This window comes from Monodon monoceros, unplaced genomic scaffold, assembly GCF_005190385.1.
Source record: "Monodon monoceros isolate NGI ecotype Baffin Bay Population unplaced genomic scaffold, NGI_Narwhal_1 Super_Scaffold_12, whole genome shotgun sequence".
Classification (NCBI taxonomy): Eukaryota; Metazoa; Chordata; class Mammalia; order Artiodactyla; family Monodontidae; genus Monodon; species Monodon monoceros.
Genome location: NW_021703768.1, coordinates 34,634,854 through 34,923,211, shown reverse-complemented (window position 1 = coordinate 34,923,211; position 288,358 = coordinate 34,634,854). Strand labels below are relative to the sequence as shown.

At 38.5% G+C, this 288,358-nt stretch overlaps 1 protein-coding gene and 1 pseudogene across 2 annotated transcripts; one reads left to right on the top strand and one right to left on the bottom strand.

The window, feature by feature from the left end:
- The first annotated feature begins 75,886 nt into the window (after positions 1–75,886).
- On the top strand, positions 75,887–282,906 carry PLCXD3 (phosphatidylinositol specific phospholipase C X domain containing 3). 2 transcript variants are annotated; one of them, XM_029217280.1, is made up of 3 exons: positions 75,887–76,409; positions 208,385–209,093; positions 282,366–282,906. In XM_029217280.1, exons 1-3 carry the CDS (start codon positions 76,307–76,309, stop codon positions 282,385–282,387), a joined length of 834 nt encoding a protein of 277 aa, XP_029073113.1. In that variant the 5' UTR covers positions 75,887–76,306; the 3' UTR covers positions 282,388–282,906. The 2 variants fall into 2 exon arrangements, with proteins under 2 accessions (XP_029073113.1, XP_029073111.1); XM_029217278.1 differs by lacking the exon at positions 282,366–282,906 and adding an exon at positions 260,742–261,026.
- Positions 130,866–131,410, bottom strand: LOC114892404 (annotated as a pseudogene).
- Positions 282,907–288,358: the final 5,452 nt, after the last annotated feature.

Genomic DNA, 288,358 nt, shown 5'->3' with positions numbered 1-288,358 from the left:
CGGCTAACTTTGGAGTTTTTTTGTTCTTATTTCTCTAATTGCTTTAAGTGCAAGGTTAGGTTGTTTATTAGAGATGTTTCCTGTTTCTTAAGGTAGGATTGTATTGCTATAAACTTCCCTTTTAGAACTGCTTTTGCTGCATCCAGTAGGTTTTGGGTCATCGTGTCTCCATTGTCATTCGTTTCTAGGTATTTTTAAATTTCCTCTTTGATTTCTTCAGTGATCACGTCGTTATTAAGTAGTGTATTGTTTAGCCTCCATGTGTTTGTATTTTTTACAGATCTTTTCCTGTCATTGATATCTAGTCTCATAGCATTGTGGTCGGAAAAGATACTTGATACAACTTCAATTTTCTAACAGGACACATACTAATCAAACTATGAAAAATTTAATAAAAAACATTAAAAGCAGCAAGGGAAATACAACAAATAACATACAAGGAAATCCCCATAAGGTTAACATCTGATCTTTTAGCAGAAACTCTGCAAGCCAGAAGGGAGTGGCAGGACATATTTAAAGTGCTGAAAGGGAGAAACCTACAACCAAGATTACTCTACCCAGCAAGGATCTCATGCAGATTTGATGGAGAAATTAAAATCTTAACAGGCAAGCAAAAGCTAAGATAGTTCACCACCATCAAACCACTTTTACAACAAATGCTAAAGGAACTTCTCTAGGCAGGAAACAGAAGAGAAGGAAAAGACCTACAATAAAAAACCCAAAACAATTAAGAAAATGGTAATAGGAACATACATATTGATAATTACCATAAATGTAAACAGATTAAATGCTCCAAGAAAAAGAAATAGACTCGATGAATGGCTACAAAAACAAGACCTGTATATAGGCTGTCTACAAGAGACCCACTTCACACCTAGGGACACATACAGACTGAAAGTGAGGGGATGGAAAAGGATATAGCATGCAAATGGAAATCAAAAGAAAGCTGGAGTAGTAATTCTCATATCAGACAAAATAGACTTTAAAACAAAGACTATTACAAGAGACAAAGAAGGACACTACATAATGATCAAGGGATCAATCCAAGAAGAAGATAGAACAATTGTAAATATTTATGCACCCAACACAGGAGCACCTCACTACATAAGGCAAAATACTAACAGCCATAGAAGGGGAAATCGACAGTAACACAATTATATTAGGGAATTTTAACACCCCACTTTCACCAATAGACAGATCAGCTAAAATGAAAATAAATAAGGAAACACAAGCTTTAAATGATACATTAAACAAGATGGAGTTAATTGATATTTATAGGTCATTCCATCCAAAAACAACAGAATACATTTTCTTCTCAAGTGCTCATGGAACATTCTCCAGAATAGATCATATCTTGGGTGATCAATCAAGCCTTGGTAAATTTAAGAATATCGAAATCGTATCAAGTTTTTTTTCCGACCACAATGCTATGAGACTAGATATCAATTACAGGGAAAAACCTGTAAAAAAATACAAGCACATGGAAGCTAAACAATATACTACTAAATAAGCAAGAGATCACCTAAGAAATCAAAGGGGAAATAAAAAAATACCTAAAGAAAAATGACAATGAAAAATCGATGATCCAAAATCTATGGGATGCAGCAAAAGCAGTTCTAAGAGGGAATTTTATAGCAATACAATCCTACCTTAAGAAGCAAGAAACATCTCAAAGAAACAACCTAACCTTACACCTAAAGCAGGTAGAGAAAGAAGAAAAAAAAAGCCCAAAGTTAGCAGAAGGAAAGAAATCATAAAGATCAGATCAGAAATAAATGAAGGAAATGATGCCAACGATCAGTAAGACTAAAAGTTGGTTCTTTAAGAAGATAAACAGAACTGATAAACCATTAGCCAGACTTATCATGAAAAAAAAGGAGAAGATTCAAATCAATAGAATTAGAAATGAAAAAGGAGAAGTAACAACTGACAGTGCAGAAATACAAAGGATTATGAGAGATTACTACAAGCAACTATATGCCAATAAAATGGACAATCTGGAAGAATTGGACAAATTCTTAGAAAAACACAACATTCTGAGACTGAACTAGGAAGAAATAGAAAATATGAACAGAGCAATCACAAGCACTGAAATTGAGACTGTGATTAAAAATCTTCTAACAAAGAAAAGACCAGGACCAGATGGATTCAAGGTGAATTCTATCAAACATCTAGAGAAGAGCTAACACCTATCCTTCTCAAACTCTTCCAAAATATAGCAGAGAGAGGAACACTCCCAAACTCATTCTATGTGGCTGACATCACCCTGATACCAATACAGACAAAGATGTCACAAATAAAGAAAACTATAGGCCAATATCACTGATCAATTTAGATGCAAAAATCCTCAACAAAATACCAGCAAACAGATTCCAACAGCACATTAAAAGGATCATACACCGTGTTCAAGTGGGGTTTATCCCAGGAATGCAAGGATCCTTGAATATAGGTTAATCAATCAATGTGGTACAGCATATTAACAAATTGAAGGATAAAAGCCATATGATCATCTCAATAGATGCAGAAAAAGCCTTTGACAAAGTTCAACACCCATTTATGATAAAAACCCTGCAGAAAGTAGGCATAGAGGGAACTTTCCTCAACATAATAAAGTCCATATATGACAAACCCACAGCCAACATCATTCTCAATGGTGAAAAACTGAAACCATTTCCACTAAGATCAGGAACAAGACAAGGTTGCTCACTCTCACCACTCTTATTCAACATAGCTTTGGAAGTTTTAGCCACAGCAATCAGAGAAGAAAAATAAATAAAAGAATCTATATCAGAAAAGAAGAAACAAAGTTGTCACTGTTTGCAGATGACATGATACTATACATAGAGAATACTAAAGATGCTACCAGAACACTACTAGAGCTAATCAATGAATTTGGTAAAGTAGAAGGATACAAAATTAATGCACAGAAATCTCTTGCATTACTATACACTAATGATGATAACTCTGAAAGAGAAATTAAGGAAACACTCCCATTTACCATTGCAACAAAAAGAATAAAATACCTAGGTTAAAGCTACCTAAGGAAACAAAAGACCTGTATGCAGTAAACTATAAGACACTGATGAAAGAAATTAAAGATAATACCAACAGATGGAGAGATATACCATGTTCTTGGATGGGAAGAATCCACATTGTGAAAATGACTATACTACCCAAAACAATCTACAGATTCAATGCAATCCCTATCAAACTACAAATGGCATTTTTTACAGAACTAGAACAAAAAAATTCACAATTTGTATGGAAACACAAAAGACCCCAAATAGCCAAAGCAATCTTTAGAAAGAAAAACGGAGCTGGAGGTATCAGGCTCCTGGACTTCAGAGTGTACTACAAAGCTACAGTAATCAAGACAGTATGGTACTGGCACAAAAACAGAAATATACATCAATAGAACAGGATCAAAAACACAGAGATAAACCCACGCACATATGGTCACCTTATTTATTTATTTATTTGTGGTATGCAGGCTTCTCACTGTTGTGGCCTCTCCTGTTGCGGAGCACAGGCTCCAGACACACAGGCTCAGCGGCCATGGCCCATGGGCCTAGCCGCTCCATGGCATGTGGGATCCTCCTGGACCAGGGCACGAACCCGTGTCCCCTGCATCAGCAGGCAGACTCTCAACCACTGAGCCACGAGGGAAGCCCTGGTCACCTTATTTTTGATAAAGGAGGAAAGAATATACAGTGGAGAAAAGAGAGCCTCCTCAATAAGTGGTGCTGGGAAAACTGGATAGCTACATGTAAAAGAATGAAATTAGAACACTCCCTAACACCATATAGAAAAATAAACTCAAAATGGATTGAAGGCCTAAATATAATGCCAGACACTATAAAACTCTTAGAGGAAAACATAGCAGAACACCCTATGACATAAATCAGAGCAAAATCCTTTTTGACCCACTTCCTAGAGAAATGGAAATAAAAACAAAAATAAACAAATGGGTCCTAATGAAACTTAAAAGCTTTTGCACAGCAAAGGAAACCTTAAACAAGACAAAAAGACAACCGTCAGAATGGGAGAAAATATTTGCAAATGAAGGAACTGACAGAGGATTAATCTCCAAAATTTACAAGTAGCTCATGCAGCTCAATATCAAAAAAAACAAACAAACAAATCCAAAAATGGGCAGAGGACCTAAATAGATATTTCTCCAAAGAAGATATACAGATTGCCAACAAACACATGAAAGGATGCTCAACATCACTAATCATTAGAGAAATGCAAATCAAAACTACAATGATGTATCACCTCACACCAGTCAGAATGTCCATCGTCAAAAAATCTAAAAACAATAAATGCTGGAGAGGGTGTGGAGAAAAGGGAACCCTCTTTCACTGTTGGTGGGAATGTAGATTGATACAGCTACTATGGAGAACAGTATGGAGGTTCCTTAAAAAACTACAAATAGAACTACCATATGACCCAGTAATCTACTCTGAGAAAAGTATAATTTAAAAAGAGTCACGTACCACAATGTTCATTGCAGCTCTATTTACAATAGGGAGGACATGGAAGCAACCTAAGTGTCCATCAACAGATAAATAGATAACGAAGGTGTGACACATGTATACAATGGAATATTACTCAGCCATTAAAAGAAACGAAATTGAGTTATTTGTAGGGAGGTGGATGGACCTAGAGTCTGTCATACAGAGTGAAGTAAGTCAGAAAGAGAAAAACAAACACTGTATGCTAACACATATATATGTAATCTAAAAAAAAAAGAAAGAAAGAAAATGGTTCCCAAGAACGTAGGGGCAGGACAGCAATAAAGACCCAGATGTCGAGAATGGACTTGAGGACACGGGGAGCGGGAAGGATAAGCTGGGATGAAGTGAGAGAGTGACATGGACATATATACACTACCAAATGTAAAATAGATAGCTAGTGGGAAGCAGCCACATAGCACAAGGAGATCAGCTCAGTGCTTTGTGACCACCTAGAAGGGTGGGATAGGGAGGGTGGGATGGAGATGCAAGAGGGAGATCATATGGGGATATATGTATGCATATAGCTGATTCCCTTTGTTATAAAGCAGAAACTAATACACCATTGTAAAGCAATTATACTCCAATAAAGATGTTAAAAAATTTACATCGTTCATGTGTAAGCTTAATAAGAGAAAAATTAATAAAGAAGAAGATAATAAACTTACCACTGAGTAACTAAAATTTGTGATATTTTAATCAAAGTTGTTCATCTGGCATTTCTGACTGCTACAAACATTTCATTGGCAAGCAAGTCTATTCAGTCTCAATAATTCTCATTTTTCTGCTGTGAACAGAACAAAGGATAATGTCTTTTTTTTTTTTTTTTTTTTTTTGCGGTACGCAGGCCTCTCACTGCTGTGGCCTCTCCCGTTGCGGAGCACAGGCTCCGGACGCGCAGGCCCAGCGGCCATGGCTCACGGGCCCAGCCACTCCGTGGCATGTGGGATCTTCCCGGACCGGAGCACGAACCCGTGTCCCCCTGCATCAGCAGGCGGACTCTCAACCATTGCGCCACCAGGGAAGCCCAGGATAGTGTCTTTAAATAAGAACGTTTTGGTTGAGAGTAATAGTGTTGATTCATATTGTAAAATTTTTGAGATCCTGAAAATTCCTAATGACAATTTTAATGTTGCCTGGAGAAGGGGAAATAGGTAGATATAGAAAGCATGGTTCTCAAGTAACCAAAGCTAAACAAATGTGATGCAGTCAGTATTTTGCCCTGCGTTCAAAAATATCTGGTTTGACTAACGAGGAGCAAATACAACAATATGAAATTTGTAGGCAAAACGTGTAAATTATTGCATCTGGTTTCAAGAATTCAGTCTGGTACGTATTGTTTTTCGGAGAACTGAACCTACGATGATTCAGATATGAAGAAAACATGAAACATGGTCTGCAATAATAAAATTCTGGGATTCAAATTATAAGATGTACTGGTCCCTCTTTCCTCTGTACAGTTCATGCCACGACTTGCTCTATTCCATTTGGTGTACTAAGTTCATTTACTTCTCACCAGGAAAGTGAAACATGGTACTAGGGTTGGGCAAACATGTCCCACAAAAGTGATTTAGACAACCTGAGAATATTTTACCTGGAAAAGCAAATGAACTTAATAAAAACATACTAATTACTTATCCCTCCTCATCTCTCCTACATCCTATTCTTGTCGAATTGCCACAAAAATTTAGTTCTTTGTCCTTCTTTCTTTTTCATCTATCCTAACTAACTCCCCTGGTCATTGCATCTGGTCTTAATGGTTTAAATACCATCTACGTGCTAACCACATGTATATCTCTAGCCCTAACCACTCCCGGGAACTCTAGTCTTACATTGAACTATTTACTTGACATCTCTACGTGGATGAATGATAGACGTTTCAAACATAAGGTGGTCAAAACTGAATTCCTACCCTGATTGCCCTCATTTCCTTTTCTCCTGAAGCCTGCCTCTTAGGCATTCTTCCCCATCTAAGTTAGTGACAGCTTGCCTCCTTCATTTGCTTAGGGCCAAACTATTGGAGTCATGCTTCTCTCTGATCATTGCAAAGAGGACATAATGCCTGACAGATGTGTAGGAGGAAGATGGAACGCACACATAGATCAAGTAGAAGCCAGTCTCATCCCAGCAAGCCCAAAGAAGCCTTCAAAAGCATGTTCGGAGGAGATGTTTGACAGTGAATATTCAGCACTGGGTGTGCCTTTCCAGAAGAGTACTATAGTTCCAGACACCTGCTGCTCTCATCAGGTCTGTAGATGAGGGAGAGAAAAGCATAAGGAAAGTTATATTCTAAAATGAATAGCTTCCTCCAGGAGAGGACGAAGTTTGGGAGAGTATGACTCTCTGAACGCACTCAAGTGTTTGCAACTGTGAGACACATGGTGATGCCTGTTTTTGGTGACACTGAGAACAAAGCTTTTAATGATGCTCTCACCCACAAGGTGCAATGCAAAACCCAACACCTGTGACTGTTCAGTCTTCTGTTATTGTGGAAGTAATTATACTATTCACAGAACACAATAACCCACAATATTTCTCAGAGGAAAAGGAACAAATTCTGCCTCTCCTTGTTCAATTTCCAGAGCAAATTTCACCAGCTTTACTGTTGTACAGGAAAAAAAATAAAATAAAGGCAAAACTCGCTGTCAACTCAGATGAGCAGAAAATGGCGATATATATTTATTTAAACTTTCCCTCTCATTTGTCTTTTGTACAGATACAGTGTACTTTAAAAGCTGGTATTCAACCTACTATAATTATTCATTGTTCCATGCATTTGATGGTCATTCATTTGCCATGTACTGACAGTGCCTTTGCACTGATATGCTATAATCAATAGAACAAAATTGGAGTATTCATTTGCCCTGAGACTTAGTAGCTAAGCCCCACTGGAATGTAGAATGTATCACAGTTTAATTGGGTCTAATCTAAATGTGATTATGGCTAAATGGCAAGCAGAGGAAGACAAGTGCCAATTTATTTGGTTACTTATTATATTAAGAGAGCTAAGCACTTTATATATATAATTTCACTAATTCTCAAAAATAACCCTAAGTAAATACTACTGTTCCTGTTTTATAGATGAGGACAATAGGTTTCATAAAAGTTTAAATAATACGCTTGAGGACACACAACTAATAAGTGGCAAAGCCAGAATGTGAACCCAGATCTTTTCATTTTACTTCAAAGTCTATGTGCTTAGTTACTATACTGTGGTGCTTCTCCATCACAAAAAGGGAAAGAATAAAACAAAGGAGTGACATGAAGAAGCATAAAGAAAGATGAACTGCCTTCCTCTCCAGCAGGCATGGAGAACACATAGGGTGAGGGCAGGGGAGGGCTGAGGTGACAAAGAGTTGAAACACTTTTAACTTCTGCTTGAATGTTTTGGCAAATTTTAGCCATGGCCTTAATGAAAGTGATAAAGAGAATATGGGAAGAAAAATAGTTATTTAAAAGACAACCATTCCTAGGATATTTCCCAGGACAAAGAGGGTTTGCCATGGTCTTCATGTACGGTGATCTTAGTCTGCCATTCTGGCAGACTTGTCCACAGATCTAGCGGAAGAAAAAAGGCAGTGATGCTTCAGCAGTTCAGCTCATAACGAGGGTTGGAAACCAGAGTCCATGGAATTACAACTGGGAAAAAGTGGTCTGGGATGGCATGTGTGTGACCTTCTAATTGACTCAGAATCCTGAGTGGAATACATTTTTGCCTTGGTGTAATTGAGGATCTGACTGAAGTCATTGGCTTTTAGCTATTTGAAGTTCAACTGAAATGGAAGAAAATTCCCAAAGTTTTGCCTTTAAATAGCAATGGCAAATTACTTTGGGAACATGTTTCTCTCTGGCATTTAAGGTCAAAATTCTTCTTGTCTTATTATTGCCAAAAGGGTCCATTATATAAGGAAGAGCAACAACTTAACAGGAGGTCATTGGCATATTAATTATGATTTTTTTAATAAGTCATTAAAAAAGAAATATAAGCAATCATCAAAGTCTAAAAATGGCTTATTTGTGTCTATTTGCCTGTGTAAGTAAAATATTGTATTGTCCTTTGGGGCTGAAAATAGAGAAATACTAGTGAAGTGCATTTTCAATATTTACGCTTAAGGAATTGCCTAAGAGTCTGATGCCAGGATATAAAAAACTTGGGCCAAAAAGGCCTATATTTAAGTGTTATAATGGTTAGGAATCATTCATTCAGAACCAGGAGACAGGCAGGGGTTAATATTAGTTTCACTGTCATTTCTGTTTAAGTGAAACTTTTTTCCTAAATTAAAGAAAGGGCTTATTTGCATAGATATGTTGAAACCACACACATAAATAAGAAATAAATGATTTAATGCTTAAAAAATTGTATTAGTTTCCTAGAGCTGATGTAACAAATTACCATAAACCTGGCAGTTTAAAATAGCACAAATGTATACTTTCACAGTTCTGAAGGCTAGAATTCTGAAATCAAAATGTCCTCAAGGCTGTGCTCTCTCTGAAGCTTCTAAGGGAAAATTCTTCCTCAACTCTTTCCTAGCTTCTGGTGGTTACCAGCAGTCCTCTGCATTCCTTGGCTTGTAGAGCAATCAATCCAGTCTCTGCTTTGGTTATCTCGTGGTCATTTCTATGTGTGTCTGTCTCTGTGTCCCTGTTTCCCTCTTGTAAGGATACATCATTATACTAGGGCCCACCCTAATCTAGTATGACATCAATATTAACTTGATTACATTGGCAAAGACCCTATTTCCTAGCGATGTCACATTCACAGGTACTGGTGGGAGGTGGGGGTGGAACTTGCACATCATTCTGTGATCTGGATCTCAAAGTATGATTCTATTCCTTTGCTGTGTATTTCCCTTCTCAGCAGCTTTCTCTCTGAGGTACTCTTAAAGCAGGTTTCCCATCTTTCCCCAGTTTTAATAAAGCCAAAATTAAAAATCAGAGAAGTGATAGGCCCAGGGCAACATGTTAACATTTGGAACCCAGAATCTGGTCAGGAAAACAGAAATCACTCCAGCTTTTTGAATAGAGAGGATTTAATATAAGGAATTGGAGAACTGAAAGGGCAAGAAAGAAGCACTAAGATGACATAGATCTAGTAACTACAGGAGGGACACAGGGAAGAGGTTGGAACTTGTCCCTGGCAAAGGAATGTCACAGAGCTGGGACCCACACTGCTGTGGAGATGGTGCTGGGCAGTCTTCTGGTATCTCTGAAGGGCACAATGAGGCCAGTTATGTGAGTGTGAAAAAATACAGGAAACCAGAATCACCTGCCACTGCCCAGGTGACGGGCTGTTGCTAAGAGGAGAGTGACAGGACAGCAAGTACTCAGGAAGGAGCATGTCCCTTTTCCCTCTGCCTGTCATCAGCATCCCTTTAGTTAGGGGAGCCCCTTTTGCCAGAACCAAACTGGGAGCCATCTAGCAAAGGTGAGATGTGTTCAGAGTCCCAGTGGCAGCAACTCAAAGTGGAGTGCAGAAAGGTGGGTTTGGAGCTGGGAGAAGTAGCTTAATACTGGGAAATGCAAGTTTGCAGAACCAGTTTTCAGCTTTGAAAGACTAGTTAACACTGTACATTTGTTTATATACTGTGGTCCTTTTGAGAGACATAAACCATTGTAATGTCTGAGATTTCCCCTTCCCACACCCTGTAAGAGCTAATATCACCCCCTTGAGGGAACATTGCCGCATTGAGAATTCAAGTTATAGTGGAGACTGTTGGTCCGCCACCAGATCTCCTTCACTGGTGGTGTACCTACCCCCCAGCTGCTGCGAGGATTGCCATAGGAGGATTCTCTAGAGGATTGCTCTATGTCAAAAGAAACTACCCCAGTGGAGGTTGTACTGTCCCTAAGCACTTCTCCTCCACCAGAGCCAGTGGCCAATGACTGACAATGAGGTACCAAAGGCAGACCCTCTGTTCCTGAGAGCACCTCGGTAGACCTGCAGTTGTGTGTCAAACCAGAAGTCTACCCCTTGGGCTGAAGCTCCAAGGCAAGCAAATAGGCCTCTTTCACAGACAGACCAGAGGTATGTTTGTCTGCTATCTGTGCAGCGCCGTGGGGTGGTGACCTGCCAAGAACTGACTCTCCAATGTTTACAGTCCCATGGGACCCAGGATCACAAGCTCCCCTGGCTTCCAGAGCCAGGAGATCAAGAGGTGACCCCTGGGCACAAGACATGCATAAAAGCTCCCCTCTAGGAGACAATGGTACTTCGGAATGGGCAGAGAGAGGGTGCAAAGTTGGCATCCACCAGCTGGAATGAGGCAGAAGGAGAGCATGTAGATGCCACCTGCAGAAAAAATGAAAAAAAAAAAAAGCCAGTGTTAAAAAAAAATATGGCACCTGCTAGCTAGAACAAGGCAGAGGAAGCATCTACCTGCCAGTCAGCAGGACCCTAGATGTGTGCTGAGTTAAATGCCTACCCCTCAGACCGACACTTTAAGATCGCAAATGATCCCCTTTCACTCAAAGTCTGGGTGCCTCTGCACTGGGCCCTGGGGGGGTGTGAATCCAAGTGTGTAGGCCTCTAAGAGCTGTTTCTCAGATCACTACAGTCTTGGGTCTCACGAACATGAGCCTCATTGATTCTCAAAGCTAGATGTTTTGGGGGCTCATCTCTTAGGTGCAGGTCTTAAAAGTTGAAATGCCTGATGTGGGGTTCAAACCCTTTGCTCCTCAGGGAGAAGCTCTGGGTTTTGAGTTCCCTCCCGATTGTGGGTCGCAGTAGTGGGATGGGGTTTATGGCGATATTGTGTCCCAGCTTCTCCTACCCACTTCGATATGGACCTTCTGTCATTTGCCTGATATGTAGATGAGACAGTTTCTTAGGTTTTTTCAGTGGAAGTTGTTGCATATTTAGCCATAGATTCTGTGTGTCCATGTGAAGAGGTGAGCCCAGGATCCTCCTATGTTGCCATCTTGAATGGAAACCCCAAGAAGCTCCATCTTAAAGTAAGAGTACAAGGTGGGTGAATAAGGAGGAGTGAATGAAGTATGTTTGTGGGTATCAAAATGAGCAAAATGTGAAGGGTTTTTGCAGATGGTGAAGAGGCTGGATATTCAAGTTAAAGAGTAAATCTAAGTGGGCTCATAGGGTAGCTATTTCAGGGAATAGCTATCCTATCTATGCAGGGAGGTTAGGTAATTAGCAAGTGTTCTGAAGAAAACAAAGCAAGTCAATGTGTTAACGTCAGGGACTGAACTACTGAGCCTGCTTGCTTATGTAAGCACTTGGAGGGAGGGAGACAGCAGAGGCAGGTACTTCTAGCACTTGATTAGATGGTAAGTTCAGACAGAAGCACACAGGGAGTAGTGCAAGGGTAATAGAGGGTAGTTTAGCAAAATGTGAGATTGTATGGTTCATCTATGGTGACCATCGAATTGTAGAGAGAGGAGTGATTGATGTGGTTGGTTGATTATGCAGATCCTGAGTAATAAAGCGGGGTAAAATAAAGAGAAAGCATATAATATAAAAGACATTATAAAAACATACAGTTATAAATGACATTACCTCATTTCAGGCTGCTGCGTTGTAGTGGAATTAGGAGTAAGTGAAAAGGAGATAAGTATTTGGAACAACCTTTTAAAGTGTTCTCTATCTTCAGAGATCTGATATTTCCAGAAAAAGCAAGGCCAGAGTTTGTCAGATGCTCTGCTTTTGGACAAATGAGCTTCCTGTTGAGTTTCATTCTTCTTCTTCTTGGCAGAAAAACCAAACTGTAGCTTATAGATTAAGAAAGAGCCAGTGAGGAAATTTCACTGAAGATCCCTATGGTGAATGGCCCTGAGCATCTGAGAAAATGCATCCATTAAAAAAAAATAGGAGAGGCCGAAAACGGGCTGTTAGGAATAGGAGTAATCAAAGCATAAAAATCGAAGAGAAGGGACTATAGGCATCTAGAAGGGATGGAGTGAAGGAAGTACAGGATTCAAAAGATAGACGAATACAGCTAGTGCAAATTCTGCAGTTTTTGCTGATTCTATCTTTTTACTATTTCTTAGATGTGTCCCCATCTCTCCATACTCTCCTCCACAGCCCCTGTTCAGATCAAAATCATCATTCACCGGACCTATTACAACATCTCCCAGCTTGGCTCTGTGTTTCATGCCTTGCCACCCCCAAACCTACCCCAAAACATTTTCTACTTTGCTGTCAATGATCTTTCTAAAATATTCATCCATTCACTCCACAAATATTTGTGAAATACCTACTATGTGCGAGGTGCTCTACTGGGTGCTGGTCAGACAATGATCAGCTAAGCATACATGGCCTCTGTCTTCAGCGAGCTTGGAGTCCTTAATAGACAGCGGCAAACAATAATTAGAATTTTGAAGGCCAAGTATATTCCACTCTCACCCACTTTGATGAGAGCTTTTACAGTGAATGGATGTTGAATTTTATCAAATGCTTTTTCTGCAACTATTGAGATGATCACATGGGTTTTGTCTTTTCTTTTGCTGATGTGGTGTATCACATTAATTGATTCACATATGTTGGACCATCCTTGTGACCTTGGGATGAATCCAACTTGATCATGGTGTATGATCCTTTTTATGTGCTGTTGGATTTGGTTTGCTAATACATTGCTGAGGATTTTTGCAACTGTATTCTGTACACATGAAACTAACACAACATTGTAAATCAACTATGCTTCAATTAAAAAAAAAAAAAGAGTCCAGTGTAGTGTTTCTCAAGGAATGCTCTTTGGAAATTTGAAACAGAATTACCTGAGTTGTTTGTTAATAGATGTGGGTTCTCAGACTCCTCCCCAGACCTTTTGAACCAGAACATCTGAATGGATTGCTATTTTTATCAAGATCCTAAAGTGATTCTTATGCAAATTTAGTTTGAGAACTACTGGCTTAGCTGACATCAGCAACTTAAAATACATTATGTTTTCTTCACAACAACCTTTGAAATAGATATTATTAATTCCATTTTACAGATAGAGATACTGGAGCTTAGAGAGGCAAAGAGAATTGCCCAAAGGCACATAGATCATAAATGAAAGTATGAAGTTTCACACCTCCACTTGTCTGCGTTAAAGCCCACACTTCCGCACTATGCTCTTCTGCCTCAAGCATCAACAGCAAAACAAGAATATGGATTAAATTCTTCTAGTGCATTATCTAATTGGCACCATCTGTGAAAATATCTAAAATACTACTGAGGTTCAATTGGAAAATGAAATATCTTAGAATTGAATAGTTTTGCACTGAAACTTAAGAACTACATGTTAAGGAGAAGCAGTCATATGATACTGCTGTAGTCACGGGGGTCTATGATGAATTTGGAATAAGAAGGAGCTTTTCTGAAATGTAGCATATTTTTCTTTTCAACGACCTAGCACAAAAGAGGTATACTAGAGATACTTTCTGTGGTTCTTGCTAGGATCAATTTGAAGCAAGCTCCTTTTACTTTGTAAGTTGATAAACTAAAATGCACTCAAGATGTGAATGAGATCCAGATTGACTCCTTCTATGGTCATGTTGCATCTTATTGGAATGCGACATATGTAGTGCGACTATGTACGCCATTCCATTATTTCACAAAATTATGTGTATTATGTAGACCATGTTTCAGTTCAAATGAGGTTCACTTAACTGCCAATTGTTTCCAGCTATGTACTACCTGCACTTTGAACTAGGACTTCTGTGCTAACTCCTTGATACAGGCCATTCCTTGACCAGCAAGTCAAATGGAAGCAGCATAGGCATAACTATGATTATTCCTCCATCCAGTGAGAAACTCTAAGCCAGGACTTGGTGACATCCTTGAGCTGTATTATCAGGGTAGAAGAAACTCCCGTGTATGTCTCCTGGAAAGGAGGCATATTTGGGGTCCTCATGCTCTCCCACTGATTGCTAGCTTATGTGTATCTGAAGTTGTACAATTTGTTGCTGGCTAATTTTATTCTAAGATTTATTCTAAGATTTAAATCTTAAGAAAAGTTTCTGTTTTTGTTCAACACCTGGAAATTCAAGCCAACTCTGAGAATTCGAGTGTTGGAATATAGTTTAGATTACCAGAAGAGTAGTAATCTATATTAAGTCTGCAAAAAAAAGTGCCTGTTCTGAACTTACTAAAAGTACATTCAAATCAAAAGTGTGAAACGTTGCCAAGATTTAAGAGGTTTTAAGAATAGTTCTGACTATATGCAAATTTGGGTTTATAGGATGTTCTTTTGAAGGTAACCTTCCTGTATGATGCGACTACTCTTCTGAAACATTTGATGTACGCTGAATCACACTTTAATTCCCTCGTGTATTGTTGGGTTAAATGCACAATCAGCACTTTATAAACTATATGTGAATTTTTCACCACAAATTTGAAAAATCGTAGCCTGACTTTTACTCAACGTCCTTTCCTCTCCCCATAAAACTGCTGGCAGTGGCTGTGTGCCCATTTAATACCAGTCTAGGCAAAGCATAGATAGAAAAAATTACATCTATTACAAAAAAGTCATCCATTATAATATGCTTGCCAATTATTATCCAAGTAGTATATTGTGCATTATCTATGCCAAGGCTCAGCTCCTTTTAGCATGGAAAATTGAGAAAGGACTAGACAGCCAAAATGATAGTGTTTACAAAGGACAACTTTATGAGCCAGAAAGAAGCTGCCCTAAATTCCTGCAAATAGCAGGAAAGAATGCCTTCCTCCAAAGCTCGGCCATAAAGTTCCATCTGCCAGGTGATATTGCAGTACCAAGGAACAGATGATTCCATGGTCTGCCCTGATTTCCCCACCCCACGGGGAGTCTAACATATAGGATATAACAGGAGGAAATGATGAGGACTCCTGTACTGAATAAAACCTGCATGTTCACAAAGATACCGCAGGGTCAATACCCTGCTGATAAATGTCCTCTGAAAGAAGTAAAAAATTTCACAGGTACCTCTCTTAAGGGAACACACAAAAGAACTGCCAGCGTTATAGGGAAGTGAAAACTCTCTGCTGAAAACAAGTCTTGAAATGCCTCTTGGACTCTTGTCTTTAAGAATACAGATCATATCTGTCTTATGAACATCCAGTTTAGTGTCATTCCATATATGTATTAGAACAGGTAGCTCATGTTGGGTAGGGACAATGGGAAGGAGAATTGGTCTTGGCACTCAGTTAGAAACAAAATGAACCAGATCATAACAGGGGCATAGACACAACAGACCCCAATCAAGTAGAGAAAGGAATATAGACAATTTTTAGCAGTGGGAAGTCAAGTACCACATCAATGATATTTTGTAAGAAGTAATGAGTTAGCATGACTAGGTACCATGCAGTATAAACTGGCATTTGGGCCAGAACTCCAGATTCCAGGAAAATTGTGGAGAGGAAGATAAAAATCTCAGGACCAAGAGAGTCGAGTTAGGGATTAGACACAGTGAAATAACACAGTAATGTTTCCAAGGGCAGGAAGAATGTCTTTTGGGTTCCTTTTTCTAGCTCAGTGCCTGGTGCATGGGGATTGCATTTGAAACTACTGGTCACTCCACTCACTCTTTCTTGAACATTGACTCTTGTTGGTTTCTGTGTCATTACCCTTTTCTTTAACTCTGGCCATGCCCTTTTAGTCTCCTTTGAAGTGTTTCTTCTTACCACATACGGGACATCTCTATGTGGATGTCTCATTGGTACCTCAAATTCAATGCATCCAAAATATACTCACTCCCATCTCTAAACCTGAGCCTTCTCCTGTGTTCTCTGCCTTGGTGAATTGGCACCATCAGTCTACCCCTTAATCACTAGTTGGATGGCAGCCTTTCCTCTTTCATCTCCTTCACCGTCTACAATGAATCACAAAGTCCAGTTGATATGACTTTCTGAATAGCTTTTAAAATTACTGTCCACTTTTTTCTATATGACTGCTATTTCTCTATTCAGGCCACATGACCTTTTACCAATATTTACCAATATTTACCAAATATTTACCAATATTTACCAATATTATTGCACAATCTGCTAAATAATCTCCTTGCCTCCAGCTTTGCTATCATCCAATGCCTTCCTCTTACTGCAGCCAGGCAGTCTACTGGAAACAGAAATCTAATTATGCCTTTTCTCTGCTTAGAGCCTTCAGTTCTCCATCAGTCTTGGCTTCCCACATTAAGAATAAAGTCCTGATTTCTTGAAGTGATTATAAGGTTCTCCTTGATTTGGCTCCTGATTGGTTCTCCAGCCTTCTCTTTCTGCTACTTGTTTCTTTGTATACTTTCTCTCCCTTTACCCCTTTTCAACTTTATTGGAGAAGCAGACTGACACCAGGCTGTCTATAAAAACTTCAGTCCTGGGCTTCCCTGGTGGCACAGTGGTTGGGAGTCCGTCTGCCAATACAGGGGACACGGGTTCGTGCCCCGGTCCGGGAGGATCCCACATGCCGCAGAGCGGCTGGGCCTGTGCATACGGAGCCTGTGCTCCGCAACGGGAGAGGCCACAGCAGTGAGAGGCCCACGTACCGAAAAAAAACCCCAAAAAACAAAAACTTCAGTCCTTTGCAAATTTTTCTCTCTGCCTTGAATACTCTCCCCTTCTTGGTCTGACTAGCTCTTACTCATCTTTTAGGTCACCCTTTAATATCACCTCTTCTAGAACAGGTTCCATGCTCAAATACCCTATTGTAGAACTTGTTAAAGGATATGGTGATTGCCTTTTACTTTCTTATATTATCTATCAGACTGTAATATGCATAAGGGAAGAAATAATCTGTCTGCCTTGTTTATCATTATATTCCCAGGGCATGGCACTGTTCCTGGCACATTATTCTCTCCCAGTGAGTAATGCATAAATAAAGGCTTATTGAACTCACATGAAGAAATCTGTAGCAGTGGATTTTAAAAGTAGTTTGAAGATGAAAACAACAAAAGACCACAAAAGTTGAGGGTGTAGCCCTTTTAAGAGTCCTAGAAGAACACTGTGGTGGATTAAGAATGGCTGAAAATTCTTTGACATTCTTCCCATGAAAAGATGAAGGTCTGTCTCCTCTCCCTTTGAATCTGGGCTGGCCTGCATCAATTTGGCAAATAGAACATGATAGAAGAGATGCTTTGCCAGTTTGGACTTAGCATTTGAAATGATAGGCAGCTCCTACTTTATTCTCTTGGAGTCCTGAGATGCCATGTGAGAAGTCCAACTACCCTACTGGAAGGACTATAACGAGGGGCTCAGAGACTCCATGGAGAGGGAGAGGGGCCCAGCTGAGTCCAGCCTAGCAGCTATTCTTGCTGAAGTTTCAGACATGTGAGTGAAGCCCTCAGGGATCTTCCAGAATGTAAGGAACCAGGCTACCAGCCACAAGTCATCCCAGTAGACTTCAAGTGAACAGAAGAATTGCACAGTAGAACCTTACCCTAATTCTGACCTCCAGAATCATGAGGCACAGTAGAGTGGTCTTTATTCCTATTCAACTTATGGTCACTAATTTTGGGAGTGGCTTGTTATACAGCAGTAGATAACCAGAACATTCAATGCTTTTCATTATTTTCATACTACTAGATGCCAAGTAGGGAAGGGATTATTCTGGATCTTGCCATGTTCTCTCTGCAGTAGCTGTGGCTTTAGGCTTGAAGCTGGGGTGGGGAGATGTATGCTTGGAGTCTAGAGTCTCAGCTCAAAGTCCTTTTACCCATAACATCAATTTACTTTGTGGTTGGGTTTCAGCCCTCAAAAGCCTACTAAAGCTCATGTACATTCTGAAGAATTACTTTTCCAGCTCACACAAACAAATATTTGGAATCTGACCTATTTGGAATCTGGAAAGTGACTGGAGAGAAAGAGTCTCATATCTGTGAAGAAGTGGCAAAAATTACACTCAGGGTGTATGACTTAAAATTAAGCCTGCAAAAAGATATTGACAATTGAAGTGGTTCTGTGGAAGAGAGTGGTGGAGGCTATATGACACCTGTCCTTGCAACTTGTTTTGTTCCAGCCCATATTCCGGGGGCAATCAAACCCCTAGGTAGGGTGGATATAATGGCTAAAGGAATCTGTATCAGTTGTTCTTTTGCCTGAGCCTACTAGGATTCTTGTGTACCAACTCCTAATTACTCATGGCTCATTTTCCTGTGCCAAATCACAGCCTGGTATCCCAGTTCCCAGTGATCAAATCCGAGATACCTGCTGCCACATGTCTCTTACCTGCCTGGGGCCTCTGCAGTTCCTCTGATTTGGAGATTGCTTGACCTACTTTTACTTACAACAACATCCCGAGTTTTGGACTGGCCCCCTCTCATCCTTGCACTCTCTGTCCCTCTCCAGTTATTACCACTGCCTCACCAACTCTCCAAAAGGGTAAATCTCCGGTTGGTCCCACTTGACGGTGTGGCTAAGGCTTATGCTCAACTTTGTTCCCAGAATCTCATCCTTTTTATATTAGTCAAGATTATTTCAGTTGTAAGAGATAAACATACAACTAAATCCCATTTAGTCTAAAAGGGGGAATTTATTATTACTTTTTTACTCAACAGAAGGAAGGGGACCATCCTCTAGGGGAACTGGATCATGGGAGTGATCCACAAGACTATCTTCTGATCCTGACTCAGCTTTTCTCATTTCCTTTTGCTATAAATGTGTGTCAGGAAACAAAGCTACAGAGTTCAGGGCTTATATTCTTTTAGCAGGAAACCAGAGAAAGAAAAAGAGTTTCCTTGCTAGTATCGTTGCATGTGCCCAGTTGAAGCAATCATTGCAGGGTAAAGGGCTATGGCTGCCTCAGCTTGGGCTCACTGCCCAGCCCTGTGATGAGAGAGAGGCCTGTTACCAAGCATAGTCTAGACATGAGCAACGTCTCTGAGGCAATGGGTTTGAACAAAGGAGACACCCCAAGTTGCATCTGCAACTCTTGCCTGATTCTCTGAGTCAACTGAGATTGCCCATTTACAAGTGACCTTGAGGAGGTACAGGTGAGAGAGACTGTGAAGTGGTGAGGAATGCACATGGGAGATCGGGAATAGAGCAAAGCAGGAGTTTGCCCATCTGGACACATGCCCAAGTTCAGAGAAAATGGGGCAAATGGGAAGAGCAATATGGACTCTTCTCAGACAGGCCCATATCTTGACCATATGGCCATTTATAGAGATCTGTTAAGAACAAAATATTAAAAAATAAGCATTTGAAGACTGCACAAACTTGAAATTGAGTTGTTTGTTGCTGATATTAGAACAGTTATTTCCTGCAGGTAATTCTGTTTTATTTGTATTGTGTTTGTTTACTTATACTGTACCCCAAGGATAGTAGCGGGACTTGATTCAAGTTGTTAGCAGACTCAGGAAGGAGAGCTCTGACTGGAAATAGAGTATAAATGAAGGTGAATATGTTTTCTGTTTTTTACACCAAAAGTAGTTAAAGAGATGAGAAGTGGTTTTAAAATAACTGTGAAGAAAACTATAAGACACTGCTGAAAGAAATTAAAGGTGATACAAATAGATGGAGAGATATACCATGTTCTTGGCTTGAAAGAATCAACATTGTGAAAATGACTCTACTACCCAAAGCAATCTACAAATTCAATGCAATCCCTATCAAACTACCACTGGCATTTTTCACAGAACTAGAACAAACAATTTCACAATTTGCATGGAAACACAAAAGATCCTGAAGAGCCAAAACAATCTTGAGAACGAAAAACGGAGCTGGAGGATTCAGGCTCCTGGATTTCAGACTATACTACAAAGCTACAGTAATCAAGAGAGTATGGTACTGGCACAAAAACAGAAATATAGATCAATGGAACAGGATAGAAAGCCCAGAGATAAACCCACACACATATGGTCACCTTATTTTTGATAAAGGAGGCAAGAATATACAATGGAGAAAAGACAGCCTCTTCAATAAGTGGTGCTGGGAAAACTGGACAGCTACATGTAAAAGAATGAAATTAGAACACTCCTTAACAGCATCCACAAAAATAACTCAAAATGGATTAAAGACCTAAATGAAAGACCAGACACTATAAAACTCTTAGAGGAAAACATAGGCAGAACACTCTATGACGTAAATCACAGCAAGATCCTTTTTGACCCACCTCCTAGGGAAATGGAAATAAAAACAAAAATAAACAAATGGGACCTAATGAAACTTCAAATCTTTTGCACAACAAAGGAAACCATAAACAAGACCAAAAGACAACCCTCAGAATGGGAGAAAATATTTGCAAATGAAACAATGGACAAAGGATTAATCTCCAAAATATACAAGCAGCTCATGCAGCTCAATATCAAAAAAACAAACAACCCAATTCAAAAATGGGCAGAAGACCTAAATAGACATTTCTCCAAAGAAGATATACAGACTGACCACAAACACATGAAAGGATGCTCAACATCATTAATCATTAGAGAAATGCAAATCAAAACTACAATGAGGTATCACCTCACACCAGTTAGAATGGCCATCATCAAAATATCTACAAACAACAAATGCTGGAGAGGGTGTGGAGAAAAGGGAACGCCCTTGCACTGTTGGTGGGAATGTAAATTGATACAGCCACTATGGAAAACAGTATGGAGCTTCCTTAAAAAACTAAAAATAGAACTACCATACGACCCATCAATTCCACTACTGGGCATATACCTTGAGAAAACCATAATTCAAAAAGAATCATGTACCACAATGTTCATTGCAGCTCTATTTACAATAGCCAGGACATGGAAGCAACCTAAGTATCCATAAATAGATTAATGGATAAAGAAGATGTGGCACATATATACAATGGAATATTACTCAGCCATAAAAGGAGACGAAATTGAGTTATTTGTAGTGAGGTGGATGGACCTAGAGTCTGTCATACAGAGGGAAGTAAATCTGAAAGAGAAAAACAAATACCGTATGCTAACACATATATATGGAATCTCAAAAAAAAAAGGTCTGAAGAACCTAGGGGCAGGACAGGAATAAAGATGCAGATGTAGAGAATGGACTTGAGGATACAGGGAGGGGGAAGGGTAAGCTGGGACGAAGTGAGAAAGTGACATGGACTTATATATATCACCAAATGTAAAATAGATAGCTAGTGGGGAGGCAGCCGCATAGCAGAAGGAGATTAGCTTGGTGCTTTGTGACCACCTAGAGGGGTGGTATCGGGAAGGTGGGAGGGAGACCCAAGAGGGAGGAGTTATGGGGATATATGTATATGTATAGCTGATTCACTTTGTTATAAAGCAGAAATTAACACACCATTGTAAAGCAATTATACTCCAATAAAGATTTTTTTTAAATGTGTATATATTTATAACTGTATCATCTTGCTGTACAGCAGAAATTAACACAACATTGTAAATCAGCTATACTTCAATTAAAAAAATGATTAAAAAATAAAAAATAAAATAACTGTGAAATAAGGCAAACATTTAAAAAATTTCTTTTTACAAGAAATAAATTAAATATTGTGAATTGATAGCCTAATCACCTTATTCAAAAATATCATTTTTACTAAGACAATAAAATGAACATGCTTAAATGAATTAGGAGTTGAGAAGTTGCAAAATGGTTTATAAAAACCAAAAAAACCCAAAAATATTTAATTTTGCAATGAATTAGAATACTTCTATCTGCTTTGTTGGAGAATTTGCATAATGCATTACTAAACTGATTGTCTAGATTATCCTTACCACTGAAGCTTAAGAATCATATCGGCCTGCATTGGTAAGATGATTAAGTTTGGAACTCATCTACAGAGTCTTGGAATAGTGCTATGTTTGCACGTATTAAGACAAATACTTAGTTTGCACATATTCAGACAAATCTTGCTTTGTTGACAGATTATTCTAAAACTTAAGTGCCTTTTCTATTTCCTATCTTAATTTTGATTCTAAATCATGTAAACAAAGTTTGAGATTTGACATGAGAAAATATTCTTTTGTGGAAGTATTTTTGTCTTCACAGAAGGCAAGGGCATTATTGTTGTATGTTTTTCACAAAACCTGGCTTAGTATTCATTGAGCTCTTCTCTATTTATGACAAGCTGACTTTCCAGAGAAGTTTGGATTTCAAATCTGTAGTTCCAGTGAGTGCACTCATCCAGGTTAGACCACGTGTCTGGGCTTAGTGTTCAGAAAACATGGACATTACATGCAGACAGCAAGAGCAGTGTAGATTTTACCAATTTTCCAGTTTTCACTTGGAAAGCTTAGTTCAAATTGGCTGGAATGGGAAAACTGTCACACAGTGAAAAATGACTTAAAGAACACCAGGAACATGTTTAAAATGGATACAACAGCTAGTACTGGAGCCACATCTAGAATTCAACTGATTAAAATGCAGATTGGACTAGGGAGAAATAATTGTAAACAGCAATTCTCAATGGGTGAGAAGCTCACACATCAGTCATCCTGAAAGGGGCACAAGTCGAAAGATAATTTAAATTATCCATGAGTATGCTGGCCATCTCAAAAATAGACTCATGGAAACAGGTGATGAAAGGCAATAAGATGGCAAAGTGGGCTGCATGTAAGGAGGCAGCCTCTTGTCAAGCTGTCAAGGGATAACAACCAGGGGAGAGGTAACTGCTGTGATGCAAAGCCACCTCCTGAGATAGGTAGATGAAAAAATAAGAAGCATTTCCCTGGAGGGTCAGGGAAGAATTTGCTTTCCTTTGCACTTCCTTCTCCCTTGCTTTGACCATGTAAAAGAATGTAGTGGGTTGAATAATGTCCCCACTTCACTCCCAATTCATGTCCAACCAGAACCTCAGAATGTGAACTTATTTAGAAATATTGTCTTTGCTGATGTAATTAGTTAAGGGTGTCGAGATAAAATCATCCTGGATTTGGGGATTCAATGACTAGTGTCCTTATAAGAAGAAGAGAGGATACACACAGACACAGAGAAGAAAGCCATGTGAAGACAAGGACAGAGATTGGAGTCATGCTGCCACACACCAAGGACTGTGTGGGAGCACCAAAGTCAGAAGCGGCAAGGAAGGATCTTCCCCAAGAGCTTTCAGCAAGTGTGACCCTCCTGACACCTTGATATCAGACTTCTGTGTTCCAGAACTGGGAGAAAAATAAATTTTTGTGGTTTTAAGCCACCAAGTTTGTACTAATTTGTATGGCAGCTCTAGGAAACAAATACAAAGAGCAAACAACTCTGTAAAACTGTCTGAGATGGACGCAAATCCCCATGAGGCCACTGCATCTGACTATATACAGATGGACTTTCTCAGTCATTGAAAACACCGCATTTGTTAGTAGAGAGGGATCAAAAGCAGATAACTACTGCATGGGCGGGGCAAACCTAGCCAAGTGAATAACTCATTATATGCAGCCACGTTAAGAAAAATTGCATGTGTGTGAGGAGTGGTATATGGGAAAACATTAATACATGAACTGCATATCCATTCTCTAGCTGGGATCTGGCACACAGGTAAATTTTGATGGAGATTAAAAGAATGTGCAATATGTCTGATGGCCTGAGTGTTGCATGGAGGGTAAAGCTGGCATTGGGAGTCTCCCTCTACACACCTGGTGCAGCACGTACAGCTAATTGCAGCTGGAGGCTCCCAAGAGTGGGCAGTTTCGAAAGAAAGGTGAAGAAACCCAATATGAGTATTGAGAAACACATGTAAAATATCCAATAAAATGCCTGAAACAAGATAAATGTGACACGTATTTAATAAACATAAATTCTCATCCCAGTCCCCCTCTCATATTGCTAAGCATAGATCAACCCTGAAGAATTATATATGTTATAAATGAAATACTTTTGGAGCTATGCCCCATCTGACTCAAGGTCAAAGGAGGGTCATATGTAAACAAGTCAAGCCCAAGCAGCTACTTTAAATTGTCCTATCTGCTTCTATGCCCCTGTACCTTAAAACTAGGAATCTCTTATTCTTTGACCTAAAAGAACATTGCCAGCCACGCTATCCAATCCCTGTCATCTTAGTTCTAAGACCAGCTCTTTCGTGGATGCCATTTGTGACCCCAGGACATGTTCCTGATACTTCAGTTCCCCCAGATGTAGTCAGATTTCTGGGACTATAGAAATCTCCCAGTATAGAATGTATACTGGGAGTATAGAAATCTTCCTTCTGCACTGTGTTCTCAAGAAACGATCCATGGGGAAAATTTCATCCTTTCTCTCCTTGAAGAAGAGGAAAAGAGGAAGTAAATAATCAGGCAAAAGAAGTCAGGAAAAGACTGAGAAGCTCATAACAATAAATTATTTTGTTCAGTTATATGCCATCTAGTAAACTATCTGTATTTTACTTTCCTAAGTAACACCCTTCTGTCTCCGTTTCATGTCATTTAAATGAGTATGAAAACTTCATTCTCAATCTAGTAGCCAAAATCACCTGATGGTGTGTGGGAGGTGACATACGCTGTGGTTAGGGAAACAAGATTGAAATGAAAAATTTTCCCAGAGAAGTATCACCAAGAGAAAATTGGATGTGTTGCTACATTTCCCTCTGCCCTGAAATACCATTGTTCTTGCTATACCTAATCACCTCATAGTGATTCTTTAAGGTCACGTTTGATATTGTACTTCTGCTTGGACTATTTTCTGGCTCCCAGAGAGATAACTGCCTTATCATTTTGACCCTGTATCAGTTATTACACAGTTATTTCTGTGTTAATACTTGGTAAATTGTTGATGTATCTGAGTCCCCACAAGACTGTTGGTCCTTTATGAATGAGTATCGTTATCCTTAGAGTCAAGCGCACACCTAGTAGGTATTCTCTAAATAATGAATATAGTTAGAGTATTTCTATGCTCAGTTCATCTATACTTCCCCATATACTTTCAACCTTTGATAACGAAGGCAACTGGGCCTACCTGATTCCCATAAGGGTAATATCTTAACTCACTGATTACAGATTTTGTCTTCAGTGGGTTTTGACATGTGGCTTTTGATTAAATAGTATGAAGGAGGAAGTATCCTTTGTGTGACTGTTTAATATCATGGTCCAAATGACTGGAGCTTTATTATTTTAGTAGGGATACCCTAGTACCTGCCAGCTGTGAATGAGTGACTTCTCCTAGGAGACAAGAGGAGCTCAGAGGACATGAGGAGACTGCAGAGAGCATGAGCTCAATAAGAGGCCATGACAATAAACCCGAAATGTGGCCGCTAGAAAAAGCCAACAACCTCTGGCCCCTTTACCCTCAGGCCTCCACCTCTTGCTTCTCAAGGATCATGCTCATCTAGACTGAGACCAGTTGTTTTGGACCAAGATCTTATTTTGGTTGGCCTTCCAAAGTTCTTTTTTACCCCACAGGCTGGCTTTGTATAAAGTACATGATTAAAATTGGCTGAGATTTTTGCCCTAGAAGACCATGAGGCAGAGAAAGACAATACTGAAGTAGGAGTGACAGGAACTGAGAAAGTCTTCTTTGTGAACCTGATGAAGTGGGAGGATAAGCAAACTCTGAAACTGGAACACCATCCTCAAGACTCATAGGAACCTGGGAAAAGTGAGAACTCTGTAGAAGAACGTCCTGATTATTCCTGACCAAAATTGTCGTTTGTTGTTAATGTACACAGTATAGACGTGGTCTCCTATTAGAAAAGTTGTAAGTTTGCTTCAGACTGTACTCTCTTCTTTAACAAACACTTTCTAGGTTGCATGCCACTCTGTTATTAACATGGATGAGGGCTACCCATGGGCATGCAGGATTGAGTGGTCCAAAGTACTGACCTCCGAGGGACACACCCTGACTGTTGGCCAGAACAGTTAGTCTACAGATGTGTTCTCTTACCTAAAAAGATGATAATGGGTTATTCAAGTTTTGATGTCCTCCACATGGCAGAATAAAAGTACAGATGCTATATTGCTGTCATAATAATAATAGCAATTATTGTTTCTGTTAACAGCAATAACTTCAGAAAGCTAAAGAACTTGAAAAGTGAAATTTAGTGGAAGTTGAAACTGCTGGAAGAAAAATTAAGCACGTTATCATTTGTCTCCCTTTTAATCCTTCTCTGGAGGAAACAGAGGGGCAGAAATTTCAGGCCGAACATTTTTGTCAACAGTAGTTACACAGAAAGTGCATCAGATGACTTTTCCTTTCCCTTAAGCGAAAATCAGGGTGAAACTGTTTGAGACATTTTATCCCTTCCAAGAAGCAGACCCTCTACTGCCTGCTAAGAGCCTTTGGAATCCATAGCTTTGCAAAAGAGATTAGCTTAAAAGAAAACATTATTATCTGGTTTCACAGAGACTTTCAGCTTTGCTTCAAGTCATATGTTTTTTTCCCCCGAAAAAAATAAACACAAAAGGCAGAAAAGCAGATTTTTAGAAGGTCAAATGCATCGCTAAGGGCAGAATATGTGAACTTTCAATCTAACTTGAATATTTCCAATAGAAAACCAATTTGGAGAGAACGTGTAGAGTGAAGATGAGAGAAACTAGATAACAGTTTGGAGGGGTAAACAGGCCTTGAAGGGACTTGGAAGGCATTCTAAGTGTTTTGGAGTTTATTATGTAGTAATAGAAAATGACTGAGGAGGAATGATGATCAGATTTACAGTTTGAAAAGATTACCCCAACTTAGTAATTGATGCAGCCAATGATCATCAATGGGTGCTAAAACATTGAGTGAAACCTTGTTAGGGAACAAGATATTAGCATGGTGCCAGAGGGTCACCTGATAAATCACTTTCTAATTGAAAAGGGAAAAATATATGGTTGTGATGAAGAGAGCAGAGAGCTGTTAGCACCTTCACCAAATGTTAAGACGTAACATCTCTATATAAGGAGGAAATAGACCAGCATACTCGGAATATGGGACACTCTACAATGCAACTATCTTGAACTTAACAAAAAGTTCATGTCATTAAAAAAAATGATTGGGGGTAATTCTAAACTAAAATGTAAAAGAGATACATAACAATGGAATGAATCCTGATTGAGGGTGGAGGGAGGAACAAGAGAAGAGATTCTTGGGGCAATTGGGAAATTGCGAATATGGACTGGATATTATGGGATATCATTGTTAATTCTCTTAGATATGGTATTGTGGTTATATAGGACATTCTCCATATTCTTAAGATATGTACACTGAAGTCATGGGGTGAAGTGTCATGTTATTTACAACTTACTTTCAAATAATACAGATAAAAATATGAATATTTTTATGTTCACAAAAGCATGATATAGAAAGAGTAAAATAAAGCAAATATAGTACAGTGTTAACAATTGTGGAATATAAGTGGAAAGCACATATATGCATGCTTGTTGTTCATTGTAAAACTTCTTTGAAGGTTTTGATGATTAAAAGTGGTAATAAAGAGGATTAAATATTATAACATAAGGACAAATGAAGAAAGAAAGAGTGAATGTGGGGCAGTTAAGAGGTTATTGCAGAAGTTCAGGGAAGACATGGAGCATAAACTAAGCGTGTGGTGGAGAAGATAATTTGGCAAACTAGATCACTATTTAGATAACAGAATGAATTAAACAGAATAGATTAGAGATGACTGAAATCGAGCCTGGTACCTAGTAGGAACTCAACTGTCTCAATGAATAAAAGAATGAATGTGTAAAGTGGGATTAAAGAAGAGGGAGGAAAAGGGTGCCTTCTAGATTTTTTTTCCTTAGCCACTGGGTGCATAATAAGACCATTAATTAAAATAAAAAATAAGAGAAAGAGCACATTTTGGAAGGAAAATGATATGAGCAGGTTGAATTTGAGGTTTCTTAAAGATCATAAAAATGAAGCCATCGGGTTGGTACTCATATGGAGCTCAGAAGCAAATGATTTCAGAACTATTGGCCACTAAAGTTACCGAAGCAGAAAAAATTGCCCAGGAAGACTTTATAGAGAAAAAGCTAAAGAAAAAGGTCCAGGATAAAGCCCCCGAGGCACTCTAACTTTGAATGTATGGACAGAGATGGGCAGCTAGCCAAAAATACTGAGATGGAGTGACCAGAGAATTTGCAGCAAAACCAAGACAGAGTGACAGCAAGGAAGTCAGGGAAGAATATTTTAAGAGGGAAGTATTTGAACAGTATCAAATGCTATTGAAAGATCAGACAAGATGTTTGAAAGGTGAATATAAAGACCTAGAAGACTTCAGTTGTTGGCCTGAGAGAGTGCTTTTGGAAGCGTGGTAAGGATAGACACCAGACCACCAGAAGTCGAGTGAGAGGTGAGGAAGTGAGAAGAGTGAGTGCAACTTGTGCCTTTGAGACCCTGGACTGTGAGAGAAGAGACATAGACTAGGAATTGGAGGGAGGTAGAGATGGAGAAAGGGATTTTTTAAAAAGGTGGGAAACATCTGTGCATATATAAATGCCAATTGGAAAGAACAAATTGTGAAGCAAAATGGCAGTTACAGAAGAGAGGGAATCCTTGATAGTGCAAGGTCTGTAAGAAGACTGAAGACGGTGGGATCCAGAGCAGATATGTAAGGTAGTTCTCATTATATGACCATGTTGGGCTTCGAGTTTTTATTGGTAAGATGAAGGGCATTGACTGAAGATTCCCAAGGTTCTTTCTAACTCTAACCATTTATGTTTTGGGGTGTCTGGAGGAAGGGACAGGATTTGGAGGATAGATCCTATTAGGCATCATGGGTGTATAAAGGCTGCAGGACACCGTCAAACTGTAGGGTCAAGAATGATAGTTTTGGGGTAACTGTGTTCCTGGGATGTCACCTGTAGGGGGATGAAATGAATGAATGGAAACCTGTGAAAATTACTCTGAATCCTGAAGTGCTGGTCATTGGTTCTATTCCCATCTAAGAAAGAATAGGAGGAAATGGAAATCAAAATTTATTGTGTAATTTTACCCAGGGTTAGTCTTCCAAATGTCAAAGCTTTAGAGTCACTTTAAAGATCTTTTGATCAACTGGAAGCTGAATTTAAAATAGTTTCTTTTTAAAATTGTTTTTATATGCAACTTTAGTAAAAGAGCTTGACCCTCCCAAACATTTTTTGGGCTTTTGTGATGACTAGCTCTGATGATATAAGGATGTTGGAGAGAATGCAGATCTGGAAAAGGGAAATAGTGAAGAGTGGGACTGGAGACCAAAGGGTGAAGGTGGGCCAGTGCAGTGGGGAGGAGAAAGGTGATGAGACAGGGAACGATAACCACAGATACTGGTTGTGACTCCTGCAGGAGTTCGAGTCAATTTTTATTAATGTTACTGTGAATCACAACACTAATAAGGAACATTTACTGAGCACCTACTGTGTGCCAGACACCATGTAGACTGTTTATTATCTAATGGAATTCTCAAAACAATCCTATGGGGTACTCATTATTCCTGTTATTGTTTTTTATTGTGGTAAAATATACATCACATAAAATTTACTATTTACAATTTTAAGCATTAAAAAAATTTTTTTAACATCTTTATTGGAGTATAGTAGCTTTACAATGGTGTGTTAGCTTCTGCTTTATAACAAAGTGAATCAGTTATACATATACATATGTCCCCATATGTATATGTCTCTTCCCTCTTGCGTCTCTCTCCCTCCCTATCCCACCCCTCTAGTTGGTCACAAAGCACCAAGCTGATCTCCCTGTGCTATGCGGCTGCTTCCCACTAGCTATCTATTTTATGTTTGGTAGTGTATATACGTCCATGCCACTCTCTAACTTTATCCCAGCTTACCCTTCCCCCTCCCTGTATCCTCAAGTCCATTATCTAGTAAGTCTGCATCTTTATTCCTGTCTTGCCCCTGGGTTCTTCTGACCATTTTTTTTCTTTTTTCTTTTTTTTTTTTAAGATTCCATAGATATGTGTTAGCATACAGTATTTGTTTCTCTCTTTCTGACTTACTTCATTCTGTAGGACAGTCTCTAGGTCCATCCACCTCACTGCAAATAACTCAATTTCATTTCTTTTTATGACTGAGTAATATTCCATTGTATATATTTGCCACATATTCTTTATCCATTCATTTGTTGATGGACACTTAGGTTGCTTCCATGTCCTGGCTATTGTAAATAGAGCTGCAATGAACATTTTGGTACATGACTCTTTTTGAATTATGGTTTTCTCAGGGTATATGCCCAGTAGTGGGATGGCTGGGTCATATGATAGTTCTATTTGTAGTTTTTTAAAGAACATCCGTACTGTTCTCCATAGTGGCTGTATCAATTTGCATTCCCACCAACAGTGCAAGAGGGTTCCCTTTTCTCCACACCCTCTCCAACATTTATTGTTTGTAGATATTTTAATGATGACCATTGTGACCAGTGTGAGATGATATCTTGTAGTTTTGATTTGCATTTCTCTAATGATTAATGATGTTGAGGATTATTTCATGTGTTTGTTGGCAATCTGTATATCTTCTTTGGAGAAATGTCTATTTAGGTCTTCTGCCCATTTTTGGATTGGATTGTTTGTTTTTTTGATATTGAGCTGCATGAGTTGCTTGTATGTTTTGGAGATTAATCGTTTGTCAGTTGCTTCATTGGCAAATATTTTCTCCCATTCTGAGGGTTGTCTTTTCATCTTGTTTAAGGTTTCCTTTGCTGTGCAAAAGCTTTTAAGTTTCATTAGGTCCCATTTGTTTATTTTTGTTTTTATTTCCATTTCTCTAGGAGGTGGGTCAAAAAGGATCTTGCTGTGATTTATGTCATACAGTGTTCTGCCTAGGTTTTCCTCTAAGAATTTGATGGTGTCTGGCCTTACATTTAGGTCTTTAATCCATTTTGAGCTTATTTTTGTGTATGGTGTTAGGGAGTGTTCTAATTTCATTCTTTTACATGTGGCTGTACAGTTTTCCCAGCACCACTTATTGAAGAGACTGTCTTCTCTCCATTGTATATCCTTGCCTCCTTTCTCATAGATTAGTTGACCATAGGTGCGTGGGTTTATCTCTAGGTTTTCTATCCTGTTCCATTGATCTATATTTCTGTTTCTGTGAGTACTATACTGTCTTGATTACTGTAGCTTTGTAGTATAGTCTGAATTCAGTGAGTCTGATCCCTCCAGCTACATTTTTTTCCTGTCAAGACTGCTTTGGCTACTAAGCGTCTTTTGTGTCTCCATACAAATTTTAAGACTTTTTGTTCTAGTTCTGTAAAAAATGCCACTGGTAATTTGATATGGATTGCATTGAATCTGTAGATTGCTTTGGGTCGTATAGCCCTTTTCACAATATTGATTCTTCCAATCCAAGAACATGGTATATCTCTGCATTTATTTGTATCATCTTCAATTTCTTTCATTAGTGCCTTTTTTTTTTTTTTTTTTTTCCGGTACATGGGCCTCTCACTGCTGCGGCCCCTCGTGTTGTGGAGCACAGGCTTCGGATGCGTAGGCCCAGTGGCCATGGCTCATGGGCCCAGCCACTCCGCGGCACGTGGGATCCTCCCAGACCAGGGCATGAACCCGCGTCCCCTGCATCAGCAGGCAGACTCTCAACCACTGCGCCACCAGGAAAGCCCCATCAGTGTCTCATAATTTTCTGCATACAGGTCTTTTGTCTCCTTACATAGGTTTATTCCTAGATATTTTATTCTTTTTGTTGTAGTGGTAAATGGGAGTGTTTTCTTAATTTGACTTTCGGATTTTTCATCATTAGTGTATAGGAATGCAAGAGATTTCTATGCATTAATTTTGTATCCTGCTACTTTACCAAATTCATTGCTTAGCTCTAGTAGTTTTCTGGTAGCATCTTTAGGATTCTCTATGTATAGTATCATGTCATCTGCAAACAGTGACAGCTTTGCTTCTTCTTTTCCAATTTGGATTCCTTTTATTTCTTTTTCTTCCCTGATTGCTGTGGCTAAAAATTCCAAAACTATGTTGAATAATAGTGGTGAGAGTGGGCAACCTTGTCTTGTTCCTGATCTTAGTGGAAATGCTTTCAGTTTTTCACCATTGATGACGATGCTGGCTATGGGTTTGTCATATATGGCCTTTATTATGTTGAGGAAAGTTCCTTCTATGCCTACTTTCTGGAGAGTTTTTATCATAAATGGGTGTTGAATTTTGTCGAAAGCTTTCTCTACATCTATTTAGATGATCATATAGTTTTGCTCCTTCAATTTGTTAATATGGTGTATCACGTTGATTGATTTGTGTATATTGAAGAATCCTTGCATTCCTGGGATAAACCCCACTTGATCATAGTGGATGATCCTTTTAATGTGCTGTTGGATTCTGTTTGCTAGTATTTTGTTGAGGATTTTTGCATCTATGCTCATCAGTGATATTGGCCTGTAGTTTTCTTTCTTTGTGACATCTTTGTCTGGTTTTGGTATCAGCGTGATGGTGGCTTCGTAAAATGAGTTGGGGAGTGTTCCTCCCTTTGTTATATATTGGAAGAGTTTGAGAAGGATAGGTGTTAGCTCTTCTCTAAGTGTTTGATAGAATTTGCCTGTGAAGCCATCTGGTCCTGGGCTTTGGTTTGTTGGAAGATTTTTAATTACAGTTTCAATTTCAGTGCTTGTGATTGGTCTGTTCATATTTTCTATTTCTTCCTGGTTCAGTCTCAGAATGTTGTGCATTTCTAAGAATTTGTCCATTTCTTCCAGGCTGTCCATTTTTTTGGCATAGAGTTGCCTGTAGTAATTTCTCATGATCCTTTGTATTTCTGCAGTGTCCGTTGTTACTTCTCCTTTTTCATTTCTAATTCTATTGATTTGAGTCTTGTCCCTTTTTTTCTTGATGAGTCTGGCTAATGGTTTATCAGGTCTGTTTATCTTCTTAAGGATCCAGCTTTTAGTTTTACTGATCTTTGGTATCATTTCCTTCATTTCTTTTTCATTTATTTCTGATCTGATCTTTATGACTTCTTTCCTTCTGCTGACTTTGAGGTTTTTTGTTCTTGTTTCTCTAATTACTTTAGGTGTAAGGTTAGGTTGTTTATTTGAGATATTTCTTGTTTCTTAAGGTAGGCTTGTGTAGCTGTAAACTTCCCTCTTAGAACTGCTTTTGTTGCATCCCATAGGTTTAGGGTCATTGTGTTTTCATTGTCATTTGTTTCTAGGTATTTTTTGAATTCCTCTTTGATTTATTCAGTGATCTCTTGGTTATTAAGTAGTGTGTTGTTTAGCCTCCATGTGTTTGTATTTTTTACAGATCTTTTCCTGTAATTGATATCTAGTCTCATAGTGTTGTGGTCGGAAAAGATACTTGATATGATTTCAATTTTCTTAAATTTACCAAGGCTTGATTTGTGACCCAGGATACAATCTATCCTGGAGAATGTTCCATGAGCAATTGAGATGAATGTGTATTCTGTTGTTTTTGGATGGAATGTCCTATAAATATCTATTAAGTCCATCTTGTTTAATGTATCATTTAAAGCTTGTGTTTCCTTATTGATTTTCATTTTGGATGATCTGTCCATTGGTGAAAGTGGGGTGTTAAAGTCATCTACTATGATTGTGTTCCTGTCAGTTTCCCCTTTTATGGCTGTTAGTATTTGCCTTATGTAGTGAGGTGCTCCTATGTTGGGTGCATAAATATTTACAATGATATATCTTCTTCTTGGATTGATCCCTTGATCATTAGGTAGTGTCCTTCTTTGTTTCTTGTAATAGTCTTTGTTTTAAAGTCTATTTTGTGTGATATAAGAATTGCTACTCCAGCTTTCTTTTGATTTCCATTTGCATGGAATATCTTTTTCTATCCCCTCATTTTCATTCTGTATGTGTCCCTAGGTCTGAAGTGAGTCTCTTGTAGACAGCATATATACGGGTCTTGTTTTTGTATCCATTCAGCCAGTCTATGTCTTTTGGTTGGAGCATTTAATCCCTTTACAGTTAAGGTAATTATCGATATGTATGTTCCTATTACCATTTTCTTAATTGTTTTGGGTTTATTATTGTAGATCTTTTCCTTCTGTTGCATTTTCCCTAGAGAAGTTCCTTTAGCATTTCTTGTAAAGCTGGATTGGTGTTGCTGAATTCTCTTAGCTTTTGCTTGTCTGTTAAGCTTTTAATTTCTCTGTCAAATCTGCATGAGATCCTTGCTGGGTAGAGTAATCTTGGTTGTAGATTTTTCTCCTTCATCACTTTAAATATGTCGTGCCACTCCTTTCTGGCTTGCAGAGTTTCTGCTGAAAGTTCAGCTGTTAACCCTATGGGGGTTCCCTTATGTTTTATTTGTTATTTTTCCCTTGCTGCTTTTAATATTTGTTCTTTGTATTTAATTTTTGATAGTTTTATTAATATGTGTCTTGGAGTGTTTCTCCTTGGATTTATCATGTCTGGGACTCTCTGTGCTTCCTGGACTTGATTAAGTATTTTCTTTCCCATATTAGGGAAGTTTTCAACTATAATCTCTTCAAATATTTTCTCAGTCCCTTTCTTTTTCTCTTCTTGTTCTGGGACCCCTATAATTTGAATGTTGGTGTGTTTAATGTTGTCCCAGAGGTCTCTGAGAGTGTCCTCAATTCTTTCCATTCTTTTTTCTTTATTCTGCTCTGCAGTAGTTATTTCCATTCTTTTATCTTCCTGGTCCATTTTAAGCATTTTTAAGTTGCATTAGGTGCATTAACATTGTTGTAGAACCGTCACCACCAACCATCTCTAGATATTTTTCATTTTCCCAAACTGAAACTGTACCCAATAAACAATAACTCCCTATTCCCCTCCCCTTATTATTCATGCTTTGAAGATGAGTCAACATAGGCTTAAAGAAGGTGATAAATATTTCCCAAGTGCATAGAGCTGGTACGTGTCTTTAAGTTTAGAGTCTGGCATTTATGTGTCTAGAAGAGTTTAATCTGGAGTGAATATGGATTTCCAGGCAGAAATGCCAGTCTGTGCCTTAAGTTTCTGGATTCATTGAGGTAAGAAGGATTGTGCTAGGAATATAAGTAAGTCTGAGTTCTGGAATACAAGAGACCAGTAAAATGTTAACATGTTACTCTTAGAGTCCTGGCTGATGAGTTTCCTACTCCACAGTCTCTTTTAGTCACGATAAATGCTTTGGGCCTTTATGAGTCTCTTCTACTTGCCACGTAAGAAGGCCTTTAATGACCACTGGGAAACTTTCTTGAAATATTTTTCAGGCTAGAATGGCTAGCTATAGAAGAATCCAGTAAGGTACATCATTTAATCCAAAACTATGAATTCCCCCAGAAATTAGTAATTTATTAAACAATAATAGCCTATCTTTTTTTTCAGATATAACAGAGAAATTAAAAAAAAAAGAAAACCAGTATTACTTTTCCTTGTGATTTTATTTTGCTTTTGTTTTTTATTCATTTCTTTTTTCTCTCAACTTTTTTCTGTAAAGTCAAGCTTACCTACTGACTATACATACATCATCTGGCAGCACACTTTCATATGTTGCTTGGATACAGGTGTTTGGAAATATAGGAGCACAATTTATACCTGATTGTATTACTAGGGTAACCAGAGCAACTTTGGAATTTTCCTTTGGGAATCGTGACTACAAACTGGAAAGAAAGCTATTAAGAGTTTTAGAAGAAGGAAAATATGTAAGACATGGTTTAATTGTATTTCTACACTGACAAGTAATATGTATAAGTTTCCATAGCCTTTTTCTGCCTCTGGTATAAATATTGCTACATAAGTTTTTTTCAGTAAGTTTGATCACATTATATGGAATGTGGGGGTGGCCAGGGTATTTAAATAAAAACACAAACCACACTTGTAAAACATTCCATAGAACAGGCTAAAAATAAAATCTTTGGTGCTTTAAAGAACAACACTGACAGGATTTTAGTTCTACAAACGCTCTTTCACAATCAGAGCACAGGATTTGCAGGAGCAAGTCTTTGCTTATGTCAACCCTCCTGGAAAATTACCTCCAAGAAAAACAAACAAGAAGTTAATTTGAGGAATCTATTTTGATCCTCTAGCTACAAGAAAATTTTATGCCTGTCTGAGATTTCCTTCCATTCCAACCCTGACAGGCATCCTTAATATTATTGAGCCTGACAGTGTGAAAGGTAAGTTTAGAATAGAAGGAAAAATCCTGCCTGCCCAGGCTAGCTGATAGAGCCTTTAATATGTATATGTAATCGTGTGCTGAAACACAGCTACTCACGAAAGGGAGAATGGTCTCTTCCAGATGAGTCTTCAACAAAGCACAGCGTTTTGTTATAGCTCAAATCATCTTCTAAAAACTGCTGTAGCCCGACTGTAGGAAGTACCTTGTCTTTGAACACAGAGCCCAAACAGTGCTAAAAAGGGAAATGGAACATATGGTAATAAACTCTCGGAAGCTTTGATGCCAGGTTGTAATCAGCAGCCAGGGCGAGGGAGGCACTGGCAACCATGAACTCTCCCACAAGGGCCTCATTAGCAAGGCCAACTGTGCCACCACGGATGAAAACTTGAGGGAGATGGAAACGTTTCAGAGAGAACCCTAGATTTTCTTTGGCTGGAAGGAGCATTAATTGGAAGGAAAGAAAGCTTCAACAAGAGTCTAGAAGAAAACCACTGCCTGAGTGGCCCCTTTACCATAAGTGTCTTCATGTATTTGGAAATAATATTGGTGAGCTTTCTGACTACAAAGGATCAAAAAGTTTGCTACTTGGCTGCTCCTAGCACTGACCATAATGGTGGTGGGAAGTCATACTTTGCTTCAGTTTCTCCACAGGTGGAACGGGGCTGGGTGCGTGGGACATGCAGAGGGGATGTGTCTGGCCTGAGTGTTCTCCAGGCTCTTCTTACCATCCCCCTAAGATCCTCCTCTATGCAAAAGCACTGATGTTCAGATATTTTTTTCTGCAGGGATGAGAAGACCAATGGGTGATTTTACAGACACCAACAAAGTAGTGTGTCTGTATTTCCTTTTCAATTACAAAAGACTCCCTTATGTACTGTACAAGTAGTTCTGAGGGGCACATATGTCTCTATATACTGCGTATCTTCCATCACCTCCTATCCCTCCTTTCTCTTTCTCCTCCTCAGCTTCTTCTTCTAACTTATTCTTGTTAATGATAGATTTTCAAAATTCTTGGTACTATGTGCTAAAGATACTCATGAAAATAAGATATGAAAAGGTTCCAGGCTTGTAATATCACTGGTTCTGCCAACTGTTTTAATCACAGAAGCCTCTAGTTATTTATTCACTATCATATTTACTTACCTATTTGTGTATATTGTCTGCTCGTTTGTTTTTACCTAGCAGTTCATAACTGCATCCTACCTGTTTGTCAACTTGAGTGCACTTTACTTTGCAGCTTTCCTTTAATAACAATAATTATTATTCAGCAGTTATTACTATTCTGTGCCTTGTTACAACCTTTAAATACAGTATCACAATTAATCATTAAGACAAGTCTTTGGCATAAATGTTATTGTCTTCATTGTGTAGTGAAGAAACTGAAGCTCCTAGAAGCTCTAAGTCACAGAGTTAGTGAATGACAGCCTGGGTTCATAGACAGCTGCCTGATTTCAAAATTTGCGGCCATCCCATTATATCAGGCAACCTTTTCACTCAGAGTGTCTGGAAAGATTTTTAAGATCTTAAGAAGATTTGACTGTAATTTGCCTGGAGTGAGAGGACCATTGGAGATCCTTGCAGAGATGTAAGTTGATGCTGTATGTCTGCCAAATATTGCAGATCCTGGCAGCCATACTATTTATGGTTAAATACTGAGTAGTGTATGAAAAAGTGGTCAAGAAGTCAAGAGAGACTAGTATTCTACCTTTATTTCCATGGGTAAAAAAGTTTAAGGCTTTGAGCAAGCCACGAGCCAGTTTGTCCTCTTATTCCTCCTCTGTAAAATCAGTAAATTTTTATAGACAGATTACATGACTTCTTCTAAAGAAGTAAAAGCCTTCCATTAATCTGCAGCATTAATTAAGAAGTTAACTAAGATTTGTGTAACAATTTACATTTTCCTGCATCACCTAGAGCTTCACAGCGTCTCTTAACAACTCAGAATGTGTTCTGGAGGAGCTGTGTGTCCACACCATATGACTTCGTTGTGTCTGTGGTGTAGAACCAGAGGTTGAATAGAGAGAAAAGGAACATAGCCATGGTTGAAAATACCTCTGGATCCCAGCTTTGGACCTCAACGTCACGATACATTTCTATAGTGGCATCTTAGCCTGGAAGAGAAAAAATGAAAATATGGGAAGAAATCTGAAAATTGAAGCTTTTTCCTGGGCTAAGTACTTGAATTTCAGCTCCACCTTACAAACCTACAAAAACACACTTTTTTGCCTCATTTCCTGGCAGAATGAGTCATGTGATCATCAGTGCTGCCTGGAGAACTTCCTGGAGTTCCTGGAATGCACTTCCTGGAGAGCATGAATTGGTAGGTGCATCTCCTCTTGTCAAAAGAGCTGCTCCCCAGGCAAAGTTGGAGAGAACACTTTCACTCTGTCCCAAACTGAGGATGGGTCCCACATGGGGCCTGGGTTGGGTGCTTTGTGGATCCTTCCCTCCCAGAGCCTATGGTAGCCCTTTTCTTTGGAAGGGTTAAAGGTGAGCCTCCTGACACCACATAATGAAGGACCATACATCCTCCCTCCTCCATGAATGTTTGGGCTTGTCTGTTTCTGTCTTCTGGCTAGATCATTTCTCTTATCTATGGGGTCTTTTACTAATAAGAGACCAACCTATTTTATGTTAGATCTGCAAATTTGGCCTCTCACCTTTTGGAAGTCCTTGTAATATATAGTTCTAAAAACTGCCAAGCTATATAATGAATATCTTTTTATTACATAAATGAATAAACTCTGAAGTTGTATCATGAGAAAACACTATAATTCCTCCACTTTTCCTCTGGGATATTTTTCCAAACAAACCACGGAGCTTTCTGTTCAGCCTCCTGCTCACACTATAGCATTGACCAGTTTTGCCGCAGCACCTGCCAAGGTGAGATGTGGAACAGGGAGGTTTTTTCTCACACATACAGACTCATAGTCAACTCTCCACTGGACATTTCCCTTTGGGTACCAACCCCCCCACCCAAATTTGAAACTTGGTATGTTCAATGATTTCTTGATTTTCCCTCTCGTACAGCTCTTTTTTTATTTTGGACATCTAAGTTATTTGCAACTGTCTTCTTTCAGTTACTCTAGCCAAAAATCTTGTGTTATCCTTGACCCTTCTCTTTCTTTCACACCCCACAACCAATCTGTCAGCAAATTTTGTTAGCTCCACCTTCAAAAAATATTCAGAAACTGACCATCTCCACTGTCAAACCACCATCATCTCTCAATAGCATTTTAAACTGGATCCCTGCTTCCACCTGCTCCCCTAGAGTCTACTTTTAACCGTGGTCAGAAAAGTCCTGTTAAGATACAAGTGTTATCTTTTGATCAAAAATTTTCAAGAGCTTCCATCTCACCTGGAATAAAAGCCAAAGTCTTTACAATCTGGCTCCCCTGTTACTTTTCAAAACTCCTCTCATTACTTTACCCCTTGTTCACTCTGCTTCAGCCACTCTGGCCTCCTTGCTGCTCTTTGAACATGTCTGCTACATTCCACAGAGCCTTTGCATGTGTTCTTGTTCAATCATCCATTAGCTTGTTCCCTCATCTTCGGATCTTTATGCAAAAATCTCCTTTTCAGTGAGACTTCTTTTGGCTACTCTATTTAATAATGCATCTATTCCCTATTCCCTATTCCCCACCTACACACACGTCATAATGAGTTTCTCTGCTTAATTTTTCTCCTAGCCTCTGTTATGCATTGAATTGTGTCCCTAAAAGGATATATTGAAAGTCCACTGTACCTATGAATGTGATTTTATTTGGAAATAGTGTCTTTGTAGATTTCATCAAATTAAGATGAGGTCATTAGAATGGGCCCTAACCCAATGACTTGTGTCTTTGTGAGAAGTGGAAGGCACCATAGGAAGACAGAGACACACAGGAAGAATGTTTTGTGATGACAGAAGCAGAGATTGGAGTGATGCAGCTGCAAGCCAAGGAACACCTTGATTTTAGACTTGCAACCTCTAGACTATAAGAGAACAAATTTCTGGTGGTTCTTAAAAGCCACACAGTTTCTGGTATGTTATTATGGCAGCCCTAGAAAGTGAATACAGAATATTTCATGCCATCTGATATACTACAACATAGTTTTTGTGTTTATTGTTTATCTCCCCAATGCTGTAATGCAAGCTCCAGGGAGGATATAGCAGTTCTGACTCTGTTCCACACTGCTCTGATCTCTGCTGGGTTCTACCCAATCTGACTTCGGTCTAAAGATTGATTGGTCCTTCATGTGTGAACCTGCAAAGGAATCTCATGAAAATAAGAGCTAAAAACAAAAAGTGACACTCTAGTTCCAGCTAAAGATAGTAAAAGAGTAATTTGGCACTAGATAGAACTTGGAGACTCTATGAACTGTGGTGCTACCACATAGGAAATCATCCATTTGGACTCGCATCTAATACTGATCATGTGCCCAGACTGAGTGGTGAAAAGGATTTCATAAGTGCTTGCATACTAGGTGAAGAAAATGCTGATCAGTTTGTTGAACATAGAAGGGCACATATCACAGAGAATTCCTGACAGTTATGAAAATATCTTGCCAAAAATTTACTTGCCTCTATTTTCTCCTCATTTTGTTAGTTTTAATAGCTTTTAATTTTTTTCACAACAAAGTGTCTCAATAACACTATGCCCCAAAGGAAAATGTATTTTCTTTGTAACACAATATTGTATGCATTATTGAATTCTGAAACTAGCATGTTAGAAAAGCAATGTACAAAACATTCTCTAGAATGTTTTAAAGCATTTAGAATGACACCAAAGAGAAATGTTGTCCATCACCCAGGATATGCCCTATATTTTGTCCCTGGTCTGATAGAAAATTTTATGGGGACAAAAAGTAAGGAATTGAAAAAGAAAAGGAGGACTCTTAGGGCAATATAGTACAGTGTTTGGGGGAATAGACTGTGGAGTTAGAGCTGGATTTATATTCTGTTTCCAAGACTCAATAGCTGTGGATGGTCACTACTAGTCCTAAATTTCCCAGGATAATACCTGCCTTAGAGTGTTGTTGTGGGTTATAAATGAAATACACATGGAAAATATTTAGTTCAGTCCTCAGAAAATGGTACCCACTGTTGTTATGTCTCCAAATGCAACTACTACCTGTAGGTGAGATTTATTTTAACACATTATGAAAAAACATCTATTGAGAAAGAGACTCAGCTCACTGCTGTAGAGCTGCTCAGAATCTCCTTTCAGGAAATGATCTGAATGTGCTTGTTGACAGTAACTATTACTCTGGAAAAGGAATCATTCACAGTCTTCCTGATTAATTACTGTATCACTTCCCATCATTATCCTTTTCATCTTACTTGACTGTAAATATATAATCTAATGATCCTTTCACTTAAATCACTCCTTTGATGATGGGATTTTCAAAGTACTTTTTAGCCTCTCATTAATTAGACAAATCCACCCATTTTTGTAGAGCCTATCACTGAGACACTTGAAGAACTTTGGGGAATAGGAAATTCCCCCTGATTTTTCCAGAGAAGTCAGAGAGACAGCCTCACAAATTTCAAAACATCACAATAGAGGAGGAGAAAAATTCTTCCACAATGATTTAACTTTATTACTATTGCCTTACTAATGTTTCTTTGCAAGTTCCCATGAAAAGCTTTTCTCAAATGCATGAATTGACCACAGTACATAGCATGACAATTCGACCTCTTGGAAACTTTGCCTCCGTATTTCAATTATCTTCCTCTTTAAGGCCTGGTATCATGGGGATTCTGGTTCCCCAGCATTACCTTCACTTTTCTTATTTCATACCATGGAAATAATGATCTAGCTGAGTGTTTCATTTTCCTCTTAACTAGGTGGAACTGGTTATTGGATAACTGTGAATTTAAAACTACCAGGCTAAAGGAAAACATCAATTTGAAAATGAACCAGGAATTGATTGGAGCTGAGCTTTGGCTGGCAATCTGAGCAGGGAGCTTGGCTGTCAACAAATGAGGCATGTTTTAATTAAGAGTTTTTGTTACATCATCACAGAGAGTAAAGACATTGTGGTTCTGTAGATTTTATTTTCGATGCTTAGGGAGGCTCTCCTGCTATGAGACTTTCATCAGAATTTGACTTTTGCCATTCTGGAAGATGATGAGAAAGAAAATGGGCTATCTTCTTTGGCTTGTACAGTGGTTAAGAAAATAACCAGATTCTTTGAAATTACAGAAAAATTACCCCTCTTCAGAAATATTTTAGAAATGGAGTGTGAGATCATTGCTGTGCCCTCAGCAGGGAATTCACACGTCAATGTGTGGTATTATCCTCACTTTGCTTAGGTCTCTCTTCAAATGCCCCCTCCTTTATCTTTCTTTATAGCACATATTCCAAACTTCTCATTGCATTTTATATTTGGGTAGGGTTATTTATAGTCTGTTTCCTCAACTGGAACATGAATTCTACAAGAGCAGGTACTTGAGATGATCACTGCTTCACCTCTAGTCAGTAATGGCTGAATGAAAGTTGAATGAGTTGAAAGACGTGGTGGGAAAATGTAGTTAAAGACTCGTGGTGTAAAATGATGAAATGAGCACAACTCCCAGCTGGGAGCTATTGGTCCTAATTGCAAAGAATTTTTATAAAAACCTAATTCTACTTGTAAGAGCTTCGAGCATCATTTTCCCTGACCCCAGGCAGAAGAGAGAAGAGTTGAGCTAGGTGAGCATCAGAGAGTGAGGGAAGGCTGTGTTGGGGCTGGCGAAGGCTAGGTGTGAGTGACAGTGTCGAGGCTTTCTCTCAGGTGGCTGGTGACAATAGCCTGATGCATTGGCAACTGACTTGCTCCCCTGTTCTCCATGACTCCTACTTTCCTTTCTCACTCCTAAACCTCATTCAGGCCTTCCTTTGTTGCTTTTCTTCCATATTAGTATCTCTCTTTCCCTCTGCCTTTCTTAGTGGGATAGCAGATGACTCCCTCTGGTAGAAGTGAAATATAAGATTTGGAGCTAAGGGACAGGGACATTAAAATATAGTTTGTTCTTTTATTTACTGAATGAGCTGCCCATTATCTGTGGTTGAAAGGTTGGTTACAAATTTTTTTTCCAGTTTGATTTTTTTCCAGGCAGTATTAAGGATGGAAGAAACTTCAAATGCTGTAATGAGCATGAAGAAAGCAAATTTATCAAACACAGGTCTAGGAAAAGTTCCCTGATGCCAAAGTTCTGAGCATACCTTGTCTTATTCTGTAACTGTAGAGATCCAGGGAATGGAGCCATATTTTGGAATGTCATATAATTTAAAACAAGCAAAGGTCTCAATAAAGCATGTCATCATTATCATGCAATCAGATTCTTGGAAGGGAACGTAGATATTTTGAGATTAGCAACACTTTGTTAACTGTGCGACTTTGGACTATTCATTAACGTCACTGAAATTGGTTTGCTTGTCTGTTAAGTGGGTGTCAGAGAGGAGACTGGAGATTGAGGTCCCACCAGACTAGGTCGCAGTCATGGGTATAGTCCCTCCAGGACAGGAAGCTGTACCATCTTGTATTTTCATGGGGTAAGAAGATTGAAAATCTTTATTTATACCCACTCTAGACAGTGCTAAGACTCAGGAAAATAACTGAGTACTAAATATTAAGTAAAATAGAGCTTCAAGATGGCGGAAGAGTAAGACACAGAGATCAACTTCCTCCCCACAAATACATCATAAATACATCTACATGTGGAACAACTCCTACAGAACACCTACTGAACGCTGGCAGAAGACCTCAGACCTCCCAAAAGGCAAGAAACTCCCCACGTACCTGGGTAGGGCAAAAGAAAAAACAGAGACAAAGAATAGGGACGGGACCTGCACCAGTGGGAGGGAGCTGTGAAGGAGGAAAGGTTTCCACACACTAGGAAGCCCCTTCGTGGGCGGAGACTGCGGGATCCCAGGGAGAGGACTGGGGTTGGCGGCGTGAACACAGCCTGAAGGGGCTAGTGTGCCACGGCTAGACGGGAGGGAGTCCGGGAAAAAGTATGGAGCTGCCAAAGAGGCAAGAGACTTTTTCTTCAGAGTGCTGCTTAAAGGAGCTCCAGAGATGGGCACGAGCCACGGCTATCAGCGCGGACCCCAGACACGGGCATGAGACACTAAGACTGCTGCTGCTGCCACCAAGAAGCCTGTGTGCAAGCACAGGTCACTATCCACACCTCCCCTCCCGGGAGCCTGTGCATCCCGCCACTGCCAGGGTCCCGGGATCCAGGGACAACTTCCCCGGGAGAACACACGGCGGCCTCAGGCTGGTGCAACATCCGCCGCAGGCTACCCCCGCACTCCGTGCCCCTACCTCCCCCTGGCCTGAGTGAGCCAGAGCCCCCGAATCAGCTGCTTCTTTAACCCCGTCCTGTCTGAGCAAAGAACAGACGCCCTCGGCCGACCTACACGCAGAGGCGGGGCCAAATCCAAAGCTGAGCCCCTGGGAGCTGTGAGAACAAAGAAGAGAAAGGGAAATGTCTCTCAGCAGCCTCAGGAGCAGTGGATTAAATCTCCACAATCGACTTGATGTACCCTGCGTCTGTGGAATGCCTGAATAGACAACGAATCATCACAAATTGAGGAGGTGGACTTTGGGAGCAACGATATATACATTTATTTTTCCCTTTTTCTCTTTTTGAGAGTGTGTAAGTGTATGCTTCTCTGTGTGATTTTATCTGTATACCTTTGCTTTTACCATTTGTCCTAGGGTTCTGTCTGTCCTTTTTTTTTTTCTTTTCTCACTTAAAAATTTCTTTTCTTAATATTTATTTTTTACTTTAATAACTTTATTTTATTTCATTTTATCTTCTTCTTTCTTTATTTCTTTTTTTCCTCCTTTTTATACTGAGATGTGTGGAGAACAGGCTCTTGGTGCTCAAGCCAGGCGTCAGGGCTGTGCCACTGAGGTGGGAGAGCTAAGTTCAGCACACTGGTCCACAAGAGACCTCCCAGCTCCACGTAATATCAAACGGTGAAAATCTCCCAGAGATCTCCATCTCAATGCCAAAACCAAGCTCCACTCAACAACCAGCAAGCTCTAGTGCAGCACACCCTATGCCAAACAACTAACAAGACAGGAACACAACCCCACCCATTAGCAGAGAGGCTGCCTAAAATCATAATAAGGCCACAGACACCCCAAAACACACCACCAGACGTGGACGTGCCCACCAGAAAGACAAGATACAGCCTCATCCACCAGAACACAGGCACTAGTCCCCTCCACCAGGAAGCCTACACAACCCACTGAATCAACCTTAGCCACTAGAGGCAGACATCAACAACAACAGTAACTACGAATCTGCAGCCTGTGAAAAAGAGATCCCAAACACAGTAAGTTAACAAAATGAGAAGACAGAGAAACATACAGCAGATGAAGGGGCAAGGCAGTAACCCACCAAGCATAACAAATGAAGAAGAAATAGGCAGTCTACCTGAAAAAGAATTCACAATAATGATAGTAAAGATGATTCAAAATCTTGGAAATAGAATGGAGAAAATACAAGAAAAGTTTAACAAGCACCTAGAAGAACTGAAGAGCAAACAAACAGTGATGAACAGCACATTAAATGAACTTAAAAATTCTCTAGAAGGGATCAATAGCAGAAAAACTGAGGCAGAAGAACGGATAAGTAACCTGGAAGATAAAATAGTGGAAATAACTACTGCAGAGCGGAATAAAGAATGGAAAGAATTGAGGACAATCTCAGAGACCTCTGGGACAACATTAAATGCACCAACATTCGAATTACAGGGGTCCCAGAAGAATATGAGAAAAAGAAAGGGACAGAGAAAATATTTGAAGAGATTAGAGTTGAAAACTTCCTTAATATGGGAAAGAAAATACTTAATCAAGTCCAGGCTAAATCCAAGGATAAACACGCCAAGACACATATTAATAAAACTATCAAAAATTAAATGCAAAGAACAGATATTAAAAGCAGCAAGGGAAAAACAACAAATAACACATCAGGGAAACCCCATAAGCCTAACAGCTGATCTTTCAGAAGAAACTCTGCAAGCCCAAAGGGAGTGGCACGACATATTTAAAGTGATGAAGGAGAAAAATCTACAACCAAGATTACTCTGCCCAGCAAGGATCTCATGCAGATTTGACAGAGAAATTAAAAGCTTAACAGACAAGCAAAAGCTAAGAGAATTCAGCACCACAAAACCAGCTTTACAACAAATGCTAAAGGAATTTCTCTAGGCAGGAAACACGAGAGAAGGAAAAGACCTACAATAACAAACACCAAACAATTAAGAAAATGGTAATAGGAACATACATATCGATAATTACCTTAAATGTAAATGGATTAAATGCTCCAACCAAAAGACATAGACTGGCTGAATAGAAACAAAAACAAGACCCATATATATGCTGTCTACAAGAGACCTACTTCAGACCTAGGGACACATACAGAGTAAAAGTGAGGGGTTGGAAAAAAATATTCCATGCAAATGGAAATCAAAAGAAAGCTGGAGTAGTAACTCTCATATCAGACAAACGGACTCTAAAACAAAGACTATTACAAGAGACAAAGAAGGACACTACATAAGGATCAAGGGATCAATCCAAGAAGACCCCGAATAGCCAAAGCAATCTTGAGAATGAAAAATGGAGCTGGAAGAATCAGGCTCCCTGACTTCAGACTATACTACAAATCTACAGTAATCAAGACAGTACGGTACTGGCACAACAACAGAAATATAGATCAATGGAACAGGATAGAAAGCCCAGAGATAAACCCACACATATATGGTCACCTTATCTTTGATAAAGGAGGCAGGAGTTTACAGTGGAGAAAGGACAGCCTCTTGAATAAATGGTGCTGGGAAAACTGGACAGGTACATGTAAAAGTATGAGATTAGATCACTCCCTAACACCATACACAAAAATAAGCTCAAAATGGATTAAAGACCTAAATGTAAGGCCAGAAACTATCAATCTCATAGAGGAAAATATAGGCAGAACACTCTATGACATAAATCACAGCAACATCCTTTTTGACCCACCTCCCATAGAAATGGAAATAAAAACAAAAATAAACAAATGGGACCTAATGAAACTTCAAAGCTTTTGCACAGCAAAGGAAACCATAAACAAGACGAAAAGACAGCCCTCAGAATGGGAGAAAATATTTGCAAATGAAGCAACTGACAAAGGATTAATCTCCAAAATTTACAAGCAGTTCATGCAGCTCAATAACAAAAAAAACAAACAACCCAATCCAAAAATGGGCAGAAGACCTAAATAGACATTTCTGCAAAGAAGATATACAGACTGCCAACAAACACATGAAAGAATGCTCAACATCATTAATCATTAGAGAAATGCAAATCAAAACTACGAGATATCATCTCACACTGGTCAGAATGGCCATCATCAAAAAATCTACAAACAATAAATGCTGGAGAGGGTGTGGAGAAAAGGGAACACTCTTGCACTGCTGGTGGGAATGTGAATTGGTACAGCCACTATGGAGAACAGTATGGAGGTTCCTTAAAAAACTGCAAATAGAACTGCCATATGACCCAGCAATCCCACTACTGGGCATATACCCTGAGAAAACCATAATTCAAAAAGAGTCATGTACCAAAATGTTCATTGCAGCTCTATTTACCATAGCCAGGAGATGGAAACAACCTAAGTGTCCATCATCGGATGAATGGATAAAGAAGATGTGGCACATATATACAATGGAATATTACTCAGCCATAAAAAGAAACAAAATTGAGCTATTTGTAATGAGGTAGATGGACCTAGAGTCTGTCATACAGAGTGAAGTAAGTCACAAAGAAAAAGAAAAACACCATATGCTAACACATATACATGGAATTTAAGGAAAAAAATGTCATGAAGAACCTAGGGGTAAGACAGGAATAAAGACACAGACCTACTAGAGAATGGACTTGAGGATATGGGAAGGGAAAAGGGTAAGCTGAGACAATGCAAGAGTGTGGCATGGACATATATACACTACCAAACGTAAAATAAATAGATAGTGGAAAGCAGCCGCGTAGCACAGGGATATCAGCTCCGTGTTTTGTGACCACCTAGAGGGGTGGGATAGGGAGGATGGGAGGGAGGGAGACCCAAGAGGGAAGATATATGGGAACATATGTATATGTATAGCTGACTCACTTTGTTATAAAACAGAAACTAGCACACCATTGTAAAGCTATTATACTCCAATAAAGATGTAAAAAAAAAAAAAAGGACAACCTGGAAGAAATGGACAAATTCTTAGCAATGCATAACCTTCCGACACTGAACCAGGAAGAAATAGAAAATCTAAACAGACCAATCACAAGCACTGAAATTGAATATGTGATTAAAAATCTTCCAACTAACCAAAGCCCAGGACCAGATGGCTTCAGAGGCAAATTCTATCAAACACTTAGAGAAGAGTTAACACCTATCCTTCTCAAACTCTTCCAAAATATAGCAGAGGGAGAAACACTCCCCAGCACATTCTACAAGGCCACCATCACCCTGATACCAAAACCAGACAAAGATGTCACAAAGAGAGAAAACTACAGGCCAATGACACTGATGAACATAGATGCAAAAATCCTCAACAAAATGCTAGCAAACAGAATCCAACAGCACATTAAAAGGATCATACACCATGATTACGTGGGGTTTATCCCAGGAAGGCAAGGATGCTTCAATATATGCAAGTTATTCAATGTGATACACCATCTTAACAAATTGAAGGTTAAAACCATATGATCATCTCAATAGATGCAGAGAAAGGTTTCGACAAAATTCAACACCCATTTATGATTAAAACACTCCAGAAAGTAGGCATAGAGGTAACTTACCTCAACATAATAAAGGACATATAAGACAAACCCACAGCCAACATCGTCTTCAATGGTGAAAAACTGAAACCATTTCCACTAAGATCAGAAACAAGACAACGTTGCCCACTCTCACCACTATTATTCAACATAGTTTTGGAATTTTTAGCCATAGCCATCAGGGAAGAAAAAGAAATAAAAGGAATCCAAATTGGAAAAGAAGAAGCAAAGCTGTCACTGTTTGCAGATGACATGATACTATACATTGATAATCCTAAATATGCTACCAGAAATCTACTAGAGCTAATCAATGAATTTAGTAAAGTAGCAGGATACAAAATTAATGCACAGAAATCTCTTGCATTGCTGTACATTAATGATGAAAAATCTGAAAGTGAAATTAAGAAAACACTCCCATTTACCATTGCAACAAAAAGAATAAAATATCTAGGAATAAACCTACCTAAGGAGACAAAAGACCTGTATGCAGAAAATTATAAGACGCTGATGAAAGAAATTAAAGATGATACAAATAGATGGAGAGATATACCATGTTCTTGGATTGGAAGAATCAACATTGTGAAAATGACTCTACTACCCAAAGCAATCTACAGATTCAATGCAATCCCTATCAAACTACCACTGGCATTTTTCACAGAACTAGAACAAAAAATTTCACACTTTGTATGGAAACACAGAAGACCCCGAATACCAAAAGCTATCTTGAGAAAGAAAAATGGAGCTGGAGGAATGAGACTCCCAAACTTCAGACTATACTACAAAGCTACAGTAGTCAAGACAGTATGGTAGTGGCACAAAAACAGAAATATAGATCAATGGAACAGGATAGAAAGCCCAGAGATTAACTCACGCACATATGGTCACCTTATCTTTGATAAAGGAGGCAAGAATATGCAGTGGAGAAAAGACAGCCTCTTCAATAAGTGGTGCTGAGAAAACTTGTCAGCTATATGTAAATGAATGAAATTAGAACACTCCCTAACACCATACACAAAAATAAGCTCAAAATGGATTAAAGACCTAAATGTAAGGCCAGACACCATCAAACTCTTAGAGGAAAACATAGGCAGAACACTGTATGACATAAATCACAGCAAGATCCTTTTTGACCCACCTCCTATAGAAATGGAAATAAAAACAAAAATAAACAAATATCACCTAATGAAACTTAAAAGCTTTTGTGCAGCAAAGGCAACCATCAACAAAACGAAAAGACAGCCCTCAGAATGGGAGAAAATATTTGCAAATGAAGCAACTGACAAAGAATTAATATCCAATATTTACAAGCAGCTCATGCGCTCAATATTACAAAACAAACAGCTGAATCCAAAAATGGGCAGACGACCTAAATAGACATTTCTCCAAAGAAGATATACAGATTGTCAACAAACACATGAAGGAATGCTCAACATCATTAATCATTAGAGAAATGCACATCAAAACTACAATGAGATATCATCTCACACCAATCAGAATGGCCATCATCTAAAAATCTACAAACAATAAATACTGGAAAGGGTGTGGAGAAAAGGGAACCCTCCTGCACTGTTGGTGGGAATGTAAATTGATACAGCCACTATGGAGAACAGTATGGACGTTCCTTAGAAAACTACAAATAGAACTACCATACGACCCAGCAATCCCACTACTGGGCATATACCCTGAGAAAACCATAATTCAAATAGATTCATGTACCAAAATGTTCATTGCAGCTCTGTTTACAATAGCCAGGACATGGATGTGACCTATGTGTCCATCAACAGATAAATGGATAAAGAAGATGTGGCCCATATATACAGTGGAATATTACTCAGCCATAAAAAGAAACGAGATTGAGTTATTTGTAGTGAGGTGGATGGACCTAGAGTCTGTCATACAGAATGAAGTAAGAATAAGAAAAACAAATACCGTATACTAACACATTTATGGAATCTAAAAAAATAAAGAAAAAAAGATGGTCAGAAGAACCTAGGGGAAGACCTGAATAAAGATGCAGACCTACTAGAGAATGGACTTGAGGATACGGGGAAGGGGAAGGGGAAGCTGGGATAAAGTGAGAGAGTGGCATGGGCATATATACACTACCAAACGTAAAATAGATAGCTAGTGGGAAGAAGTTGCATAGCACAAGGAGATCAATTTGTGCTTTGTGACCACCTAGATGGGTGGGATAGAGAGGGTGGGAGGGAGGGAGCTGCAAGAGGGAAGAGATATGGGAACATATGTATATGTATAACTGATTCAGTTTGCTATAAAGCAGAAACTGACACACCATTGTTAAGCAATTATACTCCAATAAAGATTTTTAAAAAATGAATATATATATATATCTATCTTTCAGTATAGTGTGAAAACGTTTATAAAGCTGGCAATAAATTTTAAAAAATATGTTTATATTAGGTAAGTTATGCCTGCTAAGTCAAACTTTGTTTCATTTAAATATAGCCTCAGGTGTTGGCCCCCCATAAACTTGTTTCTATGGTTTTGTGCTATGTTTTTTGTTAGTTTTCTCTCCCTTTATCTTTTCCTCTCTTCTTTCCTCCTTCTCTTTCTCCCCATTCCTCCAGTCTAAGATGTTGCACTTGCTGTACATGGTTCCTCTGGTCTTAGGGGACTCAATTCTGATATCTGCTCCCAAGGTGAGGAAATCCACATCCCTAATAAGCCCTAAAGATTTTCCCTACCGACAATAAAATGATAATAAGAATATTGTAAATAAATTTATGTGAAGAAGCTGACAATTTAGATGAAGTAGAAAAATTCTTTAAAAGCACAACTTATCAAAGCTGACACAAAATAGAAGATTTGAATAGGTCTATATCTGCCAAAGAAATTGCATCCATGATGAAAATCCTATGAAGAAAACTTCAAGTGTAAATGGCTTCACTGGCTAATCTCTCCAAAATTTAAGGAGGAAATAATGCTGTGTTTACACACATTCTTTCAGAGAATAAAGAAAGGGAACACTTCCAATTCACATTGTGAGGTTAGTATAACCCTGACACTGAAACATGATAAGGACATTATAGGTAAAAATTATATTCCTTTATCTTCCATGAACATAGGCTCACAATTCCTAAACATAATATTAATAAATAGAATACAACAATATAGAAATAGCATAATACCTCATGACCAAGTAAGGTTTATTTAATGAATACAATGATGTTTTAATCTTTAAAAATCATTTAGTCGGGGCTTCCCTTGTGGTGCAGTGGTTGGGAGTCCGCCTGCCGATGCAGAGGACATGGGTTCGTGCCCCGGTCCGGGAGGATCCCACATGCCGCGGAGCGGCTGGGCCCGTGAGCCATGGCCGCTGGGCCTGCGTGTCCGGAGCCTGTGCTCCGCAGCGGGAGGGGCCGCAACGGTGAGAGGCCCGCGTACCGAAAAAAAAAAAAAAATCAATTAGTCGATACAATTTCAAAAATAACTGTAAAACAGAGAAAATCATATCTCAATGGATACAAAAAAGTTATTGGACAAAATTCAGCACCATTCATGATTTTTAAAAATATGAATAAATTGGGAAAATAGAGAACTTAATGTGATAAAAGGCATCTACAAAAATCTAGAGCTGACATGTTTAATGGTGTAATATTGAACTCTTTCCCCCTAAGTCTGGGAATGTCCATTGCTACCATGTCTACTCAATGTAGTTTTGAAGGTTCAGTCAATAGGGAAGAAAGGAGTGAAAATTATAAACATATTTAAGAATAAAAGAAATAAAATTGCCTGTATATACAAATGACATAATTAGCCACTTGAGAATTCCAAAAGAAGTTATGAACTATAGAATTAGTGAGTAATTTAGCAAATTTGCTGGATGGGAAATCAATAGAGAAAAAGTACTTTTTTCTATACATCAGCTGAAAAATAAAAGAAAAAATTTAGAAAAACAATGCCATTTAAAATCGCACTGTAAAACTGTATTTATGGATTAAATTTAACGAAAGATGTATAAGACATCTATAATTAGAACTACAGAGTGTTGCTAAAAGAAATTAAAGAAGACAAGGAAATAAAGAGACATATCAATTTTGTGGACTGGAAGAGTTAATATTTTTAAGGTATCATTTGTCCTAAATTGATCTATAAATTCAATGTGATCCCAATCAAAATTCTAGCACGTTTTTGTGTAGAAATTGACAAGCTGATTCTAAAATTTATATGGAAATGAAAGGACCTTAAAAAACTTAGATAATATTGAAGGTGAACAAAGCTGGAGGGCTGACACTCTCAGGTTTCAAGACTTACTATGAAGCTCCAGTAATTAAGACAGTATGGAATTATGCAAGGAGAGACAAATAGACTAATTGGACAGAATTAAGAGTCCAGAAATAGACTTACATGTATACAGTCTCTCGATTTATCACAAAGGTGCCACTGCAGTTCAGTGGGAGAAGGGTGGCCTTTGCATTAAATGGTGCTATAGTTTTAAATATCCATATGGAAAATGAACCTTGCCTCCTATATTACAGCATACAATAAAAGTAACTTAAGATGGAGTATAGGTCTATATGTGAAAGATAGCAAAATGAAGCTTCATGAAGAAAATAGAAGATATGTTTCTGACCTTAGGGTAGGCATAGATTTCTTAAACAAGATACATAAAACACTCACCAAAAACCCCAAACAAAAATCAAACCAAATTACACCCCAAAACAAACAACCTGATTTAAAAATGGGCAGAGGAACTGAATAGACATTTTTCCTAAGAAGAAGGGCAGATGGCCAACAGGTACATGAAAAGAGGCTCAATATCACTAATCATCAGGGAAATGCAAATCAAAACTACAATCAGATCTCACCTCACACCTGTTAGAATGGCTATCATCTAAAAGAACACAACAAATATTGGCAAGGATGTAGGGAACCCTTGTACACTGCTGGTGGGAATGTAAATTGGTGCAGCGACTATGGAAAACAGTATGGAGTTTTTTCAAAAAAACAAAAATAGAATTGCCACATGACCCAGCAGTTCCACTCTTGAGTATATATCTGAAAAAACCAAAAACACTAATTCGAAAAGATACCTGCACCCCAATGTTCATAGCAACATTATTTACAATTGCCAACATATAGAAGCAATCTAAGTGTCTATCAACAGATGAATGGATAAAGAAGATGTGGTACTAGCCACATGTGGCTATTGATCACTTGAACTGTGGCCAGAATTAACTGAGAGATGCTGAAAGTGTAAGATACACACCAGATTTTGAAGACTTCAAATGAGAAAAAGAATATAAAACGTACTGTTAATAATTTTTTATGTTGATATATGTTGAAATACCATGTTTTATATGTACATTAAATAAAATGTATTATTAAAATTAAAAAAGGAAGATGTGGTATGTGTGCGTGTGTGTGTGTATATATATATGTATGTATATATATACATGCACACACACAATGGAATACTACTTAGTCATAAGAAAGAATGAAATTTTGCCATTTGCTGCAACATGGATGGACTTGGAGGGCATTATGCTAAGTGAAATAGGTCAGACAGAGAAAGACAAATACTGTATGATATCACTTATATGTGGAATCTAAAAAATACAACAAACTAATGAATATAACAAAAAAGAAGCAGACTCACAGACATAGAGAACAAGCTAGTGGTTACCAGTGGGGAGAGGGAAGAAGGGAGGGGCAATATGGGGGTAGGAGAGTAAAGGGTACAAACTATTAGGTATAAAATAAGCTACAAGGGGCTTCCCTGGTGGAGCAGTGGTTGAGAGTCTGCCTGCCAATGTAGGGGACATGGGTTCGTGCCCCAGTCCAGGAGGATCCCACATGCCGTGGAGCGGTTGAGCTCGTGAGCCATGGCCGCTGAGCCTGCACGTCCGGAGCGTGCTCCGCAACGGGAGAGGCCACAGCAGTGAGAGGCCCGCGTATCGCAAAAAAAAAAAAAAAAAAAGCTACAAGGATATATTGTACAACATGGGGAATATAGCCAATATTTTATAAATGGAATATAACCTTTCAAAATTGTGAATCATTATATTATACACCTGTAACTTATATAGTATTGTACAGCAACTATACTTCAATAAAAATCCCTCAAACCCTGATACTCTGGACTTCAATAAAATTACAACTGCTGATTCATCGAAAGATATCAGTCGTTATAAGAATAAAATGACAAGTCACGTACTGGAAGAAGATATTTGTAATTTATATATCTGACAAAGGACTGGTATCCTGAATATATTGAGAGTTCATGTAAATTAATATGACATAAACAAACCATACAAATTTTTAAAAATTTCAGGCATTTCATGAAATAGTATATCCAAATAACCAATAAGCATATCAAAATCTAATCGATATTATTATTCACCAGAAAAATGTGAATTCAAACCACAATAAAATACCACTTTACATCCACTAAAATGGCAAAAAGTTAGAGGATTTACAGTATGAAGTCTTATTGTCAAATACTGCTGGTGGAAGGGTAAACAAACATTTTGGAAAACTTACAGTTTCTATGAAATCTACATTCTTATAATTCAGGAATTTTTCTCTTAGTTACATAAGAAATAGAAATGTATACATATGTTCACCAAAACCTCTACAAGAATGTTAACAGAATTACTATTCATAATAGCTAAAAACAAGAAATCACAAAATGTCAGGAGAATGGATAAAAAACCATTGTGCATTCATACAATGGAATTAATACAGACAATAAAAAGCAATCAACTACTGGTGAATAACAGGGGTGAAAATCAAAATAATTATGCTCTAAGAAACCAGACAAAAAAAGTACATAGTTTTGATTTTATTTACATTTGGTCCAAAACAGGTAAAACCAATGTATTTGTGACAGAAGTCAGAATAGTGTTTATCTTGGGGGAGTGCAATTATTGGGAGACCATGAGAGAAATTCCTCCAGTGCTGGTACTATTCTATGCCTTGATTCAGTAGTGGTTACCCAGGTGGATACATAGGCAAAAACACATCCGGCTGTATTAAGATGAATGCACTCTATGTATGTTATAGTACAAATTCAAAAGTAAGCAAAATTAAAAATTAGATTTTGGTGAAAGTAAAAGGCATCAGTTAAAAGAACATAATCAAATAGGATAAAATAATAAGAGGTAAGGCAACAACTAGGAGAACACAGGTCACAAATTCTCACATCTCTGGAGCAGACCACTAGGTTACAGCTCCCTGCAGTGAAACAGCAGGCAGTGTATACTGAGGTCTGTGCAGAATTTAGGTTCACTAGAGGTCAGCTAATTCTCTGAGCATCAGGCTTCAGAGATACCAGCCCTTTGGCTCCTGTGGATGGGTCAACTGGTACCAAACAGGCATTAACACCTCAAAGAGAGCAGGGCTCTAAGCAACCTCAGGCACCCAGCTGAACTGTCTGCAGTCCAGTAGCCTGTGGCAACCAGAAGAGAATTTTTGGCATTTAGACCTTCTTTTTCTCACCAGCAGACCCCTGGAGTATACCCCTGGAGTACAGTCACCATCCTTTGCCTTTTGTCCATTATCCACAAAAAAGTAGTTCCATCCTTGTTTCTCATGATGGGTTTTTAGGCATTGTCAGTAGACTACCACTAGGTAATCTATTTTAGGACATTGGAAAACTACTTGTAATCCATTCTGATGGAAAAATTTGTTCAATAACTGAAAGACTATTTCAATCCTGATGTTTGGAATTCTTATCATATTCTCAAACTTTTCTGTGTAAAATAGTTGAGATTAACAAAGAGCTCTGTCTAAATCATTGCTTTCTGTTGCCCTAAGCTTGCTCTGTGTAGATGCTGGCCCAGATGCTGAGCTGGACCAAAAACTTCTAGTCTTTGGTTTCATAAAGTATAATGACTAAAGTAAGAGCTCTGTTTGATAGTGACCATCTCAGCCTTTTATTCATCACAAGCTGTAAAGGGAGGCACAGTTAGTATTTGTGGTCGTATGTTGACCAACTGAAATCTCATAGATTGTTTTCAAAAGTAAGTAAAAAATGACTTTTAGAGATGAGGTACTGGAAAGAGTGATATAGCATTGTAATAGGTAGCTCTTTTGCCCAGCATACATTCATACTTACTAATATTATCTTTATTTATATAAGACATTAAAATTTCAACATGCTTCTGTACAGATTGTCTCATTTGATCCTCATAAATTTCTATAAAATAGGTGCCATATCCACTGGGGATCCACTCAAGGTCACCAAGTGAGTGGAGGAGATGAAATTAGAATGCATATATTTTAGTTGCTCTACTGCAATTTCTGTGATTGGTAAGGCTGGACTTTCACAAGTGAGGTCTTTTGCTCTTGAGCTCTCAAACTTGAGAGGTTGATCTAGCAAGTGTTCTTTTCCCTTTTTTTTTCCTTCTCATATTAGCACAAAACTTTTCAATTCTTGACATTTATGCAGGAGGTGTTCAACACACCATTCTCTGAAGTAGGTCATGCAAGGAGCATGGACCACACGGAGATCTTGTTATATTTTCCCAAACAAATAGACACTGTGATGAAAGTAGGGAGCTTGTAAAAAAAAGATAAACAAAGCTTCACATTTTGCTTTAGGTTTAGAGAGTGTCAGACAAAATTTTATTAAATCATTAGAGCAGGCAAACAAATGCAGAGCTGCCATCTCAAACACATAAGTGTCCCTAATTTCTTTTACAAAGTGTAACATATAGGACTTAACTCTAAGAAGAAGGCTAATTAGAAAAATTAAGCGCTCTGTAAGTTCATTCAGCATGTGAAATGACTAAAAATACAATTCATGAACTGTCACTATTTCCTACACTATCCACGTTATTTTTCTCCATTGTTTTAGTGAGGTATAATTTTATATTTAGCAAAATTCCTCCTTTTTTTAGTGTTCAGTTCTGCAAATTTTGGCTAACACATGCAATTTATAACAACCACCCGATCAAGATATAGAATAATGCTATCACCCCCTAAAGTCCTATATCATGTATGTTTTATGACTTTCTACAATTACCTAAAATGTGTTGACAAACCATGAAATCCAGTAACAGAAGTTAAGCTATGTGTGCATATGCTAAATATGTAAATAATTTCCCTAAGTGGTGTGGAGCTATGTCTGTCAGACTCTGTAACTCTTACCATTATTCCAGGGTACACACGGTTGAGGTCTGGAGCTATAAAGCTAAGGAATACCCTAACCTATAGAGAGAGAACTAAGAAAGACCCTTTGTCAGGAAAGTGGAACCTGCTGCAGGTGGACTCCAGCTCCCTGGCTATAAGGAAATAATATATTGCTCTTCTTTTCTTTGACAACAGCACAAACCCTTCATCAATAATTTTTGACTTAGCCCAGTGTGAGATTTTTCTCCCCTGTATGAATACTGCTCTTAGATTTACAGGAGAAATCTATTAGAGAACAGAATTTACAGAACTGTGCTGTACTTGTAGAAATGCTTAATTCCACAATTCTATGATTCTAGCTGCAACTTGGCCATAAAGTAAGGGATGTGAATTTTATCAATGAGCAAGCTATCCTGGACTGAAACCCCACAGAGGAAGAAGGGATGATTAATCGGACAAGTAAGAATTTGCTGCTTCTGGCATCCTCCAACTGTGTGTAGAGCAAGCATCATTATATTTTAACATGCTGGGAACACTCGCCTTGATTGAACGTTAGTCAATAAAAATTCCCTTTTAAAGGGATGATGCTGTGGGGTCCGCTCTTGTTTCTTGAATCTGCAGTGACACGCTGAGAGTTCAAAGAAAAGCATATCGCACAATACTTAATAAAGTGCTAATAAAGTAGCCAAGAGGCACCGTCCCTTGTCCATTAAAAATACAGTAAATTTTTCTGAAAGTTAGATTTAATGTCATTTTTTCCTCCTTGGAACCATAGATTACATAAATATTTCCATTAGATCCAAGATAGAGTTACATGATAACAATGATGAAATGAAAATTATAGTTATCCATTGGATATCAGAAGAAAAAGGAGATAGAAATTTACAGTGAAAGTAAAACTCAAAGGAATTCAATTCCATTTGCAATTAAAGCACACACTTAAGTATGAAGTTATGCAGACTTAGCTGATGAGCTGAGCTAATTTATAGGTATTTAATTAACTCCACAGGGTAGAGTCCCTTGTTGTTGCTTTGTGAATGTAATATTTATATTGATAATTATAAAACTAATTTAAAATATTAAAGGAGACCACCTACATGAATGCAGTAAAGCCCAATCTCTCTCAGACTCCAGATGGTCCATATCAGATTGTGAAAATTGACCCAATATTCATTGGGAGCTTTACTTGGGACTTCAGTGGTAGGGGAACAGGACGAAAAGAGAGAAAAGGAATATAGAGCAAGATTCCTTCCTTTTGTTTTCTTTGGGTGGAGGAATCTAGAGTATCCTGTTTTCTTTTTACCATCTTGGCTGAAAGTAACATAGTGCCAACAACATGAAATAACATCTCCTGTAAAAGACATAGACTGCTGACAAACCAGTCAACTCCTCAATTAGAATTAATTCAATGTAACTTTTTTTTTTTTTTTTTTTTAACTTCTCTTGCATTTCTCCTACTTCCTATACAGGCACATTTTTTCAAAGTTAAAAGCCATCACATGACTGTTTACTCCTTTCTCTTTAAGAACTGACTCTAGAGTTGGTTCAAGGATCAGCCCACACAAGCGACAGAACTGAAGGATTATGATGGATATGTTTCTGTTCTCCCAACAGCAGGGAACAATGTTACTGAGTTTAGTGAGCAGAACTCTCCTGAAAAAAAAAATCCATTAAACTCAACCTTCTTAGAGGAAGTAATGGCAATGTAAAAAGTGGTATTATTTAGTTGACAATATTTACTGAGCACTTGACGCACGGTGTCTGTACAATTTTCTCTAAGCTTCATACTGCCTGTCTTTGAAGAGGAGAATGGAAAGTATTATTTTCTAAATTGTCTTGGGTTAAAACTCTGATTGATTACAAAATATTAGAGAAATTGTTAGTAGAGCAAATATGCTTTTAAAAGAATGAAAACTTTATTCACTACTCATAAGTGTATACTTAAAATCCAATACTAAGGACTTCCTTGGTTGTCCAGTGATTAAGACTTCGCCTTCCAATGCAGGAGGTGTGGGTTCGATCCCTGGTTGGGGAGGTAGGATCCCACATGCCTTGTGGCCAAAAAGCCAAAACATAAAACAGAAGTAATACTGTAACAAATGCAATAAAGACCTTAAAAATGGTACACATCAGAAAAAAAAAAACTTAAAAAAAGAATCCAACACTATATCTATTACTGTACATCATATTTAAGTAGCTCTCTCTGTCCTCTGCTTCTGTCTTCCTATCTCCTTCCCTGACTCTGATGCTCCTGTACTCCTGCCTCCCTCTTGTAAGGACCCTCATAATTCCATTGAGCCCACTCAGATAAATCAAGGTAATCTCCTCATCTCAAGGTCCTTAACATATTTACATCTGCAAAGTCCCTTTTGCCATATAAGGTAGTACACACACAGGTTTCAGGGATTAGGATGTGGATAACCTCGCGGGAGCCATTAGTCTGTCTACCCGATATGCCAGTTGCTAAGCTTTTTCCTTGGTGACAAACCCACTTTTCTATTTCGCCGATTTGAGATAATGGACTTTACACACGATATTTCTGCTTTAGTAGCTGGTTCTCTGTTAGGTTATGCCAATGGGGGGCATTAAAAGATATCGGAAGGCAAGAAGAAGAAGGGACTGAATTCTTTCTGTATAGCTTGATGCTCTTACTGGCATTGCTCCAGCAATGGTCCTTACAGGGAGCAGCAGATGGTGAGGATCACAGCCTTTTTCCACGTTCCCAGAATGGCCACACTTTCAGAATCAGTCTCATTACCCTCAGACTACCCACAGAGGCTGGGCAATGGACCTCTTCATAGATTCAAATCTCAACTCATCAGAGCCACTGCTCCAAGCATCTGGGCTCCCTGATAACCTCAAATTATTTTCTTTGTTTCTCCAACCCTAGAGATGACAGTACTTCTTGCAATAATTACTACAGTGTTCATTTTTAGACTTTTCAGTTCTCCAACATCTGTTTAACCATTTCCCTACATTAAAATCTCTTGGTTGGAATACCCAGTACACTTTTGGTTCCCCGACATATTTGCACTGTGATCAGTTTTTCAAATCTCCTAACAAATGGGTGTGAAATTAAAGAGTGATAATAGCCTTTGAAGAAATGAATAGGAATAGCTGTGAGGGAAGACAAATGATATCAAGCCTGTCTGATGCTGGCTGTTTTGTAGGAAACATTATGGTATGGAAAGAAAAATCTATCTTCCCAACAAAATCATTTCACAGGATTATAAGGTTAAATTTTTCTTCTTAATGTGAAGCAACAAAAACCCAAAAGACATTCACACTGGTTTTGATTTTTTTTTTTTGAAACAGAAAAATCATTTAAAGGAATAAGATACTGGATTACTCGAAAATCTTAATCCATCTTAAAGTTAAAAATATGCAAAAAATGGTTTAGTTTGGCCAGATTTAATTCAATATTTATGTAATTTTTTTTTTTTTTTTTTTCAGTACACGGGCCTCTCACCACTGTGGCCTCTCCCGTTGCGGAGCACGGGCACCGGACGCGCAGGCTCAGCGGCCATGGCTCACGGGCCCAGCCGCTCCACGGCATGTGGGATCTTCCCGGACCGGGGCACGAACCCGCGTCCCCTGCATCGGCAGGCGGACTCTCAACTATGTAATGTTTAATACCAGTAGTTTAATAGTCCATCTCAGTGAAGATCTTAATAAAATTTCATAGGCACATGTGTGCGTGTGCACACGTGTATGAGAGAGAGGGGGGAGATTTATGTCATAAAACCTTACAGTCTTCAAATAAGCTGCCAACAGAAGCAATCCATCTGAATTTCTAGATGTGTGCGCTATAGTAAAACCACACTCACAATTTATGACCTCATTTGTTACATGTTTGAATATCCTTTCGATTACACTCTTGCCAGAGAGTAAATGCACTCGACATAAAATAGTAATGTTTCAATCATGGAAATGTGATCTTAATCCTGTTTAAGTCTGCTTTTTATACTCTGACATTAATTAGCAACCCAGAGCCCCTTCTAAACCTCCACACCCAGTCTTTGAAGAGGTTATTCATCAGATAGGAATGATGTTTGTTTAGGAGTGCACTTCTCTTAATGGACTTAATATAATTATTTTACAAATGTCCAGATCCTGACCACAATCCCCTTCTTCCCCACCCCCTTGCTCACCCTCAATGGTCTGTAGAGCTCTTTAAGGTCATCAAGACACTGGGAGGAGGTGATGTGATATCAGTCTACCAGAAGTCAAAACAATCAAGTGTACATGCAATAAAAAGACAACACCTTGGGGGTTGGGTAGAAGGAGTTTGCAACCTACAGCAAGTCACACTGAAAGTTACCATATATCTAAAGATGGGTTACATGAACAATGGAGTTTAAAGGGAAAAATATTTCCTGGAAGGAAAAACTGAAGTGATGTGTGTGTTTGTGTGTGTGTGTGTGTGTGTGTGTGTGTGTGTGGTGTAGAAGGTGGATAATATTCTTGCATTCCAATCTGATGTCTAGCGCTAGTAGTAAGAAGCCCAGGGACTGTGATAGAGGTTCAGATGTATAGATTCTTTCCTACTGGCTGCTGAGTGAGTCATTGCCCATCCTTCTGCTGTACCCTCCTTCTTAAAGCACAGAGCCTCAGGGTTAACAGAGAGCTCTCCTTACCCTGAGAAAGGCTTGTTTACTGAGAACTTAATGGGCTCTTATGATAAAATTAGTTATGCCATTGTCCAATACGTTGACCCACCATAGAAATTATTTTAACAGTCTGAATTATTGTGCAATATAAGAGATTCAAATATATGCTAGTTAGAAAAGAGAAATTCTATGAAAAAATAGTAATTTTAACTTGAAAATATAGAAGTAAGAACAAGAATTGTCCTTGGAGTTTAAATTCTGGAGGAATAATATCAAACTTAAAGATATCTGGATTAAAAGGAGGAATCAAATGACAGAAGAGCAAAACCCATTAGAAATTAAATTTAACTTTATAAACCAGATTCATGATTCAAATTTATGGGCAAAGGTCTAACTGGCAACCTTTGTGCTGGGCCCAGACTCCAATAAGTCCTTCACCTTAATGTCACAGGACAGTGAGCATGGGAAAAGTGGAATTATTGGAATAACATATATTAAGGGATACAAAAAGGCTATGGTTGTGGAGAGAAGATCTGAGGATACTTAGTACATCAGCAGAAGAAAGACGTAGAATATGGCTACAGTGAGCCAAATGACAAATCAGTTTGAATGGATATATATTTATTCATTGGAACCTTTGCATTTCTCTGATGACTCAACTGAAAGTTCAAACCTAAAGAGGGGTCCTTGGGCATTAATGGGTTAATGCATCTTAATCCTCATGTGAGGATCTAATAGAATCATATACATAATGTGTTGCTTATCCCCGTGCCTACAGTATGTACTAACGACCCAGCAACTGTACCTAATATTATTACTGTGCCTGCCCTCTTCTCTGGGAGTGATTTTCAGGGAATAGATGGTAGGGAGTCTGAGTCACTGAGAGAAATGTGGCTTATTAATTTTTCTTTTTTTTTTTCGGTACGTGGGCCTCGTTGCGGAGCACAGGCTCCGGACGCGCAGGCTCAGCGGCCATGGCTCACGGGCCCAGCCGCTCCGCGGCATGTGGGATCCTCCCGTACCGGGGCACGAACTACTGCACCACCAGGGAAGCCCTAATTTCTCTTTTAATCATTGTCAGATGAAGATGTATTTTCCAACACTATTTTTAAAAATTTTTAAATTATTTTTTAAATGTTATTTTTCATTATCTTTTGGCCTGGCTTATGTCCCTGGGGATTAAACAAAAATTTACCACTTGGGTGTAATTTCTATTGAAATGATATACACTGCAAAAATAGTTAAATGAAAAAAGAAAAAAATCAAACCTCACTAATATAGACAAAACATCTGAATAATTGAATAAATCACCCCGTTTTCATCTGGTGTTGTATTAGAGGGTAGCTTTAGGCACAACTACGCAATAGAAAGTGAAGTGAAGAGGAACAAGCTAATTAGTATTGTCAAATAAACAAGAGTCTAGATGTGCCAATTTTGGTATCTTCATCCAAATTAATCAGTCAAATTTTCTACAGTAATTGTATTAACTGGATAATTTCCAAATTTCATCTAACTTTTGTTTTTGTTTCTCTTCTTAGCTTTCCCTACTTTCAGCCCATGATGGTTTCTGCTTTTCTTCTCCTTCTTTGTTCATTGCTTGCAGAATAGATTATACAGACTTGTCTATAGCCTAATCTTCAAATGGTTAATACTTATCAGTGACGGATACTTAAAATTATCCTTTGTTAGTCTGAAACCATTTTTCCATGTGACCAATTAGCTGACCTGCCAATATTTGCTTCACATGGAATCTGTCTGCATAATTTTTAAATTGTTTATATTTCAATTACTCCTATAACTATTAACTTCAGCAAATGTCCTACCATCAAATCAAACCACTAAATACATTACAGGTGAAAATGTGTTTATTTCATATTACCTTACTATCGTTTCCAACAGCTATTTTGTATAGTTTATTCTAAAATCATTTTTAACTAGGTGAAGGCCTCCCAATCCCCTTTAGAGCCATTGTAATAAACTTTAGTCAGTTCAAACCCATTCTTTTCAAATGCTGAATTTTCCAAATCCTGGGTTTCTTAGGCATAAGCCAGGAGCCACATCTCAGCTTTTTAAAATATTGGTGAAACAAAATAAGAAAGGCATGAATAATCATAATGGATGTATTCTTTTTAATCTCACTAATCAATTTAATAATGAGGAATAATGAGTAATATCTTATGGAAAATTATACAAACAATTGTCATGTATGAAGAATTTAAGTTTTATAACTACAAAGAGTATAAGATTATGCTGGATAATAATTTCTGTGCTATAAATAATTTTAACTAGAAAGTAACTTACTTCCCTGTTATTAGCCAGCGCATACTGGGACATTCTTCCTTAACAGCCTGCAGGTGGCCACATTACTTAGCCATAACTTTATTTATTTATTTTTATTGAAGTATAGTTGATTTACAATGTTGTGTTAGTTTCTGGTATACAGCAAAGTGATTCAGTTGTATATATACTCTTTTTCATACTTTTTTCCATTATAGTTTATTACAAGATACTGAATATACTTCCTTGTGCTATACAGTAAAACCTTGCTGTTTATTTTATATATAGTAGTTTACATCTGATAATCCCAAACTCCTAATTTATCCTTCCTCCATCTTTCTTTCCTCTTAGGTAACCATACACTTGTTTTCTATGTCTATGAGTCTGTTTCTGTTTTGTAAATAAGTTCATTTGTATCATTTTTTAGATTCCACATATAAGTGATATCATATGATATTTGTGTTTCTCTGTCTGACTTACTTCACTTGTATGATAATCTCTAGGTCCACCCACGTTGCTGCAAATGGCATTCTTTCTTTTTTATGAATGAGTGATATTCCATTGTATATGAGTACAACATCTTCTTTATCCATTCATCTGTTGATGGACATTTAGGTTGCTTCCATGTCTTGGCTATTGTAAATAGTGCTGCTATGAACACTGAGGCGCATGTATCTTTTTGAATTAGAGTTTTTTCCAGATATATGCCCAGGAGTGTGGTAACTCTATTTTTAGTTTTTTAAGGAACGTCCATACTGTTTTCCACGGTAGCTGTGCCAATTTACATTCCCACCAACAATACAGGAGGGTTCCCTTTTCTCTACACCCTCTTCAGCATTTATTATTTGTAGACTTTTTGATGATGGCCATTCTGACTGGTGTGAGGTGATACCTCATTGTAGTCTTTATTTATATTTCTCTAATAATTAACGATGTTCAGCATATTTTCATGTGCCTTTTGGCCATCTGTATGTCTTCTTTGTAGAAATGTCTATTTAGGTCTTCTGCCCATTTTTTATTGGGTTATTTAGTTAGTTATTTTGTTATTGAGTTGTATAGCTGTTTTTTTTTTGTTTTTTTTTTTTTGCGGTATGCGGGCCTCTCACTGTTGTGGCTTCTCCCGTTGCGGAGCACAGGCTCTGGATGCGCAGGCTCAGCGGCCATGGCTCACAGGCCCAGCCGCTCCGCGGCATGTGGGATCTTACCGGACCGGGGCACGAACCCGCGTCCCCTGCATCGGCAGACGGACTGTCAACCACTGCGCCACCATGGAAGCCCTATAGCTGTTTTTATATTTTGAAAATTAATTCCTTGTCGGTCACATTGTTTGCAAATATTTTCTTCCAGTCCCTAGGTTGTCTGTTCGTTTCATTTATGATTTCCTTTGCTGTGCAAAAGCTTATAAGCTTGATTAGGTCCCATTTGTTTATTTTTGTTTTTATTTCAATTGTCTTCAGAGACTGACCTAAGAAAACATTGCTATGATTTCAGAGAATGTTTCACCTATGTTCTCTTCTAAGAGTTTTATGGTGCCATGTCTTATATTTAAGTCTTTAAGCCATTTTGAGTTTATTTTTTGTATATGGTGTGAGGGAGTGTTCTAACTTCATTGATTTACATATGGCTGTCCTGCTTTCCCAGTACAACTTGCTGAAGAGACTGTCTTTTCTCTATAGTATATTCATTATATATTCAATCAAATGTGTGTTCCCTTTGGTAGCTCAGCTGGTAAAGCGAAGGACTGTAGATGCCTGTCTGTGGCCATCCTTGGGTCACTGGTTTGATTCTGGCTCAAAGGAGAGAGGTTTTAAATTTATCGGTGGAACAGAATAGAGAACCCACACAGCACCGGTCAATTAATCTTTGACAAAGGAGGCAAGAATATACAATGGAGGGCTTCCCTGGTGGCGCAGTGGTTGAGAAGCTACCTGCTAATGCAGGGGACACGGGCTCGAGCCCTGGTCTGGGAGGATCCCACATGCCGCAGAGCAACTAGGCCCGTGAGCCACAACTACTGAGCCTGCACGTCTGGAGCCTGTGCTCCGCAACAAGAGAGGCTGCGATAGTGAGAGGCCCGCGCACCGCGATGAAGAGTGGCCCCCGCTTGCCACAGCTAGAGAAAGCCCTCGCACAGAAATGAAGACCCAACAGAGCAAAAATAAATAAATAAATTACTAAACTCCTACCCCCAACATCTTAAAAAAAAAAAAGAATATACAATGGAGCCATAACTTTTAATATTGCATTTTTGAATTTCCACACAAAATCAAAATTAGTCTTGTGACTCTTTGTGTCTGCAAACCAGTATTATTTACTTTGAGAACTGGGCCATTTTTCAGTGTCCTGACCACATAGGTTTTCTGCCAAGTCCATTAATTTGGAGGCTGCATGCTTACTAATTTTTCTATTTTAGGAAGGTAGCACTATAATTTCTCATTCCCCAGTGATATTTATGTGTGGGTGTCCTCTTGGATTATATTTCCTTAGCTCCTATTCTCTTCCATGTGCTTTACAAATTAGAATCACTCAGCCTGGGAAATAAGGCATTTAGGCATTTGCAGTCTCCTTCCAGAAATTTTTATCAGTTGTTATGTGACTTATTATAGATTTTGGCATTCATCTCTTCCAGGTCCCCAATTGTCTTTGCTGGGCCAGGAAAGCTGCTCCTTAGCCATTTTGTATTAATGATAATTTGTCCTTATTTTATGTAGTGTAAATTTTGTAACACTTTCTCCAGTGCTTGTAAAGGCATGTTTATTTACAAGCTCTGTATACAATCTTTCAAAGATACTCTGACTCCATACATAGCCATTTAGCACTCAGTGCAAATATTAGATAATTATTAAATAGAATGAATTCTTATATCTTAGAATTATGTTATTTCTCAATAGTAGCTGTAAAAGTCTTTATATGTATTTGCAGAGACATCTGAAAGTGTTCTTAGTATTTTTGTCAAATGGTATTTTCAAACTATATGTAATAATTAAATGAAATTATATTATTGTATTGCCTCTATGGGAAGGTAAAAAAATATGTCTTATATAAATGTGGTACATAATAAAATAATTTAGTAGTCATTTGGGTTACTTTGTGTGTAGTGGACAAAATGAGGCCTAGGTCTTAGGCTTGACTTTTTTATTAGAGATATATGCATTTTCTTTAGCTTTTTCAAAATAAAAGACTAACATTTTGATAAAAAAATACACAAACTTCAATCATTTAAAAAGATAAAGTCTTTAGACTATAAAGAATAAATGCAGTGATTACAGCACATATAGTTTCAAGGAAATTAATTCTCTCTTCAACAGTGTATTCACATAGTAATTATACAACCAGAGGGTGTGGTTACCTTTAACTTAAGGTAGTCTATGTTTGTAAAGTTTTAATTTTACTTTTTACAATTTCCCTACAAGTTGTATAAACAAATACATATATATATTTCCCTACATACAACTTGAGTTAAATAACAGAATTTAAAGCATCCAATTTATATTGTATCTAGGCTACTAATCAGTGAGTTGAGAAAAATCTCAGTTAATTCGTTCATTAATTGGTGACTTTTAAAATCTGAATTGAGTGGTTGATTGACTATATTAGATAATAACATATCAAAATATTATGGATTAAATATTATCACATATGGAATTTACTTAAAATCATTCAATTTGAAAGAGCAGTGTGTAAAAAATAAAAGCTGTCCATTAGCAGATAATTATTGAGTCTGAGGGATGAGTATGTGAAGGTTTATTAATTGTTCTCTCCAATTTTGCAAGTGTGTGAAATTTTTTATGATGAAATGTTTTAAAAGAAACCAAGTGAGAAGATAGCTGTGGCTGTAAACTACCAAAAAATGTTTGTTATTTACCACCAGAACAGTATAGTCACAGGTTTACAACAGCTAGCCATCATAAACATACACTCAGAGCAAATGATGCATCTGTTCATGTTCAGCACTAAAGTTACGGACAGCTACTCTGAGCGAATGTAGTTTATGGCTTAGATGCAGGATCCCCTAAGTTTATGCATTGACTAAGACAAATGCAGGATTTGGACAAAGGTGTAGTCTTAAATGATGCTAGAATGGTAGTCAGAAAGATGAATAAGCACAAATAGTCATTGTATCTAATTCTTTGTTTTTCTGTGCTGAGCATTGCTCAAAGCTCCCTGAACAGTCAGATATTTGTCCTGCCTCACACACTGTGTCCAGATTTCTGACACTATCTTCCACAGCTGATCTGCAGTTCTAGGGCTACGGCTAGACTGAGAGCTCATTATTTGACTTTTCTTCTCAGAATCTCTTTCTCTAAGGTGTTAGTGGTGTACCACAGCATTATCTTTGCCTGTCAGACAGCCCTAGTTACAGATGATTTCCTTTGGGGTTTGCAAGAAGAGACTGAAAAGAAATGCAAATTGAGTGAGTTATTCTGCAACAAGGATTATCATTGTTTCTGTGTACCTTGGGAAGTATTTGAGAATGGCAGGACACAAATGGTTTTTCAGGGCATAACTGTGCATGAACACTCATGAGGTGGCACATGCAGGTGTATCATTTGCTTTATTGCGTCAATCTGTTCATGCCATAAAATGTAAGTGAAAATCTTATTGATGGGGTGTACATATCAAAGTTGCCAATGACATTTATCATTTGCAAAGGTCTACAAGGCTAGGACTCTTGGAGCTCCAGAAAACTTAGGTTGGGCTGTGTCCTTCTACTTATTGGTGGGAAAGAGAAAAATAGCCCCTGACATCTAGGATTTCTGGTATTATCAGCCAGGCCTTGGTGTTCATCTGTTGAACATAAACACATGGAACATCAACATTATACAAGGTCACCCCAAGACCTTGAGCAACAACAACAAAAAACAACATAAGTCCTCTGTAATCATGGCTGAAAATGGACAAAACATCAGTATTGTCCATGCCACAAAAATGATCTTATATACCCCACTCTAATGAGTGACTCCTGCTTCTTTACTTCTTATAGCTCTAGCGTTAGTATAGTCTCTCCTCCTTCTAGATAAGATTTATGAAGATATTCATTGAATTACCCCTTATACCACTTCCTAACAGCATCCAAATCAGACCAAAGCCCCACTTCCTTAAATCCTCCCCAAATCACAAAACATAAGGGCAAATCCTATAATAATGTCTTGCTAACATCTTCTTACTGATATGGCCCAGGGTTCCCATGATTTGCATTCTCTCTTGCTACAAAAAGTGATAAATCCAATTTGTATAATTTCAGGTGTGTTCCTGGCGATCACTGGCTGGAGGATAAACTAGTACTAAAGGGTTACAATGGGAGCCTTATAATTGATAAAACAAGTATGATTCTTCTGTCCAATTGAGTCATTAGTTTTTAAAATTGTGACAAAATACACATAGCATAAAATTTACCATCTTATTTTTAAGTGTACAGTTCAGTGACACTGAATAATGTTTACATTATTGTACAACTACTACCACTATCTATCCATCTCCAGAATTTTTATGATCCTAAACTGAAACTCTGCATCAATTAAAATGTCATTCTTCACTCTCCCAACCCTTCATAACACTGTTCTATTTTCTGTCCTTACGAATTTGATTATTTTAGGTACTTTACATAAGTGGAATCATAGAATATTTGTCCTTTTATGTCTGGCTCATTTCATTTAGCACAATGTTTTCAGAGTTTATCCATGTTGTAGCAGTTATCAGAATTTCCTTCCTTTTTAAGGCTGAATAATATTCCATTGTATGATTCTACCACATTATATTTATCCATTTTTCTGTCAATAGATATTTGGGTTGTTTCCACCTTTTTGCCATTGTGAATAATGCTCCTATGAGCACTGGTATAATTATGGTCAGAGGTTTTTTTTTTTTTTTTTTGCTGTACGCGGGCCTCTAACTGTTGTGGCCTCTCTCGCTGCAGAGCATAGGCTCCGGACGCGCAGCCCCAGCGGCCATGGCCCACGGGCCCAGCCGCTCAGCGGCACATGGGATCCTCCCAGACCGGGGCATGAACCTATGTCCCCTGCATCGGCAGGCGGACTCTCAACCACTGCGCCACCAGGGAAGCCCTGGTCATAATTTTTTTAGCAATGAGAAGTAGAATAGTTCCAGGATTTTTCTGATTCTACAAGTAAACCTAAAACATTCTCCTTCTTCCTTCCCTGGCTAACCTCCACCCACAGGAATCCTCATGCTCTGAGAAATCAAACAGTTTGCTAGTGATGACCTCTGGAAATCTGGAAGAGTACACCATGTTATTTCCAAGTGTGATCACTGACTTTACCAAAATAGCAATAGGATGGAAAGAATTAGAAGAGCCAGTATAGACAGGCAAAACAATTCTAAAACAATTTTTCTTTCAAAATACATTTTCAAAATTAAGTTATAAGTTGTTTGCTACATAGTGAAGTACTAAAAATCAAGCATGCTAAAGGAGGGCTTTTGACATTGAGGTGAGAGATACAGCCAAATCATTTATTTATTCAGACATTAAGCTATCATTTGCCACTTTCTGCCTGAAACATAAACTCAGTGAGTTCAGGGACTTGTGCTCTATCTTCCCTCTCTAGGACAGAGCACATAATAGACACTCAATAAATACTTATGAAATAAGTAAATGAATGATAATAATGAGTCCTTATTATGTCTTAGGCACTGTGAGAGGCATGACTGGGTATCAAATATCACCATCACTGTCCACATAATGCTTTAAGGCTAACTAGGGAATTAGAAACACACTACAAGACAGCTATAAACAAACTGTAATGGGTGTTCAGAAAAAGGAAAAATTACTTCTGCTTATGAATAGTGACAGAAGTTGCAAAGATGAATTAGAATGGAAAGGATTTTTACAGGTGAAAGCATGAAAGTATATTCCATGTGGAGTTAATAGCATGAGCAAGGCATGGTGGTTGCAAGAAGCATAAGGATGAACTATAGTTTATAGTTTATAGAGCTTCCATTCTGTTCAATAAACTTTAAAGTCTCACTTGACTTAAGCTTCATAGCACCTTCGGTTTTCCTACCCCTCAGGAGGGAATAATCATTCTTCATGCTTCAGTTAAGGAAATCAAAAAACACATAATAGTTAACTGGGGAAACCTGAATTTGAATCCAGGCCTTCAGATTCCATAGCTTATGATTCCGACCACTAGATTGTATTTAGTGAGTATTAATTAGCTTAGTTTGGACTTGTATATAAGATGTAGATGTAGAGGAAGAGAGAGGGGTACAACCAAAAACTCTGCAGGGTTAAAATGGTGGAGGGAAGTGGAAGTTGTCACTTTTTTCTACTTTGAATTTAAGTGTAAAAAGCATTTTTATATGCTTAAAATACAATAATTCCATCTTATGATGTAAGATCTGGGTAGAGGTTGCAGAGAATGATCAGAAAGCATTGATTATTAGTAGTTAGTTTTTACAAAGATTCTTCATTCCCCTTTTGTATGCGTTTTCTTTAAGTTTGACTATAATACATATTTATGAACACCATGTTTTTTAATGATTTGGCTGAGTTGTTTTAAACAGAGCTCCTCTTTAAAAATATTATTCAGCTGAAATGTGTTCTAAAGTTTTCTGAGCTATAATATAAGAATCCTTGTTTTTCGGAACATAATTCAACATCAATTTAATTGAAAAAATAAAAAATATATAAAAAATAAAAGTATATATCTCCAACAATTGAGAAATATTATGAACTAATGAAAGAAAACATGTAGTAAAGAGCCATGTATTTTTGAGTGGAGGAGGATATGAAGTAAGGAAATGTTCCAAATGAGTAGAATGTTTATAAACTGTGTATAGTGTCGTTTTCATCGAGAGCTGAGGATTACATGAGTAAGTTTTAATAGGAGCAGGAAACCACTGCAATAAGTCCTTCTCCTCTTTCCATTTATGCTTAAAATTTTTTTTAAGGATAAGTTTTTTTAAGTTTTTCTCAACAGCACAATTAAAAATCATTAGTATTTTTTCATCTCTGTTGTAATGATAAAAATGTTGATCCATACCTTGAATTCTCTGAATAGAGTAAAACAACTAAATATTTTCATTCCTCCTCCTGCTATTGCCAGCAGCTATATGTTAAGAAATAATCATAAAGGAAACAGAAAGGTAGAATAATAGTGTGATGGTTAATTTTATGTGTCAACTTGGCTAGGCTATGATACCCAATAGTTTTGTCAAACACTAGTCTAGATGTTGCTGTGAGGGTGTTTGTGGATGTGATTAGCATATGTAATTATGTGACTTTGAATAAAGCAGATATTACTTTCTATAATGTGGGTGGGTCTCATCCAATCAGTTGAAGGTCTTAAGAGCAGAGACTGAGGTTTCCCGAAGAAGAATTTTGTTTCAAGGCTGCAACACAGAAATCCTACCTGGGTTCCCAGCCTGCTGGCCTGCCTTTCAGATTTGCCTGCTCTCATGATTATATGAGCCAATTTCTTAAAATAAATCTCTCTATATGTCTATATTTATATCCATATTTCTGTGTCTCTGGGAAACCCTGACTAATACAGTGGGCAAACTAAAGCCCAGAGAAATTATATGATTTTTCTAATATCATTTAGTAAATGGTGACCAAGCTATAATAGAAAGATGGGGAAACCGTGTCATAAATTGCCTAAAATATTGATTATAATTCTGGGAAAGAAATTCATAAACTATCCACTTTCAGCACCGTCCTTTTTAGTGGCTCGCATGCAGAGAAATGTAAAGTTTCATGAAAAACCAATACAGTAAAAAATCTGAAGTTCAAAGCAGATAAAACAGGGGAGGGATTGTTTGTTTGCTTTACCAAAAGATAAAGTGTACTATTCTTTAGAGAGGCATATTTCCTCAACATTTAAGGTGGTTTCATTTTTTAAAAATGCTTTGTAAACTTTCAGGGACACATAGGTTCAACACAATTGAACAGGGCATGTTTTTAAAGTGCATCTTACTAAAAAACAAAATCCCAAGATTCAATAATTATTTCATCCTCTTGAAAATGAATATTTTATAAAGATAGAAGTGACAAAGAGAGATAATACACATTGTTATCTTAATAAACATAGGTCTCACATTTTGTCTGATGCTGTGCTGATAACAAAGCTCTTTCATTACACTCTTTTCCGGAAGCTTCACCACAAATCTCTGAGTTACTCTCACCATTTTAAGATGGAGACAACCAGGGCTGACAGAGACTAGAAGACTTGCCTAAATGACTCAGAGACAGAGCAGCCAATTCCCAGATCTGAGCTCTCCTCATTGCCCTGCAATGATGCCCACAGAGCACCAGCATTAGCCAGAGGGTGGTTTGTAGGTCTCTTGACCAACAATCCTATAGTGAGCTGAATTCTCACCCTAATCAAAAGGATATGTGGGGCTTCCCTGGTGGCGCAGTGGTTGGGAGTCCGCCTGCCGATGCAGTGGATACGGGTTCGTGCCCCGGTCCGGGAGGATCCCGCGTGCCGCGGAGCAGCTGGGCCTGTGAGCCGTGGCCGCTGGGCCTGCGCATCCGGAGCCTGTGCTCCGCAACGGCAGAGGCCACGGCAGTGAGAGGCCCGCGTACTACAAAAAAAAAAAAAAAAAAGGATATGTGAGTTCTACTGTGCTAACAGGAATATTAAGATTTACCTTGGGAAAAAAAATCCCAGTACATCCTTTCTCATTCTTAAATATAACCCTACCATGTTCTTTTGCAATTATGAATTGATTCTATGGGAGAACAGAAAATTTGATCACATGGATAAGGTATTCTCTCTCCTCTCTCCACCTTTCCCACAGTGCTCCCTATTTGGAGTGAATATTCTTTGAGTTCTGCATCCTTGTACAATAAGCAGGCTTTAGCTGTGGTTGTTTTTAAAAAATGCTATATGGTTTACTGAATTGAAAAAAAAATCCCCATATTTTACAGCTCTCTCTCCTACCTTGGGTTTCATTTTCCCAACTTAACAGCATTTACTTTAGGAAAAGGATTTTACATCACTGGCGCAAAGAACAGAGGCACCTTTATTGCATCTACATTCACTGGGCTGCAAAGACCCTGCACATTTTCAGTCCGTTGCTTATCATTCCTATTCAGGCCATCCCTGGACTCATCACATTTGTGAGATTTGATTTTTCTCCTCTTTCTCATCTGAGAGCAGGTGGACCAAGACAGTTCTTTGGAGGCTCGACAAGTGATTTCTCTTGAGAGAGGCACACCTCTCTAGTCTGCCAAGGAATGAAAATTCAGACAATCACATAGATCATTTTGAATGCTGCCAAGTAAATTCCACCAAATGCTACTGGCAATAATTACAACATGTCACTGGGAAATGTGGTGATTTTCTTCTGGCATCAGGCTTCAGCCTTGTCCTGAGTGCCACGAAAATGACACAGAGAGGACATAAACAGCTTTCTCCATAGATATAGCATACAGTTCTCATAATCAGGGAAATGAAGGGGTTGATGTGCTTCCTTACCTTGAAATGTCTAGAACAGGGTGCCAGGGATTAAGTAGGAACCACCTGGAACTTACTGTTCTTTGCTGACAGCACACTTGTCAACTTCTCCAAAAATTAGGTAAAGTGGTGAAGAAAGACCACCATTTTGTTATAAGCAGGGCTCTAGGTCCCGACTGAGGAAAGAAAATAACCTGTTGTAGCTTACAAAAAGAAAAGCTCTTCTGTAAGAATGGAAAGTCCTGAAAGCCAGTATGAGAGTCAGCTCCCCAGGAGGTGATAGCATCCCAAAGTCTACTAGGATTTTAGGGTCAGCCACAAGATTGTCTTTTATACAAGCAGGGCTAGGAAGTCTCATCAGAGGACCGAGCAAGGTCATGGGCAAAGCAGCTGTGTGACCCAAGTTAAAAAAAGAAAAAGGAAAAAAATATATAGTAAGAAGCCAAGGAACGCTGCAGAAATGGCGAGAAAAGACAGAGACGCATAGGAGGGATAAGACAGGAGGAGGGAGTCGGGGAGGGCGGGGAGAGAGGAGAAAGCTGAGCGCGGACGTCAGGAACAAAAGCTCCAGCGGAGTCTGGCGGAGGCACTAAGGGAGCATGGGGTGTTTTGAATAATTATTAAAATTAGCATGTGTCTGCGCCATCCTGTGGGTGTGGCGCGCAGCGGAGTGTAAACTCTAGCGGGGCTGGAGCAAACATTCGATTAGCGGCAGCAGCCTGCCAGCCTGCCCGAGGAGCGTGAGGACCAGCGCGCGGCACAGCGACCGCACGATGGCCTCGTCTCAAGGGAAGAACGAGCTGAAATTCGCCGACTGGATGGCCACTCTGCCCGAGAGCATCCACAGCATCCCCCTCACCAATTTAGCCATCCCAGGTAGGCGCGCTGAGGCTGCCGACGGGGCGCTCGGCGTCCGCTCCACCTGCCCCGCCCTGCTTTATCTGCCACGAAGTGGTAACTTGCCACGATGCCCGCGGGAGGGAAACTCGTCTCCAGGGGTGGGTCTCGGCCAGGAGAGTGCGTGCCTGGGAGCCTCCGGGCTCCTGGCGTTTTCCAAACGTCTGGGGACCGCGGCGCGGGGAGTCAAGGTGACTGATTTCCCATGGGTTTTTGAAGCAGGTTGTGTGAGAGGGCTGGGGCAGGGGAAAGGCTTGGCTCCAGGACGGCCCCTCGTGCCCCCCTGCCACGTTTTCCCCGAAGACTTGGGGCTGGGGGCGATTTCTGGGGCTGTGGGGTGATAGTGACCGGCGAGAGCGAGCTGCTGTCCTAAGGGCTCGGCTCCGGCCCGTGGACCTCCCACTCCATCCCTGTCACGGAATCAAGCGGATCTGGTGGATTTCTCTGTTAGAACCTTACCCGAGTCATTAATATTCGTCCCTAGTCTCCTTTAAAGAGACAAAGCGCTTCCCGAAGAGTGATGAAAGTTCAGGGACCCGCGGCGGCGGCGTGATCGCTGCCCTTGACCGGGAGCTGAAGGGGGAGAGGAGAGGAGGGAGCAGTTTCCTGATCTGCGTGGACATAGAGGGCCTGGCCGGGTGGCCGCCGTCTGGATTTTGGTCCAAGGGCTGTTAGCAGCCTACAGCGCGCGGGTCAGGAAAGCAAACCCTCGTGGACCGTGCATTTGTTGTTCGGGACAGAAGCTGGGCAGGGGAACCTGCGTGAGCTGCGGTGGAGGGGTGGGATTAATAGGCAAATCTTAGGGAAAAGATGATTGCGGCGGTGTCCGGACAGGCTAGCAGGACGGAAGCCTGGGCAAAGCGAGGAAGAGACTGGAGGCATCCAGAGGCTTCAGCATAGCGCGCACGACTGGGACCAGAGGACGAGGCAGGTTTTTGGGACGGCAGCGCAGCAGACCCTAGTTCGGATGTGCAGGAGGGAGGGTCGTTTCAGGACGGTGTACCACGGTGGCAGCTGGGGACACAGCCATACTTCGTTGACTTTTCGCTTGGGCTGAGGGTGCAGGTGCCTGACCCTTCCAGGACTCAGCTTAGAGGGCAAAATACCCTGCCCCAAGCTGTGCCGTGTTATCAGGTTCAACCTTCTGGTCTGCCTTCTCTAGATCTGCCCTATCCGGCGCCCCCTCTCAGCCACTGGGGGAAATCATGCTTAAAAAAAAAAAGAGGAAAAGATGGGTTTTCTTGAAAATCCCAAGAGTCTCTAACCAGTAGCCCTGGAATTGATCAGTAACTCAAATCAATGGTCGTTCATCAAGTGGATGTTTGGTGGTTATTATAGGCACAGGCTACACTCTGAGAGCCAACCCTGGAAGGGGAGGGTTCATCTACTTTTGTCCTTCTTCAAGAGGTAGCTTCCCAAGAGCCCAGGCGTCTCCAAGGACAAGAACAAGACAGCTTCTCCACTCTGCACTTACCCTGCTCCCTGGGTGAGCCTGGGGATCGCTCTTTTGAAGGAGACCATAGAAAGCACAGAACTTTGTTGGGAAAATTCCACTCTCACTTCCACAGGCATTCCTATCTTCTTTCCTTCCTTCCTTTTTATTTTTTGGTTTTTAGAAGGTTACTTTTACATGGTCTCACCTGAGAATTTGTGTTCACATAAAAGGTAAGAAGGGCAAGGACTCTGTTGCCAGCCTCCTGATAGGTGACTTTCCAGAGACACAGGGAGGTTAAAAGCGCAAGTTCACACTGCAAGTTCTGAGGGATGGTATGATACTATGTCTGAATCTAACTTACTTTTTTATAATACTTCACTTTTCAAAGCCCTAGTATGTAACCCAGATCACATAATCCTTCCCCAAACCTTGTGAAGCAGTCGATGCTGATAAGTATTAACTCCATTTCACAGATGTGAAAATTGCACCTCAGTGAAGGGAAATGACCTACAATCAGTTCAGTGATATAACCCTTAAAATGGTCCTTAGGAAAAAATCTCCTAGGAATTTTGGAGGGAAATGCTTTGGGGTTTGTATCTGGATGATTCAGCAACAACAAGTACTAATCAGGGTGAGAGGACAAGGGAATAGGCATTAGCAGGAACAGGATGAATTTTCTTTCCACAGGACAAAGTGAAAACCTGAGGTCAGAGGCTTTGATATTCTGATAGTCCTACAGCAGAGACATACTGATGATGGCATTGGATGCAGTGGGAATTTCCACTGCTTTCCCAACTCCTCTTAGTTTTATACTCAAAGTGGATCCCCTGCAAAGCCTTCCATTCTCACCCTCAATACTTCTGAGAAAAAATAAACCCCTATTTCACCAATCTACACGCCTGAATTTCTCCATGATTCTGTAATGTACATTTGGCAGATCCGCACATATAAATCCAGGTTTAAAAAGGGGCTTGATACCTTTCCGCATTACTCAACTTGTGAGAATTTTTGGAGGAAAAAAGACGTTCAAACTTCGATAGTCAGGGAAGACTAATTGGAGACTATTAAACACTAATGGAATAATTGCCTTAAAATCATGCTAATAGCTTCCTGGCTGCTGCTTGTTTACTTGGCCAGTTGCTACAGCTTGAATTAAGTAATTATCTCCACCATTTAAAACCACTCCTGATGTACCACACAAGTGTTTTTCTGTAGAAGGGAACGGCTGCTCGGTCATCCTCAAAGCTTCAGGTTTTCTTAGGTGGAGCAACTGGAGAGTGAAGAGCTGTCTAATTATGAAGCCATCCACCTGGGGCAGCTGATCTGGATCACCCAGAGCTAGTGCAAAGAACAATCTGCAGGTGTGTGATATTCCCCACCAGGTGTGCAGTTCTGGCATCTTTAAATGTTTCTCAAGTGTCTGCATCTTGATTGCTTTCATAACCAAATTTCTCAGTGGCTGTTTTGCATTGAAATGGCCTCATGATTTGGTATTGACTGGCCTAAGGAATTAAATTAGTAATCGGTATTAGTAGTTTTACTTTCACTTTATTTTTCAAAGGAATGGTAGTGTCGTAACACACTGACAGTTATTCGGATTTCGGTCTCATTTGTCTTTTCTTCCTATCTCTGATGACACCAAGCTAAGTTTTCATTCATACATGTTTGCTTAACAATATCCTGGCATTTTGGTTTATGAATAATGTGTCCTGTCACCACAAACAGTTGAGAGAGGATAAACAGGGATGGAAGCAGGGAGACAAAGTATCAAATTCAGGTGAGGTCTGATGAATTTCTGGCATCTTTGAAGCCGAGTTCTAACTCTATAATCAGAGTGCTGCCAGAACCATTGTAAAAAGATCCATCATGGGAGCAAGCAAGCTATTGCTTGTAATTTGTTGGTGATCTGGATCTATGACAGGGAGTCATTCTGTCCAAAATCTAAAAGATCAGGAAGGGTTTTTACTCCATGGGAGGGGTCCGTTATGCATTTTCTGATATGTGATGAAAGTCTTCTTCACATAATACAGTAAATTGACCATGTAATAATGAAAGATTGGCTAAAATGTTGTGGGACTAGAATCTCAGAAAGAGTGTATGTTTCCTTGGTGTCAGAGTTGATTACTGAGTTGACCACCAGTTGGCCTTCGAGCTGGACCCGGGCAGAGTTTGCTTACCCCATCCCCTGTCTTTGGAATGTACTTTCTGCCCACTGTTCACACAGTGGGAACCATTTTCAAGGATGCAGCCTTGAGAGAGCAATGTGTTACTGAGACCATCTGGACAGTGTAAGTGGCTGAACCTCTTTAAGGCCTCTATATAAACTTTTAAGATTCTGGCGGGTAGGTGCGGAGATCCAGTCATCTTGCAGCTGCCTTAAAACAAGCTTCTTAGGTAAGTTCCCTGCTTATTAAACTTGCCACCTACCAATCTGGAAGTGATATGCCTTTCTTTGGTCTCTCCCTTGCCAGTTTTCAAATCAAAACTTGAACAGGAATTGTTAATTGTACTTTAGATAAGGAACACAGAAATGCTTTAGAAATCGATCACTGTTCTTGTAGATTTTGTACACTCTTCCAGAAAATGCTAACACCAATGAAAAAGAACCGTCTTACTTAGGGAAACTAGATGTTTATATAGCTCCAGTTTCTGTGTTCTTGTGTTGGCTTTTATTAGTTTTAAATTTCTTCCCTCACAGTGATCTCTTCTTGTTGTTCCTGGAGCCAACTATCTTCCTTTTCCTTATAATTTACTATTTCTATTTTGATTAGGATGAGACAATCTACAGAGCAAATCTGGGACTGGGTCTAATTGTACAAGTTTCTTTTAAAACACAGGGCATTCTTTTTCATCATTTTAGTTCTGATAGTGATATGGAAGTTAATTTTTCAAAGCAATCAAAAAACAACAAAATTGTTTAGAATGACTATCTTTCTTGTGTTGCCTTTCCAATTCCCAGTTTTGTTTTTGATTTTGCTAAAAAGAAAAAAATTGAATATCTGGAACATAATTTATCGTACTGGGGCTCTTTCTTGATGAATTGAACTGAATCACCAACTATTACTAATCAATATAAAATGACACTTCCGTCATTTTACAATTTACAGAGTGTTTTCTCATGAACACACATGCTTTTCACACGTTCTATCAATAGTGTCCTCAGGCCTTGCTACTCAACGTTGATCCAGGGACCAGCGGCATCAGCATACATGGGTGCTTGATAGAAATGCAGCGTCTTGGACCCCAGCCCTCAGGCCGATTTAATCACAGTCTGCATTTTAACAAGGTCCCCGGGTGATTTATATACCCATTTAGTTTGAGAAACACTGCTTAGGGTATCTCTAAGAGGAACCTTTATGTAAGTGGCAGAACCAAATTTAAATATACATCTTTGACTAAGTTCTTTCTAATGGACCATGCAGTCTATCTGTGAGTGTTAAAATTTACAATCAGGCTTAGATCCAGAGCCCCCATATCTGACTCAAGGCTAATGGCCCAGGTTGGGAACATTTCTGATAACTGACATTACAGTTCAATAAAATCACAATAAAAGTGATTTAATTGCTACCTAAGTGTTCAAATTAGGTCACTGTGATAAATGTAAAATCTTCCCCCTCATTTCCTTAAAGTCCTGATGCTCATTGATACCAGCCGTCAACAGCACTTAAAATCAGACCATCTGGTGATGCTACTGGTCACTAATGACAATTTAGGAGACACTCCATATTGGTTCTTGTCCATTTAATCCCACTTTTTTGTGCGTGTTACAGGACCAGCTACTTTTGTTATATTTATAGGTCACAGATTTGTTCACCTTATCTATAAACTAAAACTTTTCAATATTGCTCTGAAGTAATAGTGGCATCATAAATGCAAACTGTAGTAATAATCAGCATCAGAAAGATCTCAGACACAAAGGTCAACAGTAACTTGAGTTTTGATGGAAAGAAGATCAATCATCGTATTTGCAAACCATACCTCATTTATTTAAATCATGGTTTATATGGAATAGAAACATGCATAAATGTGGTTATAACTCACTTGCTTGAATTTTAGTTATTTTAGCATAATCAGTGCGCTAAAAGAGTTAAAATTTTAAAAAGAACCTTCAAGTTGTTAAAATAGATACGTTTATATGTTAAGGCTCACACACTTTACTCATATGAAGATTTCTCATATCATTACTTAGTTTCTTGTATCCTATTTAATTCCAACCCTACCTAATGAAAATAGAAAGAATAAGTTACAAAGAGGAGGAGTAAAACTGTTGAGTGACATACATCAGCAATAAAAATAGGAAATATTTATGAGGAAAGACTAATAAATGAGGATACAGGGACACAAAATGTAATGGTCCCTAAACTCTATCAGCCCCAAAGTAAAATCGGAGTCATGTTCATTGTCAGTTTTGACCGCTCTCAAGTACCTCCTTCATGGACTTCCAAATAGTTCTAGAGGGCTTCCCTGATGGCGCAGCGGTTAAGAATCAGCCTGCCAATGCAGGGGATACGGGTTTGAACCCTGGTCTGGGAAGATCCCACATGCCGCGGAGCAACTAAGCCCGTGGGCCACTCTTTAGAACGACTGCTCTTTAGAACGACTAATGAGCCCGCACACCACAATGACTGAAGTCCTTGTGCCTAGAGCCTGTGCTCCACAGCAAGAAAAGCCACTGCAATGAGAAACCCACGCACCGCAATAAAGAGTAGACCCTCTCACCGCAACTAGAGAAAGCCAATGAGCAGCAATGAAGATGCAACGTGGCCATAAATAAATAAATAAATAAATAATAAATAAAATAATTTAAAAACCCCAAATAGTTCTAGAAATCTCTGGAAAAATTCTTAAATATGTTTTATGAACCGATTTTGTGGGCTAACACACATAGTATCAGCAATTTTCCTTCTTTCCTGTTTTGGGGGAACCTATGGGAAGTTGTCATGTTTGCTGCTTTGACATGTAGAGGAACTGTACTTCCATAGTTTTATACCCAAAACACCACTGCTGCTGGCAGACCCACCAGGGCTTGTGCTAAGTCTGCAGAGGCCCAACACTGAGGATGTTAATGAGTAACAAGGGCCTTGGATTCCACTATGGTCAAAGGCTCTCAGAACTGGGTTTCCCCCATTGTGGAAGGTGCTGATGCCAGTTCTACTGCTTATGCTGTCACTGCTGAAGCCATGAGTGCCAACACTGCCAGATCCTTTCAGTCCTTTTGCTTTTTGTATGGATGCCAACAAAAGAGCTCTTTGAATTTATGTTGATTCTTTGGTGTTGCCACCTTGCCCTAGGACTCAGGTATGAGTTTATGAGGGCCGGACAGAGGACAATAGGTTTTATTCTGTACTCTGCATCATTCTCAATGTTCATTCACTCTCTGCATGCACATGTGCGTGTGCGTGTGTGTGTGCATGCCCATAGGTGTGTCAACTTTCTCTTAAGATAACTGCTTTTCCAAGAAGCTTCTTGATATTTCCATTAAGTAGACCTCTGGTGCTACCTAATTAATCATTCCTCCAGACAGGCCCAGAGTAGGAACAGAAGCTGGGGTCCATACTGTTCCCAGTGAACAGCCTGGGACAATGTAAATAGAGCCAAATAATCTGATAGACCTAAGGTAGTTATTAACACCTTCATTGCTTTAAAGCACATTAATAGAGTAATTGATGTGTTCTGATCCTTCAAGAGAAGGTTAAATCTCATACACACATATGCACACATTTTAACTATTGTTGGTTAAAGGGGTCAGCTCTGTTAATCTGGAAATTTTACCTATTACCACCAATGAGGTTTATCCATAACCATTACCCATGGGCACTCAAGGAACTTCTAGGTACAATCATGGAATTTGTTATCCTCAAGAAGCTTATAGATTCTCTTAGTTCTCTTTCTCTGTGTAGGGTTAGGATCAGTCTCAGAAGATTGGGGACCAGAAAATTATAAAAATCATATATTCTAGAAGGCAGGGGAAAGTGAGAGAGAAAATTACCATGGTTCAAATGAAATTCGGCAACCAGAAGCTTTCTACAGCACCATATGCTTTTATTATGCTCTATTAAGAGAGGAAAATGGGTCAGAAGGAGACAGTTAAACATGCTTGAGAAGCTGCCAGGATTAGTCACCTCCGGAGATCAGGTACTGAAATGGATGGTCCATTGGTTTGTTAGATGTGCTCTTGTTATGTTCCTATATTTCATTATAGATCCTGGGAGTGGACAACTCTTACACCACTCTATCTTAAATGTCAGCTAATGTTACGTTTCACATAGAAGAATTCTTCTTGTGAATTAATTTTTATGAAGCAGCCATGTTTATCCTTGGTCAACATTATAAATGATGGTTGTGTTCCTTGATTCACTTGGAGAATTGTTCTTCATGAAGGTAAGTGGACTCTGATGAATGAATGACAATCTTAGTTGCCTTGTAGGCTTCCCTGGAGGTCCCCTCTGTCTTGTTGGCTGGTGAAGAGGAAGATGTACTTGAAGGGGTCTTCATGGGCAAATGGGAACCTATTTCAATACACAACTCTGACTATACTCCTCTGTTGCCATGTGGAGGAGGAGGAAGATGAGAAGAAGGAGGAACAGGGCTGTCTCAGTACAGAATTAGCCCTAAACACACTCCTGCCATGACCTGCTCTGGGCTTTTCTCAGGAAAAAAAAATTGGTCAAGGAGATATAAAGGTATCACCTTGAAAGCTGCTAGAAAGGAAGGCTGCAGAACTGTCACCCCTCATGTCCTCGTTTCTCTTTGCATCAGTTCAAATTCCTTGGGTCTAGCATTAGAGTTTCACTCTTGAAAATGTCCTTAATTCTCATCTTACTCTTTCTTGTTCTGCTTACTTGGAAGAAACTCCAACTCAGTTAAACTCATCTTTCTACATTTTCCAATCCCAGAAAACTTCAGTGGCTAAATATTTTTGAAGAAAGGGTACACAGCCTGGATGGCTCCATTAACTAGACATTTTTGACCATGAATCTTAATGCACATCCTTAGTAATCTTACTGCATATCCCTAGTAATCTGACTGCATATCCCTAGTAACTTCATTTTCCTATTCTCTGAGATAATAACTTCATACTCTTCTGCTTCTCAAATCAATATATCCCTCCCACCTCACTCTAAACTTATGACCTCACCTCTTATTTTACAGGAAAAAAATAGATGCAAACAGATAAGAACTTTCTCAGTTTCCCACAATTAACCCATCACCCCCCTGCATCTATTTCTGCATATTCTGTATTTTCTTTAGGTAAGAAGAAGTCATGACCTGATCCTACCTAAGTCTAGCTTCTCTACTCATGGTCTGGATCCCATTCACTCAAATCTCCTACGTTTGATCTCAAATTTATCCCCTCTCTTTCCTGCCACTACCGGATCATTTCAGTCGCTATACAAACATATATTACTATCAATATTACCTCTCTTAAAGAAATAAAAATCCCCCTTGACTCCACACCTGTGTCTCTATCCACTGCACTATTTCTCTGATAGTTGTAAAAATATCCCCTCTGTCTTCAGGTTATTTCCTTTCCTCTGCCTACTGCATACTAATCTCATTATTTCCCCACCACTGCACTAAAATTGTTTTTATCTAGGTTGCCAAAGATTTTTTTTTTTTGCTAAAGTTAATGGATAATTCTCTATCATCTTATTTGACTTTTCAGCATCGTTTGATGTGACTGACCACACTCCTCTTCTTGAAACATGTTCTTCCTTTGGTTTCTTAAGACACTGTTTTTGTGTGTGTGTGGTTAAAAAACACATGACATAAGATTTACCCTGTTAATGGTTTTTTAAGTGTTCAGTATTATTAATTATAAGCACAAAGGTGTATAGAAGATCCCTATAACTTTTTCATCTTGCATGACTGAAACTTTATACCCATTAAATAGCAACTCATCATTTTCCCTTCCCACTAGGCCCTGCAACCACCATTCTACTTTCTACTTTGATGAAGTAGATACCTACTTCATGTAAGTAGAATAATGTAGTATTTGTTCTTTTGTGACTGGATTATTTCACTTAGCATAACGTACTCAAGGTTCATTCATGTTGTAGCATATGTCAGGATTTCCTTCCTTCTTCACAGCTGAGTAATATTCCATTGCATGTATATATACCAATTTCGTTTATATATTCATCTGTCAGTGGACATTTAGGTTGTTTCTGTATCTTGACTATTGGGAATAATGGTGCAATGAACATGGGAGGGCTAATATCTCTTTAATAGCCTTTTTCAATTATTTTGATTAAATACCTAGAAGTGGGATTGCTGGGTCATATAGTAGTTATATTTTTAACTTTTTGAGGAAATGCCATATTGTTTTCTGTAGCAGCTGCGTCATTTTACATTCCTACCAACAGTGAACAAGGGTTCCAATTTCTCCATATCTTCACCAACATTTGTTATTTCTGGGGTTTTTTTTGATAATTACTATCCTAACAGGTGTGGGTTGATATCTCATTGTGGTTTTGATTTTAATTTCCCTGATGATTAGTGATGCTGAACTTCCATTCATCTACCTTTTGGCCATTTGTATGTCTTTTTAGGAGAAATGCCTATTTAAGTCTTTTGACATTTTTTAGTCAGGTTATTTGGTATTTGGTTGTAGGAGTTGATATATTTTGGAAATTAATTCCTTACAGATATATGATTTGTAAATGTTTTCTCCCATTTCATAGGTTGCATTTTCACTGTGTTGATTGCTTCCTTTGCTATCCAGAAGTTCTTTAGTTTCATATAGCTCCACTTGTCTACTTTTTCTTTTGTTGTCTGTGCTTTTCATGTTGTAACCAAGAAATCATTGCCAAGGTCAATGTCCAGAAGCCTTCCCCTCATGTTTTCTTCTAGAACTTTTACAATTTTAGGTCTTACATTTAGATCTTTAGTTCATTCTGAGCTTATTTGTGTATGACGTATGGTCCAGTTTCATTCTTCTGCATGTAGATATCCATTTTCCCAACACATTTGTTGAAGAGACTAAACATTCATCGTTGTGTACTCTTGACACCCTTGTCGAAGATCAGGTGACTGTATATGTGTGGGTTTATTTCTGGGTTCTACGTTTTGTTCTGTTGGTCTATACGTTTGTCTTTGTGCTAGTACCATACTGCTTTGATTGCTTTAGCTTTGTAATATGTTTTGAAACACAAAGGTTTATGCCTCCAGCTTTGTTCTTCTGTCTTAAGATTGTTTTGTTTATTTGGAGTCCTTTGTGGTTCCATATGAATTTTAGCATTGTTTTTTTCTATTTCTGTAGAAAAAATGCCATTGAGGTTTTGACAGGGATTGCTTTGAATCTGATTACTTTAGGTAGTTTGGGTGTTTTAACAACACTAAGTCTTTCATCCACAAACAGGGGATGTGTTCCCTTTTATTTGAGTCTTCTTTAATTTTTCACAAATGTTTTTCAGTTTTCTGAGTACAAGTCTTTTACATCCTTGGTTAAGTTTTGTTTGTTTGTTTGTTTTTGGCCATGCCATGCGGCATGTGGGATCTTAGTTTCCCAACCAGGGATCAAACCCGTGTCCCCTGCTGTGGAAGTGTGGAATCTTAACCATTGGACCACCAGAGAAGTCCCCCTTGGTCAAGTTTATTCTTAAATATTTTATTCTTTTTGATGCTGTTATATATAAGATTGTTTTCTTAAATTCCCTTTTGGATTGTTGATTTTTAGTATATAGAAACAAAACTGATTTTTGTATGTTGATTTTGATCTCACAACTTTACTAAAAGCATTTATTCTAACAGGTTTTTGTTGATTTTGTTGTTGTTGTTGTGTGTATGTGTGTAATCTTTAGGGTTTTCTACATATAGAATCATGTCATCTATAAACGGAGATAATATTAGTTTTTTCTTTCCTATTTGGATGTCCTTCATATCTTTTTCTTGTTTAATTGCTCTGGCTAGATTTCCAGTACTATGCTGAATAGAAGTGGTAACAGTGGGTATACTTGCTTTCTCCTGATCTTAGCAGAATCATTTTCAGCTTTAACTATGATGTTAGCTGTGAGCATTTCATTTTTTATGTTAAGGTAAATATCCTTCTGGTCCCAGTTTGTTGAGTATTTTTATCATAAAAGGGTGTTGAATTTTGTCAAATGCTTTTTCTGCACCTATAAAGATGATCATGTGATTTTTACCCTTTATTCTGTTAATGATGTATCACATTGATTGATTTTCATATGTTGAATGTTCCTTGCACTCTTGGATTAAATCCCACTTCGTCATAGTGTATGATTCTTTTAATGTGCTATTGAATTTGGTTTGCTAGTATTTTGTTGAGGAATTTTGCCTTTATATTCATCAGGGATATTGGACTATAGTTTTCTTGTAATGTCTTTGGCTAGCTTTGGTATCAGCGTAATGCTGGTCTCAAAAATGAGTTTGGAAGTGTTCCCTCCTCTTTAACATTTTATAAGAGTTTAAGAAAGATTGTCATTAACCCTTTAAATATTTGTTAGAATTTAGCACTAAAGCTGCCTGGTCCTGGGTTTTGCTTTGCTTAGAGATTTTTAATTACCGATTCAATCGCCTTATTAGTTATGGGTCTGTTCAGATTTTCTATTTCTTCATGATTCAGTCTTGGTAGAGTGTATGTTTCAAGAAATTTATCCATTTATTCCAGGCTATACATTTCATTGGCATAAAATTGTTCATAGTAGTCTCTATTAATCCTTTTTGTTTATGTGGCCTCAGTTGTAATGTCTCTTTTTCATTTCTGATTTCATTTATTTGAGTCTTCTCTTTTTTTCTTAGTCTTACTATAGGTTTGTCAACTGTGTCTATCTTTTCAAAATACCAACTCTTAGTTTTGATGATTTGTTAAAGCTATTTTTCTATTCTCAGTTTTATGTATTTCCTCTCTAATCTTTATTATTTCCTTTCTTCTATTAACATTGGGCTTAATTTGTTCTTTTATTTTCTAACTTCTTGAGGTATAGAATTAGGTTGTTCACTTAAGTTTTTTTTAATGTTTTAAATCAGAAAAGACATACTGTACTTGTTTGAAATTTTTTGCCTTAAAAGAGATCTTTCTTCTTTTTATAATGAAGGTGTTTATTGCTATACACTTTGTTCTTACTAATGCATTTGATGCATCTCATAAGTTTTGGTATGGCATGTTTTCATTTCCTTTGTCTCGAGGTATTATCTAATTTCCATTTTGATTTCTTACTTGACCTATTTGTTATTAAAGAGTATATTGTTTAATATCCATATATTAAAGAAATTTTCAGCTTTATTCTTCTATTGATTTCTAGTTCAATTTTATTGTGGTCAGAAAAGACACTTGGGGCTTCCCTGGTGGCGCAGTGGTTGAGAGTCTGCCTGCCAATGCAGGGGACACGGGTTCGTGCCCCGGTCCGGGAAGATCCCACATGCTGCAGAGCAGCTGGACCTGTGAGTGATGGCCGCTGAGCCTGCGTGTCCGGAGCCTGTTCTCCGCAACGGGAGAGGCCACAACAGTGAGAGGCCCACGTAACACAAAAAAAAAAAAAAAAAAGAAAGAAAGAAAAAAATATAAAGAGAAGACACTTGGTATGATTTCAATCTTTTAAATTTATTTAATCCTTTTGTTTTGTGACCTAACATGTGATTTATCCAGGAGAATGTTCTGTGTGTGCTGGATAAGAATGTGTATTCTGCTGCTGTTGGATGGAATGTTCTGTGTAATTTGGTCTATAATGTTGTGTTCAAATTCTCTGTTTCCTTGATCTTCCGTTTGAACATTCTATCCATTATGAAAGGTGGAGTATTGAAATCTCCTATTATTATAGAGTTATTATTTATCCCTTCAGTTTTGTCAATGTATGCTTTATATATTTATATACTCTGATGTTCGGTGTCTATATTTATTTATAATTTATATATCTCCATTGTTATGTGACCCTTATGTGACAGTTCTGTGACAGTTTTTGACTCTTGGACAGTTTTTTGACTTAAAGTCTATTGTGTCTGATATAAATATAACTGCTCCTACTCGCTTTTAGTTTCCATTTGCATGGAATATATTTTTCTATCCTTTCATTTTCAATCTATGTGTGTCCTTAAATCTAAAGTGAGTATCCTATTTCAACAGCACATTAAAAAGATCATGAACCATGGTCAAGTGGGTTTTATCCTTAGGATGCAAAGATTGTTCAACATACACAAATTAATAAATGTTATACATAGCATTAATATAGTAAAAAATAAAAATCACATGATTTCTCAATAGATGCAGAGAAAACATTTGACAAAATTCAATGCCATTTCATAATTAAATCTTTCAACAAATTAGGTACAGAGGGAATATATCTCAATGTAATAAAGGCCATATAGGACACATTCACAGCTAACATCATACTCATATGTAAAAAGCTGAAAGAGTTTCCTCTAAAAACAGGAACAAGACAAGCGTGCCCACTCTTACGACTCCTATTCAATCTAGTACTGGAAGACCTAGCCATAACAACTTGATAAGGAAAGAAATAAAAGTCATCCAAATCAGAAAGGAAGAAGTAAATTTTCTCAATTTACAGAAGACGTGATCTTATATATAGAAAACCCTAAAGGCTCCACCAAAAAAACTGCTAGAACTAATAAACAAATTCAGTAAAGTTGCTAGGTACAAAATCAATATACAAAAATTAGTTGCCTTTCTATACACGAAAAACAAAATATCTGAAAGAGAAAAAAGGAAAACAATCCGATTTACAATAGTAAATTGAAACAATAAAATACTTAGGACTATAGGTACCCTTCAATTTTTGAAAGTTCGCTTTATGCCATTTTGCTTTTATGAAAGACCTACGTTAGTACTTATTTTTCTAACCAAAAAAAAATCTGAAGAAGATTTTCACTTTTACGAAAAAAAGCAAAAGGCAAAAAGTGTTCAAATTTGTTTTGCAGTGAGCCATTACAAAGGCAGCACTCACCCTGAGCTGCCAGAGTGGCACTTCTAAGCTCCATCCCTGGGGGCTATGCTCAGTGTCTCAGCATCAAGCCACCATACATTGAACTGTGTCTGTGAGCATCTTTGCATTATCTTGATTTATTTTATACATCAATTAACAACATCTGTCCTAATTGCTTCTTTGATTTATGCCATTTCTGCTTACAAAAGGTTTCATAGAAACACTCTATTTTCAGAGAGTATGGGAAACCTGTAAACTTAACCAAGGAGGTGAAATATCTGTACACTGAAAATTATGAGATGTTGATGAAAGAAATTGAAGAAGACAGAAATTAATGAAAGATATTCCATGTTGTGGGATCAGAATAATTAATATTGTTAAAATGCCCATACTACCCAAAGCCATCTATAAATTCAATGCAATCCCTATAAAAATTCCAATGGCATTTTTCACAGAAATAGAAAAAAAAATCCTAAAAGTCATATGGAACTACAAAAGACTTGAATAGCCAGAGCAATCTTGAGAAAGAAGAACAAAGCTGAAGCATCACACTTCCTGATTTCAAACTATACTACAAAGCTATAGTAATCAAAACAGTTTTCTACTGGCATAAAAACAGACATGTTGACCAATGGAATAGAATCAAGAGTCCAGAAATAAACCCGTGAATATGTGGTCAACTATTATTTGACAAGGGAGTCAATAATACTCAATGGGAAAAAGATAATCTTTTCAATAAATTGTGTTGGGAAAACTGGCAAGAGAATGAAATTGGACCCCTTTCTTATACCATACACAAAAATTATCTCAAAATGGATTAAAAACTTAAACATAAGGGCTGAAACTATAAAACTTCTTGAAGAAAACATAGGGAAAAGCTCCTTGACATTGGTCTTAGCAATGATTTTTTGGATATGACACAAAAAACACAAGCAGCAAAACTGAGAATGAATAGGTAGGACTACAACAAACTACAAAGCTTCTGCATGGCAGAAGAAATAATCAACAAAATGAAGAGGCATCCTAAAGAATGGTAGGAAATATTTGGAAACCATATATTTAATAATGGGTTAATTTTCAAAATATGTAAGGAATTCCTACAATTCAAGAGCAAAAAACAAATAAGCTGATAAAAACTGGCAGAGGACCTGAATAGACATTTTCCAAAGAAGACATACAAATGACCAACAGGTACATTAAAAGATGCACAAAGTCACTAATCATTGTTAGTTACTAGTCATCTAGTTACTGTCATCTCCCACATGAAATACTCCAAAGGCCTCCTAACCAGGTTCCCTGACCTCTTTTTGCCTTTCTACACAGAGTATCTTTTAAAAGTATAAATCAGGTACATCATTAACTTGTTTAAAACCCTCTGCATTTACTTACTAAAATTACTGGTCCCTATCTCTCTGACCTCGACTCTTTCTACCCTTTCCTTACTCACTAATCCCAGCTATTCTTTCTGGCCCTCATACCCTCCAGATTCCTCCCTGTCTTAGAGCTTTGCTTGGAATCTTCCTCCAGATTATCAACAGCCTGCCGCCTTCTCCTTATGGCCTCAAGTATGATGCCTTCTGCTCAGGAGATATTCCCTGACTGTGTTAGCCAATGCAGTTCACCTCCACCCTCATCATTTTTTCTAACAATTGATTGGCTTATCTTCTTCATAGTGCTTGGGTAACAATAATTAATTTATTTATATCTTATTGTCTGTCAACTGGGTAGAATATAAGCACCTTGAAGGCAGGACCTTATTTGAATCTTTTCTAGTGCCCAAAATATGCCTGGCCTATAGTTGTGTGGTATATATATGTTGACAAATGAAAAAGCCAGTATAGAGGGACTCTGATCTTGCACAAAAGATTCTGTTCTGTTGATCTGAGAACAAGCCAACCTAAAGAACTTATTTAAGTCAGCTCCATTATTCAAAATTTTTAACAAGTCTGGATAAAAAATGCGTTAATTTCAGTAAAGGGATGATCTCAGTGAACTTTAATAAAGACTATGCTGGGCTCAATGTTTTTTGAATGAGACACATGATAATTGAACAAAATGAAATAGAAATTTGTTTTATACAGCAGTTTTTAGCCATTATGGCACTGAATGTTCAACCAATTTCTTATAATTTATATACTTAATAATTGTTATAATAAAGACTTTGAAGAAATATTAGATTAGCCTGATCCTTCAAGGAAAAAAAAAAACTTTGCTATCTTTAATACTGCTTTGATTTTAAAGTTTTGTATTTCAGTTATCTATAAGTTGGTAATTCAAGTATGATCTGTATAGTGACTTATTGAACCAAAGTATAGTAATAATATTCAACTCCACAATTATTTTGAATAATGCTTTTATTAGCCTCTGTAAAGGAATATGAGGAATTCTATTAAAATACAACAAAAGTATACATGATAGCCACAAGGCAAAAAAGAGGATCCATCTACAAAACCAATGTAATGGATTTAAAATGTCATGTACAAAAGATGTAAGAGCTGGCACTTAACTGAAGAATGTGTTAACATGGGTGAAGTCAAGAAAGGGTTGAGATTAAAACAATGAAGACAATACAATACTAAGATCTCTCTTTGCTATACTTGGAACTAGAAGTAGTATAAGGAAAGGTTAGAACATTGTTTAGGGCAGATGGTGTGAAATGAACAAATGATAAAAAGAAATAAGGACTATGTAATTCAGGCAGAGGAGATATAGTTTAAAAATGCCGGCTCTGGTTTCAAACACCTGGGGTTTGTAGTGTGGCTTTGCCATTTATTAGCTCTGTGCTTCAGTTTTCTCAATTAAAATGTGGGGATAATAATAATACTTCATAGACTGTTATGAGTACTTCATAGGTATAATACTTCTTAGGTTGTTGTAAGGATTAAATGAGGATGCGTGTAAAGTGGCTAAGAAGGCCTGGTGTACATGATATTACCTACTCATGTTTCACTTGTGATTTTCAATCAGGATGAATAATCTTCAGAAGAAAAGTGAGAGGATTGTAAGAAAAAATGTTTTCAAATGTGTTCAAGCTTTTGTGCCAAGGCAATGTATATCTCTGGGTACTAAGAGGGAAAAATGATAAAATACTATAGAATCAAGGAATCATTTCTAGAGATTGTGAAAACTGAGGTATAAAGGTATGCAAATGTCACAATGTCCAAAAGAGGAAAAATAAATCCCAGCGACTCCATATGGTAATACCTGAATGATTTGTAAGTGATTAAAAAAGGAAGTGATGGTAAGAGATCACCTTGTACTGTGAAAAGTGAATCAGTTGGTTGACATGGGGCCCTGATGGCAGTCCTGGATCTGCAGCCAAGTGTTGGGCAAGTCACTTAACTCTACTAGGTCTGTGGTGTTACATCTGTAAAACTGCTTGGCAGTTAATGTTGTGGACAAACTTGGTTCAAACCATGACTCTGCTATTTACCAGCTGACTCAGGGGAGCCACTAAAAACCCTCTGAGTTACAATTTCCTCAGCTCCCAAATGGAGATAATGACAGTACCAAATTCACATCCTTTATGGTGAGGATTCAATAAAATAAAGTATCTAGCATACCTGTCACAGAATAAATGGTCAATAAATGTAACTCTTTTTCTCATTCCATCATGTCTAATTAAGCTCATTTACTTTGCTAACAGGGTCCCTGGTGGAACCTACCTGGCTCTTTGCTTTTGTAGCTCCTTTTCCCTTGTCTCCCCTCAGTCAAAGCCTGTTGACTTTTCTCTTTTCCCTTTGCAGGCTCAGCCCTGCCATAGGCTCCAGAACCCGTCCCACCATAAACAAGGGAATGTAAAGAGGGCCATTTCACCAGTTTCCTTACTGCATCTAGTACTCAGCTTCTAATGCAGCTGCGTAGAGAACAATGAACTGTTGTAGGAGGGGCACACATGAGTAGCTCAGAGAGGGGAACGGAGCTTCCCATTGGTGATAAAGATATTGGCCAGGTAGACCCAGTGGCAAGTGATTAGAAGAATATCCATATCCAGAGAGGACAGGGTCCAGCAATAGTTCTGGTCCAGCACAGAGAACAGGGTCCAATACATGGACAGAGATAATAAGAAACCTACAAGCAGATTTCCCAGAAACACAGGGAAACTTCAGCCAGGTTGAACTTGCTCACATGAAGTTTACTTGTCCAAGTCGGAGCTTTGGACACCACCTTAGATGGTTAGATTTTTCTCTTTAAGTTCTTCAGCCCCAGGCTGTACCCATATCCTAGGATGAGAAAAGTTCTGTATGATTCTTCCCAGTCCCACCCAGTTCCAGAATACCTTGTGCCTGCCGGAGGTCTCTTTCACTGTGATTTGTGAGAAAACTCCTGATTGTTACAAGTTGATACATTAGGTAACAGAGGCTAAATTTTAAAATGATTTATAAATTTGAAGATTAATTGGAGCTATTTTGACAAGCTTTAACAAGAGTCAAACAAAAAATCAAAATATAAAATATGTAAAAGCAGGTCGACAGAAACTTGATTTAACTGTGGTTTGTGAGAAAAGGATCTAGGGCACATAGCCAACTGGGAGCTGGCTGTAAGTCAGTAGGGTGACATGGCAGCAATAATGTGTATGCACACGTGGGCTGCAGCGCCAGATTTAGTTAGCAGAGCAACGGGTATAATAGCCTGGCTGACCCTGTGCTGGGCAGAGCCATCTGCAACATGGTGCTCTGTTCTGGGCTTCAAACTTTCACGGAGATTTTGGAAAGCTGCAGGGTGTAGGGGGAACAAGGGATTGTGGATTGTGGGGAGGGCTTTACCGAGTCATTGACTCTGAAGTTTCTGGAAGCCAACTTGCATGGGAATATAGCCACCTCTCTTCAGACACATGAAGGAGAAATCTATGAAGTTCTAAATTAAAGCAATAAAAAAAAAGAATTTAAAGGGATGAAGATTTTGGCAAGCTGAAAGCAAGGAAGAACGTTTTATCAATGTGATTTTTACCCTCTCTAGTAGAAATGTGTAAAGAGAGCTGAATGGTTATCTTCAAAACATCTGCATTTACACAGAATTTGATCCAGATGACCTCTAAGGCCTTTTCTGCTTCTAAGACACTGTGATTTTGGATATGTTACTTATTGTCTTATAACATCAGTTTCTTATATTAAAATGGGGGTAGAAATAGTACCCATCTTCATATGATTGTTGTATAAATCAACTCACTGATCACTCTTTCTGCCTTAACCTGTCCTCCATCTGTAGCATGTTTTTTTCTTTTCCCTTCATTTTTATAAAGTTTTACTTATTGTTTAATTGCCTGGAAGAATTTAGCAATCTCTTCTAGCAGGCAGGATATGAACAGAAAATTGAGTACCCCAGGAACAAGGCCCATTTTGATTTAAGACCTGAATATTATTTCCAGGGCTATTAGATTAAGAATAATATTTTGCTGTATCAGTAGGTAGAATTTATTTTTATCTGTGTCAATGTAATTATTGAAACTGACCACCTGTGATAGAAGACATGCAGCTTCCCAGCTGCAATCATTCCATTACCCACGCACAAATTGGGATTCCCTGGGCCTTTCCTGAAGTCAAGATGCCAGAATGACCCTAAGGACCTGACTTCAAGCAAAGTTCTTGAAAGAGAAAACAACAACTTTGAGTTCAAAATGTTTTGAAGAATGTTTTTCTCCTTAAAGCCAGCTAACTCTCCAGACATCTCATTATGTTAATGTGCAGTTCATCCAAGGACCATTTCAACAATTTAATGGGGGTACAGTATAGAATTTGGCAACAATCAATATCAAAGAGTAGAATGATGGTTACTAGGAGGGGGTGAAGAGGAGGGGGAACTGGAGAATTGTTTAGTGTGATTAGAATTTCAGTTTTGCTGAAGATCTCCGAGGTTTTACTGGAGATTTCTTGTACAACAATGATGAATATGCTTAACACTATTGAAATGTACACTTAAAAGTGGTTAAGATGGTAAGTTTTATGTTATAGTTTTTTATTTTTTACATCTTTATTGGAGTATAATTGCTTTACAATGGTGTGTTAGTTTCTGCTTTATAACAAAGTGAATCAGTTATACATATACATATGTTCCCATATCTGTCCCCTCTTACATCTCCCTCCCTCCCACCCTTCCTATACCACCCCTCCAGGCGGTCACAAAGCACCAAGCTGATCTCCCTGTGCTATGTGGCTGCTTCCCACTAGCTATCTACTTTAGGTTTGGTAGTGTATATATGTCCATGCCTCTCTCGCACTTTGTTACAGCTTACCCTTCCTGCTCCCCATATCCTCAAGTCCATTCTCTAGTAGGTGTGTATCTTTATTCCTGTCTTACCCCCAGGTTCTTCATGACATTTTTTTTCTTAAATTCCATATATATGTGTTAGCATACGGCATTTGCCTTGCTCTTTCTGACTTACTTCACTCTGTATGACAGACTCTAGGTCTATCCACCTCATTACAAATAGCTCAATTTCGTTTCTTTTTATGGCTGAGTAATATTCCATTGTATATATGTGCCACAGCTTCTTTATCCATTCATCCGATGATGCACACTGAGGTTGTTTCCATCTCCTGGCTATGGTAAATAGAGCTGCAATGAACATTGTGGTACGTGACTCTTTTTGAATTATGGTTTTCTCAGGGTATATGCCCAGTAGTGGGATTCCTGGGTCATATGGTAGTTCTATTTGTAGGTTTTTAAGGAACCTCCATACTGTTCTCCATAGTGGCTGTACCAATTCACATTCCCACCAGCAGTGCAAGAGTGTTCCCTTTTCTCCACACCCTCTCCAGCATTTATTGTTTCTAGATTTTTTGATGATGGCCATTCTGACTGGTGTGAGATGATATCTCATTGTAGTTTTGATTTGCATTTCTCTAATGATTAATGATGCTGAGCATTCTTTCATGTGTTTGTTGGCAATCTGTATATCTTCTTTGGAGAAATGTCTATTTAGGTCTTCTGCCCATTTTTGGATTGGGTTGTTTATTTGTTATTGAGCTGCATGAGCTGCTTATAAATTTTGGAAAGTAATCCTTTGCCAGTTGCATCATTTGCAAATATTTTCTCCCATTCTGAGAGTTGTCTTTTGCTCTTGTTTATGGTTTCCTTTGCTGTGCAAAAGCTTTGAAGTTTCATTAGGTCCCATTTGTTTATTTTTGTTTTTATTTCCATTTCTCTAGGAAGTGGGTCAAAAAGGATCTTGCTGTGATTTATGTCATAGAGTGTTCTGCCTATGTTTTCCTCTAAGAGTTTGATAGTTTCTGGCCTTACATTTAGGTCTTTAATCCATTTTGAGCTTATTTTTGTGTATGGTGTTAGGGAGTGATGTAATCTCATACTTTTACATGTACCTGTCCAGTTTTCCCAGCACCACCTATTGAAGAAGCTGTCCTTTCTCCACTGTACATTCCTGCCTCTTTTATCAAAGATAAGGTGACCATATGTGTGTGGGTTTATCTCTGGGCTTTCTATCCTGTTCCATTGATCTATATTTCTGTTTTTGTGCCAGTACCATACTATCTTGATTACTGTAACTTTGTAGTATAGTCTGAAGTCAGGGAGACTGATTCCTCCAGCTCCGTTTTTCTTTCTCAAGATTACTTTGGCTATTCGGGGTCTTTTGTGTTTCCATACAAATTGTGAAATTTTTTGTGCTAGTTCTGTGAAAACTGCCAGTGGTAGTTTGATAGGGATTGCATTTACTCTGTAGTTTGCTTTAGGTAGTAGAGTCATTTTCACAATGTTGATTCTTCCAATCCAAGAACATGGTATATCTCTCCATCTATTTGTATCATCTTTAATTTCTTTCATCAGTGTCTTATTATTTTCTGCATACAGGTCTTTTGTCTCCTTAGGTAGGTTGATTCCTAGATATTTTATTCTTTTTGTTGCAATGGTAAATGGGAGAGTTTTCTTGATTTCACTTTCAGATTTTTCATCATTAGTGTATAGGAATGCCAGAGATTTCTGTGCATTAATTTTGTATCCTGCTACTTTACCAAATTCATTGATTAGCTCTAGTAGTTTTCTGGTAGCATCTTTAGGATTCTCTACGTATAGTATCATGTCATCTGCAAAGAGTGACAGCTTTCCTTCTTATTTTCCGATATGGATTCCTTTTATTTCCTTTTCTTCTCTCATTGCTGTGGCTAAAACTTCCAAAACTATGTTGAATAATAGTGGTGAGAGTGGGCAACCTTGTCTTGTTCCTGATCTTAGTGGAAATGCTTTCAGTTTTTCACCATTGAAGATGATGTTGGCTGTGGATTTGTCATACATGGCCTTTATTATGTTGAGGAAAGTTCTCTCTATGCCAACTTTCTGCAGGGTTTTTATCATAAATGGGTGTTGAATTTTGTCGAAAGCTTTCTCTGCATCTATTGAGATGATCATGTGATTTTTCTTCTTCAATTTGTTTATATGGTGTATCACGTTGATTGATTTGCGTATATTGAAGAATCCTTGCATTCCTGGAATAACCCCCACCTGATCATGGTGTATGATCCTTTTAATGTGTTGTTGGATTCTGTTTGTTAGTATTTTGTTGAGGATTTTTGCATCTATGTTCATCTGTGATATTGGCCTGTAGTTTTCTTTCTTTGTGACATCCTTGTCTGGTTTTGGTATCAGGATGATGGTGGCCTCGTAGAATGAGTTTGTGAGTGTTCCTCCCTCTGCTATATTTTCGAAGAATTTGAGAAGGATAGGTGTTAGCTCTTCTCTAAATGTTTGATAGAATTCACCTGTGAAGCCATCTGGTCCTGGGCTTTTGTTTTTTTGGAAGATTTTTAATCACAGTTTCAATTTCAGTGCTTGTGATTGGTCTGTTCATATTTTCTATTTCTTCTTGATTCAGTCTTGGCAGGTTGTAGATTACTAAGAATTTGTCCATTTCTTCCAAGTTGTCCATTGTATTGGCAGAGAGTTGCTTGTAGTAATCTCTCATGACCTTTTGTATTTCTGCAGTGTCAGTTGTTAATTCTCCTTTTTCATTTCTAATTCTATTGATTTGAGTCTTCTCCCTCTTTTTCTTGATGAGTCTGGCTAATGGTTTATCAATTTTGTTTATCTTCTCAAAGAACCACCTTTTAGTTTTATTCATCTTTGCTATTGTTTCCTTCATTTCTTTTTCATTTATTTCTGATCTGATTTTTATGATTTCTTTCCTTCGACTAAATTTGGGGTTTTTTTGTTCTTCTTTCTCTAATTGCTTTAGGTGCAATGTTAGGTTGTTTATTCGAGATGTTTCCTGTTTCTTAAGGTAGGATTGTATTGCTATAAACTTCCCTCTTAGAACTGCTTTTGCTGTATCCGATAGGTTTTGGGTCGTCGTGTCTCCATTGTCATTTGTTTCTAGGTATTTTTTGATTTCCTCTTTGATTTCTTCAGTGATCGTTTCATTATTAAGTAGTGTATTGTTTAGCCTCCATGTGTTTGTATTTTTTACAGATCTTTTCCTGTAATTGATATCTAGTCTCCTAGCGTTGTGGTCGGAAAAGATACTTGATACACCTTCAATTTTCTTAAATTTACCAAGTCTTGATATGTGACACAAGATATGATCTATCCTGGAGAATGTTCCATGAGCACTTGAGAAAAATGTGTATTCTGTTGTTTCTGGATGGAATGTCCTATAAATATCAATTAAGTCTATCTTGTTTAATGTATCATTTAAAGCTTGTTTTTCCTTATTTATTTTCATTTTGGATGATCTGTCCATGGGTGAAAGTGGGGTGTTAATGTCCCCTACTATGAATGTGTTACTGTCGATTTTCCCTTTTATGGCTGTTAGTATTTGCCTTATGTATTGAGGTGCTCCTATGTTTCGTTCATAAATATTTACAATTGTTAAATCTTCTTCTTGGATTGATCCCTTGATCATTATGTAGTGTCCTTGTCTCTTCTAATAGTCTTTATTTCAAAGTCTATTTTTGTCAGATATGAGAATTGCTACTCCAGCTTTCTTTTGGTTTCCATTTGCATGGAATATCTTTTTCTATCCCCTTACTTTCAGTCTGTATGTGTCTCTAGGTCTGAAGTGGGTCTCCTGCAGACAGCATATATATGGGTCTTGTTTCTCTATCCATTCAGCCAATCCGTGTCTTTTGGTGGGAGCATTTAGTCCATTTACATTTAAGGTAATTATCGATATGTATGTTCCTATTCCCATTTTCTTAATTGTTTTGGGTTCGCTACTGTAGGTCTTTTCCTTCTCTTGTGTTTCTTGCCTAGAGAAGTTCCATTAGCATTTGTTGTAAGGCTGGTTTGGTGGTGCTGAACTCTCTCAGCTTTTGCTTGTCTGTAAAGGTTTTAATTTCTCCATGAAATCTGAATGAGATCCTTGCTGGTAGAATAATCTTGGTTGCAGGTTTTTCTCCTTCATCACTTTAAATATGTCCTGCCAGTCCCTTCTTGCTTGCAGAGTTTCTGCTGAAAGATCAGCTGTTAACCTTATGGGGATTCCCTTGTGTGTTATTTGTTGTTTTTCCCTTGCTGATTTTAATATGTTTTCTTTGTATTTAATTTTTGACAGTTTGATTAATACGTGTCTTGGCATATTTCTCCTTGGATTTATCCTGTATGGGACTCTCTGTGCTTCCTGGACTTGATTAACTATTTCCTTTCCCATATTAGGGAAGTTTTCAACTATAATCTCTTCAAATATTTTCTCAGTCCCTTTCTTTTTCTCTTCTTCTTCTGGAACCCTTATAATTCAAATGTTGGTGCATTAAATGTTGTCGTAGAGGTCTCTGAGACTGTCCTCAGTTCTTTTCATTCTTTTTTCTTTATTCTGCTCTGCAGTAGTTATTTCCACTATTTTATATTCCAGGTCACTTATCCGTTCTTCTGCCTCAGTTATTCTGCTGTTCATCCCATCTAGAGTGTTTTTAATTTCATTTATTGTGTTGTTCATTGTTGCTTGTTTCATCTTTAGTTCATCTAGGTCCTTGTTAAATGTTTCTTGTATTTTCTATATTCTATTTCCAAGATTTTGGATCATCTTTACTATCATTATTCTGAATTCTTTTTCAGGTAGACTGCCTATTTCCTCTTCATTTGTTAGGTCTGGTGGGTTTTTATCTTGCTCCTTCAACTGCTGTGTGTTTTTCTGTCTTCTCATTTTGCTTATCTTACTGTGTTTGGGGTCTCCTTTTTGCAGGCTGCAGGTTCGTATTTCCCGTTGTTTTTGGTGCCTGTCCCCAGTGGCTAAAGTTTGTTCAGTGGGTTGTGTAGGCTTCCTGGTGGGGGGGACTAGTGCCTGTGTTCTGGTGAATGAGGCTGGATCTTGTCTTTCTGGTGGGCAGGTCCACGTGTGGTGGTGTGTTTTGGGGTGTCTGTGGCCTTATTATGATTTTAGGCAGCCTCTCTGCTAATGGGTGGGGTTGTGCTCCTGTCTTGCTAGTTGTTTGGCATAGTGTGTCCAGCACTGTAGCTTGCTGGTCGTTGAGTAAAGCTGAGTGCTTGTGTTGAGATGGAGATCTCTGGGAGTTTTTCGCCATTTGATATGTGGAGCTGGGAGGTCTCTTGTGGACCAATGTCCTGAAGTTGGCTCTCCCACCTCAGAGGCACAGCACTGACTCCTTCTGTAGCACCAAGAGCCTTTCATCCACACGGCTCAGAATAAAAGGGAGAAAAAGTAGAAAGAAAGAATTAGTAGAAGAAGAAAGAAAGAAAGAAATAAAGGAGGGAGGGAGGGAGGGAGGGAGGAAGGAAAGAAGGAAGGAGGGAAAGAAGGAAGAAAAAAAGAAAGAAAGAAAGAAGATAAAGTGAAATAAAATAAAATAGCTATTAAAATAAAAATAATTATTAAGAAAAAAAAAGTTTTTTTAAATGGACAGAACCTTAGGACAAATGGTGGAAGCAAAGCTATACAGACAAAATGTCACACAGAATCATACACATACACACTCACAAAAAGAGGAAAAGGGGAAAAAATCATAAATCTTGCTCTCAAAGTACCCCTCCTCAATTTGGGATGATTAGTTGTCTAAAGGAGGGAAGGAAGGAAGGAAGGAAAGAAAGAAAGAAAGAAAGAAAGAAAGAAAGAAAGAAAGAAAGAAAGAAAGAAAGAAAGATGAAGTAAAATAAAATAAACTTATTAGAATAAAAAATAATTATCAAGAAAAAAAATTTTAAAAAAACAAAAAAATGACAGCTAGAACCCTAGGACAAATGGTGGAAGCAAAGCTATACAGACAAAATCTCACATAGAAGCATACACATACACACTCACAGAAAGAGGAAAAGGGGAAAAAATCATAAATCTTGCTCTCCAAGTCAACCTCCTCAATTTTGGGATGATTCGTTGTCTATTCAGGTATTCCACAGATGCAGGTACATCAAGTTGATTGTGGAGCTTTAATCCACTGCTTCTGAGGCTACTGGGAGAGATTTCCCTTTCTCTTCTTTGTTCTCTCAGCTCACGGGGCTCAGCTTTGGATTTGGCCCCGTCTCTGCGTGTAGGTCGCCGGAGGGCGTCTGTTCTTCGCTTAGAGAGGACGGGGTTAAAGGAGCCGCTGATTCGGGGGCTCTGGCTCACTCAGGCCGGTGGGAGGGCGGGGCACGGTGTGCGGGGCGGGCCTGCGGCGGCAGAGGCCGGCGTGCCGTTGCACCAGCCTGAGGCGCGCCGTGCGTTCTCCCCGGGGAAATTGTCCCTGGATCCCGGGACCCTGGCAGTGGCGGGCTGAACAGGCTCCCCGGAAGGGGGGTGTGGGTAGTGACCTGTGCTCGCACACAGGCTTCTTGGTGGCGGCAGCAGCAGCCTTAGCGTCTCATGCCCGTCTCTGGAGTCCGCGCTTTTAGCCGCGGCTCGCGCCCGTCTCTGGAGCTCCTTTAAGCAGCGCTCTTAATCCCCTCTCCTCGCGGACCAGGAAACAAAGAGGTAAGAAAAAGTCTCTTGCCTCTTCGGCAGGTCCAGACTTTTCCCCGGACTCCCTCCCGGCTAGCCTTGGCGCACTAACCCCCTGCAGGCTGTATTCGCGCCACCAACCCCAGTCCTCTCCCGGTGCTCCGACCGAAGCCCGAGCCTCAGCTCCCAGCCCCGCCCGCCCCGGCGGGTGAGCAGACAAGCCTCTCGGGCTGGTGAGTGCCGGTCGGCACCGATCCTCTGTGCGGGAATCTCCCCGCTTTGCCCTCCGCACCCCTTTTGCTGTGCTCTCCTCCACAGCTCCGAAGCTTTCCCCCTCCGCCACCCGCAGTCTCTGCCCGCGAATGGGCTTCCTAGTGTATGGAAACCTTTCCTCCTTCACAGCTCCCTCCCACTGGTGCAGGTCCCATCCCTATTCTTTTGTCTCTGTTTATTCTTTTTCTTTTGCCCTACCGAGGTATGTGTGGAGTTTCTTGCCTTTTGGGAGGTCTGAGGTCTTCTGCCAGCGTTCAGTGGGTGTTCTGTAGGAGTTGTTCCACGTGTAGATGTATTTCTGGTGTATCTGTGGGGAGGAAGGTGATCTCCGCGTCTTACTCTTCCGCCATCTTCCCTTCGTCCTCCCAGAATCTTAACACCTGGTACAAGGTGGCCATCCGTGGTTTCACATCAATATGATCTCAGGCACAAACCTCCTTGTTTTTCCATTTTGTCTTTAAGTTACTTGTGGAAACAACCGGCCCGCCGTCCCCACGACTGTCGCGGCTTCGGCCACCGTGGCCCCCCCAGAGCCGGCAGCCTCAGTGAGTCCGACCTCCCCTTGGGCTCCGGGGCAGTTCCGTGATGGCGGAGGGAACTATAGTTTTTTTTTTAACCACAAGTGGGAAGAAAAAATTTGCCCAGTCAGATCAAGTTTTATGGGTTTTGAAATAAGCTCTTGGAGGCTTGCTATACAGTTTTCTGCAGTGTTTGTAATTCTTTGAGGCTGTAACACCAAGAAAAGGCATCTTCTTCAGCATTGCTTCTGGCTATGAGGCTAATAACCTTCCTTTTCCCTCTTCTTATTTCATTCATGATTTCACTGATTGTAGATGGCCAAATTACATTACCTTCTTAGGTCTCTGTTTCTTTAGTGTACTATCAGACTAATGTAGTTTGTCCTCTTAAGTACCGTGCTGGTAAGGGTTAATGAAATAATATAGGGATGCTTTCAAATTCCTTGTACTGGAAACATATTCCTGGGTTTGTGAACATTTAGGATTCACATCACCCAGAGTTACCTCCCAAGGACAATTTTTCTTCTTGGGTGAAGTTGGTGACACCATATTATAACTTGGACAAGATCAGTATTCATTCATTCAGAAATTACATACTAAACATGTTCCAGGCTGTTCTAGGGGCTGGAAATGGAGGTAGACAAGCTAGATTAGGTAATTCCATTTTAGTAGTAGCAAGGAGACCATAAACAACTACAGAGAAAAAGACTCTTTGGAAGAATTCACCTAAACCAGGGGAATCACGTGGATTTTTGTTAAAATATCTGAGCTCCAGGTCCTAACAATTTCTTCTGGAGGACTTCACTTTTTGTTTTCACTTTAAAATGAAGAAAATGAGCACAATGGTTGGGACCCGTCACATGCTCCCATGAGTACTCTTAGATTATTGTTCACATGTCTTGGCCCTGCATAGCCAATTAAATAGTGAAAATTTCAGGCTTTATTTTAGATAGTTCCAATATCTAGATGAAGGCCTGACCTTTCCATCTTTCACAGGGATGTTTTTGTGAGCTCATTCCTTTCTCTTCATGCCAAAACTCAGGAGAAGGGCAGGCTGTGACTGAGGCGCTCATCCTAGAAGCTGTTCTCTCTTTCTTTAACCTTGTCCCACATGCACAATCTCAGTTTCTTTTACAGCCTCCTTCCAGCCACATTTGCTTGCAATCATCATATTACACTATTTGCCTGCATCCTCAATTTCAGGCACTGACCAGGGTAGTAATAAAGTACTATCTTTCCTTTTGCCTGGCCCTTTTGGAAGCTGTTGTTCTAGTTGGAGAGCATTTGCTGAGTTTTAGGGGCACCCTGCATCCCAAGAGTCTGAAGGAAATTGTTTTAGAGGTTAAAGACAGTTGTTGGTTTTTCTTCTTATATGTGATTCCAAAAGTATAAACTGATTCATTTTCAGTAGGCTGGAAAGCTCTCCCACAGGCAGAAGTACAGTTTAAGGAGATCCAGCTAAAAGTACTATTGCAGCAATATCATAGGAAAAGATCATAGTAATAACTGCCATTTATCAAGGGCCTGCCTTCTGACAATCACTTACACATATTAACTCTAACCCTTGTAGTAACCCTGTGCAGTCAATACTATTCCCATTTCACAGATGTGCAAACAGAGAGATTGAATACTTGTACTCAAAGAGGTATCAGGTGATGAAGACAGAGAGCTGTCAAGTTTCAAAGTCTAAGTTTTGTTTTTTTTTTAAAATTAGGTCTTATATCCAGAATAAAGCTCCTAGGTCTTGAGTAGCAGTCTTCACCATTTTTCCAGGATTATCTTCATTGACAATTATAAATGATCTTTTTCTGTGTTGTTTTAAGTGCATATTTATTTAAGCCCTTTCAAAAACAATCAGTATTTATGTATTTTAATGTTTTAACCTACTTTTCCATTATGCTATCACTTTAAAAATGTACTCAGATATTTTCTTAAATACTTAAACTAGTAAAACACCAAAGCTAATGGAATTAAATTCAGCAAGAGTGAGATTAAAAGTTTGCTTTATGCCTTAAACCCCAAGTTGTGTTTTCCCTTCACACCCTACCCCCTGCAAAATGTCATCATACCATCTTCTATGATGAGAAAAAAGCAAATGTTATAAATGAAAAAAATGATGAGAGCAGCTACATTAGCCTCACAAAGGCCTAATGGAACTTTGAATCCCAATGTTATATTCAGAAGGACACTACTGAGAGTCTCCCAATGGTTGACACATTGGCCTTTGACCCTGGGAGATGGCATTTTGATTTTGATTGCTTTTCTATAGAGAATTTAGAGCCATTCCCAGAATATTGTTTTCAAGCAATTTTTCTTGGCTAATGTCTGGGCAAAAACCATTTTTATTCCTGCTGAAAATCTCTTTTCTACCAAAGTTCAGAATAGAATATGACAAAGCTTTGGCTCCAGTCTCTCTAAAATGATTTGATTGCACTGTGACATTTGCTGACAGTCATAACACATGCAATTTCCTAAACTTTGACAATATTTTAATAGGAAATTAAATGAAAGAAATACATTTTACTAGATTATTTTTTCTTCACTAAAAAAAGTAGCATGTGGAAACAACTTTAACAATTGCTTTCTATAATTCTAGGGAGTGTGTTAGATATTTTGGTAAATATTAGCTAACATTTATATGTAATGCACTCATAGGGTCATTTTTTAAGTTATAGAATTTGCCCTTTTAAAGATAATACCATGCTTGGCTCTGCGTGCCACTGAAGAAGTTCTGTCTCAGGCACTGCCAGAGCTTGGGCTGGGATGCCAGGGTCACTGTCTCTGCTGACAGGAGCGGAGTCTTCTTTGGACTCACTGGGGTTTGGGCTTCAGAACAACACGGGGCTGTGTCCATGCTGACAGGAGCTGGGGTTCTGATGACCCAGGAGACGCCAGGAGGAAAAGCCGTGTGGCTGACAGGGTCTTGGTGCTCTGGCCAAGAACCAGGTGTCAGGCCTGTTCTTCTGAGGTGGGAGAGCCAAGTTTAGGATGTTGGTCCCCCAGAGACTTCCCGGATCCACGTATTATCAAATGGTGAAAGCTCTCCGAGATATCTCCATCTCAACTCTAAGACCCAGCTCCACTCAATGACCAGCAAGCTACAGTGCTGGACACCCTATGCTAAAAATCTAGCAAGAGAGGAACGCCTCCCCATGCATTAGCAGAGAGGCTGCCTAAAATCATAAGAAGGTCACAGACACCCCAAAACACACCACTGGACATGGTCCTTCCCACCAGAAAGACAAGATCCAGGCTCATATCCCAGAACAGAGGCACCAGTCTGCTCCATGAGGAAGCCTACACAAACCACTGAACGAACCTTCGCCACTGCGGGCACACACCAAAAACAGCGGGAACTACGGACTGCGCAGCCTGTGGAAAGGAGACCCCAAACACAGTCAGTTAAGCAAAAGGAGAAGACAGAGAAAGACACAACAGATAAAGGAGCAAGGTAAAAACCCACAAGCCCAAACAAATGAAGAGGAAGTAGGCAGTCTACCTGAAAAAGAATTCAGAGTAATGATAGTAAAGATATCCAAAATCTTGGAAATAGAATGGAGAAAATACAAGAAACGTGTAACAAGGACCTAAAAGAACTAAAGAGCAAACAAACAATGATGAATAACACAATAAATGAAATTTAAAAATTTCTAGAAGGAATCAATGGCAGAATAACTGAGGCATAAGAACGGATAAGTGACCTGGAAGATAAAATAGTGGAAATAACTACTGCAGAGCACAATAAAGAAAAAAGAATGAAAAGAATTGAGGACAGTCTCAGAGAACTTTGGGACAAAACTAAATGCACCAATATTCTAATTATAGTGGTCCCAGAACAAGAAGAGAAAAAGAAAGGGACTGAGAAAATATTTGAAGAGATTATAGTTGAAAACTTCCCTAACATGGGACAGGAAATAGTTAATCAAGTCCAGGAAGTCCAGAGAGTCCCATACAGGATAAATCCAAGGAGAAACACGCCAAGACACGTATTAATCAAACTATCAAAAATTTAATACAAAGAAAAAATATTTTTAAAAAGCAAGGGAAAAACAGCAAATAACATACAAGGGTATCCCCATAAGGTTAACAACTGATGTTTCAGCAGAAACTCTGCAAGCCAGAAGGGAGTGGCAGGGACATATTTAAAGTGATGAAAGGGAAAAACCTACAAGCAAGGTTACTCTACCCAGCAAGGATCTCATTCAGATTCAATGGAGAAATTAAAAACTTTACAGACAAGCAAAAGCTAAGAGATTTCAGCATCATCAGACCAGCTTTACAACAAATGTGAAAGGAACTTTTCTAGGCAGGAAACACAATAGAAGGAAAAGGCCTACAATAACAAACCCAAAACAATTAAGAAAATGGTAATAGGAACATACATATCGATAATTACCTTAAATATAAATGGATTAAATGCTCCCAGCAAAAGACATAGACTGGCTGAATGGATACAAAAACAAGACCCATATATATGCTGCCTACAAGAGACATACTTCAGACCTAGGGACACATACAGACTGAAATTGAGGGAATGGAAAAAGATATTCCATGCAAATGGAAACCAAAAGAAAGCTGGACTAGCAATTCTCATATCAGACAAAATAGACTTTAAAATAAAGACTATTACAAGAGACAATGAAGGACACTACATAATGATCAAGAGATTAATCCCAGAAGAAGATAAAACAATTGTAAATATTTATGCAGCCAACCTAGAAGCACCTCAGTACATAAGGCAAATGCTAACAGCCATAAAATTGGAAATCAACAGTAACACAATCAGAGTAGGGAACTTTAACACCCCACTTTCACCAATGGACAGATCATCCAAAATGAAAATAAATAAGGAAACACAAGCTTTAAATGACACATTAAAAAAGATGGATTTAATTGATATTTATAGGACATTCCATCCAAAAACAATGGAATACTTTCTTCTCAAGTGCACATGGAACATTCTCCAGGATAGATCTTATCTTGGGTCACAAATCAAGCCTTGGTAAACTTAAGAAAATTGATATCATATCAAGTAGCTTTTCCAACCACAACGCTATGAGACTAGATATCAATTACAGGGAAAATATCTATAAAAAATACAAACACATGGAGGCTAAACAATACATTACTTAATAACCAAGAGATGACTGAGGAAATAAAAGAGGAAATCAAAAAATACCAAGAAACAAATGACAATGAGAACACGATGGTCCAAATCCCATGGGGTGCAGCAAAAGCCGTTCTAAGAGGGAAGTTTAGAGCAATACAATCCTACCTCAAGAAACAAGAAACATATCAAATAAACAACCTAACCTTACACCTAAAGCAATTAGAGAGAGAAGAACAAAAAACAGTTGGCAGAAGGAAAGAAATCATAAAGATCAGATCAGAAATAAATGAAAAAGAAATGAAGGAAATGATAGCAAAGATCAATTAAACTAAATGCTGGTTCTTTGAGAAGATAAACAAAATTGATAAACCATTAGCCAGACTCATCACAAAAAAAAGGGACAAGACTCAAATCAATAAAATTAGAAATGAAAAAGGAGAAGTAACAACTGACACTACAGAAATACAAAGGATCATGAGAGATTACTACAAGCAACTCTATTCCAATAAAATGGACAACCTGAAAGAAATAGTCAAACTCTTAGAAAAGCACAACCTTCCAAGACAGAACCAGGAAGAAACAGAAAACATAAACAGACCAATCACAAGCACTGAAATTGAGACTGTGATTAAAAATCTTCCAACAAACAAAAGCGCAGGACAAGATGCCTTCACAGGCGAATTCTATCAGACATTTAGAGCAGAGCTAACATGTATCCTTTTCAAACTCTTGCAAAATGTAGCAGAGGGAGGAACACTCCCAAACTCATTCTACGAGACCACCATCACCCTGATACCAAAACCAGACAAAGATGTCACAAAGAAAGGAAACTACAGGCCAATGACACTGATGAACATAGGTGCAAAAATCCTCAACAAAATGCTAGCAAACAGAATCCAACAGCACATTAAAAGGATCATACACCATGATCAAGTGGGGTTTATTCCAGGAATGCAAGGATTCTTCAATATACGCAAGTTAATCAATGTGATACACCATATTAACAAATTGAAGGAGAAAAACCATATGATCATCTCAATAGATGCAGAAAAAGCTTTTGACAAAATTCAACACCCATTTATGATTAAAACCCTCCAGAAAGTAGGCATAGAGGTAACTTACCTCAACATAATAAAGGCCAGATATGAGAAACCCACAGCCAACATCGTCCTCAATGGTGAAAAATTGAAAGCATTTCCAGTAAGATCAGGAACAAGACAAGGTTGCCCACTCTCACCACTCTTATTCAACATAGTGTTGGAAGTTTTAGCCACAGCAATCAGAGAACAAAAAGAAACAAAGGGAATCCAAATCGGAAAAGAAGTAAAGCTGTCACTGTTTGCAGATGACATGATACTATACATAGAGAATCCTAGAGATGCTACCAGAAAACTACTACAGCTAATCAATGAATTTGGTAAAGTAGCACGATAAAAAAATAATGCACAGAAATCTCTGGCATTCCTATACACTAATGATGAAAAATCTGAAGGAGAAATTAAGGAAACACTCCCAATTACCATTGTAAGAAAAAGAATAAAATACCTAGGAATCAACCTACCTAAGGAGACAAAAGGCCTGTATGCAGAAAACTATAAGACACCAATGAAAGAAATTAAAGATGATACAAACAGATGGAGAGATATACCATGTTCTTAGATAGGAAGAATCAACATTGTGAAAATGACTCTACTACCCAAAGCAAACTACAGGTTCAATGCAATCCCTATCAAACTACCACTGGAATTTTTCACACAACTAGAACAAAAAATTTCACAATTTGTATGGAAACACAAAAGACTCTGAATAGCCAAAGCAATCTTGAGAAAGTAAAACAGAGCTGCAGGAATCAAGCTCCCTGACTTCAGACTATACTACAAAGCTATAGTAATGAAGACAGTATGGTACTGGCACAAAAACAGAAATATAAATCAATTGAACAGTGTAGAAAGCCCAGACGCACATATGGTCACCTTATTTTTGATAAAGGAGGCAAGAATATACAATGGAGAAAAGACTGCCTCTTCAATACTTGGTTCTGGGAAAACTGCACAGCTACATGTAAAAGAATGAAAAGAATGAAATTAGAACACTCCCTAACAGCATACACAAAAATAAACTCTAAGTCGATTAAAGGCCTAAATGCAAGGCCAGACACTATAAAACTCTTAGAGGAAATTATAGGGAGAATACTTTATGAGATAAATTACAGCAAGATCCTTTTTGACCCATCTCCTACAGAAACGGAAACAAAAACAAAAATAAACAAATGGGACCTAATGAAACTTCAAAGCTTTTGTACAGCAAAGGAAACCATAAACAAGATGAAAAGACAACCCTCAGAATGGGAGAAAATATTTGCAAATGAAGCTACTGACAAAGGATTAATCTCCAAAATACACAAGCAGCTCATGTAGCTCAGTATAAAAAAAACAGACAACCCAATCCAAAAATGAGCAGAAAACCTAAATAGACATTTCTCCAAAGAAGATATACAGATTGCCAACAAACACATGAAAGAGGGCTCAACATCATTAATCACTAGTGAAATGCAAATCAAAACTACAATGAGGTATCACCTCACACCAGTCTGAATGGCCATCATCAAAATATCTACAAACAATAGATACTGGAGAGGGTGTGGAGAAAAGGGAGCCCTCTTACACTGTTGGTGGGAATGTAAATTGATACAGCCACTACAGAGATCAGTATGGAGGTTCCTTAAAAAACTACAAATAGAACTACCATATGACCCAGCAATCCCACTACTGGGCATATACCCTGAGAAACCATAATTCAAAAAGAGTCATGTACCACAATGTTCATTGCAGCTCTATTTACAATAGCTAGGTCATGGAAGCAACCTAAGTATCCATCAACAGATGAATGGATAAAGGTGATGTGACACATATATACAATGGAATTTTATTCAGCCATAAAAAGAAACAAAATTGAGTTATTTGTAGTGAGGTGGATGGACCTAGAGTTTGTCATACAGAGTGAAGTAAGTCAGAAAGAGGAAAACAAATACTGTATGCTAACACATACATATGGAATATATAAAAAACAAAAAATGGTTATGAAGAACCTAGGGGCAGAACAGGAATAAAGGCACAGACGTAGAGTATGGACTTAAGGACACGGGAAGGGGGAAGGGTAAGGTGGGGCGAAGTGAGAGAGTGGCACAGACTTATATATACCACCAAATGTAAAATAGAGAGCTAGTGGGAAGCAGCCATATAGCACAGGGAGATCACGTCTGTGCTTTGTGACCACCTAGAGGGGTGGGATACAGAGGGTGGGAGGGAGATGCAAGAGGGAGGAGATATATGTATATGTATAGATGATTCACTTTGTCATAAAGCAGAAACTAACACACAATTGTAAAGCAATTATACTCCAATAAAGATGTTACAAAAAATAAAAAATAAGGATAATACCATGATTAATTTCAAGCATTTTGCATAATTTTTTAAGGACCATATTTTCTCTCTCGCTCCCTCCCTCTCTCTCTCTCTCTCTCCTTTTTCAGGGTACTAAGGACCAATATAATTTAACCATTTTATTATACACGATTATAATTATTAGTAGCATGAATTATTAAACTGTATATCATGAAGAGATATTTGGAAAAGCATTGGTATGTTCACAGCTGTTTGTACATATACTTGCTGGACCAGATATCTATGTTTCTAAGTTCTTGTGTTTTATTGTTAGTTTTTTTTAATGTGGTAAAATACATACAACATAAAATTTACCATTTTAACCATTTTTAAGTATATAGTCTGTTGCATTAAGTATATTCACATTGTTCTGAAAACTATCACCACCATTCATCTCCAGAACTTTTCTATCTTCCTCTAGTGAAACCCATTAAACACTAACTCTCCCTTCCTCCCTCCTCCCATTCCCTGGAAACCACCATTCGTCTTACTGTCTCTATGAATTTGACCACTCTAGGTATTTCATATAGGTGGACTCATGTAATATTTTTCCTCTTTTGAATAGCTTATTTCAGTTAGCATGGTGTTTTTAAGGTTCATCCGTGTTGTAGTACATGTCAGAATTTCTTTCCTTTTTAAGGCTGAATTGTATTGCTTTGGATGTATATATCACATTTTGTTTATCCATTCATTTGTTGATGGATACCTGTGTTGCTTCCACCTTTGGCTATTGTAAATAATTTGCTATGAATATTGTTCCACAAATATCTGTTCATGTCCCTGCTTTTACTTCTTTTGAGTCTATTCACAGAAGTGGAATTGCTAATTTATATGGCTAGTTCTATGTTTAATTTTTTGAGGAATCTTATTCTTGTAGTTTGATCTCTCTTGCTGCCTTTTCATTATGCCTATTTTCAAGAAACTTTCCCCACCTAGTTATACCTCTTTCTACTTTGCTGTTTATTTTCTCTTAGCTGAAGAGGGATTTAGCTAATTTGATTACAGTTGTGTTTAGAATAGAAGTAAATAGACTCTGAGGGACATTTAATTAAATAAAGTTCATCAGCTTTAGTATATAAATTTTATATTTATTTTATCACTGAAATGTTCTTTTATTTTATGTACTTTCAGGGTATATAATTGAAAGTGTTATTGATGGTGTTTTAGATAATTAAGTTCATAGGAGTAGTGATTTCTAGATAAGTAAAATATTATAGTTACTTGAATTCAGATTTCTTAATCTAGATATTAACTGTGTGTGATTATGTTCTGGTAATGGACCAAACATTGGATGATATTCATAGCAGAACTATTTTTTGGAAATTCATGAATTATTATTAGTTATGGATGCTTATTATCTATCTGTGTCAGTCCCTAAGCTCAAGTCTGGATTAGCGTGAGGAAATACTTAGTCCAGATGTTGAGTATAAAATGCAAATATAAGGCTTTGTGCACCTGCCAAAAACCAGAACAAAACATCATTGACTGGTGGTACAAATGGCCTCAATAATGGCCAGTGATCTCACTCAAAATAAATAACTACCAATAAATGACATGGCCACATGGAAAGGGAATATAATAATAATCAGTTTGTCATGATTATTAAATTATTAAATATTGTCTTTAGCCATGATATATGCAAGTCATCCTAAGATAATTTCTCAATGGTGTGGTCTTTTGTTTTTTTGTTTTTTTTTTAGTAATAACAACTAACATGTATTGAGCCCCTATTATGTACTAGACGCTGTGCTAAGTAGTTGATAGACTTTACTGTTAGGGCCCAGGGCAGGTGCCCCCAAAATATGCCTCAGTGGCATATATTTCTCCCATGTGAAAGTTGCCCTCCCTGTACTAGGAGGTAGAAAGACATCCTTGTTACAAACAAACCTTGTTGATTCTTCACTAATTTATTACCCAAGCCCAAACTTTGCTTAAATTCTTTACTAATAAAGCACCTAATTAAGCATCGAAACCTCAATTTCTTTGTCCTGTCAGTTCCTCTCAAATTTATTGTTTCTTTGTCTAAAAAGTATAAAAGCTGCCTGATTTGGCCACTTCTTTTTTTTTTTAACGTTTTTTTATTGTGGTAAAAGTCACATTATATAAAACATACTATTTAACCATATTTAACTGTACAGTTCAGTGGCACTAAGTACATTCACATTGTTGTGCAACTCTCACCATCATCCATCACCTGAATTTTTCACCTTCCTAAACTGAAACTCTGTCCCTTTTAAGCACTAACTCCCCATTCCTCTTCCCCACCCCACCCCCTCCCCACCCCTTGGCATCTACCACTCTACTTTTTGACTCTATAAATTTGTTTATTCTAGGTACCTCGTATAAGTGGAATCAACCAGTATTTGTCTGCACCTGATGCATATTGGAATGAATTTTTTTTACTTTTTTAAAAAAATTCAAACAGAAAGTCACAAAAATTATAATCATCCTCATCAGTTCACTCAGTCCCATGTAATTAATTTTGTTTTCATCTTGATCTTTTGTTAGCACTTTTATGAATTCCTCAGTTTTCCATTAGAGTTCTGAAAATGCTCATTCATTCAGTTCAGCAGCATAGTCAGTTCCAGAAACCTGTACTTGTCAGAGTCTTTTCCATGAATTCCTTGAAGATGAAACCCTTTTACAGGAACATTTTTGCAAAACATCAGAGTACACCCAGAACTGTCTGTAAATGACAAAAGACTTAAACATGACCACGGTTAAAGATTTGATGAAAGCTCATAATAATGCAATTGACAAGGAAATTTAGTTATTTCTGAGATATACATTTTAAAGTAATAACTAGAATTATGACATAACATTACCCTCAGACTTTTGAGGGATTACCATTACTAACTACTGCAGCATTTCAGCAAATTATCTTCCCTGAATCCTTGCCTTTTCTAGGCCAGCCAAACCATCCAGCCACTACTAGGTCCCTCATATTCCAATTCAGGTAAGGACATTTATCTTGGCTCCTGGCTATTTTCCTACACTCCCACTTGTGCTCTGGGTCCATGTTTCTATCCAAAGTCTACTTGGATTTTGACCCATTTGGCTTTATCTCCCATTTCCACTTGCCTTTCATACTTGATGACAGAGAGAAAAATAGACCTCTGCAAACTAAAATAGGAAGAATTATCTTCATTAGAAACTTCAAAGAAAGCAAAACCAAAATGTAAAAGACTTCCTTCTCCTGAAATGGAGAAGCTACTGTTTTTGAGGATTAGTCATAAGAAATCAGTAAGTCCTCCCTCCTTATACTCATTCAATGACCATTTACCTTATAGAATTTACTAGACACTGCTAGATTCTGTGCCCACAAAAAATAAGATAGTCTCTATCCTTAAGTAGTTCATAGTTTCCTGGAGAAAGCACAAATATTTAAAATAATAATGATACAGTATGAACAAAACCAAAGTAGAGATATGCTTAGCTTCTGTGGAATGTATAAGTAGTGAGGGGAGTAGACAGGGAAGATTTACCATAGAGGTAATGCTGAAATTGAGTCTCAAAGAATTAGTTTTCTTATCAGGAAAGGAAGTTCAAGGCAATTCCAGGCAGAAGGGTCAATACATGCAAAAAGCATCACATTATCAAGTAATATGGCACAGTCAAGGAATCATTAGTTGTTTGACACAAAGCAACATATTTGGAGACAAGAGAGAGCAGTGAATAAGAGCTCTAGGAGAATGAGAGTTTCAGCTGGAGCCATCTTTTCACCTATGCCTAGTGAACAATTATAAGGTGAATGTAAAATATCACATGGTGAGAAGAACTGCCAAGTAAGACTTCATATTGGAGTAGCAATAAGTCTGGGGAATCCCATATCACTGCATTCCTTGATCTTCTGAACTGGGACCTCTCAGGTTTCCCTTTATAGGGTCCCCAGCTCCAGGCACTTCATAAAAGGCTGACTCTGAGCAATGGCTTAGTTACTTAGTATTAATTTAGCTTCATTTTCTTGTGTACTAAATTTTTAATGTAAGAGTGGCTTTGGATTAGCTTCTCAATCCAATTGGTGGTCTTACTCCAACTTTTTATATGAGGTACAAATGAGCTTCTTAATACAAAATCCCAGAATTAAACTGGCTTAACCTCAGGGACTCTAACTGCCACCACCTGGCAGAGAGGAAAACATAACACATTCCCTGGTAGGGCAGGGTGTCTACTGAGAGACGGGCAAGCTAAATGTGATAGTCCTTCCTGCACCCTTCATGGGGAGGACTGCAGAAGTATGTGGAGATAGGCCAGAAACATCAGGAGTGAGGGAGGAAGTTCTCTCCCCTCAAATACTCTCTGCTCAAGTGTCTATAGGACTTGAGCTTTTATCTTTCCCCATAATCCTCCAAAGGACTTAAGTTACGCCTTGAATCATAGTTCCTATGATCCATCCTGCTATCCAATTGGACACCAGGATACTGCCCCTGTCTCAGCTTTCTTTCCTTGTTTTCTATTTAAACTTCCCCCAATTGCCTTCTGGGTTTGTCTCAGCTACCTAACCTGCCAACAAAGCCTAACAGCCAAGTATTGTTTATGATGGGTGATTTCAATCAATCTTTCTAAGCTCTTATTCCTTTAGAGGGCAGATCGTGGTATGTATGATTCACCATGGTACAAAAAAAATTGTTTCCTTGGGCTAGCTGTAATTGAACTTTTCTTATGTTCAGAGTTCTTTCTTTGAACTTTCAGGGTTGGACTAGATGCTTCCCAGGATCCTGGAGACTGTTTTATCTTATGACTCTGTAGCAGCTTGAAATGTTGAAATACCTTCATCCCTCCTGTATCTACTTGGCGTAGCCTCATTATGAGCAGAGGATATTTCCCTACCTCTTGATTTCAGAATTGGCCATATGACTTGCCGAGAATAGGGACAGAAGTTACAGTATGCCAGTTCTGAGTCTTAAAGAGGTCTCCCTCTTTCATTTCTGCCATTGTTGTGATAGTAGCTTTCTCTGGGTAGCCTGCCAGCCCCAAGAGGAAGCCAAGAGATATGTGGAGTAGAACAACACAAGCCATTGCTCTCTGAAGTCAAGCCTTCTCAGCCACTTGAAATTTGTGAAGAAGAAGTAAAGGCTCGTTGTGTGCCACTGAGATTTTGAAGTCATTTGTTACGCAGTATTATTATGGGAATACCTAACTGATTCAGCCTCCATGGTTGCAATGTTTTGCACATAGCAGACTTGATAAATATTGATTGAATGATGCTGTTATTGAGAATTGTTTTATTGTACCTGTTTTGCATGAAGCACAAGGGTCAAAATAAAATGTCTCTGAATCACAGCTATCATCAATCCAAAGTGCAGTGGCCAGGGATTCTTAAAACATTTCTGTAAGGGAAAGTGGAGTAGTAGTGACCCAGTGCTATATTTTGCCAGACATTTCTTAAAGTGCTGTTAATCCTGCAACTACACCCACCCCCACTTCTAGCCAGTGCATGTCTGTCACCAGTCCTTAGAGACCCCACTCCTTGCAAGCTCCCTTCAGAAGGTTCTCAAGTGACTTTGTAATTTTCCCAGCTGGTTGTATTGGGCCATTTTGTCCTAGATCATTTGGGGGATAAAAGAGAGACTGCTAAAGAGATGAAGGCTTTTAATGAGACTCTTTTCACTGGAGTCTTTATAAAATTAGGTCAGTTACAATATGATAAAAGCAAGGGATAGTCTGTAGTGGATAATTAGGAAACTGCACTGAGATATAGGACAGCCTCTTCAAAATGACTTCTAATACCTACATGAGGTTTTTTTTGAGCAAGCAGCAATGCTGAGAAATCCAGAATTTGGAAGTTGCTGTGGTACAAGGAGGCTGGATCTTAGGGATCATGGAAGAGACATCTTGATCCTGAGTACTATTTCAGGCCAAGGATCTGAGAAAAGATGTACCTGATTCTTTGAAGTGTGCTTCAGAAAGAATCGGGTACTGTCACAGGTGCATTTAGCAACAAGGATGCCGAAACTCAGAGTAGATAACTGGCCCAAATTCTCTCTACTACCCAGTGCATCCTTGTTACTTTCTATAATGCCATGCTAATGAAGTATGTTGTTGATTTTTTATTAATCAGCTATAACAAGCACTGTACTGTACTAAGAGATAAAAGGATTATTACCTATAACAGAAACTCCAACTAATACCAGTAACAAGTACCATTTCTTGAGTTCTTACTTTGAACTAAATGATTTTTTAATCTATACTATTTCATTTAATTTTCATAATTTTACTGTAAGGATAATAATATTATTCCCATTTTTCAGATGAGGACATTGAATCCCAGAGGAAAAAAGTGATTTTTCTCCAAGTTCACAGGACCAGAAATATAAAACATGGGCTCTGGCTTTTAGAAAAGGGAGTTTTCTCAGGATGACAGGTATAGAAAAGTGATATGTGGGAGATGAGAACAGTACAAGTGGCATAAGTTCGACTAGGAGAGGAGGCCTTGAACATGACGGGTCTAGAGGAGGGATCTCAAACTTCTTCTGTAAAGGGCTTTGAGGGCCACATGATCTCTGATGCAACTACTCAGCTCTGCCACGTAGCACAAAAGCAGCCATAAAAATATGTAATCAAATGGGCGTGGATGTGTTGTATTAAAACATCATATATGGACACCCAAATTTGAATTTCTCAAAATTTTAATTTCACAAAATATTATTATTTTGTCTTTTTAAACTATTTAAAAATACAAAGCCATTCTTAGGATGCAGGATGCACAAAAACAGGTGGCAGGATAAATTTGTCTTGTGGTTTGTAGTTTGCTGATTCCTGGTCTAGTGTCTAGTAGTACATGTGTATACATATGCATATGTTTAATGAATTAATTAAATTTTTGTAGCAGGAAATGAAAAGAACATTGTCACTGAATACTGGTTAAATAGGAAAATCTATAGAAACTACATTTTGTATCCATGTCAGAATCAGTGGAAGATTGAGGTATTATGCATTGTTTTGTCCTGCAGAATAATTTTTGACCTTTACTAAAAGCCTTGATGAGAACTTTGAGATTTCCTTAATCTTTCTGTACTTTAGTTTTCTCCTCTGTATAATGTGGATAATAATAATACTTATTCTCTGTGTCAGGCTCCCTGAGACTAACCCCAGGTTCAATGCCTCACTAGGAAGAATCACAGGACTCAGGATATGGTGATGCTCACAGCTATGATTTACTACAGTGAAAGGATACAAACTAAAAATCATAACTGGAAAAGGCACATAGAGCAAAGTCTAGGAAAACCAGGCACAAGCTTCCAATAGTCCTCTCCTACTGGAGTCACACAGGACACGCTTAATTCTCTCAGCGAGTCATGACAACACGTGTGAGATGTTGCCAATCGGGGCAGTATATAAGAGACTCAGTACCTAGGGTTTTGATTAGAGGCTGATCATGTAAGTGTCCTCTGCCTGGCATGTATCAAGCTCTAGACACCCAGAAGGAAAGCAGGTGTTCAACATAAACCGTATTGTTTATACAAACAATTTAGGCACAGGGAGCTACTCTTATCAATTCTGGAAATGGTGGGAACCCTCCTGAAATCCAAGTTCCTAGATACCAGTCAAGTGTGAAATTTGTAGGTAGGCCTTTCAAAGAATAAAATTCAAGATGCCTAGTTAACTCTTTTCTGCATGCTCTCCCAAAGTGGGGAGGATTAAAATGAGATAATGTATTAGGCTTACATAATTCTTGGCAGAGAATGAGCCCACAAAACAGTATATTTTACTCTCAGCAGATTAACCAGGAGGCAAAGCGGGATAAAGAGAAAGTTTCAGAGGGTTGCAGAAACGGCATGATCTTTTGTGGATATATTTGTGTGTTATGAATCATTACACAGCCATATAACCACATGGGAAAATGTCATTAATTCCATCTGTCAAGCTGTAGCAATTAAGAATATGATCTTCCCAGGAATCTCTTGAGTGTTATGCCTTATTGGCCAAAGATGATACTTAGAGAGGTCCACACACAAGAGACAATGTCATCCTGATGTACAGAATTCCCATGATAGTGGAGGATACTCATACTCATGTACTTCTAAAACTTTGCAGATTTGTTTGAAATTAACAAAGAAGAAGGGACTTTTGCTCCAAGTTTCCACTGAAGGTGACATCCAAATTATTGTACAGTAGTAGTTGACAAGTTTACTTCTGTGGACTTTTTCATTATGTGCCTTTCTCCCTACTAAGGAAAGCTGAATATGGAATGGTTCTACTACCAGTCCCGTCATTGTATTGCTCACAACTGGCACCAAGAAAGGATGATAAATTTACTATCACACATTTATTGTCTTTGTATGAGGGAGTAAGTCATTACTTTGTTTTGTGCTGTAGAAAGCCCAATGTCTCTAAATTGATTCATTAAATACCCAAGATGTCAAAGTTCCTCTTTTATTCTGTTGCAATATTGTTAATCTTCAATTACCTGCCAATGCATTTTCCACTTTATGGCTACTTTAGATGCTAATTTTTAATACCAGGCAGATTTTCTCCAGCCATCCAGAATATTTTCCTTCATGTGCAGATTTTTTTAGACAATAGAAAATGCTTTAGAAAGTAAAACATTTAAAAATAAATTTTTGGCATAAAATATCATACAAATCGTGAAGGAGATAGAAGAGGCTTATAGTTTCATTTATTTTTTTGGATTATCCACAATCTTGATGCTGATATTTGGGTCAATCGTGAGTTTTTTCTAAACACATGTGTTCTTAAAGGAAAACAAAAAAATTATTCTGTTCTTTACACTTAATAAACCAATTATCTCTTAATAATGGAGATGTAACTTATGAATACATTAGTATCTGCAATGAACAGTTTTTCCTTCTTTGGTCAGCTAATGAATCTCCTGAGTATTGAGAAATTGGTACCAAGCTAAAGATCATCAACTCTCTAATAATGCGGTGCTTTTCTGACAAAACTATAACCTCCAAACCTTCACTGCTTCTTAAAAGGCAGAGCTTTGGGCCATTGCAATGTCATCTCTCAGAAAGAGAGTGGCACGGCCTGCCTATCCTGGAATGAGATTCATGTTATTTTACTATATAGCAATTATGGTCTAGATTGTTTAATTATTTTCTTTTTAAGAATCTGCTTTAATTATTTGAGGACTTTAAAGAAATCCACTTGGGTGAAAACTCAGTAATATAGCCATTTCCAATTCTATCATGTACAATTTAACATAGTTTATATGCTTCTTCATGATCTTAAATCTCTTACTCAGTTTTGTAGGCAAGGAAATCTTAGGTCATAAGAAAAATGGTATTTAATTAGACAATGAAGAGAATAAATGCTTTATTCAGTTCTTAGACCACACTCTACTTACCAAATGGTTCAGAAACCAGTCAGGGCAGCTTGGATGCAGTCAGTGGTGCTTACAGAATTAACTGCCTGTTCCTAAACTGTACAGAATGGCAGAAGCATTGAGTTTGAAAAAGTAAGAAACAAACTGCTTCAACAGTAAATCTTTTGTAACCAGATAAGGCATCCTTTATGCAGGGGCCTGCTTAAGTATATCATTTGATTTGAAACTTTCAGTTGTGAGTTCATTATATTTAGCAACTTACATTTTAAGTGAGAAGTAGATCCAGGTTTTAATTTTGTGACATTGTTCTGAGATTAGCCTGGGGGCTTGGAGTCTTGGTTGTCACGTGAATAGCGAAGGAGATGGGATAATCATTCAAACACAGCCATATAGAGAGGGCAACAAGTAAAGCAATGTGAAAGGGAAGTGCCCTACCTCGTTTTGGTTTTGCTGACAAATATTTCTATATGTAGTAATAGGAAAGACCATGTTTAGGTCTGACAAATAATCATATTGGTATTTAACCTGGGTTATAACTGAGAGATTAAATCCCGTGGGCAAGTTGAAGGTCAATCTCAATATCAAAACCTTGGTTAGTGAAATAGAGATGGGTTTCATTTATCTTCAAAGATGTGCTTTACGAAATGTTCCTACCTTATTGATTCAACTAGATTCAAGATCAGACTCATTTTATTGAAGTCCATGTAGGTTTGTTGCAGGTGTTCACTTAAGTTATCCAATTAAAATCTGACATTAGGTTAACTGTCACTCTCAGTATGAACTCACTTTGAGACTTGCTTTTACCTAGGAAGTCCACTTCTAGGAATGTATCCTACTGATATGCTTGGACATTTGCAAAGTGATATATGTATTGATACTAAGACGTTTCAGCATTGTTTGCAGTAGTAAAACATTGGAAACGACTTAAATGCCTATCAGGAGGGGTCTGTTTAAATAGTTTATGTTACAATGAAATACTCTGCAGGCATTAAAAAAATACTAAGACAGCTCTATATGTCCAATGTGGAATGATCTTCACAGTATTTTAAATGAAAACTACCGTGAAGAAATCTGTATTATGTGCAGCCATTTGTGTTCAAGAATATTTTTAATGCTTATGTATGAATATATATTTATATATATGCTCAGAATGCAGTTATCTTTGGAAAAATACACAGTAATTGGTAACAATCATTAGCCCTTGGGAGGTGAAAATTTGTTGGAGACCAGGGATGAGAGGGAGATTTAAATTTTACCATTTATGTCATTTTAGATATTTCGACTTTTGTAAGGTGTGTGTATTATCTATTCAAAACATTGTTTTAAAAAATTCACCTGCCTGGGAAGAGCAATGGACTTGTCACCTATTCTCTGGAATACTTTATTCATTTCCTATCATCACATTTATCAAATGGTCTCCTGTTAAGGATTTTCTGTTGAATCTCCTTGCTAGTGTGTGAGCTTCTTAAGCCTAGGATCATTTTATGCATTTTAACACACTCGGGATCTAAAATGTCTGGCCTGTGGTAGGGGTTCAATAATGTTTGAATGAATATATGCATTTTTATATGCCATTATTCTCTTCATTTATTGTTTTCAATTTTTACTTTATCGTTTTATGATAATTTTGTAAACAAAGTAATAGCTAAAAATTATATAGTACAAAAGCTTATACTGAAAAGTGGAAGTCTGCTGTCCCCACCCTGTCCCTTTTTGTAGAGAAAAACCACTCTTAACTTCTTTTAAGCTACACTTTATGATATTTACCTCCTTATCTCTAAATAATAACCTTATATTGATACTTACTGATTTGTCAGTTTTAGTCACCATCTTTTGACTTTTTTGGTATAGTATACTTGAGGACTACTTACTCACTGACTCCTACTGACTCCCATCTCCACCCCTTGTTCTCTCATTATAATTATATTACCATTTTTGGTTAAATCGATTAGCTGCTATTTACATTCCTATGACTAGGTAACTATTTTTTACTACTAAGCCAAGTAATATTATATTTCGTAAAGTTTTTTTTGTTTTACTAAAGTTAAAGGTTGCATTTTTTAAAGTTTTTGTTTTCTTTATGCTTATGGCTATTGTGTTCCAAATACAAAGATTTGTCACTTGCTTATAATATTTTTTCTAAATGCTCACAGTTCCAAACAGTGCATCAGGTCCAGTTTTACCTGGACACCTCATTCCTGAGCCCTCCAACCTCATGCCCTAGTATGGATTACTCTGTAGATTTGATGTGCAGCTGTTATCTGGACTTACCATTTCTGAACCTGTGTAAAAAAAAATATATATATATATATATGTATATAAATATATATAATATATATATAAATATATATATAAATATATATAAATATATATTATATATATAGATAGATGATAGATATATAGATAGATAAACTTCCTATATCCTGTGTACTAAGTCCATATCTTCCATGATATTATAAAGATAATAATGTTATATGTAGCATTTATTTTGTGCCAGGCACTGTTTACATGCAAGGACTCACTGAATGCTCATGAGTTAGGTATTATTATTATCTCCATTTTACAGATGAGGAAATTGAGGTAAGTAGCAGTTAGTTTTCTTAATGGCACACAGGTAGACAGTGGAAGAGTCAATATTCAAACCCAGGATTCTGATTCCAGGATCTGTGCCTTAATCATTTTAATATACTGCCTCTTTTTCTCAAGATATGTCTTCATTACATATTAAAGAGTTATTTAGAGGGTAAAGCTTTGAATCCTTGCATGTCAGAAAATGTCATTATATTATGTTCATGATTGATTGATATATTAGCTAGGTATGGAATTTTGTTTTAACTCAGAATTTTGGAAGCATTATCTTTTAGCATCAATGTTACTTTTAAGAAATAAAATGTCATTTGAATTCCTGTGTATGACCTGTTTGTAAATAACCTCTGTAACCTCTTAGGAACTCCTCTTTATCTCTAGAGTTTTGACCTCTGATGATGATTTCCTTTTATTCATTCATTTTGCTGGGTAATTGGTGGCCCTTTCAATCTATAAACTTTATGTTTTTAGGACTCCAAAATTTTCCTTTTTGCTTTTTTACTAGTTTCCTTCCTGTTTTTTTGTTTGTTTGTTTATCTGTTTCTTTACAATATAAAGTCTTATTAGTCTGTGTCCTTAGAGATTCCTTTTCTCATTTGTTTTGAGTCCCTCTCTTTCATGCTGGAGGCTTCATTCAAATACCTGGTGATCTTGGATGTGCACTCATATTTGCGAATGAAAGAGCAAAGGGATTTATTGTAAGTTCGATGATGATAATGATGATGATGATGATATATGTTGGAGGCTTAGGGATGAAGTTCATTTATCAACTCTTAGGATTCACTCCAAGGTGATCAGATGGTAGCACGTCTGTTCACCGAGGTAGACATCTTCCCTGCTCGTTTTGTGGAAGAATTTATTGCTTTTTTTCTCAGAAGCTCTGCAGGTTATCCAGAAAAGAATATTCTAGTCTTTTGTCTGTTTAGGCTTCTAACATTAGGGGAACTAGACCAGTAAGGGAGCTGGGATTCCCACTGTTGAGTGACATTTTCCCACCTTCAGTTTCCACCGTACGCATGCCCCTCCTAGATCCATTCCTCCAGAGCAGTCTTTGTTCTTCCTCCACTGTGGGGTGGAAACCTTGCCCAGCTATATCGGAGGAAGGAAGAGACCTAACTACTCTGATTCATAGAGTTTTGACTAATGTTACCTTCATTTCCAGCTTGTTTCCTCATTGCATCTTCCATAATACTTGTGCTTTTAAATCTTATGCTTTTTCAGCGTTCTGTGGAATGACTGTCTTTCTTTTTTTTTGTATTTGTTTTTTGTTTGTTTGTTTTTTACATCTTTACTGGAGTATAATTGCTTTACAATGGTGGGTTAGTTTCTGCTTTATAACAAAGTGAATCAGTTATACTAATACATATGTTCCCATATCTCCTCCCTCTTGCGTCTCCCTCCCTCCCACCCTCCCTATCCCACCCACCCAGGTGGTCACAAAGCACCAAGCTGATGTCCCTGTGATGTGCGGCTGCTTCCCACTAGCTATCTATTTTACATAGTGTATATATGTCCCTGCCACTCGCTCACTTTGTCACAGCTTACCCTTCCCCCTCCCCATATCCTCAAGTCCATTCTCTAGTAGGTCTGTGTCTTTATTCCCGTCTTACCCCTAGGTACTTCATGACATTTTTCTTTTCTTAGATTTCATATATATGTGTTAGCATACGGTATTTGTCTTTCTCTTTCTGACTTACTTCACTCTCTATGACAGACTCTAGGTCCATCCACCTCACTACAAATAACTCGATTTCATTTCTTTTTATGGCTGAGTAATATTCCATTGTATATATGTGCCACAGCTTCTTTATCCATTCATCCAATGATGGACACTTAGGTTGTTTCCATCTCTGGGCTACTGTAAATAGAGCTGCAATGAACATTTTGGTACATGACTCTTTTTGAATTATAGTTTTCTCAGGGTATATGCCCAGTAGTGGGATTGCTGGGTCATATGGTAGTTCTATTTGTAGTTTTTTAAGGAACCTCCATACTGTTCTGCATAGTGGCTCTACCAATTCACATTCCCACCAGCAGTGGAAGAGTGTTCCCTTTTCTCCACACCCTCTCCAGCATTCATTGTTTCTAGATTTTTTGATGATGGCCATTCTGACTGGTGTGAGATGATATCTCATTGTAGTTTTGATTTGCATTTCTCTAATGATTAATGATGTTGAGCATTCTTTCATGTGTTTGTTGGCAATCTGTATATCTTCTCTGGAGAAATGTCTATGAAGGTCTTCTGCCCATTTTTGGATTGGGTTGTTTATTTTTTTGTTATTGAGCTGCATGTGCTGCTTATAAATTTGGGAGATTAATCTTTTGTCAGTTGCTTCATTTGCAAATATTTTCTCCCATTCTGAGAGTTGTCTTTTGCTCTTGTTTATGGTTTCCATAGCTGTGCAAAAGCTTTGAAGTTTCATTAGGTCCCATTTGTTTATTTTTGTTTTTATTTCCATTTCTCTGGGAAGTGTGTCAAAAAGGATCTTGCTGTGATTTATGTCCTAGAGTGTTCTGCCTATGTTTTCCTCTAAGGGTTTGATAGTTTCTGGCCTTACATTTAGGTCTTTAATCCATTTTGAGCTTATTTTTGTGTATGGTGTTAGGGAGTGATGTAATCTCATACTTTTACATGTACCTGTCCAGTTTTCTCAGGACCATTTATTGAAGAAGCTGTCCTTTCTCCACTGTACATTCCTGCCTCCTTTATCAAAGATAAGGTGACCATATGTGCATGGGATTATCTCTGGGCTTTCTATCCTGTTCCATTGATCTATCTTTCTGTTTTTGTGCCAGTACCATACTGTCTTGATTACTGTAGCTTTGTAGTATAGTCTGAAGTCAGGGAGACTGATTCCTCCAGCTCCGTTTTTCATTCTCAAGATTGCTTTGGCTATACGGGGTCTTTTGTGTTTCCATACAAATTGTGAAATTTTTTGTTCTAGTTCTGTGAAAAATGCCAGTGGTAGTTTGATACGGATTGCATTGAATCTGTAGATTGCTTTGGGTAATAGAGTCATTTTCACAATGTTGATTCTTCCAATCCAAGAACGTGGTATATCTCTCCATCTATTTGTATCATCTTTAATTTCTTTCATCAGTGTTTTATTATTTTCTGCATACAGGTCTTTTGTCTCCTTAGGTAGGTTTATTCCTAGATACTTTATTCTTTTTGTTGCAAGGGTAAATGGGAGTGTTTTCTTGATTTCATTTTCAGATTTTTCATCATTAGTGTATAGGAATGCCAGAGATTTCTGTGCATTAATTTTTTATCCTGATACTTTACCAAATTCATTGCTTAGCTCTAGTAGTTTTCTGGTAGCATTTTTAGGATTCTCTGTGTATAGTATCATATCATCTGCAAACAGTGACATCTTTACTTCTTCCTTTCTGATTTGGATTCCTTTTATTTCCTTTTCTTCTCTGATTGCTGTGGCTAAAACTTCCAAAACTATGTTGAATAATAGTGGTAAGAGTGGGCAACCTTGTCTTGTTCCTGATCTTAGTGGAAATGCTTTCAGTTTTTCACCATTGAGGATGATGTTGGCTATCGGTTTGTCATATATGGCCTTTATTATGTTGAAGATAGTTCCCTCTGTGCCTACTTTCTGCACAGTTTTAATCATAAATGGGTGTTGAATTTTGTCAAAAGCTTTCTCTGCATCTATTGGGATGATCATGTGGTTTTTTCCTTCGGTTTGTTAATATGGTGTATCACGTTGTTTGATTTGCATATATTGAAGAATCCTTGCATTCCTGGAAAAACCCCATTTGATCATGGTATATGATACTTTTAATGTGCTGTTGGATTCTGTTTGCTAGCATTTTGTTGAGGATTTTTGCATCTATGTTCATCAGTGATATTGACCTGTACTTTTCTTTCTTTGTGACATCTTTGTCTGGTTTTGGTATCAGGGTGATAGTGGCCTCATAGAATACGTTTGGGAGTGTTCCTCCCTCTGCTATATTTTCGAAGAATTTGAGAAGGATAGGTGTTAGCTCTTCTCTAAATGTTTGATAGAATTCGCCTGAGAAGCCATCTTGTCCTGCGCTTTTGTTTGTTGGAAGATTTTAAATCACAGTTTCAATTTCAGTGCTTGTGACTGGTCTGTTCATATTTTCTATTTCTTCTTGGTTCAGTCTCGGAAGGTTATGCTTTTCTAAGAGTTTGACTATTTCTTTCAGATTGTCCATTTTATTGGCATAGAGTTACTTGTAGTAATCTCTCATGATCTTTTGTATTTCTGCATTGTCAGTTGTTACTTCTCCTTTTTCATTTCTAATTCTATTGATTTGAGTCTTGTCCCTTTTTTTCGTGATGAGTCTGGCTAATGGTTTATCAATTTTGTTTATCTTCTCAAAGAACCAGATTTTAGTTCTATTGATCTTTGCTATCATTTCCTTCATTTCTTTTTCATTTATTTCTGATCTGCTCTTTATGATTTCTTTCCTTCCGCTAACTTTGGGTTTTTTTTTTTCTTGTTTCTCTAATTCCTTTAGGTGCAAGGTTTGGTTGTTTATTCGAGATGTTTCCTGTTTCTTAAGGTAGGATTGTATTGTTATAAACTTCCCTCTTAGAACTGCTTTTGCTGCATCCCATAGGTTTTGGGTCATCGTGTCTCCATTGTCATTTGTTTCTAGGTATTTTTTGATTTCCTCTTTGATTTCTTCAGCCATCACTTGGTTATTAAGTAGTGTATTGTTTAGCCTCCATGTGTTTGTATTTTTTACAGATCTTTTCCTGTAATTGATATCTAGTCTCATAGCGTTGTGGTTGGAAAAGATACTTGATACAATTTCAATTTTCTTAAATTTACCAAGGCTTGATTTGTGACACAAGATATGATCTATCCTGGAGAATATTCCATGTGCACTTGAGAAAAATGTGTATTCTGTTGTTTGGGGGTGGAATGTCCTATAAATATCAATTAAGTCCATCTTGTTTAATGTGTCATTTAAAGCTTGTGTTTCCTTATTTAGTTTCATTTTGGATGATCTGTCCATTGGTGAAAGTGGGGTGTTAAAGTCTCCTACTATGAATGTGTTACTGTCAATTTTCCCTTTTATGGCTGTTAGTATTTGCCTTATGTATTGAGGTGCTCCTATGTTGGGTGCAAAAATATTTACAATTGTTATATCTTCTTCTTGGATTGATCCCTTGATCATTATGTAGTGTTCTTCTTTGTCTCTTCTAATAGTCTTTATTTTAAAGTCTATTTTGTCTGATATGAGAATTGCTAATCCAGCTTTCTTTTGGTTTCCATTTGCATGGAATATCATTTTCTTTCCCCTTACTTTCAGTCTGTATGTGTCTCTAGGTCTGATGTGGGTCTCTTGTAGACAGCATATATATGGGTCTTGTTTTTGTATCCATTCAGCCAGTCTGTGTCTTTTGGTGGGAGCATTTAATCCATTTACATTTAAGGTATTTATCAATATGTATGTTCCTATTCCCATTTTCTTAATTGTTTTGGGTTTTTTATTGTAGGTCTTTTCCTTCTCTTGTGTTTCTTGACTAGAGAAGGTCCTTTAGCATTTGTTGTAAAGCTGGTTTGGTGGTGCTGAACTCTCTCGGCTTTTGCTTGTCTGTAAAGGTTTTAATTTCTCCACCAAATCTGAATGAGGGCTTCCCTGGTGGTGCAGTGGTTGAGAGTCCTCCTGCCGATGCAGGGGACACGGGTTCGTGCCCCGGTCTGGGAAGATCCCACATGCCGTGGAGCGGCCCGCCCCGTGAGCCATGGCCACTGAGCCTATGCATCTGGAGCCTGTGCTCCGCAACGGGAGAGGCCACAGCAGTGAGAGGCCGGCGTACGGCAAAAAAAAAAAAAAAAAAAAAATCTGAATGAGATCGTTGCTGGGTAGAGTAATCTTGTTTGTAGGTTTTTCTCCTTCATCACTTTAAATATGTCCTGCCAGTCCCTTCTGGCTTGCAGAGTTTCTGCTGAAAGATCAGCTGTTAACCTTATGGGGATTACCTTGTGTGTTATTTGTTGTTTTTCCTTGCTGCTTTTAATATGTTTTCTTTGTATTTGCGTTTTGAGGTTTTTTTTTTTTGGATTAAGATTTTGTTTATTTTTTTAATAAGGCTGAATTAGATGGAGAACAGAAATGAAATTCTTCTCAAACATAAAAATGTGAATTGAGTTGCTTCTTTTTGGATGGATCTTTAACATTGACTTGACCATGTGGACCGTGTCTGCAGGTAGGCCTGCAGCATCTGCCTCTCTGCAAGTGGGCCAGCCGGGTGAGCACCATGTAGCCGGTAGCTGGGTCCACAAAGTTCAGCCGGCCAGCCGCGGAGGCGGCTGCATGAAGCTCCGAGACCCTCCGCTCTGCCGCTGTTAACTCTTTGCTCGCCGGACGCCTCACTGCTCCCTCTGGTCCGCCCTGTGAGTCGGGCCCAGAGCTGCCGCGGTCTCCCTGTGAAGAGGAGCAGAGGGTGAAGCTGAGGCGCTGTCGGAACGCTTCTCCGACCCGGGGCAGTTGTGGCGGTGGGGCGGGGGATGGCTGCCTCCCGAGCGTAGTGCCCGCGGACCCCGGGACCTGCCAGGCCGCCATGGCTGCCACCTGTGGGAGGCGGGGCCAGTTTTGACAGTTTGATTAATATATGTCTTGGCATGTTTCTCCTAGGATTTATCCTGTATGGGACTCTCTGTGCTTCCTGGACTTGATTAACTATTTCCTTTCCCATATTAAGGAAGTTTTCAACTATAATCTCTTCAAATATTTTCTCAGTCCCTTTCTTTTTCTCTTCTTCTTCTGGAACCCCTATAATTTGAATGTTGGTGTGTTTAATGTTGTCCCAGAGGTCTCTGAGACTGTCCTCAGTTCTTTTCATTCTTTTTTCTTTATTCTGCTCTGCAGTAGTTATTTCCACTATTTTATCTCCCAGTTCACTTATCCGTTCTTCTGCCTCAGTTACTCTGCTATTGATCTCATCTAGAGTATTTTTAATTTCATTTATTGTGTTGTTCATCGTTGCTTGTTTCATCTTTAGTTCATCTAGGTCCTTGTTAAATGTTTCTTGTATTTTCTATATTCTATTTCCAAGATTTTGGATCATCTTTACTATCATTATTCTGAATTCTTTTTCAGGTAGACTGCCTATTTCCTCTTCATTTGTTAGGTCTGGTGGGTTTTTATCTTGCTCTTTCATCTGCTGTGTGTTTTTGTCTTCTCATTTTGCTTATCTTACTGTGTTTGGGGTCTCCGTTTTGCAGGTGCAGGTTCGTAGTTTCTGTTGTTTTTGGTGTCTGTCCCCAGTGGCTTAAGTTTGTTCAGTGGGTTGTGTAGGCTTCCTGGTGGAGGGGACTAGTGCCTGTGTTCTGGTGGATGAGGCTGGATCTTGTCTTTCTGGTGGGCAGGTCCACATCTGGTGGTGTGTTTTGGGGTGTCTGTGGACTTATTATGATTTTAGGCAGCCTGTCTGCTAATGGGTGTGGTTGTGTTCCTGTCTTGCTAGTTGTTTGGCATAGGGTGTCCAGCACTATAGCTTGCTGATCGTTGAGTGAAGCTGAGTGCTTGTGTTGAGATGGAGATCTCTGGGAGACTTTCGCCATTTGATATTATGTGGAGCTGGGAGGTCTCTTGTGGACCAATGTCCTGAAGTTGGCTCTCCCACCTCAGAGGCACAGCACTGACTCCTGGCTGCAGCACCAAGAGCCTTTCATCCACACAGCTCAGAATAAAAGGGAGAAAAATTAGAAAGAGAGGGAGAAAGAAAGAAAGAAAGAAAGAAAGAAAGAAAGAAAGAGGATAAAATGAAATAAAATAAAGTAAGAAAAAATAAAGTTATTGAAATAAAAAAGTAATTATTAAGAAAAAAAATTTTTAAAGAAAAAAAAACATGGACTGATAGAAACCTAGGACAAATGGTGAAAGCAAGCTATACAGACAAATCTCACACAGAAGCATACACATACACACTCACAAAACGAGGACAAGGGGAAAAAAAAGTAAATCTTGCTCTCAAAGTCCACCTCCTCAATTTGGGATGATTAGTTGTCTATTCATGTATTCCACAGATGCAGGGTACATCAAGTTGACTGTGGAGCTTTAATCCACTGCTTCTGAGGCTGCTGGGAGAGATTTCCCTTTCTCTTCTTTGTTCGCACAGCTCGAGGGGCTCAGCTTTGGATTTGGCCCCGCCTCTGCGTTTAGGTCACCTGAGGGCGTCTGTTTTTCGCTCAGACAGGACGGGGTTAAAGGAGCAGCTGACTCTGGGGCTCTGGCTCACTCAGGCCTGGGGGAGGGAGTGGTGCAGAGTGCCAGGCGAGCCTGCAGTGGCAGAGGCCGGCGGGACGTTGCACCAGCCTGAGTGGCGCCATGCGTTCTCACTGGGAAGTTGTCCCTGGACCACGGGACCCGGGCAGTGGCAGGCTGCACAGTCTCCCCAGAAAGGAGGTGTGGATAGTGACCTGTGCTCTCACATAGGCTTCTTGGTGGCGGCAGCAGCAGCCTTAGCGTCTCATGCCCGTCTTTGGGGTCTGCGCTGTTAGCCGCGGCTCGCGCCCATCTCTGGAGCTCCTTTAAGCAGCGCTCTTAATCCCCTCTCCTCGCGCACCAGGAAACAAAGAGGGAAGAAAAAGTCTCTTGCCTCTTCGGCAGGTCCAGACTTTTCCCCAGACTCCCTCCCGGCTAGCCATGGTGCACTAACCCCCTGCAGGCTGTGTTCACGCCACCAACCCCAGTCCTCTCCCTGCGTTCCGAAGCCCGAGCCTCAGTTCCCAGCCCCGCCTGCCCCGGCGGGTGAGCCGACTAGCCTCTCGGGCTGGTGAGTGCTGGTCGGCACCGATCCTCTGTGCAGGAATCTCGTCGCTTTGCCCTCCGCACCCCTGTTGCTGCGCTCTCCTCCGCGGCTCCGAAGCTTTCCCCCTCTGCCACCCGCAGTCTCCGCCCGCGAAGGGGCTTCCTAGTGTGTGGACACCTTTTCTCCTTCACAGCTCCCTCCCACTGGTGCAGGGCCCGTTCCTATTCTTTTGTCTCTGTTTATTCTTTTTTCTTTTGCCCTACCCAGGTACGTGGGGAGTTTCTTGCCTTTTGGGAGGTCTGAGTTCTTCTGCCAGCGTTCAGTAGGTGTTCTGTAGGAGTTGTTCCACGTGTAGATGTATTTCTGGTGTATCTGTAGGGAGGAAGGTGATCTCTGCGTCTTACTCTTTCGCCATCTTCCCCCACTGTCATCTTTCTTTTTATCAGTATACTCTCTTCAGGCCCTTGGGTTTCGGCTCCCTCTGCTCTTCTAAATTATTTATAATTAATTAATTCATCTACTTTTCATTTTCCAGATATTTGTTGATATCTCTGTTTCCTTTCATATTCTCATTATTCTTATAATTTTTACATCTCTTTTTTTTTTTTTAGTTTTGATTGGGAATAGAGATAAACACACATATTTAATCTAAATTCATTCCCCATCATGTATTTTTAAGTGCCTTGGCTAGTGATATCATTGGACAGAGCTGCCTGTCTTGATCACACCAAAGAGGCCATTGTTGAGATCTTTCCAGACTAGCTCTTATCAGCCCATCATCACTTTTTGTCCTACCATTCTCATTCTTCATCTCACCCAAGTGAAGCAAGGCCTTTAAAAAAATAGAAACTCTGGATAAACTGTTGGCACCTAAGACCTTTCAATTGAGTAGAAGAATATGGTAAGTGAATTTATGACTCACATCACTAAGAAAAGTAATGAAAACAACATATGATACAGAAAGAACATTTTCCTACCAAAATGATATATTAATATGGCACAGATGAAAATATACCCTAATTTCTTCTCACTTGTTATTTAATCGATAGTAAGTTTTTAAAAAAAAATTATTATTGCAGTTTTATAAAAAGGAAACTATAATAATTTTTTTCTAGTACGTGTAATTTTTTTTCCCACATTGCCCGATTTAATTATGAACTTTATAAGCATTTTTTAGATGTGCTTTTTCTGTCCAGTGCTCAAATTTCTTACACATTTGAAAATACTTTTCTGTGAAATTTTTAAAAACAATTTTCTGACCCTTAAATTCTATACATAGTATTTTAAGATCATATTCTTTTTAAAATTTTCATTCTATTTGGAGACTACAACACTTTAGAAGATTAGAAAAAGAGGGCATGAAAGAGAGCAATACTTGTTTTAAGTGTCAGTTAATGAGATCGAAGGAGAAACATGAAAGTAATGGGTTTCCTTTTGTGTCTGTAGAAGGATAAGGGGAGAAAAGGAAGGAAAAACTTAATTGGGTAGTTTTTTAAATTCAAGATCTTGTTTTTGTGGGATAGGAAAATTTGGGGCTTAAAAACTCTTAGCCAATTTCATAGCAGAGATATATTTTCAAATTGAATTGAGGGGAATGTTCTTTTGAGGTTAGTAAGAAACATCAATAAGGGAGCTGAGACAGCAGCTTTTACCCCAAACTATTCCAAACGTCAAGAGCAGAGCTAAGAATAGAGGTTTGTAATGGCCAGTCCAGTTTTCAGACCACAGACAAATGCTCCCTGGTCCCCACGCCTGCTTAGAGCATCATTTTAGAATATGCAGTGGTTGAATATCTCTAAAGAGACTGTGAGTCACTTCCCTACTCAACCTCAATTTTCTTTTTTATTTCCCTGGTTGATTATTGGGTTGAAAGCAAAGCTGAGGCAAAGACCAAACACAAGGTTCCTGATTCAAAGGGTGAACTGAGAATTGAGCACATGTCAAATCCTCTCCTATCTGGTCCAAACTCATAAAAAAATACTGGATAAATACTTATAAAAATTTAGAAAACACATAAATATTTCAAACTCTGGGAAAGGGCAGTCTCTGGAGACCACAAGTAGAAATCCTTTTTTGAAAAAAGAGAGAAACCCATGGGCATAAGTAGGAACTGAAGTTTAGGAACATTACATCGTCTGAGTTTCCCTAACAGGGCCTGAATGCTGAGCACTACACCACCAATGCTGGGGCCTCCATGAAACTACTTTGGATTTACATAAAAGATGACCTCCCTGGGTCCTGAGAATGTCAATATGATGAAAAACATGCAATAAGTTTAGCAGGCTTAGGAATCTATTTACATCCCCCAACTTAGGAAACACTGAAGAATCTGAAAAAAAGAATAAAATAAATACTTTTAATATCTTTTAAAACATAAAGAATTGAATGGGAACACCAGAAAATTACAGGGGATAATAAAACAAGAATAAGAGATAATGAAACAAAAAAGCAGATGTATTGAAAATTACCGTTAGAATTCTTAGAACTTAGTAGTTATTGAAATAAAGAGAAACACAATTACATGCATTGAGTAGAAGACTGGAAATAGTTGAGGGGAGACTAATGAACTAGAAGAACATAGCCCAAAGATATAGAAAAGAAAAATGTGAAAAAAGAACTAGGAGACATAGAAGATTCAGAAAGTCCAACATACATGTGCTACAAATTCAGAAAGGAGGAAATACAGAGAATGGAAGAGGAACAGAGTTTAAAAAGATTATGGTTGAGAATTCCCCCAAACATAAGACATAAATCTAAGACTGGGAACACCTTCTGCGTACTGAGCTAGAAAAATGATGACCAGTGGAAGCTAAAGGAGAAACTTTTGAAAGTGGAGACTGGAAGTAAATATAATTTTTACCCAAACATTTTATTTCATCATCTCACTGCTATTTTTAGCATGTGTCTAGAGCAAGGCCTGTAGCAAAATTGCTAATAAAAATTTTACATTAAAAATTGTTGTCGCTGATTTTGTTGCATTCCCAAGGATTTAGAAAGCTTAATTCTCTTTGACAGGACAAGTATCCAAAGAGGAAGGTAGCTCTGAAAGTGAATGCTATGATGGGTGGAAAAGAAGGAAGCCCAAGGAAAACCAAGCCTAATAGTGGTTAATGCCAATGCACAATTCAGAGAAGCTTACAGCTAATAGTGCTACAGCAGTACAGGGACACCTGCCATGGTCAGGAATATAAGCCTGTGTTATGGTTATTTAAATTCTGGGGAAAACATGGAGCCTTGGCATCCAGAAAGCAAGCCCTGGAAAGATCCCTAAGAAGTTGCAAACACGTATTAGAGATAGAAAGGTAACACTAAGACAAATACCAGAAATGTGAATCTCGTAGCAGCAGAAGCAAGTACAATATGACAAGTTCTTTTTTAGGTGGGACTGGTGTTTAGATGAGACCACAACTGTTTTATACAATTGGTTATAAGATACACAATATATAAACCTTCCTCAAAGCCAAGTTTGCTCAGAGTTCTATGCATGTTGTTTCCAGTTTCTCACTTTCCATTCTTTTTCCTACTCTAATCAGCTGGCTGCTGCCCTCACTGTTCTGCTAAAACTGCTCATTCTAGTTCACCATAAATTTTAAAATCAGCATCTCAGCATTATTTCACAAAGTTGAGCACATCATCTTTCTTTAAGAAGACAGTTTATTCTGCAGGCTTCTGCTACATGATACTGTAGTGGATTTTCCTCCTACCTCTTGAGCCATTCTTCCTCAGCCCTCCTCTACTCTGATTTCTAAATATTAGATTTAGGCTTTGTCTTGTACCCTCTTCTCCTTTCACTCTATATGCTCACTCTAGACGAGACACTACCTATATGCAAATAACTCCCAAATTTATATTTCCAGTCAAGATCTTTCATCGGCGTTCCAGGACTATCCAACTGCCAATATGCCATTAGATTGTCTCACAGGTGTTGCAAATATGTTCAAAACCGCACTTCTGCTCATACCCCATTTCCTTTGCCATGTCAGGATCTGCCCTTTGGTTAACTTGACTGCTTTGTTCCCCCGCAAACCTGATCAGGGTAAAATGTCAACCATGTTTTTAAGGAGAATTGCTTATGATAAAATGACCCTGGATTTCTAAACTGGATCTTGCTAGTGGAAACTCTACGTACCTGAGGTGGACATCAAATCTTTGGGCTTTCCTGAATATGGTGATTCTTGTAACTAGATGTGTCTCCTGCAGGGTGTGACACCTACTGCCTGGAGTCACCATATGTGACCCTGAGGCTCTCTTAGGCTCCTGGGAGTTTCTCAGGGCTGTGGATGGAACAAAGTTATCAAATATGAGGTACCTACTTCTTCAGTGGATTTGATACCTAAATTAAAATTGATTTTGTTAATGGAAAACAGAAATATGGGAGACTAAATTATCATGACTCAACTTCTAAAGAGCTGTCCCTCTGATGGGAGTGGGATGCTAATGTGTTGGTGTGAAACTAATTGGGTGTTGGTGTGAAGCCAGTTGGGTTCTGACCATGACACTGAATTGGTCAGCTGCTATGATTTGGGAACAGAAGCTGCTTCGTTCTCCCACATTCAACCAACCGCTGTGACTGGTGTCAACGTCCCTTTCTCTCTCTCTCGATTGTCTTATCACTTAATCATTTGAAAGATGATCAGACACCCCTGAAATACTATAAAAATAAGCATGAAAGTAGAAATATCAGCGTAGGTTAACAAGTGAGGCAGTGATGAAAAATGCTTGTCACCCAGTGTCTTAGAAAGAAACTACCATGGTTTTGCTGCACATTTTATGGAGGAGAGAAAATTAATCCTCAAATGTATGTGAAACAGATTGCAGTGATTTAATGGAGAGTTATTACTTTTAAAAAGCACATTATTCCTCCTCCTCTTTTACAGGTTTTTGAGGTAGGAGTGATAATTTCCTGATCTTTTGTAGGATACAGAAAAAAAAAGAAATTATTTCAGTCGTGTGTTACAAAGTTCCTCCAGGCTTCTCTAACAGAATCCTAATCTCTTCATTCTCAATGCATAACACACTAATGTATCCTTTCTGGTTTTGTCTGTTGAATCAACTTATGGATTATATAGCAAAGTCTGTTCCAATATCTGGAAGGAATATTTTGCTTAGTTTATTTACCAATAAACCAATATAATACCAAACTGTATTATATAATTTGACTTTCCATTTCAAATGGATAATGTAGGTGTAGTCCAGACAACTTTTGGTCCTTTCAGAAAATAACAAACCAATTGTTAGGGGACAAAGATTTGATACCACTGAGAATATTTTAAGTGCATTTGCTGATAAAATATTAAAAAATTAATCATATACTGAAAATGGAACCCAGAACTTGTTATAATCCCTTTGATCAAAGACAAAATATTTAGGCAGTGACAATAGCAACAAGGAAAAAACTTGACAATTCCTAAACAATCAAAGAATAGTTTCAATAATTTTACACAGGGCTTCCCCTGGTGACGCAGTGGTTGAGAATCCGCCTGCCAATGCAGGGGACACGGGTTTGAGCCCTGGTCTGGGAAGATCCCACGTGCTGAGGAGTAACTAAGCCCATGTGCCACAACTACTGAGCCTGTGCTCTAGAGCCCGCGAGCCACAACTACGGAAGCCCGCGTGCCTAAAGCCCATGCTCTGCAACAAGAGAAGCCACGCAATGAGAAGCCCACTAGCCGCAACTAGAGAAAAGCCCACATGCAGCAGCAAAGACCCAACACAGCCAAAAATAAATAAATTTATTAAAAAAAATAATTTTACACATTCATAAGCAAGAATTCTAAATTACTTCCAGGATGCAGAACGCTTTATAGGATTTAAGAATTTAAGTTTGAGCAGGTCACTGCTCTGCTTGACATCCTACAATGGCTCCCCATCTCACTTAGAGTAAAAGCCCAAGTCCTTCTAATGCCTACAAGGCCTTGCATGGTTGCCTCCTCCCATCCCACACCCCTTTGACCTCATCTCCTATTCTTCCATTCTGTATCGTTCTCCCCCTTGCTCACTCCACTAGACCACCCTGGCCTGCTTGCCACTCCTTGAATATGACAAGCATGCTCCTGCTGTAACTGAAAGTGAGGTCTGGCTGCTCGCCGCTCAAAAGCCAATAAAGAGGCAAGTTGGTGGAAAGGAAAATTTGCTTTATTTTGGATGCCAGCACTGTAAGCCACTTGTTAATGATAATACATAAAATCTAATTATCAAAGATTTCAAATGAAACTTTATAAATACATAAATACATAAAATTTTATAAATACATTATAAAATTTTATCTTATAAGTCTGTCATAAATATAGCAGTGAATCTTTCAATTGTTGCAGAGTAATGAGGACTCACTAGGTAGAATTATTTGTGTGGAAACACATTCAGTTTCTTGGTTACCCAGAGCACAATGGCATTAAAGTAGAAGCATACGTAAACTGCTTGGTTTTTTTCAATGTGCCGGGAGGCACTTTGTTCTAAATGTTGATGAGTTGGAATAAACCCTGGAATTTCCATGCTGGGATTTCATAGCCGTCACTCCAAAGTTCCTTTAAGTTAAAAAAAAAGTAAATCTAATGATCTATGTGTCTTAGTCCATTAGGGGCACTATAAAAAAATATTGTAGGCTGGATGGCTTAGAACAATAGAAATTTATTTCTCACAGTTCTGGAGGCTGAGAAGTCCAAGATCAAGGTGTTGATCTGATGTCTGGTGAGAAGCCGCTTCCTGGTTCTTACATGATGGTTGTTTTCTCACTGTGTCCTCACGGTGGAACTCTCTGGGGCCTCTTTATAAGAGCACTAATTCCACTCATGAGGGCTCTGTCCTCATGATCTAATCACCCCCTAAACTCCACCTCCAATCACATTGGGGATTAGTTTTCAACATACAAATTTTGTGGGGACGGAAACATTCAGTCTATAGCATATATACTAACAGAAGATGAAAGACACATGTGTACTACCTGTGCACCTGACACATTTGTCCACATTTTCAATGTTTTAAGTACAGTTCAGCAGGAGCAAATGTGTAGTATATTAAAATTCAGCCAACAGTATTGAGAACTAACAACTTGGTCATCACTGTGGTAGGCATTGGAGTGCTAAAAATGAAAATTTTATCTCTGAAAAATTTACCACACAAATGGGAAGATAAAGCACCCATAAAAGCACCGTTTAGAGGAGACTGGGGACCATTATGACATATTTTATATAGACATATCTTGTTGGAAAATATAAGCTAATTAAGTCTTCAAAATTGTAGTTCCTTTTCTTTTTGCATTGCACAATTAAGCTCTTTCTTACATATGACCTTGACCTGGGACTGTTGCGGTACATGGGCCTCTCACTGTTGTGGCCTCTCCCGTTGCGGAGCACAGGCTCCGGACGCGCAGGTTCAGCGGCCATGGCTCACGGGCCCAGCCACTCCGCGGCATGTGGGATCTTCCCGGACCGGGGCACGAACCCATGTCCCTTGCATCGGCAGGCAGACTCTCAACCACTGCGCCACTAGGGAAGCCCTGGGACTATCTGATTGAATGCAGTGGAATGTGTTAGGAAGCAGTAAGAGACAAGGCCATCTAACCAGTTGGCAGTCTTGAAGACAGGGCTATGAGATTTTGTTATTGACCTTACAAATGTGGTATTTTAGGAATATTAACTTGACATTGGTGTGCTAAAAGGGCTTGAGTTGTGATGCTAATTGGACATGCTCCATTCATTTAAATGAATTTACCATTCTTTCAAAATTATTGATATCAAGCTCGACTTATAGTATTTATTCATTGTGACATTATTTCTGGTCCCAGGTTGTGGTGATTGATTTCTCACCTCCATTTATAGCAATGGAATCTAATTGAAGGGCTTTTAAGCAAGCTACTCTGCCACATTGATGTGGGTGATTTTTTACAGCATTTCTGAAATCCTGGAGACTATTTTTTTCTTCCTTTTGTCTAGTCTGAATGCCATTTACATTTGGAAGAATCAAGACACAAAATCCTCCTAACCTGTTCAGACATGAAAGTGGCTGCAAATGTATTTTTGTCATTTATCTTCTTAAGCCATATTTTCTTTATAGTCTCGAACCTAAGTGAAGAGACTCAGAAAGAGAAGAGAACATTTAATCAATAACTTTACTGTTCTTCTATTTAACCATTTGAAAAAGTACTTGGCATTTAAGGGAAATATTTTTCTTAGGAAAAAACAATATAAAAGAAAGAAAAAAATCAAGCAATACTCTATGGAAACGTCTAAGCAAAAGATGTTTTTCATAAGGAAATAAGTTGTAGGACAGACACTGAAAAAATATAAATATACCTTTTTTTGTGAACAGCTAAAATGTGCTGTATGTTGCATATGTGTGCATAATACCACCCAATGTTTCTGTGTAAATTATCTTACAGGGTCTGATAGGGTACTTTCCCTGTGAAATGTTTGTGTAGCTCCTGAAATAAATGCAGTTTATGTAGATGCCTTTGGATGTTCTTCCTCAGAACCCTGGTTTTTCGCTTGAGCCCATTCTTCCAACTTTAGCTTTTTCTGGCCTCACAGTACAAAGAAAAGCATTCCGATTTTGGGGGCAGTTCAGCATTACTCTGAAATGACCTGACCCTCGGCCCTGACTATATGCTTTAAATCCACTGTTTTGTCCACCACTTATTCCCAGAAATTAGCTCAGTGCCTGGCACAGGATTGGCATTCAGTTAATATTTACTAAGTGAAAATTATTAGACCTCATAATATTTGCTCCAACTTTCCTTGTCACTGAAAAACTTTTACTCTTCGAGGTAAATAACTGTTTATATTTCTTATTCATCCTGGTCACATTGCTTCTTCTCTCTTACTACCCAGAATTACATTTTCATTACTTCTGGTTTTATTTTCAACTTTAGTTTCAGTTTCTAACCTGTAATTTCCACTGGAGATTCTCAGGCTGTTCACTATGTTTTTTATCCTTCTATATTCAGTTCTTTAAAGATTAAATCCCTAAAGCTTCATCTACTTGGGTCATATCTGAATCTGTTTTCTAAAATATGACACTGACCACCCTCTACCCTGTCACCTCTGACAAAGCTTATCTTTACCACCATGGATGTTATATAGAATGGGGAGAGACAGGAGGAAAAACAATTTATGCATGCTGGTGAAACATCATTCCAGTGACAATTCACCTTTGTTCTCTCCCTTTTAAAATCATTGTTGTGTCTCAGACACATTGTATATAATGATGGTTGATTCTTTCCTAAGTTAAATTTGCTGCTTCTGTTGGTTCTTTCCACTCAAATAGATACACAGTTTTTCTTAGCATCCATATACAAGGAGCCTTATATTTCTGTGGTTTTTGAACTGTTTTCTTTCTTAGAACTACAGAACATCATGGCAGGCAAGGAGAGGGAGCTGAAATACAATGGTCCACAGAGGATTGGGGTGACCCAGTCTTCTTGCATTTCCTTTCCCTCCATTGCCCTGTCCCAAGGTGTAACCTGTTATATTATGAGCTTTCATGTGCCTCCTAAGAGACCTTGTCCCATGAGAGTGTTCTGAAACAAAAATAAGCAAAAGGAATTTATGTGACTTACTTGAAAGGGCACCATTTTGGATATAGTCATACTTTTCTGGGATCAAAGGTTACTTGAACACAGTCAGCTTGGGTATCAGTGTCCTGCCTGTACTATACCCAGGAACAAATACAAGTTCCCCAGGAATAGGCTGTACCAGAGAAGGCACCCTCCTGGTTTCCAGTCATCTGAGAGGAGACTGGGCACTCCCTTGACCAAGACTAAACCCTCGTGTCTGTTTCTCTGAGTGACTTGCCAACTCCCAGGAGCATGAGCTTCACGTAGATAGCTGACTACATCCACCATAGTCACTTAAATGTATAAATATCTCCCTCTATTATTAGTAGGTTATTGTCATAGTTACATTTAATTTCCTTATCATTAAAAAAAAGCCTAGTGTTCTCAGACAGTTTCATGCCATTCACTTTATAACAGCTGTCTGATGGGGCAGACAAGTGTGGTTACCAGGATATACAAGTGTCAGTAGGCCCTTAAGTTGGTAATCCAATGAAATTGAATTATATATTTCAAGTATTTATATTGGCTTGACTTACTTTCATGCTTCTGAAATGGCAAAAGCATTCCCCAAATGTATTTTTGCAGAAAGTTCTTGTGTCCTATTGATTTGTATGTGCTGGGTATGTGCATCTTCTCATTAGTGCTGATGTGCTCTCATAATACACCATCCAGTCTAAAAAGTGTAAGAAGACAACAAAAAAGTGATCTTCCTTAATAAAATGGATAACTACAGAGTTTGAGAACTTCTTTTTTCAACATGAATGGCCATTTTATTTTTCATTTTTCCTTATGGGGGTCTTTACATCCTGAACTTATCTCTTTTAGAAAAAAATCAGCAATTGCATACTGTATTTCATACTTAGAAACACATAGAATGTTTTGGAACAATGGGTCTTAGTGGATAGCTATGTTTTTGTTTGCTATGTAGCTATGTACAAAGATCATACACAGAATTCAGACAGCTTCCACAAAACTAGACAGAACCTAGGATGCCAGGAGAATTCTAGAATTATTGAGAATAATAAACAACTGCCTGTTATCTAGCTACAGGGATAAATCCCATAGTTCCTTCAGATCTCTGCTCAAATATTACTTTCCTTATGAGGCTTTCCCTGACCATCCCATATAAAATTGAACCACTCTCCCTCAGTACTTACCAATTCCATTTATGCCACTCTACATAGCTTAATAAGTGTACAGTAGGATTTGAATCTCTATTTCCCTGACTCTAGACTCCATGTACCATGTACCATGCTGCCTAGTTACCTAGGAATAAAGGACTGGGCAGTATCAGTAGTAATATCTTATATTTTAAATGTTTTTATAGTTTGCAACAAATTTTCACATGTATTATTTTTAAAATGATGATATGGAACAGTAACCGTATGTGTTTCTCTTTCTCTCAGGACCTGCGTTGCCATACTTGAAAATGTGGTAGAGGCAATATAGTTCCTGAAATTCCCCTTGTGAGCTTATTACAGGATTGATAATGATTCAAAAGGTTTTTGAGAATCTGCTAAAAACAAATATTCTAAAAATATTAGCAGATATTTTAAGATAGGCATTGTATCTTTTTAGAATGCATGAACTCTCATATGGCAGGATTATGTCCTTTTGTACTTTGTTTTATTTTCTGGAGTCTGTGTTCCTGTACTTCAAACCACATGGCTCTACACCTAACTTTTCTCCTTCCCATTTCCTCTTTCCATCAGAGTTCTATTCCTTTTCTCTTCTGTTTTCAGCTTCTCCAGTGCTGTTCAGCCATTGCGTTTTCTCTTCTGTTTTCAGCTTCTCCAGCGCTGTTCAGCCATTGCGTTTGTGGTTAAGGCTTGTCCCTTTACTCCTGCCTGACATCTGATCTCATTGTCCTTCTGGAAGAGCCCAACTGGGCATCCTTATTTGATGTCCCTTGCAGTTTTCAGTCATATTCAAACTGAGAAACTGATGGTTTAGGCTGTGGATACTGGGAAAGAGAGAGTCAAGTCAATGGAAAAATGAAGAAAGGTGAAAGACTTCATGTATTAGATTCCTAGGGCTGCTGTAAAAAATTACCACAAACTGAGTGGCTTAAAACAACAGAAATTTATTCTTTCCCAGTTCTGGAGGCTAGAAACCTGAAAACAAGGTGTGGGTAGGTTTGGTTCCTTCTGGAGGTTCTGAGGGAGAATCTTTTCCATATCTTTCTCCTGTATTCTGGTGGTTGTTGAAGATCCTTGGTGTTCCTTGACTTGTAGACACATCACTCGAATTTCTGAGTCCATCATCACATAAACTTCTTCCCTTTGTGTGTGTCTCTGTGTCTTCATATAAGGACACCAGTCATGGATTTAAGTTCACTCTAATCCAGTGTGATGTCACCTTAATTTAATGATTTAAATCTGCAAACACCCTATTTTCAAATAAGGTCACATTCTGAGGCTCAGAGTAAACGTGAATTTGGGAGAGTACATTATCTAACCCAGTATACCTTGTGATCTGTTTCTAGTTTTCAAAGGAGTGCTGGTATTATGAGGTGTTCATGTATGTGATTGAGCAGATGCCTGGAAAGTCTAAACCCATTCCAATAAAGATATTTTTCTCTTGTCAATGGAAATAACTTGTGCAGATTTAGTTATTTGGAATATGGAACATAGAAGCCTAAAAGTCATGATCATTGTTTTGGATAAAATCTAAAAGGGCACATAATCAAATCAAGCCCTGCATGTTATAACTGAATTTTCCCATTGCCAACATCAGCACATAGAGTGAGTCAGGAAATGTGATGCTAGCCTCTAGAAACCAGAGACCAGCTGAATGACTCTGGGCAATTCAGTGGATGTGCCTCTCTGAGGAAAAGTGACTGAGACAAAAATTTCCTACATGTGAACATATTTTCCTGTCCTTAGAACCTGGGGTTATACAATTCTGTGCAGAAAAGCATCTGTGTTCCATTGAAGAAATATATTTAGCACCTACCACATGCTGGGTGCTATGATGGATTCTCTGTTAAACATAAGTAACTCATTTATTTCTCAAAACTGCAGTGTAAGATACTTATTAGCCCCATTTTACAGATGAGGCAAAGATATTAAGAAAGTTAAAAAATCTGCCCAAGATACATAGTTCTAATGAGTCATTGAGCCAGAATTTGAATTGTCTATGCTTATGTCATACAACAGAAGCAAAACCAAATGGACACACCCCAGGTGAGTGGCTGGATGAGGGGACATGCTTATGAAAGAATAAGGATATCTAGTAGACTAGTTCCCATGTGGCAGAGAAAAGAAAATAGAAAATAGTGAGCATAGTAGCAAAGTATCCAGCCAAGAATCTGTGACACTTGTATCGGTTCTTTGGCATAAGAATATTGATAGACTCTCTGGCAAAAAAGAATGGAATGGCTCAGGGTTTTTGAGACTGGAATTAGCTATGGGAGCCTGAGAAGTGTGTTCCTTTAAGTGTAAATGCTTTTAAATTTCTGTTACCACCTGGGCTTGCCAGCATTGTTCAAGAAAATCATTAACCATTGTTTAAATAAATATGCCTCTGCCCACACTGACCTTGAAGTAGACTACACAGAGATGCTCTGTGTGGGGCGCAGCTTGAGTGTGTATCACTGCCTTGTATGTCTGCTCTTGAGAGTTTTCATTTGGAGGTCATATTTGACACTATTTTTGTTGTTGTTTGTTCTGTTTGCTCTGTAATCTATGGCATGTCTCCTTATCAGCAGTTACACAGGACTCTTGGACTTGGTTTCACCTGGTCTGGGAGATCATTGCCTACTTATTTTAGGTGCTGCCCTGGATGAAAACCTTATAGCCTCTATTTATAAAGTTTAGACCATTGCAAGCATGCCTTCTAAATATGGTGAAAATCTAATCAGCTACATTTTATGTAGATAGATATTTTTCTTAAATCATTTCCCATTTTCTCTTCCTTAGTATTTAGTAAAATTCTGCACTTTTGAGATCTTGGTGGTACAGTGCTAAAGAGAATCAAAGGAAGGTGGTCGTGTCCAAACTCGGACAAACGATTTAGCAGGAGACAACAGCTGCAAAGTTAGAAAGAAGAGAACACCAAGGGAAGGACAAACTTGGGAGATAAAATCAGGGCAGCTCAGTTTGATCTTCCCATCAAAATCCTCCTTCAGGCACCAGTACCTGGGGTATTGGTTATATTTCAATAAGGAACATAATCTCCGTGAGAGGTAAGCAAGATTTGGCTGACAGTGTGGCAATCAAGATATCACCGTTGCCCAGCATAGCCACAAAATTGTCTTCATTGGAAAACTGGGTAAATATTATACTCCAAGTGTCCAAGTGTCAGGCAGGTGTTGGGAAGCCTCCAAACCAACAAGATGATATTTTATCTCACTGTTCAGTGAATCAGTTGATTACATTGTTTAAAGAAATTTGCTATCTGAAGGCTCTAGAATAAAGTGACAAATGTGAATAAAGGAAGAACCCCCATGGAGAGCCAGTTCCTAGGGCACAGACTCCCTCCAATGTCTTTTGTTAGGTGAGTCATCTGGTCCTTTGTTGAAAACAAGGATTTGGGGTTGACACCCAGTGGAAAGTAAGCAGAGCCCAGGTCTACCTGACAAAATAATCACTCTATTCCTCTTCCGAGGTGTTTCTTTCAAATGTCTTTGGCAAAGCAGTGCTTTTTCCTCCCTGCATAAGTATTTGGGGCATGCCACCTTTATTATCTCAGTGGTCTATACTCATCTTTTCTGCTAGACTCTGATCTTGCTGGCATCAGTGATGGTTTTGTGCTCACTTTTGCAATAATAGGTACATGGAGGTCTATCAAATTGAGTTGTAAATACAATCCCACCATTTTCCCCCTCAAGCAGAGATCTTTATAACATTCTCCAAAGATCATCATAGGGCAAATATTCTATACATACCTTTCTTCTATCAAGCAATTCACTAGCTTTCAAAATATTCAAAGTATCTCAGGAGCCAAAAAATAATAAAACAAATTTAGATTTACATTTCTGCTTTTAACTGAGATGTCTCAGGATACCTTAAGGTGTTTGGAATCCTTGAGCCTTCAGTATCTTATGAAGTCCCCCCAGAGGAAGACTCTTTGTTCAAAATGTACCAAAAGAATGGTGTTTTTCCAGATTCCATTTATCTCATCAGAAGTGTGCACACAGAGAATCTTCTCCTGATGTGGAGGCCTCCTCTAGACCAGAGATGAGGACACAGAGTTGACTGCAGGGTCTCATTAATTTGGCATAGAGGCAGCAGGAGACTCCAGCTCCAGCTTTGCTAGTTGACCTTATTCCTCTTCCTCCATTTTTCTGCTTGCATCCTCCCCACAGTCTGTGCTGCAACCCATCTCCTTTCCCCTCTTCTTACTGCCCCTCTTCTCTCTGTCCTTCTCCATCTGGTGAATCCCATGAACAAAGAGGAGGGAATCAATTGTGGCTAACCCCTCTACTTTTCTCATGGAGGAGGATCTGTGTGTAGGCATTAGAGGCAGCCCAAAGTTTCAAGAGACCTGCATATAGAAAATATGTCACTGATAAGGAACTTCTATAGAAAATCTTAGCAAGTAAAGCATTCTTAGGAAGACGAGAGCTAAATGGGAAAACGGTAAATTAGCCTCTCTCTTTACTGCTGGAGAGACCCGAAGTTTCTTTCTTTGCAAGAAACTTGCATCCTGCTTCGACAGTGTTGTCGGTGAGGTATGTGTAAACTACCAGCCCCTCTCCTGACAGCCACCTTTCCTAAGCACTGCCCAAAGGAACTTCATCTTTAAATTATTGATGAATAGGTTAAACTTTAATTCTCTGTCAATTGAAACTTGCTAATTAAAATTCCACGTTCTTCTATCTTAGAGACCTTTGAAAAATGGAGTGTAGAAGCTTGTCTAGAGATAACATAACTACCACCTGGCTTGAAGCTTTTGTGCCTAAGATGCTATAAATGTTAATTTCCTATCAATTGCAACTTGCAAAGAAAATCAGCAGGTTTTCTGCTCTCCTTGCATCAGTTTTTTTATACGGAGTCTTTCCAGGCTGTCCTTTGTCCCTGTTTTCACCAGGCTCCTCAACATCTTGATCCTGGGGCAATCAAGCTAAGACCAAGGGCAGATTTGAAGTTGGAAGAAAGGATGGGGTGCCATAGGGCAGAATCATTTTCTTGTCTTTCAGTTTGTTTTCAGGGTACCATTTCTGTACGTAGACATACTTACTACATTGTTGCTCTCTTGTGTAGTTCTCCAAAGAATGCCAATGACATCTCTTTTAGGATTAAAATTGTAAAAGTATTTGGTGTCAATACCATTTCTCTGGTTAGGCTTATAATTATGCTTTGAGATATATGGTACAGCAGACACCGTTGGTGTCCTTGGCACTCCCCATTCCTGTGCTTACCAATGGCTTCTAAATGCAAGGCTTTTTAATAAAAGGTTGATTGAGGGGTGAAGTGCAGGCAGAGGCTTAACCAGTAACAAAAAGAATTTGGTAAATAAATATCCCAGCCTCCTAAACCCCTGGTGAAACAACTCTGAGACATATTCAATATTATATCCCAGATGTTCTCAGTGGGATAGAGCCCCAAGTCTCACAATGATATCCTGCTCATTAAGCCTTGCATAGGCTTCTTTCCCTTCCCTGTGTCACTTGCCCAATATCCGGCTGGTGCTTCAGGGATCACCTCTCAAATAAACTACTTGCATTAAAATCTTAGGCTCAGCATCCGCTTTTGGGCAAAAGCCAAACGAAGCCACAAACAGAAATAATATATTTTATTCTTTGAACATGAAAATCTATGATGTCACTGATAATAATAGAAAAATCTGCATGTAGTTTAGAAAATTAGAAAGTGATCCTGAAATTAGACCAGGGCCTATGCTCTAAGATTTCTGCTTTATAATCTCAGCACAATCTTGTTTAGTCACTCATTTAAAAAAATTTTTCTGAGCTCTGATATGTAAGGCATTAATGCAAATTGCTATGATGATATCAGTAAATGTAATATCTTTTTCTATTTATAAGAATATTAGCACATTTGAGGAGAACAGGGGAAAACATAAAAAGTTAAAAGATAATAGATAAAATAATATGCAGGATGCCAAGGAGTCAATGTCAAAATATAACATGAAAATGGAGACGATACATATTGGAGGCGTTCAGAGAGGAAGACATGTGTATGGAAAGTGTCCTGGAAAATCTCATGAAATAGGATCCCTGATGTGCTAGAGGAGTTTTACAGGAACAGAGAGGATAAAGTGTGTATGTGTGGCATTCTGGATCTGCCTGAAATGGAAGATTCTTTTAGGGAAGCACTAAAGTTAAAAATATGAGGTTAAAAAGAATCTGAATGTCAGGCTAAGGAGTTTGGAAGGTAAATATAATTTTTCTTTTTCTGTTTTTGAACAAAGTACTAGCATTCATTCATTCTTTCATTCATCTGTTTCATTAAACACATACTGAGATTCTGCTCTATTTAAAGGTATACACTGGGTTTTGTTACCTGGTGAAAAGAAGACAAAGAAAAGGAGAAGAGGATGACTCAGACCTTGGATGATTGAAAGGTTAGGAAAATTAAGGGAGAATGAGTTTGGTTTTAGATAAATTATGTATTTAGTTATTCACTAACTTCTCTAGAAAGATTTAAGGCAGGCCACACACAGAACCCATATACCAGCCCTGAATAGTTTTACAACGTGAGACATGTTACAGATTTTATCTTGCTCTCTGATTCTAACCATTTTCTCAGTTACTTTTGGAAAACCTAATTGGTACCAATTCTCAAGGCATTTTTCAAAGGATTACTGTACTGACTAGTGGCCAGTTTGGGATGTGGGAAGTAAGAAGACTCCAGCCCAGTAGGTAAATGTGCCCCAAGCTTGGCCCCAGACCTCCTCTATTCAAGGGCAGGTGGTCTTTTCATCCTTCTTGGCTCATAGAATTCAAAAGAGTTCCTGGCTTGGACCAGCTCTGCAGGCTCCAGGAGTGATGGGAGAAATGGGCTCCAGGTGCCAGCCAAGAGAACCTTGTCAGGTGCATTGATTTCATGAAGCCTTTGATGTCTGTTTTGGTCCTGGAGATCCAGAGAAATATGATCTATAGAGTTGATGTTCCAACTCTTTATGGCATTTTAAGAACTGTTGATGAGGCTTTCAGTTACAGCTGTACCAGTGTCTGAGTGTCTGAGGCCAGTTTTTCTCTTTCCTCCTCCTTTCTGCACCATCATTTCTGTATGTGAATGATCGGTTGTGTCCGTACTATTATATTGCATGTCAACCAGCAACAGCCAGAATGTTTCTGAATCCATGTTTAATTTATTCACAGCACAGTGTTCAGCCAGATGATGATAGCAAGTTAATGGGCTTTGCCTTAATTAGATAACTGTTTGCCACCCAGTTTTGAAGGTTTATGCTAGTTTTGTCAGTCTTACCTAAGTGGGTAGCAGAAAAAATTGTAGCTTTATGTTGACGTATTGTCAGGTCCATTTGCAGAGAAAGACAGATGTTATGACCTCCTCCTGCTGCTATATTCGTTGGGCCATTTCGACTTTTCTCCTTCTCTATTCTTGGCAATTAAATACAACATTCCCTGATGCTCACCCATGTGTTAGATGAAGAAGCTACTCAAGTCACATAATCCATGGAGTTGCATCTTCATTCTGATATGTTGTTATCAAACAGGGTCTGCAAGTGTACTGGCTCTGTCTCTCTCTTTCCTCCTTGTCCTCTTTGTTCCCTCCTTTCCTCTCTCTTTTAATGCAGCAGGATTTAGGCTCCTGGAAATAATATGACATGAAAACCTAAACCTCCCAAAGAAAGAGAAATTAACATGATGCTTTAGCTTTTCAAATACTTTGGCCTTGTCCTTTTTCTCTCAAATTCTTTTTCTCCATTCACTTCAATTACCACTGAATCTTTAACCCTGGCTAACAACCACCTCTTTCCCAGTCTTCCTTTCTGGTAACTTACTAATGCTTAGCAATGAGAAGAAAAGGGCAACAGGTCTATTAACACAAATTGATCCATAATCAGTCATGAACCAGGAACTGGGTAAGAGTTTTACAAGCACTAAAGGTTAATAGAATCATTCTCCAGCCCATTTTCCAAACCAAACCTCATGAGGTTTTCTGACCTCCATCCCACACATACAACCACTGTATAAGAGCTTTTGGCATGGGTGGCATGTAGGTGGAAGTTATTTATGAACATTAATAGCTTTTTCAACTATTGAGCAATTATTAGAGCACCCCTACATGTAGCTCCAGCTAGGTTCAGAATAAAGTAATTTTACAGTTAATTTAGCATTTATTTGGAAGACTGGCTTTCAAATTAAAAAGCTTGTTCAGTTGAAACTAGCATTTATTCATCCCATGGGGATCTTTACACAGGCTTCATTTGCCAGTATGAAACACCCATGTGAAGTTCTTTTTCAGAATTTACTAGTTGAGTCAGATCACAATCCAATAAATTTTAGAATGAACAGCCAGCTGGATAGAAGCCATACTTTCCATTACTGGTTAATTGCTTTGGTATGAATGTGATTGGCTAATCCAGCCTCTAAAGCCAAGGAGACCTTAAAATAGCTTGTAGGTGCTAATTCACTGATAGGAAGGAACCAAACAATAGTACTGTCCTCCCTGCCATACACTATTCTCTGAAAAATAGTTTCACCTTCCTCCCTCTCCCCCAAAATATACTTTGTCTTGCATTTAACTTTTTGGAGAAATTATTTCATTGATCTTTTCCCCAGAGAAGACTCTGCTAATCAGTTTCAGAGAGGGATTCAAGGAAGTCTTACCTCATTGAACTGAAGTCTCATTTCCTAGTGAGAATTCATGACATCATTGCCATATTCCCATAGAAGGAGACTTGAAGACTTTAATAAGTCTTCCCATCTGAATGACTTGCTTGTTGAAATTCTGTCATGCATTTGAGGTGTGATACTAGTTTTCCTTTGACTCACTGGGTAAAAGGTGGCATAATAAGGATGTCCCAATCAGCATAATTCCTAGGTTGGGAGCCATGATATGCCCTTCCTTAATGAGAGACCCTGAACGCTGGATATAAATGAATTGGTACTTGAAAATAGTCTGTCACCAGGAATTACTCCCCACGATGCAATAAACCAGCCTCGTTATGAATTCAGTTGGCAGGAGCCTCAAAGTCACAAATCGAAATTGACCTTCCCCCTTGTCGACTATGCTCAGCACATTAAAGAAACAGGTTTCTCTTCAGGGACATGGGAGTCTCATCAGTGGAGAATTATTTCTGGAGCTTCATCCAGGGAGAGCATATTACATATTTACATGTTCTTACAAGCTGTCTATGTGACAAAAGCTTATTGAACAAACTCTTTCTCTTCTGTTCACTTCAAGAATATGAACCAATTTTTACTTCCCTCTCTCCCTTTTTTAAAAAATATAATATCCCAAAGTACTCTACTAATTTTATTCATTAATTAATGCCAAAATTAATATCCATATTAATAGCAAACCCTTATATATGCTACCATAATCAAAACGTCTACCAGGTGTTAATAAAATAACTTTGGCACACCTTTGCTATGAGTAATTTGCTTCTGTCTGTTTGCTTTGATGCATACTTAGTGGTCTTCAGCCTATGATACCTACTTAAAATGGAACTGGACATTTGATTATTCATTTTTATTAATATCGTTATCTGCAGCTATGAAATCACTGCTTAAAATGTGTCCTCTTTTATTAATTCATGTATTGTTAACCTATCAGCATGTAATGCAGCTTAACTAATATTATAGGACCTGAGTTATTTGTTTAAGTAATTAGGACAGAACAAGAATTGGGCTTACATTTCAGCAGCAGGAACTTAGTTCAATTATAGACAAACAGGCTATTCTTGGCAAAGTTGACACTACTGCTCAGGTGGAAGATATTGGCTGATGCTCTCTGAGAAGCATTGAATGAGCTCCTCTAACCCAACCAAAATTGTGACTCTGTTACTCCTGGCACCTGAAGTGCTATCCTTAGGATTTCTTCTCTTTGACTCTAACTTTGCCATCCTCAGAGAGAATGGGTACAATATTGATATTCCTAAAAAACCTTGAGGAATCTTGGGGATTTGTAGGAAGAAACCCTAACCTGAGGGTGATACCCATGGGTAGACTTGAGGATATAACATTAAAATACCAAATCACCAAATAACTGTTATGTGAGAAATTCGGTCATCATCACTGTTCACTTTAAATTAAGGCCACTGATTATAGGGCAAAACTTAGTTAAAGATACTGGCCTAGAGATGAGTAACAAAACCTGAGAAGAAAATATATCTACAGACTGATTTGTACTTCATTAATCTTCTCATTTAAAAGAATGACCACAGGCACAAGCCTCTTAGATAGCCTCATCCACCAGAGGGCAGACAGCAGAAGAAAGAAGAACTACAATCCTGCAGCCTGTGGAACACAAATCACATTCACAGAAAGATAGACAAGATGAGAAGGCAGAGGGCTATGTACCAGATGAAGGAACAAGATAAAACCCCAGAAAAACAGCTAAATGAAGTGATGATAGGAAACCTTCCAGAAAAAGAATTCAGAATAATGATAGTGAAGGTGATCCAGGAATTCGGAAAAAGAATGGAGACAGGGCTTCCCTGGTGGTGCAGTGGTTGAGAGTCCACCTGCCGATGCAGGGGACACGGGTTTGTGCCCCGGTCCGGGAAGATCCCAAATGCCACAGAGCGGCTAGGCCCGTGAGCCATGGCTGCTGAGCCTGTGCGTCTGGAGCCTGTGCTCCACAACGGGAGAGGCCACAACAATGAGAGGCCCGTGTACCATAAAAAAAAAAAGGAATGGAGGCAAAGATGGAGAAGATGCAAGAAATGTTTAACAAAGACCTAGAAGAATTAAAGAACAAACAGAGATGAACAATACAATAACTGAAATGAAAAACACACTAGAAGGAATCAATATCAGAATAACTGAGTCAGAAGAATGGATAAGTGAGCTGGAAGACAGAATGGTGGAATTCACTGCCACAGAACAAAATAAAGATAAAAGAATGAAAAGAAATGAAGACAGCCTAGGGGACGTCTGGGACAACATTAAATGCAACAACATTCACATTATAGAGGTCCCAGAAGGAGAAGAGAGAGAGATAGGACCCGAGAAAATTTTGAAGAGATTAGAGTCAAAAACTTCCCTAACATGGGAAAGGAAATAGCCACCCAAGTCCAGGAAGCGCAGAGAGTCCCAGGCAGGATAAACCCATGGAGAAACATGCCGAGACACATAGTAATCAAATTGGCAAAACTTAAAGACAAAGAAAAATTATTGAAAGCAAAAAGGGAAAAATGACAAATAACATACAAGGGAACTTCCATAAGGTTAACAGCTGATTTCTCAGCAGAAACTCTACATGCCAGAAGGGAGTGACATGAGATATTTAAAGTGATGAAAGGGAAAAACCTACAATCAAGATTACTCCAGCCAGCAAGGATTTCATTCAGATTCGACAGAGAAATCAAAAGCTTTACAGACAAGCAAAAGCTAACAGAACTCAGCACCACAAAACCAGCTTGAGAACAAATGCTAAAGGAACTTCTCTAAGTGGGAAACACAAGATAAGAAAAGGACCTACAAAAACAAACCCATAACAATTAAGAAAATGGTAATAGGAACATACATATCAATAATTACCTTAAACATGAATGGATTAAATGCTCCAACCAAAAGACACAGGCTGGCTAAATGGATACAAAAACAAGACCCATATATATGCTGAAATCTGGAGTAGCAATACTCATATCAGATAAAATAGACTTTAAAATAAAGAATGTTACAAGAGACAAGGAAGGACACTACATAATGATCAAGGGACCAATCCAAGAAGAAGATATAACAATTATGAATATATATGCACCCAACATAGGAGCACCTCAATACTTAAGGAAACAGCTAACAGCTATAAAAGAGGAAATTGACAGTAACACAGTAGTAGTGGGGGATTTTAACAGCTCACTGACACCAATGGACAGATTATCCAAACAGAAAATTAATAAGGAAAGACAAGCTTTAAATGACACAATAGACCAGCTACATTTAACTGATATTTATAGTACATTCCATCCAAAAACAGCAGATTACACTTTCGTCTCAAGGGCACACAGAACATTTTCCAGGATAGATCACATTGTGGGTCACAAATCAAGCCTCAGTAAATTTAAGAAAATTGAAATCATATCAGGCATCTTTTCTGAGCACAATGCTATGAGATTAAAAACCAATTACAGGGAAAAATAAGTAAAAAACACAAATACATGGAGGCTAAACAATACGTTACTAAATAACCAAGAGATCACTGAAGAAATCAAAGAGGAAATCAAAAAATACCTAGAGACAAATTACAATGAAAACACGACAATCCAAAACCTATGGGATGCAGCAAAAGCAGTTCTAAGACAGAACTTTACAGCAATACAAGCCTACCTCAAGAAACAAGAAAAACCTCAAATAAACAATCTAACCTTACACCTAAAGGAACTAGAGAAAGAAGAACAAACAAAACCCAAAATTAGTAGAGGGAAAGAAATCATAAAGATCAGAGCAGAAATAAATGAAATAGAAACAAAGAAAAAATAGCAAAGATCAATAAAACTCAAAGCTGGTTCTTTGAGAAGATAAACAAAATTGAGAAACAATTAGCCTGGCTCATCAAGAAAAAGAGGGAGAGGACTCAAGTCAATAAAATTAGAAATGAAAAGGAGAAGTTTCAACAGACACCGCAAAAATACAAAGCATCCTAAGAGACTACTACAAGCAACTCTATGCTAATAAAGTGGACAACCTGGAAGAAATGGACAAATTCTTAGAAAGGTATAATCTTCCAAGACTTGAACTGGAAGAAATAGAAAATATGAACAGACCAGTCACAAACACTGAAATTGAGACTGTGATTAAAAATCTTCCAACAAACCAAAGGCCAGGACCGGATGGCTTCACAGGTGAATTCTATCAAACATTTAGAGACGAGCTAACACCCATCCTTCTCAAATTCTTCCAAAAAATTGCAGAGGAAGGAACACTCCCAAACTCCTTCTATGAGGCCACCATCACACTGATACCAAAACCAGACAAAGATACTACAAGAAAAGAAAATTACAGACGAATATCACTGATGAATATAGATGCAAAAACCCTCAACAAAATACTAGCAAACAGAATCCAACAACACATTAAAAGGATCATACACCATGATCAAGTGGGATTTATCCCAGGGATGCAGAGATTTTTCAATATATGCAAATCAATCAATGTGATACACCATATTAACAAATTGAAGAAGAAAATCCATATGATCATCTCAATAGATGCAGAAAAAGCTTTTGACAAAATTCAACACCAATTTATGATAAAAACTCTCCAGAAAGTGAGCATAAAGGGAACCTACCTCAACATAATAAAGGCCATTTACGGCAAACCCACAGCAAACATCATTCTCAATGGTGAAAAACTGAAAGCATTTCCTCTAAGATCAGGAACAAGACAAGGATATCCACTCTTGCCACTATTATTCAACATAGTTTTGGAAGCCCTAGGCACAGCAATCAGAAAAGAAAAAGAAATAAAAGGAATACAAATTGGAAAAGAAGAAGTAAAACTGTTACTGTTTGCAGATGACATGATACTATACATAGAGAATCCTAAAGATGCCACCAGGTAACTACTAGAGCTAATCAATGAATTTGGTAAAGTTGCAGGATACAAAATTAATGCACAGAAATCTCTGGCATTCCTATCCACTAATGAAAAATCAGAAAGAGAAATTAAAGAAACATTCCCATTTACCATTGCAACCAAAAGAATAAAATACCTAGGAATAAATCTACCTAGGGAGACAAAAAACCTGTATTCAGAAAACTATAAGACACTGATGAAAGAAATTAAAGATGATACAAACAGATGGAGAGATATAGCATATTCTTGGATTGGAAGAATCAATATTGTGAAAATGACTATACTACCCAAAGCAATCTACAGATTCAATGCAATCCCTGTCAAATTACCAATGGCATTTCTTACAGAACTAGAAAAAAAATCTTAAAATTTGTATGGAGACATAAAAGACCCTGAATAGCCAAAGCAATCTTGAGGGAAGAAAACAGACCTGGAGGAATCAGCATCCGTGACTTCAGACTATACTACAAAACTACAGTATCAAGACAATATGGTACTGGCCCAAAAACAGAAACATAGATCAATGGAACAGGATAGAAAAACCAGAGATAAACCCACACACCTCTGGTCAACTAATCTATGACAAGGAGGCAAGGATATACAATGGAGAAAAGACAACCTCTTCAATAAGTGGTGCTGGGAAAACTGGACAGCTACAAGTAAAAGAATGAAATTAGAACACTCCCTAACACCATACACAAAAATAAACTCAAAATGGATTAAAGACCTAAATGTAAGACCGGACACAATAAAACTCTTTGAGGAAAACATAGGAAGAACACTCTTTGACATAAATCACAGCAAGATCTTTTTTGATCCACCTCCTAGAGTAATGGAAATAAAAACAAAAATATACAAATGGGACCTAATGAAAGTTAAAAGTTTTTGCACAGCAAAGTAAACTACAAACAAAACGAAAAGACAACCCTCAGAATGGGAGAAAATATTTGCAAATGAATCAACAGACAAAGGATTAATCTCCAAAATATATAAACAGCTCATGCAGCTCAATATTTAAAAAACAAACAACACAATCAAAAAATGGGAAGAAGACCTAAATAGACATTTCTCCAAAGAAGACATACAGATGGCCAAGAAGCACATGAAAAGCTGCTCAACATCGCTAATTATTAGAGAAATGCAAATTATAACTACAGTGAGGTATCACCTCATACCAGTTAGAATGGGCATCATTAGAAAATCTACAAACAACAAATGCTGGAGAGGGTGTGGAGCAAAGGGAACCCTCTTGCACTGTTGGTGGGAATACAAATTGATAAAGCCACTATGGAGAACAGCATGGAGGTTCCCTAAAAATCTAAAAGCAGAATTACCATATGACCCAGCAATAACCATAATTCAATAAGACACATGCACCCCAATGTTCATTGCAGCAGTATTTACAATAGCCAGGTCATGGAAGCAACAGATGAATGGATAGAGAAGATGTGGTACATATATACAATGGAATATTACTCAGCCAAAAAAAATGACTGAAATTGGGTCATTTGTAGAGACATGGATGGATCTAGAGACTGTCATACAGAGTGAAGTAAGTCAGAACGAGAAAACAAATATTGTATATTAACGCATATATGTGGAACCTAGAAAAATCATACAGATGAACCGGTTTACAGGGCAGAAATAGAGACACAGATAGAAAACAAACGTATGGACACCAAGGGGGGTAAGTGGCGGGGGGTGGTGATGGTGAGATGAATTGGGAGATTGGGATTGACATGTATACACTGATGTGTATAAAATTTATGACTAATAAGAACCTGCAGTATAAAAAAAAAGAGTGACCACAATAATTTAACTAGAAAAAAAGCAGACTCCAGCTTCTTACCAAAAAATAGCTCTGTATCAAGACAGAACAGGGTTAAAAAAACCCAGTAGCTGAGGAATAGTATACATGGATTCTCAGATGAATTTCTTATTTTTTAGCAACTCATAGGTTGTCCTTATACTTATAGCTAAGTCTGGTCTGTCTGTACTTCACCCAGCTTGCCCTGAAATGCTTCTCAAAAATGGTAATTATTTTGTTTTAACAACGCATCCCAAGTTTCCTAAAGGGGAGACTCAGTTCAGATTTCTTCCCTTAGACTGCTACCCTTCTCGGCATTCTTGCCAACGATCGGCCCATTTCTTCCATGCTCTAGACTGTGCCTCTCATTGTCATCATCATCATTGTAATGACAATATATTGAATGTTTACTAAATCCTAGGTCCTGTAATGACTGATTTTATCTATCTACTTACCTATGTATCATCTCTCTACTGGGCAAATATTAATGTGTGGGGATCCCTGGATCTACTCCTTCTCTTCCTCCTCACAATAAGGAGAATTCTGAATTTGCTGTCTTCATTTTTTGTGACTTGTGTGGGTTGGAGTGAAGGGTGAAGGGAAGGACTAAAACAAACCATGACAAGTTGACTGAGTCACATTAGAAGATACAGATAGAGAAGGTGAGAGGAAGGACAAGGAAGACAAGTGTCATCCAATCAGATTTGATTTGAGGTGTTTGTGTAAGGGAAGATGGATTAGGAGCAGCTCATGAGGTGGGGAAAGCAGACTGTGAAATTTCTCCTGTGTAGTGAGTGGCAGTCTCCTTTGGCATTGTTTTGCCACTGCAACACACTTTATTTGAGCTTGCTTAGTTTAACTATTTTTGGATGTTGGAAAAGTCTCACTGCTCAGTGTGACTCTGCTCAGGCAAACCATAAAATACCTCCATGATATATTATGTGTGGTTTAACACATTCGTGATCTCATTTAATCCTCACAGTGGTGACTTTTATTTTTCTTCCACTCATAAATAAGAAAACGGTGGTTTAGAAACAAGGTGATTTGGGCAAGGTGGCAGTAGCCTAGTCCTCATATATATTTACCATTATTTTAAGGTGTGCCATGACATGTAAAGGGTTGGGATGCACCAACATACCAGAACATATTAAAGAAGCTCTTTGGCACTGGAAACTTTCCAGTGAACTTGGAAGAGTGTAGAATATTGTCAGCTAAGTCATACAGCATGCCTACTTTGTGCACTCACTTACCTGTCAGTTAACACCTGTCTTGAGTTTTTTATTCATTATTACATATGGATTTAGAAAAGAAATTCATTATTATCTTGGAATACGAAAAGTTTGCTCTTTTTAATAGTAATTATTTTTTTTCCATAGGATGGAATGATTTCTTTCCATGGGATGATTAAAATTTCAATATGATCATATAATAAGACTCTGGAATCCTTTGCTGATCTACATACTGTTCTTTAATGGACAGCAACACTTGAGTCGACTTAGGGTAGAATCTAAAATGGTCTGTTACTCAAAATATAAATTTTGCTTTCCAAACATAGTAATACTTTTAAAAAGAATGATTTAAATCCAGACACAAAGACTTCCACAAAAATTAGCCCTCATATAGATTTAAACTTTTTTTCTGAGTGTTTAGAGGTGATCAAAGCAAGCATCTGTGACCTATGTGTGGAGACACTCTAGATATTTGCATTTATAGCATGGACCATGTTATTATTTTCATCTACAGGCAGGGAACTTGAAATATAAGGAGGTGAGATGATCCCTTCATGTTCTTTTGACAAATTGAGATTATCCCTAAGATTTGGCCTGGACTTCTCCTGCAGATGATATGAAAGACACACAGGGAGACAAAAGAATCAAGAAACTACCTTAAAAGTGCATGATGAGGTCCAGAATATATAAATCTACCTAAAGAAGTGGTGGTGCATGTGGACAAATGAGAGGCTCTGGAGAAACCTCTTGGGTCCACCTTGAACTCCTCCCTGGAGAGAGGTTTCTCCATGAGGATGCTTAGAGGAGCTATCGCAGGTGAGGAACTTCTATTGGCCATAAAAAGAAAAACTGACTTCTCATGAGATTGAGGAGAAGGGTGAAAATCAGAGCAATACTTATGGGTTCGGATGCATTTGTACTCTTCCCTGTGAGAAGTAATGATCTTGCAAATGGTGGCAGAAGGGATGCCTTGTCTCTGCTAGAGTTGCAGCACATTTAGTGAGTAATGACACTGACATGGCATAAGTGAGTTTTCTAATCCAGTTCTCTTCTGTGTCTTGGCTAGTGCTGTTCCTTTTTGCCAGGTATCCACTCCCCTTTCACTGTACTTCTCTTTAAGACTGTATTTTTGGGGTCTGTCATCTTTTCAGGTACCCAAATCCCAGCTTGAACTATTTTAAGCAAAAATTAAATAAATAAATGAATGAATGAGTAGACAAATGGACAGAAATTAGTGGCATGATATTTGGGTAGTTCACAAAATTAAAGGAAGGGCTGCAGTAATCAGACAGCTCTGATTCTCTGGACCTGGGATACCATCAGAACTGTCTCCATTTTTTTTCTGCATCTCCCTATACACTGGCTTTCAGGGTCACCCCTAGGCATCCTGTTCTGACAGCCCAGTCCCCCAATCTCCTCAGCCAATATCCTGTGAAAGAAATACCACACTGGGCAGAAGGAATATAAAATCAGGGTTTGGGCATGGGGTCTTGCGATGACCATATAGGCAAAAATCCCAGAGTTCCTCAGAGCATCTGGTCAACCCTATGTGCAGGAATAGTGGGCCTGAGAGCACGCCAAAGGGAAGAAACAGGGACTAGGGACATAGAGGTCCTCATCTCGGCTCAGAGGCCATACAGATGTCACTGCCAAACCCAGCTTGTCCCAGACACCAGAGGGGGCTTTAACATATTCAAGGAAGGCCCTTCAAAGTGTAGGGCCCTGCTCACTCAGGACTAGTGATTTCTTCTTAAACCAGTTTCTTCTGTGAGTTTGGACCCATAGTTTGTAGGTCCATCTCTTTCCAGTCTCCCTAAAAGGGGAGAATTCCTCTTCCTCAGCTTCGGTTCTAAAGATTCTAGGGAACATTCTGCCTGCCTTATATTAGGGCACATGTCAACTTCCTGGAATAATCAAAGTGGCCCGTGGGTGAGTTACTCTTTGGCCTAATTTGGGCCCTTTTATTCACCTGTGAGGTGGTGGGGGAGTGGAGTGCCGTGATTATAATGAAGTATGAGCAAGAGCTCCCAAAGTGAAGAGAGTGTGTTACCAGAAAGAGTCTGAATCAGAATCATAATCATAACAGCTAAATTCTAGAGAGCACTTATTATATGCCACACACTCCTCTGTGTACTTACATACATATCAACAAATAGACTCGTTGCAATAACTCTATAAAGTAGATATTATTTCCTATACTTTATGGATTGTAAAACTGAGGCATGAGAGATTATATAATATGCTCAAGGACACAGAGTTAACAGCAGTGGAAAGAGGATCTGAACCCAGATGGTCTGGTCCTGAATCCATAGACTTAATCACTACCCTCTACTACTCTATAAATGGCCATCATATAAACCAAGCCCACATCCCACCTGTCTATGAATCCTCCCCCTTCTACACATGCTGTAGACTTCTTTCCACTTTTTAAAATTCACAGTCACTTCTATCCAGTTTAGCACAGTTGCTATTGTTTTCACTTTTTATTCTGCCTGCCCAACTAGCGTAAGGAAATGTTTAAAGAGAGACAATGTTTTATGGTTCTTTTGTGTCTCTGGAGAATCTAGTACTTGATAAGGGACCAATATACAAGTCAATGGAAACTTGAGATATTGAAGGTTTTAGATATTAGGTTTAAATATATGAGATACTATCAATTTAGAAATGAGTTTCTACAGTGTGGTATCACCTCACACCGGTCAGAATGGCCATCATCAAAAAATTTACAAACAGTAAATGCTGGAGAGGGTATGGAGAAAAGGAAACTCTCTTGCACTGTTGGTGGGAATGTAAATTGATACAGCCACTATGGAGAACAGCATGGAGGTTCCTTAAAAAACTAAAAATAGAACTACCATACGACCCAGCAATCCCACTATTGGGCATATACCCTGAGAAAACCATAATTCAAAAAGAGTCATGTACCAAAATGTTCATTGCAATACTATTTACAATAGCCAGGACATGGAAGCAACCTAAGTGTCCATTGACAGATGAATGGATAAAGAAGATGTGGCACATATATACAATGGAATATTACTCAGCCATAAAAAGAAATGAATTGAGTTATTTGTAGTGAGGTGGATGGACCTAGAGTCTGTCATACAGAGTGAAGTAAGTCAGAAAGAGAAAAACAAATACTGTATGCTATCACATATATGTGGAATCTAAAAAAAAAAAGAAAAGAAAGAAAAAAAATGGTCAGAAGAACCTAGGGGCAAGATGGGAATAAAGATGCAGACCTACTAGAGAATGGACTTGAGGATATGGGGAGGGGGAAGGGTAAGCTGGGACAAAGTGAGAGAGTGGCATAGACATATATACACTACCAAGCGTAAAATAGATAGCTAGTGGGAAGCAGCCGCATAGCACAAGGAGATCAGCTCGGTGCTTTGTGACCACCTAGAGGGGTGGGATAGGGAGGGTGGGAGGGAGGGAGATGCAAGAGGGAAGAGATATGGGAACATATGAGTATGTATAACTGATTCAGTTTGTTCTATAGCAGAAACTAACACACCATTGTAAAGCAATTATACTCCAATAAAGATGTTAAAAAAATGTTAAAAAAAAAAGTGAGCTTCATTGTATATAACAGAATACAAATAATAGTAGCTTAAATAAGATGATTTTTTTTTTTCCTCTCACCTGAAGGAAGTTTGGAAGATGTTAGTCCAGGGTTGAAATGGTAGTTTTATGATATCTTCATCATAAAGATGAAGGCGCTTATCTTTGTGCTCTGACATCCTTAGTTCTCAGCATCCACCCTTAAGGTCATCTCAGTCAGATACTATATCTGCATTATAGTCAGCAGAGAAGAGGAAGTGCACTCCTCAATGGGAAACCTTCTTTTAGGGAGAATTCCTGGAGTTCTCAAATAATACGTTAGCTTACATTTCATTGGATGGAACTTTTCATACAACTACTCCTAGCTGCAAGGGTGGCTGGGAAATGTAGTCCTTTATTTAGCACATCAATGTACCCACCTAAAAATCAAGGTTTTAGTAGTAAGTTGGAAGGGAAGATGACATGTTAGATAAGCAGCTAGTAAGTTTTGCCACATAAAGAATGGAAATAATCTATTAGTTTCTTCTCACTACTTTTAATTTTTCATGGACAAATTTCCCATTCATTATCCATGCAAGAAATTAAAATGTGCTCTGGGTGGCTCCTGGGAGGTTCAGGACACCTGGAGAACAGCCTGGTCTCCTTTTTATGAAAATACTATATCAGGACACATCCTTGAGCACCATTGTAAATCACCAGTCATGCTGTTATCCTTTGCTTAGATTGTTAAAAATGGGGGCTCTCCTGCATCAAAACAAACAAAAAGCCTTGAAATTTACCTGGATAAATGTAATTTTATGGTTAAAGAAATAAACACATATAAAGCTTTGCTTTCCTTGGCTCTTTTTCAAGGAGAAAAACATTTGACTGATCACTTAGATTTTTTTTATGCTCTGATTTTAGTTGATATAAATAATTTGTAAAGTTGCTTTTCTAACCATAGTCTCAATACTAAATAAGTTCCGAAGGACACTGCCCAGATTGAAACCTTGGACGTTTCTAATGGAGAGACTTTCACATGTGTTAGCATGCTGCTCTTATTGCCTTGTGCATTAATTAAGGTAAAATGATTAAGTCGCTGAAATAAGAGGCCCAGGGTTAGGGGTTTCTTTCCAAACAAATGAGAATGAAATTTCACACATTATTTTCCTCACATTCCAGTGATAAGCCTTACACATGGCTACAAGAGAAACTGGGGAATATCCTATAGCCTTGTGTCCAGGAAGAAGGAAGAATTGGATTTGGATGACCAGCTAGCAGCATTTATCACTCATTAATGGACAATAGTTAGTCTCCCTTCTATCACGCTCTGTACCTCATAATCTAGTCTCCACCAATGCCAAAGAGGTCTTTTTAAAAAGTAAATTATATCATACTACTCTTCTGATCCAATCTCCCCAATGGCTGCCCCTAACACTTGAATAAGTCCCAAGTTTTTGCCAGTATCTACCAGACATGACATTATCTGGCCAATGACTCTTGTTGACACCACCCCCTCCATTCTTGCATCAGTTGGGTTCAGCCACAGTGGCTTCTTTCTATTTATTGACCTCACCGAGCTCGTTGCTACTCTCAAGTGTGTGAATGTGCTGTGTCCTGGGTCTGGAAGGAGCACCCTGCGATGTTCACATTTCTGCTTCCTTTTCATCAGCCCACTTTCTCCTCAAACGTCACCTCTGAAAGCAGGCTTTCCCCAAACACTTCCCATTGCCACCAGTTACTATCACAAGGCTGTCATTATGGTCTTCTTTAATAAGTAGTTTCTGGAATATCCTTTCTTTATGCATTTACTTATTTACAGCGGTTGTTTATTCGCTGTTTATCACCACTTAATAGAATGAAGGTTTATTGTGGCCAGAGCCTCTATCAGACTGGCTCATAATTCTTTCCAGTGGGCCCAATGTCTCAATATTTCATATTTCCGTTAATTTTATGTAAGTTGTCACCGTGTTTAGATTACAAACTCCACAAAGACAGGGGTGATGTCTTCTAATTTAATTTTATCTTTACATTCCCACTAGGGTGAGTCTAATTAATGAAAGATAAAAGGGAAAAAATACAGAAGTTTCTAAGGACAAAATCAGAAGGTCAGATTTTTACACCACTCCCCTTTCTAACCTCATGAGATTCTATGACAAGACTTGTCCATATACTGCTTAAGTAAAAGAGCTTCCAGGAAGAATTAAGGTGACACTTTAAGCTCATACTTTTTCCTTGACTATACTAAATACCCCAAAGTACAGAATCAGTGACATCAAATAGCAGAACTTTAGTTGAATTCTATAAATAAATTATTTTGGATTTTAATACACTAAGTTTGGTTTTAAAAAATCTGTTCTCAGGTAGGTTTCTATCTTTTGTCCAACACAGCCCACAGAAATGTGAAGTAGCTGTCTGTTTTCTGAAAGCTCTGATTTGGCCCTCTGTACCCGTACCCTCTTATTGTGCACCTGCTAAGCAAGTGCCTAGTAAGGGGCTGTAGTATTGAATTGAAAGATTTCATGGCTGCGTGTTATGCTAGGTAGTATTGGACGGTCACAACCTTCTACTTTTGGGATTTCTTAGTAGAATGCTTGCTAATGCTATTACAAGGAGATGCCAGTAACTTTTCAAATAATTCAGGAAGAGTAATAGTTAACATTTATTGAACATGTTAAGTAGAAAACTCTGTACTTGTGGGTGTAATTTAACTATTTCACCAAGCCTCTGGTTGGAGCTGAGTCAACCAAGGCTTAGAGACATTAAGTAACTTACAAATGGTATACAGCTGGTAAGAGACAAAGCCAGGATTTGAACCCAATTTAGTAATATAACAGGTCCCATTCTCTGAAACAACACATTATCCAGTGTTTTGAAACGTATTCTGCAGCAGAACCATTATGTTTACCAAAGAACAGCTATTAATTTTGCTCAGAATTAGAGTTTTGGGAAGTGTTTTGTGATCTAACATGCCCTCGTCTCCCCCAACCCCTCACCCCCACCCCAACCAACCCCCCCCTCTCGTTTACATATGAGGAAATTCAGATTCAGAGAGGCCAGGTGACTGTTCTAAGATTTCTCAGGCAAGAGCTGAGATGTTAAGTTTTCAACATCTTTACAATCTAGCCCAGTGCACTTTCCACAACATTCCTCTCTGTCAGATGATAAATCTAGACAGTAATCTTGGGTTTCAAAGGCAGGCTGGCATTTTTTTTGCATACTCTGGCTTCTCGAAGGATGTTTATCAGAAGGTGACTTACAATAGTCCAAACTTGGAAAATAATATCCATCACCATGGGGCTAATTATATAAGTTGTGGTGCAGCCATATAGTGGCATCTACCATTTTTATAAAAATGATGAAAAAGTCGTACACTTGTTGAATTGGAGAAATGCCCAGGGAATATCAAAAAGTGATAAAGGCAGCTTACAAAGTAATATTCTCAGTACGGCATAATTTAAAACCATATGTGCCCTTGTGCGTGTGGATGCATGTCTGTATGTAAAGAAAAATATCTAAAATCCTATATGCCAAAATACTAATAGACAATTCTTTGAATAGAGGCATTATATATAAATTCTGTTGTCTTCATATACAGTACTTTTTATACTGCTGAAAATGTTTTGCAAGGTGTGTGTACTACAGTTAAAATAAGAGGAAAAAGCTATGAAGCTGTTTTCATTTAGAAAAATAAAACATTAGACCCCTTTTTCCCCGGTTTACCAATTCTAATCCTACCTACTTTCTCCAAGTCCTCCAAAATACCTGTAACACCAGCTATAGGCACAACCCTAAGGGCTCTCTAGGGACAGCCCCTCTTGCCCACACTCTTACCAGCCTCACTTTCACCCAGGTCCTTGATAATCACTTTCCTACTTTTGAACACGATGCCACCTCTTCTCTTTTCACCATATTACTTCCATCCACCAAAATTCTATCCATCTTTCAAGGCCCATTCCAAGATTCATCCTGGATAACTCAGACTCTTGATGCCTTTGAAATCATCCTATCGGTTGTGTTCCTATTCTGCTTTTACAAGACTGCTCCCTGACCTCCTTAACTAGGTCACGTCCTTCTGTTATTAGTCATTGTCCCAGTTGCATATGGATAATGTACCACTGGATAATCATACATTATCCATACCCATCTCTTCATAACCCAATGAGGAGAGGGTCCAGATCTGCTTTTGCTTACCATTGTATCCCCAGCCCCTATACAGTGTCTGGCACACAGAAGGTACTCAATAAATATTCATCGGATGAATTAATAAATGAATGAAAGGTCAAGTGACTTGGCCAAAATCACACACAGAAATCAAACCGGGGGTGCTTTGTACTATAGCAATGTGGGTAGCAGCCACCAGGGCAAATGGAGGTAAGCAAAGTCATGTGGAAGAACCATAGGGTTCACTGTTTTGGGCAAGCAGCCCTGGGATTTTTCTGCAGTGGCTGTGAGAGCATCTCCTGCTGTTTCCCTGTGCAGTAGGAGAGGAGTGAATGGCTCAGGCGCTGCTGCTGAATGTGTTTGCCATGCATGCGTACATCACCCGTGCTGAAACGCTGCATCCCATTGGCTCCAATCAGATCATATCACATCGCAGCTACTCAAGTGATCCATTCATTTCCCCTTTCCACCTCCAGGCTTTCGATGGAAGGAGATTAGAGGAGAGGGAAAAATCATATCACCTCAATGGAGAGGAGTCATTTTATATTTTTGTTTCTGTGCATTAAGAATTGATTCACGAAGTTTTAACTTAATATTGCAACAATTTTCTCTCCCTACTGTGACGGTGCTGATTAGAATGCAGGGCTGTGTTCACACCACTTTAATCATTCCTAGGATGAGCATTTTATTTGCTAATTTTTACTGTCATCTTTTCGTGTCAGTAATAGAAAAACCACTTTGGCACCAAGAGCTCAGGTCTTGTTTCTTCTGCGCCTGAGCAAACATGGAAAAATCTATAAAACTGCTCTCAGAGGTCACTGAGCAATTAATCTAGCCACCTCGATCTTGAGACTGAGGAAAGGTGTTTTGGCAATGATTGAGTGGGATTTTTTACAATAGGGAGGTTTGGGGGAGCCAACCTCAGGCCATTTTTCTGACTTTCTCTTTAGCATCATTTAGGTACATGATAGGTGGGAAAGGGGGCAAAAGGGAAAGAGATAAGTATCACTTAACAAAAACTGGGCATATTCCATGTTATGAGCATTAGGGATTTACTATCATATAATCTTCAAACAGGGCGATGAGATTGGTTTGATTATTTCCACTTAGGGTGTGGATTCTGAGGCTCAGAGAAGCAAAGATTTACCCAAGGTTACCTGGTTGGTAAGCAGCAGAGTCCAAATTCTCATCCCAATCTGACTCCAGCAGAGGAGAGCAGCCACAAAGGCAGAGAGCAGGCTGGTGTTGTGCAGGTTACCTCCGAGTTCCTCTTTCATAAAATGGTGAGAGCACTGCTGATTGAATAGAGCAGGCTGCGCTCTGCAAGGATGATTGCACAGAGCTTCAGGAGTGCAATATTCTGACCTCAACGTCAGCACTAGCTTGCTGCTCCAGGACCTTGAAAATAAGGTCAAGTTCCTTGTGACATAAGAAAATGGTTCTGGCCCAGAAGAAAACTACAGAGTGAGATGTGGGCAGAGTAGACAGCCCTTTTTGTCCTTTTACGGGAAAAGATACAGCAGTCAATTCAACCTATAAGCAGGTCACTTCAACAAAAATGTCGAGAGAGCCACTGGAGCATGGCTATTTATTTAAGACACAACAACTGATTGATTACATGTTTTTCTTTTCATCGGTGAGTTGAGTTATTATATGAAAATAAGCAGCATCTTCTTGCTCCCATTTATTTGCTCAACCAATGCCCTTCATGCACTGACTGTGGCAGATTGCGCTGGGTGCTCAGACACCACTGACAGCATCTCTTTCCTCTTGGAACTTGGTTCTCTCACTTGCTTTTCTCTGGCAAGGTGTGCTTTGGAAAGGACAGTTTTAAAGTAATTACTGGGGGAGTAGACATTGAAAAAATGGCATGCAGTTTACCCCTGAAAATTTTAAGACCTTATAAGATAAATAAGGAATTAATTATTATAATAAGGAATTAATGACCTTATTTCAGTACAACTTCTCCCTCTTCTTTCCTTCATTCCTTCCCCTTTCCTTCTCTTCCCTTCTTACTTTCCTTTACCTTTTGAATTAACTGATACTGGTCACGAGAAAAGCAGTGGTAGCCAAAGAAATTAGAGTTTTTCAGCTTTGATAAACTTACCCAAATTTCACAATTGGAACACTTAGAAAGAAACTCCTCTACTTTTATTACCAGTATGAGAATTGCACTTTCTGCATTCAATTGTTAAAATTGTTTTTATTTTAAATTACAAAGTAAGGGAAGGGGGCCTTGTAATATTCAGTCTGGATTATATTCAACAGGTATTCATATCCTCTCTGGATTCTAAAGTCAATTTAAACAATTTCACAGCATTCGAGGGCAGGAAACCAGGGAAAGCTGTGTCTTTTTTGGGTGGACACTGGGTAGTTGGAAGTCCCTCTCATGTGGCAGACAGGGATCTCTCACCTCTGCTTCATCTTACTTGCTCCATCTTTCTGGCTTCTCTCTTGCTCATCTTGTTTGAGGTCCCATGTGGCTGCCCTGGGCTCTTGGCATAAAACAAGCCTCATGGGCCTGGCACCCATCATGGACCATTTGTAAGAGAGTGACTTGAAATTGGAGGTAATCACATTACTATTCCCCTCCTAAATTTCTAAAAGCAAAGTGTCATCTGAAATCTGAAATTATCTGCTTCTTACCTTCAAAAATCTTGTTTCTACTGAAGATCTGTTAATAATGGGTCAGCAAGACAGCCAGGTCAATGAGACCTCCCTCTCTGGGCTTTAATGTAAAATACTCCCATTTAGTCAGAAAACAAACAAAAAGGATGATTGGATTTTGTTCTGCTAGTTTTATTTTTAAGTGAAGAACAGAAAAGTGAAATACACAGACAGGCAACCAGCCCTTTAATGTAAAATCTAGTGAGTATTTCCCTCCCAATTCATGTTGCATAATTTCTAGAACACATCTACGAAATTATCTACCTTGGCAAGAAAATCTGGATACATTTATTACTAAAGTGATTATATTACATGAATAAATCTATAACCTAATACAAATGTCACCACCAAGTAATGTGCAAAAATTTATAAGTCTAAATATCAAGAATTTTATGGATACATTTATGACATAGATTGTGGTGATGGTTTCACAGATGTATACTAATCTCTAAACTCATCAACATGTAGATGTTAAATATGTATAGCTTTTTGTATGTCAATCATACCTCAATAGAGTGGTTTAAAAAAGAAACATCATATAAAAGAAGTATATTTTATATACTTGGTGTGCTTTTTACCTTTACAAACTCTTAGCACAGTCTCTCATATACTGAGAAGAATATACTTAAATAAGTATTTTTCTCATTCCTATTCAAACCAGAGAATAGGCCAGGAGTTCTATCTATGGCTATTCTTTAATTAAATAAAATTTTAGGTAGTAATCCCAAATCTCATGCTTGGAATTCAGGACATTATGAGTGAGAGATTAAATCCCTACATGGAAATAGATGATTTCCAGTCCAGGGTATTGGCATGAATCTCCTCTAATTCTGATGTTTCGTGCATCTGTTCCGTGACTCTTGCCCATGGTACAATTAGCTCCTCAGTAGAGAATTCCTTTCTGGCATATTTCCAAGTGAAGGCAATTTGGTCAAATATCCATTAGAGGACAACCAATTGGTCAGCCAAAGCTGGGGGAAAATAGTTGTTCTTAGAGCCAGCTTGGATAAGCAGAAGATGGAAACATTGTGATAGGCTGAGGGGACAGATATCTGATGTGCCAAAATTTTCCCCTCTCTTTCATGGAAACATTTCTATTTTCTTTACACTTGATAGTACATTTTTAAGGATGATTTTATAATTTAAGTATTTCATTCTCCCTCACAAAGACTTTGGGTAATTAATATCTTCAAATTATGTTAGCCCCAGGGACCACTCTGGCCCCCTTGAAGGTGTCCTGGAGAGAAACCAGCGAAGGTCACTGAACAGATAAGTGAGTACTGTCCCTCAGCATACGGCACACACCATCCAGGTCAGAGAATTCTCTTGCAGTCTTGCTGAGTTAATTTTGGACAGGTAAAGGCTGAGAAGAGAAGGCAAGTGAAAACCCAACCATGCTTGTGGAGCATTTTATGTCTTTCCTATATTTTCTTGCCTCATGAAGCCCCATTACTGACGTAAGATGTAGAAATTTTTGCTGCTTCAAGATACAGCATTTTCAACAAACTGAATTCATGTTGTTTCCATATTTAACTTTGGAAAACTACAGACAGGCCAATTCTTTATGAGTTCACTATTTTGGTTCTGTAATCTAAAGCTATCAGAGTTCTAAGCAACTATTCATTTCAATTCCGCAAACCTTTTTTGGGTTCATTGCTCTCTCATGGAAAACAAATTAATTAAATGTGTGTATTTACTTTATTGACAAACATTTCTATAGCATTCATTATATGCCAGGAGCTGTTAAATGTGCTTTACAAAGATTAACTGATTTAATTTATAACAACCTCATGAGGTAAATACTATTATTAGTCATATGATATAAGTGAGGCAACTAAGGCACAGAGAAGTTAAGTAACTTGCTCAAGGCTGCACAGTGGCAATCTAGGATTCAAACTCTGACAGTCTTGCTCTAGAGGCTTCTCTCTTGATTTAGATCACTGGGAGGTGCCTTACCAACTTGGCATTGGGCCCCATCTTTGACATTTGCTTTCCTCTGATATTGGCATCAAGGTTGATGAGACACTGCATATTTTTCTACCTTTATGACACTTATAATTAATTGGTGCTAAATAAGAACATTAAACATAAGTTAAAACGTTAACTTATCTGACTCCTCAAATGAATTTTGGATCAATTTGGATGTGAATAGATATTAACTCTTACAGAAAAGTCTCAGATCTGACTTCCTTCTCATTCCTTTTTCTCTTTTTTTCTCATCTTCCTTCCTTATCATATTTCCTTGTTTCTCTTTTTCATGGGCATTTATTTCCCAAATCACCCACATATTCACAGCATCCATTCCCAATAAACTTGACTGTGACTTTTTTATTATTTGAAATCATATGAACATATTCATGTTCAAGATGATTGGGAGTCCAAATTCAGTGATATTAGAAATCCCAGTCCTATAAGACACAAATCCACAAAATTTTCCTTAAATCATCTGGTATATACTCTTGTTTAATCAATCCTTGCAATTCAGTTTGACCAGGTAGTTGCTAAGGTAACAAGAGATAACATCATTAGTGTTCTCTCTCTTTCTCCCTTCCTCCTTTCCTCCCTCCATCCCTCCATGCTTCCCCGCAAACCCCTGCAGTGGATTATCTCCAGATATTCAATGTGTCCATCCCCCCACCCACAGTAGTGGTGTCTTCTTTGTCCTCTTTCATTTATTTAGTTTTCAGTCTTATCCATTCCTAACTTCACTCAAGGATCACTTGGTCTTTCCTAAGCAAGCCCTAGTAGAAAACTGATCATGAGTCCAGTGGCTTCTTTGAGTGGTGAAAGTTTTCATTAGGTAATATTGCATATGTGTTTTGGTGTTTGACAGTATGCCTAGCATGATAGATAGAATGAGTCATTTTCCTTTTGAATGAAATCCCAAAGTTTGGGCTGCTTGGGTAGCCTGAGTAATATGGATATAGAGAGACTTTCTAGGAAGCTGGAATAATTCTGTACTTCCCCAGAGGAGAAACACTATCTTCCAGCTCTCCCAAGTCTGTCCATAGTCTGTCTATTCCAGTTTCTGGAAATAGCCTGAACTCAGGGAGTCTTTGAAATATTGTATCAGTAAAACCAGCATTTGTTTTACCCCATCTTATTTATCTTACTGTGACACCAAATTTTAAAAACTACCTTTCCTCATCAACTGTTTGTTTTTAAATAATATAAGAAACCTCTATAAAGCATTTTCCTTGTGTAGAAAAGTGCACTAACTTTTATGAGGTGGAAGTAGGGAAGGTGGTGATAATAATTTTAAAAATTAAACAATTTCTGAAAAAAATAAGAGTAGACGAGGATGAAGACTCTTGTGCTAAGACACTATATTAGTTTGTTATCTGCCATAACAAACTACCTCAGACTGTGGGCTTAAAGAACAGAAATTTATTTTCTCACAGTTCTGAAGGCTGGGAGTGTAAGATCGAGGTTTCATCAGATTTGGTTGCTTCAGAGGTCTCTCTCCTTGGCTTACAGATGACCACCTTCTCGCTGTGTCCTCACTTGACCTTTTCTCTGTGTGTTCACACCCCTGGTGTCTCTTTTTGTTAATCCAAATTTCCTCTTCTTATAAGGACACCAATCAGATTGAATTAATAGCCCTAATAGCCTCATTTTAACTTAATCACCTCTTTAAAGGCTCTATGTCCAAACAGTCACATTCTAAGGTTAGAGTTTAGGGGGTTCAAGCTTCAACACATGTATTCTGTGGGGGACAAAATTCAGTCCATAACAAACATCTAGGAATGCTGGTTGAAATATAATTTTTTAAATATATGTCTAAGCTTAGAAGAAAGATATAGAAATTCCTGTGAGCCAGAGATGGAGAGGGAGATAAAGGCTAGAGGACCTATCTTCCATTTAAGCCATGACAGATTGGGGTACAAGGTGTGGGGGGGAGGGATAAATCTTAAGTCTGAACATCTTCCCAGAGATAGAAGACTAAATATATGATCCAAAGAGATCCCATAGAAGGGGAAAATAGATACTGAGGCTTCTGATGAGAGATGAAAATATCGAAGGACTACTACCCCAAGGAAACCCGACTAAGTGGACTCACTACTTGGTTTGGGAAAAGTGCAAGATGTTTGTTCCTTTTCTGGTTTTGAGTGGATCAGAAAATGTTTCCCATATTCCCTTAGTGGGATTGGAGCCCAAATTTATCCTACCTAAGTGCTACTTCAAACCCTAGGCTGAGGAAATTGGCAAAAAAGTTGTTCCCATGTGAATTATACTTGTGGGGTGAATGGAGGAAGAAAACGCCAAACTGTTTGAGAGCAACACTTCAACAAGCCAGACTCCCCGAAGAAAGAGAGTCAAGATCCCCTTAGGAAAAACAATACTTGCTTAAAATGACCTCCCAAAAAAGTTCCTAAACACACCTGTAAATTATCTACCATAAACATGAGACAGCAAATAATTAATTTGTAAGGCTGGCTGGAGGACTGACATCCAGAAAACTTGAGATAATAGACAAATCATCTGAAAGAGAAATTCATGTAAGTATAGCTAAAATTATTAAAGATAAGATTTGGAATAATTATTTGGATTATTAAAATAAGATTTGGAAGCCAAAAGGAAAGTGGAAGGTGTCATTTATAAGAATAAGAGAAATACGAAAAATATAACAAAACTTCTGTGTATATAAGATTCTTCACTTAATTTAAAGCACAGGATATTGGGTAATAGCAGATTATGAACAGCTGAAGAAATTTGATGAACTAGAAAACAGACCTGAGAAAATTAACAAGATTGCAACACCACAGGAAAGAAATGGAAATATGAATGATAGGGTAAGAGTCATGGAGGATAGAACAAGAAAATCCAAAGATGGAAAACAACAAGGGTGGGTAAGGAGAAAGGTGCAGCTGCCTTGGAAAATAGTTTTGTAGTTCCTCAAAAAGCTAAACATAAAGTTCCATGTAAACCAAAAGTTTCACTCCTAGGTATATTCAAAAGAAATGAAACATATGTCCACACAAGAATTTGTATGTGATTGTTCACAGCAGCATTATTCATAACAGCCAAAATGTGGAAATAGCTCAAATGTTCATCAACTGGTGAGTGAGTAAACAAAATTGGTATATCTATCCACGTAATAAAATATTATCTGACAGTAATGAAGTACTGATACAAGCTACAACAAGGATGAACCTTGAAAACATTATGCTAGCTGAAATAAGCCAGTTACAAAAGACCACATATTGCAAGACTGCATTTATATGAAATATCCAGAAGAGGCAAATCCATAGAGACAGAAAAGAGATCAGTAGCTGCTTAGAGCTGAAGATAGGGGAATAAGAATTGTGGGAGAAAATGGCGGATGACAGCTAACGGCTATGGTGTTTCTTTTATGAGGGATGCAATTGCTTTAATATTGTGATGGCTGCACAATTTTGGGGATATACTAAACACCACTGAATCATACACTTTAAACTGGGTGAATTGTATGGTATTAAGTGTATCTCACTAAAGCTGTTTAAAGAGTAAAAAGTAAAACTAATAGAATTTCTGAAAGAAGTAAAGAGAGTAGAGAGTGGGCAATATTCAAAGAAATCAGGGCTAAGAATTTTCCAGATTTGATTAGCAACATGAATCCCCATATTTAAAAAAACCCATGCATCCTGAATAGGAAAACAAACAAACAAAAAATCTACATGCAAGCATATGTAGTATAGTTGCAAAACAACAAAGACAAAGTTCTTAATAGCAACAAGACAGGAAAGATTAATATGTTACAAAGAATAAAATCTATTAGGAGAATTCTCAATAATATCATTAGTGATCAGAAAAGAGTGAAGTAATATCTTCAAAATACTGGTACCAAAATAGTCATTCTAGAATTCTCTTTTAAGATACATTATTTAAATGAGAACAAAATTAAAGACATTCTCAGAAAAGCAAAAACTGAACGTTCTCTCAGTTCTCTCACGAAACACATCCCGCCAAAATCTACAGGTAGCCTGCTGTCAAGACGAGAACCAGTTCGGGGACTTCTGACTGTGAGGGGCCCTAGAGCACCGGGACACCTGGCTCTGGCATCCTGCCTTCTCCTTGCAGCTGGAGTTGCAGAGGTGCCCACCTAAAAGTGGCTGCAGCACCGAACTGCCCAGCTCATTGTACCCCTGCGGCTCACTCGCTCCCTCCCACCCACACCTGATTACTCAAAGACCCTCATCAGTGAACTACCTTAAAAAGAAAGAAACTTTAAGGACAAGGATGCCAGAAGTAAATCTAAATGAACATTAAATGCAAAACAATAATAACAATGATTATTAATTTGGGCAGAGGATTAAAATCAAGGTAGAAATAAGATTTTTGACAATAATGACATATAACGTGGAAAGGAATACTCAGTTTTCTAATATTATGTTTTTCAAGAGAAGGATAGAAACATCAATGCTAGGCTGTAGAGTAAGTATGTTTGTTAAAATTTTAAGGATGAAGAATAAAATAGAAATCAAATGCATAACTTCCAAACCAGTATAGGAAAAAGAGGGAAATAAAGCAAATTTGATTAATACAAAAGAATACAGAAAACAATAAAATAAGACAGAAAGAAAAAGTTTAGCAAATAGAAGGCACAAATAAGATGGCAAGAACAAACCCAGATCCATTGAAACAACAGATAGAAACAAAAGATAATTAAGAAACAACTCTATTAGAAAGTACATCAAAGACCCTAACAGATACCTTACCAAAGAAGATATACACATAACAAATAAGCATATGAAAAGATGCTCCACATCATATGTCACTAGGGAAATGCAATTAAAACAACAATGAGATATCTATTAGGATGGCCAAAATCCTGAATGTTGGTGAGGATGTGGAGCAACAGGAACTCTCATTCATTGGTAGTGGGAATGCAAAATGGCACATCCACTTTGGAAAAGAGTTTGGCAGTTTCTTATAAAACTAAATATACTCTTACCATGTGACCCAGTAATTGTGCTCCTTGGTATTTACCCAGAGGAATTTAAAACTTATGTCCATCAAAAAAAACTGCACATGGATATTTATAGCAGCTTCATTTATAATTTCCCAAACTTGGAGGCAACCAAAATGTTACTTTCAGGTGAATAGATAAATATACTGTAATATATCCAGACAGTGGAATATTATTCAGTACTAGAAAGAAATGAGCTATCAAGCCATAAAGAGACATGAAAGAAGTTAAGATGCATATTAATGAAAGAAGTCAATCTGAAAAGGTTTTAATCCATTTTGAGTTTATTTTTGTGTATGGTGTTAGAGAATGTTCTTATTTCAATCTTTTACATGTAGCTGTCCAGTTTTCCAGCGCCACTTATTGAAGAGACTGTCTTTTCTCCATTGTATATTCTTGCCTTCTTTGTCATAGATTAATTGACTATAGGTGTGTGGATTTATTTCTGGGCTTTCTATCCTGTTCTATTGATCTATATTTCTGTCTTTGTGCCAATACCGTACTGTTTTGGTTACTGTAGCTGTGTAGTATAGTCTGAAGTCAGGGAGCCTGATTCCTCCAGCTCTGCTTTTGTTTCTCAAGATTGCTTTGGCTATTCAGGGTCTTTTGTGTTTCCATAAACATTTAAAAATTTTTTGTTCTTGTTCTGTGAAAAATGCCATTGGTAGTTTGATGGGGATTGCATTGAATCTGTAGATTGCCTTGGGTAGTATAGTCATTCTGACAATATTGATTCTTCCAATCCAAGAACATGGCATATCTTTCCATTTGTTTGTGTCATCTTCAATTTCTTTCATCAGGGTCTTATAGTTTCCAGAGTATAAGTCTTTTGCCTCCTTAGACAGAATTTCTCCTAAGTATTTTATTCTTTTTGATGTGATGGTAAATGGGATTATTTCCTTAATTTCTCTTTCTGATATTTCATTGTTAGTGCAAAGAAATTCCACAAATTTCTGTGTATTAAGTTTGTATCCTGCAACTTTACTGAATCATTGCTGAGCTCTAGTAGTTTTCTGGTAGCGTCTTTAGGATTTTCTACATATAGTATCATGTCATCTGCAAACAGTGACAGTTTACTTCTTCTTTTCCAATTTGGATTCCTTTTATTTTTTTTTCTTCTCTCATTGCTGTGGCTAGGACTTCCAAAACTATGTTGAATAAAACTGGTGAGAGTGGGGCTTCCCTGGTGACGCAGTGGTTGAGAGTCTGCCTGCCGATGCAGGTGACACAAGTTCATGCCCCGGTCTGGAAATATCCCACATGCCGTGGAGCAGCTAGGCCCGTTATCCATGGCCGCTGAGCCTGCACGTCCGGAGCCTGTGCTCCGCAATGGGAGAGGCCACAACAGTGAGAGGCCCGCATACCGCAAAAAAAAAAAAAAACTGGCGAGAGTGGATATCCATGTCTTGTTCCTGAAGTAATGCTTTCAGCTTTTCACCATTGAGTATGATGTTAGCTGTGGGTTTGTCATATATGGCCTTTATTATGTTGAGATGGGTTCCCCCTATGCCCACTTTCTGGAGAGTTGTGTTTTGTTTTTTTTTTTTTACCACAAATGATGTTGGATTTTATCAAAAGCTTTTTCTGCATCTATTGAGATGACCATATGATTTTTATTCTTCAGTTTTGTAATGTGGTGTATCACATTGATTTGTAGATATTGAAAAATCCTTACATCCCTAGCATAAATTCCACTTGACCGTGGTGTATGATCCTTTTAAAGTGTTGTTGGATTTGGTTTGCTAGTAATTTGTTGAGGATTTTTGCGTCTATGTTCATCAGTGATATTGGCCTATAATTTTCTTTTTTTGTGGTATCTTTGTCCGGTATGGTCTTAATTTTTTATTTATAATTTATACCCCACATACTTTTTGAAAATATTCGAGTGTATTATGGCAATAACACATCTGACACAGAGGAATTAAAATAAAAATAAAGGGAGTTAGCAATTTAGATAAAGAGAAAAAAGGAAGTACCATGTACCTCTAACATGGAATTATCAAGCTACTAAAGGAGCTTGTGAAGGAAGCTCAGAGAAATAATTTTCTGACAGTAATCATAAATATAACAGTTAATTCTTTGCCATTTAAGTACTGTGCTAAGTGCTTTACATGCATTACCTCACTTAATTCTCATAACAGCCCATTGAGTGAGGTTAGTCTGGTATTTTCCCCATTTCACAGCTAAGGAAACTGAAGCACAATGAGATTACCTCATCTAACCTGTAGCCAAGTAGCTAAGAAGAAGAGTTACTTCATGGTGAACATAGAGCAAAATGCTACCTACTATTTTCCCGAAACTCCAACTATGTCTTGGCATCATGGAAATTTGTCTGACTTGCCATATATGTTGTCTATTGGAAAGAAAATATCATATCCTAAGAAATCTCTTAAATCTTCCTCTAGCTCTGATTCTAATATTCTGGGAAATTATTCTAGATAATGAATGCATTGTATAGGACATAAGCCCTCTTTTTTTTGTGAGGTTATCTTTATTATCATGAAACCTGACGGTAGGGAGTATTATCTGATTTGGGGGAGACTTGTGGCTGTAAAATCTTGAGCCACAATATTGAACTGGGAAGGGAGGGACTCTTGCTACTAGTTGCATTTTCCAATTTCCTTCTCACTGGAAACCCCATTAGAGGGCATTTTCTTTCTAAATGCTTACTCCCCGATGCCTATCCTTCCAAACTTCCAACTTTCATGTTTCTAATCACAAAGAAGGAGAAGAGGGAACTAATATTGATGTAAAGCAAGATCCACTGCCATCAGTCAAGGGCTGTGGCCTCAGTCACTCCTCCAAGATGGCAGAACCCAGAACTCTGTTGCCTGCAGCTCAGTCTTGGCCCCTCTCTGACTCTACTGCTTTCCACTCACAAGGTGACTTTATGGTGAACAATGTAACCTTTTGGGGTGTAATGGTTCATCATTTCATTGTGAATCATAAGAAATGAAAAAATATTTGAGGGTCACAGTCTTCCAAAAAATGATGAGTGATTCAGTTGGAATAACAAATGATTCAGATAGTTTATGAGTGAATGTGTTTTCAGCTGGAAACTGGGGCGGAAGATGTGGGGAGGGGGTGTGGCAGGAAGAAGAGAGGGAACAAGAAGATATTACGTCCACTTTAGGAGCCCCTGATCTAGTTTAAGTCATAACCTGGAGGACTTCAGTATATTGCCTAGGATATCACCAGGCACATGTTAAATATTGTTTACCAAAAATTTAATATAACTCATTTTTTGTCTTCAACTTCTAGGTTTATAAAAGACTTTAAGGGCTTTTTCTACTGCCTGTGCCTCTGCTACCATGTAGGGCTTTACGTCAGTAGAATTCCTTGGAATTTTCCATCCAAATACTTCTAATGGCTGTATATGAACAGCAGCCCCCAGACAGGGGTGTGTGGGCCTGTGCGTTGTTCAGAGTAGCTTGCCACAAAGAAGAAAGTCCTCTTCTCCTTCATGTGTATGTATGTGTGTATGTGTTTGATGAAAATAATCTATTCCTTCTTCAAATATCAGGAAAAAATGATGTTTTAGAAATAGATACCATGCTTATGCATTGGCTTCTAGAACACTATGCTACTATGTGCCTATATTCATTTGAATTCTGAAAAACAATACAAAGATAATTCCAAACTGTTAGTAAGTAGTGAGATGAAACAACATTTAAGGCTATTTTCTTTTCTCTATCCCATATATCCTAATCTCTGAAAACCTGCCCAGTCTGTTCAGCCAGTCTGAGGTGCACCAGATCAGCCTCCACTGTAGGCAGATTTCCTTGGCCACCCTCCCCTAGTAACCAGAGTCACCTTGCCCGAATATCTGTGGCTTCCTCACAGAATTCCGGTCATCAAAGGTTTGTACAATACAGATCTGTGCCATAGCTTGACAGCTTTGTGGTGGTCACACTTTCCTAATAGTCAGGGAAAAGATTGGGAAACTCATTTGCAACAATTAACTACTAATCAGGGAGTAGTTAATATGAATGTGTTATTCCATTCCAGGATATTTTTTTCTTCCCTTGGGATTTCTCCAAGGATTTCTCAGAGGCCTGATTGCCCCTCCTCTGTTGAGTCTTCAGTCACCAGCTGTCTTTTTGCCTTGCTAGTTAGAACAAGAAGCAAGGGAATACTTTTTCATGGTCTCATCAAACAGCACCCTCAGCGCCTCTCTTGGTATTGAGCTAAGAGTTATCATCTTCTTCTAGCTACTAGTTCCTGGGGTGGGAAGGAGGAAGCTGACCCAAGAGTTCAGCTGGGGCCCCTGAGAAGGCAGATTTCATCACCTTATCCACCCAGCTACAATGGGAAAACTCTCTTTGTAATGCAGGTATCAGCAATGGAACCATCTTTCAGGATAATAGCCATCGTAAGGAGTAGAAATAGGTATTCCTTCCTGGGATGCTTAGACAGCCCACAATGGGTAATAATAAAAATTGTGATATGTATAAAGCTCTATAATTTACAAAGCGCTATTTCACTCTTTCCCTTGATTATCATAATACCCCAATGAGATATGTGTACAAAGGAATAATGGACACCATTATTATTAAATACAGATTCAAGAAGGAAAGAGAGAGGTCTAGTAAGATATCTAGTATATCATCCTAAAATGGCCCCACCATTGTTCTCGTCATGCCCACACATGTCAGTGCTCCCAGTCTGATGACTGGTCCTGGGAAGTGTCTTTTATTCATATAAGATTAATTGTTATTTCTGGGATTCTGCTGTAGTGGAGGTTTAGGAGAGCTGCCTTTATTATTATTTTTTTAATTGAAGTATAGTTGAATTACAATGTTGTGTTAATTACTGCTGTACAGTGACTCAGTCACTTTGATATATTCTTTTTCATTATGGCTTATCACAGGATGTTGAATATAGTTCCCTGTGCTGTACAGTAAGACCTTGTCCTTTATCTATTCTATATATACCAGTTTGCATCTACTAATTCCAAACTCCCAATCCAACCCTCTTCCACATCCTTCCCCCTTGGCAACCAGCAGTCTATTCTCTATGTCCCTGACTCTGTTTCTGTTTCATAGATAGGTTCATTTGTGTCATAGTTTAGATTCCACATGTAAGTGACATCATATGGTGTTTGTTTTTCTCTTTCTGACTTACTTAACTTAGTATGATAATCTCTAATTGCATCCATGTTACTGCAAATGACATTATTTCATTCTTTTGTATGGTTGAGTAGTATTCCATTGTATATATGTACCACATCTTCTTTATCCATTTACCTGTCAATGGACATTTAGGTTTTTTCCATGTCTTGGCCATTGTGAATAGTGCTGCTATGAACATAGAAGTGCATGCATCTTTTTGAATTATAGTTTTGTCTGGATATATTCCTAGGAGTGGAATTGCTGGGTCATATGAGAATTCTATTTTTAGTTTCTCTGAAGAACCTCCATACTGTTTTCCACAGTGGCTGCACCAATTTACATTCCCACCAACAGTGTAGGAGGGTTCTTTTTTCTAAGAGAGCTGCCTTTAAACCCACAAAGAGATGTGCATCTACTCCTGTCTTCTGGAGTTCACTTCCACCTCTGACTAGAGCAGGGGTCTTAGGTGTGTGCAAAGGACCAATGGTTCTTAAACTTTTTCACCCTGCCAGATCTCTTCTCACATGGAAAGACACTTCACAGAGTTAACTCTCAAATTCTGAAAACTACCATGTCTCTTTTAAGCCAAACCAGATCTGTCTTTGGCAATGGTCCCACACTTCACACAGTGTCTGGCCTGTCATATACTGGGTTGTGTCACTGTTTAGCAAAAGAGGATACTGAATGGATCTGGTCATTTTGAACATTCTACTCACTTGGCCCTGGGCACTACGCTGGCTTCCCATCTGCTTCCGAGTACAGCTCTTTGATCTGATTCCAATTCTAAAAGTAGGAGATGGTCTGAGACCCACGCTCATTGGGCCCTGACTCAACATTACATGCCCAGTGCTTCCTTCCTGTTGGGAAGTTATCGTTCAATTCAGTAACTCAACTCAATTCATTAAGCATCTTGAGTAATATGAGAAGAATTATGTTCTAGTTGACAGTGGACTTAGAGTTAGGAGAACTCTACCACAACCAAAGCTATATGCCCAGATAGTGTTTCTTTTCCCCTCCAGATCTCTCCACTGTTCTTCACCTTGCCCTTGGTTTCAGAAGGCTCACTACTATGGAATTAATTAATGGGTTTCTGTGTTCTCAGGTTTACAATTCAGTTTAACCAGTGGAGGTACCTCAAGTGGCTATAGGAAAGTGATGTTGGGGCATTTATTGCTCTGCATCCCTCTCTGAGCTTGCTTTGAGACAGGTGAGTCCCTTCACTGAAGTTCCTTGTCCCTCTCAAGGCAGCCTTCATTACAGCCCTCTTCTACCAGTTTCTGGTAACACTCCTTATCCTTATTCTTTGCAGCCTAGAAGTGGCAACAGTTCTTCAGCTGTTACTAGCCTTGAGACTATACATTACCCCATCCACATGTTCCCTTTGTAAACAAACTCTCCTTGAATTATCCTAATTGGATTTTTCCATATGTTTTCTGTTGATACTCTGACAGATACACTGTGTGATTTGGGGCAAGTCACTCCATAGGACTAGTAACCTCAAATGTATTGAGAAAAACTTTTATGACCAAGAAGCTAATTCAGCAAATTCAAATATGCTGCAATTCAAGTACATTGGCAGGGAGAAATGAATAGTGGAAAGTAAAATAATAGCCTTCTTGGCAGTATTCTATAGAATTTTTAATTTAAAATTCCTTAACGGTAAGGACCATTCTTTTTTTTTTTTTTTTTTGCGGTATGCGGGCCTCTAACCGTTGTGGCCTCTCCCGTTGGCGGAGCACAGGCTCCGGATGCGCAGGCTCAGCGGCCATGGCTCACGGGCCCAGCCAGCCACTCTGCGGCATGTGGGATCTTCCCGGACCGGGGCACGAAACCGCGTCCCCTGCATCGGCAGGTGGACTCTCAACCACTGCGCCACCAGGGAAGCCCAGGACCATTCTTTTAAAGACATTCATTTGAGTTTATTGGAGCTAGAACTTGTCTTATTTATTTTCATATCCCTCATGGTGTTTAGCATGTTTCCTTTTACATTGCAGGTGTTCAAAATATATTTGCTGATTTGAATTGACTCTTCCAAGTCCAATGCAAAACAAAGTGGCCGTAATAGTTCCTCTTGTTCTGCCTGTTCTGACACAGAAATAGAGCCAGCTCACAGCAATCCCTTCCTTATGTTTGCACAGAGTTTGTGACTTTCATGATCTAATCTTGGGCTTATTCACTTACAAAGTATTTGCTTGGCTTGTATAAAATAAGTAACTTCTAATTAGGGAGTTGTTTTTTTAATTATTTGCAATCTTGTGTGATCAAGTGTTAACTCCCTAAGTAAATTTAAACTCTAACAAGTGTAATACAGTAAATAACAGGGTTTATTGTTATTACTTTTTGTTTTGTTTTGTTTTGTTTTTATATCAACCTGGGATCACTAGAAAATGACTGGTTACCACGGGAGATCATTCTAACTTTCATTCACCAAAAGTGAATAAGAACATGAAGTACATACTTGACCACAATTTAAATCCAATCCGAACAGTTCCTATCAGAAGACAATACAAATAGTCTGGCTCAATAAAAAAGATTTTTCAAATAAAAGAATTTCCTTAAGAAGTAAAACAGCTGTTTGGGATGTATTTGTTTCTGTGTGTGCTCTAAATAGTGTGCCTCCAGGTCCACATAATATCTAGGCTTTTGGGCATGGGGAAGTCTTTGAGGTATGGTCTTGAGTGGCTAGACACTTTAAGGACTGGCAAAAAAGAATATACATGAGGAAATAGAGGTGTGAGGTGTGAGGCATCAAAACTGAAACAAGAAATGCCTGTGTCCTGGGGGGAGCTGACTGAGAAAAGTATGGGATTAGAAGAGGGTCATTATCAGAAGTGAGTGGAAAAGGAGTTCATTGTCACTGTAATTTTCCCCACTCATAACTGCCATGACTTCCACAGCCAGCTTTTAGTGTCCTTTAGCTCTCTTAAGGTAGTTACACAACTCTGAGAGGATGCAGGAAGAAGTGGAAGAGGAAGAAAGATTGTTAAATCATCCCAAAAATGTGTCTACTGAATTTCTGACAATTTTTTGTAAAAAAAAAAGAAAGGGAGAACTTTTCTTTATATAATTTATATGAGAGGAAACTCAAAAATGCATACTAATAGAGGAATTGTTAAAGTATGTATTAGCATGTGCAATATGATGCAATCATTTAAACAATATTTGAAGACTATGTAATACTATCGAAAAACATTGATGATACAATCCAACGTGCTTGGTACACACCAATCAAGCTATGTAAAATATGAATGCATATGAACACAGACTAAAAGGATATATGGGTAAATGGATAGTTTTCTCTAGGGAAGCTCTCTTAAAGGTAGGAAAATTGCATATCTTCTTTATTTTTTAATCTATCCCTTAATGTTACCACATTTGCTTTGCAGCCAATAAAGTCAACATATGTATGTTGGGATGTGGAAGAGGCAGGAGGGTGAAGCTGGTGGATCACCAGGCCCTAGATGAGACTGTTGGTGTCATTTTTCCCAAGTTTCCATTGTTGTCTTATTTTTTTACCATGAGAGATTAAGAAAGATCTTGATGGCAGAGAACGGCTGTCTATTTTTCTATTGACTGCTAGCCTGGTACAGGGTACATACTAGGTGTTTGTGAAATACTAAGTTAGTTTTCAGTTAATACATTTTGAGTGTCATTGCAATATTTTCATTTCACAAACAGCAACATCCATTACCCATTTTAGATACAATGTAGAGTCATGGGTTTTTCATTTGAAAGTAAGACAATACTGTATATCCCTGATCAATACTCTATATAACCAATACTATTGCAAGAAATAATGCTTTATAACAAATATGTACTTTGGGTTAAGTGGTTTGGGAATGTTTATATAGCATGTAATACGTATGTGTGTTCTTGGATTTATGGAACAAAATATCATGTAACATTAAGGTGATGCTATTCAGAATCTTCTTAGGTCTAATAATGGTACCTATGTTCTAGTTTTTATAAGCCAGTGTGTATGTGTGCACCAGATCTACAGACATTGCTTATTATTTTAGTTTTGCCATGAGTTTGGAAAGTAAGATGAGGTATGCTTTTCTCTACACATACATATCTCAGATCTCAAGTCTGGAAGAAGAGGAAGGGAGATTGGAAGGAAGACAGGAGGAATAAATAATCCCCATGCCTCAAACACTTCTTTGATAAAAGAAAAAAGATCCAGCTGTTGGCAAGTGGTGTTTGTGAGGGCATCGTAGAATCAAAGGCTTGTATTTCAAGGAGATGTTATTTCTGTGGCACAAACATGATTAAGGGTAATGTTGTGTTATTTCAGATTTTCGTTATTCATAAAAGGAAAACCAATAGTGTCAGACGTGCAAGAACAAAGCTAAATAGGCTTCAGAGACCTTCTGGCTCTCAAATCTAAGAGAATATAATAATTGGACTGTTTATTTGCCATGTTTCATATTTGATTTCTTAGAGGGAAAAATACAGTAGATATTCTTCATTCAGAATAGTTGCTTTTAGTGATGGGGATTTGGTTTTATCTACTCTGGTCCCTCCCTTTCCCCAGTACATTTCTTTTGTCTGTCCAGGTAACCAGAGCTGCTCCTATGCTTACAAATATTCAAAGCTGCCCCAAATTCTGGAGTCTGACACTACAGGGAGGTTTTAGTGGAGAATCCAGGGAAGGAGGTAGAATCCAGGGAAGGAAATGGCATTAAAAAGACATCAGCGTCTTAAACAATCAGTTCCTAAAGAGGAGTGGGAAGACAGGGCTGACTGTGTGACAACCACATCTGCCTTCCCAACTTTTTTCCTTTCCCTTATGATGCATACTCCCTGAATATGACTGAATCTTCTTTGCATCTCTTTCAATGCCTGCCGTGCACAGTTAGATTTAGGTAGCTGTCCCAAGGATAAAACTACGGGGAGAAGAGATGGTCATGGAGTAAGTTACCCTACAGTTGAGCCCCCTACAGGTGGGTTCTGGCTCTGGATTTTAGGAGAACCTATACTTGTAAGAATCTGGAATGGCATGTCGGTAAGGAACAGAGCCTTCCAGAGATGCTGGCTCTTGGCATTGCTGCATCTGGTACAGGAAAGGGAACTCATGGTCCAGGGAATCAATAAGGGAGAGGACTTTAAAACACATTTATCTATCTTAGGCACTCCTGGATGCTGTGACAATATTTCCATTGAGTAGTACTAAGAATTTTGGGCAGCCATAGTATTTATAACTTTTCGGTGCAGTTCTCATTCGTTTGCTGAGCCAGTATTTGGTGAGAACCTACTATGTGCCAGGCACTTAGTGCTCAGAGTTAATAATGCAGAAATAATAATTAATAGTGATGATAAAAGCTAATATTTGTGGAGTATTTTACGTGATCCATGTCCAGTGCTTATCATTTATTTTACTTTATACTTTTATACGTAGATCGCATCATCTGTCCATTTATAGATTAAGATATTGAGGTTTACAGAGATGGAAAGATATTATTTCATACAACAAATATTTGAGTATCTTTTATGTGCCAATTGCTGTGCCTTTTGCTAGAGATACAATAATGAGCAAGACAGATTAGACACTTACTCTCATGGAATTTAGATTCTAGTGGGTGAGAGGTAGACAATAAGCAAATAAGCAATTAAATAGTATGAAACTTGAAGTTGGTGATAAATATAATACTATGAAGAAAATCAAACTTGATCATGTGCTGAAGACTAACAGGGAGGGTGGGTTGAGTTAGATACTTTAGATACAGGAAGGTCAACTTAAGAAGATGACATTTAAGCTAAGACTTGAATGAAAAGGGTGTCAGCCATGCAGACAACTAAGGGCAGAGCAGAAGGAAGAGTGCGCACAAGGGCTAAATTGGAATGAGCTTAGGTATTTGGTTAGCAGAAAGAAGGCTGGTGTAGCTGGGGTGCAGCAAGCAAAGGGAGTCCCATCTTGAGGGGCCTTAGGACCCTGAGCTACATGTTACTAAAGGCTCCTGGGAGTCTGATTTCTTTCGACTTCATGGAGCATCTTTGGGGGCAGTGAATGGAGGAAGAACCAGAGAGTGCTGTGCAAAACAGATTTTCTTGTTTCCTCTTAGGTAAAGTATATCTCTCTCTTAGGTACAGACCGTCTTGTCTTTCTTGGGCTGTCCAGGACCTTTGGGAGTTGAAGCAGAGCAGAATACCAGAGAAAGTGTGGTTTTCTTCTGGTTCTTTCCCACATTATTTACCAACAAAGATCCCTTTGGAGTTCTTCTCTAGGCTCTGCTAAAATAGCCAAGGCCAGCATTGTCAACAAAATATGCCGTTTTCTCCCTGATCTTTGCCACATTTCTTTCATAACCCACAACACAGTGTTTATGACATCTCTCCAAACTTGGAAATCACACAAGCAGAAGTATGTGAATCAATGTGTATGTATGTATTCATGTGTGTGTGTGTGTGTGTGTGTGTGTGTGTGTGAAAAGGGGAACTGGGAGTGGAGAAGCATAGGAAACTGAGGAGAGAAGACGGTGTAATGGGTATGTAGTTTATGAGCAAGAGATGCCAATATTACCTTAATTCCTCACTATTCAAAGTGTGGTCCTTCAAACAACAGCATTGATAATACCTGGGAGCTTACTGGAAATGCAGAATCTCATGCCCCATCCCAGATTTTAACAAGATCCTCAAGTGATCCGTATGCACATTAACATTGAAAAAGTATAGCCTTAATGATTGCGTATGCTTGGGTATTATTCTCACACTTTATCTTTGGTCATCAAGGATCTCTAGAAGATCATGTCCAGCTCAGGACTGAACAACTATTTTATCAAAGAGTATCACATATAGTTTATTACAGCATTTGTCATACATTATAATAATGGTGATTTTTTTCTTGCCTAATTCACCCCACTATGATATGAATTCCACAAGGATGAACAGCATGGGTTTGAACTACTTGGGTCCACTTATATGTAAATTTTTTCAATAGTAAATACTACAGCATAGCGTGATTCATGGTTGATTGAGTAGGCAGATGCAGAACCACGAATATAGAGGAACCAAGTATACAGGGAGCCACCTATAAATTATACGCAGATTTTTGGCTGCACAGAGGGTGGGCACCCCTAGCTCATGTGCATTGTTCAAGGATCAACTGTGTACTCTTTGATTTCCATATCCCTGACCCAATGCATGGCATGTAATAGATACTCAATAAATGTCTACCAAATGCTCGATAGTCCAGAGCAGGACATGAGGCATAAGGAATACTTAATAGAAGGAACCACCTTCCCTTCCTTTACTTGATAAGTGCTGTTATTTTAATCTCCCAACTGCCCACCTCTTCTCAGCCACACACAGACTCCTATCACAGTGTTTTGCACACAACAGGCACTTTATTTATTAAATAAGTTAAATACGAACCAGACAAATCTAGTCCCTGCAAAACTCGTGCCACACAGAAGTTCCTGGAGTGGAGATGGAGATCAATGAATAAAAGGTACTTATCTGCATGGTTTAATTTTAGCCTGAAAAATTTACTGATTATCTTGAGAATTGTCAGAACAATTGAAAGAAAGTTTGAGGTAAAAATCAAGAGATTGGTAGAAATAAGTGCCTAAGCCACATATTCTGTTGGGTTTCAAACAAACTCAAAACCATGCTTTGGCTGGACCTTCAAGATGGCGGAGGAGTAAGACACGGAGATCACCTTCCTCCCTACAGATAAATCAAAAATACATCTACAAGTGGAACAACTCCTACAGAACACCTACTGAACGCTGGCAGAAGACTTCAGACTTCCCAAAAGTCAAGAAATTCCCCACGTACCTGGGTAACACAAAAGAAAAAAAACAGAGAAAAAAGAATACGGACGGGACCCACACCAGTGGGAGGGAGCCATGAAGGAGGAAAGGTTTCCACACACTAGGAAGACCCTTTGCGGGTGGAGACTGCGGGTGGCGGAGGGGGGAAGCTTCGGAGCTGCGGAGGAGAGCGCAGCAACCGGGTTGCAGAGGGCAAAGCAGAGAGATTCCCGCACGGAGGATCAGTGCCGACCAGCACTCACCAGCCCGAGAGGCTTGTTTGCTCACCTGCCGGGGCGGGCGGGGGCTGAGAGCTGAGGCTCTGGCTTCGGAGGTCGGATCACAGGGAGAGGACTGGGGTTGGTGGCATGAACACAGCCTGAAGGGGGCTAGTGCACCATGGCTAGCCGGGAGGGAGTCCGGGAAAAGTCTGGAGCTGCCAAAGAGACAAGAGACCATTGTTTCGGGGTGCACAAGGAGAGGGGATTCCTTCCCCGTCTGCCCACAGAAGGCAGAGCACCGCCTAAACAAGCTCCAGAGACGGGTGCGAGTCACAGCTATCAGCATGGACATCAGAGACGGGCACGAAATACTAAGGCTTCTGCTGCAGCCACCAAGAATCCTGTGTGCAAGCACAGGTCACTATCCACACCTCCCCTCCCAGGAGCCTGTGCAGCCTGCCACTGCCAGGGTCCCAGGATCCAGGGACAACTTCCCTGGGAGAACGCATGTCGCCATAGGCTGTTGCAACGTCACGCCAGCCTCTGCTGTCGCAGGCTCAGCCTGCATCCATACCCCTCCCTCCCCCCAGCCTGAGTGAGCCAGAGCCCCCTAATCAGCCGTTCCTTTAATCCCCTCCTGTCTGGGTGAAGAACAGATGCCAGAGGGTGACCTACATGCAGAGACGGGGCCAAATCCAAAGCTGAACCCCAGGAGCTGTGCGAACAAAGAAGAGAAAGAGAAATTTCTCTGTGCAGCTTCAGGAGCAGTGGATTAAATCTCCACAGTCAACTTGATGTACCCTTCATCTGTGGAATACCTGAATAGACAACGAATCATCCCAAAATTGAGGCAGTGCACTTTGGGAGCAACTGTAGACTTGGGGTTTGCTGTATGTGACAGACTAGTTACTGATTTTTATGTGTATATTAGTATAACTTTTAGTGCTTGTTATCATTGGTGGATTTATTTACTGGTTTGGCTGCTTCTTCCTTATTTTTTATTACTTAAAATTTTTTTATTTTAATAATTTTTAAACATTTTTTTATTTTAATAACATTTTATTTTATTATTTCTTTCTTTCTTTCTTTTCTCCCTTCTATTCTGAGCTGTGTGGCTGACAGGGTCTTGGTACTCCAGCCAGGTGTCAGGCCTGAGCCTCTGAGGTGGGAGAGCCAAATTCAGGACATTGGACCACCACAAACCTCCTGGCCCCACGTAATATCACTCAGCAAGAGCTCTCCTAGAGATCTCCATCTCAATGTTAAGACCCAACTCCACTCAACGATGAGCAAGGTCCAGTGCTGGACACCCACACCAAACAACTAGCAAGACAGGAACACAACCCCACCCATTAGCAGAGAGGCTGCCTAAAATCTTAATAAGTTCATAGACACCCCAAAACACACCACCAGACATGGTCCTGCCCAGCAGAAAGACAAGATCCAGCCTCATACACTAGAACACAGCCACCAGTCCTCTCCACCAGGAAGCCTACACAAGCCACTGAACCAACTTTACCCACTGAGGGCAGACACCAAAAACAACAGGAACTATGAACCTGGAGCCTGCAAAAAGGAGACCACAAACAGAGTCAATCAAGACAATCACAAGTCAATCAATAGTCAATCAAGTCCAGGAAGCACAGAGAGTCCCATAGAGGGTAAATCCAAGCAGAAACCAGCCAAGAAACATATTAATCAAACTATCAAAAATTAAATACAACGAAAAAACATTAAAGCAGCAAGGGAAAAGCAACATACAAGGGAATCCCCATAAGGTTAGCAGCTGACCTTTCAGCAGAAACACTGCAAGCCAGAAGGAAGTGGCAGGATGTATTTAAAGTGATGAAAGGGAAAAATCTACAACCAACATTACTCTACCCAGCAAGGATCGCAGTCAGATTCGATGGAGTAATTAAAAACTTTACAGACAAGCAAAATCTAAGAGAATGCAGCACCACCACAGCAGCTTTACAACACATGCTAAAGGAATTTCTCTAGGCAGGAAACACAAGAGAAGGAAAAGACCTACAATAACAAACCCAAAACAATTAAGCAAATGGGAATAGGAACATACATATCGATAATTACCTTAAATGTAAATGGATTAAATGTTCCAACCAAAAGACATAGACTGGCTGAATGTATACAAAACAAGACCCATATATATGCTGTCTACAATAGACCCACTTCAGACCTAGGGACACATACAGACTGAAAGTGAGGGGATGGAGAAAGATATTCCATGCAAATGGAAATCAAAAGAAAGCTGGATTAGCAATTCTCATATCAGAAAAAATAGACATTAAAATAAAGATTATTACAAGAGACAAAGAAGGACACTACATAATGATCAAAGGATCAATCAAAATAAGATATAACAATTGTAATATTTATGCACCTCAATACATAAGGCAAATGCTAAGAGCCATAAAGGGAGAAACTGAGAGTAACACAATAAGAATAGGGGACTTTAACACCCCAATTTCACCAATGGACAGATCATCCAAAATGAAAATAAATAAGAAAACACAAGCTTTAAATGACACATTAAACAAGATGGACTTAATTGATATTTATAGGACATTCCATCTAACAACAACAGAATACACTTTCTTCTCAAGTGCTCATGGAACATTCCCTAGGATAGATCGTATCTTGGGTCACAAATCAAGCCTTGGTAAATTTAAGAAAATTGAAATCATATCAAGTATCTTTTCTGACCACAACACTATAAGACTAGATATCAATTACTATATATCAATTACAGGGAAAAAAATGTAAAATATACAAACACATAGAAGCTAAACAATACACTACTAAATAACCAAGAGATCACTGAAGAAATCAAAAAAGAAATTAAAAAATACCTAGAAACAAATGACAATGAAAACAAAATGACCCAAACCCTATGGGATGCAGCAAAAGCAGTTCTAAGAGGGAAGTTTATAGCAATACAGTACAATAGACATCTCAAAGAAACAATAAACATCTCAAAAAAACAACCTAACCTTACAGCTAAAGCAATTACAGAGGGAAGAACATAAAAAACCCAAAGTTACCAGAAGGAAGGAAATCATAAAAATCCGATTGGAAATACATGAAAAATATATGAAGGAAACAGTAGCAAAGATCAATAAAACCAAAAGCAGGTTCTTCAAGAAGATAAAAAAATTGATAAACCATTAGCCAGACTCATCAAGAAAAAAAGGGAAAAGACTCAAATCAACACAATTAGAAATGAAAAAGGAGAAGAAACAACAGATACTGCAGAAATACAAAGGATCATGAGAGATTACTACAAGCAACTCTATGCCAATAAAATGGACAACCTGGAAGAAATGGACAAATTCTTAGTAAAGCACAACCTTCCAAGACTGAACCAGGAAGAAATAGAAAATATAAACAGACCAATCACAAGCACTGAAATTGAGACTGTGATTAAAAATCTTCCAAGAAACAAAAACCCAGGACAAGATGGCTTCACAGGTGAATTCTATCAAACATTTAGAGAAGAGCTAACACCTATCCTTCTCAAACTCTTCCAAAATATAGCAGAGGGAGGAACACTCCCAAATTCATTCTAGGAGGCCACCATCACCCTGATACCAAAACCAGACAAAGATGTCACAAAAAAAGAAAACTACAGGCCATTATCAGTGATGAATATAGATGCAAAAATCCTCAACAAAATGGTAGCAAACAGAATCCAACTGCACATTAAAAGGATCATACAGGGCTTCCCTGGTGATGCAGTGGTTGGGAGTCTGCCTGCCAATGCAGGGGACATGGGTTCGTGCCCTGGTCCGGGAGGATCCCGCGTGCTGTGGAGTGGCTGGGCCCGTGAGCCATGGCCGCTGAACCTGTGCGTCCGGAGCCTGTGCTCCGCAACGAGAGAGGCCACAGCGGTGAGAGGCCCGTGTACCGAAAACAAAACAAAACAAAAGGATCATATACGATGATCAAGTGGGGTTTACCTCAGGAATGCAAGGATTCTTCAATATATGCAAATCAAACAATGTGATACACCATATTAACAAATTGAAGGAGAAAAACCATATGATCATTTCAACTGAAGCAGAATAAGCTTTTGACAAAATTCAACACCCATTTATGATAAAAACCCTCCAGAAAGTAGGTATTGAGGGAACCTACATCAACAAAATAAAGGCCATGTATGACAAACCCACAGCCAACATCATCTTCAATGGTGAAAAGCTGAAACCATTTCCACTAAGATCAGGAACAAGACAAGGTTGCCCACTCTCACCACTATTATTCAACATAGTTTTGGAAGTTTTAGCCACAGCAATCAGAGAAGAAAAAGAAATAAAAGGAATCCAAATTGGAAAAGAAGAAGTAAAGCTGTCACTGTTTGCAGATGACATGATACTATACATACAGAATCCTGAAGATGCTACCAGAAATCTACTAGAGCTAACCAATGAATTTGGTAAAGTAGCAGGATACAAAATTAATGCACAGCAATGTCCTGCATTCCTATACACTAATGATGAAAAATCTGAGAGAGAAATTAAGGAAACACACCCAATTACCATTGCAACAAAAAGAATAAAATATCTAGGAATAAACCTACCTAAGGAAATAAAAGACCTATATGCAGAAAACTATAAGACACTGATGAAAGAAATTAAAGATGATACAAATAGATGGAGAGATATACCATTATCTTGGATTGGAAGAATGAACATTGTGAAAATGACTATACTACCCAAAGCAATCTACAGGTTCAATGCAATCCCTATCAAACTACAAATGGCATTTTTCACAGAACTAGAACAAAATTTGTATGGAAACACAAAAGACCCCAAATAGCCAATGCAATCTTGAGAAGAAAAGCGGAGGTGGAGGAATTAGGCTCCCTGACTTCAGACTATACTACAAAGCTACAGTAACCAAGACAGTATGGTACTGGCACAAAAACAGAAATATAGATCAATGGAACAGGATAGAAAGCCCAGAGATAAGCCCATGCACAAATGGTCATCTTATCTTTGATAAAGGAGGCAAGAATATACAATGGATAAGACAGCCTCTTCAATAAGTGGTGCTGGGAAAACTGGATAGCTACATGTAAAAGAATGAAATTAGAACCCTCCCTAACACCATACACAAAAATAAACTTAAAATGGATTAGAGACCTAAATATGAGGCCAGATACTATAAAACTCTTAGAGGAAAACATGGGCAGAACACTCTATGACATAAATCATAGCAAGATTCTTTTTGACCCACCTCCTAGAGAAATGGAAATAAAAATAAACAAATGGAACTTAATGAAACTTAAAAGCTTTTGCACAGCAAGGTAAACCATAAACAAGATGAAAAGACAACCATCAGAATGGGAGAAAATACTTGCCAGTGAAGCAACTGACAAAGGATTAATGTCCAAAATATACAAGCAGCCCATGCAGCTGTATATCAAAAAAAACAGACAACCCAATCCCAAAATGGGTAGAAGACCTAAGGAGACACTTCTCTAAAGAAGATATACAGATTGCCAACAAACACGTGAAAGGGTGCTCAACATCACTAATCATTAGAGAAATGCAAATCAAAACTGCAATGAGGTATCACCTCACACCAGTCAGAATGGCCATCATCAAAGAATCTACAAACAATAAATGCTGGAGAGGATGGAACCCTCTTGCACTGTTGGTAGGAATGTAAATTGATACAGCCACTATGGAGAACAGTATGGAAGTTCCTTAGAAAACTAAAAATAGAACTACCATACGACCCAGCAATCCCACTACTGGGCATATACCCTGAGAAAACCATAATTCAAAAAGTGTCATATACCACAATGTTCATTGCAGCTCTATTTATAATAGCCAGCACATGGAAACAACCTAAGTGTCCATCGACAGATGAATGGATAAAGGAGATGTGGCACATATATACAATGGAATATTACTCAGCCCTAAAAAGAAATGAAATTGAGTTATTTGTAGTGAGGTGGATGGACCTAGAGTCTGTCATACAGATAAAGTAAGTCAGAAAGAGAAAAACATGTACCATATGCTAACACATATATATGGAATCTAAAAAAAAAAGGTTCTGAAGAACCTTGTGACAGGACAGGAATAAAGATACAAATGTAGAGAATGAACTTGAGGACATGGGGAGGGGGAAGGGCAAGCTGGGAAGAAGTGAGAGAGTTGCATGTACATATATACACTACCAAATGTAAAATAGATAGATAGTGGGAAGCAGCTGCATAGCACAGGGAGATCAGCTCCGTGCTTTGTGACCACCTAGAGGGTGGATAGGGAGACACAAGAGGGAGGGCATATAGGGATATAGTATGCATATAGCTGATTCACTTTATCATACAGCAGAAACTATCACAAGATTGTACTTATACTCCAATAAAGATGTTAAAAAAAAAAAAAAATCAGGGCTTCCCTGGTGGCGCAGTGGTTGAGAGTCCGCCTGCCGATGCAGGGGATGCGGGTTCATGCCCCGGTCCGGGAGGATGCCACATGCCACGGAGCGGCTGGGCCCGTGAGCCATGGCCACTGAGCTTGCACGTCCGGAGCCTGTGCTCCGCAACGGGAGAGGCCACAACAGTGAGAGGCCCGCATAACGCAAAAAAAAAAAAAAAAAAAAAAAGCAGTGCTTCATGTGTGATAGTTTTACTTGCTGTAAGTATTCAGAATACCTTCCAAGTAAAATGGCACAATGAGAAACATGTGAGAGATGAGTTTTACTGTGGGAAAATGTGTGTGTGGGTGGAGGGAGACAATTCCATGTTTGGTTTCTGCTTCTGGAAATTACTTTATCTGCCTGTACAGTTTCAACTAGAGCAAGCTTTCTCAACCTTGTTAGCACAGTAGTCCCCCCTTATTCTGCTTTTTGAGGTTTCAGTTATCCGGGTCATCTCTGGCCCAAAAATATTACATGGAAAATTCCAGAAATGAACAATTCATAAGTTTTAAGTTGCTCACTGTTTAAGTAGTGTGATGAAACCTCATGCTGACCACTCTGTCCCACCTTGGCAGTGAATCATCCCTTTGAGCAGGGTATCCCGCCCATTGGTCACTTAGCCATCTTGGTTATCAGATAGACTGCCATGGTATCTCAGAGCTTGTGTACCAAGAAACACTTATTTTACTTAATAAAGGCCCGAAAGTGCAAGAGTAGTGATGCTGGCAATTCAGATAGTTTCTTACTGTGCCTAATTTATAAGTTAAACTTTATCATATGTATGTCCGTATAGGAAAAAACATAGTATATATAGGATTTGATACTATTCATGGTTTCAGGCATCCACTGGGTGTCTTGGAACATATCCCCTGCAGATGAGGGGGACTACTGTACAGACATTTTGGGCTGGTTCATTCTTTGTTGTGGAAGCTGTCCAGTGCATTGCAGGATGGTCAGCTGCATCTCTGGCCCTCTACCCACTCAATGCCAGTAGCACTGCCCCCTTCACTTATAACAACACAAAACATCTCCAGGTGTTGTCAAATATTTCCTGGATCAAAATCAACCCTGGTTAAATACCACTTCTCTAGGGAAACAGATGGGTCTATTGGTCTTTCTGATTACCTAACAGTATTGCTGCTCTATTGATTTCCCTCTTAAAACTTTATGTTTCATATATAGATTCTTCCTGGTCTCAGGACCTTCCCATTTAGGAAGCTGCCCTCACCAATGCTATGCTGGCAGATTTAGAAGTTTGGGATACTGTTATCCCTGGCTTAGCAGCTCCTGTACACAGCAAAACCTCAGGGAATGATTCCATTTGACTCTCAGCTGAGAATGGTCCAGGCAGATGCTGCAGTGGAGAGGGAGAATGTATAGCTGAGCAGGTTTATGGGAAGTTATCGGTAATTTAGGGATTCTTTATTTCTTAGGGTGTCTTTTAATTATTTTTCAGACCACCCTATTGATAGTCCTTGAAAGGAAATCTATATGAAAAAGAGGTTTAATAAGTTTCACCAAGGGTGGCAGTTGGAGCAGGCTTTCTTTTCTGCCCCTTGACTGAAACGCTGCTGCTCTAAACTATTCACTGTCAGCTCCTCTATTGGTTTAAAGAAATGACCCAGCAAGTTTAAAGAAATTGTGATGAATATTGAGCTTCTCTACTGGGAGGCATTAATGTAATAAGGCTTCTCAAATTTAGCATCTGGGATCCTGGATCAAAAGACTTAAAAGTAAAGAAACCAACCTCCTTTACTTCAGCTTACTGTCTCTGAGACGTGCTGAGTGAGGCTTTACACAATATGAAAGATACAGATTTATCCAAGGAGAAAACACAGCATGGTCATTTTGATTTTTCCTTTACAAAAGGATTAATCTCAGTGTTCTACAAGATGTGTCGGGTTTAATTTAATATTAAAAATTGTATGTTCTATACATTTATGTCAAGTGAAGTACAAATATTAAATTACAAGCGTGTAGTTTTTAATTATCTGTTCAGTTTTAGAAGTGTTTTAGTTTGTATTACATATTGTGCATTATCTCTGATGACACGAAATCTCTTGTATTGTCCACAAAGCCCGATCATGTGCTGGAGGACTGAAGCAAGATTACATGACAGGAATAAGGAGTGATCCTTATTCCTCAAGGTTTGGCCTTTGTCTCTGAAAAATCCAAATAACCGATCACTTTAATCGATGGGGGAAAAAAATTAATGAGATTAATTATAGGTTGTCAAATAATAACCAAATAATTGATTTTGACATTTTTTTCTGTCAGATTGAGCATTGTGTAGTTACAATTGGAGAGAATTGACTGACTTCCAAATCAAGTAAAAGTGATTTGAGAATTACTATTTTTTCATAATCTGTGTATGTTCCCTATTCTATTACAGTCAGAAACCAATAGGAGGTTTTGTTTATTAAGTACTACCAGGAATGGGGCAGTACAGATCTACCTGCAGAGATGATCATGTGCTGAGGTCAGAGTCCTATATGCCATCAATCAGGTTTGTACCCTCTCAAGGCCAGAGTCCACACAGAGTTGTGTTTAGGGATTTTAGTACAAGGTAACAGGGAATGGAGCTGACTAATTAGTACTCTGGAGTCGACGATATTGAAGGAACACCAACCGGCAGAGAGACTCAACACATAACTAAGTTCTACTTACCAGCCTAACATTTAGTGGTGAAATTTCAGTATCCTAAGGGTGGGATGGAGTCATAAGAGAAAATAATTTCCTTAGAAGACTTGAATACTGGATAAGTTACCAAGGCCAGATTCCTGTTAATGAAAGTGAGACAGAGAGCAAGAGGAATTTGATGAGACGTGCCACTCTATTGTCTGAAATCAATTCTATAGCTTTTTTTCTAAGATTAAGTCCATTCTAGAGGCTGAGGCAGGATAATGCCTGAAGAGGAAGGTTAAATGGTAGTAGCTAGGATAAAGGGAACATTACCTAAAAGCTATGTCAGTGGTCCCAACTGGAAACCAGGCCATTGGCAATGGAATGGAAAAGAAGAGGCCATATCTGAGAGAGGATTTGGAGGTCAGTACAATGCGACTTTAAGACTGACTGAATGTGAGGTTTGAGGGGCAGGTAAGAATTCAAGATGAATCCAAGGATGAGACGGAAGGAATATGAGATAAGTATGATAGGGACACATATAAAGGAGCAGGTTTGAAGGGGAAGATACTATGCTTCATCTAAAACATTTTAAGTTTAAGTTTCCCATGGAGCAATGAAATTTAGTTACCTGATAGGCAGACAGGGAATCTGTAATGGAGGTCAGATTAGATGGGATCAATTTATTATGCATCTATTATAAGGCATGAGGCCAAAGAAATGAATGAGATCACCCTAGGAAGAAGCATGGAGCAAGTTGAAGTCTTGAATAGAACTTTGGGTAACACTCTCGTTTAGGAATTGGAAGAGCAGCAAGAGGCGGCAGAAGGAGACTGAGAAAGGACAGTTACAAGAAAGTAGAAAAACTAGGAAAGAGTCATGGCTAAAAAGCTAAAGGGGGAAAATATTTCAAGAAGGAAGTATAGCAGTATCAAATGTTCCAGCAAGGCTGAGCAGGATTCACTCATTCCTTTACTCAACAATGTTAACTTAAATGGCTGCTAAGCTCTGGGCTAGGATTTAGGAATGAGATCACAGAAGGCTGGTGAGTTTCTTTAGTAGTCACTGAGGATATTTCACAGAGGTTTTATATGAGTTACAATCGTGATAGTGTGATTACAGCAGTTAAAAATGGAACCAAAGTTAGGGAGAGAGAGCCAGGCTGTGTAGACTAATTTTCTGAGAAATCTGAAAGGAAATAGTAAAGAAAAAGGGGGTCAATAATAATGGCCTAATCTGTAAAAATGGTTATTAGTAGAAGTAGTGATTTTGCTTTTATAGCATATCCCATGTGAACAATTTTGACCCATTGACTTGAACCAAATGTTTTTATATTTATAAAGCTGGATACAGTAGTGGGCACAGGAGATTATAAGGCATAGTTTTTTCTTTTGAGGGAGCTTACAATCTAGATTAAAATCAATGTGTATGTTGGGGGATTTCAGGTGGAGAGCAAGATATAAAGACTGAATAAAAATTCAATGAACATAATGAGCATTAGTTACAACATCTAATAACTGATACTGGTTGATGAGAAGGAGCTGCCGACTAGACGAACTGTCAATTCAGGGGAAAGGAAGACCACCACGAGTGAACAAAGGCTTTGCCACAGAGAAGGGAATACATGTAAGTTGCAGAAGAAGACTAGGACTGAGACTTTCATGAAGGGAAGACCAGTGGGTAAACTTCACTCCAGAACTCTGTCTCTTCCCATGGAAAGTGGAGATACTACCACCTGCTTATCTTCTACCCTAGAAAAGGGCATCAAAAGCTAAATATACTCTTTCACCCCTTCATCCAGCAGTCTTCTTTCGGTTCACAGATTGCAGGTACATATGCTTCCCTACTCCTGTGGTGTTGGCCTTATAATCACAAAAGGTACCAAGATATCAAATACACAGGAAACCTGTTCCCAGAAAGCAGGAATCTTAAAAACCTTGGCGCTGTGCTAAATAAAACAGGAATAAAACAGGCAAGGAAAGGGAAATACAGAGTGCCATGCATAAACTTTTGCAAGCAAGCTTAGTGCCCTGCAGAGACCAGGAGAGGAGCAGTTCTTCTATTGATGGAGTCAGAGCCTGAATTCTAAGATCAGGATATAGATATCAGAATTGCACACTCATGAGCATGTCAAACCTTAGCCTCCTGGGCCTTCTTGTTCTGAAGGTTCACAGATGAAATGAACTTGATGCATTTTCTTTGATGTTTATTAAACCCATAATTTTGCAGAATTTGAAATGGAACTGTGGCCAAACTGAGAGACCAACCAGAACTCCATCTCAAAGAGCTTTTATAAATAATACTGGAAAGATATTGAATGGAAGAGAGGTAGTACTTAATATACATAACAGATCAATTTTCTTAACAAGGCAGAATGTAAATATTTAGCCGCTGTTCAAAGCAACAAGAAATGTGATAATGTTGATTGTCCTACATTTGCTAAATCTTAGACAAGTGATGGACAAGAATCTTATTTTCAAAAAATATTTACATAAATCTAAATCCTGCAACTTAAATCATTTCCATTCCTGCTTGCACAGATGTCCCAGTGTGTGTTTGTCTAGGCAATGTTTTTCTTAGCCACAAGTGAATAGATGTTTTGTGACTAGGTATATCACCATATGAAAATAATTGTAATTTAAGTTTTATAGTTCTTTTATGGAAACTTCATGAACATGGGTTCATTTCTTCCTTGTAAGAATCATATGAAGTAGGTGTGGAGAGTATCTTAATTGAACAAATTGGAAAATCCGAAACCAGAAGAGTTAACAATCTGATGACCCTCCAGTGTTAAACTTTGAGTTAGTAACTGAGCTCAAATTCGAGCCTAGTCTTCCAACACATTCAATGCTGTTTTCAAAGTACTGTATTGCCTAATTTAATATTAAGACCAGGCTGCATCAGTCTGAAATCAAAGTATTGGCCAAGGCTGTAATTTCATTTGAGGCTAAGGATCCTTTTGAAAGCTTGCTGATTGTTGGCAGAATGTAGTCCTTTGAGTTGTAGCACTGTGGCCCTCAGCTCCTAGAAGCTGCCAACTCTTCACTTCATAAGAAGGAAATCTTTTCCTCTTCCAGCTTGGGTCCAGTGATTGGTGGTCTACAAATGAATCAACAATAGATAGATTAACAGGAGAAAAGACAATGTTTATTTATGCATGCACAGTGTACATGCAGAAGCACTCAGAGACTAGTAACTCACTGGAATAACCAGAAAGAAAAGGCTTACATACTAAACTTAACAAAAGAGGGGTAGATAGGGCTTCAATGGGAGAGTATGGAAGGTTCTATTTTTTTTTTTTTAATTCTAACAAGCAGCTGAATTCACACTTCTGGTGCTAAGTGTCGCTTTTTGTTTTTGTTTTTGTTTTTGTTTTTGTTTTTCCCCAATCAAGTAACTCCCTGGGAGGGAAGTCAATGGTAACTATATTTTCAGAGGTTCTATTTAGATTTAGATAATGTTTCTGTCTGCGGCTGCGATTGTTCAGATATATTCAGCTCAAAGTAATTTTCATATCATTTTGGTAGGCTATTAATCACTTCAACTGCCACACGGTCCTCTCTACCACATTGCATTTTGTTTCTTAAGGACAACAGAACATCTGCTGCTGCCTGTTGTCTCTGTTTGATGGGCTTACCTGCTTAGGTTAGGTCCACTCAGGATAATCTCTCTTTAGTTAACACAAAGCCAACTGATTAGGGACCTTAATTACATCTGAAAAAAAAAACTCTTCCATATACTGGAACATAATCATGAGAATGATATCCCTCATATTTACCATGTTCAAGTGGAGGGGATTATACAGGACATCTATAACAGGGGATGGAAGTTTGGGGAGCCATCCTAGAAGTCTTCCTACCACAGCAAATTATAGGATGAGATGTTAAGTTCAGTACTACAAGAGACCATAAAAATGAGATGATCACACAGATCCCTTACACTGTTGAGTTAATAAAATGGATGCTGCATTCTAGCTGATTAGACTATATGACATCTAAGATCATCCATACCAGAATGCAGAATGGAGTAACTCCTCCATTCAAGAAAACTTTTTAAACCAACTTGATTTCTTTCACTCTTTCTCTTAGCTGATACATAATTTACAAGCATAAAGAGGTGTGTATGAACATTTTAAACTTAATTTCTCTTCATTAACATTTCAAGTTCTTATATTAGGCACTTGGGTTTGTAGACCTCATTAACTCCAAAGGGTTGTTATAGCTTTCATTAGTTAACTATTGCTATGTAACAAATTATCCCCAAACTTAGTCACTTAAAACAACACACAGTTTCTGTGGGTCAGGAGTCTAGGCAAATATTAACTGAATCCTCTGCTTCAAGATCTCTCACAAGGCTGCAGTCAAGATCCCACTGGGGCAGGATGTACTTCCAAGGTTACTCAGTGGCTGTTGAAGGATTTGGATCTTTGAGGGCTGTTGGACTGAGGGGCTCTGTTCCTAACTTGCTGCTGGCTGGAGGCCATCCCAGGTCTTTGTTACATGGACCTCTGCAACACAGCAGTTTGCTTCATCAAAACCAGCAAGAGAAAGAGTAGCATGATGGAAGTCACAGTCTTTTGCAGCATAATCTCAGAAGTGGTATCCCATCATGTTTTTGTTATTTAATTTATTAGAAAAAAGTCACTAGATTGGACCTACACTCAACAGAGAGATGTAAATGTCAGGATGGCAGGGAATGTTAAGGTCTGTCTTAGAAGTATGCCAACTGTCTGAATGAGGGAATGATGTAGCCGACTGAGGAGAAACTAATAAAAGTGGCTGTTTCTAAGAAATGAAAGAAAATAACCTCTTCCATTCCATTCACTTATTCAGAGCCAGAGCAAAGGAACTTGACTGGCCTGGGTTCATAATGGGAGTGGCCAGCTCTTGTCTAAGTAGAGAGGACAAATCAAAGCCAAAATTGAAAGGCTTAAGTTCAGAATCAAAGGAGCAACTTTAAGTATCATGTCCAAGGTACGAGTTTGGGCGGTAGATAAAATAAGAATAAGAGGACAAGAGGACAGGAACACTGAACCAGTGTAGAAGCAAAATATTAGACCAGATAAGGCACACAAGTTGTGGATTTAGAACAAAGAAATAGTGTTTAGCACTGTTTTGCTCATGGGCAGGCTCCCTGATTTTAAAGACACAGGGCTGGGCCAGAGGCTTTCTCTGTTATTGAAAGTCATAAAGTTGTAGTGCTGTATTTTTGTTTTAAGTTCAAACAAATAGAAAGCTTCATGGTTTAGAGGAAATTTTGAAATTTGGGAGGAACTACTATTCCAAATGAAATTAAAAGTCTTGAAAATATTCTTTCTTGGCCAATGTTAGATTATGTATTTTCTCCCAAAATGCATAGATAGTGTTTTATGTTGATTGATAATTTAATTCTCTTCAAATAATATTTGCATCTGGTGAATAATTCTGCTTATCAAGCTTAGAACAAATACTGGTGGGGGTATCAGTGGTTTCTCCTTCTGCGTGTTATCTGTTTTTAATTTTTATTTTTAATATTACCTTATTTTGGCCTTAATAACAAATTAATATTTCTAGCAACATGTCAAAAACAAGGAGCAACTCATTTCTGAAAGAAGTCTAGTCATATTTAATTCCCTTTCTGTGTGCTTCCAATTATGTCTTCTATTAGATTGCAGAAGTAACTAATTACTTTCATTCACCTTTTCTTCACGTGCCTGTAAATTAATTTAAAATTTTATAAATTAACCCTTATTTTGAGGGTTTATTTATTTATTTATACTTATTTTAATCCAATCCTAGATCATTTCATTATAACTCTTTTTTTTTGGTACGCGGGCCTCTCACTGTTGTGGCCTCTCCCGTTGTGGAGCACAGGCTCCGGACGCACAGGCTCAGCGGCCATGGCTCACGGGCCCAGCCGCTCCGCGGCATGTGGGATCCTCCCGGACCGGGGCACGAACCCGTGTCCCCTGCATCGGCAGGAGGACTCTCAACCCCTGCGCCACCAGGGAAGCCCATTATAACTCTTCTTAAGCTCACTTTTTTATTTCTTTCTTTAAACATAATCTTGCTGTATATTAAACCATAGTACAGTTTAGTTTCTTCATTTATATTAGCCATTCACTGAACAGCAACTAATAAATCAACATGCAGCAATTTAAATCCCTATTAAAATTTGCCAATGCCAGATCCAAACTGACAGTTTTCCTTATCCAGAAAGTGCTGACATTTTCTTCCCATACCATCTACTAAAGATAAATAGATCAGATAGTTCCAGATGAAAGTAAATGTGGCATTTCTATATTTTGGGGTTACCTTTCATTGTTTGAAAAATTCCAATAATTCTGAGGAATTATCTGTTCCAAGTCTTGAAAGGTTATGATTTACAAGGTATCAAAGTATGTTTCAAACTATTTTTTCTAACAACCCACCATGGTGTCTAATATCCATACTCTTGTAATTACTGTAGTCTGTTTACTGCTAGACATAGATAAATAGATATATCTCTATAGGCATAGAGATATAGATTGACATAGATATGGAATATAGACAAAGATAAATATTGCATCACTAAAAAATTTTGCTTCAAATAGCTTAACAGTTAAAGGCCCTGAGATGATAATAAACTTACAGGGGTGTGTGTGTGTGTGTGTGTGTGTGTGTGTGTGTGTGTGTGCGCACGTGCACAAGTACACATCTTGGGTTGGAAGAGTGAAAAATCTAGAAAAAGCTGTACTTCAATGGATGTAAATCAGGAGTGAGCAACAAGGTGTAAGGAAGCCTGAGTAACAGATGGGGAATAATGACATCTGCCTTTTCTAATGTGTGAAAAAGCCAGAATATATTAATTTAATTTTACCAAGAAGTAAAGGAGGCTTTTTTTTTTTTTTCAAAGTCAAAAGAACTTTATTTTGATCTGGTAATCTTACATTTACCTTTAAAAATTATTTAAAAGAACTTTTAAGTGAAGATTCTCTGTAATGTTTCTGAATATTTTTTTAATTTTTTAATGTAATTTAATTTATTTTTTATACAGCAGGTTCTTATTAGTTATCCATTTTATACATATTAGTGTATATATGTCAATCCCAATCTCCCAATTCATCCCACCACCACCACACCCCGCCACTTTCCCCCCTTGGTGTCCATACATTTGTTCTCTACATCTGTGTCTCTAAAATTAAAATGAAATAATTTTCCTTTATTGTGTCCAATGATATTTTAAATGGCACTCTGTACTTACAGGCAAATCATACACATGTTCATTGCTACATTTCTGGAGGTTTGATATTTGTAACTGCCAAAAATAAATAATTAAATAAGTTCTCCCTAGGAAGAAATTCTTCTAAATTTGGAAGCAACTCCAAAGAGAGCATTCACTGTAGACAGGAAATATCTGTGAAGAAAATAGTCTACTAGTTAATTTTTAAATACCGTCAGTTGTGTTAATTTGCAAGAAAAAAAAATTGTTTATTCAATATGTAAAAAGTACCTGACTTCATCTACATTCACAATTGCCCAAATGTAGGTCAAGAATGATGTTAAAGTATCAGAAATTGTACCGTCCTCTTGCCTTATTTCTCCCCTCCTTTATTCCCGTGACCTCTTGTGCTTTCCAAAGTGCAGGAAGTAACACTGATCATCTACCTGTGAAAAGGTCTTCTTTATTCATTGAAACAAGCCCTCTAGGCTTACAATCAACCCAAAATAGAGGGAAAGGGCAAGATTGTAGACAAAGTATTTGGGAACTGGTGAGTTCCTATAAATTGTACTTTATGAATGGTCACTTATGCCACCTATATGGAAAACCAACCCTAATGAATATATTAAATTCTTGGTTTACAGAAGTAGAAGATGATCTTTTGAATTTTAAAAAATTGATTAGTTGGGATTTTTTTTCTTATCATTTTACAAACCATTTGGTCAGTTGAAGTCCTCCATGTACTATACTAGGTTATAAAAAAAGACCCTTCTAAGACATTCGAATGTACTAGGTAAATATTCCTTAGTATTTCCTTTGGCTCATTTGAGGGAGAGATATGGACATGGCAAGAGGGAAAGAAGTTGGGAAGGACAAAGGACTGAAATGTAACCACATTGTGCCTTGTTATTCTTCTAGGATCTCATGATTCCTTCAGCTTCTACATTGATGAAGCCTCTCCAGTGGGGCCTGAACAGCCAGAAACTGTCCAGAATTTTGTCTCTGTGTTTGGAACTGTGGCGAAAAAGCTGATGCGGAAATGGCTAGCCACTCAAACCATGAACTTTACTGGTCAGCTAGGAGCTGGGATCCGTTATTTTGATCTTCGAATTTCCACCAAGCCTAGAGACCCCGACAATGAACTCTACTTTGCTCATGGTTTGTTCAGTGCCAAAGTCAATGAAGGCCTTGAGGAGATCAATGCATTCCTCACAGATCACCATAAGGAGGTAGTATTCTTGGACTTCAACCACTTTTATGGGATGCAGAAGTATCACCATGAAAAACTCGTCCAAATGCTGAAAGACATCTATGGAAATAAAATGTGCCCAGCGATTTTTGCCCAGGAAGTGAGTCTAAAGTACCTGTGGGAGAAGGACTACCAAGTGCTCGTCTTCTACCACAGTCCAGTGGCTCTGGAAGTACCCTTTCTCTGGCCTGGGCAGATGATGCCAGCACCTTGGGCCAACACCACAGACCCGGAAAAACTGATCCAGTTTCTTCAGGCATCCATCACGGAGAGAAGGAAGAAGGGATCATTTTTTATATCTCAGGTGGTGCTGACCCCCAAAGCTAGCACCGTGGTCAAAGGGGTGGCCAGTGGTCTCAGAGAAACAATCACAGAAAGGTAAGTGTCCTTAAGTTATCAGGGGAAATTTTTAAATAATTAAACTCAAATTCAAATAGTTAATTAGTGATGGAGTTAATTCACACCCATGTGAGTTAGTTTCCTAGGGCTGCCACAACAAAGTATCACAGGCTGCTGGGTAGCTTAAAAACAAAAGAAATTTACCATCCTTCAGTTCCAGAAGCTAGAAGTCTGAAATCAAGGTGTCAGCAGGGCTGGCTCCTTCTGAGAGCTTTGAAGGAGAATCTTTTCCATGCCTCTGCATTAACTTCTGGCGATGGTTGGCATCCATTGTGGTTCTTAGCTTACAGATGCATCACTCCAGTCTCTGCACCCACCTTTACATGGCATTCTTCCCCGCTTCTCTGTCTTCTCTTCTTATAATGACTAGTCATATTGGATTAGGGCCCACCCTAGTGATCTCATCTTAATTTAATTACATCTGCAAATGCCCTATTTCTAAATAAGGTCACACTTACAGGTACTGGGGATTAGGACTTGAATATGTCATTTTGTAGGACACAGGTCAACCCACAGCACCATGGTTTTTGTTTGTTTGTGTTTGTTTTTGTTTCGTTTTTACCACACCATGCAGCTTGCGGGATCTTAGTTTCCCAACCAGGGGTCGAACCTGGGCCCCCTGCAGTGGAAGCACAGATGGAGTCCTAACCACTGGACTGCCAGGGAATCCCTGCACCATGCATTTTGACCCCATGTCCAGTTATCTTTTCATAGCACTCCTTTTCACATTTGCATAGCATTTTATAGATTACAAAGCCCTTTCTCTACTTTTTCAGAGTATTTTCACATACTTGATTCCATTTGATCTGCATAACAATCCTGGGAAGTAGATACTGTATAACAGATAAAAATTAAAGTTCAGAGAAGTGAAATGTTTTGCCTAAAGCCACTTGGACAATGAATGATGAAACAAAGACTCAAGCACCATTTTTCTCAAGCTGTATTCTATGCCTTTACACTACATTGTTAGCAAGAATCAATCGTTAGCAAGAATCAATCTCCAGAGAGTAGGCATTCCATTGGTCAAGCCCAGACATACATATAGTCACCTGTGAGGTGTAATTAGCAATCACCAAAGATCTTTGTAACTCATTCCCCTGATACAACATGTAGCATTGTACATATTATTTATTCTTTTGAGTTAAAGTATTAAACAAGGCAAACATTGAAGAACAAACACAATTCCTATCACACCTTTTATTTTTAACTTTAACTGATATTTTGAATTACGGTAAAGAGGCAGAGAATGAATGTTTTGCACAAGGTCTTGTAGGGAAAGACAAGAAAAGGAGGAGAAAAGATTCAGAGGTGAAAATGCTGTGGGTGGCCTTTAGAGGTGAAAATGCTATATGGTGGAGAATGGCAGATGAAATTTGTAGTGGGGCAGGAACACATTTGCAAGAAGGCTAAAAGCCTTCTTGCACAGTCTAGAGGACATAGTTAATGAATTGTACAACTTAAAGTGATGAGAGATTAAATTATAATGAATCTAAATTTTACCATATTAAATATAATAAATCATAACATATAAAAGAGAAAAAGATGTCACCATCACAGGTGAGGTGGAGGAGGGCTCTGGGGTTGTAGCCGGCACTGGTCAGAGCTTAGGAACTGGCACTGAGGACGGCTAAAAGCCAGGCTACAGGGAACGTCATCCTATGAGCAATGGGGAGCTAGCAAATGATATTTAGTGGTGGAGTGACTTGACCAGATGTGAATTTTGGGTAGATAATTGGTGGAGCATGGAGTGGAGATGGAGTGGAGAAAGTAAGCAGTTAAGAGGTGCTTGGAACCGTTTTAGCAAGGATATGCAAGCTAAACTGAAGAAGGGAGAAAATGTAGAAGGGGACAGTATGCGACAGCAAAAGTTGGATGACTATTTAGCTATGTGGTGTGAATGAAAGAAAAGAGGGGAGAATAAAGTTTCTTATTGAGAAGTAGAATGAGTGATGGGTGCATTCAAAGAAGCAAGAAACAAAGATACAGGGACTTGGGGCGGACAGGGAGAAGATACAATCAGGATTATGCTAAATTTAAAGTGCTAGAAAGGCATCCAAGTAGATCCAGTTGATCATTAGGAATATAGGTTAACTCGTTTGGGGGATACTGCATTTTTTGGCAATGAAAGCCACAGGTCCTTGGAGAGGAAGTATTCCTCCATGCAAAAGTATAACGTCCTTCTGTTATTCAGGTATTTGCTGGGATCTCCCTGTTCTTTCAATTGAAGTAAGATCCCCAGCCCTTACTGGGGAACCTCATTGTATGCTCTATGCAAGTGTAAAGCCTTCCCTAAGATTTCTGCTGATGTCTAGATTTCTTACATTCTTGTGGAACGAGCCCTTGTTGCTTCTGGATTACGTAATTTTATGGATTGATTTTTCCATGTGGCCTATCCACGTCCCACCCTCTATAACCTGAGACATGAAACTTGCTTCTTGCTCAATTTTTATATAGTGGTTTATTTGGACTTTACTGAAGATCTGAGCATAAAAGGGAGGTTTTATAATCATAATAATGTAGATGCCTTAAAGTTGAATTTTAGACTCATCTGGAATTACAAATCTCCTGACCTGGAATATCTTCTGAGACATCTGTACCACTTTTCACCCTAGACTCTAGTCCTCTGACTGAATCCTCTCCTCCACCCGCTTTCTGTCCTTTCCTCATCTGTTTTCTTCCCCCAACCCCATATTGCGGTGGAGACGCTACACTCTCCTCTAGATTATTGCACCAAACTATTCACCTCTCTCCCTGGCCCTAAGCCTACATTCAGTTAGTCCCATCAATGTATTCATCAGAACAAGAAGACTTTTTCTTTAATAGAACCACTTTCTATAAAAATTAATTGTTCTTATAAATAACAACTTACCTTACATACTTAAAAATAAGGGAATTATATACTCGTAAGAATGTGTTGTTTCCAAACCTACCCCATAGAGCCTCCAGATTTTGAGGAATCCCCAGTAGAGGTGGGAAGGGGACAGGAGGGGTCTGGGGAATGGCTGACTCTAATTCTGTTCATTGTTGCTACACCTTTAATTTAAAAAGCTTTACTTCGAACATTTACATATTGGGCATGAAAGGAGTCTTCCCTTCCAGCTTTACCTTCTGTTGTATAGTTCTATGCTTAGTTCTATGTTGTATAGTTCTAAACACTTTTCTGTACCATTTGCCTACTTTGCATTTGGCCAAGAACCATATCCTGACTCCATACCTGTGTAGGGAATAGCCTTTGGGAAATCAAGAAGGAAAATCTACTCAAGGGATAAATGACTTTCATTTTTCTCTCTTATGCAATTTCATGCAATAGGACTTTGCAAGTTATACGTTGAACTGCTTTTTGGTTACTTATGCTTTAGTACAGCATTACCAAAGTAGGATTTGTAGAATAACGATCAGATAATTTAGGAGAGAGTTGAAAATGATAATATATATCTACACAACTCTCCCAAAAGATTCACAATGCACATTAGCATATAAAAGGCACTAACAAGTATTTAAGTGAAGAATCCTATTTAATTATAACTAATACAATGTTTTCCAAGCACTTGATTTTTTTTTTCAGATAACACTTATTAACAGCCCATGGAATTAATTTTGACAAAATGTCCTCAGCCATCTGCTCTAATTCAGAGCCTTTCACTTGCCTCTGGCTTATATATCTGGAAAAGTAGAGTTTTACCAGTGAAAAGAGAGAGTGGGAAAAGAATTTAAAAAGTAGAAATGAAGACCCTATAGGTAGAGTCAACTATTTCCTCTCTAGGATTATGCAAATGACTTGCAAATATATCTGAACCTGGCCATGATACTTGTGCTATAAGCATTCTCAATGGAGTTTGTCTCAGTACTAGAAAGCCCCTTTTTAAACCAGTTACAAAATGTGTATTCTGTGTATGGTGTTAATGTGAAATCCAGAGGTTTGGTTTGGTTTGGTTTGGACATATTTCAGCTTTCTGGGTGAGGCCTATAGGGAAAGGTCATTGTCAATCCTTGGATAATGCCTTGCAAAGGTAACTTATTACTCCTGATACAGGTAGTGAAAAAACACTTGACTCCCCCAAAATATATTTTTCTCTTCTCACCAAGTGATAAAGCCCACAAAAAAGACTTTTACTGTCACTTTCCTTTTGCTGTTGTGCCAAAGCTGCTCACTGAGAAAGTCCTTTGCCACCAAAAGAGAAGTCACTAGGCAATGTTAAGACTTCTCTGGACCTTTAGTATATTTTCATTTGCAAAATTTGGAGTTTGAATTCAATTATCTCCAAGATCCTTTCCAGTTCTAAAATCCTACAATCCTGGATTTGACTAGTTTCACTATAATTTTTCATTATGTCTATATTTGGGTTAACAAAACTCTAAGCACATGAATTTAGAAAACAGTGTTTGAAGATGCGGGTGGCTTTCAGGGAACTAAATCCAGCCTGGATTTAGGTACCGTAACTTTCAATCTGGCCACCGGTTCTAAATACTGCAGATGCGTTCTCTACATTTTAGCAATGCCAAAAGACACAGATTTTAGTTTCTTAAAGACCTATTTTTAATTTATTTTTCAAACACCAGCTTTTGCACCTCACCCCCACGGAATTCACACGTTCTTAAAAAGAAGGTGTGTAACTTGAGTCAAGTCCTTCCCTAATTTGTGGAAGTTTATTAAATTATAGTTTTTTTTAGTTAAAAAAAATTCAGCTAGACCACCTGTCAGGATATTTAAGGAGCAGTGCATCTTTGTAAGTGAATTGAAGCCAAATTAATTTAGAAAATGTTTATACAAGTCAGCAATTTATCTCATGATGATGATGACAATGGTAATAGTAAAATGATGATTTATTAAGTGCTCTCTTTTTAATACTATGCTAACTGCCCTGCCCATTTATTCTCATGGTCACAGTCATTGCCTTGAGGGTAAGGAAGAAGGATGTGGTTGGTTTTTAATAAGCACCTTTTATCCAACTGGGGAAAGGGAGACAACTACATTTGTTGAGCCCACTTTCTGTGCCAGGCACTGTGCTAAGTGCTTTACATGAATTGTATCCATTTAATCCTCCCTGCAGCCTTGCAAAGTAGGCATTACATCCATTAGAGGTGGAAAATGGAGCCTGAGAAATGTCTAGTACCTTGCTCAAAAGTCCCAGATTAGTTTAGCAAAGGCAGGATTGTTATTTGGGTCTGACTCCGAGTCCCATGCTTGCTCCTGCAAATTAGGTGAAATTCACCTTTCTTAGCAGTGGGTGCATGTAATGCATTATTTGTCATCTTGGAGGGCAAAGTCAGGTCTAGGCATTGGGAAGATAAAGTATACTGGAGGTGGGGTGGGAAAAGCTATGAAAGAGCAGATCTGAAGTGTATGGCTTTGCCTCAAGATAGAACGCTGGCAGGGGTCCCCTAGGGAAGCACTGCTGTTGGATAATAAAAAGGAAGGGAACTTAGGCGTGACCTGACTCAGTCCTCCTTGCCTTGTGCCTGTTTCCCATGTCACTGTTTTCCATTTAGTAAGGAAACTGAGGCCAGAGGACTGCTAAAATGTCGCCCAAGGTCACAGAGCTAACTGGCAGCAAAGGTGGAAGCATAATCAGGTCTCCCAGCTTGCAGGCAGACTCTGCCCTCCATACTTCAGGGAGGGATGAGGACAGAAAATGGACAGGAAGATCAGGGGGGCCAGGGAACATCAGGCTGCAGGGAACAACGTGGAAGGGCGAACCAGCTGTCAGACTGCACTGTGCACAGCATAACATGGTGCCCTGTAACCTTGATTAGAGTGGTCAGAAGTTGGGCCTGGGGATGGACCACAGACTTTGTTCAGGGCAGACTTCCCTGGGTCCTATCTCTTTCTGCTTCACAAGCACAATAGGCTATTTTTTCCTTTCAGTTGGGACACATCCCAGCTCACAGCAACTCCCCAAACAACACTTGTGCTGCTGATTTACCCTGTCAGTGCACTCACCCAGCTGGTGGGGGGCTGGGCTCTGGGAAGTTGTTCCCCTGCAGCACCAGTCATCCTAGCAGCTTTGGGGAGCCAAGAAACACCACACTGAGGGAGTGAGACTCAGAATGGTTCAAAGACAGCTACAGGTGACATCAATCTTCATGACGGACAGCTTTCTGGCTCCGCCCCCTAGACTACGCCCCCAAATAGGTCAGCACATTAGCTGGTCTGCTAGCATTCTATTCAGTAAAAGGGAAAGCTGCTTCTTTGGGCTACATATGCCTAAGGAGAAAGAATATCAAGGACATTATGGAAAACCAGCATTAGAATAATCATTGTTTACAAGATGCTTTCATTGTAAGATTCTTTTTTTCAACATATATCTATTAGAGGCTTCATTTGTTCAACAGATGTTATTCCCAATTTGCAATTTAGAAAATCAAAGGACAATAAGGCTAAATAATTTGTTCAGGTGGTGGTGTGAGCCAGTGCTGCTATCAAATCAGAATCTAGATCTTTCGCGAAAACTCTAATTGGAAAACATACATACATGTTCATAGTAGCACTATTTACAATAGCCAAGACATGGAAACACCCAAGTGCTCATCAACAGACGATTGGTTTAAGAAGATATGATACACACACACACACACACACACACACACAGACACACACTGGAATATTACTCAACCATAAAAAAGAATGAAATATTGATACTGCCATTTGCAGTAACATGGATGGACCTAGAGATTATCATACTAACTGAAGAAAGTCCAACAGAGAAAGACAAATATTGTATGACATTACTTATATGTGGAATCTAAAAAGTAATACAAATGAATCTATATACAAAACAGACTCACGGAAAACAAACTTATGGTTACCAAAGGAGAAATGGAGGGAAGGAGGGATAAATTGGGAGTATGGGATTAATACATACAAACTACTATATATAAAACAGATAAGCAACAAGGATTTACTGTATAGCACAGGGAACTATATTCAATATCTTATAATGACCTATAATGGAAAATAACCTAAAAAAAATGTATATATATAACTGAATCCCTTTCCTGTACACCTGAAGCTAACACAATATTGTAAGTCAACTATACTTCAATTGAAAAAAAAGAGTCTAGGTCTTTTGAACCACTAGAACAAGGAGTCTTGCTTGTAAATCAGAAGGAAGCTCCAGAAAGCATTCTTTTCCCTAGCCCAGGGCTTGGCAAACTGGGCAGTGCTTATGTCACCTTCAGAGGCTATGATTCATGAATCGAAGCTCAAAGAGTTTCACTTCTAACGTACCCCAGGTGAGCCTCACTTTGAGCAGCCCTGCTCTTGTCTGCCAACAAGCTGTGCCTGAATCGTCCCCACCAACAGATGAAGTTGGTTTTAAAAAATCTGGAAAGAGAGTCAACCCCAAGATTTATCAGTCCCCTCCCCACCCCAGGTTCAGATAGTTCTTCCTTAAATCTAAACCATGACTCCTCTACCCACAGGACCTGCCAGATTTAAGTTCAAATTTGCTTGTCCTATCACTAAGGTAGAGCTGCCCATCATCGATTTCCAAATAATGGTCCTCTGCTATTCTCTCCCATGTATCTTCTCTCCCATGTCACATAGCTCGATCCTTGGATTACTGTGCTTCAGAAGCACAGGGAAATGCTCCTGGGAGGGATTCTTTGTTCCCCTGGGCTCTAAAGCACACCCCATGGAAGAAGCCTTAGTAACTTCCAGACTCAGTGTCTTCCACCAAAACCAATAAACATTTCAGCGCCAATTAACATCACAGCCCCTTGCAACCCAATGGCCTCCCAGCCCTGATTTTAAGCAGTAAAAAAAAAAAAAAGATTCTGTAATAGCTTGCAACCCTGAGGCTGTGTGACAGAAGAGTGATTTTAGCCTGGGTCATGCTGGGGTACGGAAGGAGGGAGGGTTTTCTTGTAACTCTCTCTTAACAACTTTTGACCTAAGAATTTTTGAAGCAGGCACGCGCCTAAAAGCTCTTGCTCTCCTTCATTCTGCTAATGTTGTAAGATTAAAGTACAGGCAAATGCGGATAGGAGCCTTTTATTATCTGTAGCAAGAGAGTCAAAGACCGGAGAGAATTGCCAAGCTATTGAGAGGTCAGATACCCATTCAGTGCCTGGTGAGTGTGTGTGTGTGTGTGTGTGTGTGTGTGTGTGAGAGAGAGAGAGAGAGAGAGAGAGAGAGAGAATACATCTACTTTTCTAAAAAGCATGGAAGCATGGTTTAGGATAGAGGTTTACTCACTTTAGTAAATCTCTCTGGATCTCAGTTTTCTTATATGGAATTGCTGGAGCTTAATATCTGAAGAGGAACTAACCTAGTATGTAGCTGGCGATGGGGGTAGAGAGCATAAAGATGAGGTGTCTAGGCAGCAGGGATATTTAGTCAACCAGGTCATGACACAATAGTGTGGGGACTTCAGCCAGCAACTCAGGGAATGGGGGGTTTGTTTGGGTTGAAAAGAACTGTGGCATGAACTGCCAAGTAGATGAACAAGTAAGAGTTTTCTGATTCAAGAAGTAAAATGGACTAGATGTGGACAGCCCAGACCACGTTCTAAGGCTGTGAGAGGAGGCCTTTGGGAGGACACACACAATGGGAACCACGAGATATCCCAGTGAGAGAGGGTAGAAAGGACTTCTTATAGAATCAAGGTTTAGGTTGGTGACTTGGGGGAAGGTTTAAAGGAAGCAGAGGTCCTCTTTAGATTGGATGCTGTCAGGGCAAGTCTATAATTGGGTATCTCAATATGTCTTATCTATAGGACTAGAGCGATGATAAACTAATTGGCAAAGAAATCAAAGTTGTTCATTTTAGTCTAGAGAGGTCAGTGTTTTGTATTTTGTAGGTGATACGGTTTCTGTGCTCAGACAAAATTACAAAGTATCCTTTTTTATCTCACTTTCTCATGATCTCAAGTAATCTTGTCAGAGGTTGGTATTCTGGGAGATTATGCCCAACAGGAGGAGAACTTGGCCTAGTTGTGAGAGTCCGGCCAGCTTCCAGATGTCAGGACTTGCTTTCAAATTTCTTTTCATTCACCCCTTTTCAGTGCACTTATTTCCATTTGGTTGGAAAATTTCTGACGTGAATTAGGCTTTACATGTTCTTTTTCTTTGTTATTCTTTTTCTCATTAAAACAATTGAGGCTGTATCTATGCAGAAGCCCAGATCATGTTGACAATGAGGCAAATCAAAGAGTTGGTGAAAACCTAGCCCAGGGCTTATCTACTAAAATGCAAACTCTTCAGATTGAGTCATATAGACAATCAACTTTCTCTGTGGTCTTAAGTTTCTGCCCATCTCATTGGGCAAGGTTGGAATTGACTGACAAGTATCGGGAATCCTGGGTGGTGGAGACCAAAGGAGTTGAGACGGGGGTGGGGGTGGGGCGATGTGTAAACAAAGCATTGTGTAAAGGGAATTGCTGATTCTTTAATATTGGTAAACATTCCAACTTCCTTCCCCAAGGTTTTACAACTCATTCCAGGCAGAAAGGAGCAGGAGGTGAGATGGCCAGCTATCATATTTTCAACCAATTTTTTTTCTTGCCCTTTTTGGCAGCAGGAGACGAATTTTTCTTGGCCTTGTTTGAATGAGTGTCCCTGAAAACTTGTTTGTGCTGTGTGTACTTGCAAGACACAGCTTTGGGTGACTGATCTATTAATTATCAAGGGTGATTCCAATAAGTATAAGTGCTTATTTAAGTGAGGTGATATAAGCCAGCATTTCTCTGTCAAAAGTGTGCCCCACCTGGGCTTCCTTGGTGGCGCAGTGGTTAAGAGTCCGCCTGCCGATGCAGGGGACACGGGTTCGTGCCCCGGTCCGGGAAGATCCCACATGCCGCGGAGCAGCTGGGCCCGTGAGCCATGGCCGCTGAGCCTGCGCGGCCTGAGCCTGTGCTCCGCAACGGGAGAGGCCCCAACAGTGAGAGGCCGGCGTACCGCAAAAAAAATAAAAAATAAAAAATAAAATAAAAAAAGTGTGCCCCACCTAACAAAATTGTTGCAAAAATCTCAAATAACTTTCTAACACCACTCTACACAATGACATTTCAGCTTCTAATGTATCACGTTCAGTTGATAACATGTTTTCTTTCATAATCTTTTCAATGTAATAACAACAATAAAAAAAATGCTGGATATATGAAAATTTCTCAGAATATCTGGTCTTGGAGGACTTTAGAAGAAAATTCTGCATGTATCAACTGAAGACACTAATATTTGGCTTTACTATATGAAGTACAAATCTTCTAGCTCTTGCTCTGTATGTCTGGGATTGTAGCCTATTGCTAATTAACTTATTTCAAAGTACTAAAAGTAATTCAACAAGAATAGCTAGAGACTTATTTGTCATAATTGACTTTTTTTTTCAGAAATCACAAGTATAGTTTGAATTTTGCATTTAAAATATTCCTTCCTCCTACCCCCTGATCACTTATTTCCCTGTGGCCTCAGCTATTAAAAGAGAAGAAGCTTACAAGTTGTTTCTGGAGCTGTGACATCCTGTCTTGAAGGAGCGGTATGTGGCAGTGAGATTGTAACGTGTGATTTCATTAGTGAATGCTAAAAGCACAGACTGCCCTTTGGAAATATATGTGAGATTTGGCTAATGTAAAACTGAGCGAATTCACCATGTAGCTGCTGCTTATCTAGAATACTAAACAGAAAAGCCTATATGATTTAGCTCAGGTTCAAAAATGACCCAGTCATGAAAATAAATAACACCATAATGTAATATAAAAAGTTATTCATGAAAGTACATCTTTCAGATTTTATTAGATTCATTTTGAAAGGGTTAATTTATATTGCCTGTTTCTCCATAAAAAATACTTGTAATAAGTAGCTTGTCATGAATAGATTGTAGGGAAACTTGGTTGAGTGCAAGGTTCAGTCTAAGTTCAATCTGTTAACAGAGACCACATGTGGATTCAGCAAAGTCATGATGGATCTGTTGCTAGAAAATAGCCAGGAAAATTAGTTTTATTCCCACCTCATTTTTCAATTTATTGGTTAGCAGTTAAGGGGGTTATGCAATGAACTTGAATCTTCTGCCATTCACAAGCAGAGCAGGCTGCCGTGCGCATACCTACATGCTTCTACGAGACATAGGAGAATTTCACACCTTTCAGGCACACACAACTCATTGCTACTGTGTGTTTGCACTTTTCCCATGTGTCCAGGCAGCCTCCAAACCAGATATGGCCAATGACTCTTGTATCATAAAGAAAGGCTCCTTAAAGCAGTGAACCATGGGCAGGGACATTTTGATGTTTCCATGCCATGGGCTGCGCATACAAAGGCTGTTTCAGTGAGCCACCATTTTCTGCTCCAACTAGCACGAGGTAGGCAGCTTTAGGCTTTAAATGTGTGTGTGTGTGTGTGTGTGTGTGTGTGTGTTGAAAAGGGTGAGAGGTAATTAAAATAAGTAGAAATCTAGTCTTCTCTCAACACCTGTGAGAGTACGTTGCTTTACTCCTGCTCTTGCAGGAAGGGTTTTTTTTTTTATTGAAGTATAGTTGATTTACAATGTTGTGTTAATTTCTGCTGTACAGCAAAGTGATTCAGTTATACGTATATATACATTCTTTTTTTAATATTCTTTTCCATTATGGTTTATCAGAGGATATTGAATAAAGTTCCCTGTGCTATTCAGTAGGACCTTGTTGTTTATCCATCCTACATATAATAGTTTGCACCTGCTAATCCCAAACTCCCTGTCTACACGTCCTCCAGCCCCTTCCCCCTTGGCAACCACAAGTCTGTTCTCTATGTCTGCGAGTCTGTTTCTGTTTTGTAGATATGTTCATTGGTGTCATATTTTGGATTCCACATATAAGTGATATCTTATGGTATTTGTCTTTTTCTTTCTGACTTACTTCACTTAGTATGATAATCTCTAGTTCTATCCATGTTGCTGTGAATGGCATTATTCCGTTCTTTTTATGGCTGAGTAGTATTCCATTGTATATATGTACAACGTCTCAGGAAGGAAGAGTTTTACATCCAGTGTTTCCTTATCTTCCAATTGAGGGTAGAGGAAAAAATGCTCGAATACCTAACATAGAACTTTCTCACCTAGTTTCATAATTGTCCTGGAACGAGCATTTACATCCTTTAAGCTTGCTCTAGACCTCATTTCTTCTTTAGTGTTTTTCTTGAGGGGTTTCTTTGGTGGTTGTACTCAGGAAAACTTTTTCTCTTCCCCAACAGTGCATGACTTATCTCTGTGATATTTGGGGGGCTTTTTCTTCTCTAATCCTTGCTAAAAATTCAGACAGAACTTAGATATGGTGAGGTGGAGAGGGGAAAGAAAGTAATATCACCAGTTGGTGACTAGGATGTTATTTATTCTATGTCATTAAAGAATTTTAATTTCTCTTTTTCAAAATGAACCAAAGCATTTTTTCCCAGGGTCCCAGCATAAGAATCCATCCATTTATTGAGTCAGCCAGTTCTTCGACAACAACATAATAAGACCCTGCAGTGCGCTGGGCATGCAGACAAGAGAGGCATGGTGTAGAGTCATAAAATTTTGCCTCATGATCTTTGCCCTTGGTTTGCAGGGCAATCTCCTTGGCGTGTGAGATTTACATGAGACACAATTCCAGAATGGTATAAGACAGAGTGCAGCTGCATACTAACATTTCGACCTGTAGCTTTCATATGCCGGAGGGGCTCAAAGAAAGGAAAGATGACAAAAGTGACTTCTCTAATATCTCAGGACAATAATACCCTGACCTTTCCTGCCATTTACCTTTCCTCAAACGATTGTAATATTTTGTTCAAATATCAAGAGCACGTCTATTTTCTCTACTTAAATGTGATCTACTTTTTTGGTTGTCCAATCATTGACCATTGAAAATAGTAAAAAGCGTCCTTTCTAAGGTAGAAAATTATGCTTGGTTTGGGGACTATTTCCAGACAATAAGGTTCAGATTAGGCCAACAAGGGAGAGTTTCATGGAGCAGAAAGACCCAGCCACAGACATTCAGCACTTTGTGTCCTCACTGGTGTCAGTGACAATTGTTTATGAGAGAGAGGGGGAAAGCAAAAGCATGATGTAATTACTTTTGACCACAAAATTCAGCAAATTCTCTGAGAAAATTTGGTAACTACATGTTACATGTTTTAATTTACAAACCTGAGGTGGAAAAGAATGCTTTTAGGCTTGACATTCTGTCCTATACAATGTATAGGCCAAAATGTATGCTTTATTTTCAAAGTTACATACCAAGCCAAGTACATTCCTTCACTTATTGAATTGACAACAGGGGAGCCACCTTTGGGACACCTGAAAGACAGTTGAGAAGCAACCTTTTGACACGTGTGGTTGACCTTTGCCCTGTTTTCCTCCTCTCTTCTCAGTTTTTCAGTGAGGGGGACAAGTTTATAGCAACTTGACAAAACAGCAGAGCAGGAAGTCCCAGCTGTTCTCGCTCCAGCTGCCTCTGAGAGCTAATAATATAGGGTGGGAATAGCACATCTCTCTAAAGAGCACACACATTTTAAGTTGCTTTAATTTTCCTGCCAATTAGAGTTTTAAGATGCCAAATACATCTCCAGCAACCTCTGTGACAATTTAGTACTCTTTGGTAAAGGAGCCGAAGGCCGAGGGAAATGTTCAAGTGGCAAAATAGCATGGAACAAATTTACTCTTTCATCACCAAAGAAGAATTCATGCGCATCCTTTCAATTATGGAAACAGGGGGACATAGGGATATTAACAGTGATACTAGTGAAGGCCACCAAAGAGCCTGGGAGTCAGAATTCTCAGCCTAGAGCAGGGTTTTTCTCAGCCTCAGCAGAACTGACATTTTGGAGAGGATAATTCTTTGTGGTGGGGGCTGTTCTGTGCACTGCAGAATGCTCAGCACCATCGCTGGCCTCATCTGCCGGATGCCAGTAGCACTTCCTCCCCTCCCCCTAGTCATGGCAGTCGAAAATGTCTCCAGACATTGCCAAATATTCACCCTTCAGGGGTGTATGTGAGAAAAAAAAAATCCCCCCCTCCCCCTGGTTGAAAACCACTGGCCTAGGGCAGCCACCCACACGGAAGGTCTTGTGATAATCACTTCTGAAGCTCAGTTTCTTTACTTGTTAGATAGATGGTACCAACTTCCCAGGGATTAAGGAAACATAAAATATTTAGTTATATAGCTTGTTTTTTGTGTAAATGAATTTATGCCGAAATGTATCTGTTTTCAGTGTCTGCTGCCTTCAGATTAGTCACCCTGGGAATTTATTCATCCATCCAAGTGATACTGAAGAAATTTAAGAATAATTTTAGCGAGGGGTAAATCTTGATCCTTTCAAGGTGAATTGGCTTTTGAAACAGCCTGACTCATTCAGAGCCAAGTAAATAAGGTGGGTGAGCAAAGCTGACGAGGAATGCTGTTTGGAGACAAATCCAACTGGAACAACAATGAGGTTGATTTTTCTTATGTGCCTTGTGAACATATTCTGAAGGCAAGTTCAATAGAAGGGTCATAAAAAGATTTTCAGTCTCCTACCATTGACGGGTTGAGTGAACAATCATCTCCACAGGTAACAATTCTGAATGACAGCTCACTTTCAGCTTGTAAGTTTGGGGGTGTTTGTTATAAAAAGAAAACCTCACTACGTGGGAGTCATACTTCATAGAATAAGATTAAGAGAAAATGTTCTTGATTTTTGAAAAAAAAAAAGTCTTTCATTAAATATATTATTATTTGTATTACTTAGATAAAATGATAGATATTTACAAAACTTTTACTGAGTCTGTGCTAAGTTCCTGCACTTCAGATTGACTGTGATGCACACCCTGGTTCTCAAGGAGGTTACTTTCTAGTAGGGAGACATATTCATGAACAGTTTATTCCAACAGTGTAGTAAGTGCTAAGATAAATCAGAAGCAGGTGTTTACCTGGTTTCTCAACCCAACACTGCCTCTTCCTAACTAACTGAGTAAACTGGAGGAAGTCAGTTAATTTTACTTGCCTTCAGTTTCCTGATCCTGTACAGAGAAGGCATTGCTAACCTTTGTCCTCTCTTCTAGCATCAATATTCTGAGCCTATGACAACAGTGACAATTCCCAAGTGCATATGTATTACAAGTGTTTTGTAAGGGAAATCTAATCATATCGTATCTAAATATTAACCATTAGTTCCATTTGAATCATTACCAAAACAGGACGAAATGCCCCATTAGATGTTCATGAGCAACTGTTGAGAGATGTGACCTGTTACTGATAGTTCATTATTAAAGAATGATCATAAACCAAGTGAATTATCCTGACTTTCTTCTTCCTGGACTAGGCAGGGTTATAATGAGCTATATGTAGCTTTGGTGGACCACAAGTTGCTATATCTGAGGAAAATGGCAAGCAGTGGGAAGTGAAGTGTATAAACAATAAAATGTCTATATTGAAAATAATTCACAAATTCTTCGTTAAATTAATGTATTATTGGAAAACAAAGTAAGTTACATCCATCAACCTAGGTTCAAGTTTGTATGACTTTCAGGCCATCGGTTTCTGACCTCAACAGAATTCTCCATTCTCAACTGTAAAATGAACGGCTTGGAATGAGAAATAATATATTCTAAGTGACTACTATAGACACATAATATATGTTCTTATTTTAGAGCTCCTAACAAATGAATGATGCAGGTATTTTCACTTCTATTTTATATGTGGGGGAAAAAATGAGGCTCAGCAAAGTAAACCAACTCACCTAACCTTATACAGTGTCTGTGGCAGAGCTGGGAGTCAAACCTATGTCTGTCTGATTTCAGGGTCTGTGTTTCTTTTCTTTACCCCCATATATCCCTCCACCTTTGGAGTTGTTTGTGATTAAGTTCTGAAATTATATAATTCTTTTCACAAGTAACCCATAGTGATAGTGTGAAAGTATCACATATTTACTAACAACTGCAAAATAAAAGAGAAGAAAATGTTTATATCTACTTCCAAATTCAGGGATTTTAAATGGCCAACAACTTAAAAGTCCTGTCAGGAGGGTAGCTTTCCCCAACATGTGAAAATGACTTCCAAAGAGTGTCATTAGTTCTTATCCAGAATATTTTAAAATCCCAATGCTTCAGGGAGAGGGGAAAAGGCAATCCAATCCGCAGGTTATCCCTTCGGTCGGTGTACTACCAGACATGCTAACATGAAAATAAGTGCGCTGTTCTGTTTGGTGGCTTGTCCAAAGAGCAGCCACCTCTGTCTCTAGCTTCTAACTTCTGTCTGTGAGAGACTTATTTATATTAAAATCATGATAATTAGTTCAAGATTAAAATAGTCAATTAAGTGAAATATCCATTTTAACTATATTACGTTTGGGTCATATTGTAGTATGTAAAATTGTAGAGAATTATAAGGCAAGAAATTAACTGACAGCCTTGAGATGTGGCTGCCAACAAAGAGCAAACATCTGTCCATTCATTTCTTCATTCCTTTATTTGTTCTCCCTCCTGGGAATGAGTGAGGCAGAGTCTCATGCTCATTCCATTAGGGAATCTCATTCATGTTTCCAGTAGAGATGAAGTAGCTCAGAGCATTCACTCTGGACACAGTGCTGGGCTTGTCCTGACTCTGCCACTTGGCCATTGTGTGACTTTTGGCAAGTTCCTTAAACTCTCTGAGCCCAGTTCCTTCTCCATAAAATGGAAAAAAAATACACCCGTCTCATAGGGCTATTGTGAAGCATACAGGAGACAATCACCCAAGGTGTTTACCTCAGTGCCTGGCACACCGTGAGTGATCAATAAATGTTGACTTTCATTATTATTATTAACAATAAGAGTTTTGTAAGGACACTCAATGACGCTCTGCTAAATTAAAAGAGTAAATACTCCTCTTTGAGAACCTGATTTCCTAGGAAGAGATTTTGTTATAAGACTAATTAAGTTTACTTTAAATAGAACTGCATTGAAGTAGAGTTTATCATGATGATTTGGATTTTTCAATACATGTGGGCACACATAACAATTCCATACACTAATTGTCAGATGTTTTGTGGCCGTCTTGCGACAGACATCTTGGGGTTTTGTTTCTAATACTAATATTATAGATTTCTATTATATTTATCATTATTTTTATTTTGCTATAATCATTTTCAGAACTAAGCTGAAGTGTGTTACAGTGATTTTGTGCATCAGAATTACCAGTGGGACTTTACAATCTACACGTGTCCTTGAAGAAATGGACCACCACCTCTTCAGTTTTGTACCCCTAAAATGGCTTAAAATATATATTATGTATTTTGTGAGTAGTTTTGGAAGTCAGATACCATAGAAGATAATAAAAGAGAACTTGAGTTATGTATTCCGAACAAAAACAAAGTTTTTGTTTTAAGAAATGAATTAATATCTGACAAATTCATAATTGGCCAATGCTACCTTAAATTATGACAATAACAATTTTTTAATTGACAACATTGTTTTCTAGAATCTCAGTCTCTAGTATTTTTCTGACACCTATTGATATATCAATTTATACCAAGGAGCAAAGACTAGCCACAATGAATGAAGAGTTTAAATACTTGTTCTTCAGGGATCTGTTGACAGGTTGGGCTGGCTGGATAATGTTGACAAAGCACTGTTCTGAGAAAGACATGTTTTTGTCATTAATCACATTGCCATTATTTAAATACATAAAACAACCCAGCAGATTCTGTTGCAAGTAAGCATATGTCCATCTCGGGGTGAGGCCAAGCGTGTCTGCATACATAGTGTTGTGATAATAAAACTGAAAATGGTTCATTAAGTTGATTCTAGGATCTCTGTCACCCTTGGTGACAACTTGGTGTGACTGGGGTAATTGTGCAGCTAATTCTGGGAGCTCATGTGGAGCCCTGGGATGTATGAATTTTCCAAACTCCCATGCAGCTCTCCCTGTTTGCCATGTACCTTACAGTAACACCATATGACCCTCCAGATGGCATGGCCTACTGAGCCTTTCCCATTTTGTCCCCATCAGCAGAAAGATGAGAAGGGAGGATGATTCCTCCTATCACTGGAGGCGTGTCCCCAAGAGGTTTTGATAAAGCTTCATAGCATGTGTTTCAAAATACACTGATAGCAGAAAGCTTTGTCCAGATAGGATACTCTGTAAACTAGGTTATATGTAAACTGGGTTAAAGTGAGATGCCATTTTCATTCTTAAAAACAGGGATCCACACAATTTGGCAATTATTGATATGTCCAATAATAACAAACTTAACACTTATGTTAATGAAGGGACAGTTAAAAGGAGTGACCCCAAAGTCAGTCAATAGTAGTAGTATCTCAGTAATTGCTGGTGCCTGTGCTTTTAGATCCACACACACGAAAAGACTTACCCAAAGTCATTTACTAATTTTTGCCTTGATCAACATCTTCTATAATCATGCCTAGTTTTCTCCCCACTAGCACAGGAGCATCTTTTGGTAATAATGCCCATTATTGTAGTAAATCTGTCAAGGACATCAAGATGCTCAGTTTTTTGGAGAAGAAGTGATTGGGTAGTAAAGATAAACAACCCAGTTTTGCAAACAATCATTTCATATAAGTTAAAAATTGAAGCCAAAGGAAACCATTTTATGTCCAAAGAAAAAAGATACAGTAGTTGGAACATAAATAAGCCCTGAGGTAGAGTGAGCAGAAGTTATTTTCTGCTCCTGATATCGTCACCTGTCCCAATCCAAGCTCAAGCCTGACTAACACTCCACCCTGCTGACTCTTCATGTCTTATATGCAGCCCGCTCTTGTGAGTAGGGCAGTGTATATGGGGAGGAAGACATCATTTAGTGAATAAAAACAATGCAAAGATACACATTTCCTTTCAATGTGTCAAAGGGATTCAAGAAAAATCCCTAGGCAGTCTTCCAGCTTCCCCAGCTGACACTGACATCCTCTCCAGGCATCGCAGGGAGAGTTTGGACAGAGTGTCAATGAACACTGACAGTCCATGGCATGACTCTGTTAAGAGTTCAAAAAGAGCTGGAGCTTCAGGCTTAAGCAGGAGCATGGAGGTTGCAGTAGATGTGGATTGTGATGTTATTATTTTAGATAAGTGCGTTATTGCCTAGAGGGATACTTATGCAAGCTGAAGAGTGTTCTAGAGTACATCATCCCTGTTCTGGCTGGAAAGGTGTTTCCCCAGGTGCTGTGTGGCTCTTTGTAGCTCTGTGTATTTTAAAATACAATCTCCAAAGACAGAAGAATCATTTACATCACACAATCAAACGTTGGGTTAGGAGTTGTGATGTCTAGAACTCTAAGGGTATTTTCTGTCTGTCATAGGTCTAAGAGACTGCCTACTTCTGTACTCTTAGTAGACTGATACCTGGAATCAGGCCAGTGTTAGGGGAAGGAAGAGATGGGGGTACAGTCAGGTCTGTCTTGGAGTAAGCATGGACAGAGTTGGGGTATCAGAAGCTTGGTGTATATCTGTCTTTACTCTGCTAGGAGTTTTTTTCTTTAGATATATAAACCTACAATGTATCTGGAGGTAAGAGACAGCACACAGTGCATTAGGGAAATAGAGAGGGGTTCTGTGTATTGTAATATAGCATTTGAGATTAAAGCAAGAGATACGCTTAGAGGAAAAAGCAGTGCACATTATGAAGGGCTTTCCTTTTATTTCATGCTAAGAAATTTGAGGATTTTCTTGAGAACTAATTGAAGTGTTTTATTCAGGGAAGTAATAGTATCAGATTTGGATTTAGTGGAGGGAATGAATTTGAGTGGGAAAATACTACAGCCCTGGAGACCAGAGAGAAATTACCAGACCAAAATCCCCAATGAAGCAGGGACTTTGTCTATTTTTGCTCCTCAGGATCTAGGTACATAACAGGTAGTCAATAAATGTTTGTTGTTGAATGAGGCTGTGATAGTAATTTAGATATCATATGATGATGGACTAAGCTAATGCGATGACAGCAGGTATTGAAAGAGGAGAGGTGGACAGAGATTCTAAAGATGTTATGAGGTAGAATCTATAGGGGTTGAACACCTGACTTGTTATAGGGAGAGGGGAGGATTTGGTGGAATCAAAATAAAAACAGAGTTTTCTGGCTTGGATCACCCATGATGCCATTCGCTGAGGTCGGAAACATTGGATGTAGAGCAGGTTGAGGGAGGGAAGATGATACTTTGTTTCAGCTATGTGGATTTTGAGTGGTATGTAGGACATCCATATCCTGCGGAGCATTAGGCAACCTGGATAGAAAGGTCTAGAGTTCTGGAGAGAGGTCTGGGCTGCAAAAGTATTTGGAGGGGTTACATCACACAGATGGGAATTAAACTATGGGAATCATGAGATTGTTGAGAGAGGGAATGAAAATCCCAAAAGAAGTAGACAGAACTCTGACAATCACCAACATTTTAGTTTGGGGCAGAAGAAAAGTGGTTGCAGAAAAACTGAGAAGGGGCCAAAGGTTGGAAGAAAGTACCTCAAGGAGTATGGCTTCCTAGAAGCCAAAGGAGAAGATCTCAAGAAGGGGCCCATATTTTATACACTGAAGACATAAAGATAAAAGAAACATTGTTCATCCATGGAGAAGTTCAAAGTCTGCTGAGATGGGAGACAAGTGGATAATACAGAGCCACCAACACCCAGAGTAGAGAAATGAAGTATTGCTGGAGCCCAGAGGAAAAGTGCTTCTACCTGTCCCTCTACGCCTAAGTTTCCAACTAAAGAAGCAGAAGAATCCTGAGCAATTGCTAACTTAAGGAGTGGTTTCATAGCACAGCGTAACTTTGTATTTTACCTGATAGTTTGTTTACTATCTGTCTCCCTTTGATAAAACTGAAACTCCACAAAGGCATAGAGTTTTGTCTCTTTTGATCACATTTGTGTCCCCAGTGCCTAGCATGGTGCCTGGCATAGAGCAGATGCTCAAAAAACATTTGATGTGTGAATAAAATGTCAATCATACATCTGGACTGGTTGTGTACTAACCTCAAACCATATCTAGGAAATCCTGCTTGTATAAAACTACTAATATGAATTCATTTTCTTGTGTTTGGCTTCTTCTCTTGAAAGCTGAATGCTCAAAGTATTGGTTTTGACTGAAGTTTCCAGTGTGCTGACTTTAGTTAAGCAAGAGTTCACTGTGTCATGAGGATTATTCAGTGCCTCTAGTAAGACTTCTTAGCATGATGGGCACCGTCTTTAAATCATATGGGAAAATCTTCATATTATCTTGCTCTCTAAAATGTTCATTAAGAGGATTCTCCTTCAGATAGGTTCAACTCTGGGAAGTATTCCGTAGCCAGTGACGACACTATGGGTCTTTTTTCAAGTTAATTCCACTCGTGTAGAACTCTCCTAGAAGATTACCTGAAACTTAAAAAAAAAAATTCCACAACTCCAAAAGAATGACTTGTTAAAAAACATTTGTTTCATTTTAAGCTCTCTAAACAAAGCATTTTTCAGCTGTCAAGAATTGTTCAGAGGTATGTTTGTTATTTGCTTGAATAAAGCAAAGACACCTGGGTCTTCAACATTTCAGACTTACTAGTACAGAACTCTGAATAGAAAAGGTGGCTTCTATAAGGGATTACACCTTTATTCTAATCGAGTACATTAGAAAATTAAGAAAAATAGCCAGATATTTAATACTGGGTTAATTATCATTCATTCATATCTCAAGCACCTGCTTTTCCAGAATTTGCTAGATGTTGTCCATTTAAAGTTAAATAAGACACTGTCTCTGCCTTCATGAACCCAGAGGTTTTCAGGAAAACTTCACAGAGAAAGTGGTTTTTGATCTGAGAGTTTCCCAGATGAATCTGAGGAAAAAGAATTTTTGAGGCAGAAGGACTACTATATATAAATTGTAGGAGGTGTGAAATAGGCAAGAATGTTCATATTCAAGACACACAGGTATTTAATGGGTCTTGAACCTAAGTTCATGTGGGAGGGACCAGATGAAGTAACAAGAAGTTTAAAAGAGGTCAGACAATGGGGTGTTTCCCTTGTGTGCCGAGCCTTTTGATTGACAAGAAGACACGGTTCTGTATTTTATAATTTTAAATACATATATGCATAGGGAGAATGTATCTGTGGCCACAGTCCATACTGTGACCAGTTTTATCATCAGTCAAGTTCATTGCTTAAAATTCTCAGAATGTGGACATTTTTGGAAGAGGCCATTTCTGGCCTCATTAAGCCCACATAACTTAATGTTGCAGTAGATAAATTAGGTAAAAATGCCTTAGTTCTGAAATCTAAGAGTCACCATGAAATTTAATATTCACCATGCCAGAATACTGCAATTATTTTTCTTTTTTTTCCCAAATGTCTCCTCAAAAAAAAAAAAAGGCATATTTCTGACATGTTTCAAAGCAGTAAAGTGATGCATGGAAGTTGAGTGATATGAATTAATTGAAAAATAATACAGACTCAACATCTTGAGACCAAGATCTGATTGGTCCTTAAAGTGTAATGGGCAGTAGTAATATCATTAACATTGCTTATTCACTGAATGAATGAAGAAACAATTTACTACACTGGCAGCAGAAAGAGCCCTGGAATTTGAAAACAGGAAGACATCTCAACCATTCTCCTTATTGCAACTTCATTTTAAATATATGAAAACTGATGACCACAAATCAAAGAGAAATTTAGCAGAGTTGGTCCTAAAATTCAGGCCTTTGGACTCCTGTTCCAGTGGCTTCTTTCCACTCTATGTCTCCTGTCATCACCGAGATAATGTTTGAACGGCCTCTGTTCTGCAAGGAGCCCAAATAGGAAGTTGGAGGGAGATCCTCATTTCCCTTGTATTCATTGAAGCCTACTGTGTGCTCAGACCTCCTGCCAGGTTCTGGGGATACAATGATGGAAAAAGGAAACAGCATCCCTACTAGCCTTCAACAGGAATAGATATTAGCGTGGTACTAATGAAGCCACATTGATGTGAAACGGCAAGCTGCAAGGCGTGCTACGTGGAAAGATGTATGGCCCAATGGAAACACTTGTCAGAGGGACCTAGTGAGTCAGATTATTTACCCTGATTTTGTCGTTGTTGTTGTTTTCTTAGAAGTCCAAGCCATCTGAAGATTAGAGCAAGTTTGCTTCAAAAAAAGTATCTGCTCTGATTTCTTGGGATTTCTTTGATAGTTCATGAAACATATCATCACCTAATTTAATGTTTTTCCAATCCTTGCCACAAACGATAGTATAAAGTATGGTTTGGTGAATTTTGCCCACTGTAAGAGTAGGAATCAGTTCTTTGTAGAGCTTTTCATTTCAAGATGGTGGTAAAGGCATAAATAAAGTTGCCAAAAATAGATACTAGTCCCATATTCCACAATTTTAAAAAAGATAAGATCTAAAAAGGAATTCAACTATTGAGATTTTTATTAGTTTATGCAAATTTTTTTGGTTTTTCATCATACTTTAAGAGGTAATTTTCTGGGAAAAATTCTATTGTTTATAATTGCCCTACTTCATGGATTTCTGGGACTTTTCCATATTGAGTATTTTAGAATGGCTACCCAGAAAAATTTTATTGACCTCCTCTTTGGACAGGATTGCACCTAATTTTTCTGATACAATATGCTCAGGTAGCTCTTACTGTATTCCTTTAAGTGTGATTCAGGAAAGATGAACTTTCTATTTAGTTACCCAGTTCTCCATTGCCTGAATAGTTTTTCTAATGGAATGTATCTAAACCCTAAGAAGAAAGAATCCCGTGAAAATTCATAGTGTCCTCTGCATAATGGAGATAGGACCTAATATCCTAAGATTAATTCCCTTACTTAAGCTTCAGGTGGAGAGAAAGGAAAAAATGGAGGAAAAGAGCAAGTGGAGAGAGTTTTAAAAAGAGCTGGGGTGTGCAGCAGACGTGGGGTCAGGTGGTGAGAACTGTAGCAAAAAGACCTCTCCCAGGACCTCCCTTATGGGGTCTGCTGTAGAATTGCCTAAAATCAAATATGCCTCATGCATCTTCAATGAATAAACAGAGAGGAGAAACTAAAAGAGTAAGAGAACTGGGCTCTTAAAGGGAGGGAAGTGGAGAAGAGGCGAAGCCAGGAGTAAGGTGTTTCAAGCTCGGTCATTTCTAGGATTCTCACTGTGGAAATGACCTTGAGTATTTTATTTTATTTTTTTTCGTGGTACGCAGGCCTCTCCCTGTTGTGGCCTCTCCCGTTGCGGAGCACAGGCTCCGGACGCGCAGGTTCAGCGGCCCTGGCTCACGGGCCCAGCCGCTCCGCGGCATGTGGGATCTTCCCGGACCGGGGCACGAACCCGTGTCCGCTGCATCGGCAGGCGGACTCTCAACCACTGCGCCACCAGGGAAGCCCATCCTTGAGTATTTTAAAGTAAGGGTACTCAAGCAGCATGTTGCAAAACTGCATGCTGAGCTGTCAAATTTTGATCAATGTGTAGAATTTATTTAGACTTTGTTGTGAAAATAAAGCAGACTGCAAACTGCTCCCGATGTTTAGTACATGAAGAAGAATAGACTTAGCAGATACTCAGCACAGAGGAGCATGATTTGGCTTTCCAAGCTCCTCGGTACCTTGAAGTTAAAAATGTTCTATGCAGAACTACTTAAAAACTTGAGCAAACGGGAGATGTGTGAGGATTATGGTATCTTGTGACACAAGGGACAGCGGAAACTTCTGGCATGGGAAGTGAGTGGGGTCTTCATCAACCTCAGGCCATCGTGGAGTCATCTGAAAACAGATATTAGCTCAACTGCACAGCTTAGGCACACAGGGTAGAGCTGGATACAGTCCTCTGCAACAAGATGGTGCAGAGCAGTTAAAAAATAATAATAAAACCTGTGTTTTACGAGGACGTTCCAACTTTGCTTTGGGAGTTCACGGGTACAGTCAGGGCTGTAAAAAGAATAAGCATAGTACTAAAGGACCACCAAGGGACTAGTGCTACGTAACCCTAGGTGATATATAGGCACTGTGTTTCATGTGATTGTGTAGTAATAATTACTCACCTGCTTATTGCTTTTTTGTCTTTTAATCTCCTCAAGTGTGCAGCAAAAAAATTCTAGCATTTTAAAGTGTCATTTAAATCTCCAAAGGACAAGAACCACTGCTTTAAACCCTTGGACCATTTCATGTGGGAAAAGTATGAGATGTTTTTGACCACCCCTCACCTCCAACTCCACACCCACCATGGAGTGGGATATGCCCTGGCTGCTGCTGCTTCAAAGAACATTGATTTCTCCAGGATAATGTCCTTTTATCACACTGTGTGACAGAATTTAGTACAACAAAATGTTAAAGAATTCCATACACTTTTCCTAACAAGAGGACTTGACATTTCTGAATGTGGGAAAAGTTATTTCCCTGAGAATGACAGCCCTCCTTAGGAGCTGTTTGATTCTCAAAACATTTTTTCATCCAGACATAACACTTTGAACTTCTGATTGCTCCTTTTTTCCTAAAGTCATGTTTAGTGTTCTAACAGCCTCGAATGAGCCCCGCTATCCTTTTAAGACATAAAGCTTGCTTTGGAAATACTGGCCAATTAAACAACTATTGGATAAAATTAGGAGTCTTCTTGCAGATGCAGAACTGGTAAAATATAAGTATCTAGACTCTTTCTAATACTTTTGCATTGATAGTCACTATCTGTTGATGCATATTGTCAATACATCGTAGGAAAGATTAGCAAATCACATTACAGTCATCTAAGGATTTTGAATTATATGTTTTAGATCCAGTTACTGGATAAGTGGAGCAAGTACTTGGATGTGTGGTTACTATTTGACCTTGTTAAACCCTACCACTTTTCACGGCCCTTGGCAGACTTTTCAAAGCTCAGTGTTTCTACGTTTTCTCTGAAAGTGAAGGCTTGTTCTCATTCTCAGGCAGTTTAAAGTCTCTCTTCTGTACCATTTTTGTAACCCTAAAAAATGGTACAAATGAACTTATTTACAAAACAGAAATAGAGTTACAGATGTAAGAAACAATCTTATGGTTACCAGGGGGAAAGAGAGGGAGGGATAAAGTGGGAGATTGGGATTGACATAGACACACTACTATATATAAAATAAATAACTAGTAAGGACCTACTGTATAGCACAGGGAACTCTACTCAATACTCTGTAATGAAAAGAATCTTTAAAAAGAGTGAATATATGTATATGTATACGTGATTCACTTTGCTATACACCTGCAACTAACACAACATTGTAAATCAATTATGCTCCAATAAAAGTTAAAAAAAAAAAAGAACCAATCAGATCCTTGGAAAAAAGAGTCCAAAAGTGCTTGGGAATCACGTGGTCAAACAGCAAATTAATAATTTGTTACATAATTTATAATCACAAAAGTATCATACAAAATTACAAAAGAATCTTGTAATTTGTCATTTTACAAGTGTAATTTTGAGTAAAGATTTCCACAAGAACACTAAAAAAAGTCTCTCTTTTTCCTTACCTATTACTCATGGAGAAACTGCAGGTCTCGATCCCAATGCCTTTCTAGTTAGTGAGCCTGCATTGTAGAGACTGCCAATCACCTAATGTATTCAACATCATCCCTGGCCCAATGGCTTTGGGATCTAACCAAATCAAAGAAAAACCCCCTGGTAATTTGCTCTATTTGCAATTCATCGTTTTATGTGATGGTTATGACATTTCTGGAAAAAAAAATCTGTTTCAGAGTTGGAAGACGTTTTGTTATTATATTTGCAAAGGACACTTTGTCTTGTTAATTAACTAGTTAAGCTAGAGTAGTAGGTATTGACATTGTACCTGGAGAGGTGGGGAAGCAAAGGGAAAGACTGATAAAGCCATCAACTTTCATTGTTAATGGACTAGTTACCCCTTGGGGACTATTTTGTTTTTTCTCTCTATCTTTTCTTTCTTGTCCCTACTTGTTGATTTTTTGAGTAACAGTGCCTCTACTTGATCTAGTTTTAGAACAGGGAAAGGCCAAAACTGCAACTTAGGGCAAAAGTGTTAGAGAGAAGATAGGGAGACTGAGGCCAGGATGGATGTGAGCTGGGCTCACACGTCCTCTACTAATATCTGTCATAATCAGGAACAACTCTAAGATGACGACCATCACATATAGACATTGTGCTCAGCACAGGGCCACAGTCTCACATACATCAAGCTTTCTGCCTTTAGAACCTCAGAGTTCAGTGAGAAAGTCTGGCATTGCAGTAGATAGTCACAGTGCAGTGTGATAAGCAAGTAATATAAGTATGAACAATGTGCTATGAGAGCTCAGAAAAAAGATCAATCATTTCATCTTGGAGTGAAAGGTTGCTAAAGACCTAGAAACTGATCTAGTAAATTTCCAGAGTGGACCAACTCTACAGAGTGTCTAGCTTTGCCAATAATGGACCAGAGATCGTTTAAATAAGTGAAGCATTTTCTTTTACTGTGCTGAGGACTCTCTTCAACATTGTAATTTGGAAAGTTCTAAGATGTCCATTTATTAAAACAATGAGATACCACTACACATCTATTAGAATGGCTGAGATCCAAAATGCTGACAATACCGAATGCTCCACCAAACGTGGAGCAACAGGAACTCTCATTCTTTCCTGGTGGGAATACAAAATGGAGCAGCTATTTGAAAGACCGTTCGGCAGTCTCTTAAAAAGCTAAACGTAGTCTTACCATATGATCCAGAAATCTCATACTTAGGTATCGATCAAAATGAGTTGAAAATATGTCTACACAAAAACCTGCACATGGATGTTTACAGCAGCTTTATTCATAATTGCCACAACTTGGTAGCAACCAAGATGTCCTACAATAGGTGAATGGGTAAACAAACTGTGATACATCCATACAACAGAATAATATCAATATGAAAAGAAACGAGCCACAAAAAGGCATGGAGGAAACTTAAATGATTTTGATAAGTGAAAGAAGCCAGTCTAAAAGGCTACATGTTGTCCAATTCCAACAACATGACATTTTGGGAAAGGAAAAACTATAGAGACAGTTGGATAGTGGTTGATGGTTGCACAATGTGAATGTACTTAGTGCCCACTGAACTGTACACTTAACAATGGTTAAAATTGTAAATTTTACGTTATGTACACATACACAAAACTATATAGACAGTAAAAGATCAGTGGTTGCCAAGGGTTTAGGGGAAGGGAGGATAGGTTGAATAGGTGGAGCACAGAGGATTTTTAGGGCAGTGAAACTGTATGACACAGTAATGGTAGATTCGGGACATTTTCATTTGTTAAAACCTATAGAACTGACAGCACAAAGAATGAATTCTAAAGTAAACTATGGACTTCAGTTACTAATAATGTATCAATATTGGTTCACTGATTGTAACAAATGTGCCATACTTATGCAATATATTAATAATATGAGGGGAAGTGGGATAGAGGGTATATGTGGAAACTCTCCATACTTTCTGTGTATTTTCTGTAAATTTAAAACTTCTCTAAAAACTAGAGTCTATTAAAAATATCCATTTGGATAAAGTCAAATAAGTATACAGGAAAAATGAAATATAAGATTGAGCTTGAATTAATTTCAGTTTTGATTTGAGCCAAAGAGTAAAAATCTATTAAAGTTAGTGGCTCTAAACCTGAAAATATACATGCACACACACACACACACAAATAATTTAGGGAAAAGGATTAAACATGGTAAGTAATTGGAAACTTACAAGATATCTGGTTGTATGCATAGCTATAATTTTCTTTCAGCAGTGGCTTGAGCTGAGTGATAGGTTGTGTTCAGAAAACAATTGTTCCTTCATGAATATTCTCATTTTCTTGGCTTTCTTACCACATTTTATTCCAGTTATTGCCTTAGTGCATTAGATAACATTAGATGAACCAGACGTAGAGTGGTACAGATGAGAGGGATTCACTCTGGACAGGACTTTAGCATAATGGGGTTCTAATTTCATCTCTACCACTGAGTGGAAACAATGTAAAGCAAGCTACTCAATCTTCCTCACGCATAATTTCCACATCTATCCAATAAGAGGGTTGGACTACATGCTCTCTGAACTACACTTTTGCTCTCAAGTTCTTTTGTCTTGTCTGGTTAAATTTAGCCAAGACATAATTTGGAGAATCTCAAAGAAAAGCCATGTCTGCAGAGACAGTTTCATTTTGAGGCAAATCAAATGTTGACTTACATCATCAATTACTATTTGGACTTTGAAAAAAAAAATATCCAAGTCAGTATCCTGACTACCCTGACTGGGTCAAAGTCACCCTGTTATATGCACTTATAGAGCCATTTAACCTCCTTACATACCTCTTACCACAGTTTGTAATTACATCCTTATTTTTATGATTACATTGTTAATGCCTGCACACACACACACACACACACACACACACCACTAAATTGTGAGTTATGTGAGAGTAGAGAATGAATTTATTTTTTTCACCATTAATTACCCAGTCCCTGGAGCCCAGAGTAGGTAGGCAATACATATGTAAGTAAATGAATGAATGGATAAATATATTAGTTTAATGCAATACAAATATAATTTTCAATTATGTGAAGTAAAATAAAATTATGAGTTTTGTTTTTTTTTTTGCGGTACGCGGGCCTCTCACTGTTGTGGCCTCTCCCGCTGTATAGCACAGGCTCTGGACACGCAGGCTCAGCGGCCATGGCTCACGGGCCCAGCCGCTCCGTGGCATGTGGGATCTTCCCGGACCGGGGCACGAACCCGTGTCCCCTGCATCGGCAGGCGGACTCTCAACCACTGCGCCACCAGGGAAGCCCTAAAATTATGATTTTTTAACACATGCTTTACTCTGAATGAATTAGGAAGCTTTTCCTAAATGGTATCCAACATAGGTTGCAATCTTAAGCTGAAAATTTTCCAACAGGAACTTAGGAATTTTAATTGTTAGGAATCAATAGTAATTTCCTTTACATTAATGATTTACTGTTAATTGATGTGAGTCATGGGCATCAGTTACATTTATATATTTTTCACCTAAAATAATTTCTAGGCAAACTGATGAGTTAAAATTAAGTCATAAGAGAAAATTAATGAGAGGTATGCTGAGTATAAAACTTAAAACAAAAATATTTTAAGTGACAAAGTGGAAATAGATTTTTCATTTTAGATTCAAATATTTCTTCAATTGATGATTTGGTCATTTGGAGTTTATATTTTCATTTTGCTGTGGAAAAAGTAACTGACAAATACAAAATGTCCTACTTTTTCTTGAATAAGAGCTGAAGCAATCTGAAATCTTAATTTCAGATTTAATTTACCCTTTCTAAAAATAAGTTGCACTTCTGGATGGTTGACTTGGCACTTATTCTTTCGGTCAAATATGTCAATAAGCTATTGGACAGACTACCTTTTGCCTTCTTCTATCCTGTGTTCATGGAGATGATTCTTAATGCCAGCTGAATTCTTGCCCTTTATGACCAATTTATTATTCATGTTTTAGAAGTCCATCTGAAATCATTCCTTTTCAACATGTCCATTAATTCAAAGTATCAATTTAGAAAGATTATTTCTTCACTCCAAGATAATGTTCTATGGCAAATGGAGAACCACAGATGCCATTTAAAACTCAGAACAAATACAAGATAGTAAAAAAGCAATACAGTTTTTTGTTACTCATCTGAAATTGAAATAGATGCCTGAGGTGTAAGAAAGAATTTTTCAAACAAAAGAATCATGCAGTTCAGCTCAAGCAAGTAAATAACACAATTAAAATGTTTGCCTTGTGTATAACATATATAAGCTTGGGCTTTAGGGAAAAATGCTTTAATATGACTGTGACTTGACCTTGAAAAACATTTTCATTAAGATCAGAAAAATGTCAGAATACACTATTAGCTGAAGTCATTATTTTCTCCAGGTTTAAGCATATTGGATTTTCATTGTGAATAAAAATATACTCAGTCTAGACATGTGTTATGGTCTTAAATTATGTCAATCCAATTGTCAGGCTGTAGCTTACACACTGAGTTTAGTGATTTTTGCGGTAGTCCAACATAGAACCACCTACTTGGGTTAGATATTTTGACTTTCGAACTGAATTGACCATTTATTTTAGCCAAAAGGAAGGCACTTTGTATATAAACAAAGTTAATTTTCCTTTGCCTAATGGTAATTCATTTTCAAAATATTCATTTGGATACTTGGAGATATTTTGTTTTGGCTTTGGATTTTTTTTCTGTTTATATAAAAGATTTTTGAAGCAAAGCAATAGATTTCAAATAAACATAGTCTTCAGATTGCATAATAAAAGATAGTCCCTCTGTTCGAAGGAAAGAACATGTTTTTAATACCTTTAGTCCAATTTCCCTGTATCATTGCGGTGTATTGAGTAGTCTCCACGTACCATGCCCTCGGAAGCTCAGTATATGAAGGACCCAGGGCAGAAAAAGCTAGAGCCACCTGGTTTAACTCTAAGGATCCGACAGCGTGTGCGAAGTTGAAGCAGCTTTGATAGCACAGCGTGTTGATGGTAATGAGTTACCATTAAAATTGTACGTGCTTCTAATGAAAAGAATATCCATTTTCACTCTATACTCACATTCAGATAAGTATAGGCCTTTGAAGCTGTCAAATGTTCAGTTCTAAGGACATGGCGACTTCTAGGACCCACCCAGTCATTCACCACTATTCTTAGCTTTGTCCAGATGTTATCCTTCTTAGGTAAAATGCAGAAAACGCCAAAAGGGGGAAACAACCATTGCTCATATTTTCTGTATTTGAAGCAAGGATATCAGCTTATTGAAATAACTAAGTAGATTACAAGATCTTATATATGTGAATTTTGGACTGAATCAGCTCCTTCTTTCCTGTTGTTTTACATTTTTGCTGCACTAGGGTGTTTTGCTTCTGTTTTGAAATTTTTCCTATCACAGTTGCTGGTGACTGTTGATATATTAAACAGAGACAAGAATGAGATGCTGAAGTTGATAATAGAATATTGACATTAAATTTGCAAAGCATTCTGGACATTTTATTTTGTATGTTCAATAAAATATAGTTTGTGAACCTTCGTCTTAAATCATCAAGCTGCATTTTGGCTCAAACTCTTTGAGTTTTACCAAATCTTTTACCAAACTTTTTGTACCATCATTAAGGAGTTTGGTGGACAGAGTTAGTAACATCTAACTACTGCACAGATGGTGAAACTAGGGCCATTTCCTGAGTTGATGTTCTAGTGTTTGGTTTAAACTAGAAGCTTTAAGGTCTCATCTTCACATACTCTTCTGAGCTCACTCTTCAACACCTGGAGCAGTGCCTCCATTGCCTAGCACAGTACCTGGAGGGCAGTAGTATTTGGTTTAACAGGAGCAAATAGAAAACTATGGCATCATTAGCCAGAATGATCCTAAAGTGAAATACTCTGCTCAAGCTGATGTTACCATGGCTTGATCAACTGGGGGATATATGGATTACCCTGTAAGGGATGGTGACCTCAAAATCACATCTGCTTGCTGCTGTACTCATTTACAAAATGGACAGATCTCTTCCAGGCTACCTAGATTTATTCTTGAGTAGATAGATGAGAAGACAGGAGACCTCAGCCCCATAATCAAGTCTCATTTATTACAATTGGAAGAAAACCTTCTTGTGGATGGTAGAAACTCCAACTGAGGGGAGCTGTGGACTATCTTGAGCAAGAAAACATGACTAAAAATGTGCTCCTTTGCCACCCAGTTGAGTTGTTTGGTCCCAAAGCAGCAAGCTGGAATTTCAGTTTATAACGTATAGGTACATAGTACTAGATGACTCCAACTTTGTTTTAGATTCAAGTCATTTGAGATTAGCAACATGGGGAAGACTCCAAGAAATGTAAAAATACAGAGTGATAGAAACTCACTTTCTGCCATGACCTTGACTATTTTCCACCACTCTTTATGACCTCTAATAAGGTAAAAAGAATGATGTATAGCCAAGGCAGGTTGGATGAATAAACATGGAAAACCCAATGGCAATCCAACCCTTTTACAAGTGAAAAGTTCAGATGAGGGCACGAGGATTTCCAGTTTACACAATTCCACATAATTCATTTAATTGGAACAACTTAAACTTGTAAGGTATGTTGCAATTTTCAAGGGTGTTCACAGTCATAATTATATCTGAGCTTCCCAATACCCCTGAGTTGGAGTGATATATTTCCATTCTGTATATTGCACAGAGAGGGTCAGTGACTTGCACACATGGTTTAAGTAGGGTTGCAGTCTTGGTTTCAAGAATGACTTTTTCACAGTCAGGAAGAATGATGTCCATGTGGACACTGATGTAGCAGTTTAGAGATGTGAAATTGATGCTGTTGTCTTCCATGGGTAGCCCTTAGTAGTAGAACCAGGTTTAGAATCAAAGATTCACAATTCTCAAGTCAATCTTACTGATTTTCTTTTCCACTCAGTTCTACTAGATATAATAACATAATGTAGCTGAGAAAAGTAAATCATCATTATGGACCATTATGGAAATAGTAATGAGTGTCATTCAAAAATGGAAAGTATTTTAGGAGCAGCATCTTTTACATTTATGTGAAATGTTGTACTTCAGTAGGATATTATCAAAGGTTTCTATTTGTTTTTTAAATATCAGACCCTTTTCATCCCCTAAAATAGAACTGAATACCACCAATAAAACCTGTTATAAAATATATTCTATTATTAGTAGCTTCAAAAGCCACACATCTGAAGATATTTTCAACTGATTTCTACTTAATGACTTCCAGTGGGACATGAGTTCCTAATAAAATTAGAAGCAACATTCTTTAGGTTCTTTCCTGCTGATTTCAGCTTTTAGTTGAAAAGTATTCATTAATTTTTTTCTCTTGAAAACAGCGCTGACCCTCTGAAACAGTTCCCCATCAGAGAGAATTTTACACCTTGGGAGAAGATTCTACTGTGTCCTTGCCTCTCCCTCGTAAAGCTATTGAGAAACTGGCCCATACAGCCGTCAGAGACAGTGCCCATCACAGGGGCTGCCATCTAGTTCTCCACCGACTTCCCTTTGTGGGTTCCTTTTCAAATTTGGACTCGAGCTGTTTGAAAGAAAAGCTTCCAGTCTAGAGTGAAAAAGAATACATGGCATTTCTTTTATCATTGTACTTCTAGTCTAGAACAGAGAAACTGAGAACACTTGGCATTCACATTATTTTATGACTTTCAGGTAACTGATATATAATATCAATTATATATCATATGTTTTGTTGCCTCTAGGGTAATTTTGATATTTTAGTATATTAGTTATTTAATTAAATTGTTTTATAAGATCATGTTATCTGTTTTCAGGACACTGTGTGCAGTCAATTTCAAAATTCAGTTGTAGGCAAATACCCTGACGTAAGGCTGACTGTGGTGCCTGCTGGCCATCGTGTTCCCTGAATGAGACTGCTTCTTAGTATCTCACAGAGGTACTGCTAACAGATGTCAAGAGAGCAGCATCTATATAAAAACATGCAGTTAATGCAATTGTAGGTGTGACTCTATAGAATTTTGGAAGTTAATTGAGATCCCAGAAAACGCACACACACACACACACACACACACACACACACACACACACACACACCAGAGCCTCTTTTCTGAATTTTCAACAGGTCTTCATGTGCCCACCTGAAGGCTTCTCTGACCTTCTTTATGGCCAGTGATTTTTCTTCTATTCCAGCCAGAATAAATCCTATAACAACTTTTAAAGACCTATCCCTGCAAACCTCCCCTGAGATAATCCAGGACTGGATAGGGTCTGCCATGAGGGAGCATTTTATTTCACCTTTCTAGGAGTCATTTTTATTGCATTCTAGATGAATGTGAGGGAGATTTTAATTAAGAAAAAAAGGGTAGCAAGTGTCTTTTTAGGACCACATTTTCAAACACTGCCCTAAAACATAACCAGACACAGTTGCAAATAATGCTTCTCCTTCATAGGGCACATTATATGCTCAATGACTCTTAGAATCAATAGCTAGTTAATTAATGACTTAATTAAAACTACAGTGAGCACCAGCCCTGAGGAAGGGCAGCATTATTGTCATCATGTCACTTTGCCAAACCCTGCTTCTGTAGTCACTAAGTGCAGACTCAATCAGGCAGGCAGATAATTTACATGGCCAACTATTCACATGCATATATGATTCCAAGTTTTGAAAAAAATTAGATTTCTCTGTATTCATTGCTATCTTTACTCTAAAACAACCCAGTGGAGACTCACCTGGATGTTTAGCATCCCCTGACAATACCGTTGCTGCTGCCAGCTGGGGCTACTTCCTAGAGGAACCAAACTTCCATATTTCTCGTCTGCTGCTGCTTCTTAGTCTCTAGCAACTATCCAGCCTCAGATCACTCTCGAAGGCTCTTCTTAAATTTCTGGTGGGACCTCGCCTCCTGCACCCTTGGTACCTTTTTTGGTGACCGAGAGGAGATTCCCTGAACTCAAGAGGAAGAAGAATGTGTAAGGTAACAAGCTAGTGTTGATGCTTCTAGAAGGAGAGCTGCTTCCCCTCCATTGGTACCACCTAATACCTTCCTCCTTCCTTCAGAAGAAGCCGTTAAAGAATTCCAAGGAAAAGATGGCAATGGAATGGCTGGGAAACATGAATAGAGAAATAGTCAGAATCTTTGGCCATAATAAGAGAAGCATAGTACCCAGAATGAGGGTGGAGATACTCTATTATACTCTATACCTAAGTTAGAAAATTGCATGATTTTCCAAAGGTAACTCTTTTGTAGGGAATATACACAAAGTGGAGTGTTCAGAAGGGAGTGGCAAGGACAACAAAAATGTTCCAAATGGGATGTTTAAGATGGAGAAGGGCAGGTACAGATGGTGGGGTAGGAGAATCCCAATCATTTTCAAATATTTAGAAGAATATCATGTTGAAGAGGAGCAAACTTGTTCTGGGGGAACCTAAGAACCTTCTAACAGTGGAAGCAGTCTTAAGATGGGAGGGTCTGACTCAGGAGGCTGTGAGAATTTTCAGTCCTTGAAACATATGACAGAGTTGAGTCTGAAAAAGATGCTTTCCAACAATAATTCCGGAACAGTGTTCTGTAGAACATTAGGTCCACTAGATGTCTGTTGGTTGTTTGTAGGAAGAAATTTAAAAGATGTATTTGTGTGTGCATGCCCATGCGTTAATAGTTTGGGGACTATTCTTGGGTCAAATAAGTTTGGGAAACACCAGTTTGAGGACAGGGGAATAAGTTCTTGACTTATCTCAATGTCCTCAATATGACAATATGCTTAATATGCTATTATGTGTATTGTGAACATCAAAGAGGCTTCACTGTTACCTAAATTTATTCAACCAATATTCAAAGGAATATTTATTTGTTTTAGGAATCTCTTTCAATAGCTCATGAAACATTGTAACATGGAACTCTGTTTAGGTAACGTTTTTTAGAGAATATGGTCTCAGATTATAAACATCTTAGAGACATTTTCAAACCTGATAGCCTCTGGTGCTTTTCTAAATGTGGCAAGGAGGAAATATACAAGGAAGAGGGAGGATGCATTAGCAAATTAGACACATATATGGCACCAATATGGTTTGGCAATATTTATTGTACGTTTTTAAGTTCCTAGGAATTTTCCATGTTGTCAAAGAATGCTAAAGTGGAATGCTAAAGTGTCAGGTAACACGATTTCCCAAAAATATAACCAACAGAGAACACAACGGAAAGCACTCTTCTCATACTAACTGACTTAAAATTTTGCACTCTTTCGGTACTATTAAAACACTCTGACTTTGTAAGACCATTGTCAGGAGGAAATTATAGAATTAACAGCATAATGAATCTTATTCTCTTGCAGAACAAATGACATGTTCCTCTGCCCTTTGCAGCTGCAGTTGTCACTGATTAAAGGGGAAAAGGCCAAAGAAATCACCCCCTGATAATTATGCATGATTGCAGGGGCCCAGAGACACACAGACACATTAGTACCTGGGAAATTATGATCAAATTAAATTCTGTTTGTATTCATTCTGCATGTTAACATTTTCTCTAAGGAATGGGAAATCTCTGAATTTGACTTTTTAAAACAATTGAACATCTGAAATGGATGCTATAACAACATTTAGCTTTGAAAGAGCATGTCAGGGACATGGAGTTGCACAAAGTACTATACAGGAGAGGCTGTGATGATGGAATAAATACCACCTCGCCACCACCACCCCACCCCCAGCTTCTGCTGGGCAATTTGGACTGGAAAAGTCTCCCATCAGAGTGGCCATGACAATTGTTTCCTTTAGAAGTAGGTTTAGATGTTCTGAGCTTCTGATACATTATTCATAGCATAATGGTGTCCAGAGGGAAATCCTAACAGATGACCAATGTAAGACTATGTGGTCACTATTTCTAAGTAGTCTAGACTTGGTAGCCTTTCTACCAAGAGTAAGTGGAGGTACCCACATGATTCTGCATAGTGCACGGCACTAAGCATAAAGGAGGTTTTTCTCAGGTGATCTTCTCCCACTCTCCCTCTTGAAAAACAACCCTCAAACCACGATAGGACCTACCCCGTTTGCATTTAAGAAATGGAAATGTAGTTTTAATTTCTCTATCTCATTAAGGTTACCAAAGGCTACCCTTGATTCCTACTTGGGTGAAAGTCCATTGATCACAGAATTTCTTGCCATCTAAATTGAACACTTGTAGGTTGGGTTTCCCAAGAAATAGACTCTAAGGCTCTGAGATTTGTGGGCAGTTTTATTCCAGAGTTCACTTGGGATCCATGCCTATGGGAGAGTGACAGGAACAGGATTGAGTAGAGGGAGGAGTCGGCTGTGATGCAGTCACAACAAAGGTCTTAGCCAAGCCTATAGGAAGCTCTGGAGCTGGGATGAACCTTCCGAGTTGTCCCACCTCGAGGCAAGTGCCTGTATACACTCCTTCCCAAAAATCAGTCATTGGATGCAGGTTGTCCCCATAGAGGGTGTGTGACCTTGAGTGGTGTGACTAACTCTTTAGCTGAGGGCAATTCTCAGACAGAAACTCAGCTGACAGCTGACAGCCAACAACATTCCTAGCACTCATTGAGATGAGTGCTCTCAATCTGGAAGGGAAAATCTGGTCAGCTCTTCACAGCAGGCACTACACATCAATATAGAGAGTAACTTTTTCATAGAGTTACTTGCCTTCAAGTAATCTGAAAGTAGGAAAAATGAAGGTAGCTAACATTTATTTACTGTCTACTATGTACTAGGCACTTCGAGCATGAACACTAAGAATGGAGTAACAGCTATCATTTATTGAGTTATCACCACTCAAGTATTATGTTAAAATTTTATGCATGCTATTTCATTTAATCTCCACATTAATTCACTCTTTTTATTCTCTTTCACAAGTGAGGAAACTGAAGCTAGAAAAGTTTAAGTGACTTGCCTAAAGTTACATGAGTATTAGTGAGAGTGCCAGGATTTGAACTCAGTCTGCTGCAAAGTCCTCTTTCTTAAACTCTATGTTACACCACCTATCCATCTTGTATTGTTTTGTTTTAGTCTTGCAAAAACCCTAGGATTTACATGTCATTATTATCCCCATTTTACAGTGAAAAACAACCTTCCCCAAAGTCACACATTACTAATAACTCAAATAGGGCTCTGTCTAATTCTAAAGCTCTTATTCTTTCTAGTGCCCCTGTATCAATTGTAGGCAGTACATTAAACCTCAATAAATACTCACTTAACTTATGAGTACTTAGAGAGTAGTCTTTATTTAGCCTCATAAATATATAAGATTCCGTGGAATATTTCCATTTGGAATTGGAATGTGTGCCAAGAAAGAGGCCAGCAGCTAGTTCATGAGGCCAAAAGAGGCTTCATGGCCATCATTGTCAAATGTTTTCATGCAACTCTATTCAGAGCAATTAAACAATTTCTATTTGTAACAATTCAAGTATTTCCAGAATTAGTCCTATAATTAAGGCAAGGGCCATGTCTGACTCATCCCTGTACCTACCCCAACAATTGCTACATGATTAGTACTCAATAAAATCTATTGAAAGTGAGAGAGAATATATGAACATGATGGGGACAAACAGTTCCCAGGATTTCACCATCAAGAATCTCTACAGATGGATGGATAAAGAAGATGTGGTATATACACAATGGAATACTACTAAGCCATAAAAAAGAATGAAATTTTTGCCATTTGCAACAACATGGATGGACTTGGAGGGTATTGTGCTAAGTGAGATAAGTCAGACAGAGAAAGACAAATACTGTATGATTTCACTTACATGTGGAACCTAAAAAATTCGACAAACTAGTGAATAAAACAAAAAAGAAGCAGATTCACAGATATAGAGAACAAACTAGTGGTTACCAGTGGGGAGAGGTAAGGGGAGAGGGGAAATATAGGGGTAGGGGAGTAAGAGGTACAAACTACTGTGTATAAAATAAGTACAAGGATATATAGTACAACACAGGGAATGTAACCAATATTTTATAATAACTATAAGTATAGTATAAGCTTTAAAAACTGTGAATCACTTTATTGTACACCTGTAACTTATATAATATTGTACAGAAACTATAATTCAGTTTAAACAAAGAATCTCTTACACCATTTTTCCTCACAGAAACCATCTTCTCTTAATACATGTATATTTTATAGGTAATAATTTATCTCTCCATTGTTAAAATTAAAAGCATGCAGATTTCCACTAGAATTTCAAATAAGCAACAGATGGTCAATACTAAACCTGAACTGATAAAATGGTTCTGCCCATTGTTAAGAAGAGCAGCATTTCAGTTAAGCTGTGTGACCACAGTTCATGGGTGACTGATTTCTTTTGTGACTTTCAACATTATTACCTCTGCTATCCCGAGATCCAGGATCCCCAAGTCAGGAACAATTGAGAGTGAAGGGATAAACCTAGATAGTCCTTGACATGTTTGTTCCAGGCAAAACCAGAAATGTTAAAACTTCTTTTCTGCACAGGTGAGCAGCAGCTCTTTCTCTGCAAATGGAAATCTTTCCAAAGAGGAGAAAGGACAGGCAGGTGCCAGCAAATAGAAACTGTATGCTTTGAGTAAAGTAAATTGCTTCTGAGCTTTGAGTCCCCAGATTCCCGGAGCATTTGTTCTGAGTGAGCGGCTATTTGGTACTGAGGAAGAGACTGTGAGGTGAGAACACTTGATCCCACACAGATGTGTTCATTATATTGAGACTCTACCCTTGAAAAAAAGCCGCCCACTGTCTGCCTCATTGGCAGTCTAAATCTTATTAATACACTGAAGGGTCTCTTTGTTTAGAATGTACGAAGCTTTCTTTCTTCCTTCTCTCCCTTAGAAAATCAGCAGACAGAATAGTGCGGAGGCCCCATCGAGGGCTGGCTGTGCTCATATTCTGTCTCCTGCCAGGGTTTATGGCTTATTCTGAAACAGGGGCTGAAGGGAGTGATGGGCCTGAGGACACAGCACGTTTTATGAACTCTAAACACCATTCTTCTTGCAGTTTATTTGATCTTATTTTAATTGAAAATGGATTTTTGACGGTTTTCTTCCTTGCCACAATAAAAAGGGCTACTTTTGCCATCATCAAAGGAAACAGATGGGGTCTTTTGCTTTGATTTGACTGCATTACTTTTTGTCAAACAAACACAAAGCTAAACTAAACTAACAAACTTCCAGGCATGAGAGGGAGGTGGGATTGTTCCCATGTCTTCTTGAGAACTTGGAATCTGTCCCTTTGAAAACTGAAGGTGGCTAGGATAGTTAGGGTGAAGGCGAGGGTCAGTCAGTCCCCCGATATTCCTGGTGTGACAGTGGCTCTTGTGTCCTTATCTTGTGGCCCCCGGAGCATGTCAGCCCTCATGGCTGTGGCCGAGGTGTTATGAACAACCCCGACCTTACATCTGAATAGTACCCACATAGAGATCATCACCTTGTGCGGGGGTCTCTACCCCAAGTGTTGTCACGCCTAATTTTCCAAATAGGAAAAATTGGGACTCACAGGGTTAATATAATTTATGCAAGATTATAAAACACAATAAAAGACATTACTATAGTCAGGGCCAGAACTGAAATTTCTCTCAACACCAATCCAGTTGACTTGATAGTTTTTGTTTGTTCATTTTTTTTTGTTTTTACTTTACATAGAGTCTTTATTTTTTTTCTAACATCTTTATTGGAGTATAATTGCTTTACAATGGTGTGTTAGTTTCTGCTTTATAACAAAGTGAATCAACTATATATATACATATGTCCCCATATCCTCTCCCTCTTGCGTCTCCCCCCGACCCTCCCTATCCCAACCTCGCTAGGTGGTCACAAAGCACTGAGCTGATCTCCCTGTGCTATGTGGCTGCTTCCCACTAGCTATCTATTTTATATTTGGTAGTGTATATATGTCAATCCCACTCTCTCACTTTGTCCCAGCTTACCCTTCCCCCTCCCCGTGTCCTCAAGTCCATTCTCTATGTCTGCATCTTTATTCCTGTCCTGCCCCTACGTTCTTCAGAACCATTTTTTTTTTAGATCCCATATATATGTGTTAGCATACGATATTTGTTTTTCTCTTTCTGACTTAATTCACTCTGTATGACAGACTCTAAGTCCATTCACCTCACTACAAATAACTCAATTTTGTTTCTTTTTATGGCTGAGTAATATTCCATTGTAAATATGTGCCACATCTTCTTTATCCATTCGTCTGTCGATGGACACTTAGGTTGCTTCCATGTCCTGGCTATTGTAAATAAAGCTGCAATGAACATTGTGGTACATGACTCTTTTTGAATTATGGTTTTCTCAGGGTATTTGTATGGAAACACAAAAGACCCTGAATAGCCAAAGCAATCTTGAGAAAGAAAAACGGAGCTGGAGGAATCAGACTCCCTGAATTCAGACTATACTACAAAGCTACAGTAATCAAGACAGTATGGTACTGGTACAAAAACAGAAATATAGATCAATGGAACAGGATAGAAAGCCCAGAAATAAACCCATGCACCTATGGTCACCTTATCTTTGATAAAGGAGGCAAGAATATACAATGGAGAAAAGACAGCCTCTTCAATAAATGGTGCTTGTTGTTTGTTTTTAATAAATCTCTCTCTCTCCCCAACTAGAAGGTATAGACCAAGAGGGCAAGGGTTGGGTCTCTTTCTGAGCACCCTGGCGTCCTCAGCACACAGAATCATATGTAGCACATAAGAGGTGCTTTATAAATATGCATTGAACAGATGTCTTTATCAAGCTGCAGATGGAGTTTGAACTTGATTTGAGCAGAGAATCTGAGAAGGTTAAGGAGAGAGGGATTTCTTCCTTTCATGGCCACAGAGGGAAAAATTCAAACCAGCTTTATGTTTAGTTGTAACTTTCATTATTTTCTGTTTTACACCTAAATAGTTGTGGGGATTTAGTTCTGAAAGTACATAGTGCTTGTCATAGGAAGACTTGGGAGGACTTTAGTCTCTTATTCAAGAAAGCCCAAGTCCTCTAAAATCTCTAGAGTTGATTTTAGGGCATTTGTTTTGCAGATCATTCACATGACTTCATTCTTTCTCTGAGTGCAATCTCAGGGGAAAAAGGTTTTTTTTTCCAAAAATGAGTTATTTTTATCAGGCATAAATCAGATATGCTCCTTTCTAAACAGAAACAGGTTTAGCGAAAAATGCTAAGCCTTGTCTTCATGCAAGTTACAATCTCTGAGATACATCCATCTGTCTACCTGAAGTTATTCTGAAGCCCTTTCTGGGGTTTAAAACTACAGATGCAAAGGCCCTGCCTTTTATCAATCACTGTATGATTCAGTGCATGAAATGCCAACCTTTTGGGAAAGAGTTTCTTTTTGTTTCATCTTTCCCTCCTTTACATTTTCAAGTGAAATTTCTAAGCCTTCAGAAATGGCTAGATTGACAGGAAATCACATTTTAAATATGTCAGACTTGAGTTGAATTAGTTGGTCCTGAGTGACTCAGTTGCCCAAGGGAAGAAAGACCTGTGATCATTATTTTAAATTTTGCAGACCAGTGAAGCCTCCATTTCTCAGGAGAGGCTGGGTTTAAGAAAGGCAGTAACAAGGCTCTGACATTTCATTGTAATCTTTATTTCCAAGGGCATCAGAGAGTTCTGTAAAAATTAATTTAATTTAAAGATTCTATTTCGTTCAACAAAAGAAACATTTCATTGAAAATTAAATATATTCAAATAAAATTCACTGAAAGATTCAAGTGTTTTATTATCCACATTGTTCATTCATAACCACAAAATACAACAGTTTAGAGAATTTAGAGAAGTAGCATATATAAAATGCATTTTTTATAAAAGTATTAGGTATACACACACACTTGAATATGAATTTGACATGGGTTCCTAATAAATTTAATTCTAATTAAATGATAAGTAATTATAATTAACAATAAATTGATAGTAAATAAAGAAATCTGTTTAAGTTTAATGCTAATAAACTTTATTCTTAGAGAGATGATGACTACTATTGTCATTATTAACACAGACTCTCAGGACACTTTACGTGTAATGCAGGAAAAGTCATTTTGCAAATTGACTGTTCAATTTGGAAATTTGCCAGTAAGACCTGCCAAGTACAGAAAAGTTAAAATCCTTCAAGTTAATTTTTAAAAGACTTTTGTTCAGCAAAATAGCAGTGAATTCACAAACTAAAATCTGTGGCAATAGCCACGGTGAGGAAAACTGAGCAGTCTTTCCATGAATTATGTTACTGCCTGCACTTTTATTCTAAAACTCAACCTTTTGTTTCTAAAAATAAAATCTATTTATTCAATACAAATTTATCGAGTACTCAGTCTATGCCAAGTGCTATGCTGAGCCTTTGGGCTCCAACAATGAGAAAACAGACAGTCTTTGTCCTCAAAGCCACTGCTGTCTAGATAGGGGGCAGGTGTTGATCAAGCATGTAAATATAATTACAATTCTGACTAGTGTTTTGAAGAAGTGACATTTAAACTATCACCTGAAAGAAAAGTGAGTGAGTTGGTCAAGTGAAGGGGCAGGGAAGATGAGGTATTCTTGGTGAAGAAAAAAAAAAAACAAACAGCGAACAAACAACAGCCCTTACAATGTTCCCTGAGGAAAATTAGGCTGGTCAAAATGAGTAAGACTGTGGATGTGGCTAGAATTCAGTGAGGGAGAGAGGGACCAGAGATGAAACTGGAGGAGCAGCTAGTAGCTGCTGTTCAGAGCCTATAGACCAGTTAAGAATTTTTATCTTTATGCTAAAAGCAGTGAGGGGTGATTGAAGCATCCTAGGTAGGAGACTGACATGAATTAATAAGTCAGGGTCAGCACACTGAGGGTTACTGAACTCAGCACTTCCAATTCCTAAATCTTTTCCTTTAAATCTTTTCAAAATTGTTTCTCAAAGCTAGAACATCAGAAGACCTGGCTCCCACATCGCTGCTCTCCTGTTGCTTCCTTGGAGGAAGGGTTTCTGATTCCTGTAGACTTGCCTGTTTCTTCTCTAAGAAGCCTGCAAACTGTTTGAAGATGCCTTTCCTCAGGAGAGCTCCATATTCTGGAGAAGGGCTCTGAGGTTTCACGTACCAAATTTTGGTTCTGGACCTGCTCTTTTGCTAACTTAAGTTAGAATCTATGATGGGAAAAGCATATTTGGACGTTTGCCCCAATTATGTGCCCCCCCCAAAAAACCCTTCCAAGGATACTTCCCTAAAGCTTCATTGCCGGTCTTGCCCTTATACACAAGGACATCCCCCCCACCCACTTTCTATCATTGATAGGAAATTGTGAAGGTTGGAAAGAAATCCCGCAGGCTCATTTTTACATCACAACTGTATTATGGCTGGGTGTTGCCCTCAGAATTCCCTGCTGCCTTCCTTCTTTGAGACTCTGGAGCAGGGCATTGCCTGGGCTGTCACTCAGTGGATATTCAATACATTACCACTCACAGAGAGCCAGGCACTCATCTAAGCACTTTAATCCTCATTAATATGCTAATGTAATAGATGATAAAACTGAGGCTTAGAGTGTCAACTAACTTGCTCATAATTAATGCCGGTGCTGAGACTTGAGCAGAAACAGTCTGGCTCCAGATTTGACAGTAGTGCTAGGATTTTATTTAAATTTTTCTTTATCTTGAAATGATTCTCCTGGTAGTCAGTGAGGTCTTGCGAATAAACAGACTAAATCCACACTGTAAATCCAGCATCTAATGAAAATGAGAGATTAAGAAAAAGAGGGGCATTTAAAAGACAACATTGCAGTACCTATTTAGTCACATCTTTCTATGTGACTATAGGAGACCAAAGGAGACTATTCCATAAATAGATACTAAAATATTAATATACAAATTCAAAGAGAATTTAGTAATCTCTTCAGACTACATAATTTCACTAAGAAATATTTTCCTTCATAATATTAGTGAATGCTCTTCAAATTTCTGCTAGCAACTTTTTGGTTATAAAGGTGGAACTAATATGAAAAAATGAATGAATGAATGAGCAAATGAGGGCTTTTTAGGATCTCGTAGCAATCTGAGAACTTCCAAAGGGAACTTCCTAAGCTCTTTATTTATAAGTGAAGAGAATACAAGTTTCAGTGCCATTAGATGATAGACTTTGTATGGAATTAATATTAGATTCTTCATTGCATGGGAAAATCAAAGAACTCTTCTTTAGACGAAATCAACAGCAAACCTAAGTGCATATAAAGGGAAGCTCTGACTTCACAGGTTGTCAAAGGAGGCGTTAACCATCTGGCCCAACACATTCCTGTTCCTCCCCTATTCCAGTCAGTCCCCCTAGTGTCCCCACACCTCCATGGCGCCTACTCTCTGGTCACCTTGTCTTTTCTAATCATGTCCTCTCTTTCATGCCCATATGCTTTTTTTAAAAAAATACTTTATTGAGGTCTGACATATAAAATGCTGTACATTTTTAATGTATACAACTCGATGAGTTTGGAGATAGGTACATACCCATGAAACCATCACCATCAAGGCTATAAATATATCCATCACCTCCCAAAGTTTCCTCCTGACCCCTTTATTATTTTTTTATGTGTGTGTGTGGTAAGAGCACTTAACATAGGATCTACCCTCTTAGCAAATCTTAGTATACAGTACAGTTTTGTTAGGAGGGCATTTTGCTAAGTGAAATAAGCCAGACAGAGAAATACAAATACTATGTGATCTCAGTTATATGTGTAATCAAAAACAGTCAAACTCATAGAAGCAGAGAATAGAATGGTGTTCACAGGTGCTGGAGAGAGGGAGAAATGGGGAGGTGATGATTAAAGTGTACAAAGTTTCTGTTATGAGAGATAAGTTCTGGAGATCTACTATACAGCCCATATTCTATTGGATGTGCTATTCCCTTTTCTTGAAATGCTTTCTTCTTCTTCATCTAAAAAGTCTTGACCAAGCTCATATGTCACCTATTTTGTGACATGCTCATTAAATTTCTCCATAATTTCTCCCAAGTGAAATAAATTATTTTACCTACATGCTCCCATAGAATCCTATGCCCATGTCTGTTGTGCCATATTGTATTGTCATGGTTGGTTCACATCCATTTTACTTGTTAGACTTTGAGACAGCTGAGACCAGGATTTCTAGGTAACATTTGAGTTCAATAAATGTGCTATTTTCCTTTTGGGTCCCAGGGATTGTGGCAAGTACAGGGGATATTTTGATGACTATGATATGATTTTTGTTTTTTGAAAAGTGTGCAGGTGCTGATAGAAATAGGCATGGAAGTGGAAAATCTGAATGCCATGTGCAGTGTGTAGTTACAGAACTGTGCTTATGGAGATAAAGCATCAAGAAAAGAGTTCTTCACCCAGATTTGGACTTGAGGGATGGAGATGCTGCCTGGGCCAAGTCTTGAAGGGCAAGCAGAAATTAGACCAAGAAGGGTACTGAAAGAAAGAATGGTATTTCATATAGAGAGAAGCCCTGAAAAAAAAAAAAAAAAAAAAAGAGGCATGAAACCACAGGGTATGTTTGGGAGAAAACATAAGCATTTCAGTATTACTAGAGAAAAAATGAGCATGTAGGAAGTAGCAACAAATGCAGCCGAAGAGAGGTGAGTGTGGTGGATGTGTGAGGGAGGATGGAGGGACTCATATATACTGATCAAGAGCCTATGCATCTTGTAGGTGACAGAAGACTTTGCAGTGTTCGTGTAGAAGAATAATGCATTTGGTTGAGAGAAAGAGTGCTGTGACTGTAGTGTAGAAAAGGCACGAAAAAACAGTTTGGTGGCAGGGCTGTGGCAACGTTTCTTGGAGAGAGGTGAGGAAGGTCTGAACCCCAAAATGGCTCTAGAACGCTGTCTTCCACAGATACAGTATATCTTTGTTGAATGAGTGATTTTTTAAAATTAAAGTTAAACCAGTTTTTCTTTTTAATTTTTTAAAAATTAAAAAAAAATTTATATTGGAGTATGGTTGATTAACAATGTTGTGCTAGTTTCAGGTGTACAGAAAAGTGATTCAGTTATACGTGTACATATATCTACTCAATTTTAGAGTCTTTTCCCATATAGGTCATTACAGAATATTGAGTAGAGCTCCCTGTGCTATACAGTAGGTCTTTGTTAACCAGTTTGTCTTATACCATGAAAATTATTACACTGAGACAATACTTTATTACCACCAGAGTAGGCTTTTCAATTTACTCTAATTACCTAATATAAAAATTGATTCTCAGGAGGGCAAATTTACTCTTTTTACGTAAAAAGCACAGGTATATACAAACAACTTATAAACATATTTAGAGTCTATCTGTGGTATTAAAATTTTATTGAGAAGGAGGGTGAGGAGGGAAAAAATATTTTAAAAGGCTCCATAAGGGGGAAATAATTTTAAAAGTTTAAGAAATGCCACTCTAAATAATCATCATAACTTCAGTAGCATTTGCTAGTTTTTTGTTTTTGTTTTTTTTTTGCGGTACGCGGGCCTCTCACTGTTGTGGCCTCTCCCGTTGTAGAGCACAGGCTCCGGACGCGCAGGCTCAGCGGCCATGGCTCACGGGCCCAGCCGCTCCGCAGCATGTGGGATCTTCCCGGACCGGGGCACGAACCCGTGTCCCCTGCATCGGCAGGCGGACTCTCAACCACTGCGCCACCAGGGAAGCCCCATTTGCTAGTTTTAATCCAGTATACTGAGTCTTTTTGTTTAACATAATTCTACTTAAGTCTGTCTGAGTATTTCATATTCAACTTGGTGTTATTGCTTGTTTTGTCTTTGGTATCATACTGACTTACAAAACTATATCTGAACAGAAAAAGAGAAATATTCCCATGATTCAGAGAAACAGCATTTAAATGTAAAACTCCTATTTCACCTGAGGCCTAAAAGCTATTCCAAGATGATATTTCATCAATCCTCAAAGCAATCTATTTTATAGAGAAACAGAGAAGAGCACTCATATTCTCCTAACATAGCTCCATGGGGATAACGATTAGTTGTTCTAAATACAGGCCCAGGAATTTCAGTCTTAGAGCAGTAGTGGGCATCTGAGTATCTCTTTCTGTGATGGTCATGGTTCTAAAATGGGGGTTCTGTTGCTCAGGAGCCTCCCAAAACCTAGTACCCTAGGGATCTGGTAAGCCAGCTACTTGGTTAAACTTAATACATCAGCATCACGCTTCTCTACCCCACCTCTCACGTCTCAAAGTGAGTATATCTGCTAGAGAACTATTCTTCCCAGGAAATGCACTCGTTCTGACACTTTTTCCAAAGAGTGTCTGCTTTTTCTAAAATGCCAAGGTGATACTATATTCACAACAGAGATGTAACCATCTGCCCTAGCAAGTGCAGAAGAGAAAGTAATGGAATTCAAACCCAAGTGGCTGCATACACATTGCCACGGCATCTGTCTTTCTAACGAACTTGAAAACACTGAGCCTGTGCTCTAGGGATCCAGATTTTTCATTTCAAGATAGAATTCTCTTCTGAAGCTGTTGTTGTGAAGACCAAATTTCTCCACCTGCCAGTCTATTTTCTGAAGGCAATGGACCTTTTATTTATATATTTATTTATTTATTTATTTTGGTAATGGACCTTTTAAATCAATGTTATGCTCTTTTAGAAGCACTTGTATCCTCCTCTATCTGTATGCTGAAAAATGTGGATCTGAATTTTTAAGGTATTACTCACAGGATGAATGTAGTCCAAGGCAGTTGATTCAGTTTTGCCTGGATGGGTCAAGCTTGACTAGATACACTTTCTGAGGTCTGGAGAAAGACACACATATTACATTCTATGCTTCAACCTCACAAACCAAAAGAAGCATGGATTTCTTTTCTCCTTTATTTTCATGACACTACCTGCTCCTAATTTTCATCGTACTTCTATACCTACTTCTCTCTTTTTTTAATTGAATCAACTTTTCTGCCCATGTTGTTGATTTTCAAATTTTCTCTTCTCGTCCTTCTTTATACTATCTTCCCAGGTCATTTTATCCACTCTCATAGCTCTAACTATTCTTTCTATGTAATGACTCTTGACCAGCTCTATGTCCTGAATATCAGAACTGTACTTAACTGTGAATTAAGATCTCAACTCATATGTCCCAAAGTCACCTCAAAGTCAACATGTCTCAGATTGATCTTAGCACATCCACTGGAAAGCCTTCAGTGCTGTGTTTCCAAGATTAGCGAATGATGCTCACCTGCCAGAATACCGCTAGAAATCTAGGCATCATTCATGGCTTCTTTCTCCCTCTCCATCTACATCCAATCCCACACCAGTCAAATGTTGTCATTTTATCTCCTCAGTTCCTTTCAAATATATCTATTGTTTCCACTGAGATGTAAGCTACCATTATCTCTGGTCTGGCTTCCTTCCACAGCTCCTTAATTGTTAGCCCTGATCCCAGTCTTGCTTTCTTCCATTCATTTGTTCACAATGAAGGCAGACCACTCTGTCTGAATCACAAGTCTAAGCATATTATTTCCCTGGTTAACAGCTTTCAGTTGGTCTACATTTCTGAAAGCCCTCTATCATCCGGTTCCTTCTTATTTCTCCAACATTTTTAAGACTTCCTTAAATTTTGTAACTTCTCTGAGATTCTTAATTTCATCATTGTCTCTCTACCCACTCACTTCTCTCTCTCCCTCCATCTCATCCAGGAAATTAATGTCCACATGTATTTCCTCACTCTTTCATTGTCATTGCACTACCATCTCTCAGACCTCAGTTCATTTATCCCTTTTTCATGTCAACCTCCCTTCCCGCTCCCTTAGGTCATAGTGGCTTCTCTTCAATATGCTGCCATAGGATATTGCATCTTTCCTAACATCTCCTGGATCTGTCTGCACGCCCTACTCCTAAGCACACCCTATTCCTGTCAATGAATGAAGGAATGCTATTTCTTCTGTCTGAAAATGCACTGCATCACTCTGTTCCCACCTTTACCCAGCTAAATCTCCCTAATCCCTCAACATTCAGGGAGCGCTCTTCTGAAAAGTTTTTCCTGACTTGGCAAGCTAGGCTAGGTGACTCTCCACTATGCTGTCATGGTAATGAATCATCTTTTATAATTAAGTCAGATCATAACACTCTTTTGCTCAAGATCCTCCAAAGACGCCCCATTTTGCTCAGAGTAAACCTCAAAACCCTTATAATAGCCTACAGTGCTCTACAGCATCTGTCTCCCTTTCCTTATTATTTCTCTAACTTCATCTTTTAATACTTTCTTCTTTCTTTTGCCACATTTAGGCATGCTACCATTTCAGGGCCATGGCAGGAACTGAAACGCTTTCCCTAGCTTTCTACATGACAACTCCCTTGTCTCCTTCAAACCCTCGCACAAATGTCCTCTTGTCAATGGACCTGCATAAGCACCTATTTTAAGTTGCGATCTGCTCCACACCTCTCTATCTATGCACTCCAAATCCTCCTTTTTTGCTGCGTTTTAATAGCACTTATTCCTTCCTATCAAATGATATAATTAATTTATGATTATTAGTCATCGTTTGTCTTTCCTTATTAGACTGTAAGCTCCACACAGGTGGATATTTGTATCTGCTTTGTTCACTCAAGTTTTCCAAGTGCCTTCAAGGGTGTCTGGAACAGAAGAGGTGATCAGTAAATATGTTTAAAGGATGAGCATTGATTGTGCTATACAGTATTAAAATTTTCTTCCTTGTCCACCTGCCCACCACCAAACCATGCACTTGTCAAATGCAGGGAGTTTTGCCCTTAAATCTATTTACAATATCCAGCATATTTGCTGAAAATAGTGGGTTCATAATAAATGTTTGCTAAGTGCATGTACGCATCTCTGACCTCACTACCCCATAGCTTTGCAGGGTTTGCAATCACACTATACCAAACTAGAATATGAGTTCAAGAATGTTGTTTCCTTAGTAGAGAAGCTTCTCTATAAATTCTCATGGCATCTGAGATCTCCAAAGATGGAGTCCAATGTGGACCAAGGTAGTGACTACAGCCATCCTTCCATATCCTAGGGTTCCGTATCCATAAAATTGATCCCAGGTTGGTTGAATTCACGGATGCAGAAACCGCGGATGAGAAAGGATGACTTTACTACTTCATTTTATATAAGACACTTGAGCATCCACAGACTTTGGTATCTGTGGGAATTCCTGGAACCAATCCCTCGTGGATTCCAGAGATGGCTGTATTTCTCCTGCAGAGTCACTTCAGAGGTTAAGAATTTGCCATTGTCCATTTAGCTTTTTTCTCCATTCTGTGTCTGTAATTGGGGCATTTATTTTAATAAGTTAAAAAACTAAAGGAAGTCCTGGGAATCGTGAGCTCGAAAAATAATATCTTTCCTTCTGTGACTTCTCTTTTTTCTTTCCTTTCTCAGAGCTCTTCCTGCCATGATGCAGTGGGTCCGCACGCAGAAGCCAGGAGAGAGTGGCATCAATATTGTCACTGCCGATTTCGTAGAACTTGGTGATTTCATCAGCACTGTCATAAAGCTCAACTATGTCTTTGATGAAGGGGAAGCCAACACTTGATAGTACCATTTGGAGTGCCAGTGAATAAGATAGAGAAAACTCACTGTATTAGGCATATTATCTATAAACACTCTGATCTTCCTATTCCACTGAGTCTCTGAGGGAATAAGGGCTGAAAGTGGGTGGGAAAAGGGGGAAACCATTTCTTCAGTGATTATTATCATACTCTACATTACTATAAATATTTCATTTCCCATTTGATGATCAAAACCTACTTCTAGTGTTAGGAATAAAAAAAAAACTAGTACATTTCGTTTCTCAGAATTAGTTTTTGTAACTTATGAGTGTTTACTTGATTGTGTTTCTGATTTCAACCTAGGGCTCCTACACTGTGTATCCTCTAAATGAACCTTTCTGCTCCCTCGCTAGCTCGCTCTTTTTAATCAGCTGTTGTATGGGACTTAAAAATAATTAAATGCCCAACATAACGTGTATTATCAATACATTGTTGTGCTAAAATGTACTTGTTTTGTGGGACCTGGTATAATATTCTGTAGTCTGCAATCTCACTAACTTTGGGTCATAAACAATATGCATCAAATCTGTTTCCCTGCATAAGTAATATTGGTGGGCATAATCAGTAATTTTTGTGTTATATAAAAACAATAGTGTTTCACAGTATTTCTATTTAAGGCAGCTATAAATATAGAGTAAAAACTTTTGTGGAAGAACTATTAGTGCCAACTCCATAGTGAAAAATGGGGGTGGGGGAAGAGATGGATATCATTGTAATTCAGAAATCTCTTAACTAATATTGTCCTACAAATGCTCAGTAAATGAAAAATTATGACAAGTGTTGTTAAAATCAGAAAACTCTGAAAATAAATCTTATAAAATTTCTTCTAACAATTATCTTGACTGAAAAAATAAAAAGAAGAAAAGAAAGAAATGAAAGATTGAGCAAGCTTTCCTAACAAATTGAGATTTCTAAATATGTCATTCTAAATCCCAGATTTTGAGGAATATATTCTGAGAAGGTTCAATCTGAGTTTTTTTACTTGAAGTTGAGGAAAATGGAAGGGTGGCAGAGTGAATTAGAGCAATGTTTTTGAAACTATGACCGTGAACTCTCAAGGATCAGTGAAATATTTTTAGGAGATTCTTAAATACATGTGATTTGGGCAGACTTATTGAAAATCACTTCTGTGTCCCACCCCAGGGTCAAGTTTGAGGCAGAGGCCCAAGTTTCACAGAAAGTTTCTGCCATCCACCATTTGATAGTCCAGGTGTATGAGGAAGAAAAATGGTAATGCAACTTTGAGCACTGCTTCTGCCTTGGTGTCTTTGTGATACTTGACAGCTCTAAACAATCTTAAAAGAGCATGATAGCCCTTACCAATATGCCTCACAGGAATATTGTGAGGCATTTATAAAACTCTATAAAATTTGCTGAATTTGTACAATTCTGAATTATTTTATCTTCATGTTTAGAAATAATCTCACCTCAATAGTTTCCTGGGAAAACACAGTCCATGTAAAATGGGGCCATAGAGAAATAAAAGCATGCTCTCAGTTTTCAGTTAATTTAGATGTATGACATGTGGTTTAATCTCTGAGTCCTAGGTAAGGGATTTAATTCCAAGGTTACATACATCAAAATTATAAATATTCAAGAGTTGATTAAAAGATTATAAATACTCACTATGAGAAAATAGTGCTTATTAGCAGCTGTGGGGAAGGAAGAGAAATTGTTTATACTGAAGAGAACATTTATGAAAAGTGTGCAGGTGTGTGTGGTTGACCAAGTAGCATGCATATACACACAACAGATATGATCTCCATTCCAATTGTGTGTATATGTCTCAACAGACAAAATATATCAATATATACCCACTCTTGTGCAGGCAGACAGACACAAATACACACAAACACACACAGTCATGGACAGACACAGTGAAATTCTTCTTTTCAAGTGAAAACTTAGGTAATATTAAATAATTTAATTTTAGGACCAAAACCCTTAACAATGTATGAAAAAGAGTTGATGAGATTTTTGAAAGTAGAGTAGCTGATCATGTTCAAATATTTTTGTAAAAATCGATATTAATTATCTACAAATATAATTTTCTTTCTGCTTTCCCTCCCCTTGCAGTTTTATTGCCTTTCTATCTCTCTCACCTGCTCTTTATATGCAATTGAATATGAATCCTTTCTAAAGGACTATAGCTTATTGAAATTTATGTCCTGTGAAGTTGTTTTTTGGGGAGGTTTTCTCTGACTATTCATTATTCATCCCTCAGGAGGATCTTTAGCCAAGCACACTTGCAGTGACACAAGGATTTAACTTATAAATGTATGAGAAAACAGATCTTTCAACATATTCAATACAAATGAAAAATGAATAAAATATAGAGGTAACTATGTTGTGTTTTCTTGAACTTAGATGCTTTCTTATGTTTGCTTAGAATTAGCTTTGTCATATCTGTCATTTGGGTGCTGGAAAAAAACAAACATGCTGAAGCATTAGATTAATTTTCCGGTTTCTGAGTTAGAGAAAGCTTTTAATTGCTATTAATGATATGCACATAGAGTCCTTGTTTGACAAAAGATACTTCCAAGCCAATGTTTGGTGTCCATGTGGATGTACAGTATCTATGTAACAGGCACTGGGAGTAAATGGACTTGCCTTAATTTCGAAAGGAGGGAACAGGTAGAAGTGAACCATGCATCCTCCACTAGAGGAAGAGTTCACTAGGAAGGATTCCTTTGCAAGGGGAATGGAGGGAAAATGCCTTTGGCTGTCTTCTGCCCATTGGCCCTGCTCTGGGACACACTTAGGGAGCAGGCTGTGGGCCTTAAATAAAGAGGTAGGGGGTGAGGACTAGTGGTATGCAATCAGAGCTTACCATCAGCCTAAGCTCCTTTGTCTTAGCTGGGCATTGAGTTTCCAGAGAGTTAGAGCACAAGGGCTACAAATAGACCCCCAAATGGTAGGAGATACATCTTGGTGCATTTTTTGTTTTGCTTATTTCTTAAGACTTTTCCATCACAGGTCCTGCAAGGCAAAGAAAACAGAAACAAAATCCAACTTTTACCCAATTTACAGCAGGAATTCAAAGGAGTGGCTGAGATGAGGGAAAATATACAAAGAGTATCATTTTTTGGTTTGCTTTCCTGTCTGTAATTTCGAAGGACAAATATTTAGATACTCCTGCCATTATTCTTTATGTCTCCCTTATTACTACACAATCATATGAATGCAGAGAATGACTTTTAAAAGCCTTAGGATATTCTATATGATGACCTCAATATTCACTTTCAGCCATACTGGGAAAACTCACGTTTCATGGAGTGCCACCTAACAATGAATGTATTAGAGCATAAAGTATTTGGTATGTATGCACCTGTGTGTGTACACACGTACTCACACACACACACACACACACACACACACACACACACACACACACACACCATGCACATCTCACACATTATTCAAGCCGAAACTGCACTCTAATCACTCAACCTGATTCTATTGTCATTTTAACTCTTAAAATTAATATCTCCTACATAAGTAGGGACAAACATAATTCAAATATTTAAGAGGAGAAAAATCACTAGAAAACCAATGAAAAATGAGATCTTCATAAATAAGAAATGCCTAGCAGTAATAGTCTAACTACACTGTCAATTACACTTCAAGCTAGAGAATCAAGGATGGACTTAAATATAAATCACAAACAGACAGACATGGCATCTTCGCTTAATGTTGTTTTAAGTTCTTTGAGTTCTAACATGTTTTAGCCAAGGTTACCCATTCAGGATCTCCCCTGTTAGGATTCCAGACTGGAAGTTTGGAAGTCTCAGGAAATGTATGTTTTCATGACTTTTTCAGTTCTACAATTTTAATGATCCAATGACACAATCTTCTGACCTTTGGTTGCTAGTCCAAATGAGAGCTCCACAGGTAGAGTGCTGGCTTTTTGAATTGCTAATAGAAAATAATGCGTAGTGTCCCTCAGGATATGCTAAACAAGGTTTTTAAAAGTATTTTATTTTATAGCACTTTAGTTTTTTCAACTAGATTTCAGTGACACAATGGTGTAAATGCTGTATTTGCCATAACTTACTGGTGGCTCCTGTGTTACATACAGTTTTAAATAATGCTCTAACTTATTTGTTTTCCCAATGACAGCGATAAAATGTTCCGTAGAATTTGTAAAACGTGTTGATTAAGTCAGTTGAAAATTGTGCAATTTTTATTTCATTTGTGATACTCTTTTGTAGGTATTAGTCCCAAATGTGTATTTGTATGAGTCAGAAGTATGTGCTTGTATGTGTGTATTAAGTATACTGTATCTTATACAAAATCAAACTTATCCTAAAGAAAAAGGGCACATTATGACCAGCCTTAATTCATTGACATTTTTGTTATTGTTTCAATTTGGGATTAAAATTTTAAAAGAAATTATATTTTTGTTAAAAATGGGCTTTTTTTTAAATCACATGAGAAATGTGCTTTAGCACTCATTTGAGTTCCACAAGCAAATAGTCCAGCTTGTGGAACACCCAATGCTCTTTAAGTTTCAAACATCAATTAATTTATTAACTTCATTAACATGCAAAGAAACTAAATTCAGATTCATTTCCATCAACAACAGAACCAGTGCATTCCTAAAGCTGTTCTTCCAAATATGGAACCCATTTTGCTTAAAGGATAAGCTTTCCATAAAAAATTGTTTCTCCAAACCATTACTTTTTAAAAAATTGGATCTTCTCAAGTGAGATGAACTGCCTTGGCCCTGTGAGAGTCAGTAAAGACCCATCAACATTAGGTGGTACCCTTTGCAAAAAAACAGGATGCAACACTCTTAAATTTTTGCTATCTGCCTATATGCAGTTTAGCAATAAAAAACTAAATACTAATTTGAGGATCTGCACAGGTGGCCATGTTCAAAGCAAAACTCTGTAATCTTTGGGCCTGGGATCTTGGTATGGAATATTAATCAATCTTCTTTCCTCTCTTTCTCCATCTTCAATTATTTTTGTCCCATATTTAAGGTTGCTAGGTAGAATACAGGACACCCAGTGAAATTCAAATTTCAGATACATATGAATATTTTTAGTATAAGTATTTTCCCAATATTTCATGAGATGTACTTATACAAAAAAATTACTCATTGTTAATCTAAAATTCACATTTAACTGGTTGTGTTTGTATTTTTCTCTAATCTGGCATCCCTATCCATCCTGACTTTCTACTTTTTTCATCAGGGCTACCTACCTATAGGGGGTAAAATCCTACCTCTTTCTACACTCCTGTGTTAAGATACTTCACGAAAATCCATAGTCCTAATACCCTTCATGAAGGAAAATATTGGCCCATGCCAAGTCCTACAAATGCATTATGAAGGACCAACTCAAATATAGGAGGAATAATCATATAAGAACTTTTATAAGATTAATGCCACATTCACTGGCCTGTTGTGAGATACAAGTCTCACTCCACCTGCCCCCCTTAATCCCTTAAGTAACATTTCTCAATAATTGGGACAACCAGTAACACACCCAGACATTTAAAATGACCCTGGAGTATAGTAGCACCTTCCAACCCATACCAGGACCTCTTTTAAAATTTATTATTTTTTTCTTTCAGAGAGGTAACAAACTAATCCCTTACTTTTCTCATTAACATCTTACCACAGATTATTTTTATCAGATTAGAACTGGTCTCCTACAGAACTGTAGAAAATTTGACATAGAAAGGAACTCTCTTGACTGCCTGAGGAAGAGAGGAGTCTGAGGTCTGAACACAGCTTTGTCGGTGCCTACTCGCGCAGCAGGTGGGAGATAGAATGCAGTGCCTGACAATGAAGCCAGCACCTGACAGAGACGCTTGCCAAAGCAGATTATAACAACCAGCACTTTTTCTGAGGAAACCCAACACGTCCCAGAGTAAGAACAGTGGGATCTAAGGCCAGTTTCTAGAACACTTTTCAGAGAGTAGAACCATGTCGGCATTCCTAAAATAGAGTTTTCAAATACTGTTGTATCCAATGGTGAATCCTTGACAGAGTCCGAATGTGGATGGAGTTTCAGAACATTTGGATAGCTACCTCCTCTCTTGAAATTTGTGTAAGTGATAAGAAAATCCAAATCCCTTAATGTAACATTTCCATCTCATGGCCCCTGCTGTCACACATTTGTGTTGATTGGCTTCATGTCTATAGGATGGGAATTTGCAGAGCTGGTGACATTTCCTTCATTGGACACTAGAAATTCACCAGAGGGAGACAGATCTGTGCCTTCTCTTTTTAGGATCTGGTCATTGATACTTTAATAAATGTGGTGTATAGAAAATACATGCCTACAGTTCTGTTTAGCAAATGTGAAATTTTTTTTGATAAGATCGTGTTCTTAATGTTTAGAAAAGTTTCTTTGTATCCAGTGAAAAGCTTAATAAAGTCCTGATACCAGTTGTCTTAATATTTTTATTTCATATTCATCAGTGCTTCATGATAGCCCCAAAGTGGATCTCTTAAATAGGACACGACTCAGAGCAACAGGAAATATCATTCCTTTTTAAAAATATAAATCACCATATTAGGATTTCCTCTGTGAAAGAATATAGTATTCTCCACCAATAAAGGCAATGCCATGAGTGCTTCCATTACATCAGTTAGGTATCTCCGAAGTCTGATGCTTTTAGCTTCTGATATTGCCACAAAGGCCAATATCAGTATAGCAATACTATGTTAATATAGTATATTAATATTATAAAACAGTGTCTTGAGGTTAAAAGCTTAATGTGAAATCTACTTTTGCTGAACCTCCACTATGTCCAATGCGTGAAACATTATGTCAGAAGTGAAATCGTATTTCACCAAATAAACCCTACTTGTTGGGTTCAAATCAGTCTTAAAACAAAACTTAAGCATTGTAATAGTATTATAAAAACCCAGCAAAAAATTGTGGTCCAAGATTATTTTTGAGGTTGAATTTGGACATAAATCCCCCAAAAGGCTCTGCTTGTTATATACACTAGTAGGTTCATGACATTAGAGGATTCTATTTATAAAGCTGTAATGATTTCTACATTTATGAAATCATATATATCTGCAAATAATATTCCACGTAAGTATATCTTTGACCTTAACGTAACACTGCTATAGTTTTATCACAGCCATTATTTATTTATTCAGTAATTCAGCAATTATTTGCCAAATGCCTACTATACAGCAGGTCCCCTGCTAAGCACTACAAAGCATTTCTAAGATGTTCTTTAGGACAGTGGATAAGTACATCTCAGGTAGTTTATCATTAGAAATAACAGGTGGCATTATTTTGTCCTCTAAACAAACAAATATAAATTCATTCTCAATGATCTTTTCAAAGAAATATCCCCAGATAGTAAAACTGTTTGAACACAGTTGTTCCTGAAAGCCTGAGAAGAAAGGGACAATTTCTACAGTAAGTATAATGGGAAATAGGTTGGTCATACCATGAAGAGTGGATCCCCCCTCTCCCCTGCCACGATCCCTGTCACCATGCATAGGATGCTGTGTATGAACTTGGGTGCCATATTCTATCCATAGCTCCAAAACAGCAAAAACAGAGGCTCCGTCCCTTTTCTTTGCTCCCCACTTCCAGAGCTTCAGATGAAACTTCTTTTTCTCGACAGCAGAGGCTGACCTCCTAAAGTAAAGCAGACCCCATAAAGAAGTGTCTCCCTCCCATGGGGTAAAGATGATGATACCTCCTAGACCAAAGGAGTCCACATATCAGCTGGCTTTGGAGGAAATATTTCTTTTTTAGTGGAAAGTAATATTGTGGTACGATGGAGCATTTCAACATTGGATGTCAACAGGTGGTTTAATATTTGTCCGTCATAATAACCGCCCTGAATTAAGTGGCAAGACATGAACCTAAATGTAACTGGGCGTCTTCTACCGTATTCATCTTTCAGTCCTGTGGATAGAAATATTCCTGGGAGCATCTGGAGCTTTAGGCAACGGTGAACCACATTAAATTCTAGGAAGTGGGATTTAGTGCCCTGAGTGAGAAGCAGAGGAGGGTGGCGGAGAACTCCAGGGCTGGCAGCTCCAAGCTTTCCTTGGCAGAACGTTTATCCTCTACTCACACTTTTCCCCTCAGAGGAACATGTAAGCTTGACCCCTTGGGGTTTTACTGAGAAATAATGAAGGAAAAAAATCTCTTGCCTCAACACAACTGCTCAGCTATTATTAAATTGTACTCTTTCATTATGGAAAAAGAAAAATGTGCCTGCAGACTGGTTTCTATTTGGGCATGGGGAAAAGGCAGACAATATTAATTTCGAACCAATAATTCTTTTCTCATTGGACTAAAAGGTTATGAATCTTTGATTTAAGCTTTAAAGTTAGAGGCACATCTTCGCTGTTTTTGTATTCCCAGGGCATAGCAGTTATTAAAACAGTTTGGAAACAATGAAATGAAATTGTGACAGGTTATGACCCAATCGAGTGGTAGACAAGTGCTTGATCAGGGCTGTGCACATGCGGAGCACAGTCAGACGTTGGTGAGTGTTCCGAAAAGTACCAGCAGTATCCTCCACTTCTTGCATTCCTTGGAGAAATATTGACAATATTGGGAGAATTTAGGGGAAAATACACTGCGTGGTGTTCTCTTCAAACACTAAGGCCTCTTCTCTTAGCTGTAAAGTCAACTCTAAATCTTTGTGAAGAATATGCACCCAGGGGAACTTGCGTTAAGATGCATTGATTTAAAAGGAGCTGAGAAAGGGTACGAGAGGGGATTCCATTCTGAGCTTCAACAAATCTCTTGTTAAATTTTCCCATCCCTCATCCTTTTGCAGATACAAGTGGGGTTGTGTGAATACATTAACTGAAATTCCACAGGCTCCTGTTTCCACACAAGAGCTCTGCTCACACACCCTTTGGAAAGACTGTCCCCTTCACCACACTTTCCTGCATCCCCAGATGTTTTCTGTGCCGAGTAAAACTCCGTGGCCTCTGGCTACTGGCTGCTGCTGCACTCTCATCTCGATGCCCCCTGTGGTCTCCAGTCATTGCCCTTTCTCCACCAGAACCAGCAACCTGCCCAATTGGCACTGCTTACCCCCAGCTGAGCATCACTCCAGAGGTAAAGTCCTCAGGTGCCAAAGGGATGAGTGGTCTAGTGCCAAGTGAATAGAAGTGAGGAAATACTTCTCTCTTTATGTTATATTCTTGTGTCCCAAAATAATTAATTAACCAAGATCAGAGGCAAAGAGCTTATTCAACTCCCCCCCCCCCCACCTCTCTTTCTCTCCCCATTATGGGCTTGGGACAGATATCAATTCCAGTGACAGCCACCATGTCATTCTGAAAATCACTGCTCCCCTCTGAGGACCAAGGCTTTTTTGCTGGTCAAATTTATCTTCCTGGTTTTTCCTTCTCTCAAGAAATTATCTTAGGGATTTCCTTAGTTCTTATACAATAGGCCTCTGATAGACCCACCCTCCCAATTCTGTTATTTAGTTTCATTCTACATTCCACAGATGCATGTGGCCTAAAAGGACCAGCAGCTCCTGCCCATAGCCATCTCTACAAGATGGGCAAATGAGCAAACTGAGTAAGGGACTTTGTGTACAGGTACGTAGCTTCTCCTTACTGAGGTTCCTCCTTCCCCTGTCCACCACAAAGAAAACTTATTCCCTCACAAACAATCTGATGAACTTATTCACAATGAAGTATTGATATTACCAGGGCTTAAAATAGTGGCTTTCAAACATTTTTTACTTTAAAGACACATTTACAGAAAGGTTAAACTCACAAAACAGCATATTACAGATGGGAAAGGCCAATGGCTCTGTGCCCCCCTTCTATGAGTTCTCCTGGGTATTCCTACAGAAATTCCTAGGACTCCCCTGAGCTGCACTTCTCAAACTTTATTATGCCTACAATTACCAGAATCTTAATAAAATGCAGATTCTGATTCAGGAAAATGAGGATGGAGCCCCAGATTCTGACTTTCAAACAAGCTCCTAAATGATGCTGATCCTGCTATGGCAGGCATCCCACTTTGAGTAGCCAGGCTATGGAGCCCAACTTTAGAACAACTGCTAAGTCTTGACTTTTCCATGAGATTTATTTGGTGGGGGGGGGGGGGGTAAATGACCAAATCTTTAACTATAAAACAAACAGTTTGAGTGGAGGAATTATTATAGGAAAGAAGAAAACCAAGCCTCGTCAACCGAAAGCCACCAGTAACTACTTGTGGTCTTATGAAGTCAGGTTTATTTACCCATCGCAGTAAGAGAGACCAGGCGGAAGATGAAACATGGATTATCTCACCAAACTAAGGAAAACAGAGTTGTTACAGAGTTCTGTGCAGGGGTGGGCTTTAGATGAAATTTAAGTCTATTATGATAGGCTCAAAGCAAAGTAAGGCTGTGTAAAGGGTCTGGGCTGCAAAACAGGCCTAATGTCTTGGCCCTTCAAAGTTAATATAGCTGAGGAAGGCTGTGTGCAGAAACCCTGGATGTGAACTTCTGCTCTCAGGTTGTGAATTGAAGCTGATTTCCTGTATCAAAGTGACTTAGATCCTGCATGCATGAGTGAGATGTTTCATTCTTACTGATAGAATTTCCAATAGCCTTCATTACTCAAGAAGGGGGTTATTATGACACTTTAGAGCTGCAGTGTGTCCTTGAGAGAAGTATTTCCTGTTAACTTTGAAGAGCTGACTTTATCTATGCCTGTTATTCCAGCCTAATGAATGGCCAGGCAGATTTTACTTTCTTAGTCCAAGCTATTTTTTTTAATTTCTCAGTTCGTAAGTGACAGAAATACAACCCAAATTAATTTAAGCCAAAAGAAAAAAAAAAAGCGGGTACTTTTCAGGCTAATTGAAACTGAAAAAGTAGCTTTGGGGATAACTGTATCTGTGCTCTCATACAATATCATTAGGGCTTGATTTTTCTCCATCTCTCAGTTTTATTTGCCTCTGCATTGACTATATTTAAGTTGGGTTTTTTCACACTAAGGCAAGATGATCAAAGAGAATTTCTTTTTCTCAATAATTTGAACTGAAAGAAAATTTTGAGTCTCATTGGTCTGAGTTGGGCTTCACGTCAATTCCCAATTGTGAGAATGGATGGAGAATGGGGAAATGGCAGCTTACAAGGAAAATTGCAGTTCTGGACTAGAAGATGTGAGAAGTTGCTCTAGCCAAGTACAAACACAGATGTTCTTTACAGACTTTCCCAATACCCTGAAATCATGTCCTGTAGGGTGCACTGCTTTCCTTTATTCAAAATGTTGGCCTTTATTACTTTCAGTCTGAATTCCAGAGATGAGAGAGCAACAATTAATGCTAAGTATATTTTTAACTTTTATGTTTTGGGGTCTTTTTAAAAATCTTTTTTATCGTAAATAATTTCAAACTTACAGAAAAGTTGCCAAAATAATGGAGAAAACTTCCACGTACACTTTCCTCAGAGTCATTTGTCGATTAATATTTTTTCAATGTTCTAAAAATAGTGTGTTTTAAAGTATTATTCACATTCCAGAAGCAATTAAGATGTCATAACTGAAAACTTTAAAAATCTATATCCTTGGGAGGACCTTCAAGATGGCGGAGAAGACATGGAGATCACCTTCCTCCCCATAAATACATCAAAAATACACCTACATGTGCAACAACTCCTACAGAACACCTACTGAACGCTGGCAGAAGACCTCAGACCTCCCATAAGGCAAGAAACTCTCCACGTACCTGGGTAGGGCAAAAGAAAAAAGAAAAAACAGAGGCAAAAGAATAGGGAGGGGACCTGCACCAGTGGGAGGGAGCTGTGAAGGAGGAAAAGTTTCCACACAATAGGAAGCCCCTTTGCGGGCAGAGACTTCGGGTGGCCGAGGGGGGAAGCTTTGGAGCCATGGAGGAGAGCGCAGCCACAGGGGTGCGGAGGGCAAAGCAGAGATTCCCGCACAGAGGATTGGTGCCGACCGGCACTCACCAGCCCGAGAGGCTCGTCTGCTCACCCGCTGGGATGGGCAGGGGCTGAGAGCTGAGGCTCGGGCTTTGGAGGTCGGATCCCAGGGAGAGGACTGGGCTTGGCTGCGTAAACACAGCCTGAAGGGGGCTAGTGCACCACAGCTAGCCAGGAAGGAGTCCAGGAAAAAGTCTGGACCTGTGTAAGAGGCAAGAGACAATTGTTTTGGAGTACACAAGGAGAGGGGATTCAGAACACGGCCTAAATGAGCTTCAGATATGGGCACAAGCCACGGCTATCAGCACGGACACCAGAGATGGGCATGAAACGCTAAGGCTGCTATTGCAGCCTCCAATAAGCCTGTGTGCAAGCACAGGTCACTATCCACACCTCCCCTCCTGGAGCCTATGCAGCCCGCCACTGCCAACATCCCATGATCGAGGGACAACTTCCCCGGGAGAACACACAGCACACCTCAGGCTGTTGCAACGTCATGCCAGCCTCTGCCTCTGCGGGCTCACCCCGCAATCCATACCCCTCCCGCCCCCCAGCCTAAGCAAACCAGAGCCCCCTAATCAGTGACTTCTTTAACCCTGTCCTGTCAGGGGGAAGAAAAGACGTCAGAGGGTGACCTACATGAAGAGGTGGGGCCAAATCTAAAGCTGAACCCCAGGACCGGTGCGAACAAAGAAGAAAAAGGGAAATCTCTCCCAGAGGCTCAAGAGCAGCGGATTAAGTCTCCACAGTCAACTTGATGTACCCTGCATCTGTGGAATACCTGCATAGACAACAAATCATCCCAAATTGAGGTGGTGGACTTTGGGAGCGACAGTAGACTTGGAGTTTGCTGTATGTGACTGACTAGTTTCTGATTTTTATGTGTATCTTAGAATAGTTTTTAGCACTTATTATTCGTGGATTTGTTTATTGGTTTGGTTGCTCACTTCTTTTATTTTTATTACTTTATTTTTTTGTTTTAATAATATTTTCTTAATTTTTTTAATTTTAATTATTTTATTTTTTCTTTCTTTTTATTCTCCCAGTTCTTCTGGGCCGTGTGGCTGACAGGGTGTTGGGGCTCCAGCCAGCTGTCAGGCCTGAGCCTTTGAGGTTGGAGAGCCGAGTTCAGGACACTGGACCACCAGAACCTCCTGGCCCCATGTAATATCAATGGGCAAGAGCTCTCCCAGAGATCTCCAGCTAATGCTAAGACCCAGCTCCATGCAAGAACCAGCAAGCTCCAGTGCTGGACACCCCACTGAAAAGATCCAGCCTCATCCACTAAAACACAGGCACCAGCCCCCTCCACCAGGACGCCTACACAAGCCACTGAACCAACCTTAGCCACTGGGGGCAGACACCAAAAACAACAGGAACTACAAAACTGGAGCCTGCTAAAAGGAGACCCCAAACAGTAAGTTAAGCAAAATGACAACACAGAGAAATACGCAGCAGGTGAAGGAGCAAAGTAAAAATCCACCACACCAAACAGATGAAGAAAAAAATAGGCAGTCTACCTGAAAAAGAATTCAGAGTATTGATAGTAGAGATGATCCAAAATCTTGGAAATAGAATAGAGAAAATACAAGAAGTGTTAACAAGGACCCAGAAGAACTAAAGAGCAAACAAAAAACGATGAACAACACAATAAATTAAATTAAAAATTCTCTAGAAGGAATCAATAGCAGAAAAACTGTGGCAGAAGAACAGATAAGTGACCTGGAAGACAAAATAGTGGAAATAACTACTACAGAGCAAAATAAAGAAAAAAGAATGAAAAGAATTGAGGACAGTCTTAGAGACTTCTGGGACAACATTAAGTGCACCCACATTTGAATTGTAGGGGTCCCAGAAGAAGAAGAGAAAAAGAAATGGACTGAGAAAATATTTGAAAAGATTATAGATGAAACCTTCCCTAAAATGGGAAAGGAAATAGTTAATGAAGCCCAGGAAGTAGAGTCCCATACAGGATAAATCCAAGGAGAAACCCACCAAGACACATATTAATCAAACTATCAAAAATTAAATACAAAGAAAAAATATTAAAGCAGCAAGGGAAAAGCAACATACAAGGGAATCCCCATAACGTTAACAGCTGACCTTTCAGCAGAAACTCTGCAAGCCAGAAGGGAGTGGCAGAATATATTTAAAGTGATGAAAGGGAAAAAACTACAACCAAGATTACTCTACCCAGCAAGGATCTCATTCAGATATGATGGAGAAATTAAAACCTTTACAGACAAGCAAAAGCTAAGGGAATTCAGCACCACCAAACCAGCTTTACAACAAATGCTAAAGGAACTTCTGAGGCAGGAAACACAAGAGAAGTAACAAACCCAAAACAATTAAGAAAATGGTAATAGGAACACACATATTGATGATTACCTAAAATGTAAATGGATTAAATGTTCCAACCAAATACATAGACTGGCTGAATGGATACAAAACAAGACCTGTATATATGCTGTGTACAAGAGACCCACTTCAGATCTAGGGAAACATACAGACTGAAAGTGAAGGGATAGAAAAAGATATTCCATGCAAATGGAAATCAAAAGACAGTTGGAGTAGGAATTCTCATATCAGACAAAATAGACTTTAAAATAAAGACTATAACAAGAGACAAAGAAGGACACTACATAATGATCAAGGGATCAATCCAAGGAGAAGATATAACAATTGTAAATATTTATGCATGCAACATAGGAGCACTACAATACATAAGGCAAATGCTAACGGCCATAAAAGCAGAAATCAACAGTAACACAACTATACTAGGGGCCTAACACCCCACTTTTACCAATGGACAAATCATCCAGACAGAAAATTATTAAGGAAACACAACCTTTAAATGACACATTAAACAAGATGGACTTAATTGATATTTATAGGACATTCCATTCAAAAAAAACAGAATACAATTTCTTCTCAAGCATCTTTTCTGACCACAACGCTATGAGACTAGGTATCAATTACACGAAAAAAAAACTGTAAAAAATACAAACACATGGAGGCTAAACAATACACTACTAAATAACCAAGAGATCACTGAAGAAATCAAAGAGGAAATCAAAAAATACCTAGAAACAAATGACAATGAAAACATGATGACCCAAAACCTATGGGATGCAGAAAAAGCAGTTCTAAGACGGAAGTTTATAGCAATACAATCCTACCTCAAGAAACAAGAAAAATCTCAAATAAGCAACCTAACCTTACACCTAAAGCAACTACAGAAAGAAGAACAAAAAGAAACCCAAAGTTAGCCGAACAAAAGAAATCATAAAAATCAGATCAGAAATAAATGAAAAAGAAATGAAGGAAACAATAGCAAAGATCAATAAAACCAAAAGCAGGCTCTTCGAGAAGATAAACAAAAGTGATAAACCAATAGACAGACCAATCAAGAAAAAAAGGGAGAAGACTCAAATCAACAGAATTAGACATGAAAAAGGAGAAGTAACAACTGATACTGCAGAAATACAAATGATCATGAGAGATTACAAGAAACTCTATGCAAAAAAATGGACAACATGGAAGAAATGGACAAATTCTTTGAGAAGTACAACCTTCTGAGACAGAACCAGGAAGAAATAGAAATTGTAAACAGACCAATCACAAGCACTGAAATTGAAACTGTGATTTAAAATCTTCCAACAAACAAAAGCCCAGGACCAGATGGCTTCACAGGTTAATTCTATCAAATATTTAGAGAAGAGCTAACACCTATCCTTCGCAAACTCTTTCAAAATATAACAGAAGGAGGAAAACTCTCAAACTCATTCTACAAGGCCACCATCACCCTGACACCAAAACCAGACAAGGATGTCACACACACACAAAAAAAACTACAGACCAATATCACTGATGGACACAGATGCAAAAATCCTCAACAAAATACTAGCAAACAGAATCCAACAGAACATTGAAAGGATCATACACCATGATCAAGTGGGGTTTATCCCAGGAATGCAAGGATTCTTCAATATATGCAAATCAATTACTGTGATAGACTATATTAACAAATTGAAGGATAAAAACCATATGATCATCTCAATAGCTGCAGAAAAAGCTTTTGACAAAGTTCAATACCCATTAATGATAAAAACTGGCATAGAGGGAACCTTTCTCAACATAATAAAGGCCATATATGACAAACTCACAGCACACATCATTCTCAATGGTGAAAAATCCTCTAAGATCAGGAACAAGACAAGGATGGCCACTCTTACCCTTTTATTCAACATAGTTTTGGAAGTTCTAGCCACAGCAAACAGAGAAGAAAAAGAAATAAAAGGAATACAAATTGGAAAAGAAGAAGCAAAACTGTCACTGTTTGCAGATGACATGATACTATACATAGAGAATCCTAAAGGTGCCAACAAAAAACTACTAGAGCTAATCAATGAAATTGTTTAAGTTGCAGAATACAAAATTAATGCACAGAAATCTCTTGCATTCCTATACACTAGTGTTGAAAAATCTGAAAGAGAAATTAAGGAAACACTCCCATTTATCATTGCAACAAAAAGAATAAAATACCTAGGAATAAACCTACCTAGGGAGACAAAAGACCTGTATACAGAAAACTATAAGACATTGATGAAAGAAATTAAAGATGATACAAACAGATGGAGAGGTATACCATGTTATTGGATTGGAAGAATCAATATAGTGAACATGAATATACTACCCAAAGCAATCTACAGATACAATGCAATCCTTATCAAATTACCAATGGCAATTTTTACAAAACTAGAACAAAAAATTTCACAATTTGTATGGAAACACAAAAGACCCTGAATAGCCAAAGCAGTCTTGAGGGAAAAAAATGGAGCTGGAGGAATCAGACTTCCTGACTTCAGACTATACTACAAAGCTACAGTAATCAAGACAATATGGTACTGGCACAAAAACAGAACTATCAATCAATGGAACAGATTGAAAGCCCAGAGATAAACACACACATCTATGGTCAACTAATCTACGACAAAGGAGGCAAGGATATACAATGGAGAAAAGAAGTCTCTTCAATAAGTGGTGCTGGGAAAACTGGACAGCTACATGTAAAAGAATGAATTTAGAACACTCCCTAACACCATACACAAAAATAAACTCAAAATGGATTACAGACCTAAATGTAAGGCCAGACATCATCAAACTCTTAGAGGAAAACATAGGCAGAACACTCTATGATATAAATCACAGCATGATCCTTTGTGACCCACCTCCTAGAGAAATGGAAATAAAAACAAAAATAAACAAATGGGACCTAATGAAACTTAAAAGCTTTTGCACAGCAAAGGAAACCATAAACAAGATGAAAAGACAGCGCTCAGAAAGGGAGAAAACATTTGCAAGTGAAGCAACTGACAAGGGATTAATCTCCAAAATATAAAAGCAGCTCATGCAGCTCAACATCAAAAAAACAAACAAGCCAATCGAAAAATGGGCAGAAGACCTAAATAGACATTTCTCCTAAGAAGACATGCAGATGGCCAAAAAGCACATGAAAAACTGCTCAACATCTCTAATTATTAGAGAAATGCAAATCAAAACTACAGTTAGGTATCACTTCACACCAGTTAGAATGGGCATCATCAGAAAATCTACAAACAGCAAATGCTGGAGAGGGTTTGGAGAAAAGTGAACCATCTTGCACTGTTGGTGGGAATGTAAATTGATACAACCACTATGGAGAACAGTATGGATGTTCCTTAAAAAACTAAAAAGAGAATTATCATATGACCCAGCAATCCCACTACTGGGCATATACCCAGAGAAAACCATAATACAAAAAGACACATGCACCCCAATGTTCATTGCAGCACTATTTACAAGAGCCAGGTCATGGAAGCAACCTAAATGCCCATCGACAGATGAATGGATAAAGATGTGGTATATATATACAATGGAATATTACTCAACCATAAAAAGGAATGAAATTGGTTTATTTGTAGAGACATGGATGAATCTAGAGACTGTCATACAGAGTGAAGTAAGTCAGAAAGAGAAAAAAAATATCGTATATTGACAAATATATGTGGAACCTAGAAAAATGGCACAGATGAACTGGTTTGCAGGGCAGAAATAGAGACACACATGTAGAGAACAAACGTATGGACACCAAGGGGGGAAAGAAGTGGGGAGGGGGTGGTGTGATGAAATGGGAGATTGGGATTGACATATATAGACTAGTATGTATAAAATGGATGTCTAATAAGAACCTGCTGTATAAAAAATATAAGTAAAATAAAATTCAAAAATTCAAAAAAAAAGAAAAAAAGAATGGTAGAAAATATTTGCAAGGGAAGCAACTGACAAAGGATTCATCTCCAAAATACAGAAGCAGCTCATGTAGCTCAATATCAATAAAAACAAAGAACGCAATCCAAAAGTGGGCGGAAGACCTAAACAGACAGTTCTTCAAAGAAGATATACAGATTGCCAACAAACACATGAAAAGATGCTCAACGTTGTTAATCATTAGAGAAATGCAAAGCAAAACTACCAAGAGGTATCACTTCTCACCACTCAGAATAGCCATCATCAAAAAATATACAAACAACAAATGCTGGAGAAGGTGTGGAGAAAAGGGAGCCCTCTTGCACTGTTGGTGGGAATATAAATTGATACAGCCACTATGGAGAACAGTATTGGAGGTTCCTTAAAAAACTAAAAATAGAACTACCATACAACACAGCAATCCCACTACTGGGCATATACCCAGAGAAAACCATAATTCAAAAAGAGTCATGTACCACAATGTTCATTGCAGCACTATTTACAATAGCCAGGACATGGTAGCAACCTAAGTGTCCATCGACAGATGAATGGATAAAAAAGACGTGGCACATATATACAATGGAGTATTACTCAGCCATAAAAAGACATGAAATTTAGTTATTTGTAGTGAGGTGGATGGACATAGAGTCCATACTTCACATAGTGAAGTAAGTCAGAAAGAGAAAAACAAATACCATATGCTAACACATATATATGTAATCTAAAAAAAAAAAATGCTTCTGACGAACCTAGGGGCAGGACAGGAATAAAGATGCAGATGTAGAGAATGGATTTGAGGACTCAGGAAGGGGGAAGGGTAAGCTGGGACGAAGTTAGAGATTGGCATAGACATATATACACTACCGAATGTAAAATGGCTAGCTAGTGGGAAGCAGCTGCATAGCACAGGGAGATCAGCTCAGTGCTTTGTGACCACCTAGAGGGGTGGGATAGGGAGAGTGGGAGGGAGACGCAAGAGGGAGGAGATATGAGATATATGTATACGTATAGCTGATTCACTTTTTTATACAGCAGAAACTAACACAACATTGTAAAGCAATTATACTCCAATAAAGATGTTAAAAAAATCTGTATCATTGAAAACATTCATATAATAAAGTAGGTCTTCATTCAAAATGCACGATATTCCAAAGCACCACACGGAATATAAAAATAAAGCCAATGGCTCATATAAAAAGAAGAGGAAGGAAAATGTGAAAATGTATAAATTGTACATCTCTAAAATGTATAATATATTGCAGGATGTTAAGTATGCTGTTTTGTCTGGATAAGATGTGAAGTTTTTACTGTGGGGGAAGTGACAGGCAATTCTTCTGAAAGAGACTATTTTCAGAACAAGGGGGCAACATAGTCAAATTAATTCAATATTGGGAGAAATTTACAGCCTTGGTAGCACCAAATCATTTCTCCCTAATCAATGCTAATCACAGGAGATCCGGAAGTCATCAGCTCATTCCTGGGGTAACAGTTAAAACCATTAGCTAAACCTAATCTACCTGATTCCTGAGATAAAGCATTTCTGAATTAAGGAATTGGATAAAGTGGTGTGTGTGCCTGTTTGTGTGTGTGTGTTAATATTTAGGTGCTCCATTGGATTTTCTGCATAATATCATCTTAAAACTTTTATTAATAATTGAGTTGAAAACTTAGAGATATCCACATGTAATAAGATCCTCCACAAGGCCATATTTCCAAATTTTAGCTGCCATTTTAGCAGGTGCAATTTCTTATGACGCTGTAAGAAGAAAAAGCCCTTCCAAGTTGAAAATACCGTGTAAAAATAAGTTTTTAAGCTAACACTGAAAATATCAAAAATAATTAGCAGCCCATGGGGACAAAAGTGATTTTTGTCTTATTACCAGTGAATTACCAACACCTGCCATTACAAACACAATAGCTTAAAACAACAGATGTTTATCCTCTCACAGTTCTTCCAGAGGCTGTAAGTCTGAAATGAAGGTGTCGGCAGGGTTGGTTAATTCCTGGAGGCTACAAGGAAAAAACGTTTCATGCTTCTCTCTTAGATCACGGTAGTTGTAGGAAATTCTCTCGCATTCCTTGGCTAATGGGTGAATAATTCCAATCTCTTCTTCCTAGCTCACATTGCCTTCTCTATATTTATGTCTGTGTTGTCCTCTTCTTGTAAGGACACCAATCATTAGACATAGGTCCCACCTTAATCCAGTATGACTTCATCTTAAATAATTACAACTGCAAAGACCCTATTTCCAAACTAGGTCACATTCTGAGATTCTAGCAGACACTATTCAACCACTACCAATCAGTACATATCTTAAAGAAATGCTGGATTAGCCACTGTGTGTTAAAAAATATTAGCATATCATCCATCTTTCTTTTGAAAGATTCCTCTATAATTCAGTGGGCTAGTTGTTCAGTAAATATAATTTATATCAAAACAGTGTAAAATAAAATTCAAATTACTAGTATGTAATTTTTTTTTAAAAATCGACCTTTTTACATTGTTATGTAACTAGAAAAATGTTCTAGCACACTCTGCTCAACTAGTGTGTCTTTTTTCTATAACTCTCCTATTACAGGTCTCTGTAGACTTCTTCTCAAGTAGAATGATTACATGACCAATAATCCTGTTTTCCTTTTTTATCTACCATTTTTTGAAATGTTTCACTTCAAGAGATATAATAGACTGAGCCCTGTATTAATAGGCTTATAGAATGATATCCAAATAGAACAGGTTTATTGTATTGTGGTCCCATATAGATAATAATAAACCCTGGTGCATCCATCAGGATCAAACAAGGGGACAGAAACCACAGAATAATTTGAACAGAGAAATAATTAACTAATACAGGGGATTGAAGTAATGAAGTATTGGCTACCAATACTAGCAATGTTGAATGGTAAGCAGAATAAACCAGAGTAGAAGTATTCAGGGAGGGGTATCATAGAGAGCAGAACTTGGTGAGGTAAACAACTCTGCCCAATCAATTCCTCTATTTTCTATAGGCCACTGGGATGGGGCTAAAAGTGCGTTCTGTTTCTATCACTTAAAATGTTTTTAGCAACAACTCATCCATCTTTATGTCCAATTCCAGTGGACCAATAGATATCAGATCAATTCTGTGGGTTAGGGGTCAGGCATACCGTTTTTCCTTGCTTGGAATGCCTGCCTGAGAAAAAGATGAAGCAATTTTTCTCTGGTAGACATTCAGGGGATACTGGATATTCTGATGATGCAGGATTAATCCTAAGTTTTCTTCCTTCCCTCCAGGGCATCTACCAGAGAAGTATGAGCTAGAATGGCTATGCCCCAGGAAATTTTAAACTGATTAACTGCACACATATAGCATACAGAAGAAAGATCCTAAACTCTTCAGTCAATGGAAACAGACCCTTCATCGGTTAAAAACAGAGAAGAAGAATTTTCCACTAGTTACTAATGTGCTTAAGGAAGGCTTAAATTTTTCTAAGGTATAGAATTCTGGAGAATCTGCAAGTCAATATTCTAGCCAGCCAACATCCTAGGAATTAAAGAGCCTCACAGACCAGGAAGACCAAGACAAAGGAATTGAAGTAAAGAAAAAGAAAGCGAGAAATAAGGGATGGAGTGTGGGAAGAGAAAATTAACATTTATCCAACTTCTATTACCTGCCAGCCTTTTCATGCATGTTATTTTTAACCTTGGCAGCTGTGAAGTTGAAGAATCAGGACCTCTCAAAGGATAATAATGTTGAAAGCATTGCAAAATTTGTAAATAGGATTTCAACCCAGGGCTGCCTGACACCAAAGTTCATGTTCTTTGCAGTAAAATAGAAGGTGTAAGAGAGAAAGTAGAAAGTGTATTCTATTCCCAAGAGTCCTGAAATACTTGCTAATAACAACATGGTTACAATAAATATATGTAAGTTAAAAACACATTCCACGTGCCCTGAAACAGGCCAGACAATATGAAGTCTAACTTTGGTACCTCTTCATGCAATTTCTCTTAGCCATCCTTATTGAATTTGTTTGATTGTCTTGCATTTTCCATTGGCAGCTGCCTAGTGGTGTCTCTGTGATTAGCTATAACCTGTGTCTGCCCAACAAGTTATAAACACATATTTATTGAAGCACTCAAACAAAAGGACAAGGTCTGACTTGCCAGTGATGTGCCAACCTAGACAATTAACGAACACAAGTTTAGAATCACAAGATGTCTTCCTGTCTTGAGAAAAGCCCAGTAGAGACTGCTGTCTTCCTGTATGTGCTGTTTTCAAGTGTGAAGAACTTCTTACCAAGGCAGTTAAAAGGAAGGCAATTTTGCCAAAAAGAATAATGTGTAGTCCAATGCAAAGAAAAATGTGTAGTTCAATGTTTCACCTGTTTTCATCAGTTTAGCCATAGAGATGTCAATCATACACCCAAGCCTAAATTAAAAATTCAGAATCTCAAGAAATAGCTGAACTCTCAAAGAGAAGAGACAGTCATACATTCATGGAATTAATTTTTTAATTGAACACCCCTCTTTTCCAGGTACTCCCCCATATCCTATAGATATAGAGGTGAACCAGATATAAACATGCTTGTCCTCCCAGAAAAAAACTTACATTATAGCAAGGAAAAGTAAAACTAATTATTACACAGATAGTTACATAATCACAAATGTGATATGATATACGAAGTTAAAGTCACGATTTTAAGTGAATGTACATACAAAAGAATTACCTGACTTAATCTGGGCATCGTAGCAGGCTCCTAGAAGAAGTGATACTTTAATTGAGTTCTAAAGGGTAAGTAGGTGCTGGCTAGGGAAAGAGGGAGGAAGGTTCAGGGAGAGCTTGGGGAGCAGCATTAAGTGGAAGCATGGAATGCTTGGGTATCAGAAAGAATTCCAGTGAGGCTCATGAAGACTGAGGAGGAAGGCGGTTGAGATGGAGCTGAAGAGGTTATACAAGGTCTTGTGGACTGTGAGAAGCATTCCAGACTGTATTTTAAAGGCAGTCTCATGCCATTAAAGGATTTTAAGCATGAGAGGCAAGTAATCATAATTTTTGTTAAAAGATTTCCCTGGATGCCATATGGAGAATATATTGGAAGATCCAAATAAAAATATTTTGCAAAAATTCAGGAAAGAGATGATGATCGTTTGGACTAGAATAAAGGCAGTGGAGGTGGAGATAAGTAAGTGGGTTTAAAACACAGAATTTACGTGTCCAGAGCCTGTGCTCCGCAGCGGGAGAGGCCACAACAGTGAAAGGCCCGCGTACCGCAAAAAAAAAAAAAAAAAACCACAGAATTTAGTCTTTGACTCAATAGGAGGGTCAGGAAGAAAGAAGTCTAAGATTACTCACATGTTTGTAACTTGAGAAAATCAAGAAATTGTTGTGCTAACTATGAAAATGGAAGAGATTCCAAGATGCACACATTTGGAAAGATGGATCATTGGTTCAAACTTTGGGTATAATGAATTTTATTTTTTTTACATCTTTATTGGAGTATAATTGCTTTACAGTGTTATTTTCTGCTTTATAACAAAGTGAATCAGCTATAAATATACATATATCCCCATTTTTCCTCCCTCTTGCACCTCCCTCCCACCCTCCCTATCTCACCCCTCTAGGTGGTCACAAAGCATGGAGCTTATCTCCCTGTGCTATGCAGCTGCTTCCCACTAGCTATCTATTTTACGTTTGGTAGTGTATATATGTCCATGCCTCTCTCTCACTTCGTCCCAGCTTCCCCTTCCCCTCGCCCACGTCCTCAAGTCCATACTCTACGTTGACATCTTTATTCCTGTTGTGTCCCTAGGTTAATCAGAACCATTTTTTTTTAAGATTCCATATATATGTGTTAGTACACGGTATTTGTTTTTCTCTTTCTGATTTACTTCACTCTGTATGGCAGACTCTAGGTCCATCCACCTCACTACAAATAACTCAATTTCGTTTCTTTTTATGGCTGAGTAATATTCCATTGTATATATGTGTCACATCTTCTTTATCCATTCATCTGTTGATGGACACTTCAGTTTCTTCCATGTCCTGGCTACTGTACCCTGAGAAAACCATAATTCAAAAAGAGACATGTACCACAATGTTCACTGCAGCACTATTTACATAATGAATTTTAGACACTCTGTGATGGGGTGGGTAGCTCTTGAGTAGGCAGCTGGGTGAACTGGCTGAAGACAAAAATTGAAGAACAAAGTGACCTTCTCTAGATGTATTTAGGAAGAGAACCTGGATTGAAACAAGGCCCCCTCTCAATTATTAAGGCTATATAGGATGATGACAGCAGGACACAGACATGAGCAAATGAGATACCATTAATGGATATCTTCTGTGAAAAGTATTCTCCTCCTATGTGGGACCTCAAGTTAACTTTTATCTTTTGTGACAAGTATTCTCCTCCTATGTGGGACCTCAAGTTAACTTTCCTGGCCAACTTTAATCCAATCTCATGTAAGTGGCTTCCTTGTGTTTCAGTTCTATTGGGATAGGATTTGAGCCATCAACAAATGGGAGTGAAGAAGTGAAAGGAACATTGTCAAGAACTTTATTCCCCTAAGAAATGGTAAAGGCTAAAATTTCAAGTATAAAAGAATATATTCATAGATGAAAATTTCACAATATAGATTAAACAGAAACCAGAGGCTAATATCAAGAAAGAGAACATAGTTCCTCAAGTATAAATTCTCAACACTGACCTAGCAGTATATAGGGTATTTTTAAAATACTTGCTATACATCATGTTTATTATTAATCAAAGGTAATTAAACATAGATGAAAGATATTTAAGTATTAAATGGTATAGATTTAAAAATCAGGCTATGCTCAAACATATGGTGTATTTTATTTGTTCAATTAATACTTGCTGAGTAACCATTTGACAGACTCTGTATTGTATCTATATCTGAGGATACAAAGATGAATAAAATATTAGTTTCATTATGGAAAGCCAAGTTTGGAGGGGAAAACAGATGAATATCAAATAATTACAAGCATAATAAATACACATTTCCATGGGAACATGTAGATAGAATCAAATTAGTGGGGGAAGGGATATCGATTGAGGTTAATATTAAAAGGTAAATATGCCAAATGGAAAATGGTGGAGAGGTTTGACAAATGTGGCATGACAAAAGAATGGAAGAATCGAAGAATGAAAGACTGTGGTGGGTTCAGTGACCGATATACAGGTGTATGGTGGAAACTGGTAGAAGAGTCTGGAACGATGGATTGGAGCTTTGTGTACTGTGCCATGGGGTTTATCTTGCAGGTAATGAGCGAGGATATGACCTATTCCCAAGAGGGAGATGAGCCATATTCCATCAGGAGACCTAGGTCTGGATACTGGTTGAACAGAATGTTACCTGAGTAGTCATAGGAGTATAACAAATTATGTTCAAAAGAGAACACAACTGCTACAAAGGCAAATCTGTCAAGTGTGAGGGGTAAGTGCTCTAAATGAAGTCAAGAGTATCATAAGTCAAGTGGCTGCAGGAACAGGTGAATAACAAAAAGCAGGGGTACGGTAAAATCAAGGGTCCCAAGGCCTGGAGAATCAACGATTTGTTGGTTTTTGGCTAGGACATGGATGAGTTGCCTTGGTTAAAAGGAATCCCGATGGGGGAGCTCTCACACAGGGAGACACTGATGGTTGTTGAGCAAGGGCCTAGCATAATCAGAAGGTATTTTAGAAGGATTGCACTGGGGCATGGTGAAAGACAGAGTGGAGATATAGTAAACAGGGGTCAGCAAAGCATTCTTTCGTGACAGTGAAAGAGACTTTGATGAAGGTCTGAGCTAGGGCAATGTCCATGAGCAGGAGTCGTTTGATCAGTAAGGGGAAAGATAATGTGATGCCAGGGTGGCTGCTCAAACTTCAAGGTCATTTGCAGGGTGGGTAGACTTTAGCTTGACAGTGAAGAATGGAGAAGGGACTCCATACAGGAGGGAAGGACAGCAGAACTTTTTCCAGAAGAGCAGATTTGGCAGACTCAAGCCTGACCCCATCCGGCATTTTGATATTCATGTCTGGTTCCTGGTATGAGCTCCATCTCTTGGAAAGAATTTGTAAGTGGCCTCAGCACCATACTTGTTATTGTCCAGTGGCCCCCTGCATCAGTCACCTTTAGTTTTAGTACAACAGCCTACAGTTGGAAACCAATACAAAAAGAGCTTAGCTGTGGGATCAAGTTTATTTAGGAGTCTAAAAAGATATTTCCTGAGGTTCTCACTATCCATTCTCTCCATCTCCACAGGATATGAACTCTTCTCAAATGTAGCTGAACTTTAACACAGGATTATGCACCATGGTGTAGTGGAAAGAACTTGAGCTTTGACCACATATTTAGCTAAGTGATTGATGAAAATTACCTTACAACAGAGGATGACTGTCTGTCAAAAGAAAAAATGATATGGCTTAAGTACCTGCACATCGAGTTGCAGTGGCTTCCGTGGAGACGTTCTTCAGACTGGTCACTGCTTTTTAATGATTCCACTGACGTCAGATGGTGTCTAGTGCAACCAGCTATTTTTATGTATCAACTGAAAATGCAGCAGCTATCTCTCCTCTGAATTAGATCACAGAGCAGCAATGAAACACATGCCTCCGCCGTAAGGTAGATGAACAGGCACTTCTGGGTTATGTTAGAGAGAATATGACTTTTTCTCCATCTGCCCTGAAGCAGTGGTTGCAGTTGTCAATTGTACAAATCACCGGGTGCTTTTTCTTGAAGTATTTGTAAGGAAAGAAGAAAGGGAATATATTGCTCTGTTGATCTAAGCGTAACTGCAGGAAAGCTGAGCACAGTACACAGAGCAAACCAATCTTAAGGAGAGAGAGCAGCAAGACTGTCAATGCCAGACAAGGAAAGGAGTGAGCATAAAATGGTTCGTGTCCTTCTCTCGATCCTAATGCTGTTTCCCTTGATGAAAAGGAAACTAGATGATCAGGTTCTGGGCCCGAGAACTCCGAGGGGCACCTTCTGTGACTTGAGACTATGGTTTCCAAAGCTGAACTGAATATATCCAACTGGATGTATTCTGATGCAGACATTACTGAAAATACCTTCTGCTGTTACCGTACAGTAATCTCTGGACTAGGAAATCTTACTCATAATCACACAGAAGCAGCACAACTACCATTGCTATTCTAAGCAGAATTCCCAGAGTAGCTTTGAACATATTTTCATGTGCTTCATATTTTGAGCAGAAATAAAGCAAACGATGATCAACAAACATCACATGATGCATATTCAAGAAAAGTTTCTTAACCATAATA

Bases quoted from the DNA above. Each gene is read 5' to 3' on its own strand.
- PLCXD3 (XM_029217278.1), top strand. From the start codon at position 76,307: ATGGCCTCGTCTCAAGGGAAGAACGAGCTGAAATTCGCCGACTGGATG. The intron at 76,410-208,384 runs GTAGGCGCGCTG...TTATTCTTCTAG, and splicing joins CACCAATTTAGCCATCCCAG to GATCTCATGATTCCTTCAGC. The intron at 209,094-260,741 runs GTAAGTGTCCTT...TTCCTTTCTCAG, and splicing joins AGAGAAACAATCACAGAAAG to AGCTCTTCCTGCCATGATGC.